The 268,265-nt window shown below is 33.2% G+C and overlaps 2 protein-coding genes across 3 annotated transcripts; one reads left to right on the top strand and one right to left on the bottom strand.

The window, feature by feature from the left end:
- Positions 1-51,392: 51,392 nt before the first annotated feature.
- LOC140446983 (serine protease gd-like) lies at positions 51,393-187,830 on the top strand. 2 transcript variants are annotated; one of them, XM_072539578.1, is made up of 8 exons: positions 51,393-51,573; positions 98,287-98,509; positions 113,508-113,664; positions 128,599-128,848; positions 149,019-149,212; positions 155,802-155,996; positions 173,819-174,070; positions 187,006-187,829. In XM_072539578.1, exons 2-8 carry the CDS (start codon positions 98,297-98,299, stop codon positions 187,221-187,223), a joined length of 1,479 nt encoding a protein of 492 aa, XP_072395679.1. In that variant the 5' UTR covers positions 51,393-51,573; positions 98,287-98,296; the 3' UTR covers positions 187,224-187,829. The 2 variants fall into 2 exon arrangements, with proteins under 2 accessions (XP_072395679.1, XP_072395678.1); XM_072539577.1 differs by lacking the exon at positions 51,393-51,573 and adding an exon at positions 60,335-60,369 and having other exon boundaries at positions 187,006-187,830.
- Positions 187,831-218,483: 30,653 nt separating this feature from the next.
- Positions 218,484-221,947, bottom strand: LOC140445868 (uncharacterized). The gene is made up of 2 exons (XM_072538268.1): positions 221,760-221,947; positions 218,484-220,142 (listed from the first exon to the last, which is right to left on the bottom strand). The coding sequence occupies exons 1-2, from the start codon at positions 221,905-221,907 to the stop codon at positions 218,932-218,934; spliced, it is 1,359 nt and encodes a 452-aa protein (XP_072394369.1). The 5' UTR covers positions 221,908-221,947; the 3' UTR covers positions 218,484-218,931.
- Between the last annotated feature and the right edge of the window lie 46,318 nt (positions 221,948-268,265).

The following is a 268,265-nucleotide window of genomic DNA, read 5'->3' as shown; positions in this document are numbered from 1 at the left end:
GACGCCATAGGCCGAAATAGAATTAGAGTCAAATGCAAAGATTATAAAACTGCTAATAAACTCATTAAAAACAAAACTCTAGAAATATTTCGTTTAAATAATTTAGGTCTGTATATTCCAAAATTTATTTTACACAGACAAGGAGTTATTAGGGATATAGACACAGATTTATCGGAAGAGTATATTAAAAATAGAATTAAACAGTATGAAAGTCATTGCATATTTGAAATTGCAAACGTTAAAAGAATTACGCGTAAAGTAGAAAAAATTGTTAATGAGGAAAAAATTGTCGAATATGTCCCTACTAAGTCTTGTATTGTGACTTTTAAATCGCAAACTTTACCTAAATATATAGTCACCAATAAGGTTATTAAAGAAGTTGAAATATATAAACAAAAAGTTTTGTTATATTTTAATTGTCTTAGATACGGCCACTTAGGAAATCAATGTAGGAGTCAGCCAAGATGTAACAGATGTCAAGAAACTCATAATTCCAAGAATTGTACAAAAGTTGAGTTCACATAAGTATGTTTTAGTTGTAAGAGGAATCATTTGACCACAAATTTAAGCGCATGCCCAGAATTTACACGACAAAAGTTAATAAAAGAGACGATGGGTTTAAAAAACATAAATTTTTTCGATTAAAATAAACAAGTGCCTAAGAATTCATATGCTAGTATTCTCAGGACCAATACAGCCATCAATGATACAAATTTTCCACAAAATTCACGACCTACTTCCTCCCAAGGAAATAATTTTGCTAAATTAATATTTAATTCTCACACAAACACCAGGAGGCCGAATAAAACGCAGAAACCAAATAATTCAGACCCATCTGATAGAGCTAGAAAAGAAATAGTGTCTACAGTTTCCATTCCAAAACATCCTAGGGAATAGTTAAAAGTCAAATTTACCAAAAAAACTTAAACATTGCAGATTCACGGTCAGAAGAGTTAAATTCTTCTGTAATAAATGTCATTTTAGATTCGGTTCTTACAATTGTTAATTTAATTAAACAAAATAATAATTTTAATATTTCAAAAGCTGATGTAATTCAGATAATTAATAACCATTTTAACCAAAATCTAGCATCAAATTCGCAGACTTAAATAAAATAAACATATTACAGTAGAACTGTCGTTCAGCAGTTGCTAATAAAGAGAATTTAGAATATTTACTTTATCAGAACGGCATCACTATAGCTCTATCTGAAACCTGGTTCAAACCGGGGAAATATTGTAATTTTAAAGAATTTAATTGTGTTCGAGCTGACCGCCCTGATGGATATGGCGGTTGTGCAATCCTTTTGAAATCCAACATAATATATGAAGAAATAAATTTTCAAAATACGTATTCGTTTACACATAAGTGTATTTCAATAAAAATTTCACATTTCAAGAAACCTTTACATATAGTTTTTCTATATAATGAATCCAGGAACAAAGTTTTAATTCAACAATGGATCAATTTTTTAGAAAATATACCAAAACCATTTTTAATTGGAGGCGATTTTAACGCATACAATTTGGCATGGGGCTGCAAAGTTGATGATAGATTAGGTAAAGATCTTCTCGATGCTATAGAATACTGTAATTTAGAATATTTAAACGACGGTCCCCCACTCTTGCTATTTCCAATAAACCTTCTGCTGTAGACTTAACCATTTGTTCCCGAGATAATGCCTCTCATTTTCGTTGGAATACTCTACAAGAACCTTATGGATCTAATTATGTGCCAATTATTTTTTCATTACAAAGTTTCTCCGCAGCAGAAGCCGCATCCGGTAGAAAACATAGAATATGGAACCTTAGCAGAGCCAATGTATACCAGTACTTTGGAAACAATGAAAATACCATTATTCTATGAAGAATTGTTGACAAATATAAACCAGGCAGCGAACCAAAACATTCTTCCATTAAAGAAAAAAACAAAGGTCATATTCCGAAACCACGGTGGAATAATCATTGTCAGTTAGCAGCTGAAAATAGAAAACATGCGTTTATAAATTATAAACCGAATCCAACGCTTCAAAACCTAATGAAGTATAAACGACTAAATGCTATTGTTACGAAAATCTTCAAAGAAAAAAAGAAGAATTGGATTGATTTTTGCGAAAGCCTTAACTCAAGAACACCAATAAAAGATGTCTGGCGAAAAGTTAATTGTTTTAAAAACCGCAAACAAGCCAACAAATTACCTATTGATCCAAAAGATACATGGTTGCAGGAATTCCATAGAAAAATTTCCCTGGAATGGGTTCCAAATGACGACACTGTACAAGAACATATCCAAACAGTACCCCGACAAAACCACAATTTTGACGAAAATTTTCATTTATGGGAATTTCATCGAGCCCCTGAACAAAGAAATAATACTTCTCCAGGTATTGACAATGTGTCATATTCGCTGTTATACATCTTACCTATAGAATATAAAATTTCACTAGTAAACATTTTCAACAATATTTGAAAAAATAAGACACCAGTACCAAATAGTTGGAAAGAGTACCTGGTAATTCCGATTAAAAAACCTAGCAGACCAGAACGTGATCCAAGTTCTTACCGACCTATCTCCTTATCTTCATGTCTTTTAAAAACATTTGAAAGAATAATTAAAAATAGATTTGAACATTAGCTAGAACACGATGGTATACTTTCAAGTTCCCAATATGGTTTTCGCAAGTCTAGGTCCACTCAAGATGCAACTACATCTCTAGTTACTTCAATTCAGCTTAATTTTACATCAAATAAGTCTACAGCAGCTGTGATCCTTGACATTTTTGCTGCTTTTGATGATGTCAGTTTAGACATTCTTTACCAAAAAATGTTGTATATTGGAATCCCTAGATCATTTGCTCTCTTTTAAAAATCTTTATATTCTAACAGACTAACTTTTTTAAAAATTAATAATGAGGAATTTTCATACCCCCGACTAACTAATATTGGATTGCCACAGGGGAGTATTTAAGGCCGATTTTATACATCCTGTACAACATAGATCTTAAAGTTAGTATTGTTACGATAAATATACTGGCCTAACTTTTATGACTAATTATTCTGTTTTATTGTAGAAATTTCGGTGGAAGTCTAGAACCAAAATTATGGTGAATGAGCCGGCTAAGCTTCTCGATCTTTCGATGCTGTTCTAGTATATCAGGATTTCGTATATAAATACAACATTTTTATATGGAGGGCAGTTAATACTCAAGACCCGCGCTCGCGAATTTGTACGTACGGATATAATAAATTATTGTCAGATAAGTTAATATAAATAAAGAAATAAATTAAATCCGTAAGTGTTATAAATATTGAACCTTTTAATAAATTCACAACAAATGGTGTCAGAGTGAGATCGAACATAAATTAGACTTATAATAATAATACAAGTGAATATAAAATAAATTGTGAAAATGGCTACGATTTATGAGCTGACAGTGACTAATTTAAGAAGACATCTTGAAGACAGAGAATTAGCTTCTACCGGAAAAAAGGCTGAGTTAGTCCAACGACTAAAGAACGCTTTGCTAGAAGAAGGACTAGATCCAGAGACTTATATATTTAAAGATGCTGTCCTCTCGTCGATTTCGAAAGTTTCCTCTGATGTAGCCAAAGTTTCCGGCGACATCGCATCATTGGAGAACAAAGTTTCTGGCGATATTTCGAAAGTTTCTGGTGACATCGCATCATTAGAAAACAAAGTTTCTAACGAGATTTCGTCTCTGGAAAGTAAAGTTTCTGCTAACATCTCTAAAATAACTTCTGAGATGTCTGCCCTCGACGATAGAATGTCTTCGCTAAAAAACCAAGTTGCTGCCGATATGTCGGCCTTCGAAGAAAAGATTAAAGAGATGGAAAGGAAGATGGAGGAAACAGGGACAGCAGAGAGAGGAAACAATCCAATTACAGTGGAGATAAAAGAAGACGAGACGAAATGTAAGTTGGAGACACGGCCGAAATTTGAAGGAAGTGGAGGTTCTATTCATGTTAAAGTCCCAACTTTCGACGGAAAATCATCATGGAACAACTACATGAAACAGTTCGAATCAGCCGCAAGAGCGAATGGATGGTCTGAAAAAGAAAAGGCTGTAAACCTGACTATCGCTCTTCGAGGAGATGCCTTAGATGTGCTTCAGACCATAGCCGTAGAGGAGACCGATGATTTCGAACAACTGAAGAAGAGGCTAAATATGCGATATGGCCACGAACATTTGGAGCATGTATATCAGTCGCAGCTTAAAAATCGTAGACAGAAGAAAGATGAGGCTCTTCAAGAATATGAGGTAGATATTGCCAGATTGGTACGATATGCTTATCCAACAGCTCCCGAAGACATGATGGAAAAATTGGCCGTTCAAACGTTTATTGATGGTCTTCGTGATCATGAAATGCAGAGAACACTACGATTAGCTCGTCACAAGACGCTGGTTGATGTCTTATCCGCCGCCCTCGAATACGAGTCAGCTACGCAGGCCTCTGGCGGTTACAGTAAAGTTAGGACTGTAAAAGAGGAAGGAGATGAAGATAAACTTGACCAGCTCTTTAATTTGATGAAAAGCATGACATGCAAGAAAAAGAAGACCATAAAATCAAGAAACTCACCATCAGGAAAACCAGAACGAGTCAACCTTAGGGGGGCAGCTTCGACCCGGAACTCTTCCAAAGACCCTCTTATACTAATAGCTTCTTTGAAATGTCGTGAAGATAGTGTATATGTAGATGGAGACATAAATGGTAAAAAGCATACGTTGTTGGTGGATACCGGAGCGACCAGAACCATTATACGCCCGACAGTTATAAACAGCCGAAAGAAACTGTTACCAACGAGGTTGCGACTTCGGACCGCTACAGGTGAAAATGCCAACATTCATGGAGAAATCCAGGTACAATTGGGGATTGGAGCAGAAAAGTTTGTCCATACTGTTATAGTTGCTGACATCGAAGAGGATGTTATATTAGGAATGGACGTAATGAATATGCATGGATTCCAATTGGATTTTAAGAATAAGGTAATCAAAGTTGGCAACGAGGAAGTATTTCTCCATCCACATAATGACAACACTGTGCAAGCAGCCATTACAGAAGATACAGTCGTGCCTGCGAGAAGCGAAACGATCATAGTAGCGCGACTACAGGGAATTGTAGACGAAGGGAGACCTGTTATGATGGAGCCTTGGAACCACGACGATGAGGTTGGCCGTGGAATCATAATTGGAAAGGAATTGGTGACTTCGGCTAAAGAAATTCCTGTGAGACTTATCAATGTCAACGACTACCCAGTGACCATAAAGAAAGAGACAAAAGTAGGAACTTGTGTACCTGTGACATCCATAATTCGTCAGGCGACAACATCTGATAATTCCAACGACAAATTCGACCAAATGGTTGCAGTTGCAGGACAGTCTCTAAACCAGATGGAGAAAAGGAAATTAAGGGAATTTCTTCGGCAGTATCGTGATATTTTCGTACCGAAAGGAGGAAAGACGGGAAGAACTACCGTTGTTAAGCATAAAATTGATACTGGTAATGCTAAGCCAATTCGTCAAACAGCTCGACGATTACCACAGGCGAAAAGAGAGGAAGCTGAAACGATTGTTCAGGAAATGAAGAAAGACGGGGTGATAGAACCTTCTACGAGCCCATGGGTCTCTCCGGTGGTCCTGGTTAAGAAGAAAGACGGAACGACGAGGTTCTGTGTGGATTACCGTTTGCTGAACAACGTTACCAAGAAAGATAGTTATCCTCTGCCTCGGATCGATGACACATTGGACACATTGGCTGGAAGTAAATTGTTTTCCACTTTGGATTTGAAGTCTGGATACTGGCAGGTAGAAATGGACCCAGTAGATAAAGAAAAGACAGCCTTCACCACAGGATCTGGATTGTGGCAATTCAACGTTATGCCATTTGGACTTTGTAATGCTCCTGCGACATTTGAGAGGCTTATGGAAAATGTGTTGAGAGGGTTATCTTGGAAAACATGCCTGGTTTATTTAGATGACATAATCGTCTTGGGGGAGACATTCGAAGATCATTTGAGGAATTTAGAAAACGTTTTTAATCGACTTAAAGCTGCCCAATTGATGCTAAACCCCAAGAAGTGCCAGCTATTTCAAGGTAAAGTCAATTATCTGGGTCATATAGTCAGTAAAGAAGGAGTGGCCGTGGATAAGGGAAAAATCGATTCCATTAAGGAATGGCCAAAACCAACTGACAAACATCAAGTGAGAAGTTTTCTTGGATTATGTACTTACTACCGGAGGTTTATTAAGAAGTTTGCAGATATCGCTAAGCCATTAACGCGACTTACAGAGGAAGCAAGAGAATACCGCTGGGATATAGACTGCCAAAATGCCTTTGAGACCTTGAAAAAGCATTTAATAACAGCACCAATTTTAGGGTATCCACTGCCAGAAGGAGAGTTCATCTTAGATACAGATGCAAGTAATGTGGGAATTGGAGGAGTGCTGTCTCAGATTCAAGGAGGACAGGAACGAGTCCTCGGATATTTTAGTAAAGTTCTTTCAAAACCTGAGCGGAATTATTGCGTCACGAGAAGAGAACTTCTGGCAGTAGTGAAATCAGTAGAGCACTTCTATCAATACCTCTATGGAAGAAAGTTTCTAATCCGAACCGACCATGCTGCCCTTAAGTGGTTGATGCAGTTTAAGAATCCAGAGGGTCAGATAGCCAGGTGGATCGAACGACTCCAAGAATACGATTTTAAGATTGAGCACCGGGCCGGAGTTAGCCACAGAAACGCTGATTCTCTTTCCAGAAGGCCATGCTCAGCAGAGTGTTCCCACTGCAACAAAACGGAATCCAAGGAAGCAGCAGTGCTAAGAACGACGATTGTCAACGACGACTGGACGCCTACTAAGATCAGGGAAGAACAAGAGAGAGATCCAGTTATACAGAAAATCCGAAAATGGAAAGAGGAAAACCGTCGACCACCTTGGCAGGAAATATCAAACCTATGCTCAGTAGTTAAGACGTATTGGGCCCAGTGGGACTCATTTATCATCGAAGATGGCTTGCTTAAACGAGTCCTGGAAAATGATGACGGTTCAGAGAAGAGAAGACAGTTGGTGATCCCAAAGAGCAGAATAGCCGAAGTACTTCGTCAGTTACACGACAGTCCATCGGGAGGGCATTTTGGTGTAAGGAAAACCCTTCAGCGAATTCGGGAACGGTTTTATTGGATGAACAGTTCCGACGATGTAAAAGACTGGTGTAAGAAATGTACTATTTGTGCCACGAGTAACGGGCCTTACCGAAAAAGGAGAGCTCCTATGAGACAATATAATGTTGGAAGCCCGTTTGAAAGAATAGCTTTGGACATCGCTGGGCCATTTCCAGAAAGTGAAAATGGAGGCAAGTACATGCTGGTAGTAATGGATTACTTCAGTAAGTGGGTCGAGATTTACGCACTTCCAGACCAGAAGGCCGCCACCGTTGCAGATAAGTTGATCCAAGAATATATCAGCCGATTTGGAGTGCCTTTGGAGATCCATAGTGACCAAGGCAGGAACTTCGAAAGCGATCTATTCCAAGGAATATGTGATAGACTAGGCATGAAGAAAACAAGAACTACAGCATATCATCCGCAATCTGATGGTATGGTAGAACGGATGAATAGGACAGTTGGCAAATATTTGACAAAGATGGTGTCCGATCATCAGCGAGACTGGGACCAATACCTTCCGTTCTTCACAATGGCCTACAGATCTGCTGTTAACGAATCAACAGGCCAGACACCAGCGAAAGTCCTATTCGGACGCGAAATGCGACTACCTTGTGATCTAGAGTTTGGGTGTCGACCTGGAGAAGATGTAGCAGGTGAAGATTATGTGATCGAATTACGAAGAAGAATGGACGATGTACATGAGTTGGTCCGTTCCCACCTTCAGATCGCTAGCGACCGAATGAAGAAACGGTACGATACACAAGCCGAAAAGGGTTGCTTTAAGAAGAACGACAAAGTATGGCTGTATAATCCCAAGAAGCGAAAAGGTTGTTCTCCCAAATTGCAGCAGTTTTGGGAAGGTCCATACCTCATCATGGAGAAGATCAACGATGTCATCTACCGAATAAGCAAGATTCCGAGGGGAAAGCCGATGATAGTACACCATAACCGGTTGGCATCTTTCGAAGGTGACCACGACGTAGATGAAGAAGTGGAAGTAAACCAAGTCCAAGATGTGTCTGACCTCACGTTTGAGGAATTCATGGGTGCCTATGGAGGTACCGGTAAAGCGAGACATGGTGTTACCACTGAAGAAAAGCAAGATCTACTCGCGCTCCCCGATGACTACTCGCTGGCCCTTACCATCCCGGCCAGTATCAAAGACGCACCAGGGTTGGCATCCGTCTTTCGAAGGAAGTTTGGTCGAGTTGCAGAACTTCAATGCCAAGTGCCAGCGTCCGGTAAAACCTTGAAACTCCAAGATGCATCACGCTACCTTTTCTACCTGGTAACAAAAGACACTGCCCGTGACCAACCTACCTACCGAGATGTATGGGAAGCCTTACTTCAATTGAGAGGGCACGTACTAGAGTCCGACGTGCAAAAGTTAGCCATGCCAAAGTTGGAGTGCCGCCAATTAGATTGGAGGGTTATCCGAAATATGGTGGAGGAGATCTTTAAAGACACCGAAGTCCAGGTGTTAGTCTGTTGCAATCCGCATAGTTACTGGTGCGGAGAGAAAACCGTCCCTTGTCATTTTTATACAACTGGAAGTTGTAAAAGAGGGTCCAGTTGCCGATACCAGCATACAGTTCCGGTTCCAGTCCCGACAAGGTTCCAGGAGGAACCATCTTTTAAGAGGGGGGCAATGTTACGATAAATATACTGGCCTAACTTTTATGACTAATTATTCTGTTTTATTGTAGAAATTTCGGTGGAAGTCTAGAACCAAAATTATGGTGAATGAGCCGGCTAAGCTTCTCGATCTTTCGATGCTGTTCTAGTATATCAGGATTTCGTATATAAATACAACATTTTTATATGGAGGGCAGTTAATACTCAAGACCCGCGCTCGCGAATTTGTACGTACGGATATAATAAATTATTGTCAGATAAGTTAATATAAATAAAGAAATAAATTAAATCCGTAAGTGTTATAAATATTGAACCTTTTAATAAATTCACAACAGTATACTGAACCATACAAAAATTCTTCAATATACTGATGATGTTGTTTTATATACAGCAGGAAAATTGTTAAGAATCATGTGAGGATAATTTGAAAGTCACATTAGAAATCGTAAATAAGTACTATGAAGAAATAGGATTATCAATTTCCGACACAAAAACTGAGGTGTGTTACTTTTCACAAAAACATAGAGTTCCACAAGGCAATCTTAATGTTAGATAGTTTAATTTCCCTATAAAAAACTGTATTAAGTAACTTGGTACCTATTTAGACAGAAAATTGTTATGGAAAGATCACATTCATCAAATTGTTAAAAAATCAGAAAACCTAATCAACATTTTAAGAGCTTTCTGTAAAACAAATTGGGGAGCAGACCCAAATATTTTGCCGTAACATGATCAGGCCGATTTTCGATTACAACTGTCATTTATTTGGATCAGCGACCAATACACATCTAAACAAACTTGAAATTCAAAAAAATAAATGTCTGAGATTATTCCTAGGTTATATAAAATCCACTCCAGTCCAAATAATGGAAAATGAAGCGGTGGAACCTCCATTGCATTTACGCCGCCAATTCCTTAGCAACAAATTCACAGTCCGAATTATGTCAAAAAATTGTAAATACCTTCAAGATCTTAATGAGCTATCAGCTTTAGACCTTACCCATAGGAACTGGAGAACTAAAAAATCTATACCTTTGGTAGAAAGCTATCTAAGTACGGTAAAATATAACGATATTCTCTATAAAAGCCAAATTCCGCCCTACTATGATGAAATGGCAAAAACACTATTTTCTAGAAAGGTTAGGACATGTTACTTAAACTCACATTTAGTCCCAAATATGTTTGATATAATTATTAAAGAAAAATGAACAAATTATCAGTACATTTTTACTGATGGGTCAAAAGATGCAAATGGAACGGGCTGTGCAATGTTCCACGAAAATAAAAATTACGATCACCAGTATAGCTTACCCAGTGAATGCTCAATATACACAGCAGAAATGATGGCAATAATGTTTGCTCTTCAGTATGTAGTACTGAATCCGACTAGCAACTATGTTATATTTACTGACAGTAAAAGCGTGGTCGACAGATTTAACAACATTCAAACAGTCAAACACATAAACCACATTAAACTGAAAATTCTTAAAATTCTTTATGAAACTATACAATTAGGATTAAATGTAATAATTACATGGATTAAGGGCCATTCGGGAATAAAATTCAAGAGATCGTTGACAATTTGGCTAAATCCGCATATATGCTTGGAGAAAAAGTAAACAGAAATTTAATTCCAGCGACAGATATTGACACCGTTAGTAGACAAAAACTTAAAAATAATTGGTACTTACATTACAGAGAATGTAAGACTTTCTTAAACTTTTATCATTGTAACACTAGGATACCCTTAATAAGATTGTTCTACATAGAATCTAATCGACATTTTATAAAGACCATTAATCGGCTTAGAGCAAATCATGCTCTTACTCCATCTTACATGCATGGAATTATCTTATCAAACACTCCCAATTGTACTTGTAGTAAAATAGGTGATCTAACATATATATTATATTAGAATGTGATTTACAAATTATTAATATAAGCGAACTTTATAAGGAATTAATAAATTCTACGTGTTGTTTTCCAACAAACCTTAATCTTTTAATATTTTCAAATAATATGGAAATTCTTCATTGCATTTACAAACATGTTAAAATGTAAATATAAGTTGTAAATAGTATATAGGTTAGTATGGTTTGAAAAAAAAAACAAAAAAGGTATAACACAAATTAAAAAAAAAACAAAAAAATTAAGAAAATAGAAATTGAACAAAAAACAAAAAAATAAATCCAAAAAAAAACAAAAAAAAAGAACAAAAACAAAAGCAAAAAACAAAAAAAAACAAAAAAGCAACAAAACAAAAAAAAAAGAAAACAAAACAAAAAAAATAAGAAAATAAAAGAATAAGAAAACAAAATAAAAATATATCAAAACAAAATTTATGTATCTATAAGAATATTAGGTAGATGTAGTACTAACATTTGACTATAAATCTGCAATCAATAATAATTAAAATTCAGTCGATTTTAACAATAAACACAAACAAGTCTGGCTAATTGGCTCTGCCAAAGCCATTTTTCAGAAAAAAAAAGAAATCTTTATGTTAAGAAAATATTAATGATGTAATGAATATTTGCTTTTAGTGAATAATATTTTAAGGAAGCACGTCATATTATACGGATGTTAAGTAATGTTATACCAAAAAGATAACAATGCTATGCAAAAACAAAACTTTTTATAATGGTGCAGATGAATCAGGTTAAAATTCATCAAAAAAGTTGATAATTAATATGCATTGCACTTATTATAACCAAACAAGTACAATTTGACTAAAAGTACTTTGAAAAGTTAATTTGACCTCGCGTCAAACTAAATTTTTTGAGATTTTAATTATACGCTTGAAAAGGGATAACTCAGAAAGTTAGATATACACCATAAGCGAAAAAGTTGTGTTCCCGGTTGGCAATCCATTTTCATCAGCATCATCAACAGCTATTCCATCCATGGTCGGATGTACTGTTCGTTGCAAGATGCATATTTCGGATTTAAACTTCTAGATATATTTGAATACAGGGTCGATATACTTATATACTGATACATTTTAACAAACTTACGGCAATCCCACAAAGTAAAAGAAAAATGCATGTAAGTAATACTTTTATATTAAAATATGTATCTAATATAGTGAAAAAATACAAAAAAAAATATTTTAAACTTAACTATCGTCTACATTTGAAAAGGTACCACTATCATCGCTATCGTTTAAATCTATAACTACTCTATTTGTAATGTTTTGGAACTGTAAGTATTTTTCTTCTAGTTTTTTTAAATGCTCTATACATTTTTTCCAATTATCTGCTGTAAAATTATTACATTAGGTCTTAATTAAATCTATAACACTCGAAAATAATTTAGGAGAATTATTATTTTTCCTCACATTAGTTTTTAATTGAGACCACAACAATTCTATTGAAACGGTTATTATACCCGTTTAGAAATGTTACAATTAATAATTGCTCAAAATTCACCTTCTATAATTTGTCTACAAGAAACTCATTTTAAAAATAACAAAATTCATAATTTGAGAAATTATACAAGCGTATCTAAAATTAGGCAAAATCAAGAACATGCCAGTGGTGGAGTTTCAATTTTTATCGAGAATTCCTATGAATATTGCAGTATTCCTCTAATAACAAATCTAGAGGCTGTAGCGGTGTGCTTAGTAGGTCCACTAAAAGTTAACATCTGCAGTCTTTACATCGCACCTAATTCTGATCCAAGTATAGCAGATATTTCTAATCTTTTATGTCAGATTCCTACACCTCGAATTATACTGGGAGATTTTAATGCACATAATTCATTATGGGGCTCAAACAAATTGACAAAAATGGGAAGAAAAATAGAAAATATCCTAAATAATCTTAATTTAAATCTACTTAATGACGGCAGGAATACTCGATATAATGCTGCAACAGGAGAGTTTTCAGCAATTGATTTGTCAATTTGTGAACCAAACTTGCAACCTAGTTTATCGTGGGACACTTTACCTGATCTATATGGAAGTGATCACTTTCCCATCTTAGTTAACAATCTGTTGTACCATAAGCACAATACACACATCACCAAATGGTCCTTAAACAAAGCCAACTGGACACTGTTCTCAACATTGATTTCTTCATCAGCTATGAATTTTAGAGAAATGTCAGACTCAGAACAAGATATTGACGAGAAAACATTATTTTTCAATAAAGTCATCATTGATGCAGCGAATAAATCCATTGGAAAAACAGCTTTTCATCCAAAACATTTACCTGTACCGTGGTGGAACGATGCGTGCAAACAGGCAATAAGGGAATCTAAATCGGCTTTTAATAGATATAAACGATATAAAACTACTGAAAATCATTTAGAATTTAAAAGAATAAGAGCTAAATGTAGATTTATTATTAAAAAAAGCAAGCAAGAGTCATGACAAAAGTTTGTTTCAGAAATCAATAGATCTACTCCAATTGGTCAAATCTGGAACATGATTAGAAGTATATCTGGAAAAAATTCACAACACTCTATAAAGTACTTAATAAAAGACAATCAGACATTTACGTCCGAATGCAATATATCTGAAATAATGGCAAATCAATATTGTACCGCTTCTAGTGATGAAAACTATTCAGTAGATTTCTTAAATAAAAAACGATTTGAAGAAAATAAAAGAATACCAATAATCAATGACACTTCACCAATAAACAATCCTATAAGCTTGACTGAACTTATTGAAACTCTTAACTCCGTTAGAAATACTAGTCCAGGACCAGATAATATACCTGTGCTTTTTCTACAGAACCTACCACTAGTAGGCCAAGAACTATTATTGCAACTATTCAATTTTATATGGATCAATAAGGTATTCCCACACATATGGCACTCATCAATCATAGTTCCAATACACAAACCAGGTAAACCTAAATTTGAAGCAGAATCCTATAGACCAATCTCTCTCACAAAGCAATGTGTAAGTTGCTAGAAAAGATTATTGCCAATCGACTCATGTGGTATATTGAACATAAACATCTTATTATACCCGAACAAAGTGGATTTAGGAAAAATAGATCAACATTAGATAACTTAATATCATTGGAATCAGAAATTCATAAAGCATTTATATGTAATCAAGAATGTTTAGCCATATTCTTTGATGTAAAAAAGGCTTTTGATACAGTATGGCGCTACGATATTTTAACCACACTCCACAATTGGAAGATTCACGGTAACATGTTTGCTTTTATTTTAAACTTTCTACGGCAACGATATTTCCAAGTTCGAATCAATAACCATTTGTCTGAATCTAAATTACAGAAAAATAGAATTCCACAGGGCTCGAATCTAAGCGTAGCACTATTTTTAATTGCTATTAACAATGTTGTGTCGGACTGCAATCGCACAATTAAAACTTTTTTGTATGCTGATGATCTGGTAATTCTAGCAAGAAATAAAAACATATTATCGGCTCATAATCGTATTTCTGCAGCTCTCAAGTCGATAGAATCGTGGTCTAACAATATTGGGCTCCAGTTTTCCAACACAAAAACAAAAGCTATACATTTTTCACGAAAATCAAATCCACAAAAGCTCCCAAATCTATTTTTAAACAATTCTCCTATAGAATATACAAAAGAAATAAAATTCCTAGGAATGCAACTGGACTCAAAATTAAGTTGGACAAGTCATATACACTCGCTAAGAGTAGCGTGCCAAGCTGGACTAAACATTATGAAATCTGTGTCACATAAAAATTGGGGAGCAGATTTTCCAACTCTGATAAATTTATATAGAGCTTTAATTAGATCAAAACTGGACTACGGATGTGTTGTGTATAACACCGCAAACCAAGCATTGCTTAAAACTTTGGATACTCTTCAGAGTTCAGCCGTTAGACTTGCTCTAGGAGCATATTGCACCAGTCCTGTGGACAGTCTACTCTGTGAAGCTGGAGAGCCACCCTTAAACCTAAGAAGAAAATACTTAACTCTATCGTATGTCTCGAGTATAAAATCTAACCCAAAAAATCCAGCTCTTCATCATGCTGTTGCTAACAGGTTCCAGGAGGTCTATCGAAAAAGAAATAGGGGTCCTGTACCTTTCTATGAACGAGCTAATGGATACTTATTCGATTTTAATATTGAACTACCTCCCATTTATCCTATCTGTGAAATAAATTTATGTTTTCCTTGGGTTGTTCCCTCTCCGCTTTGTAACCTTAAACTTACAGCATATAACAAAAATAACGTGATACCAAATTTTTTTAAAACTCACTTTATCCAGGTTCTCACACAGTACAAAAATTACAATTTTATATACAGACGCATCTAAGACCATAAATGGAGTAGGAGCATGCTTTGTGACATCCCATGAACATTCCATCTATAAATTGTCTCCTAAGACAAGTATTTTTACAGCAGAACTATTTGCCATCAATAAGGCCCTAACCTATATTCTAGAAAAAAAACTTCCCAAATCTCTTATAATATCTGATTCACTTAGTTGTCTGACATCAATTTCTCAGATTTATCCCTCTCATCCAACATTGCAGCAGATTAAGTTAATTTTATACCGTATATACCAAATCAATTTGACAGTAGAGTTCCTCTGGGTACCGTCACACGTTGGAATAGATGGTAACGAAAAGGCAGATAGTCTAGCTAGGTCCGCAGTAACCAATACAGCTGCATCAGTGGATAATCTAAAGGTGCATTTGGATTTAAAATCTTACTTAAAATCAAAATTGCACGATGTTTGGCAAAACCAATGGAATAGAAGCACCACTAAATTGATAGAAATAAAATCGTCCGTCCTTCCATGGAACTTCTGGCCTTCAAAGCGACAACATCAAGTCCTATTAACACGTCTCAGATTAGGACACACTTCTACTACACATGAATACTTGTTGAAGAAAGAAGAGGAACCAGTGTGTTTTGTTTGTGAATGTAAAGTGACAGTGAAGCACATTTTGATTGACTGTCCAATATACTCAGTGGAAAGACTATATCATCACTTTCCAAAAACATTAAAAGAACTTTTAGGAGAATCTAAATACGTAGCTGACTTGATAGAATTCTTGAAAACTATAAACCTTTTCAATAAAATTTAATACAATACATTAATAATTAAAATATATATTGTATACATTATTATGTAATTGATATTTTGTATATGCCTATGTATGTCTTTATCACTTTTGTATTTTTCTTATGCTAATAACCCTAAGTGGTTGAAGCAAAATAAATAAAAAAAAAATAAAAAAAAAAAAAAATTCTATTGGATTCAGTACACAGTAAGTGCGTAATTTTAATACTTTATGGCCACAATTCTCAGCTAGCCTGTCGATAACATAATTTTTTTCACACTAAACTAATTTTAATATTTCTACAATTTGTTTTTTGTTTAAGAATCCATAAAATATATTTCATGTTTTGATAAAAATTCTTGAATTTCAGCTTTGTTTGAATACGGAGTATTATCCAAAATAATAAAGCTATTTCTTTTTAATTTAGGTAGTAATAGCTGCTCAAACCAATTTTAAAACAAACTACTGTCCATATCTTGATGATAATTTAAGCGACAATCACTTACACTCTTAGCAGAGAGTAATGTTACGTAAAAATATGAGTCATATTTAAAAACCTGTAAACATGTTTTTTATTCACTAATATGTTGTAGATTGTACGAGATAATTCTACCAGCTGACAGAAATTTACCTGAAAGAAAAACCGGTCAGACGATGACCCAGATTTACCTTCTAGTATAAATCAGAGGGATTCTCCTGAATTCTAGGCCAGTTGTGTTTTCATATATAATAATGGATTTTTCATTGAAGGAGAGAGTTAATTCTGAAGACGCGCTCGCGAATTTAATTGTAGCGTTCGTATAAAATAAATTATGTATTATTAAGTGGTTAAATAAATTGATATAAATTATAGTGCTTTTTAATAAATTAAGATAAGAACAATATAATAAATTAATAAAGACATTATAAATTAAATAAAGACATAACAATTAATAAATTCACTACAGTAATAAAGCATCTTCTACCCATCCTGATTCTTCCCCACAATGTAAAATACAAATTCTCTTCCCTCTAGAGGGAGGAACAATGGTGACGCAATTTTTATTACCATCGGTCCAACATTTTTTAGCTATATCGTGGGTGTCGAACCAAGTTTCATCCAAATAATACAAGTTCTTCTCTTCACTCCTAAAAGACCTTAGACTCTTCAAATAATCGAACCTCCACTTTATTAAGCGGCTGGATTCCATAGTTGCCTGCCGTTTATTCACTGTTTTAAAGATAAAACCATTGGATTTTAAAAACCTCCAAAAAGTAGTTTTATGACACTCGGGGATTATTTCTTCGTTTCTTAATTTACCCAAAGTTTATTTAAAGTTAGTAAGTTATTCACTGAATACATATGATATATTGTTTCCCATAAAGCTAATTAATAAAAATTCGGTAATTTCTTAATAGGCATCAGAATTATTTCTTTTTTTTTTTCGCAGCACTGGACCTTTTATAAGTTAGTTTATAAGTTCGTACACAGTGGATCGTGGCACTTGTGTCATAAAAACCGTCTTTTTGATCGCTTCTGATTGAACCATCGTCGAAAGAAGAACTAAGAAAAAATATAAAATTTATATTTATAATTACTTTTTAAGAAATTCTGCTCGGAATTCTGTGTTTTTTATAAATTAATTAATCGGTACATATGATTAAACTTCCTAATACCGGGTGGGGCGAATTCTCGCCCCATTTCTAACGTTTTTATTAATATCAGTAATTAAGTTTAATCAATCACTTTGACGGTTTAGGACATTGGTAGTTGATGTATTAAGAGCACAAATAAGTAGTAAAACCCAAAATACCGAGAAGAGAAAATTAAATATTAGAGAGATATTGCAGAGTCAATTTTGCACTTGCTGTATTACAGCACGCGTTATTTTGACAGTAGAGCATGGGCAGATGTGATATTTGGCTTACGCTGCGTTATTGAAAATACGGCCTGTCGTTATTAGGGCAGCCGTTACGCTGTGCGGAATTCGTTGCGCTATTTTCTTTCTCAGGTTATGTATGTTATTTTTCTTTCATCTAAACCAATTTTATTGGTAATAATTTACTAAAATGAGTACATCAGACAGTAGCATAATGCAACAATATAATTAATAATTTGAGATAATGATTGAGGTGACAAATTGAATAAAAGCTGAAGACCTATAAGGCTGCTTAGATATGCGAGCCTTCTCATCACTCAAACAATGTAGAATGCAAATGTATTTACCACTAACAGAGTTTCTAGTATTGGTACGAATGAAATCTGGTAGGCGTAAAGCTCTTGCAAATATAGGAATCTCTTGTCTGCTAAACCTAAAATTTATTTTTAGATCTGCTTGCATCATGTTTTCTAAATTAAATTCTTGATTTTGTGGATGTAATACATGTTCTCCCACAATGTTATTTAAAATGATGAACTCTACATCATCATCATGAGCATTTGCTAAAATAAGTGCTTCTAAATCATGATCCATTTTCAATATTTTGCGAACAAATGAAAAGAAAACATAAACAACGTAAATAACGCAACAAAGTATGCATAAGCTCAAGCAATATCTCTATTTGTGATGTGTCAGCCGTATGTCAAAACTGTCGAAATAGCGCAGTGTAAATAGTGCAACGCAGGCACTGTTAACTTTGCAATAACTCTCTATTCTCGTCAGACTTCGCGGAAATGTATGTGGGGCGAGAATTCGCCCCTCGTGGTATTGAGTGTTTTCACGTTCTACAAATCTGATTTTATCAGTTTAGACGAAATTTTTGAAAAATGGTTACTAATGACTGTACTTATTACTTGCCATGGTGTGCAGTGGCATTCTTTACATATTAGCAGTTGATTGTAATGTGTTTCCTTTATCTTTGCAATTCCATTCTTGCTATTACATTATGGGAACTTTTATAATTCCCCTATTAGCATATTTTTATCTAAATTTTTTAAAGCATTACTTTCTAGTTGGGATTATCTCTCTAAGAATTTGTAAAGTGCAATTAGCCCTAAGTAGGTCTGATATCTGATAACTGCTAAAATTACCTGTTTATTTGGTGAGTTTCTGAATGTGACTGTCTTCTGTCTTTGATTTTTAATTTGTTGAATTGGTATTAAACAAAGTATACAGATAATAAAGAGTTAAAAAATGGTAATATTAATGATATACATAAAATCCTTGCGCTTAAAAGTGAACTAAACTACTGGGGCGAGAAGTCGCCCCACCTGGTATTGGTCGTTTTGAAAATTTACCCGGTATTGGAAATGTTAATCAAAGAGTATTTTTAACAAGTACTTACTATAGTTTATTTTTATGAACGAGAGAGTAATTAGCATAATTTTAACTGGTACCTCCGACCACTCCATGGGCGTGCTCAAGATTAATTGAAAAATTACTTTGAATAATTGTAAAAAATAAATGAATTATTTCAGTGTTATAAAGTGTTATGTGTATGTAAACAAAAGTGACCTCTTTTATCACACACTATATTAGAACTGACTGGCCTACATTAAAAAGGGTTTTAAAAAATTCACATTTTTTTTAATTTTTAAAAATTACAAAAGAGAAAAAGAGTTTTTAAAACCGTCTAAGGTATGTTAAATAGATGAAGAAGTCAAAGAAGCAATTAATAATACAAAGAGAGGTAAATCAGCTGGTCATGACAAAATCACTGCTGAAATGTTAAAGACAATGGGACCGAAAGGAGTTGAATTTTTAACCAAAATTATGAACATGGCTTGGAACCGATGTACAGTCCCCGAAGATTGGAGAATTGGCATAATACTACCAATCTTTAAGAAAGGAGACCCAAGTTCTTGTGAAAATTATAGAGGAATTAATCTACTCAGTATCGTCTCCAAAATATATGAAAGCATCCTAGAAAAGAAATTAAGACACATCGTTGAACCACATCTGGATGAAGTACAAAGTGGGTTTAGGAAGGGACACAGTACGCAAGACCATATATTTACGTTGAAACAAATAATTGAGAAAGCTAGAATAAAGAACACAGAAATATATATGGCATTTCTAGATATTGAGAAAGCATCCCAGGAAGCAGTTTGGAGAAGTCTGCAAAATAGAAATATTGACCATCAACTAATAGGTGCTATCAAAAGTCTGTATCAAAATAACAAGAGTTATGTACGTAAGGATAACTTGGAATCAGAGAAGTTTGCAATAAACGAGGGTCTAAGACAAGGAGGTGTTATGAGCCCCACACTGTTCATATTGATTATTGACGACATAATTAAGGAAACAAAAGCAAGTATACACAAAGTACATATCCATCCATCCAATGGCGCTACAGCCCAAATCGGGCCTTGGCCTCCTTCAACAGGCTTCTCCAACCATCTCTATTTACCGCTGTTCTTTTCCATGAACGCGTTCCCAGGCAGTTCCTGGCATCCTCATCGACTTCATCTTCCCATCTCTTTTTAGGTCTTCCAACAGGTCTTTTTCCCTGCATTCTTGCATTTAATAATTTTCTGGGGATTCTATTCTCATGCATGCGGACCACGTGCCCTGCCCATCGTAATCTCTGCAGTTTAGTATGTTGTGCTAGAGTTGGTTCGCTATATTGCTCGTATATTTCTCTATTGTACCTAATTCGCCAGTTGTTGTTTTCACTTATTGGGCCCAGGATCCTACGTAATATTTTTCTTTCAAACACATCTAATGCATTGGCAGATTTCTGTGTCACCACCCATGTTTCGCAACCATAACTTACTATGGGCCTGATTATTGTTTTATAGACCCGGAGTTTTGTTTTCCGGTGTACGTCTCGCGATTTGAATATGTGGCCCATCGCGAAATAGGCTTTATTTGCCAGCACAAGCCTTCTATTTATTTCCGGTTCTTCTTCATTGCTTGCGACCAGATCCATTCCTAGGTATGTGAATCTATTTACATGTTCTATATCGTCAATAAAGTGTTGTTGCACCGGTCTATTTGATCTGGTTTGTATGAGTAGTTTTGTTTTATTTGTATTTATTGCTAGCCCTACTGCTTCTGCACTCTGTTTCAACTCAACGTAGATTTCTTCCGCTGCATTCATTGTTCTGCTCATTATGTTTATGTCATCTGCGTATGCTGCTAATTGGGTAGACTTGTTTGTAAGTATGTTATTTCCGCTCACCGTCAACCGTCTAATTACATATTCCAGAACAAGATTAAAGAGCATTGGAGCTAGTCCGTCGCCTTGTTTCAGTCCTTGCGTTATCGTAAACGCATCAAAGTACATATCCGATATAGTAAACTACGACCGGTTGGTATAGCTGAGTGTGCATTTGCAGATGATCTCATGTTATGCGCTTCCAACGAGAGAGACCTACAGAAAAATATAGATAGATGGAATAATGAGCTGGCAATTAGAAACATGAAGATTAATGTTAAGAAAACCAAGGTGATGCTAATAGCGAAAACTAACCGAAATGTTAACATAGAAATTAACCAACAACTCATAGAACAAGTAGATGCATTTAATTACCTAGGGGTTACAATAGACAGAGAAGGTACCATGCAGAATGAAATAACAGAAAGAATAAGTAGTGCTTCAAAAGTGTACCATAATCTTAGTAGAGCATTCATAGGTAAACCTGAAATCAGCAGAAGAACCAAAATGACAGTTTATAAGACAGTATTCCGACCAATCTTGATATATGGAAGCGAGAGCTGGGTTTTAACAAAGCAATTAAAAAGCAAGATACAAGCCATTGATATGAAATATCTAAGACGAGTCAAAGGAATAACACGACGAGACAAAATAAGAAATGAAGATGTTAGAGAAGAACTGGGCATAGAATCAGTACTACACGCTATTGAAACACAACAAATAAAATTGTTTGGTTATCTGTGCCGAATGAGCGACAACCGACCCGTTAAGCAAGTCTGGAAGGCTAAAGTGAGAAAGTTTAAAACCAGAGGCAGACCACGGAAAACCTGGGATGACGAAGTAGGGCAGATTTTGAAAAGTAGGGGAATGGAATGGTCAGAAGCTCAAAATAAGGCAAAAAACAAAAAAGAATGGACAAAATTCGTGCACAGAATAGAATAAAAAAAAATTCTGTATTTTCATTGGATTTGAGATGTAATGTATATCTGTAAATTGTATCTGTATTTACCTCACACCTTAGGGTAGAGAGGTGTTCGATTATATATATATATATATATATATATATATATATATATATATATATATATATATATATATATATATATATATATAAAACTTACAGCTACTTGTTACAAATCCAAATCAGATTCAGAAGATGAACTTTCAGAACCAAGATTTATAATAACTGGCTCGATCATTTTATCAGTAATATTGTCCAGCTTCCACATTTTTTCATCTTCTTTAATAGTGTGATTTACTGCCTTTTCCCAGTTTTTAGGTTTTACATTATTTACGGCCTCCAAAAACAACTGTTTAACATAATGAATTTTAAAAGTGGTATTTTTTCTTGAAACTTCACTCTTTATCTGTGCCCATACCAGTTCAATCGGGTTTAATTCACAATGATATGGTGGGGATCTAAGTACTGTCATTCCACGATTTTTGGCAATTTCATCAATTTCGTATTTTTTAAATTTTTCTTTATGAAGGGCACACAACGAATAAAGTTCCTTTCTTATAGATCCGGGATGGTACTTAATATTTTTTGAACTCAGCCAATTCTGCAAGTCTTTTTTTAACCACTTGGTTGTGGGCAGTCCTTCTATAAGTCTGGAGTGATAACTTGCATTATCCATTACTATTACACAGTTCTTAGGAAGAAGATCTATCATTTGTTCGAACCATTCTTGAAAGACATCAGCGTTCATGTCTTCATGGTAGTCACCGGTACGAGTTGATTCAAAAGTTAATAAACCACCTTCAACAAAACCGTCTGAACTGCCAATGTGTACTATTATCAGCCTGCGTCCCTTTCCTAATGGTGGGTTTAAACCAGTAGATAAGTTATTTACAAAAGCGTGCCTTTGACTTGTAACAGTTTCATCCTGCCAAAATTTATTTGGTGTATGACCCTCGTTGATCCATGTTTCATCAAGATAAAATATTTTTCTTTTTTGGTTTCTCATTTTCTTTATGGTTCTTAGAAAATGTCTTCTCCATATGACAATATCGCTTCTTTCTAATAAAATAGACTTTCTGGGATTCTTTTTCCAGCGGAAGCCTATTTCTTTTAAAAGTTTCCATAACGTACTTCGACTCATTTCTGGGTAATCCTTATCATCTCGAACTGAGACAAGAACTTTATCCAATGTTGGAAATTCTTGTCTAAAGAAGAATTCATGCACTTTCCGTCGAAGTCCTTCTTTAAAATGATATTCTATTTGAAATTTTGGTTTCCCTGGAGCATTACGTGGCATTTGAAAACTACCACATTTCTCTTCTTTAATAACTCTGTAAATCGTAGATTTCCCAACACCAAGTGTACTGCTAACTAACTCAACGGTCTCATCAACACTTTCACATAAACGTTTGTCTGTAAATGATTTAAAACAATTAAATATTAATGTTTTTTCATTAACTGTTAAATGACCAATTTTTCGGCGTTTACACGGCACTTCCAAATTTTCCATAACACTAGTATACACAATAAACTGCACCTTGCAACTGAAGTACCTACTTTTAGTGAACTGTTAAGAATTTTGAATACGCCACTTGGACCTTCCTACAAAATGGAAAAACCCACTATCACATTTTCTGTGGAATAAGTTTAGAAGGTAATTATCTAGTCAACTACTGTCGTAGATTCCTGGAATTAAAGAATTAAGTGTTTGATTGTTGAAACCCTTACTTCGTGGAATGCACTCATTTCAGATAAAATAAAACGTTTTATTTTATCTAAAGAATTAAACTTATTTTGCAAATAGGTAGGTACTTATTAAACTTTTATTGGTTATATATAACCAATAAAATAAACATCTTACATTTCTTGCAAATTCATTAGTACCTGTTAACCTCCATCACTCCGACACTGGCAACCTTATTTAGGGATTAGTAACCTTCACAACTATTGTATTTTATTCTGCTCCAACCTTTATACCTGGTGGTCATAGTCAATTTAAAATTGCTTTTTTATATACTTCTGTAAACTTGTTGACAAATATCTGTTTTTCATTGAGTCACCCGTGTCAACAGTTTAGGGATTTGCATACATAATTTATTGTTTTATTACTCTCTCATACATAAAAATACACTATACTAACAAGTAAACGTTAACACGACTTGGTTTGCATCATGTGTGAGATGATTATAACCAGAACATGTTTCAGGTTCAGACTCATATTCACTTTCTGAAATAGTGGTAGGAATGTACAGGACATCATCACTTAAATCATTTCTATATCACTCATATTTATAGCTAATTTACTGACTTCTGTTCTAAATGAACGACAAAAGAAAAATGAAGTTCTTTTCGAATAAATTTTTTTCTCACAGAAGCCCATTTAGTGATAATTTGATATTGGGTAAACATTATCCTTTTACCTGAATAAAATGCCAAGAAATTTTCTAGTCTCTTTTCTGTATTGGCTTTACGTACCTAGAAATTTGTAATTCTGAATTCCAAGTACAAATACAATTAACTAATTAAATTTAAATAGGTAAACAAAATTATGCTTAAAATTTTATTTACCAATCGTTAACAACTCAAAATTGAAATACGTCAAATACGTACCTGGCTACACCTACTTTGTATAATTTAGTAATGTACCTTTAAACTTTGAATAGAATTTAAAATTGAAGCTAATGTAACGAAAGACTAAGAGTGACTATTTGTTACAGCATTAAGGGATTACAGTCACTTTGTGCTTGATATCGGCCAAGTCTCTTAATCTGGGGATTATCTTAACGGATATTAAGCCTCCCTTAGGTGTGTCCATTCATTTATGTTCTTGTTTTTTTCATCTATTCGCTTGATGTCATCAGTCCATCTGGTTTGCGGTCTACTTCTCTTGGTTTTTATTCAATAATCTACTTCGTCCAACAGTTGTCTTTCATTCTTTCTAGTGTCCTACCCAGTTCCATTTTAATATGGTAATCTTTTGGATTAAATCTGTAACTTTTGTTCGTCTTCTTATTTCTTCATAGGACTTGCGATCGCTGAGCTTAATGTTGAGCAGTCTCTGTTCCATAGCTCTATGAGTTACTTGCAGTTTGTAACCATTTTGTTGTTGAAAACCCATGTTTCAATTTCATATGTTAGTATCGGCAAAATGTACTAATCGAAAGTTTTTGCCTTTAAAGTATTTAGTAAGTCTGAGTTAAATACTGTTTCTAATCTGCCGAATGCTAAGGGAAATCTATTTAAATCAGCCTTTAAGTTGAGCTTTGTTGATTCAATTTTGTTGTCCCAAGTATGAATACGACTCAACCTTTTCTATATTATTATTGTCCAGAGTTATATCCTTAGATATATCCAGAGATTCGTGTATTAGATCTTTAGTTTTTGCTAAATTTATTTTTAGTACTATTCTTTTGATTTTATATTTAGGTCTAATAGCATTTCTTCTCTGTGTTTTGCTATTATTGCAACATCATCTCAGGTGATTTAGGTTTTCGCTGTCATTTGCTCAATCTTCTAGTTGCCCATTCAGAACATATCTTCTAGAGCTAAAGTAAATAGCTTGGGTGAAATAGAATTTCCTTGTCTAACCCCTCCCTGTAATTTTATCTTTCCTTGTTTTTACTTGCGATATTGCATTGTCATATATATATATATATATATATATATATATATATATATATATATATATATATATATATATATATTTATATATATATATATATATATAAATATATATATATATATATATATATATTATATATAATATATATATATATATAAAATATATATATATATATATATATATATATATATTATATATATATATATATATATATATATATATATATATATATATATATATATATATATATATATATATATATATATATCGAGAAAAGGAGTACGACCGTCAATCCAAAATAAACGTAGGTACACTCGTAGAGTGGTGGGTTTTTCGGTCAAAGTGGAGAAATAAAAGACAAAGAAGGTGGCTACTTCATCTATTTATTGAAGACGTTTCGCTTTCTGCTTAGAAAGCATCATCAGTTCATCTAAAAAGAACAATATGAAACCAAACATCCATAAACAAGTTAAAAAATGTGTGTTACCTTACAAAGACATGTAGCAGTCAATGATGTTATTATAAAAACTTAAGTAAATGTTTTTTACTTAAGTTTTTATAATAACTTTTTATATTTTTTTTTATATACATGTATGATTATCACATGTTCTTTTGCTATGCTAATTTTGTTAATTTGTAAACTATACCTAGTTTCAATTAATTGTTTTATACAACTTTAACTCTAAATGTCCAGTTTCGTAAGCTTTTTCTTATTTTTAACATCATTGACTGCTACATGTCTTTGTAAGGTAACACACATTTTTTAACTTCTCTATGGATGTTTGGTTTCATATTGTTCTTTTTAGATGAACTGATGATGCTTTCTGAGCAGAAAGCGAAACGTCTTCAATAAATAGATGAAGTAACCACCTTCTTTGTCTTTTATTTCTCCACTTTGACCGAAAAACCCCCACCACTCTTCGAGTGTACCTTAGTATATATATATATATATATATATATATATATATATATATATATCGCCTCTTTGCTTCAATAAGATGTTAAGTTAAAAAAGGAATGCATTTTTATAGTCAATCTAATATTAACTATAAGTGTTAACTAATTACGTCTCTGAAAATATTAGATAGGCCTGATGATGTAATAAATTTAGCTAAAAATTTGCATATTTACGAAAAAGGTGATAATATGTCACACTTTTCCTGCAAAAATGTAATAAGATGAATGTTACAAACTGACTTATCACGTTGTTGATGATATTATTTTTGTTATGTTACTGGGTTATACAATAAAGAAACGTCGAAATAAAAGATTTTAGATTTGAGAATATGTTCTTGATTGAAAAAGTGTAACTATAACAACCAATAACAGAAGTACAAGGCAAAATTAAAGTGCAATAAATCTTAAATTAAAATTATTTCTTAAAGGTACTTAATAATGTGTAAAAGCTTAAATTTTAAACGAACTAATTTTATTATATAATATAACACTAAAATTTTTTTTTTGCTATTCTTTGTCAAGACAAGCAATAACACGTGACTTTTAAAATTACAATGATTCATAAAATGGCCTATGATATCTTGGAATTAGATTTTTATTAACCAAATCCATGAGATCCGCTTTTTTCTTCTCAGGCATACCTGGTTTTGCGCTGTATGCACCTCTCAGTTCCAAATTGTTGCTCTTTTTCTTTTTATTAATAACTACAGCTTTCTGAAATTGTTTGTCAGCGTGTAAATGTTTAAAAAATATAGCATCGGGTTCGCTTCTTTAAGTTCAATCACCTTTAAACCTGCTAGTTTTACTGTCTCATTATTTTCATCTTTCAGGAAAGAAAAGTTCATTTGATTGCATAAACTCTTCAAGTCAAAAAAAATCGGCGAAACACATTTCATTAACATGAAAGGGCTCGCTTTTCTTCTTTGCAGCCTTTACGGCACCAATAAATGCGTCAGGTGTATACATAGGGCCGGATCTTAATTGACGTTTAATTTCTCTCTCAATTTGAGAATGAGCAGAATCTCCCTTGTTTTGGGTGTGCCCTTTTATCAAATATTTATGCTTTACTGAGTTAAGATTTTCAATTGTTTTTACTGCGTATAGATAGATACAGATCATAAATTTATTTTTTTTTGCTGGCCTGCACAATTATCCGAATAGAACACAACGTCCAAATTGTTGGATGTTTCTAAAACTTTCTTAAGGTACTTGTAAACACATGTACCGATTTCATTCACACCTCTATGGGCGTTTGACTCATCCCAAACATAGCTTTTAACACAGTTATTTTAAATGTTGTATATGGTTAAATTAAAAATATTCAATTTCGATTTATAGTAGAAGACCGAGATCTCCCCTTTGGGGCACTGGAATACTGCTTGCAAGTCATACACTGCGACTAGAATTTTATTGTCTTTTTATTATTTTCTTTCTCTATACGTGAGAGAACTTTTTCACTTTGATGTGTTTCGTATTTCTCTTTTATTTGTTGTTTCTCTTCCTCGGTGCTATTTATATAACCTTTACACACATCACACAGTCTTTTTTAGGAACAAAAAATGATATGTTGAAATCTTGAGTAAATATACGGTAGACCATCAAATATGTGGCAAAAGGTACATTTAGTGATTTAAACTTTGTAATATAGTCTCTGTGTAGGTCGTTAATCGCTTTGCTGACATCAATGTAATATCTTTTGAGTTAGTTCTTATGTAATGAGATTTAATTTTTGGTACTGATTCTATAAATGTTTTAACGCCATTTTTAATGCTTTCATCTACCTTGTATCTATTTTCATGACATCCTCGATTATCTTTCATTACTGAAATGTTGCTCTCTCTATTTTTCTTCTTTAAGGCCGTCTCAATAGGATGGTTATTAATTGCTAGAGTATTTTTAAAAAATAGTTTACACACCATAGTCTTTACACCAGCAACAGTTAAAAAGAAAGCGTTGTTATTGTCACGAGAAGGTGCAACGTTCCCATCGGCATCTATTTTAACTTATCGAAATTTTGGGACGACTGCTTTAACACTGTTTGCGATAAATGACCACTGTTTTTCGATGTTTCCTAAATCCCAGTATTCTTTAAATAATTGCAAACGTCATTCCTCTGTGATATTTAATCAACATTTAAAAGCACATTTTTGTCTGCAAGGTGGTTTCAATGTTCGTTCTGGAATGGTTTTCTTAGCCTTTAGTGTTTGATAAGATTTTCCACTATTTCTCAGTTTCTTTACTACATTTTTTTTGCCAATTATCTTCGTGTCTTCGTCTTTTTTTTTCCTATTTTATTTGGACTACAATTTGGATTTGTTAACTTCTGTTGAGGGGCACTTATATTTTCTTTATCAGACGGGTCACTTTGTATTGGTATAAGGTTATTAGGTATCATTTCATAGTCTTTCCTAGGTAGCAGATTCACACTTTCAATAAAATATTGCCTTGATTTACTGTGCTAACAGGTAAATTTTGTTCGTCAGAATATGAAGCATTTCTTCGATTACGATGTCTTAGTTCTACATCTTCATAGTCTGGGTCTTTTACGAAGTCGTCGGTATCTGTAAAGAAAATTATGATTAGAATATTATCGGAACTGTTAAATCAACTTTTTCTTCTGTTAACATTAAGTCCTCTATGTTTAAAGTTCCATTCTGTATGTTTAATGTTGTGCCATTATCTAAAAAACGGTACGTCAAATTTAATAATATTATATAATAGAAGATAAGAATAAAGCAGAAGATAATAGTAATAAAAGTCATATTCGCAAACCTGTTAGGCATACCCTACCTAACACAGATATTTAAATTTTACACAAGTTTTCGGTCAATCGTAGCCAGAATCGGCGATAAATGACAGCAAAACCTATCGTCTAATGGGTGCCTAAATAATTCGTAGATAACTAAAACTTACGTACCTGTACTAGTCATTAGAACGGGAATGTTCGATTTCTCGGTTGCCATTGCAAATTCAAGGATCCTCGTAGATCGCGATTCCATCTGAAAAAATAAGTACACACTTATTTATTTTAGTATGAACAACGTAATATTTAAAAATAATCCTCATAAAAATATTGTTTTTTTCTGGAAGAACGAAACATCAGTATGTAACTTGAACTTGTTTTTTGTACTGGGAAAACTTTTATCATATACAACGTGGTATCCTTAGATAACACAAAGCAAAGTTTATATATTTTCAGCAACAGTGTGACACGAAGATATATACCAATTCACACTCCAAGAACATTTTTCAACAACACTGTTTTAAAATAGACATATTACACTATAGAATAAAAAAAATATATTGAATGAATACATACCTTTGCAATCACAATGTAATATCGTCGTGATATCACGTTCTTGTCGAAAAACTAGTGCACCTTGGACAGAGACAACTGTCTTGTCTCGTTGTTGAAACAAAGCACTCTGAAGAAAGAGATAGCGTGACATCGCAAAGTAGCACCTTTCCGCTGTCTTTTTTTCTTATACATTTGCTATTACTCACTGAGTAGATACCGCGTTTTCGGAGAAAATAAAGTTTGACATGGCGGTTTTAATTATCAAATAAAAAAAAATTGAGTTTTTGTACTTGTCACGTTATTGAAGCAAAGAGGCGATATATATATATATATATATATATATATATATATATATATATATATATATATATATACATATATATATTAGGGTTTCTTGGGGTTAGGTCCAATAAGAAATATGTATTAAATTTGGAACTAGATTTTATTGTCTATTGAAATCAACGTTTAGGCAGAAAACCCTTGCCTTTATCAAGATTCTAAAATGTACAAGTTTAGGAACAAAAAGTTATTGTGAAATATATTAAAAACTTACCAAAACGTAAAACGGGACACTGACATTAATAATTTGAACAAAAATAAAAATTGATCGTTGGTGTTTTCGAAAAAGGTAAAGTGGAGATATGTTATGACTTTAAGAGTCTTTTATGGTGTTATATTTATTATTATTTAAATCAGATTGAAATATATTTTATTTAGGTTCTGTGTAACTTTTTCGTCATTGATTGCGTTGGCATTTCTTTTTATTTCTATTGATTCGTATATCTCCCTCTTCGTTTTGTTTTGCTTGGTTTTTAAAATTTTGATGATTTCGAAGTCAAATTTATGTTTCTTCCCATTCTCTTGTTTTGTGAGCTGAGTGAAATTCGTATGATTTTTAGAGATTCGGTGGTATTTTCGTCTCTAACAACTGGAGTACAAATAAATTTATTTACGTATACCGATTTTGTTATTTGAAATTCAATTTGATTTATCCTAATTTTTCAAGCGCAATACCGATAGTTTTTTAACATAAATTGATTCACAAATGTCGGTCAGCCGGTTGTATCTTAAGAACCACTGCTCGTAATTCAACTTTTTTTCTTTTATAAAAAACGTCTTGCCAAGTTTTCTTCATCACTGATTCCTAAATTTAAATTAAGTTAATAGTTACCAAGATATTCTATTTGTTTATTAGCCAAAAAATTATTTATAACTTTAAAACATTCCTGACACCGTACAAATTATCCGATTTTAATTATATAGAGTGCGTTAGATAGGATAAATCCGCCCTGGTCTACTGTACCTACTTTCATTAAGCGATGCAGGGCGTATAAACAAAGATAAATTTAACAGATGATTGTTAAAGATGTTCCAAATGAGTCTACTCGTTCCGATAAGTAACAGTATAATTATGACACTTTATTAATTTTTTTATTTTCTCAACTATTAGTGTTTATTGCATAGTATATAAATTATTTTTATCACTGAATACATAGTAAGTAAAAAAATAATCCGATTCATAAAATTAATGAATATTTTATGCATACATGCAAGTAACAGTTCTTCAAGAATATTTAAAAACTAACCAAAATGTCCATTTTTATTTCGTTACTGCCGACGTCGTCGGAACTCATACAGGTTCGGACAGGATTTAAGTAGGTATTATATTTCGGTATTGAAACTTTGTAATTTGAATCGATTTGTGAGTATATTTTTAGTTATCTTGATGGTTAAAGGACAATAAATTATATTTATGCTGTTAATGTTGAATTAGCAATAATTTTTTGTGCTATTTAAAACTATTTAAGTATATATTTTTTTCTTCAAACGTCAAATAATGATGACATTACTTATGTAACTTGATCCTGTCAAAGTTTGATGTCTCCGCCGGCAGCAGTTTTTTTTTTCCCATTTCTTTGCGGCGGAGGGAAAAATGTTGTCATGGCAACAATATGAAACATGTCACAAAGCAACAATACAAATGTCATTAACAACAATTAAACATCATTTTTATTTATAGTAATATTAAAAGTACAATTAGTTAATGAGGCATTTTCAAAATTGAAACCGTGCAAAAATGTTCCCGACTCTTGATACGCATTGGTAATTGTTGATGATACTGATGGTCAAGAACAACTTTCAGCAATCATTCCCGATGTTGGCGAATCATGAGGGTTTAAAATTTTTTGAGCATTATCGTTCTTATTTCTTATTAAATCCTCTATATATCCTTCGGCAACCATGCTTGATTTCCAGCCCCCATGTCGTTTGAGGCATTCTAGATTTCCGCATCCATCAATTAAAAGTGTTGCTGAAGTTCGTCGTAAAGAGTGACCCGTGTATGCGCTTGCATCGTTTAAATTTAAATAACTAGCTACTTTTTGGGCTACTGCGCTGATCGAATGTATTTCCATGACGCTTCGGTAATACTTTCCATTTTGGTACTTGATAAAAAATCGGTTTTCTGTGAAATTTTCAGGCCGCAGTGATGCATACTTTTTATACAGTTTAATGTAGTTTTGACCAATTATCGTAAAAGATCTAATTTGTCGTGTTTTACTGTCTGGGATTTTGATAATTATTACATTTTCTTTATCCTCAATGTCCATAGTCTTCATTTTTACCATTTCGTCGCATCGACAGGCGCCGGTAACCCCAATTAACAAAACAATCTGAAATATTTTAATAATTTAGTAGAGTGTACTACATGCTTTGCAATATAATTTTTTTTACCTTTAATCCTAAATACAACTTATCTGGCGCTTCAAACAAAAATTTATCAAACTCGTCTTTAGTGAAAACTTTAGACTTCTTTGCAGTATATCCTTCGCTTGTTTTTTTTTCAGAAAGGCACGTAACTTTAAAAATTTGCTTATATCCACATTTTTTCTAATAACTAACTCGGATTTTATCATAGAGTATCGTGACCACATTGTAGAAGATTTCCATTTATTTTCATTTTCCATTATATTAAAATATGCCAGTAAAACGTCTTCGGTAACTTGCCGTACTCCACTTGTATCGCACCACTCTTGGAAGTGCTTGTACGCTAACCGATACTTTATTCCGGACTTGGAGGGCCCCAAACGCGCTACTGCATCATTAGCCGCGGACTCAATTTCGTTTAGGTTTTCCATTTTCGCACTAAATTTGCGCTTGCAGTTGCAACAACAATAAGCTGTCTTTAATAATTGCAAACAACTGTCAAACAACTGTAACCAGGGAGACGCAAATCCCACCGACGACTTAATTATTTTAATTTCTAACATCTAGACGACTTTGATAGTTATCACAGTTAATTTCGAGTAAAAATAGCGTATGAATTGTACTATTTATGGTTGAAAATTGCTACGTTTTAAGAAAAAATAGTATACTTTATTCGGCAAAGAAGCGACTTTTCTTGACTTGCCCTCTATTACGAGCCTCACTTCGTTCGGCGCGTAATATCGGGCGCGTTAAGAAAAGTCATGCTTCTCCGCCTCATAAAGTAATATACTATTATTTGTATAACGACCCTATCTATACGTGATTGTGATTACTGTAACAATAACCACGTATTTCAATAACTGATATTGAAACCGAAAATGTCATCCACTGATTCTGCTGATGAATTGGTTGAAAATACATGGAGTCCTCCTTGAAAACGAAGTAAAAGAAGCCCTCTTAGCGTTGAAGTTAAAGAAATCATTTTAAATGTTTTTAAATGTAAAAGACAAGAAAATTCCGGATTAGTGGTTGAAGATATTGTGAAAAAAGTAGCTGATAAAGTTGGAGTTTGTGATAGAAGTGTGTTTACGGTGATAAAGGAATACAAAACAAATCATCAATTCGCTGGACCAAAAGTATGTCTGACCCGGAAAAAGAAGTTTGACAAAATTGATGATTTTGACAAAAACGCCATTATAAGACTGGTTCATAATTTTTTTATTAGCAACGAAATACCCACCGTTGATAAGGTTTTAAAGAAGGTGAACTATGACCCTGATTTGCCAAATTTTTCGAAAACCACATTTTACCGAATATTGAAAAACTTAATTTTCAATACAAACGTAGGGGAAGAAACGCTCTTTTACTAGATAGAGACGACATTGTGATGTGGCGAAGAGAATATCATCAAAAGATGAGAGCTTATAGACTTTACGTTTTGTTCTGATGACATATTTTTAGTACCTACATATGCATTCCCCAAAATTTTCAGATTTAGATAATTTAACAGTGACGAGTCACGACTTATTAATAATTATATATAATTATATATATATATATATATATATATATATATATATATATATATATATATATATATAGATATATATTGATATGATTGGTGTTTAAAGAAAATAATTTATAAGTTATATACTAGATAATTTTAGATATAACAAGTATTTGGTTATTTTAAGAAGTTATATACTAGAGAATTTAATAAAAATATATTTATGTGAGGGCATTTTTAAGAAATTAGCATATAAAAAGTATTTTTTTAGTAATTATGATGTTGTAGATATATTTAAGTGAGCCATGTGACTAGGCAACCAGATATACATACTCTGAAGTGACGTTTAAGAATAATTACGAATATAAAGTGGGGTTATAATGATAATATGTTGTTTAAAATGTGTAATTTATTAAATTAAAATGTTTAATTTATATAAGTTACTGATTTAAATGTATACTTTGATCTGAAAAGCCTAAATGCCAACAAAATTCTCGATAGATAAGTAAGGAATTCTCTAGATCACCGGAGATGGCTTTGTTTGCGAAATGGTTTGTTCCAGAAAATTCAGACATGTATTTAATAGAACAAATGGAACATGATTTCTTACCAGATGGTTCTGGAACATCCAAAAAGATATAAATACCCGGTGATTTGGATTCAGAGGGAGTCAGTCAGTCTTCAGTCAGTCAGAAAGTTTAAGTCAAGCAGTCAGAAAGTTTAGTAAGAAATATGAAAGTTAGTTGGAGTCAGTCAATCAGTTACAAATAGTCCAATTGTTTAATATAGTGAGTTAAATGAAGATTAAAAATTATGCATATATTTTAATGCATATTTATAATTATACACAAATAATTATTGAAGATTATAAAAGTATATTAGAAGAATATTGGATGGATATTGGAAGGAATTAAAATTATATTATGATTGGAGATTATTATAAATCAACTTATAATAATTGGATATTGGTATATTGAAAAGAAGAATAAATATAAATGCTGTTTGCTGGTTTGCTTGGTGGTTTATAAATGCTGGTGAAGAAAAATATATCTTAAATTGGTAGAAGCTGATAATTGGAAAAAGTAATTTCACAAAAACAAGGATAACCGAAGTACGAAGACATTCAGTGGTGATTAGAATCTACATAGTGGAAAACAGGTCATTTAGGCATTCAGTGAAAGAAAGGTACAAAATTTTGTTAATATAATTTAGTTAGTGTCATAACAATTTCAATTTTGAAGATAGTTTGTTTAAATTTTACATTGTCTATAGAATTTAATTAGTTTCATAAGAATTTCAATTTAAAGATAGTTTATTTTAAATTTACATTAGCTAGTTTAGATATATATGTGTGTTTCATAGTAGATCTAATAAAGATAATTTAAAAAAGTACTTACAAACTAATTCTTTGAGAACCGCGATAAAAACCCTATATATTATATTATTAAAAATACTCATTGCTCATCATTCAAACAAACAATACATCATAACAATATATATATATATATATATATATATATATATATATATATATATATATACATATATATATATATATATATATATATATATATATATATATATATATATACATATATATATATATATATATATATATATATATATATATATATATATATATATATATTATTTCCACATAATTGAGTAATGAGTATTTTTTTTGTTATTATTATTATGAAACTTTTTAGAATTGTACAAACAACTAAGTATAGTAAAAATTAAAAATAAAACTTATATTTTTTGCAGGCACTCTGTACATAAAATTGTTGGCAAAAAAAATAAATTCTTGGGTTTTTCGACCTGTATAAATGGTTCCTATTATCCGATATCAACTAAAACATTCAGGTTCTTTGTCGAGCACTTTTGCAAAATTAAAATATAAATTTCGTATTTTAGATAATATATATTCTGACTAAACAAAAAGATAATCCCAAATGCGGCCCTGTTGCAGGCCTACACGTGGTAATGTTTGCATCTTCCTGCACCGGTTAATGAATTTTACTATAGTTATTGCAGCGTAACGCGCTCTCACAATTCCAAGAAAGTCTTTACGAAACAGGATATTGGGCTTCTTAGCAAAGTACGATACTATGTAACTAAAAAATTTAAAAACCAGCTCCTGCAAATTGAAAAAACAAGATATCTATGGTGACATATAGCCCGGTTGTATTGGTCTAAACCTTGAAACCAAATATAAGTATTATATAATATATATTTATATTATTATAATATTGTTCTTAGAGCTAATTTAAAAAAGCAGGTATTAATTATATTCAAGTTCAATAAATTGATAAAAAAAGCATTAATTAATTCAAAAATTATTCTACTCAAATATATTGCAATAACTTTAATTATAGATGCCAAATTTTAATTTTATTGTTTAAATTTTATCTCAGGGTTTGTTTTAGGTGCTGAAATACCTTTACCTTCTAATAGTGTTAAAATATGCAACAGGAGTACAAGAAAAATAAAATAAAGATTAAATAAAAATTATTTAAGTATATTGATCAAATACCTTGCAAAAAATTCATTTCATGTACAAAAAAATACTAAATATGCATATCGATAAGCCATACAATTTCTCTGTGTGATATTATACAAAATCACGCCCTGTATGCTTGTGTAGAATTCGTTCGCTAACCACATGCCTTAGATCTGTTCCCAATACCCAACGTAGATCTCTCGTGCCAAAACAAACTCCTCTACCCTCTGGATACTGAGTTCTCCCAATGCAAGAATAAATTAATTGTACACACAGATGCTGTTACTATTAAATCTGATAGTCTCGTCTAAATAAGCAAACAAGAAATCAAAACTGCTTCCACTTTTCTTTTAAATTAAACACTTTCGATAAATAAGATTATTTTCTTTCTTAACACAAACTTAACACTTAAAAAAAATCGGTAAAACCTTTCGGTATATAAACTTTCTCGACTTTGATGTTATTCGGTTCACGGCACGGGAACAGATGATCTTTTTCCTACTCCTTGATTTCTTCTAACTGAAGAAGTCATTGAATAAATAAAATAAAATAAAAAAAAATATATATGATCTCAAAATCGCAAACATTCAATTAGATGCTTCAAAACGTAATATCAGAGAACTTGATAGAACGATAAGGAATTAGTATTCTATTATAAATTTGCTACAAAAACGAGTAAATTTAAAGGTTAAACATATGCTAAATATATAAACTTTAAAAGCAGTGTTTCCGGTCATCCTCCAAATTTCGTCACTGAAGTAGATGGAAAAAAATCAAGGTTGTGCAAGAAACACGTGAAAATATAATAATTGCAAATCAGCAACTCTCAAGCACATTAACGTAGACACAAAAAAGTTTGAAAATGAATGATATCTACAGTCTGCGTCGATATGAAAATAGAATATTTTTACATTCATTATATTTTTTTAGATTTTATAAATTAAAATTAATCTCAAAGGGGCTTCAAGTCTGAGCTCTTCCTACTGTTCTGAGCGTCTAATCCTTTAGTAGCCTTGTGGCCTCACAGAAAGCCACAAGTCTCTTTAAGGATAACTCCCTTATTTGTCTCGATTGCATAAAGATCGATCCCAGGATCTGCCACCTCAGGTAGGCTAGTGCCGGGCACTTCCAGAGGACATGTAGGGAGGTTTTTCCTCCTCATTACAAAGATGGCACCGTGGGCCATCCGTCAATCCAAGCTGATGAAGGTGCCACCTGAGTCTACAGTGGCCGGTAAGCATACTGACCACCAGAGAGCACCTTCTATGGTCTAGAAAGAGAAGTTGGGCTGTAAGACTTTTGGATGGCCCCACTATGTGGAGACTAGCTCATATCTCCACAACTGGCCTAGAAATCCCGGAACCTTCGCAGAAGAAGCTCTCTCAGACTACCCCGACCAGTACTGAGGGCACCATAATCACAGGTTCGAGTCCCACCTGCTGAGTGCATGAGCCCTTTGATGCCAGTGCGTCAGCCCGTTCGTTCCCTTCCACGTCTGTGTATTCCGGTACCCATACCAGGTTAACCATATTAGTCCAAGCAACATCAGCAAGTGCTCCCTTGCACTTAAGAACCAACTTAGAGTTGACTTCTAAGGGCGCTTCCAAAGCCCTTGAGCCCATGGTTTACGCTTTGTTCTTGATATTTTTTTTAATTTTAGTGTAATTTATAGCAGATACAAGATTGGTTATGCTAACTATAAACATCAACTCCTAGGTGAACATAATTAATCTGATTTCATACACTTTTGTCAACATTAGAAATCCACGTGTATATAGTATAGTCCGACAAACTTTAGTTTGGGAATGTGACGTAGTGTTTCGCGCAGACGGGCGGACCGTTTCTACCAGTGGCGGACGGAAACCGGTAGCAATTTTTATAAGTATATTCAATTAATGTAATAATTTTTCGACTGTTCTAACAACCATTCAAATTTCGTCATTTTGTGTCATGTGGAACAATTTCACCCAATCATGTCAACATTAGACTGATAATTGCATTTAGTGCAATTTTCAATCCCTATGACAACACGATCGAGTTTGACAACTTCATCCAAATAAATTTCAAAATGTCAAAAATCTAATGTTAACTTAAATTTTAATAATTGTACTTTCACTAACTGTACTTTTAATAAATAAATGTTTCGTTATGTTGAGTTATGATTTTTTTTTTCGAAAAATTATCCACCGAATATCCCTCGGACATTGATGAATGCCTCATAATTTCATGACAAATTTCTTAAGCTCGTTGCTTGGTAACAGCACTCAGCCTTTGGCTTCGTGCTGTTACCAAGGAACGAGCTTTCGATTGTCATGAAATTATCTCGTCTGTTATCAATGTCCTAGTGATATTACTACTGATAATTTTTCGACTGTTCTAATAACCATTCAAATTTCGTCATTTTGTGTCATGTGGAACAATTTCACCCAATCATGTCAACATTAGAGTGATAATTGCATTCAGTGCAATTTTCAATACCTATGACAACACGATCGAGTTTGACAACTTCATCCAAATAAACTTCAAAATGTCACGTTTCGGCAATGAGAATGTTCAAAGTATAAATGCGCTAATCAAAGAAAAAATTCCCAGAAATACAACCTACAGTCACAAATATATTTGGGGAATATTCATGGAATTTTTTTTTCGAAAAATTATCCGCCGAATATCCCTCGGACATTGATGAATGCCTCATAATTTCATGACAAATTTCTCAAGCTCGTTGCTTGATAAGAGCACTCAGCCTTCGGCTTCGTGCTGTTACCAAGGAACGAGCTTTCGATTGCCATGAAATTATCTCGTCTGTTATCAATGTCCTAGGGATATTACTACTGAGAATGAATTTGTCAATTTTTATTTTTATAGTTTTTAATATTTATGAAGTTTATAGTCAGGCATTCGATAAAATAATGAGTAAACTATTAGGAGTACTTTAATAACTAAAAAATTCGTCAATACTTACAATTTATTAACATTGCCAGGAAGGAAGGAAGGGTTTCAATAACATAAAAAAAAATTAATTTATTTTAAATAATTAAATAATGTATTTATTTTCTAAACAGTAAGGATTGTAAAGACTTATATGTTTTGTTATATGACAAAGGAATATCACACAAAAACATGTCTATTCCGGAATTTTAATCACTATCTTCATTATCAGAAAGGCTTTCTTCGGATGAACCAGTAATAATAAAAAATTGTAAGTGGTCCAGCGTAGAGTCTAATAAATGTTCTTTTGCGATTTGAGTGTTTTCATATTTTTGTACGTGTTTACATAAATATGTTAGCCCACTCTTCTATTAACACTTCTGAAAATTGTATTCTTGCTATATTTTCAACATCATTTATGTTAAATGTTGTATTATGAGTGGCCACTCTACATTTTACCAAAGCCCATATTTTTCGATAGGGTTTAACTCCGGATGATAGGGAGGCAAGCGAAGTACTTGATGTCCGTTTTGTCCAAGCTCATAATCTAATACATAGTTTATTGGCTTGTATAATTTTATATAATTTCGGTTTTGTTAGTTTTTCTTGAAAGGAAATATTTTTTTCTTGTAACCATTTTACCATAATATATCTACGGCTAGCAGACGCCACATTTTTTCGATTAGTACATGATGGTAGGATGCGTTATCAACTATCAGGACCGAATTTTCAGGTAAACATAATTAATCTGATTTCATAAACTTTTGCCAACATTAGAAATTCACGTGTAAATACACTTAGGTGGTAATTTAAACAGGTATTCATTATTGCAAAATCATTTTCTTGACAAAATTGTACTAGAATGTCTCTACGATCACTGGCCACATCCAAACCGTGTATACCTACTATATTCTCTCTTTTACCACATACTTCTTAAACAGCCCAAAACAGCTAAATATCACCGTTTGGAGAATTTTAAGTTGAAGTAATATTTAACAAATAATTTAATTTATCATTTAGTTCTTAGTTATCGAAAACAGGGAATCATATCAAAAGTAGATAAAATTCTTTTACTCATCTTTAAACGAACGATCAATCATGGACTCGTTTCATATGACTCAATTGTGAAACAGACTTAGCGAAGTAAAGACTCTAATTTAATCGCAACACCCGTTATAGTTATAAGATATATTTTTTATATCAGCATAATGGGTAATAATATCTATTATCATTTATGCAGCCATTCAGCCAATATTTAAAAAAATTCTTTGTGAATTACACATGTGAAATACAATCGACACAAACCCACCGAAACTAAAACATAATAATATGTTATAAGTCTTTGACAACTTTTCCTGTACTATAAGCACATATAAAATTATTTTACCAATTTAAAGTTCAGTAAGTCTGTTTTGAGAATTTCTTATTTTTATTTATATTGGCTTATCAAACTCTTGTGAAGTTAGATAGTCCGGGGCGTAGCGTCAAATTTGACGGGAGCATTTTGGCATGGCTTGTTTTTTTATATAGTCAGTTGTTTTAAAGCTTATTAACAAATATGTGTCAGCTTACCCAAAACCGGGCATAAAATGAGAAAAGATTAGGAAAACTAATAATAAAAAAATATTCTTTGACTAGTTTGCCAAAGATTAAAAAGTATAAATCATTATTTATGAATTTGCATCATGTACGTGGCAAAACATGTTACCTGCCCATGTGAACATGACAAAAAAATAAGGAAAACCCGTATCATTTTGGCAAAGCTGAAGTATCAAAGTTTACAATTTAATAATCATTTTAATTTATTCCAGCTGGTATTTTGATGTGTCAAAACATGTTAGCTGGTCTGTCGAAGAGCAGCGTAGCGCTTAGACTCGCGTAACAAACACTAGCAGTAACATTTATGATTTTTTTTTCATTTTCTCAGCAAATTTTAACACTTGTTCAATTTTGCATTTTTTTTTTCAACAAAATAATGCCAATCTACACATCAAGTAATTGAAATAATAACGTATGAGGAATAATTAATTGAAAAAAACGCACATCGGAAATAAAAAGTAGGTATATCAGAAGACTATTTTTTATTTTATAATATATTTATGACTAGATTTTAGACTTATTTAAAAAAAAATCATTCATTATTGGATTCTTCATCACAACATATTTCTTCTTCAGATCAACCATTAGAATTATCTTCAATAATTGGATTATCTTCTGGTTCTAATAATTCACCCGTAATAATTTGAATAAGCAAGGTTTGCTTTACTTCTCAGGAGGCATCTCACCTGAGCTTATAAAATACGGATCAAAAAAATTACACCGGATGATACAATGGATATTTCAGAAAGCCATAAATGGAGAACAGCTCCCAAAGGAATGGGCGGAGGCATATATGACATCTATATTTAAGAAAGGAAATAGAAAACGATGCGAAAACTACAAAGGAATAAGCGTAATATCATCAATAGGAAGATTATATGGGAAGATACTGCGAGAAAAGATAGAGCAAGCGATAAAAGGCAAAATCGGAGAGGATCAGGCAGGCTTCACGGCAGGAAGATCATGCATACACCACATATACACACCCGAACAACTGTTGGAAAAGAAAAAAGCAAATATAGAGATATACACTTGGCATTTGTGGACCTGAGAAAGGCGTATGACTCTGTACCAAGGTCAAAACTATGGGAGGCAATGTACAAATTAGAAATACAGACGGAGCTCATAGAAGCTACAAAAGCTCTGTATAAAGAAAATAAAGTGTCCATTAAAATGGGAACAAGAATCATAGGAGAGTTCACCACAACAAAACGGCTCCTGCAGGGTTGTTCCACATCTCCATCTCTATTCAAAATATACTTAGAAAAAGCCTTGACTACATGGAAAAGAAAATGCGAAGGCATGGGAGTACCGGTACGGAACGAATACCTATATACGTTAAGCTTTGCAGACGATCAGGTAGTGATTGCACAATACCAAGACGACCTCAGCTACATGATGAAGAAACTACAAGAAGAATATACCAAGGCTGGCCTAGATATTAACCTCGCGAAAACAGAGTACCTATCTAAAAGTGAAGAAGACATAGAAGATCTACAGATTGATGACAACGTAACAATCAAAGGAAAGGATAAATTCAAATACCTGGGGTTTATAATCATGAAAAAGGCAACAACAGAGGAAGAAATTACACAAAGATTAGGACAAACAAGAACAGCAATCCGACAACTTAACTCAGTATGCTGGGATAGACACCTAAATATGAAGACAAAAACGCAGATTTATAAAACATTAGTGCGAAGTATTATGATATATGGGGCTGAAAATTGGATCATAAACAAGAAAAACAGCAGTAAGATAGTGGCAACAGAGATGGAATGCCTGCGAAGATGCTGCAGAGTAACAAGAATGGATAGGAGAAGTAATGACGAAATATAGCAAAGAACATCAATAGAAACAGACATACTAACATATATAGAACAAAAAATATTAATGTGGTATGGACATGTAAGAAGAACTAGCGACAGCAGATGGATAAAGAGAATAACCGAATGGAGCCCCATAGGAAGGAGGAAAAGAGGACGACCCCGAAAATCCTGGAGGAACGAAGTAGACGACGCCATGAGTAAGAGAGGCCTAAACAATGGAGAATGGAACAACAGAGAGAGATGGAAACGGTTGAGCGAGGGAAGGCAGTGAATACTGTAGAATCCCTAAATATATATATGCTTTACTTCATAGCTGTGCAATAAGTGTAAGTCGTTCGCAATAAATGTTGTTGCAATTCTCTTTTATATAGAGGCAACATGGATCCTTTAAAATTCTGGTCTATTCCCAGCACCTCTTGTTTTGAGTGAACTTTGTTCGTTTTCAAAAAAGCTGCTACGCATACGAGATTCACATTAGAACTGTACATGTCGCAAACGAATTCTTCTAAAGCAGCGTAACAGCGTGTTCAAGTGTATTGCTTGAGATATTAATCAAAGCTTTGATGTTTAGAATTTTTACATAATAATTCAAAAGATTTCTTTTTGTCTTTTCGATAAAATGCTGGATTGAAATCACAGCCAGTTAAACCCTCAAAAAGCTGGAAGAGCAAGGCATAATTTTTCACCCAATTTTTTGTGAGTTCATTTATCTCCACGTAACGACGACTGTTCCAGTTACAGTGTTTAATTTTATTAGTAGGTACTTATTTTATTAGTATAGGTATCTGGGTCGGAACATCGTATTGTGATACTAGCTTCTACATAAATCTGACAAGCGTGGAAAACCATTTTTTATCTACTTCTTCATGCGACGGGCAAGATAATTTCTCATCTATTGTTCTGACTACCACATTATCGATCACTTTAAATTTGTAGCATAAGTCATAGTTCACGTAGACAGTTCTTCCGTTCGAAAAAAGGTGCCATATGATTTTCTGTCCAATGATCACACGAGAATTTTACCAAACTCGGGGATTATACGAGGTGATTCAATAAACTATGAGTAAAATTTCTTGAGGTATTACTTCCACTTTTTTACGTATCCGTTCTTTCAAAGTTTCGATAGTTTTTGTGTGGTTAATTTGAAACACTTTCGACTTCAGATCTTCTTCTTCAAGTGCCATCTCCGCGGCGGAGGTCGGCAATCATTATAGCTATTCGGACTTTTGAGACGGCTGCTCTGAAAAGTTCATTTGACGTACATCCGTACCACTCTCTCAGGTTGCGCTGCCATGATATTCTACGCCTCCCTATGCTTCTCTTTCCTTGGATCTTTCCCTGCGTAATCAGTTGGGCAAGGTGTATTTCTCTTCACGTATAATATGTCCAAGATATTCTAATTTTCTTGTTTTAATTATATTTAAAATTTCTATTTTTTTATTCATCCTTCTCTGAACCTCTTTGTTTGTAACGTATTCTGTCCACGATATTTTCAGAATTCTTCTATACACCCACAGCTCGAATGATTCCAGTTTTTTTTTCCAAAATTTCGTTCCATAAAATAAAGTCGAAAAAACATAGCACCTCGCCAACCTAACTCCTAGTTCCAATTTTAAATCCCTTGTACATAGCACTCTTTTCATATTGTTGAAATTTGCTCAAGCCTTTTCTATTCTGACTTTGATCTCCTGAATGTAATCATTTGTGGAGTTAATCATTGTTTCCAGATATGCATATTTGTCCACTTGTTCGACGTTGGTTCCGTTTATTAGAAGATTTTCGTTATTTCTTTGAGTTTTCGATATTCTCATAAATTTGGTCTTTTTGACATTCGTTTTTAGACCATACTCTTTTCCATACGCCTTTATTCTGGTCACCAGTCTCTAAAGATCTTCAATAGTTTCGGCTAAGATCACAGTATCGTCCGCATATCTAATGTTGTTAATGGGAACTCTATTTACCTTTATTCCATATGTTTCACCCTCAATAGCGTTTTTTAGGATGTCTTCGGAGTAGGCATTAAAAAGAATTGGCGGCAATACGCATCCCTGTCTCACTTCACATCTTATTTCAATTTCTTCTGACAGCGGTTCGTTAACACGTACTTTTGCTCGCTGTTTATAGTATAAATTTGATATGATCCTGAGGTCGTTGTAGTCAATCTTCTTTGATTTCAGGACATTCATTAATTGTTTATGTCGTACTTTATCGAATGCTTTATTATAGTCAATCAAACATACGTTTATATCTTGATTGACGTCCAGGCTTCTTTGTATCAGTATATTAAGTAAAAAAGAGCTTCACGCGTTCCTAGGCCTTTGCGAAAACCAAATTGTGTATCATTAACGTCCATGTCCAGTTTATGATATATTCGGTTATGGATGACTTTTAGTAGTAACTATAGCACATAAGACATCAAGCTAATGGTGCGGTAATCGCTGCATTCTCTTGCGTTTTTCTTTTTGGGGAGACAAATAAAAATTGACGTTATCCACTCTTTGGGTAATAAGCCTGAACTATAAATTTGGTTCAAGAGTGTCACTTTTGAGAAACCAAAAGAAATCCGAGAACTCATAGTAGAAAAAAGGAAGTTAAGAAAAAAATGGCAGCAATATAGAGCTCCACGAGACAAAACTAGTCTAAATAATGCTACACAAAAACTAAAAAGGGAGATACATAATATAAAAAATTCAACAATTAATTATTTTTTAAGTAATTTAACAGCTGACCAGAACACAGATTATTCTTTATGGAAGACAACAAAAAGAATAAAGAGACCAATTATTCATTCTCTTCCTATCAAGTTGGAAAATGGCAACTGGGCTAGAAGTAACGAACAGAAAGCAGAACGATTTGTAGATCATTTAGAAAGCACGTTCAAACCAAACCACAATGATGGTGAAGAAATGAAATGGGAAGAACCATTCCAAACTGAAGAAAGAATAACATTAACATTAACATCACTTAGAGAAGTATCAACAGAGATAAAAGAGAATATAAATCCTAAGAAAGCTCCAGGATATGATGTCATAACAGGCGAATTATTAAAAAATCTACCAAGAAAAGTCATAGTTAAGCTGACACACCTAATAAATGCTGCTTTTAGATTGAGATATGTTCCCAGACTCTGGAAAGTAGCCGAAGTAATTATGATCGCCAAACCAGGTAAATCTCCTAATGAAGTGACATCCTATCGACCAATATCGCTCCTTCCGGTGATGTCAAAACTATTTGAAAAACTTCTATTGAAAAGATTAAAACCAATAATAGAAAGAAAAAATCAATCAAATCAATCAATCAAAATCAAAATCAATCAAAACCAAATCATCAATTTGGTTTCAGAAATCAACATTCCACTATAGATCAAGTTCACAGAATAACGAATATAATAGAAAAACATTAGAAGAAAATAAAGTCTGCTCTACAATCTTCTTGGATGTAGCACAGGCGTTTGGTAAAGTCTGGCATGACGATTTAAACTATAAACTAAGAACGTTCATGCCTAAACAGTATTCAGAAATCTTGAAATCATACATTGCGAATAGATATTTCAGATTAAAACAAGAAGTTTACACCGACTTAAGGGAGATCAAAGCTGGCGTGCCACAAGGGAGTGTCTTAGGTCCGGTCCTGTACCCTGTGTCCTGTATACTATGTATACGTGTGACATTCCAGAGCTAGAACAAAATACTATTGCCACCTTCGCGGATGATACAGCCATACTGGCGATAGGAGACACTAGTGAAGAAGCGACTGATAAGCTGCAACTATCAGTAAATAAAATACGTAACTGGACCAGAAAATGGCAAATAAAATTAAATGAGACTAAATCTGCACACATTAACTTTACAAATAAAAAAATAGAAAATTTACCAGTTAGAATTAATGATACCCGAATTCCTTATGCAACATCAGCAAAATATTTGGGCATCACCCTAGACGCGAAGCTGCGCTGGAAAGTCCATGTCAAAAAGAAAAGAGGGGAGCTCGATATTAGATATAAGAAATTGTATTGGCTGATTGGAAAAAATTCAACATTATCAATTCATAATAAATTATCCATCTATAAGCAAGTACTGAGGCCAGTATGGGTATATGGGTACCAACTCTGGGGCTGTACCAAAGCTAGTAATATACATATTATCCAGAGATTTCAAAACAAAGTACTGAGAAACATTGTTGATGCTCCTTGGTATATCCGTAACAGCAACCTCCACCAGGACCTGGGTATGGAAACTGTGATCGAAATAATCAAGAGAACAGCAGCAAGTCACGAGCAGAGGCTGCATAGTCATGTGAATGTCGAGGCAATCCAGCTTCTTGACAACACTGAACTAAAGAGAAGACTCATAAGGACAAAACCATTTGAGCTAGTGTAAATGTGTAACAGTTTAGTGTAAAAATCAGAGTATAGTGCTGTGAAATTATTGCATGTTAGTTGTAGTGCATTAGTTAATAGATAAAATAAGAGGGTAAGCCTTAGATTTAAGTATTTGCTGTTATTATGTTAGGTCAGAAAATAACTGATAATTGGTCATTTGTGACCAGATAGCAGTATACAAACACCGCACAGGTGTTAATAAAAAAAAAATTGTCACTAAAACCTCAATGTGCTTCTCATCTAGAATTTTTAGGATTTCGATAGGTACTACTATATGACTTCAGATAGGTAGCCCCAAAGAAAGTTGTGGCATAAAGAGAGGTCCGGAATAGGAGGTGGCCACAGAATATCGCCGTTTTTACTCATAACGCGACAGAAGAACGATCTTCTTAGTAAACCCAATGATACTTGTAACGTGTGACATGTTGAACCATCCTATTGAAACGCTGTTCATTTCTGTAATAAATTCTTGGTTGACAAAAGAAAAAAAAATTGTGGTCCTAGCTATCAGAGTTTAATAGAGTGCCTATCCTCGTCATCAAAAAAATTGGGTCCGATGATTTCTAACGAATAAAATGCACACTACACGGTTACTTTTTTTTAATATGGAGATATTTCGTGTAATTGCCGCGGATTATTGTCGGACCAATAGCGAAAATTCTGTTTATTTAAATTACCACTTGGATGAAAGTAGGCTTTACCACTCATCCAAAGATTATACAGCAAGTTGTCGTTTTAATTAATACGCTCTATTTGTTCACAAAAAACTGGCCAAGTGGAATAATCTCAAACGTTATGAGTTTGCACAATCTGGATTTTGTATGGATGATACCGGAGTCTTTTATGCAAAATTCTTCTCGTAGTGTTTTACCTTAATTCCCGATTTAAGCTTTGTCGTCGCAGGGTTTTTCGAGGACTAGCGTGTAATAAGTTTCGCACTAATATTCTGTGATGTGCGAGCAGTTTTGACACTGCCATCTCTTTTCTGTGATTTTAAATCACTACTTTCGAAGCTCCTAATGCAGGCGCAGGTCTGAACAGCCTTGGTAGACGGAACTGAACTGGGTGGCAAATGGCAAATAGTAGTGTAAACGAAAGGTTCGTTCTACACGCACAAAACTTTTATCGTTTTTTAAATAATCTTTTAGAGCAAATGCGCATTCTTCACCAGACCACTTCTCCCTGATAACTAAACTTCCCAGTTCCCACTGTCTAGATTCACAACGTTTACGTTGCAAGTCCGCGGCTCGTCTATTTTGTCGCCAGCAGCGTTGCCAAATCACCTATTATTAGGAACTCAAAAGTGCTGACAAGGGTATACGGAGCGCGATATTGTAGCACTTTTATATTTTTTCGAATGTATTGAAATCACCCCGTATATATTAAAACACCGAAAAAGTATTTTCAATCCTTTTGCATCGTTGAAGTCGATGATAAACACATTTTAATGTTTATTTATATATCACAGATGTGTGTTTCCTTGGTATTTTCTTTGATCGTTAAGCCGCTTAATATAGCGCGTTAATAAATATTCCCGTTTATATGTTTTGTTTATACCGAGTTGGACAAATGAATTTTAAAGATAATTACATCACTCTCGCTGGAGCCACTGTCAAAGGCAGTTGGTGTATGTGTTAGTCCAAATTTTCTTCAAATTCACAAATGTTTTTTCGTTATTCGCTTTTTTTGTATCGGGAATTAGTTAGTGAGCAGTTAAAAGGAAGTTGCATATTTTTTATTGTGAAGTGAGGTTTGGGAGAAGACGTAGGCGAATGTCGGCGTTAGGAATCGGCCAACTGGTTGAAAAAATAATTTATACTCAATGTAATGTATCAGTTTTGAAAGAGTAATCACTATTTCTAAGTATCTAATAGATTTGTGGCGTTTACAACAACAATGGAGATTCGCAGTTTGGGTTTCGGAATTCTCTTGGGACAAGAGAAGCACTTTTTAGTCTACAGGTACTCATCCAGCGCTGCAGAGATATGAACAAAGACGTGTACATATGCTTTATAGACTACGCAAAAGCTTTCGATAACGTAAAGCACGAAAAGATAATTGAAGTTCTCCATAAGATCGGAGTCGACTACAGACATTCGAACAATAGCGAGTCTCTATTGGGGCCAAACAGCTAAAGTGAAAGTAGGATCTACATTGACCAATAAAATTGAGATCAAGAAAGGGGTACGACAGGGCTGTATCTTGTCTCCTATTGTCTTTAATATATACTCAGAAGAAGTATTTAAGACAGCGCTGGAGGAAAGCACAGAAGGCATAAAGATAAATGGAGAAATAATTAATAACATAAGGTATGCTGATGACACTGTGATTCTAGCAAGTAGCATGGAGGAACTGAGTTGCCTAATGAGTAAGATACAAAAAACAAGTGCACAATACGGACTCAGACTAAATATCACAAAAACCAAATGGATGTTAGTAAGCAAAACCCAACAACAATGAAAGAATTGAACACGTGGATTCGTACATCTACTTGGGAACAACAGTTAACTCAAATTGGGATCAAGCGAAGGAAATTCGTATAAGAGTAGAAAAGGCAAGAGCATCGTTCACTAGCATGAAGCAAATTTTCACCTCTAAAAGCCTCACCCTACCTCTCAAAATTCGACTTCTGAAATGTTATGTATTCCCGGTTTTGTTATATGGAATGGAGGCGTGGACAATGACCGCAACATTGATGAAAAAAGTAGAGGCCTTCGAAATGTGGGCTTACCGACGTATATTACGTATATCCTGGACTGAGCACGTGACCAACGAAGAGGTACTACGCCGGATAGGTAAAGAGAGAGAGGTAGGAATAAGTATAAAGAAAAGAAAGTTGGAATACTTGGGTCACGTTATGAGACATAATAAATATAGAGTACTACAACTGCCAACTCCAATCCGGATTCACTCCCTGCCTCTCGACGCGTTAGTGTTCTGAGCTGTTGGACGTGAATCCCTGTCCTGGCATTTGGTTTTCACCTCTGGCTGCGTTGAGTAGTTGAGTTACTGTGACCAAATGCCCATCTTGGTAGTTAGTATTCTCCTCTGGTTGCGTTGAGTAACTGAGTTACCGTTGCTAACTACCCATCTTCCTGTCTCTTGTTTTTCTTTTTCTTTTTTGTTCTCCTGAAGAAGCTACATACAATTGTAGCGAAACGTCGAGATGAACCCACTTTTGGGTCACTCACAAATGACACGGTCCAAACCCGGAAGACGAATAAACTATAGGTTAAGAAATTGTAATAATTAAAATTGTAAATGTTAGGGTGTGGCCTAGCTGTCATGTTAATTGTTCCAAAGTTTAGAATTTTATATTGAAATCTGACAGCTAGTTTTATTTTTTGACATTAGGTTGTTTTTGTTTAAAAAAAAGGTTAACCAATATGTATAGTCCCATTTAAAAAGATATTTTTCATTTGTAGTAATTTATTTCTGCTACAAAATATCGCCCATTAACAATTGTAAGTTCCTGTAGTATCTCCAACTTTTCACTTCTAGAGTTTGTAAACAGATAGTAATATAGTAACTTCGTTTTTTGTTTGTATTATTACTATTTATATTTGTGGTGAGACAACAATAAATGTGTAATTTTTTTTACTAAACCATTTTTTTTATTTCTTTTGAAAAAAGTCTTTAACCCCTTTTTGAGTTTTTAAAAAAAAAGAGCCTTTATTTCATCGAGTAGGAAGATTCTTCAAATCCAAACCTATTGATTCATTCACTTATCCACGACTCAGTTCTCCAAATTTACTCTGACTAGCCGTTCGCACCAGTTTCGTCTTATTTTGCTTTCCCTATCTCCACCCCAATAATTTCTGTCCCCAACAACCCCTTATAGTAATACCCTAGGTGGTAGACAAAATAATCGTTACAAATGCTATTCGTAATATAAAATCGTTGCTATTTTACCAAAATATTACGGGTTGTCGTTCTTTTTCTTTTATGTCCACATGGTAAACTAACATGATTTGCTACAAACATATTTTTTAAAACAACAATTCAATATCAATCTTTTATACTCTTTTGTCTTTGCCAAAATAGTCCAAAAACCGTTTTTTCCCATTTACTTTCATATTTTTCTTGTCTAAAAGTCGCACCAGCTGACAGACATTTTTGTTGTCAAACAAGTACTATAACCACCAAAATATATATATATAGAATCTACTATAGTGAAAGGAAATTTACTACCTCCCAGACTATTACTGGTATCTCGCTAGATCAAGTTTAACTAATAATAAATATTTATTCAGATAGATACAATTATTATTCTAATAAGCAGTTGTAGATAGTTTGGTGGTGATTAGTATAAAGAAACATTTTTAGGTGTGAAGTTTATAAAACTAGAATAATCTACAGAAACAGGTAAGAATATGCTTAATATTTATTTATACCTGCTTTATTTTGTTCAAAAGTTTTGAGATCTATTTAAATTCTAAAGATGTTTTAATAATCACGAGAATGCCGTATCATTCATAAATAAGGCTCTTTAGAAAAAATACCTACAAAATTAATTACGTTTTAAATGTTCCTAAAAGAATTCTTTTTCTTTAAGTGTCGTGTCTAACGGAAGTTGGCCATAACTTCTTCAAATTTATCTCTATTCTGGGCTTTTCTTATTATGGTTTGAAGTCTAGTCCTGTGCATTCCTTGATGTTACGCAGCTAAGTCATTGATCGTCTGCCAGAACCGCGTTTCACTTCCATACGTCTAAATCTTCTTTATTTCTAACATGGTCAGTCCATGAAATTTTTATGATACGGCAAAATAACCGCATCCTAAAGTTTTCGAGGTGTTGCAACGAGCTAACTTTTAAAGTCCAGACTTCCATGCCATGTAATAGGATATTGTGTACATAGCATTTTATCATGCGATATCGTAGACTTATATTAAGATCTCTATTGGTGAAAACTTGTCTTATTTTTAGAAATGCGTTTCTGGCTTCCAGTTCTGCTTTATATATTTGACTTCTGGTTCTGAGCCTAAGGTCTCATGTATCTAGAATCCTATAATCTATTTCTAATGAGTGTAGAGTAATAAAATCTCATGAAGTATTCAAAAGCGCTACAGGGTAATCCGTCAATAATCCGTCAATAAATTCCGTCCGCATTGCAAAATTCTGTCGTTTCATAAAGAGCAGGTAGGTATCACCCTGTTTTAAGGGATTAGTCCATTGTTATCGACAGATAAACACTGAGCCAGAGGCGCGCTAGTGGGTTAATTGACAAAAGAATATGCATTCTTAAAAATCATATTAAAGGAAATAAAAATGTAATACAGCAGAACAGTGTTATTAAAAAAATATAAAATGTAACAATAAAATATATACGAACCGAAATCGGGAAATACTCACAAACACACACGAATGAACTTTACATATTGAAACACTTGTGAAGAGTTTAAATCAATTTATTCACAAAAACTACAAAAACTTTACTGGATACGTTATTACAATTCTACATCACTATAGTCTTCATCCGAAGAACTGTCATCATCCCCTGGTGTTATAATTATAGGGTCAACCACCTGATCGACCAAGTTGTCCAGTTCCCACATTTTATCTTCCTCTTTTAAAACATGCTGGATTGCTTTTTGCCAGTTTTCTTATGTGATTTCCATAATGGCTTGATCAAACAATACCTTGACATCTTTCATTTTAAATGTGGTATTGTGCCTTGCAACATATCCTTTAACTTGTGCCCATATAAGTTCTATGGGATTTAATTCGCAATGATATGGCGGTAGGCGTAGCACAGTTACTTTATACTTTTCTGCTACATCTTCTACGGCATATTTTATGAAGCGAGATTTATGTTATTTTACTACGGCTAGTAGTTCCTTCTTTATTGAATTCGTCTCAAACTGAATACCTTTATTTGACAGCCAGTTAATAATTTCTTGCTTTCTCCAAGCTGAAGTTGGTACCTTCTCTATGCGCCTTGAATGGTAGCTTGCATTATCCATAACCACGACCGAATCAGCTGGAAGAAATTTTAACATTTCCCCGAAGTAGTCTTCGAAGACATCCGAATTCATGTCCTCATGATAATCTCCCGTCCGACACGACTCAAAGCTTAACAAACCTTCTTTTAAAAATCCTTCTTCGCTTCCAATGTGAGCAATTATAAGCCTCTTCCCTTTTCCCGAAGGCACTTTAATACCCGTCGAAAGGCCTTCTATGAAAGCTTGGCGAGCACTTGTTACATTTTTATCTTGCCACATTTTTTGGACTATATAACCTTCGTTTATCCACGTCTCATCAAGATAAAAAATTTTCTTGTACTCTCTGCGGTACTGTTTTATAGTTCTCAAATATTTTCGTCTCCAGCAAATGATTTCATCACTTTCCAGTAATAGTGCCTTTCGATTGTGCTTTTCCCAGAAAAAATTCATACTTTTTAAAGTTTTCCATAAAAGTTTTCTGGATATCAAAGGAATATCGTTATCTTGGCTTATCTCCATTAGTATTTTGTCAAGGGTGGGTATTTCCTTTTTAAAATAAAACGAATGAACTTTTCTTCGAATGTCACGTTTGGTGTCTTCACCTAAGATTTTTATTGGTCTTCCTGATTTTCTCTTGCATGGACTTAACTGGCCTGATATCTTTCTTTCTCGCAATAATTTAAAAATCGTGGACTGTCCAATTCCAGTCATTCGGGCACATCGCTCAACACTTTCTTGCACAGACAAACTAGGGTGATCGTGTTTTATGCAATCATATACATTTAAAATTATAACTTTTTCACTAACAGATAGCGGAGAATTTTTTACACCTCTTTTCTTTGGAGTAAATGTCGCCATTTTATAACTTTTTCACTATTTCTATATCACAATATTACTGTACGTTTAATTGGTGTAGTAACAATTACTAACTCGAATGTCGAATGTCGAATGATAATAATAAAATAAAAGAGGGATTATAATGAAAGTGTAAGTAAAACCTCATTACGCGTTATTAGTCTTCATGTTGATTTATTTTAGTTCTTAGTAATATTAGGAGGTGCGTCATACCCTTATCAGTTTCTTCTAAAGCTTTTATTCGTTCAGTAAGGAAGTGAATTTGTTTTTATAAATAAAAATGTAATTAGCTTTAATGACCATATAATGGAATACGAGTTTGAAGAATAAGTTAATCGAAAAATTAAATAAAATTGGTTATCACAAAATATCCAAAATATGATATTTTGAGGTACATCAATTTTTGACGACGAAGTTGACATCCGTCCATTTGCCTACGCCCATGACGACACCGAAATTCAGGCAAATTTTATGACACTACATGATTTATTACTCTACACTCATTTGAAACCAATTATAGATATTTAAACTTTTTAAGCTGTTTAAATTAGTTTGTTGATTACTAACTAAGATACGTACAATAAATTGTACACCATAAACACGATTTGTCTTGTACATATGTGCGAATTCTTTCTCATGCTAATAGCTTAAATATTTTCTATAAGTCTTAATTAACCATAAGGTGTACTTACGAATTGCTCGCTTTGTAATGTCTGATGATAATTTTGCGATTAAGTTTATAAATTTTATAAGATGATTGAAAATGGAATAAGATTTTCTAAGTGAATATTATATATCAATCATGTCAATATCATTTATTATAATTATCTTGGTTGCCATGTTACTGAACAACTAGATCCAGATCAAGAGATAAAACGTAGAATCGAGATAGCCCGCACGACATTTTTAAAAATTAAGTCATTCTTCTGTAATGATAACTTGCAACTTCAACTTCGAAAGCGCATGGTTAAATGCTACATTTGGTCAGTCCTCTTATACGGTGTCGAAGCATGGACATTAAAAATATCCACCATTAATCGTCTGAAGGCCTTTGAAATGTGGCTGCACAGACGTATACTAAAAATTCCATGGACGGCTATGCTGACAAATGTGGCAGTCCTTGAGAGAGCAAATGCTGCTCGCGAGCTGCTTGATAACATCAAATGTAGAAAGATGGCCTATTTTGGACACGTAGTAAGGGGAGACTGACATAATATTCTTCACCTTATTATGATGGGTAAAATCGAAGGACGCAGAGGAATTGGTAGAAAGCAGGCCTCTTGGTTGAAGAATATCAGGGAGTGGACAGGAATGAGGAAAGCTGAGCAACTCTTTAGAATAGCTCAAGGCAGAGACAGTTTTGCCATGTTAATCGCCAACGTTAAGGGACTTGATAGGGCACATTAAGAAGAAGAAGTCAATAAATTTTTTCATTTTTTCGTTCGCCTCTTCGCATATTTGACTTTGATTCTAAAGACAAAAATTAAAAAAAAGTCTCTTAATATTTTAAATTCATATCATATTATTTTTTAAAAACAATATAAAGCTTAGTTTACTAAAGTCTTAACAAAGAACACAATAAAAATTTTACCAAAGACACCTGAATCTAATACATCACGTACGAGAGGAAAACATCGTCCACTATACATACCAACCTAAGGAAGCGTAAACATACAGAGCAGTTATTCGAGACCTACATCACTCCTTTTTGATAGATGAAATAAAAGCTGAAATCCAGAAAAAGGTTCATAAGGTATGGAACATTACAAATATCAGACACAATTGAGCCGGGAACGATTACCGTTAATATTTGTAGACCTCAAGCCTCAAATGAACAAAGAAATATTTGAACTACAGTATATACAACATTGTAAAATAAGGCTAGAATTACGAAGAATTAAAAGAAAGATACCACAATATACACGATGTCAAGAATATGCTCACACTAAAACGTACTGTGCAAAACTATATAGTTGCGTAAAATGGGCTGGATCACAAAATACAAAGGACTGCAAGAAACTAAAAAACATGCCAGCAACTTACAATCACTGCAATGGAGACCATCCTACTAATAATAGTTATATAGGATGTTCTGTTTATCGTGAATTCGTATCGTCCCAATGTAAATATACCTGCCCAGCATCATGCTCATAATTTCAACAGAATCAGTCATAGAGATGCTGCCATTGGACATATAAATGCAGATAACAAAAATAATAAGTTAGCAGATAAACTACGGAATTTCCTAAACGGTTTTAAAAATATGTTCTCTCAACTCTTAAACCAAAATACTACGATTTTAAGCATGTTAACTACAGTTATTAACTAAATAACAAAATAGCTTTTAAGTCATTATAAATTGCGTCGTGGAATGGTAATGACATTTCAAACCATATACTAGAGATATCACTGTTTTTAAAAATGTATAATATAGACATTCTATTATTATCTGAAAGCCATGTCACACAAAGAACGGTTATTAAGATAACCTATAAATATGAACCTTACCATATTGTGTATTATGCAAATCCTTCAGACGGAGAAGCACATACAAGCTCTGCCGGTATTATTAAATCAGAAATTAAAAACTATGTAGTCTAACCTTATATTACGGAAAAAATCCAAGCAGCATTCATTAAAATCGAAACAAACACCTCTGACAGTGTAGCATCAGTCTAGAGCCCACCTAGACATCCCATTTCAAGCGAATAGTATCATGATTTTGTACAAACTCCAAATGCATCCAAATTCATGATAGCAGTAGACTGAAATGCTAAACACACCACATAAGGCTCCAGATTAATCGCGCCTAAAGGTCAGGAGCATTAATGAATATCATTGAACAACATAACTTAAAATACTTATGAACGGCAGAACAAACATACTGACCTACAGACCCCAACAAAATACCAGACTTGATAGATTTTGCTTTAACAAAAGGTATAGCCAACATCCATAGTGCAATAGACTCAAACTTCGATTTAACATCAGACCACAGCAAAATAATAATAACTTTGAGCACACACATAATATGAAAGACACTATCACCCAAACTCACAACTAAAGAAACAAACTGGGATGTTTTCCAAAATTCTGTACATACAAAGATTACTCTAGATATTAGTATTAAAGAAAACCAACATGTAGAGAAAGCAGTAGACTATTTAAACACAGTTTTACAAACAACAGGATGGGAAGCAGCACCACAGTGTAGTAATGGAGAAAAAAAAAGCTTGTAGGAGAAAAAAGAAGAGCTCGACGCATATGGCAACAAACGAGAAAACCACTAAATAAAACCTACCTTAACAGGATAAGTCGTAGACTAAATACAGCATTACAAAAGAAAAAACCGATTTTTTCCAGTTTTATGTTTCGAACCTGTCACATGAAGACCACTCTATATGGAAAGATACAAAAAAATTAAAACGATCGACGAACGACGACGAAAAAAGTTTGGAAATAATCTAGAATAAAGTAGAAAGTACAAACTAAAAAGAGTTAAAAATTAAATAACTTTAAATTATACACATCTTCGTTTAAACTGCAAATTCTAACACAATAAATCCAATTTGAATATTTTTGAGACATAGTAAATTATTCCGTCTCCTTTACGTAAGATAGCAAGGAATTTTATACGATTTGTTTTGACATTTATAAATAAAAAACATGTTAAAGAACAGCTCGTAGAATATTCATAATTTCTTTATGTGAAAATGACTCACATATATTTTAAATTTTGAATATCTTAACCAAAAATATTATTTTTGGCCACAAGTACAAAACGAGGTAGATGTGAATCACAACTATCATGTCAAGTTAGTAAAAAATAAGAATTTATTTGTCATAACTATCATAACGGGTTTGACAATTGAAATGTGAAGTATGAGATATTACAAAAAGACTCCTATATAGGAAATTATCAATTTTTGAATGACAATATGTTTAAATAAAAAATCTAAAGGTCAAAGCTCATTATTTTACTTATAACTAAAAAACTTGGCTATTTAGAGATTTGAAGTCAACACACAACTTTTCTAGAAAAAAAGATACACAAAATGAGATATGCTAAATTAAAATCCGTTAATAGGCAAAAAGGTATTGCAAAATGAACAATAGAATCGCTGTTTTTGAGTCTTGAGGGTCTTATCCTGTTTGAATTGTGTGCAAAAGATAGGCCAGATCGGTTGAATATTTTTTGCAAAATTTAATTTGTTTATACGATTTTTTGAAAAATGAGCTGATTTCTCAGGCCAATCCAGATAATTTGACTAAATGTTTGTCCCTAATCCGGTGCTTATTTATTATGTTAAGACGTATATGAAAAAAAAAGTTTAAACAAATTACATTTATGTACAAAAATGATTTAATAATAAATTGCACTTTTTAAGTATATAAACATTTACAATAACTTCGTAGAATTTAGTCCAAATTAAGGTCGATTCAAACACATCACTCACGTCTCGTCACAGTCCCGGCGCCGAAACGAACAATCCGTCATACAAAATATTCTTTATTAGAAATATGTCGCTGGCATTCATATTCATCAGTTGACGAAGGACGAACAGTTTTCCAGCAGTTAGGTTTCGACACGTCTATCGCCCTGTCATCAAGTGCCACCAATCACGCACTTCGATGTTCATCGCCCTTTCTTCTGGAACATATAATTAAATTTAATTGGTTGAGAAATGAAAAGGTTTCATATAAAAGTTAATTTATCTTTAAATATGGGACATTTTCGGATCTCAACTCAGTCAGTGTCAACACATGGTTTTACCCGTGTAGGGTAGCTCCCTAGAGCACTTTGCTCGAAGGGCTCTGAATCTTTCTAAGACTCTGAAGCTGAGTTTTTTTCTTCTTAGAAAGAATGTGTTTTATTTCCACCTCTAATAAAACCATAATGGCATTGTCTCTTCAAGATAATGCCACAATAAGAGCGTACCGGCCAACTACGCAATATTACACCATATTGCGCAATAGTTGGACAAATTAATTTTATACACAATAAACACTTTTTCATACGTTTATTAATTACACCGGAGACGACAGCCCGGCCGATTTTATAATCTCAGCGACGAATTTTTTGGTATTGCCGGGAACATGACGGACGGTACAAGTGAACAAAATAAAATTATTGACGAACAATTAATAGAATGTGTGAGAAAATATAATGTTTTATATGAATTGTCGCATGTAAAATACATGGACATTAATTTTAAAAATAATATTTGGCAGGAAATAATAATAATATTTGCTAATTCTTCATCCGAGAAACTTTCCATCTTTTCAACAGATTGGTCGCCGAAGACTGATGCATTGCGGGTGTGTGCGAATAGACGAACGAATAGTTCTGTGACCAGACGGGACCGGTTCGGCGCCGGGACTGATGTGTTTGAATCGACCTTTAAATGGCAAAAAATGTTCGGAAAGCTAGTTAAAAAACACAACTTGCAAAAACGAAAAAGAGGTTCTAAAATTTTAGGAGGCTAGGTAGCCCCTTTTTTAAATTACTATTACATTAATTAACAACATTAAGGGCTAAAATTAACCAATCTTTTATGAGAAAATTCAAAGTTTCTAACAAAACTTTTAGCAAACAAAATTATTGAAAATTGTTTAAACATGATTGTTGTAAACAAAGAGTACTTTTCATTCCGACTAATTTAAAACATGTGAGATCAGCTGAATGAAAGGCCAGTCGCGCTTTTTACGAAATCCAACAGTTTCAAGATGGATGTACAATTTCAATATGTACATTTTTTAAAAAATATAGAAAGCAGTGGCGGCCGGTCAGGGTGGTGTGGGTCAGTGGGGTCGGCACTGCCGACCCACACCTTTATAGATATTATAGATTTTTTTAATATTTAATTTAATCAGTATTTGAATAATTAATTGTGGCAGGTAATCAGTTGATGTCATTTGTTTTTGTGAAATAAAAAAATATCTGTGAGATAATGAGATAATAAAGACTAATGTTTTATTTATGGTTTTTAAAAGAATTCGACCAATTCGACCAGACTAAATTTTATTCATGATTTTTAAAAGAATTCGTCCAATCTGAGCATTAAGTGATCCCTGCGTAGACACTTTTCGAATTGATGATCCGATATCGGAGACATCCATCCGCCTGTGGATTCTTAAAAAGGCACGTTTAGCGTTTTCGGCGAGCCGATCCCAACCTTGACGATTAACTTGTAAAAATCAACGGAATATTAGTTGATTAGCAACCAAATATACATTTCTTTCCATATGAACTTAACTACCAAGTGCGGCAAAATTAAATTTGCCGATGCTTCATTTAGATTGGTGATTGGTCGCGAACTGTACATTGCGAGCGCGGGATGAAATGTTATTTCATATAAGAACGTAAGTAGTAAAGTGAAGTGATATTCAGTGCACGAACTAGCCTTTCTTTATGTGATTTATTTTTATTTTCTAAAGTAATACTGTGATACGTTACGTCTGCCGTAAATAGTTAAAGGTTAAAGGGTTTGACATAGAAGTTTTTTTTAAAATAAAGTGTAAACAAATTCAGGTAAATTAACCTAAAAAATGCAAGCCATGGGAGAAACTGTAAGTATTGATAAGTCTGATATTGTAAATTATATTTTGCATAATGGGTTTTCATCTATTCCATACGAAGAACAAATTGTTATTAAAAATAAGGGGCGTCCTTTGCCTAAAATGTCCCGGCTTATAAATATTAGTGCGGGTAAGGAAAGTAATAGATCCTTTTCAGATAATTGGTACAGCAAGTACTCATGGCTTATCGGGAGTGAAATAAAAAACAAACTTTTCTGTTGGCCTTGCATTTTATTTTCGACAAATAGGGGCAAACATCAAAATCCGTGGTGTGAATCTGGTTACGATAATTTAAAGGAATTATTTAGGGCTTTACATAAACATATTTCGAAAGATCATACTTACAGCCAGATTAAATTAGATTTATTTGGAAAACAAAATATCTATGTGTCATTAGATAATGCCCAACGTGAAAATGCTATCAAACATAACGAAATTGTAAAAAATAATCACGCAGTTTTACGTCGTTTAATTGATATTGTAATTTTTTTAAGTTGTCAGGAATTATCTTTTAGGGGACATGTTGAATCGGAGCATTCGTTAAATCAAGGTAATTATAGAGAACTAATAAAAATGTTTAAGAAATACAATTTGGAATTTTCTAATTTACTTGCTGATTCGAAGACATTTAGCGGTGTATCTAAAACAATTCAGAATGAATTAATAGAATCAATTAGTTACATTTTGAGTAACGTTATTGAATCTGAGATTCAGGAAACCATTTGCTTTTCACTAGAAGTAGATGAAACTACCGACATAATATCATGTCATTCACAATTATCAATTGTTGTTCGATACGCGTTACGTGGTAATATCTATGAGAGGTTTTTAGGTTTTACAGACGTGAGTAAAAGCCATAAGGCAGAATATATTTTTGGTGTTTTAAAGGACAGATTAAAATTTTTTGATATCAAAAATAAATTGGTAGGGCAAACTTTGACGGCGCTGCCGTGATGTTTGTTGAATTAAATAGTCTCCAGGCAAAAGTTAAAACTATTGCACCGCAAGCTTTATTTACTCACTGCCATGCGCATAGAATGAATTTAGTTTTGCAGGATACATGTAAAAAAATTAAAGAATGTCTTTTTTTTGTCAGTTTAAGAGGATTTGCTTCATTTTTCTTAAGCTCACCTAAACGGACTAATGTTTTAGAACGGTTTGTTTAAAAAAAAATGCCAACAGTTTGTCAGACGCGATGGAATTTTAAATCTCGGTTAGTTTTCACTGTAGCAGATTTTCGTGAACAGCTTTTGGAAGTTTTTGATTTTATTATTGAATGCGACGATTCTCAAAGTGATGATATCTCGATCCGTGAAGCAATCGGTTTGAAAACTTTATTAAATGATTATTCTTTTAACATACTTTTAAATATTTTTAAGAAAGTGTTTACCCAAACCGATTTGATATTCAATGTTGTTCAAAATCAGTTAACTGACATTATTCATTCCAAAAATAGAATAACAAGACTGGTGCAAAATATCATAGATTTTCGTAATGATAGTAATTTCCAGTATATACGCAGTGAAGTTTTGGACTCGCTTGATATTTCCGAACCCCCAAAAAAAAGACAAAGGTATGACACAGAAACAGATATCGAAAAACGAGTATATTTTAAAATTTTGGATACCATTATTATGCAAATAGATACTCGTTTTTCGAATTTTGAAGATTTGCAAATTTTTGACCTCTTTGACGATTCAAAATTTAAAAGTTACGCCAAAGAATTTCCAAGATATTTATTAGACAGGTTAATTAAAAATTATCCATCATTCTTTAATAAAATAAAATTAGAAAATGAATTAAAAGTTTTATATGCTGATCCAAATATTTTCGGAAGATGGGATAAGTTACAAGATATGTATAATTTTATATACTGCAATTCATTACAACAAACTGTTACCGAAATTAATAAATTATTGTCATTAATTCTCTCGTTACCACCAACGTCTGCCTCAAATGAACGAGATTTCTCTTGCCTCAAAAGAATCAAAACTTATTATCGAAATACCATGAAACAAGAGAGAATGTCAAGCTTGTCTCAAATGTCAATAGAAAAAAAACTTTTAAAATCTCTCCAAAACTCTAATAAATTTTACGATGACGTTATAACCCATTTTGCTACTTCCAAACAACGTAGACTTGAGTTAATTTATAAACATGTTTAGGTTCTAAATTTATAGGAAAAAACAAAAAAAAACAAAAAACAAGAAATCAAAAAATCTCCTATGATGATTTACTTAAGTCTTTATTAGACGGTATACCTATCTGAGGAGACAAAAAATACCTTGCCGACCTTGTCTCTCAAGCCACAAGCCGCCACTGATAGATAGATAGGTAGATAGATAGATAGATACATAGATAGATAGATAGATGATAGATAGATAGATAGATAGATAGATAGATAGACAGATAGATAGATAGATAGATAGATAGATAGATAGATACATAGATAGATAGATAGATAGATAGATAGATAGATAGATAGTTTATTTGACTATAAGTTACAACAAGGTTTATAGTAGGTCAAAAGTACAAAATTATAAATATTAAACATTAGAAAAAATGGAACAATAAATTAAAATATTTAAAACATTAAAATACATATAAAACGTACAATATAGACATATTATATTTAAAATAATATTAAATTTGGTTATGTTTCAGTTTGGGCATTCACAGATACACTCTCATAATATTCACCTTAATGACACTTGGTCACTAGGTACTCTTAACTTGGTTTTTAAAAGCTGTAGTTGAATTATTGTTTTTAAATTTTTGAGGAAGTTGATTATACAGTAAACCACAGACCACAGACATTAGATGACTCCCTACTTATTTCTAAATATCGATAGGGTACTACAAACTATCTCTTATTTCTTGTGTTGTGTGAGTGAATATCACTGTTACATAAACAAGTTCTTTTATTTTTATGAATTAGTATCAATAATTCCAAAATGGAAATTCTATACACAGGTAATATATTTAAATTTCAGTGGGTGATCGACGTGCGAGCCATAATACCGCGGTTTTAAGAACGACGGTTTTACTCGCGGCTCGTTGGTGCTAATCGACTAGCGAGCAAAACAGTCATTGTCAACGGTCCACAGCAAGCTAACATGTCGTGTTCAACTGAAAGTGAAGTTTTATGTTACTTCGCTATAGCATATTACGAAATTACAAAAAAAGCGGAGACGCCCTAGATGTTGGGTATTTAAAAGTTTAACATATGCAGTAAGTCGAGTTGTTTTGTTTTTGTATTCTGGCGATGTTCATTTCCATAAACAAACACAGTCTCGTAAACAATATATAAATTATAATTAAAAGTCGTGGCTGAGAGTTCGCATATCCATGATTAAAAACTGATTTTTTCACTTCAACGGTCGCTGAAAACTGAGGGTTTTGCTCGCCAGTAGTGATACACACGCGATTTTAAATGACGAGCCAAGTAAAAAATAAAACAAATTGACGAGCCACAAGTCAGGCTCGTCGGTATATAAAACCGCGGTATTGCAGTGATACACTGGCGAGCTTTACCGACGAGTCACAAAACCGCAGTTTTACTCGCCTGTCGATCAGGACCGTTCTAAATAGGTTTTTACAAGACCAACCATACAGAACACATGCAATACGCTTTTACGCCTTAAAAATGTCTCTTATACTAGGAGAGCCACCCCAGTTATACCGTAACTCATTGTCGATTGTTCTTCAGCATAATAAAAAAGACGAAGGTGTTGCAGACTAAGTATTCTACCCTAATTTCCTAATTGATAACATTTAGAATTGAGTTTTTTACATACTATCCAACAATAAGTCTTAAAAGATAAATGAGAGCCGAAAGTCACTCCTAAAATCTTCACATCACTACAATTCAAAATACCCTCACCATTGATAGAAATACTTAGATCAGGTTTAGTAGAATTTGCACGGGATGTAAATAATAAAAATTTAAAATCGTAGACTAATTTTAGAAACCAAATTTAAGAATTCCGCTTTAATCTGTGCCTTCTAAGAATTGCAAGGCAAAACAGACGTTGATAAAGATGTTAAGAGAGACAATGGGGAATCTAAAAATTGCATTCCACAACATATCTCCTCAACTAAGCAAAATTCTTAGCGAATTGGTTTCTAGTACTCGTACAAAGTATATCGAAGTAAAAAGGAAAAGACAGTTAAGATTTGATTTCACGTACACGGCGCTTGCGCATCAGCTTATACGTATTTCGGCCCAATAGGCCTCATCAGAACGGCTTTCGCAAACGCTCTGAACGTGAAATAAATCTTTTCTGTCCTAGGAAGCAACTCTAACATGGCTTCGTATAGACGCAATGTAGCGACATCTGATAATAAAATTGTAGACTAATTTTCGAAACCAAATTCAAGAATTCCGCTTTAATCTGTGCCTTCTAAGAATTGCAAGGCAAAACAGACGTTGATAAAAATGTTAAGAGAGACATGAGGAATCTAAAAATTGCATTCCACAACATATATCCTCAACTAAGCAAAATTCTTAGCGAATTGGTTTCTAGTACTCGTACTAAGTATATCAAAATAAAAAGAAAAAGACAGTTAAGATTTGATTTCACGTACAGGGCGCTTGCGCATCCGCTTATACGTATTTCGGCCCAATAGGCCTCATCAGAACGGCCTTCGCAAACGCTCTGAACGTGAAATAAATCTTTTCTGTCTTAGGAAGCAACTCTAACATGGCTTCGTATAGACGCAATGTAGCGACATCTGATAATAAAATCGTAGACTAATTTTCGAAATGTACGTGAAATCAAATCTTAACTGTCTTTTCCTTTTTAATAAAAATTTAGTTTTGTGAACATTGAACAGGAGCGACTGATCACTAGACCAATCAGAGAAGGTCTTCAGTAAGTTTGTTATTTTATCTTGTACAAAATTTATGTCTTTATTGCGATATAGCATTGGTGAGTCATCCGCATAAATTGATACAAATGCATCAGACATTCTATATGGTAGTTCATTAATATACAAATAAAATAATATCGGGCCCAATATAGGGTCCTGTATTACTTCATTCTTATTAACAATCGGACCAGACATTGAAATCTTGAAGTTATTTTTATTCTAACTATTAGGTGCCGGTCTTTCAGATAGGAACCAAACCAACTATGGGCAACTCCCCTAACACCATATAATGTACAATCTATCAAGGAGTAGATAATTTGGTTGATATCTAAAAATGATAAAAGTTGTTTTAGCATTGCATATTCAATAACCTTAGATACCACACCAATGATATAAGTTTTCAGCATACTGGGAAAAACACCAGTATTAAAAGAAGCATTTATAATGTGAGCAAGTGGTGTCAAAATCTGACACGCAATTTTCTTCATTACTATACCTGATATTTCATCAAAACCACACGATGCTTTGTTTTTAATTTTTTATTTTTTATGTCTACCTCTGATTCTACCTCTGTTACATAAGATAAGAACTAACTATTTTGAACACAATCTTTGGAATGCTGAAAATTAAAATTGGGTTTAAATATTTTACTAATTATATCTTTTGGTGCGTCTATAAAGTAATCATTAAATTTGTTTGATATTATATCTGAATCTGTAATCCTAGTATCATCTATTTTTAGACAGATATTTTTATGATTTTTTTGTAACAGCCCATGTGGTTTTGTTTTTGTTAGAGGATTCAGAGATTTTGTTAAAATAAAGCTAACCCTTTGTAGTCTCAACAAGAACTTTGTGCTAATATTTTTGTGTCTATACAGAGTTTTTACTATCTGAAGAAGATTTTATTTCTTGTGCGACCCATGTTTTTTGTGTTTTGGTGATGTTTGGTTTTTCTAATAGGACAACTAATATTGATATATAACTGTAATTTATCATAAAAGGCATTATATTTACTCTCAACATTAGTTGCATGATAAACATCTTGCCATGTTTCTTTACTCAAGAGATTGTTGAATGCATTTATAGCGCCTTCATGTGTTACTCTGAAAGTATTTCGAACTGATGTCAGAGTTAGATTAATAAATTTTAACCTCAAAAGGAGTATATCGTAATCCGATTCAGTATTTACATTTATAGTACCTATATCATCATCACAATTTGTATATACCTCTAAAATATTTCCGCATGTGGAAGTCGACCTTGTAGGTGTAAAGTTCCTAGGTGACAATCCATAAGATGCTAGAAGACCAGAAATTATGTGTGAATTATTTAGTGTCATGGAATTTACAATAAAATCGCCTGTTAAAAATATGAACTGATTTGGTTTAAAATTTGAATTTAAAATAATATTTTAGATAAAAAGTTTTTCATAAAATACATCAAATTTACCTTTAGGAGATCTGTAGAATACTAAAGTTGTGTGTTGATTAGAATTATAATGCCACTTCATTTCAAATACCTTAATGTCTTTTTCAACACATTACTGATCAAGTAAAATGAAACTAACCTTCATATCATTCCTTGTCCAAACTGCAACTCCACCACATTTATATTGGGATCTACTAAAAGAATTTACAATTTTAAAATTTGGAAAACTATAATGAATCATCTCGTCATCTGATGATCACGTCTCAGTCATACCAAGAAATTCCAAATCAGACTCCTTATAATCAGCAAAGAAACAATCCATTTTAAATTGATTTAGTCCCTGAATATTTAATAGTAAGAGATCGTACTCAACCCTTTTTTTTCCTGTTGAAGAGTCATTTCTTCGTACTTTACTTTATTTGCGTATGTCTTGGACGCTCGATAAAAGACCTACTTACATAGGAGCCTACTGGTCATAGTTTTGGGTCCATCACTATACCGAAATTTTGTTCAAAAAATGAAACTTTAAAAGATGAATATATGTTGGGATACTTAGCCGTTAACGACGTACATATTACTTCTGGTAAGTTATTTTCTAACATCTAAGAAGATCTAACATTTCTAACAAGATTTTCTGCCGTTGTATGTTGGTCTACTCTAGTAACATGGAGATGGCTAAATTTTGGGAACCACTGATTTCGGAGTTCTCATTATTACCTATAACAATACGTCCATTCCTTTTTTGTGTCTAACCATTTTCCATTCTTGCCCACTATTATTTTTGTAACCATATTTGTATTCTCAATATTTATCAAATTTTCGTCGTTTGTTAAATTAATAATATCTGAACATTTTGCTTCCGTTTGTATTCTTAAAATATAATATAAATGTAATACATGTAGACAAATATTGTTCTGAAGCTATTTTCTTGTGGCATTTTAAATTAATTTATATTTAAATGGGAACAAGCCACAATTAAAGGTTAAAATACGTTTATTGACGTTTCAATTTCCACTTCGGAAATCGTTCTCAAAATACAAACATTAGTTTGTAAAATGTTTGTATTTTGAGAACGATTTCCGAAGTGGAAATTGAAACGTCAATAAACGTATTTTAACCTTTAATTGTGGCTTATTCCCATTTAAATATAAATTCATGTAGACAAAATTGTATAGCATAAAAGAAATGTAAATATTTTATTCACTCTCATAGCATATTTAACGTATTGTATTTGTGGTGAATTATATGTTCACCACATATAGGTTTTGAACAATCTGCACACCTTGAAGTGGTTTTCTATTTTTACTTCGAGAACATTAAAAACATTTGACTCTGTTTTTAGTTTCTTGCTACTGAAGTTTCTTCATCAGAAAGACCTGCTTGGCGTCTTATTTGAAGTCGTAATAATATTGGCAACGTTGTTATTGATGTATGACTTATCAGGTGGCGTCTGATGAGATCTGTACTAATTTCTCTTAAATATTTACGGCGTTTTAATTTACTATTAATATTGCTATAGGTAATAAATTACCTGACTATTTATTCCTGCAATATTATTAAATTAAAAAAAAAGCTGTAAGTGACCATCGGCAACTTATTCGAGAAACGGAGCAATTACGTTTCATCTGGTCCACAACATCCACTCTTCCCTTTGTCGTATTGTAGAAGGTTATAACCTGCAGCTTAAAGTTTTCACCCGTTTCTTGATCAATTGTATCATTATCATGAAATGTAGATAACATCATAACATTTTTGTTTTTCTTGGAAACGTATGATAGTAAAAGACAGTCTTTATCAAAACCAAAAATACTACTGTTAAGAGGTCTTTCTTTTGTAGCTACAAAAAGAGGAGAAATTTGAGGTTTATTCTTTCTCAAGGTTCCTACTAGAGTTATTCTGTAATTATGTAGAAAGTCAGTAGCCGGTGGAATGAACGTAAATCAGTTGTCGCAATTATTGTTGCGTCCAGTATGGGCAGTTGGTTCTATCATACGTTTAACCACACTGCTAGGACTATTATCTATCTCAAAGGGGCCTTCTGGCTGCTTTCCAGCATATATTTCCAACTTTGCTGTATAAAAAGTTCGCGAATCAACAAGTGCAAACTTTTTTTCCATATTTTACCGGCTTACTGGGTGTATATTAACAAAAGCTACATTTTCCCCGAAAACTTTTACGCATCTCGTCAATGCAGCAATACATTCCAACTATAAAGCAATCCATGCACTTTTTCAAAAAGTCACAAAAACTTTTCTAATGGGTGCAAGTTTGTCATGCTTTCGTCGTTTTGCTCTGGACTGGATATCGTCAAAGCGTAGTGCGCGAAGGAGTATATAGAATCGCTTCTTTAACATAACTATTTGACATAAGCTGTTCTAATTGTATCCAAAAGATCGTCCAGATTTACACGAGAAGCTTTGAAAGTACTAGCTAAGTACAAGAGGCTAACTAGTGCTTTAATTTTATCACCACTGGTACATACTGCATTCCTTTCACAAGAAAACTTGTTGAGCATTTTTACTAAATACTTATTGGTATGTTGCACAATTTCGTTTATTATTTCCAGCATTCAATTGGTGTTAACATATTTTTCGCTATTTGTTTCACACCTGGTAGACGAGTAACTATGTTGCGTCTACGTGTGCGACTGGTTTTTCGCTGTAAATGAACAGCTCATTTTGTTATACCATGTTTTCCAAGATAAACTGGATCACCTTTACTACAAACAGAAGCCACATTATTGTCATCAGAATCTGCTGTGACGTTAAAACAGCACGACTAAAACACAACAAATTCTTTCCACGGTTGTTCGCGTACTGAGGGCGCCGCTCAGCTTATCGCCGGACAAGAAATAAATATTTAGCGGTGGGGTATTTATAACTTGTCGGCAATATTTTTACACGTACTATAGTAGAAACCCTCAATTTAGAAGAGTGATATCATAGTTTAAACGCGGAATATCCTCAAATTTAAATGTACACAGCGGCCCTCGAAAACTGCCTGTTTTCTCGATTGCAATTTGCGTTTCCTCATAAGAAATTACAGAATATATAAAGTAGTATATTTATTTGTGCTTCTCTATAGAAAAACTGACCAGGAGTTGTCGTACAGTGTAGCCAAATCTTGTTCACAAGTAGTAATTATGGTCATACAAAACCTGTATTCTTCCACGCAGCGATTATTACCGTCATAAAAATACAAAAAACATGATTTTTTCAATAGTAAAAATTAAGCACAAAATTGTAATGAAATAAATTTTATTTATATATTCCGTTTCGTTACATATTTAAATTTATAAAATAAAAATCGATATTTTAAAACATTATTTTTCAATCGTTTGGCAATGTTGGAATTAGCGAGGAAATTCCGTTTACAATTCGGACGCAGACATGCCATAAAAACTAGTTTTTATTATTTTTTCGCCGGAGGAATGGTTCTTTTACATGGGCGTTTCTATGGGTAATGTATTTTGTGAGTATATTTTATGTGATAAGTTGGTAAACTTATTGTTGTCAATACTGTTTTAACAATAATGTATTGTAGTATTGATAAAACGTGTTATTGATAATAAGAGTGTTATATTTTGTCGTTTTATAGTAAATTTTTAGTTATATTCTTATACAGAATTGTTGAAATTATTGTATACATAGTATATACACAGATTATTGAAATACAATGGACGAAAAACCGAGTTGTTCCAAGAGAAGACAGCAAAATTCTGATGTTGATTCCAAAAATAAAAAGCCGCAAAAGAGACGGAAAATGTTAACGTCCGAGGGAAGGTAATGATACGAAACGTTTATGAAGGAATTGTCGGCAGAAAAATGGAATTAAATGTTAGCCAAGCGATCGACATTTGTAGCAGTTTAACAAAAGTATCCGTTAGCTGTATTTATCGTGTACTTAAAAATACATCGGAAAATAAAAAGCAAGAAAAAGGTAAAACTAGAGGTAGGAAAAGCATTGTTTTCGATGACGAGACAAGGAATATTATACGTCGAAAAATTCATTCATTTTATTTTCGAAGTGAAATTCCAACACTGAAAAAAATTTCTCAAGAGCTCAAAAACGATGACTCTTTACCCAAGATATCTCATAGGGTCTTAATCAGAACCATGCGCGAAATGAACTTTCGATATGTAAAACGCAACAGAAAAAGTATGCTATTACAAAAAAATGAAATTATTCTGTGGAGAAGAAAATATTTAGAAGAAATACGAAAAATTCGCAGCACTGGATGCAAAATATATTATTTGGATGAAACCTGGATTAACGAAGGTCATACAGTTGGAAAAGTTTGGCAACATTTAAATGTCAAAAGTAAACGCGAAGCATTTATAGAAGGCTGGTCTACAGGATTAAAAGCTCCATCAGGAAAGGGACGGCTTTTAATTATCACCCATATAGGAAGTGATACAGGGTTCTTTGATGATGGTTTGCTTCAATTTAAGTCAAAAAAAACAGGTGATTATCATAAACAAATGACTTCCGAAGTATTTGAGCGCTGGTTTAAGAGAATCTTACCAAAATTGGAATCTGGGTCTGTGGTTGTTATGGACAATGCGCCATATCATAGCCGCAGACTAGAACAATTACCGACGACGGCATGGCGGAAAGGGAGAATTCAAGAATGGCTTACAGAAAAGGGGATTGCATACGAAGAATCAATGCTCAAAATTCAACTGCTTGACATTGTACGGTTAAGGAAAAGTGAATATCTTAAATATGTTGTGGATGAAACTGCAAAAAATTATGGTGTCAAAGTTCTACGTCTACCACCTTATCATTGCGAACTTAATCCCATTGAACTTATCTGGGCGCAAGTGAAAGGAAAAGTAGCACGCAATAACAAAACGCTCAAATTAAACGAAGTTAAGGAACTTTTGATTCAAGCAGTCCTCCATGTAACTCCAGAGAAATGGGCTAAATGTATAGGCCACATAATTAAAGAAGAATATCGTATGTGGGAACTTGACACTGATGTCAAAGTTTTACTAGAGCCAATTATAATTACACCAGGTGAAGATAATGACAGCGATAGCAGCACTGCATCTTCAGATTTAGACAGCGAATAATATTTTCTAATAGTTTAGTAAGCATCAGCATAAAAAAACCAAAAACAAAAAAAAAACGAGAAGAACATAGTAAGTGTGTATAGTGTTTGTGTTTAAATAGAATAGTACAATGTTTTGTTACATCCAAAATTATTTTTATTTTGTTTTTATGGAATTTTATTTTATTTTATAGGATTTTATTTTGTTTTGTTTTATACTGTTTAAGTGTTTTGTTTATTTTATTTAATGGGACAGTATGGCTCTTGGCGAACACCCATTTAAAAAGTGACGCGCCACAAGACATACCTCTCGGGTGGTGGGGAAACTGTCTTAAAATTTGTTTTAAAAAAAATTCATTGTGTAACTCTTTAAGGACGGGTCACGTCAAAAGATGTTTTAGCGTAACTTCCGCGACAGCCTGGTGGCATCAGTAAGCTTTCTGCAAAATTACTTGTTTTTTATAGCTTTTTGTTTGTGTCATTCTGTATTTTTAGGAGACTGTATGGAATAAGCCACATAATATTTATTTATAGGTTTAATTTACTGATTTTTCGATCTCTATATAAAGAGATCGTTTTCAAATATACAAGTGATAGTTATATTTATTTTTCTATGGCTTTTTGCTTGCCGTTCTGTATATTTAGAAATAATGGTGGGAATAAGTATCAATATATTTAATTGAAATGTTTAATTTACTGACGTTTCGATGTCTATATAAAGAGATCGTTTTCAAATATACAAATGATAGCAATATTTATTTTTCTGTGGCTTTTTGCTTGTGGCATTCCGTATTTTTAGGGAGAATGTTGGAAATAAGCCACAATACATCTATTTACATATTTATTTTACTGACGTTTCGATCTCTAGTACAGAGACCGTTTTTAAAGTTAAGAAAAAAAAAAGAAAATAATATAAGAATATATAAATATATAATAATAAACAAATAAAATAAATATAACTATAATTTATATCTTTGAAAACGGTCTTTGGATATAGAGATGGAAACTTCAGTAAAAACCTGCAGATAAATATATTGTGGCCTATTTTGAACAATAATATTTAAACAATATAATATAATTAAGGTTGAAATAAAAGCGAGTGTACGCCACTGGATTTTCATACGTCTTTCCCCACTTCTACGCATTCAAACGATGACTCACTCTCCCAAATAGTGAAATTAGAGTTTAGTAAGTACGTACGTACTATTACTATTATAGTAAGTGCCTCCTACATACCACAATTAGAGATTACACTAAATCTGAATGCCGGTTGTTTTCTGAATACTTTTGTAGCCTTAAAAATACTTGCACCTCACCACGCGAGCAATGAAGGGTTAATACTAACGAACTCGTTCAAATTTAATAAGAGTGTTGGGAATTTTTTTTTATAAATAACAATTTAATACTATAAATAATATTTATTTAATATAATTATATTTTAAATTATTAAATAAAAAATCACAATAAAAATCGATTTAAGAAAAGGTCTGGACATCCCTTTTTTTGAATAATTTTACAATTAAAATACGATAAATGTTATTTTAACGTAGCCAGTTAAAGAAAGAGCAAATTTAGTCCAGTAGATTTCGAGATAAGTCAGTTTTCCGAGCGCTCTATCTTGAAGCTGTATTAGATTTATTGAAGAGCGCAGCTGGCCCTTCATTCTGCTAGCCTCACACCTTTTAATTTAGTCGAAACGAAAAGTACCTACTCTTTGTTTACAACAATCATGTTTAAACAATTTTTAATAATTTTGTTTGCTAAAAATTTTGTAAAAAACTTCATTTTTCTCATAAAAGATTGAATAGTTTTAGGCCTCAAATGGTGTTAACTAACGTAAGAGTGATTTAAAAAAAGGGGTATCTCCTAAAGGTCCTAAACCGCTTTTTACTGAAAGTTTTTTGTAACCAGCTTTTCGAATTTTTTTTTTTTTTTTTTTTTCATTTAATTTGAATTAAATCCTACGAAGTTATTGTAAATGTTTATAAGCCCAAAAAGGGATATTTATTATTAAATCATTTTGTATAAAGACACTAAATTTGTGTAATGTTTTTCAAATTTTTTCCATAGACTATTAATTTACGACTTAACAAAGAAAATAAGCCCCGAATTATTGAAATAATTTAAGTATAATTATCTGGACCGGCCTTAAAAATTAGCTCATTTTTCAAAAAATATTATAAACAAATTGAATTTCGCAAAAACTATTCAACCGATCTGAGACATCTTTTGTTCAGGTACACATTTTAATAAACAATAAAATAGTTATTAACAATATTCAAAATCAGAAATTTTGTTGTTCATTTTGCAACACCGTTTTTTATTATAGTCCTTTTCCATCATATTGATAGCACATTATGTATGCAAATCCTCAACAGGTCAAAAAACCATAGGCGTCACCCTATACTTGTTTTGAAATAAATAAAAAAAATTAATATTTTAAGATGCCTTCAATAATTCATTATCTTTTAAAAAATCTTCTGTAAAATAAGTGTCTACTAATCTCACTATACCTTTTTTGTGCGTAAAAAACGTCGGTATATATGCCACACGATTATTGTTAATTATACACGGGTGATTAACGAGAGAATTCAATGTTTCACGAAATAAATTAATGTAAACAGTAATTTAAAGGTGATTATTTAGCACATTACAGCTTATGCCAATAATATAAATTAGAAATTGTTTGCATCTTCCATTTAGTTTGTAGATGTACATTGTTCATGTCTTACCTACATACGTTTTTGGTGCCGATATTTTGTTATTTGCATTTAAAAATGATGTCGACAACAGGTTTTATCCCGGTTAAGTGTTTTTTTAAAGGTACCTTCAGTCTAAGAGAGAAAAATATAATATTAAATGTACACGATGCACTTGTACATCAACGCCCTTTAAGTAATGTTCGTGAAATCGTTAACATGTGTTCAAATATGACAGGGGTTGGAGAAGCAACAATTTATAGATTCCTAAAAGAAAGAAAAGGAGGAACTGTTTCATCTTCCAAGAAGAGTGGAGGGAGTAAACCCTTGGAAATTGAAGAAATACATAAAAACATGATAAGACGCAGCGTCCACTCATTTTTTTTTAACAAAGAATTTCCAACATTGGACAAAATTCAAACATTAATTAGAGAAAACGAAGAGTTACCAATCATAAGCAACAAGAAATTATGGGGACTATTTAGAGAGATGGGATTTCGTTGGCAAAAGAATAGAAGAAAATCCGTTTTAATTGAAAAAGATTACATTGTATGTTGGAGACGAGATTATCTAAGAACTATTAAAAAGTACCGAGAAGAAGGGAAAACAATTTTTTATTTGGACGAGACTTGGCTAAATGAAGGTCATACTGTACCATATCTATGGGTTGATACAAATGTGAAAAGTTCCCATCAGGTATTCATCGAAGGTGTATCTACTGGAATAAACAATATTCCCATTGGAAGAGGACGCAGACTCATAATAACCCATATTGGAAACGAATACGGTCTTGTCAATAGTGGATTATTAAGTTTTGCCTCAAAATCAACCAAAGATTACAACGAGGAAATGACTGCTGACGTTTTTGAAGATTATTTTGAGCAAATGTTGGATTTAATTCCAAAAAATTCTGTCATAGTCATGGATAATGCTAGTTACCATTCAAGACTAGCAGAAAATTGCCAACAACGGCATGGAAAAAAGGAGAGATAATCAAATGGTTGGATAAACACGCAATTGAGTACAAGGAGAATTCGACAAAAAAGGAATTATTATCTATTGTAAGGCAACATAAAGCAGCTTATAAAAAATATATAATCGATGAAATGGCATTAAACCGTGATGTAATTATTTTACGTTTACCCCCATACCACTGTGATCTGAATCCGATAGAAAATATATGGTCTCAAGTAAAGGGTGAAGTCAGACGCAACAACAAAACTTTTAAATTAGAAGACTTACAACAATTATTAGAACATTCCTTATCAAAAGTAACTCCAGAAAATTGGAAAAATGTTGTTAGTCATGCTCACAAGGAAGAAAATAAAATGTGGAATTTGGATAATATGACTGATGCAATGCTGGAACCGGTAATAATTAACATTGGAGTTGAAGATTCCTTAGATTCTGAAGAAAGCAGTGAATCTGAAATGGAATTTGATTCAAATAATATTCATTTTTTTACAAATCGGCCCCTGTTACGGCCACAAATTAATTTATATATAACCAATAAAATAAACATCTTACATTTCTTGCAAAATCATTAGTACCTGTTAATCTCCATCACTCCGACACTGGCAACTTTATTTAGGGATTAGTAACCCTCAAAACTATTGTATTCTATTCTGCTTCAACCTTTATACCTGGTGATCATACTCAATTTAAAATTGTTTTCCTATATACTTCTGTAAACTTGTTGACAAATATCTATTTTTCATTGAGTCACCCGTATCAACAGTTTAGGGATTTGCATACATAATGTGCTATCAATATGATGGAAATGGACTTTAACCGATTACAATTTAGCATATCTCATTTTGTGTATTTTCTTTCTAAGTTGTTTGTTGCCGTGAAATCTCTAAATACTTACGTTATAAAGTTTTTACGTTATATACAAAATAATGAGTTTGGCGTTTTAATTGTTTATTTAAACATATTTCGATTAAGAAATTGATGAATCCTTTTGTAATATCTGATACAACACATTTCAACTGTAACTGTCAAACCCGTACATACACATGTGTCGAGCAAAACTCTAATTTAATTGGCCCAAACAGATTTTTATTGGTATTTAAATAAAAAAAAAATAGCGTGGCACTTAGGGAGTGCCGACAGAAGTTACTCAGAATTAGTTAGAATACTTCTTATAGCCTGTTATTATAATATTCAGGTTAATGAAATTGTATGTCCGCTTATTACTGAATTGTTAATATTTTTTATAATAACACTACACATTTATATTCTTAATAATTTTAAAAATCCTTATTTTATTTTATTTTATTTCATCTAATTTTATTTAATTTTATTTAAGTTTATTTAATTTTATTTAATTCTGTTTAGTTTTATTTAATTTTATTTACTATATTTATTTTTTTTTTCATTTTTATAATTTTTTTTTAATTTTTATTTAGTTTTATGAAATTTTATATAATTTAATTTTATTTAACTCAATTATAAATAATTTAATTTTATTGTATTTAACTTTACTTAATTTGATATAATTTTATTTTTATTTATTCTTATTTAATTTTATTTAATTTTATTTATTTTATTTAATTTTATTTAACTTTATTTAATTTTATTTATTTTTATTTAATTTATTTTATTTTACTTCATTCTCGAGTTGTTATTACGTCGTTCTCGAGTGTACATTGATGTATAATATGTATAATCACGGTATACCGCAAGGTTACTACACCAGTCTCGATTTTTCAAATCAGGCTAAATATGATTTTATGCATGTCAAAACATCATACCGAGCGATAAGAAGTATTCACTTAAAAAACATTAAAAAGCACGTGGTGTTCGTGTGTATTAAGGTATAAAAAAAAAGTGCTTATTACAAGCTTAAATTTTTATTTTAAGAAGATCTTTTCGGAATTAAATCATTCCATCATCAGTTAAATAAAAAGTTGTTAAAAAACATTGTATGGCCACTTAAAAAACTTTCGAAGGACATCCGTATTAAAATATAATCCTCATGTTATTTATCAAGGTAAATGCAATAGACTTAACTTATTGATTATTAAAAACTGAAAATGGGGGCATCTTAAATGACCCCCTGTAGCTGGTGAGGTTTTTTCGACTTACATTACCTCTGATCTGTTCTTATTGATTATTAAAAACTGAAAATGGGGGCATCTTAATTGACCCCCTGTAGCTGGTGAGGTTTTTTCGACTTACATTACCTCTGATCTGTTCTGGAGTCTTGGGCTAACAGTTAGCTAACAGTTAGCCCAAGACTCCAGAACAGATCAGAGGTAATGTAAGTCGAAAAAACCTCACCAGCTACAGGGGGTCATTTAAGATGCCCCCATTTTCAGTTTTTAATAATCAATAAGTTAAGTCTATTGCATTTACCTTGATGGGTAAATAATAAATATCATGATAATCCTCATGATAAATAACATGAGGATTATATTTTAATACGGATGTCCTTCGAAAGTTTTTTAAGTGGCCATACAATGTTTTTTTAACAACTTCTTATTTAACTGATGATGGAATGATTTAATTCCGAAAAGATCTTCTTAAAATAAAAATTTAAGCTTGTAATAAGCACTTTTTTATACCTTAATACACACGAACACCACGTGCTTTGTATTTAACAGGTATACTAGCCACTCCTGGATATCTCCACTTCATGGTTTGTTCCAGTTTCACTTTTAATATTAAAAAAACATTATTGTGATATATTATGAATTTGGCAGAATATTCTGCCTAGCATTCAAACTAATTTTACTAAGATAATCACTGTTTATTACATAAAGAGATTAAAGATAGGACCCTCGCGCCTAGTTAACAGTTAACAGTCAGTTAGCTAACATTTTACTTTCAAACTAAATTTTACTTTGTAAGTAAAATGTTTTATAATACCGGGCATAATGTCCGGTATTATAAACGACAAATAAATCGTCAAATAAGTATCTGTGGGTTAAATTTACTCTGCTACTAAATCGGGAAGTTAATTCAATTCCGTATTATAAAATAAAACTACCAAGTAAATAACTAACTGATGAATAAAATATTTAATGGATCCATTAGAAAACTGTTTGTAGTTTCTTAGTATAATTACAGATGGCGCTGTACAGAATATACATAAAAAATAAGAAAAAGACTACATAAATTAGGTTAATTTTATTTCTGTGACTTTCTGAAGTGTCAATACCTGTTTTTTAAAATTTTAAATTATTATTAAAAAATGAATAAGGCTGATAAGAAACGAGAGCGAGGAAAAAACTACACAGAGCAGGAGAAAGAAAACCTTTTGGAAATAGTAAAGCAATACTTCAATGTAATCGAAAACAAACAAACCGATGGCACAAGTGTAAAATTGAAGAACGAAGCATGGGAGGTTATCACCGAGGAGTTTAATGCAACGGCACAAAGTGGAGTAAGAAATGCAGGTCAGTTAAGACTGCTTTACGAGAGCATTAAAAAGAAAGCAAAAAAAGATAAGGCCAACGAAAAAGTGGAAATTTACAAAACCGGTGGTGGTTCAAATAAATTTCAAGAGACAGATTCCGTTGGAGAGAAATACTTATCTATGGCAAGTACTAGTGGAACGCAGCCAATAGTAAATATTTATGATAGTACCGCTCCATTTGATGAACTTCTTCGGAATGAAAGTGAGGTTGCAGAAGTTGATGAAGAAGTACAGGATAAAGGTGGTCTTGAACAATGCATTGAACTTGATCCTGTTAAACTACCGGAAAAGCGCAAAAGACTTCATTATGTATCAGGAGTCCCACATCACAAAAAGAAAAATACGTGTGAAGAAGATTCAGAGAAGGAAAAAATAAAATTAAATATTCTTAAAATTAGAAAAGAAAAGGAAGAGTTAAGTAGAGACATTTTAAAATTAGAAAAACAGAAACTAGAATTGGCAGTTAAAGAAAAGATTCTACAACTGAAACATCAATATGGGGATGAGTTCGAGAATTTAGAAATTTAATACCGTTTGTTTAATTTTATATTATTGTAAATTAGTTATTAAAATAAAAAACTTTTAGTTGTTATCTTATTATTGAAGAAGTATCATATAAATGACATCATATACTGGTACCCAAGCAATATTTAAGAGGAAAAATTAATTTACAAACCTTGTTGTGTCCTCTGAACAACGGTGAAATAGTTAAGGAATGCTTATTTCATCTAATATTTCCACAACTTGAATAAGCACACAAATTCCGTTTTGCCATCTTAAAATCAAACACTTGACTCACGAATAATAATAAACACAAAAACTGAACAATGAAACTGAAATATATGTACATACTTCGTTTTTCAAATACTGTAAAATGAAAGGATTATGTATCTACTTGCTAATATGGTCTTATTTTTATGACTTCCTTGAAATGACATCTATATCGCTTGAGAATATTATAAACAAAGATCCCGTGACATTTTTGCCTATTTTTCACAAAGTTATCTGTTAAAAGTGGATATAAACACTTTCTTAGGTATTTATTTGTTTTAGAAAAATTCTGTAATAAAAATATTCATTATCGTATCATAAATATCATATTCATTTAGTTATTAGTGTCGTATTTAGTTTATTTCATAGATTTATTACCAGAGTTTAATAAGAAAAAGTCGACATAATTAAGTTAATTTTATTTCTGTGACTATTTGAATTGTCAACATATTTTTTGTTAAATTAAAAATACATGTACAATAAATAAAACACTCATAATTTTTATATTACTTTTATTGTACCATAAATAATTTTAAAATAAACAGTTTATTTAATTATTAAATGCAGTACGAATGACAGCATTTCTTACAGCAAAATTATCTTGATTTCTAGTGACATTGTTTAAATTTTGATCTTCTGGCTCGGCGTGATAACTGCTATCTTCACTATCAGTCACCACATCATTCCTTCTTCTACATATATTATGCAATACACAAATTGCCACTATAATTGGAATAGCTCTATTTACATTGACTCTTAGTCCCATAGACAAACAAGGAAACCTCCTCTTTAAGACCCCAAACAATCTTTCAATTGTATTCCGTGTACGGATATGTGCAGAATTGTATTTCCTTTCAGCTGGCGTTTGTGGATCATGTAAGGGAGTTAAAATATATTTTCGGCATGGATAACCACTATCACCCAGTAAATATGTTTCACCAAACTCATTGTTTTCAAACTGAGCTCTTATCAGCGAATTATCAAATACATGACTATCATGGGAGGAACCAGGCCATCTAGCAACTACATCCATTACATTTAAATTTGCATCACAAACCATCTGTACATTTATTGAAAAATACCCCTTTCTATTACGAAAAGTTTCAGCTGCATTCCCACCAGGTGACTGTATTCGAATGTGAGTGCCATCAATTGCACCAATAACATTTGGAAATCTGGCAATGTTGTAAAATTGTGCACAAATTTCACGTCGTTTGTGTAAAAGTCTAGGCATTTCAATAAATCTGGGTCGCAATCTTGCAATGGTGTGGCTAACTTTATGTACAATTCTAGAAACTGTAGCCTTTGTAACATTGAAATGGTCACCAATATTAATTTGAAAAGACCCACAAGCAAAGAACCGAAGTGTAATTAGTAATTGATTTACAGCAGAAATAGATTTATTTCTAGCAGTCAGAGGTTTGATGTCGTCTTCAATCAAAGTTAGAATGTAGCGCACGGAATTCTTCGTTAATCTAAATCTACTCTTAAACTCTTCTTCAGTGTACATGTTGATCGGATTTTGTCTGATTTTAAAAACACGAGCCCTACGCCGCCGCCGTCTTATTAATTGTTCTGGTTCGGACCGGTCACTATCAACACTAGATACAGTTGGAGAATTAACGTCTGACACTGATGATACTGAGGACATTTCTAAATATTATTAAATCTAAATATTTATGTATTTGCAAAAACAAAATGTTTATAATCTAAAACATAACCTTATTACTATATTTTCACACCAGCCGAAAACACATTGAAACTGTCATTAGTGTCATATTTACTTGTTAAATAAAATTTACTTGGTAGAAAATTAACGAATAGTTTAGTTCGTAGATTTACTTCCAGAGTTAATTTACTTCGCGTTTATAATACGGAAATCTGTAGAGTAAATTATTTTACTTTCAAACTAAATTTTACTTTGTAAGTAAAATGTTTTATAATACCGGGCATAAGTAAATTTAGACGCGTCGGAGACTGATAATAAACTTCCTTGTAACGTCTTACTTTAGAACGGTGTCTATTAAATAAACAACTTTTTTCGTAAAAGAGTTATAGGTGATTGTCATGTCATGGAACAGCTTGGATTGCAGAACATAAAATTAAATTATATATTTATACATACATGAAAACGTTTAAATCTTCTAGCAAAAGCTTGCATTCGCTTTGTAGCGAGATTAAATAAAACGAGCGGTTCGAATTTATATAAATATATTTATTTATAAGTTTACAGCACGAAAATATCTTATGAACTAACCTTTACTCATAGAAGGTATGTTTATATATAAAAGTTATTATGTACTAGAATATTCTGGCATAGTCCACCTCTAATTCGTTTGCCTGACGGGTTGATCTCTCCCGCGATCGATTCATCTGGAAGCTTCTCGAAACAACACATTATATCTTTGAAAAAATAAGAGGATAAAGATCTGTGATCGACTATATTCTTTCAAATAGAGAGCTACTTCCTTCCCAAATTTTGCATGTAAGGGCACCAACAGCAGAGATTAGAAAGTGATTATTCAAAGGCTGTTATTGTACAAAATCCGAATGGAAACATATACACGTGTATATGTTTCCTAGCTGACCCGGCCACGCTTTGCTGTAGCTTGGTTATTATACGCCTAATATTGTTCAATATGTTCAATTATTATCATAACAAAAACATATGCACCGACGTGACAGTACTAAACAAATTTTATACGGGAAGTGACCATAGATTGGTTAGAGCGAATATTAAAATACAGACGAGAGTAGAACGAAACAAACTTATTTAACGAGAATTTAACGGAATACCAAAAAGAGCTAAGCACAAGACTAAAATCAGTAGAGACACTGAGACAAATGGCTATAAACGGACTAGCCAATAAACTAAAAGTAACTGTAACAACATCGGTTAAGAAAATATGCTCAAACACGAAAACAGCCAAAACATCTAAACTTCAACCTAATACAATAAAACTACTAAAATAAAGACGAAACAGACCAGATCGAACTTCGGACAGCTTCAAAAGTTTAAACAAAAACGTAAAGAAAGAAATTAGGAACGATCATAGAAACTATACTAACAATCAAATAAAAAATATAATACAAGCTAACTGCAGTATGAAAGTATTCAGAAAGCAAAAAACTCAAACGTCACAAGAAAAATCATAGAAATAAAAAATGAGAAAAACGTCACCGTCCGAGACAGAAAGGAAATAAGCGAGGCCATTGAAAAATTCTACACTAAAATATACTCGGCAAATACACAACCACAACAACGACGTACTGAACGAACAATAATTAACACCGACTCAGAAGAAATACCGGACATAACCGACTATGAAATAATAAGAATGGCCCCAAATCAACTAAAAACGAATAAATGTCCGGGAGAGGATAAAATTACAGTCGAAATGTTGAAAATTGGTGGAAGAAAATAGAACAGGTATTAAATATTTTATTTAATAAAGTAATTGATAAAGGAAATATTCCTCAAGAATGGTACAACTCCGAAGTCATTTTAATATTCAAGAAAGGAGACAAAGCAAACATCGAGAATTACCGACCAATATCCTTGCTCTCACATCTGTATAAATTACTAATTAAAATCATAACCAACCTTCTAACACATAAGCTCGATTTCTATCAACCTATCGAGCAGGCTGGATTCAGAAAATATTTTAGTACCATAGACCACTTGCACACCGTAAAAACACTGATAGAAAAATGCACCGAGTATAATGTTCCAATTCATATGGCGTTCATCGATTTCCATAAAGCACTTGATTCCATCGAATTATGGGCAGTGCTTGAATCTCTAGAAAATGCACGTATAGATTCAAGATACACTAACATAATTAAAAACATATATGAAAATGCCACCATGCAGATAAAGCTGGACGAAAGCACAAAAACTAATCCCATAAGACTACAACGGGGAGTAAGACAAGGAGACACCATCTCTTCCAAACTATTTACCTTTGCTCTAGAAGACATTTTTAAGAAACTAGAATGGAACAATAAGGGTATCAACGTCGACGGATCATACCTAAACCCCTTGCGATTCGCAGATGACATAGTTTTAATAGCCGATAATATCCAAGAACTAAATGATATGTTACAACAATTAAATGCAGTTTCAGGAGCGGTAGGCTTAAAAATGAACTACAGCAAAACAAAAATACTAAGCCGAGACCAGACAAATATAACAATACAAAATCATACCATAAAAAATGTTGAACATTATGTATATCTAGGTCATGTTATCTAACTAGGAAAATCAAATCAAGATGCTGAAATTAAAAGAAGAACACAACTGGCATGGGGCGCTTTCGGCAAAGTAGCATATATCTTGAAAAACACCTCCATTCCTGTAAACTTAAAGAAAAAGGTGTATAACACATGCATACTACCAGTTTTTACTTACGGCTTGGAGACAGTAGCCCTTACCAAAAAATCTGCTAAAAAATTAGAAACAACGCAAAGTGCAATGGAACGAATCATGCTTGGAATATCACTAAGAGACAAGATTAGAAACACCGAGATAAGACGTAGAACGAAGATTAGGGATATTATGGAAGAAATTACAAAAATGAAATGGCGCTGGGCAGGTCACGTAGCCCGATATAATGACAACAGGTGGACACGGAGAATTCTAGAATGGAGACCAAGGACGACAACAAAAAGCATGGGAAGACCTCAAAAAAGATGGGTAGATGATATAAGAATAGTGGCAGGCAAACAGTGGATTAGATTGGAGCAAGATAGAGAAACATGGAAGCAATTGGGAGAGACCTACATTTAGGAGTGGATGGAAAATGGTTGACAAAGAAAGAAGAAAATTATCATAATTCAATATCAATAAGAGAGTTAAGTAAATATCATAAAATCCGTGATAACTCCCCTAGACTATCCAGACAATTTAAAAATTCTCTTAGATAATTTACTGCTTCGTCTTCCTTAACAACACTGTCGATTAATTCACAAGATGTCAGATCGCCTGGTATCAACTGTTAAATATGGAAGTTAATGAAAATGCTCAATAATAAGCTTTTCGAGCAAAATAAAGTGTTTCATCTTCATTTAATCACATTTAAACTTCTTAGAACTGTTTCTCACAGAATTCATTCACTCACTGGGTACACAAATATAAGGTACTTGCTTTTTGTACTTTTCAATGAGTCCGAAATTTTTATCGTATTTCATGAAGGTAGGAATTTGTGGTCTACTATTTCTAGCTGAGTTTCTTTAATCACGTACATAAAAAGTTTTTTGTATTATTTTGTCCCGAACAAGAATCACTAAATGCAATGCAAGAGCAGCAATAAATTTCCAAAGACATGAAGAAACTTCCATAAAGCCTCTGGATGCAACTGATTCATCCCACATATACTTCGAAGCACATTTCTTGCCCAAATTATGGATCCCAAAATTATACGTCCATAATACTCACATATAAAACACTTTGTTGGTTGTAAGTGCCAGTGTATGTAAAGTTTTTTGCAGATTAAAAAAACGGATACCACTTCTTCATTCCTTGAAGTTTCCGCCACTATTTTTGCGTCCATTTTGGCTTGTAATTCCGATTCGGCTTCTCTCTCTTGCACATTATTTTCTTTTTATCTGACTTACTTGTGCACGATTTTATTAATGTTTTGAACTTATCGCACTTATTACAAATATCGGACAAGGCATGATGAAATTAGATTAAATTCGGTACCTATTAAACACTCTCCTGTAGCACCATTCCTTGACAGGAGCTTCGTTATTTTCGTGACAGTGCACTAGGTAACACATATATTTTTTTATGGTCAAAAATGAAGGAAGGTACGGTCTACGGGAATTGTCATGTCTGGTGTAATGGGTGATATATTTTGAAAACATATCAATATGTCGTTTTACCTCATCAATTACATCCTGTGATAGTTTATTAGAACATAAAGCTCTTCCTCTTTTATCGACAGCGATGATTCCAACGTCAGATATCCCATTTAAAATATCTATTAACATTCATTGCTAATTGATATCCAAGGTTTTTCAGAAAAACATTTTGCAAACGCTCATATTTTTCTATTTGATAGTAACTCTCTTTGCTTTATTAGTAACAGCTTCTGTACGTCGTCGTTTGGGCAAAGCAATCTCTGTACAAGACATAATGAATGCATTCTGCAGATTCCAATTTCCTAGACACTAGAACTGGTTAAATATTTCCTTGCAAACTTCTTGCTTTTACTAACTTGTTTTTATAGCCTACGTATTCTTCACCTGCATTCCTTTTTCGTTTTCTTACTTGCCTCTTATCTAAATTGCTATATCTCAAACGTTTTTGGCCTTTTTTCTTTAATGACATGTTTAAATTGTAGAAAGGATGTCTTCAATTTCTTAAGAAATAAAAATAAAACACCAACATGGTTCACACAACTTTATTCCAATTTCATGTCTTACAGTCTGCTTGTCGTCTGTCATCTGTCATTACACATTGACAACCTTGACAGAACATCAAATTTAAATTAAAAAAGGCGGTAACAATAAGAAGCCTACAACTCGGCCAACCGACAACAAGAGCGCCCTCGCTCTTTCATATACAAAAATACAACTATTTGGAAGTACATAAACATGAAAAATCTTAACATAAATATTTGTCGACATCTCATCTGTCATAAACAAAAATATAACTACACTGAAAGTACATAAACATGACAAAAATCATAACATTCATAAATATTTGTCAAACATTATTTCTAATAAACATAAGTTATCATAAAAACCTTTCAGGAATTATTCCTCATAAACGTAATTCATCATAAGTATAAGTTCTTAATTGTAGACATAATGGGTAATAATAGACACTAATTGTTTTGCGTAAATTTAAATTGTAGTTGTTAAACATAAAGTAAGTAACAATCCTTTCTCTAAAAGTTGTATCTCGCTATTACTAAATTTGGTATCTGTTAAATTTATAAATCTATTAAAAAAATTATGGTTTGAAAAACTTATATACAAATAACAGTGCAGGACTTATAATGGGCAATCCTCTAAGCCCATTGCTATCAGATATTTTTATGGATCATCTAGAGACAAAGATTTCAAAACATCCCATATTCAAACAGTTTTTATATTGGTGGAGATACGTAGACGACGTACTGGTATGTTTCACAGGAACTAACAGGCAACTCGACCAATTTTTATCGTATATTAATTCTCTTCATAGTGATATTGAATTTACAATAGAAACAGAAAAAAATCAATCCATAAATTTTTTAGATTTAAAAATTACCAGACTTAAAAACAAACATGACTTCTCCATATTTCATAAACCTACCCATACTGACACGACTATTCACAATTCATCATCCCATCCCACACAACATAAACTGGCAGCCTATCATAGTATGTTACATAGATTAACAGCAATTCCTATGTCAAAATACAATTTTGAGACAGAATTAAATATCATTAAGAAAATAGCAGTAAACAATGGATACAACGAACAAACAATTAATAAAATGTTAAATCAAAAACTACACAAGAAAGCCCTGAATTTAGTATTTCCACCACCAGAGAAAAAACCCAGTACCTTCTGCTCGATTACATATACAGGCAAAATATCAACAAAAATAGCCAAACACATAAAAAAGAAAGGAATAACACCAGCTTTCAGAACAAATAACAACCTAGGCAAATATATTAAAAACAATAAGAGCCAACATAAAAAACACTTACACAGTGGTGTGTACAAACTTAAATGTGGCGACTGCCCAAAAACTTACATTGGTCAAACAGGTAGAAATTTTAATAAACGAATAGCAGAACATAAAAGGGCTTTCAATAATAGAAAAACAGATTCTACATACGCACTTCACCTTCTAGATCATAATCATTCTTTTAATGACGAATTTAAAATTCTACACATTCAAAATAAAGGCCTTAAGCTATCTTTGTTAGAATCTATGGAAATCAACAAGTTAAAAAACACAGATATAATTCTGAATGACCAGCTTGAGACAAACAGTTCTCCCCTCACCAACCTATTTCATTAGAGACTATAAAGTGTAAACCCATGCCAAAAACAGATCACTTGAGAAAGGCAATCAGGCGAAACAGCTGTAGTGATAAGAATTTAAAATAAATTTTGTGGAAGTTTTGAAAACAAAGTTTTCAGTGTTTTATTGTTACATAAAATGAATTTCCATCAAGTAACGGTCGAATCCATCAATTATAAAGTAAGTAATTTAGTGTGAACAAAAATGTGAATAAAATAAGAACCATAATACTTAAGTTCTGTATGGATAAAACCCATATAGAACTAATAATTCGTAGAAGAAGACTTAGTTTAGTGTGATGATTTCATCCATAATCTGAGATGATCAGCATCAAATACACCTTCGAATGGTTTCTGAGTCACCTAAAACCCCTCAACATCAGAAATTAGATATCTGTCATTAGGTAATATTTTCTTAATAATATAAGGTCCCTTAAATTTAGGTAATAGTTTCTTATTTACACCAGGTGTAACATCAATATTAGGTGTCATGACATAATCACCAATATTATAAATTGAAGCTTGTTTATGTCTTGAATTGTAATACAGCTTATTGACTTCTTGGGATTTCTCTATCTTGTCACATGCATTATGTCGTAGTTCGTTAATATCAGATTTGTCTTTGTTAATGGATGACAGAAAATACTTTAAATGATCTTTGACATTACCTACTTGGTTCATTTCAAACAATAGTTTAGAAGGTGTCTGACCTGTAGTTCGATTAACAGTGTTGTTGACAGCAAATTCAACTTCATTAATTACTTGATCCCAACATTCTGGGCCCTTGGTTAGTTTCGCTATCATTGGTATAATGAACCGGTTGAACCTTTCAATTTGTCCATTGGCTCTTGGTACGCCAGTAGCTACAAGAACATGCTGTATTCCATTATCTGTTAAAAATTCAGTGAATTGTTTGGATGTAAATGCTGAGCCTCGATCAGTGACTATTTTTAAAGGTTTACTGTAAGTAAAGAAGTATTAGTTTAAATATTTAATAACCTCATTACAATTAGTTGACTTGCAAGCATACAATTTCAAGAATTTGGTAAAGCCATCTACAATTGCAAAAATATGTCTATAACCAGTTCCTTTAGATTTTTCAAGTGGTCCACAATGATCCAAATGTAAAATATTAAATGGTTTGTGTCCAATATCAAATCTTCATAATTCATATCCGAAATTGGACAGTATAATTTTATCACCCAGTAGACCGAATGAATCTATTTGTTATTAAATACACACACGTAGTTAATTAGGTTACATACACATTTGGTCAATTATAAATAATAATTTGGACATCAGTCAAAAGTACTGACAAAGTTAAACAATTTACATAAATTAAATACACATATCACGCTAGGTACGCGAAAAATATTGACCCAAATAGAATTTATATAAAACTAATACCTCTTGACTAGAGAAGCATTCAATCAATATTCACTCAACGAACATATAGTCTTCAACGATCAACTTCATCAGTCTCTACTCAAAGTAATCCCGGGTCTACACCCATAGTGTACGTCTCAACAATAAACTCTGCTACTATTATTTGGTGTTTCCATTACAACAGAACGAACATCTTCACTGAGCCAACGAAGGGAATTTGTTCATGGTCCTTCGAGCCGGAAGATTTGATATTGGACATACTGCGGAATCGGGCAATCTGGCCCAAGTGTTAATACTTATATGTAAACTTTGAGTATTGACACTTGGGCCAGATTGCCCGATTCCGCAGTATGTCCAATATCAAATCTTCATAATTCATATCCGAAATTGGACAGTATAATTTTATCACCCAGTAGACCGAATGAATCTATTTGTTATTAAATACACACACGTAGTTAATTAGGTTACATACACATTTGGTCAATTATAAATAATAATTTGGACATCAGTCAAAAGTACTGACAAAGTTAAACAATTTACATAAATTAAATACACATATCACGCTAGGTACGCGAAAAATATTGACCCAAATAGAATTTATATAAAACTAATACCTCTTGACTAGAGAAGCATTCAATCAATATTCACTCAACGAACATATAGTCTTCAACGATCAACTTCATCAGTCCCTACTCAAAGTAATCCCGGGTCTACACCCATAGTGTACGTCTCAACAATAAACTCTGCTACTATTATTTGGTGTTTCCATTACAACAGAACGAACATCTTCACTGAGCCAACGAAGGGAATTTGTTCAGTTTGTCTCCCTTTGGTATGCTGTGTAAAAATCCTTCCTTTTTACCACTGTTAGGAACAAATACAATGCACTTCAAACAATTTGTAATATAAGTTCTTACCTTTTGTCTCATATTAGGAAACCAGTAAGATTCTTTTATGGCTTCACAACATTTATCTAAGCCCACATGTCCTAATTCATCATGGCAACTCAGAATCACATTGTTTTCCATTGATTCAGGTACATAAAATAGTAGTAAATTATTACTTTTTCTATAAAGTATGTCATTGTTCATTTCAAACAACTTATGCTCACTAGATTGTAATGTCTCCTTTAATATACATATAATATCATCTTGCCCTTATTTAATAGCTAAATTATGTTCAAAAGTGTTTTTCTCAATTATTAAAATACTTCCAAAGCACCTACTTAAAGCATCAACATGCTTCATGCTTGTTCCACTTCTGTATTCTATGGTATAATCAAAATTATCAAGAATGAGACTCCATCTCATAATTTTAGGGTTAACATCCTTCTTCTGTAAAGCTGTTGTTACACTATTACAATCTGTCAGTATCTTAAATTTAATTCCATATAAGTATCCTCTAAATCGGTTAAGTGTGTTGATAACGGCTTTTAGTTCCAAAATAAAACTATGCTGTTAAAATTCTGCTTGAGTATTTCTCTGACTGTAAAAGAACACTGGATGAAATTTTTGGTCTGCTTGTTTTTGGAGTAATATCCCACCATAACCACTAGAGCTTGCATCACAATGGATTTGAGTTTCAGCTGTAGGAGAATAGAGAGCTAAAACAGGTTTGGACACTAAAATTTGTTTTAAACTATGAAAACTTTTCATTTGTTCTCTTCCAAATTCAAATGAAACATTCTTTTTTAATAGATCATAAAGTGGTCCAGCAATTATTGAAAAATTGGAAACAAATTTTCTAAAATATGAAGTAAGGCCTATGAAATTGTGTAACTGTTTAACATTTCGTGGTACTGGGTACTCTTTAATTGCATTAATATGTCTATCACTTGGTCTTATCCCATCACCATTAATTATGTAGCCTAAATGATTTATTTCAGTCATTAAAAAGGAGCATTTATCAAGACGGAGATTCAATTTGTTTTGAACCAATAAGCAAAATATCTCTTTTAGAATAGATAAGTTCTCTTTAACAGTTTTTGTTGCTATTAATAAATCATCAATATAAATTAGTAATTTGTTATGTTCCATTAAGTCCTTGAATATAGTATGAATGTATCGCATAAAAACAGATGGTGAATTGCGCAAACCAAATGGCATTTTCAAAAATTCATATTGAGCACTGGGAGTTACAAATGATGTGTATTCAATTGAAGATTCCTCTACATTAACATGATAAAAAGCACTTTTGAGATCCAAAGTTGAAAAATAATGTTTATCTTTAAGTTGACAAAGTTGATCTTCAATTAGTGGGATTGGAAAATTATCCCGTAAAGTGATTTTGTTTAATGAACGATAGTCTAAACATAGTCTGAAGTCATTAGTTTTCTTTTTAATTAAAACTATTGGTGAACTATACTCTGAATTACTCTTACGAATAATATCCTTATCTAACAAGTCGGTAATTATTTCTTGTACAGCATTTTTTTCAGCATATGATAACCTACGTGGTTTATAATAAAAAGGAACATGATTTGGATCTACAACAATTTTCATTTCACATTTAGTCATAGGTTCATTAGGTCTTTCTGGATTTACATAATCAGTCATAAAAATATCAACTAACTTATGTCGATCTAAATTATTTAAATTAAGATTGATATCAATATTAATTTCATTTTTATCTACATAGTCAATATGTAAAATATCATTGTAAATATTTGTATTTTCAATATCTTTAGAAGAAATCTCTACTTGATTCCCTAAAAAAGATACAGTAAGGTTGTTGTTCTGCATAAAATCTCTACCTAACAGACATTTATATGGTATGGTTTCGTTTGGTACAACATAAATAAGTAAATCAATAAGTATGTCATTAACTTTCATTTTAAACAACACAGAACCCAAAATTTCTAATTTCCTTTGGTTAATACCCTGGAAAGTTTTCTCAGGAATATCAGGAAATTCAAAATTGAATCCCAATCCCAGAAGATTTTACAGTATCTAAAGTTATTAAGGATATAGCACTACCTGAATCTACAATAGAATCAATATAAATAGAAATGTTGTCCTTCAAAAGACAAATTGGCAACATATACCCACTTGCATTATGCTGTTCCACAAAAAGTGCAGTGTTGCTTTCTATCTTGACCTTGGGTGGATTCATCCTGGACTCATTCTTGGGGCAATTATTTCTTTGGTGATCTATTGCTCCACACATATAACATGAACCCTTCTGTCTAGCTGGTTTAGTACATTGAACTGCAGAATGTCTCATCTCATTACAGTTGTAACATCTAATAGCTTTGCTTCGTGTAGCTAGATTATTTTTAAAAGTAGTTGGTCTTTGCCAGTCATATTTTGAATGTTCACGTTTTGTATTATAGTTTTTCTTTGCATTAGGTTTCTCTCTTCTGTCGCTTATTCTATCTTTTCGAGCACTAACAATTCTTTCATAACTCACGATGTCTTGATACAGGGTGTCTTCATCACGATGCTCTTTTGACATAATAAAATTACTCAATTCCTTACTCCACAAACCAATGGCAATTTGTTCTTTTGTTTCTTCAAATGTCAGTTCAAGTGATTTGCATGAAGAAACTTTCATATGGAAATAAATGGAAACATTCTCATTTGGATTTTGAGTACACTCTTGCATCTTTCTCCATAAATCTGTTTTATTTTGTGAAAACAGAAACGTTTTCCGGAAAGCCGTTTTGTATTTGGACCAATCTGTGATTTCTTCATTTCTGAATATAAACCAGAACTTTGCAGCACCTTTGAGATTGCTTTTGGCTGTTTGGTATATAAATGCATCTGGCCAATTGTATAGTACCGCTGTAGACTCAATTTGCTTTAACCATACTGCTGCTTGGCTGGAATCACCTTCACCACTAAATTTTTCAATATTGAAATATTAAAATTTGGTACAGGATTACTTATTGTTGACATGCTGTTTTGTAGTTGTAACATCTGAAGCATCTGTGCATTCTGTTGAAGCAATGAATTAACAAGATTTACCATATCATCATTCGGATTCACATTATTATTTGTGCCGGGGCTATTCACTTGGGGTGTTAACACAGGTGGTGGTGTACCCGGTAGGTTATTTTCGAGGTTATCAAGGTTATAAATAAAAATAAAACACCAACATGGTTCAAACAACTTTATTCCAATTTCATGTCTTACAGTCTTCTTGTCGTCTGTCATCTGTCATTACACATTGACAACCTTGACAGAACATCAAATTTAAATTAAAAAGGGCGGTAACAATAAGAAGCCTACAAAATAAACATCTGTAAAGTTTTCTAGATTATGATTAGTATCGCCACTACTATCTTCTATTGGACTATAGTTTTTGTCCCCTTCTGGATCGTCATATTCCGAATAACTGTCAGATTCTGAAAAAAAAAAGGTTAGATTTTTAAGTTATGCTATCAGATTCTGCAACTACTACTTTTTGAAGATATAAATAAATAAAATAGTAGTATAGGATTGTAGACATACCAAACGCATTGAAGATTTACCTGCATTATTTTAAGGTTATTTTACAAATTGTTTTAATATCGCTGCACACTTTTAAAACGTGGCTGTCATAAACAACTGCATAAGGTTTAGAACAAAAGTGGGATATGTACACTTGAACCACTTATACAGAAAACTATTACCAGAAATTGGTGAGAGCTTTTACTTCTTACAGACAGATGTCCGTACTGGATTGTGTTTTGTACTCGTACCAGTAATAAATATCAACATCTAGCCACTCATGCACATATCTGACTTTTCTATAAAATGTCACTCGTACCACTTTTCCTTTCAACCCCTCCATTAATATTCTGTCACAAATTGAATTAGTATTACAATAAATAATTTTTCTTGTGATATGTAGTTCTGTGTTTGATTTATTGAGCTCTATTATCTCCTTTTCTATATATCTTCATAACGCTGAAGATTAATGTCGTCTACCTACTTGAAAATCATCGTCAATGCGAACCACTGCTTCATCTTCCTGATCAGACTAAATGATTTTCGATCGGCCTAAGTTTAGGACTAAATGAACTACTTTCGCCTAAATTCCGAAAGAGATGTTTAAAGGTTTGGTGATTAGGTTGTAGCCTGTTTGGGTACCTTTTTGAATATTCCTTTTCATATCCATATTAGAAAAATCATTATGCCTCGACATTTTCTGCTTTTCTTAATTAACTAAAGTAAACTAGATATTACAAAAATCACTGATTAGTCGAAACAAGACATATTTTTAGTTATCAAAAGATTTCGTGATATTAGCTTATTATGTTAAAATTTCCTCTAACGCCTTGGGGTTGCCTAGTCACACCAAAACTGCTTTTAAGAAAAAGCTGGAAGTAGCTGGAACTGTAGACTAGCGCGAAGCTTCTTACTATGTTTTCTGTATTTTTTAAATAATATTTTTACATTTAATAAAGTAATTTTAATATTTATTTATTATTTCTATTTTAAACAAATTATATTTTATTAAAATAATTCAATAAATTAGGTTTGCTAGTAGCGCCACCTGCTAATGTATCAACAAAATACAGACCCGTCAAAGTGAGACTAAATATTAAGTTATTAACCCAGATATTACTGAAACTTTTATTGTTAACGTTTTGAATTAATTTCGAATTTTCATGGAAATTATAGCATATGGAACCAAAAAACACAATCATATATTTTTTTATGACGATACCTGTCAAGTTTTGACATGTTCTTTTAAAAGGACGGTAGTAATATACGGTACCAGATATCATATATCTTTTATTAGTATCAATTTACAAAGAATGAAAGGATTTAAAACAAAATTTTGGATGTAAAGGTATTTTGCACTTTTCACACAAAAACTGGACTTTTTTGTGGCAATATCCACATCGCGATTGCTTTTCTTGATAAAGAACCAAGTGGTTAATATCGTCATATCTTGAATTGGCTACCGAATTCGAATTCCGCTTAGAAGGTCCGCGTTTTGTTTCTTTTTTAAAAGTTTCCAAAATATTAGTTGCAATAGATCTTCTAAATTCAAGTTGATCCAGTTTACCGTCTTGAGTTTTGTGAATCTGCCACGCATTTTGAATAGCCATATCAACGCAATGAGCAAAAAGGGGAAAATACCATTTCTTTCCTCTTATAGACACTCGGTATAAACTGATGTTCTGGTCACTGCGATCAACGCCACCCATGAAGTTATTGTATATTCTAACAATATTTGGTTGAGGAACTTGAATATGTTTTTTCTCTGCTTGTGAAAATCTCTTTACAGAGAAGCAAGGCATTACTGGTACAAAATTGGAAGCAATAGAAACGATATTATTATCATGCCAGCGGCAAACCACTATTCCTGTATTTTTATCAAGACGATACTCGTATTTACCACGTTCAGTTTTTTTCATAATAGATGAACAGGGTAAAGGGCATTTCATGGTGCGATTTTCCCTTACAGTGCCTGTACCAAATATGCCTCTTTGTTTTAGCTCATGCAGTAAATGAATAGAAGTAAAATAATTATCAAAAATAAGATGGAATCGCCTTTGAGGCCATACTTCATTCAATCTGTCTGCATAGGATAGAACTACTGATGCACCCAATCCAAGGACTTTATATTGTTCAGGTATTGTAGTGGAATTACCTTGGTAAGGAGAAAACCAAACTATGTATCCCAGACGAAGGGCTCCTACCCACATTTTGTACCCCCAACGGATTGGTTTTCCCCTGATGAACTGTTTTGTGGGATGGCGACCAAAATACGGAACCATTGCCTCATCTATGCTGTGATGTTGTTCTAAAGGGGAAAATTGTATAAATTTTTTGTTTATTACGTCGAACAGGGGTCGCATCTTGGCAAATCTATCAAATTTATCTAATGACAAGTTATTGCAAACATGCAAAACTTTCATTATGTGGGAAAATCTATCCCTTGATTTTCTTTGTCCTGCGTAGATGTTAGTGTATTCGGTAACCAAATTGATGACTTCATCATCAAAAAACAAATTGAAAATTTCCATCGGCGACTGAGTCATTTTCGGTCCAAATTGAGTTTTCCAGTAAGTACAATCAGGGTGTTGATACAAGTCTCCTTGAATCCAGTGTGCAGATATTCTCTTCTCTAATTGATGGGGCAGCTTTTCCTTGGAAAGAAACAAAGCCAATGGTATATTGTCATCATCCGAATTTTCTTCTGGTAGGCTGGAATTCACAGAATCTTGTGGTAATTCAGTCGCGTTGTCAAAAACAAGTTCTACATCGTTTCTCAACTGACTACCCGGTAAATTATTTATTGTAGTTAGTTCTTCATCGCCGGAGTCGCAATCGGTGACATCATCATTGGCATTTTCTGGGGGAAATATGATCAAACCATCTGGAGGGACTGGGATTTCATCAGAATCAAGCTCTTCTAATAGTTCATGCAATTTGAGAGGTCTCCTGAAACAATACGCACGTTGGTAGTACTAATTACTACCGTCCTTTTAAAAGAACAAAATGAAATCCCAAGCGGCGAGCCTTTGAAACAACGTGACAACTATTCGACCCAAGAATATACGTACATAAGTCCCTATTATACAATAATCCACATGCCAATGCCGTGAAATAACAGTTTTTTAATTCTACACTTACCTCCAATTATAAGTATCCATTTTGTAGTCCAAAACCTGGCAATTTACACAGATAACCTCAAAATTACAGCATGTGCGCGCACTAAAATCGTTAAAACTTGTCGAATGCTGGCTCTTGAAAACACTCCATCTAGAGCCATCTATCAGTTGGTAGCTGTACTAACCTAAATTACGCATAATTTACACTGCCTTTTAAAAGGACGGTAGTAATATCTGGGTTAATAAAATATAAATTTTATATTCGATCATTTCCTTGATAGTAAATGTAATCATTATATAAAGTTTGATTATAGTTTAAAAGGAATTAATTAACAACTATCGTTAAAAAATATATGATGACAAGAAACGAATTAATAAAGAGTAGTAAATCGATGTAAAGACCGTTAGTTCGTGAAGCTACTCGTGACGCCGTCTCGTAGCGCTTTTTCCGTGACGCTCGCCTCGGTATTTTACAATAGAGAACAAGTGATACAACGCCTTTATAGAAACTTATAAAAGCGATGGAGAAAGGAAATTGTACACGTGATGACGGCCAACTTCTGAATACGGACACGACACCTAAAGAAGAAGATAGAAGCTTCTCTACAATAAGACATTTAGCAGCAATAACAAAGCATTTTGAGATATTACACTATTATCTTTAAGTTGATTTAATAACAACAAACTAATAATTATGCTTATTCACAGGTACTCATTGCTTTACCGCACAAATATCACAACTAAGAATTATTATGCAGCTAACACATAAAACGCGATTATCTCTAAAACGGTTAAATTTTGAAGTTATTAACAAGTATACCTTTTGTTTGTAAAAATAATGTGTCTTTAATATTTTTTAACACAAATAGAGCTAATCTAAAGAGCAAATTAATGTCACATATGTGGCGTCTCTATCAGTTTCATTAAAGTATGTATAAAATTATAATTTCTCCTACTCAAAAGCATCCAATTGTAAATTGTTATCCATAAATATTTACAAACATGAAAGTTATAGCGAAAAATAAAATTTTAAATTTCCATTTTAACACCCTGTATCTTTTTTAATATCAACATTTTATTAAAGCAAGTTGACTTAAATCGTAATATTTTAAAGTGCAGAATCTATGGTTTCTTTTTGTGCAATTACTTAAGGACCACCCTTTATATGGAATTAATCATGCTAGAATTTATAAAGTGATCATAATGTCAAAGACTAGGTAAGCAACATGAGTAACAAAAAACATGAAAATTTTATTATATGGAGGCTTTTTTCTGCACTTGAGAATGCTATATAATGATAAATCAATGTTAACTGAAATCCAAAATACATTAAATCTGGCAAACTACACAAGTTATATAATTGTTTCAAAAAGACAATCGTAACAATGGCTAAAACTATAGAGGTATCAGTCTGTGGTGGACTCTTGTATTTTATCCTGTTTATTTCAATAACTAGACATATTTTTTTATATAATAATTATTTCACTTTCAGATCATTAAAGATGAAGCACAAATATGGACTTGCTTTTCTACTAATTTGGATGCCAATGATGCTGAGCCAAAGGATACCTCCAAATCCCTGCAAGAAATACTTTTCCTATTATAAAGATTTACAAGGAAGAATATACGGAGAAGCAAATCTGCCATACGATAATTCCACGTCGTTAGTATTTAGTGTAAACTCATCTTTTTCGAAATTTTATACGAACAGGCCGGTAAGTATTTTTGAATTTTTTCTTGTTCGTTTATTGAAGCATATTTTAATTGTTTAACGTTGTTTATTATTCTGCTCATCTTTGTTTTTGGCGCCGATTTTTATTCTTTAAGTCTTTTTTATTTAAATTTATAAAACCGGTATTACGCAAAGTCTGGCAAAAACTGCAGATAAAAACATAAAGGAAAATTTAGCGAAGGACCAACACAATGTAAAGTGAAAAAACAGGGAGCAATAAACAAAAGAAAAACTTAACAAACAACTACTTTGACAATTCGATAATCTGTCAGCGAAAAGGAACATGATTACAAAATAAAAAGAAGAAGCTGAAAAACAGAAAAGAATAAAAACGGAGCGTGGCACTTGGGAAGTGCCGACAAAACCGAATACTTTTAATAGCGCATTATCACTAGACTTCGGCAAATATGCATATTGCATATTTTGCATATTGTGCATATTTTATGCAAATATTTCATATTTTGGCATATTTGTATAAAAGTTTGCATAAAGTGCATAAAAGTTCAGATTTTTATACTGTATTTGAAAATTTTTAAACATACCAATTTATTTCAATTCTTGTATAAAATTTTGTAGTCATTTTAATCAAGAAATGATCTAAGTACGTAATCTCTACAGGTACAAAACATTTACAATTTCAAAGAAGATCAATTTAAGTAGCCCTCAACATTCTTAGAAAGTCTCGGTCACTGAGGCATTCAGTTATTGGATAATCGCTAAGGGTTCGCTCATTTGCATTTTATGATCTAATCCCCAAATCTATCTACAATTTATTGTATCTTAACAGCAAGTAAACGGCTAATAGTTTTGTTCCTAATTTAGGGATTTTCCAAAATCTCCCAGTTTATTTAATTAGGTACCTAAACATTTCTAATTTGATGCTCAGATTTGTAAATCATTTTTGTTTTGATATTCAAAGCGTAAACACTCGTTGTGCGTAACAAAAAGGAAGATTGTGATTTTATAATGCCTAAAACAACCAGTGCTTCAACTTGGATTAAACCTTATAAAGTCTGTGTCCCCAGTCTGTGGCAAAATTGTAAGTATCTAATATTTTCTATTAAATATCTAATATTTCATACATACAGGGTGTTTCCAAATGACACTTACAACGTTTGACTGTAGATACTTCTCGAAAAATTGAACAAAACGATATAGTTAATGAGGGGTCAAACTTATTTACTTTTCGAGATACAGGGTGTTAAAATTTAAAAAAATTAAATTCTTTTAGTTAATAACAACAATAACTTTAAAACCAATAAACGTATTTCCTTGAAATTTAGTACTCGTAGGTTGTTTTTAAATGAAAAATAGCTTCCTTTAGTGAGAAAAAATTGTCCATGGTACAATACAATGGTGTGTATTTAGAAAAATTTTTCACCTTTACTTTTTTTTATGAAGTCAGCTATTTTAAAACACAATTATTTTTATTGTAATTGAATTAACAAAAAAAAAACTTTTGTTGAATTTTAAAATAAGTTATATGATGTACTAATGGTTAGTAACAAAAACAAACTAATTTGTGGATTAATACTGTATTTAAAACACTTAGCGAGTGTTTTTTTTCCAAACCAGTTATTTGATTAACCAAAAACACCTTGTATTTTTTATATTTTAAAGGTTGGGTTAAAATAAAGGTTTTTATTTTTATTTATAGATAGAATGTGAGAAGAAATTTCAGATAGACCAACATGTGAGAACTGCTTCACACATTGCAAAAAAAGGAAAAATAGGAGGAAAACATCAAACTTCAATGGCTAAATGTTTCCAATCTACTTCAAAAAAATTAGATGAGCAAGAAACTTTTAATGAAGACTTGTGTCGCGCATTAGTGTCTGCAAACATACCGCTTTCAAAATTAGCAAATGTAAATTTTAGTTCGTTTCTAAAAAAATATTGCAAACTTAATGTTCCAAGTGATCGGTCTCTAAGAAGAAATAATGTGAACGGGCTATACTCGTCGGTGTTAATTAATATTAAGGAAGAAATTGCAGATAATTATTTTTACATATCTGTAGACGAAACCACTGATTCCTCAGGAAAGTATATTGCTCATTTATTGATTGGTGTTCTTAAAGAAGATACCTTACCAAAATCTCATCTTATTTCATGCCAGCAACTTGAGAAAACAAATGCTTTAACAATTTCGCGTTTTATACAAGAAACATTAGCAACTTTTTTTCTTCCGACAACTATTCCTTCTAATAAATTACTGCTTATTTTATCGGATGCTGCTCCTTATATGGTGAAAGCAGGACAAAATTTAAAAATATTTTTCCCAGATTTAATACATGTTACTTGTGTAGCGCATGGATTAAACAGACTTGCAGAGGAAATACGAAAAAAGTTTCCTCTTGTAAATACCATGATATCCAGTGTCAAAAAAGTATTTCTTAAATCTCCTATAAGAATTCAACTTTATAAAGAAATGCTACCTAACATTCCTCTTCCACCACAACCTATTTTAACGCGATGGGGAACATGGTTAGAAGCAGCTAATTTTTATGCAGATCATTTTGTTAAAATAAAGAACATAATTGATACGTTAACAGATGAAAGTTCCCAATCTCTTTTGGATTCTAAACAAACTTTTCAGAGTAACTTGCTTCAACAAGAACTTTCATTTATAAAATCAAATTTTAGTTTTGTTCAAAAAACAATTACTCAGTTAGAATCACCAAAACTGTCATTGTTCGAAAGTACAGCATTAATAAAAGAATTTGCGTCATGTTGTCGGAACGTTAGAGGTAATATTGGAAAAGATATTTTAAAAAAATTTGAAGCTACTATGGAAAAAAATAAAGGTTACCATATTCTTTCTGAAGCAGTCAGTGTTCTAGCTGGAAATATTTCGGAAACAATTAATTTAGAACCAAATGTTTTGGTTAATTTGAAAAATGCTCCCGTTACATCAGTTGATGTTGAACGAAGTTTTTCCATATATAAATATATGTACTCAGACAGAAGCCACAAGTTTTTGTTAGAAAATTTTGAACACCACTTGGTCATTTATTGTTACTATAATTCTAAATAAGTTTATTCATACTTAAAAATGATGTAGTTACTTAAAATAAATGTAAATCTTAATGAATAGTAGGAAATATTTAGTTATGTACACTTTTTTTTTAATAAAATTGTTACTATTTTACGATTTTTTTATTTATTTGTATGCATATTTTGTAAAATATTTGCATATTTTCGGGTAAACACGTGCATATTTATGCGCATATTTTCTACATTTTTATTTGCATATTTGCCGAAGTCTAATTATCACTATATATGGATTTATAAACTTCTGTCTGCTTATTACTGAATTTTTAATATTCTTTTTATAACAACACCGCACATTTCAGTACATTACAATTTAAAAAATCTGAATTTTTTTTATTTTGTTTAATAATTTTCAAAATTTATTAAGTATAATATAAAATTTATTCATCATTTACATTTTTACTATTATCTTGTATTTATGTTTAATTACTTCTTTTTGATTTTCATTATATTTCATTATATTGGATTTAAAAAAACAAAAAAAAAGTTATCGTTTACGCACAAAGCGCTGGTTTTTTAATCAATTCCGATTTGATTCGAATGTTTTTAATTGCATTGAATTTAATTGAGTTTTATTGAATTTTATTGAATTTTATTAAATTTGATTAAATTTTATTGAATTTGATTATATTTGATTGAATTTTATTTAATTTTGTTTAATTTTAGTTATCTAATTAAATTTTATTTAATTATATTTAATTCTATTTAGTTTTATTTAATTTTATTTAATTATATTTACTTTTATTTTACTTCATTAACTTTTATTTAATTTTATTTAATTTTTTTTTAATTTTGCTTATTTTGCCTAATTGTATTTATTTTTGTGTAATTTTATTTAATTTTACTTATTTTTGCTTAATTTTATAATTTTGTTTTAAAGTTAATAAGTATAATTTTATTTAATAATAATCAACTTAATTTAATGTTATTTGATTTAGTTTAATTTTACTTATTTTTTATATTTTTTAACATTTTTTATAATTTTTTTATAGTTTTTTATAATTTTAATAAATTTTATTTACTTATATTTTATTTTATTTATTTTATTTTATTTTATTTTATTTTATTTTATTTTATTTTATTTTATTTTATTTTATTTTATTTTATTTTATTTTATTTTATTTTATTTTATTTTATTTTATTTTATTTTATTTTATTTTATTTTATTTTATTTTATTTTATTTTATTTTATTTTATTTTATTTTATTTTATTTAATTCTTTTTATTTAATTTTATATAATTTTTATAATTTTATTTATAAAGAAAAGTAGTCAAAAAATCTTCGGAGAAGTAAAGACTGTAGAGAATATTACGAGAAGACGAACAAATAAAGAAATAGTGAGGATGTATGGAAAACTAATAATTACGACAAAAATAAGAGCCCAAAGAGCTAGATGGCCTGGTCACATTAGACGAATTCTAGAGAATCAAAATGTTAACATAAGTACATCCATACCGCAAAGATTTTAAATTATAACTGAGTAACTCACTGGATCGATATCGATCTCTGTTATGGTTCAGAATCCAGCAGTACGAGTACATTCGAATATTTGATATTTATTTGAAAACCTGCCTGGAGCGGAGTCGACAACGAATACATGTAATTTATATGCTCTGTTTTATTTTGACTTCTCTGTAGATAGATATATATATATATATATATATATATATATATATATATATATATATATATATATATATATATATATATATATATATATATATATATATATATATATATATATATATATAGAGTGATGAGTGCCTTCAGAACCGGCAAAATAACACAAAAGATAGAAAATATAATACGTTGTGAAATAAAAAGAGATGAAAGTAGTAGAGGTGGGAAATAATCGGTAGAAACCTATAATTAGCATTATAAATCGATAGTCTCACACCTTTAGACGTTAGCTTCGAGCTAAATCACCTCGGTCATAATTATTATGTGTAACGTATTTCCAGTTTTTAATTTCACATAAAGTAAAAACTGATTGACCACAATAAAGCAAAAATGTGAATAAAATAATTTAATTAATAGTAATTATTTAATCTAAAGTTTTAAATTATTAATCAAGAATAATTTCTACTATGATGTGAGGATTTCATACACTCTTGTCACGAAATAATCACTATCCTTCGTGGATTAGTGGTCAGAACTCGACACAGACGTCGCAGACGATTAGAGTTCAAAACCCACAAGTGGTTTTCTCTTTTTTTTTTTTTAATAATTTGAAATTATGCAGAGATCGTTTTGCTTAAGTAAAAATTCTACAAAATTAAAAAAAAATATTGTAAATAAACGTATTTACAATATGTTCAAATAAGCCTTCATTAGCAGCAGAACAATAACCCAAACTGTCACTAAAGAAATATAAAAGTTTGATGGATCAGAGTTCAAGTCACGATGTTCTCATGCAGACGTTCAGGGTTCAAATCCCACATGAAGGTTTTATTTTTTTAAAAATTTGAAATTATGCAGATATTATATCGTTTTGCTTTAAATCACTAGACATTTATTTCAGTTTTTATTAGAAGTGTTTATAGTAAAACATGAAAATCTTATTAAAAAAACAATGTCGTACTTTCGAAAATAAAGTAATAATTCTTCAAACATAAAAGAACGTTCTAAATAAATGTACTTCCAAAAATATTTAAATAGGTAGAAATTGTATAAAAATAAAAAAAAATTATTCTAATGAAATGTATTTACAATAAATGTTCGAATAAGCCTCCATTAGCAGCAGAACAATAACCCAATCTATTTTAAAAGTTTCGTCTAACATTAGTTAATGTTTCTGGACTAATACCTCTCATTGAATCAGAGATCTTTTCTCTTAATTCTTGGAGAGAATTAGGCCTATCGTCTTCAATTCCATATAGCTTGGACTTGATATATCCCCACATAAAAAATCACAAGGTGTAAGATCAGGTGATCTTGCAGGCCAAAAAAATATCTCCGTGGCCACTAATCAATCGATTAGGAAAAGTCGCACTGAGATATTCACTGACGATGCGAGAATTATGTGCGGGACAACCATCGTGTTGAAACCATATGGAATCGAAAGGTATTGGTAAATTACGAAGGGCTGGGACAATTTTATTTTGCAGAAGTTCCAAGTATTTCCGCGCAGTCAACATACCGTCTATAAAAAATGGACCAATGACATGATTCCCTATTATGCCTCCCCAAACATTTACTTTTCGAGGACGCTGGGTACGAGCGACATAAATCTGACGAGGATTTCCTCGAGACCAATACCGAGCATTCATTGAATTGTGACGGCCCTGCAATGAAAACGTACATTCATCGGTGAACAAAACGTTCTCTAGAAAATGTTCATCTTGATGTGACATTTCCATTGCAGTTTGACAAAATTCTAAACGTCTATATTGATCCCCAGGGAATTGTTCGTTGGATTTATGAACTTTATAGGGACGGTATCCATGTCCTTTCAAAATTTTTACCTACTCTAAATCTTGAAATTCCATATTATTCTCCGAGACGAGATGTTGATTGGGTAAGATTTTGCTCAATACTTGCACAAATTAAAGTGTCCCTTAGTTCCAAATCTGGATTTACCTCCCTTCGTCTACCAACTCCTCTTGGAGTGAACACGGATCCATAAGTAAAAAAATTACGTATAATAGACTGAATTGTTGATCGTGCTGGAGCCGGCCTATTTGGAAACATATTTACAAATTGTTGTCTAATCATGTTGTCTGACAATCCATTCACATGCCAGACAACAATTTGCACTTTTTCCTCGACCATTAAAACCATTTTCACGAATTGTTTTTTCAATAAAAAAATTCTGTTTACCGTGCAAAAACACTTCTCGGTATGATATTATTTTTGATGGCTTGATGATATGGTTAGCTGTAAAGCAGGCAGCTGTTCGCGCGCATCCATTACAATGTTGTTAGTTGTTTTAAAAATCATTACCTGTACAGAGGAATTTATATTAACACTGAGAATTTAGTGATGGATTTGGCATTAAACAGTCTTAACCGGATTATTTTGCAATCACAACTGAAGACTGTAAAACTGAAATTGAATTTGAATTATTTTGTATTTCTATTTTTTAACATTGAAATAAGAATAAACTGTAAATAATGAGTTTTTCGAAAACTTTTTACCCAATATGTATCATATTTTCTATTATTTTTTGATTAAATAAAACAAAAATTTTATCCTTGGTATGAATTGAACCTCCAATCTTCTTGTCAGTAGACCACGTCTCCAACTATTACGCCAATTCTACACACAATAATTGTTTTGGATTGAACATACCTAGCTTCAGTTTCATCAAATATTTCAGATAAAATATTTTTATTATTAAATAAACTTAAAGATTTATAATTTAAAATCGCTAATAATTAATGTTTTTTACTATAATATATCTTAATTTATTCAATCATTTATTCTAACATCAGAAATTATTAAAATAAAATATTTTCGAGGTCATCCGTATAATTATGACTGAAGTGAAATAGCCACGCCAAGAACTAGCCTTATCTCGTACTATCTCACAACTTAATCTGTCTTCTATCCTTTTCGCTATTTTGCCGGGTGGTAAGGCACTCATCACTATATATATATATATATATATATATATATATATATATATATATATATATATATATATATATATATATATATATATATATATATATATATATATATATAGATATATATTGTAATATAATATATATATAGATATATATTGTAATATAATATATATATACATATATATATATATATATATGTATATATATATATATATATATATATATATATATATATATATATATATATATATTTATATTCCCAGCCTCATCAGACACTTGGACTGATACAAATTCAAACTCGGAAAGTCTAACGAATGTCTCCCAAAACTTCACTACAACAGTAGTTAGCTTACATAGGCGCCACCTGCTTTGGCGGCCGTGAACGAAAACGATATGATAATATCGTTTTCTGTATCCTTTGCGCTATGCGAATTGTGTAAAAGATAAAATCTTTTAGCGAAAGCCGCTATCGCTAAGTGTCTGATGAGGCTGGGATAGGCCGAAATGATCATAACTTTTTATTGATACCGATTCGAGCACGGGAAGTTAAACGAATTTGTCCTCCTAGGCCATATATTTGGCCATTTAATTTAATAAAGCGATAGCGGCTTTCGCTAAAAGATTTTATCTTTTACACATTTCGCATAGCACAAAGGATACAGAAAACGATATTATCATATTATTTTCGTTCACGGCCGCCAAAGCAGGTGGCGCCTTTGTAAGCTAACTACTGTTGTAGTGAAGTTTTGGGAGACATTCGTTGGACTTTCCAAGTTTGAATTTGTATCAGCCCATGTGTCAGATGAGGCTGGGATAGGCCGAAATGATCATAACACTTTATTGATACCGATTCGAGCACGGGAAGTTTAACGAATTTGTCCTCCTAGGCCATATATTTGGCCATTTAATTTAATAAAGCGATAGCGGCTTTCGCTAAAAGACTTTATCTTTTACATATATATATATATATATATATATATATATATATATATATATATATATATATATATATATATATATATATATATATATATATATATATATATATTAATAAGATCCCCAAATTTTAGATAAAATTAAAATTAGAAAGACCATTAAAAAAATCGAGAACACCCTGTATAGAAATAGTTTAGTTGTACATGAGTGGTTTCCGAATACGTGAATAAGTGATTTGGACAGTTTTCTCCGATAAAAAAGACAATACGGTTTGGACATGAGCAGTTAGATTTAGTACACAACTATTTGAAATTTGCGGTTATAATAGATTAGAAAGTAATAAGTAAGGATTATTGGTTATTGAGTTTTCTCCTTTATAAAAGTTAAGAAAAGAATTCAAGTTCGTTTGAAGGAAAGTATTTTAACGTCAGGTAATTTTTGTAAAAACAAAAAAATTTCATGGACTAAGAATCCGATGATGCGTTGGATGAGAGAGGGTGATTGTCAAAATAATTGTGAAACTAAAATGGAATTTTGAGATGCCCCCAAAAAAATATTAATTTTTGGTGGTTTTCTGAAGATATTGTAATTGAGAATTTATAAGAAGTAGTGTTTAGTGTTTTGTGTGGAAAATTAAGCAGCCATTGTGGTAAGCAGAGACGAATGCCAGTAGAAATAGAGGCATTACTGTAAGTACAAACAGATATATTTTCGTTGTGTCTGAGAGGAAGCAGTTTGTTTATCTTGGAGTTTGGAGCTTGTGGTAAAGACATCACGACATTTTCACATACTGTTTGTCTTTTTCTTTTATTATCAAAAGAAACAGTAGGCGGAATAGCGAGCAGGGAAATTGATAGGATCCGGGAAGTAAATTGCGATCTGGTCAGGGCACAATCCAAGCAAAGGAACCAATAATTCTTTCTAAAATTTTTATATTAAGAGATATTTGATTTAGAAATATGTGTAGTTAAATTTTATTGATTATTAAGGATGTGTGATTTGATGGATGATTGATTATATTTTTTTTATTTTATTTATAGAGTATGGTGTAAGATTTATCCTCAACGGAATTTTCAATTAATTGGATATATTTTAAAATAAAGGAAAATTGTTATAATATCAGAATTGATTGTCTAGTATTTCTTATTTCTTTTTGTTGATCTTTCTTAAATGGAACTAGCAGAAGATACTTTGAAGCCACGTTTTAATTAAAAAAAAATATATAAAAATTATTTTCAGCCCTGAGATGATTTTTTTTGCTTTTGATTTTTTTGATAAAGATAAATTTATTACATTTCAGACTATATAAGTAGATTTACAATTATAAGCAAATCACAACAATTGGCCCCCAGAACGTGAGGGCTGATAAAGTATTACTAGTTACATTTGGAAAGAGATACAATTTGAAAAATAAAAACAACAGGTAGTTATAGTTTTTTTTGGTCAAGTGAATAATAATTTGGTACATTTTTTTATGATATTTAAAATTTTTATCTAAATTTATATTTTCTAACAATTTATTTAATTTTTTTTGATTGACGTTTGATAACATTTGAAAATTTTTGACAAATATTTATATTTGGGTGAACGGAGGATTTGCCGTATTTGCAACAAATCGAGGAAATTTAAAGTTGGCATTTGGCGGGGATAATATTTCAAGAGATAAACAAATAAATAAATAAATAAATAAATAAATAAATAAATAATAGCTTTATTACCCAACAGTTTCCCATTTCTAGGGTAAAATTTTAAGATACATTTTTAATTAGTATAAATCATTAGTAGGTGATACAAAAATATCAAGTAAAAAAAATAAGTTCAAAAATAAGTAGGTGAAAAACAAAATAAAGAGTGAGAACAATATAATCAAACAAATCACTACGTATATAAGAAATAAAAAAAATACACAAAAAAATGAACAATCTAATGTACTCCATAAACCAGTGCGGTATCAACCAGATGATTAATTGAGCATGAGAAAATATCACAATGGTTGCATATTTTGTTATAATTATTGCACATAATATAAATTCATTCAGATCATCCGCAAAACACAATTTTCTGTTATTGATATCTAAAAATAAATCATTGATATATAATAGGAACAACAATGGACCTAAATTTGATCCCTGTGGAACACCGGATGTAGTACAGATTAATTCTGATATGAAACCATTATAGGATACAAATTGGTTCCTACCTATTAAGTAACTTTCCAGTAATTTTAAAATGTTTCCAGCAAATCCCAAATTTGATAATTTAAAAAGAAGGTATTTGTGATCAACCTTATCAAACGCTTTAGAAAAATCAGTATATATCACATCTACTTGACCTTGTACATCCAAAACATCTGAAATATATTGAGGTATTACAGCTAAGTTTGATACAGTGCACAAATGGCTGCAACGAGAAGCAAAAGTAAAGAAAACAAAAAAACAAGAACAACATTTAGAATAAGAAGAACATTTAGAACAAGAAGACATTTTAGAAACAATAATTATGGAGAGAGAGAGTCAGGAATTAACAGGATTAGAGAAAATATTACAACTGATGCAAATACAATCACAAAAAATGGATAGAAATCAACAAGAAACCTCAAAGAAAATAGAGAAATCACAACAACAAATGAAACAAACAATGGAAGAAACAAAACAAACAATAAATAAAAATCAACAGGAAACAAAACAAGCCATAGAAAAGAACAACAAAAAAATGGAGGAACGCATAGAAAAATATGAAAAGGAAATAAAACGATGTTTGACAATGATGAAGAACGAGATGGGACAGCAAGAAATTAGAATTAAAGATCAAATAAAAGAACAAGAAACAAAAATTCAAAATAAAATGAAGGAGATAAAGAACGATCATAAAAAGGAGCTAGAGAAATTGGAAATCAAATTTGAAAATGCGTTACAAGAAGACAAGCGAGAAATAGAAGAAAAAGTTAAGCAGAACGAAAGACAAATTGCGGAAATCAAGACGCAACAAAATTTTGGAGAAAGAAGGGAAATACTTATCCATAGTACAGATGATGTGAAAATAAGGTTTGGCGGGGACGTAAAAAAATTACACCCAGTAATTTTCATAAATAATTTAAAGAAGAAAGTGCGGTATATCGGTAACTTCGAAACAGCCAAAGAAACGATAAGGAACCATCTTAAAGATGAGGCGAGTTTATGGTTTGACAGTAAAGAAGAGGAATTTACCAATTGGGAAAACTTTGAGAAAAGATTTTTGAACTATTTCTGGGGCAAAATACAGCAATTGGAGATCAACAAAGAATTGCAGAACGGAAAATATAATGAAAAGTTGGGAGTATCAGAAAAAGTCTATGCTTTACAGATCTACAACAACGCCAAACATTTAGAGTACAATTATTCATCGGAACAATTGGTAGAATTGATTGCCAGACAGTTTGAGGAAACATTAGAAGACCACATTACTTTGCAAAATTACAAAGACATTGATAGTCTCTGTCAATTCTTACAAATAAGAGAATCAAGTTTCTGGAATATTTTTGCCTCTGGTGTAGTAATAACCTTTTTTTAAGGCTAACGTATTTTTTATTTGCCATCAATGTTTATTTTGAAAGAAAAAAAACGGGTTTTTATTGTTTTTATTGAAAAAGCAGAAAACAAACCAAATTGTTGATAAAACAGGCGTACGAAAAAAATGCAGAACGTGGTAATATGTCAGTGAAATTTCAATGACTAATATAGTGTATTGCCTCCACTTGCTCTGATGACCTCTTGGAGGCGACGGGCATACTCTCAATTTTTCTCTGGATTACATATTGTGGTATGTTATTCCACTCTCTCACTAACAGATCCTTAAGCTCCTGTCCGTTGTTAGGAGATGTTAGGGGTTGAATACGTTTTTCCAAATCGTCCCAGATATGTTTGAAAGGATTTAGGTCCGGAGACCTAGCTGGTCAGGGTAACTTCGTAATTTCAACCTCGTCCAAGTATTGCATACTGATCGTGGCAACGTGCGTTCGAGCGTTGTTCTGCATAAAAACCGTGTGTTTTCTCCAAGCCTTGTCATGTATGTATAACTTGTTCTTCCAGAATCTCCGTAATGTCCCTTCGTGCAGTTAAGTACCCATTTTCGATGAAGGGTAATTTTGTGAGGAAGTCGGAAGGTACACCTACCCAAGCCATGACCGAGCCTCCACCAAATGGCATTCTTGGAGTAATGCAAGCTTGTGAAAATCATTCACCGGTTCTTCTCCAAACTCTTACACGTCCATCGGATCCAGTTAAGCCGAAACGGGATTCATCTGAGAATAACTTTTTGCTCCAATCTTTAATTTCCCAATGCGAGTATTGTCGAGCAAAAGCTTATCGTGTAACTCGATGCGCCATGCGAAGTGGCGGTCCTGTAGCCGTTACTCGAGATGATAGTCCAAAAGAACGAAGTCTTCTCCTGACTGTTGCAGCGCTAACATTGCGATTTCGTACTTCCTGTATACGATTTCGATGCATAATCGCAGTTGAGGTCCGGTTTCCCAAAGCCTGAAACACAAGAAAACGGTCATCTCGTACCGTGGTCATTCTTCTTCGTCCAGAGCCAGGTCGTCTGGATAGCAAACCCTTCTCCTGAAAGCGTTGAAGCACTCGTTGAACCGAAGAAAGGCTTACGCCAACAGTTCTTGCGACTTGCCGTTGAGTGTGACCGTCTTTCACAAGCGCAACAATTTGTGTCGTTTCAACGACAGTCAAAGGTATTTTGGCAAAAAATAAACAATAATAAACACTAATAATGACACAAATAAACTCTAATGGTGGCAATAATAAACGTTTGTTCGTTGCGTTTGAACAGAAAGTCGAAGCACAAACGAGATATTTAAAACAAGCGGCAATTACAGGTACCGTTCAATTTGGGAAGTGTGCGCTTACCCGCGAAATCGGCACTATTGAAATTCGTTGTTGCAAGGAAACCGCTAAGCCGACAACAATTCCCAGAAACAGGCATTTGTTTGTATTTGTGTTATTATTATTTACGATAAAGCTCGTTAAAAATGAAATATCGGTGATTTTCAAGGGGACCCGGATTTTATGATCGCGAGTGTATATATATATATATATATATATATATATATATATATATATATATATATATATATATACATATATATATTTATATATATATATATATATATTTATATGTATATGTATATATATTATTAGGTTAGAATCGACGTGTGAGGTTGTCCGATATTGATTACTGGATTACCACAAGGTCGAGATAATCAGCAGCCAAAAAGAAAATGTATTTGGTGACTTTTCTAGTAACATTATCTGGTGTGGATATGTCTTTTTAGTTTACTCCTCCTGGTTAAAAAACAAACCGTAATAAAGGAAAACCCAAAAAGATGTATTTTTCATCACTAAGATTTGTGTCTCGCAGAAAGAATTTATGAATTTGGTATTGAACAATAATTATTTAATCATTGCGGAAAACAATTTTTCGTAGTGAAAAAAACAAGAAATAAATATTTTTCTGTAGAATTCGTAAATCTTTAACTTGTTTTCTCCGATAATAGTTTATGGATATTACTCTGATTCGAACTCATTAACATAAGGGCTGGTATGTATAACCACAAATTGGTACAACCGAAATGATATGTGTAATTTATTTTGTTACTACTGTTTGTGGTTAGATATCTCACCTACAAGTAATATGTCGCAATATTTGAGTATTTATAATGTTCTTTAAAATAACATCTTGATAAACATCATAAAATAACATCTCGATTGTGGCGAATTATAGTCCAGAGAAATAACATATTCCCGTGACTTTGACCCGGCCGGGTATCTCACTTTTTTTTTCAATTTTTTTATAGTCTAACACGCTATCTAAAAGACTTATTATTATTCAGCAGCGTGGTGCTATTTTTGAAGGTGTGAAATTACATAAACAAGGGATCATTGCATAAAACAGGTAGATCCCTTATTTATGAAATTTCATACCTCGGTAGAATAGCACCCTGCTGAGCTAAATATTCATGACTCTCTCAGATAGCTTGTCAGATTATACCTCGATAACTCAACCCTCTATCTTTCCTAGAGTGGGTCAGGTAGATTTTTTAAATTATCGACAAATCAAGGCTAAAAATGTAAAAAGTAATGAATTGTTAACGAAATGTGCTGTGGTTGTTAAAAAATATCGTATCTTGTCAACTCGAAGGTTCCCTAGTAGCTCAATGCAGCTAAATATAGAGAATCACGATTCGAGCAATCTAGATAGAATTTCTCTATACTCTTCCGAGAGTCAGCAAACAGAAGAAGAAGAATATGTATATTTGTACTTCTGAGTTTAGAATTTTGAAACTGTATTTTTATGATGTATCATGTCTTTATGCATGTATTTTTATGATATTAATAATAATTTATTCTTTTATTCAACTTAACTTTTTATTGTAGAAACTAAAACTGGAACTACTAACTAAGCTGCCTGAACTTAACGATGGTACAAAGCGCGTTATATACAACATATTTTTCCCATTTCCCGACGTTATTCCTAAAATCACTGGACTCACGTATAACGGTAATACCTACTGTGTGGGTCAAGATGAACCATGTAAGTCTTTTAAAACTACATGATATTGGGTTCAGTTGCATTCTTCTCTCATTTATTTAAATACCTTTATTTATATCTTCTCTTTACGGGATCTTAGTTGGCTCTACTTTTTAAATCGATGTTAACGCATTGACGGGCACGGTATATTAGTGAATAAGTACGTTGTGTGACAGCGACGTCTATAGACATTCGAGTTATCGTGCATAATACGACAGTCCAATTTTACAACGTGCCGAGACGTCCTAAAATAAACTCGTTTTGTGTATCCAAAATGTTTGAGATGTCGTGAAGTTTTGTGTCGTTCTGATTAGACCTAAAGAGGTTAAAATACGTATACGCGGCTTGCCGTTGCCCTACATCGAAATAAAAATCTAATACCGTCATTATGTTAACTTATGTAGTTTAAAAAAAATTTAAATTAAAAACTATAAGATAATAAAGATGTGCTTCCCTAAAAGATCACCTAAAATGTCTTAAAATAGACGATTCTCTCTTTGCGAACCGGTTAATGTGAACATAAATAGGTTTCACATAATGACGGTATTAGATTTTGTTTTAATACAGGGCAGCGACAACCGCTGATACGTATTTCAACCTCCTTAGGTCTCGTCAGAACGGTATAGCCACTGCTCTGAACCAAAACAAAAAGACAGAGACAAAGAGCTCTCCCGTCCTAGACAATAATTATTAAAATAACTATATACTGACGTAACTACTGTGTTTCCTAAAATTTGCGAAACAAACAGCTGGATAAATTTTAAACAGCGAAACAAACAGCTGGATATTTTAATAACTATTGTCTAAGACAGAAGAAATTTTTGTTTTGGTTCAGAGCAGTGGCTATACCGTTCTGACGAGACCTAAGGAGGTCGAAATACGTATCAGCGGTTGTCGCTGCCCTGTATCAAAACAAAAATCTAATACCGTCATTACGTTTTATTACTTACTTCGTTTGGAGTACCAGAAACTGAATTCACTACGAATTTTGACCAGGATGAACGGCATGTGGAATGCGATTTTATATTCCCTTGCCGAGTAATTTATCCAGCTGTTTGTTTCGCAAATTTTAGGAAACACAGTGGTAAAAATTTGAATTCGGTTTCGCTAGGTAGAAATCGTTTGATTTCTCTTTTTATAAATAGGTTTATTTTTTGTTTAAACTGGTAGATGTAAACAAAAAATCGTCTTAAATTTTCTAGTCAATCGATTATTTAGAATTGTAACGATGAGTCCAAGCCATCACCGTTAAACCAGCGTGCGCGCGAACCAACCCATGAAGTAGGAATGTATCGACAGTAGAAAGGGCAAAACTAATTACCAAGCTCCGCTATAAAAACCGCAACATTTCCTCATAGAGAGAGAATCGACAGGTGTTGACTGAAGGTTCTCTTCTTCCCTACCCCGGCTTGTGGACGTGTTGAGTTCACAAGTTGTTCCGTCCCATACCGCCGTTATCCGAAGAGCGTGTTGAGCTCTTCACTACCCGTACTCTGAATCAGTCGTGTTGAGACTGTCGAGAAGTGTCCTATTAACCCGAATCACTTAAGGGACGTGTTGAGTTCCTTTCCTTTCTTTGTACCTATCGTCCGCTGTTATTGAATCGATACAACGTTCCCATAAAATTTCAAATACGCACTCGCTTGCCGATAAGACTAATTTCATATGACAAGGTCAAACTTAATTTGAATAAATAGGCCAGGTACTGAGAAGACTAAACCAAATTGTAAATATGTACATAAGATTTTTGTCAATTTAATTTAAGGAAGACAATAAAGTTTTATTTTTATTTTGAACTCTGTCTCTGACTGTCTAAAAGCTACCCGGATAGTGACTCCCACGAGAGGACATCACAAATGGCGCCCGAGCAAAAAAATACGTTTTAAACAATAATACCGACCGAATGCCGAATTTTATTTTCATGAGACAGTACTACATTTCAAATTTTAATCAAATACAGGGTGATTCACACTTCAAAAATGACAAACGCTCCGGAAACGTCGAAGGTTAGTTGGGTGTACCTATTAAAGAAAGACGAACTTATAGCCGAATTAACAAACAGAGAACAGCCGACGGAAGGGAATTTCAGCGAGCTAAGAGCGAGATTAGTTGCGATCATCAAGGCACCAACTCAAAAAGGCCAAAACCCAGAGGAAATAGAAGAAAACCAGATGGAAGACAGACAAAGAAAGATGGAAATAGTACGCAAATGGGGGTTACACTTTGACGGTTCAAGAGACCCAATAGAATTCATAGAACGGTTGAAAGAACTCCAGACAGCTTACGGCCTACAAGACACCCACGTTTTACAAGCTCTACCAGAAACATTAAACGGGGAAGCATTACTATGGTACAGAAACAATAATAAATATTGGAACGAATTAAAAGACTTCGAACAAGATTTCCGCAATTTCTTCGTTTCCTCCGTTCTCACGCAATCTCTGGAAGCTCAAATCCGGAACCGACTCCAACGAAACAACGAAGGTGTAAAAGACTACATCATTGATATTCAAACAATGATCAGAAGACATGGTGAATTCAATCACCAAGAAGAACTAAACAGGATATACACCAATATGAACCCGAAATACAAGTTGTATATAAAGAGGCAAGACGTATCGTCAACACAGGACATCATCAGACTAGCGGAAAAATATGATATGGTCCAAAAAGAAATATATAACAGAAACAATACAAGGTGTGACTGGACACAGGCAAATAGTCGTAATAACAAAATACAGAATTTCGACAGACAGACTTGTTGTTGGAGATGCGGCCGCAGAGGCCACAATAGAAGAAACTGCAGAGCTATCGCTGTACTCTTCTGCAGCCATTGCGGAACCCGAGGAACAACTTCCAATAAATGCCAATGTAGAAGCCGACCGGAAAACTCCAACAGGACTGGACAAGAAGGAGGCAACCCAGTCAGCATTTAGAGTCCTCCCTAACAACCTCCAGCTACGCACACTATACAGATCAACGACCCCACACAACGATAACGTTCAGCAACGGTAAAAAGTTAAGAGCACTAATAGACACAGGAGCCCAAAATTCGTTTATAGGACAAAAAGGTAAAAAAATATTGGAACAATGTGGAACAAAAAGCGACAGAAAAGCTTTAAAGATCACGCTGGCAGATGGAAAAACCAGCAACATAGAAATCTGTTTTACAGCAAAATGTTCCATAGACAACGTTTGGAGAAAAGCCAAGCTACATTTTTTACCAAACCTAGCTTCAGAAGTAGTACTGGGAATGCATGAAATAACAAGATGGGGCCTTGATTTATCAAACATCTTAAATAGAAATCGCGTAAGAAGGAGAGAACAATACCCAACCAGGACAGAACACGGATCCAGATCGTACAATGCAGACAATAACCGAATACCGACCAATTCCAGGGTCAACGAAACACCAACCGCAAGATATCCGCTCCAACAGAGAAGCAAAATATATAACAAAACGACCTACCGACTACCGACCGATACCGCGGTCGAAAACCAGACCGAAAATATACCGACTACCGACCGATACCGCGGTCGACAACCAGACCGAAGATATACCGAACTACCGACCGATACCGCGGCCGACGACCAGACCGAAGATATTCCGTCATACATACCGGAATTCACGAACAGTCCGAAACGAGAGCAGCTCGACATCAGTACTACACTAAACAATACCGAAAAAAAAACAATTACAGGAATTGTTACTAACAGAATTGGAGAAATTTAAACAAATTAAAGGAACAACACATCTAACCGAACATACAATAAAACTCAAACATAATACACCGATCAAACAAAGATACAGGCCCCGAAACCCGGCAATGCAGAAGATCATAAACGATGAGATAGATAAGATGCTAGAAGAGAACGTGATAGAAAAATCTAATAGCCCGCACAGTTCCCCCATCGTCCTAGTAAAAAAGAAGGAACGGATACAGATTTTGCATCGATTTTAGGAAAATCAACGACATCTCAGAAAAAGATGCCTACCCATTACCGTACATCAATCATATCCTAGAAAAGTTAAAATCTGCAAAATATTTTACCACGTTAGATCTAAAAAATGGATATTGGCAAGTACCACTTTCCGAAGCAAGCAAACCCTTGACCGCTTTCATAGCACCAGGAAAAGGACTATTCCAGTTCAAAGTACTTCCATTCGGATTACACGCCGCCTCCGCTACTTTTCAACGATTACTAGATACAATAATCGGCCCAGAAATGGAACCACATGCATTCGCCTATTTAGACGACATAATAGTACTGGGGAAAACGTTCGAGGAACATATGGAAAACTTAAAAGAAGTACTTCACAGACTACAGCAGGCCAAACTACGAATTAATATAGACAAATGTAAATTCTGCAAAGAAGAGATAAATTATTTAGGCCATGTAGTAAACAAAACGGGAATAAAAGTGGACGACAACAAGACAAAAGCTATAGTCGAATATCCCGCGCCAAAAACCGTTAAACAACTACGCCGATTTTTGGGCATCATCTCATGGTATAGGAGATTTATAAAAGATTTTTCACGAACTACAGCCCCTTTAACAAAGCTACTAAAGAAAAAACAACATTGGACTTGGGACAGAGACCAAGAGGAAGCATTTAACAAAATAAAATTACTACTGACACAAGCTCCAATACTGATCTGCCCGGACTTCCAGAAAAGATTTTTTTTACAATCGGACGCTTCGAACCACGGTTTAGGAGTAGCTTTAGTACAAACAAACGACGAAGGACAGGAACAAGTCATCGCTTACGCAAGTCGAACCCTAACAAATGCCGAAAAAAATTACAGCGTGACAGAAAAAGAACTACTAGCGATCATCTTCGGTGTAGAAAAGATGAAACCATACATCGAAGGATACCCATTTTTAATTATCACAGATCATCAAAGTCTACGATACTTACAAACAATGGAAAACCCTACAGGTAGAATAGCTAGATGGGCAATGCTGCTGCAACAATTTGACTTCGATGTCATTTACAGAAAGGGCTCCCAGAACGTCCTGGCCGACGCGCTCTCTAGAGAACCAGTAGATCTGGTTTGCATAATAAACGTAGAAGATGTAGAACCCGACGAATGGTACAATAAAGCTTTAAATAAAATCCAGACAAATCCGCAACTATTTCCAGACTACTCTATCAAAGATGGACTTCTCTATCGACACTTCTGGGACAAATACGATTTAAAAGAGACAGAGGTATCCAACCCCTGGAAACTATGCATCCCAAACCACAAGAGACAACAACTCCTGGCAGAAAACCACGAGCAACCGACCGCAGGACATCTAGGAATAGCCAAAACAATAACAATGAGGATATCACAGAATAATTATACATTATAATATCATTTATATTATTACTTACGTTACTCCTGCTCGAGATAGGATTAATTCACTTCTTTTCTGATAACCCTTTGGATCTGATATTTTTAAAACAATAAATTTATTTCTTTTAATTAATGTGACACTCTACGATTCTCACTCATACAGTTTGAAAATATCTGAAATTGGCTGCTAGTGGCACAACTCAAAAGTGCCGGTATTGCATACAAACTTGATATCGACACAGTTCGACTTCCACTGCACAACTAAAAAGGTCAGTTCTGCAAGAAACAATTTATCTCAACCGACAACATGTCACAGCTACACTAGTGACGTCTAGAGGACATTTTCGCTATTATTATTGTGCCAGTTTTGCAGGACATAAATAAGGCTTTTTCAAGCCCTCTGGTGATGGTCGCTCAATTTTGTTAATTTTTAAATGTTAGCCACTATTGCATACAGCCGACAATATATCAATTGTTATTGGTGCGATTGGAGAGTGTGATGCGTTAAATAAAAGGGAATAGGATGAGGATTATATTAGGAGAAAAAAACAAACAAGGTGAGTACCAAAAGAGTATTACACCTAATATTCGTTATTAATGAACGTATGATGACGTACAAGATATCACATGAATGTATTAATTTATATATATATATATATATATATATATATATATATATATATATATATATTTATATATATAGAGGTAGATTTTTAATATACAGGTAGATTTTTGATATAAAATACCCATCTTGTAACGTACATGGAGTAGGGATGACGTCACCGGTGTGGGTGTAGTGACAAAACGTAGTGTAGTCAATTTTTTTAAATAGAAATTGGTATAATGCGACACCCCATTTGAAGGAGAATTTAATTCTCTATTTAACGTCATTACATTTTTAACTAAAATATGTTTAAGGGTACAAAAACAATTTTTTTTAATTTAAATTCAACTAAATTACAACTAATGATTTAATTCATAATGTACTTTAAAGTAACCAAATTATGCATAACAAATATTTTAAATTAAATGTTCGAAATGCCACCTTTCTGAAGTAAATACTTAAAAAAGCAAAAATAAGTCAACATAATAATGAACACAAAAAGTTATCTCATAAACACTGAAACTTTTTGTCAAATGTTAATTCAAGCAAGTGATAGTGGCATAGTAACTGTAATATTTATTGACGTAAATGTTTTGATTTTGTGAATTGTCATCAGTTGTCAATTTTGTAAGTTTTACTTTTGAATACTAAATTATGGCTCACCTAAATGAAACATAGAAACACAACGCATGGAAATATTAATTCTTAGCGGTTGCGGAGATAAAAAAGAACACAGAACAAACTATGCAATTTATTCAACGCAAAATATCCAGACAGACCCATCAGCCAATCAACAGTAAGTAAAATAGTCTGAAAATTTGGAGAAACTGGGCACGTTAAACATATTCCAAACACTGGGCATCCTAAAATTGAAGACAATATAAAACTTGATATTTTATTAAATGTACATGACAATACTCACAGTAGTTCAACACAAATGGGTAAATATGCTGGAGTTTCCCAACGATCGGTATTACGTATTTTAAAAAAAGAAAAATACCATCCCTACAAAATTCAACTACATCAGGAATTAAACGACGACGATCCCGATCGCCGGCTTCAATTTTCTGAAATTATGCAGGATTTATGTATCCGCAATCTACATTTCATCAATCAAGTTTTTCTTTCTGATGAATCCACATTTTTTATACATGGTACCGTGAATCGTCAAAATTGCAGATATTGGAGTCAAGAAGACCCACATTGGATGACTGAGTCACGCGACGCAATATCCTCAGAAAGTAAATGTCTGGACAGGAATCATTAATGACAGAATCATTGGCCCTTTTTCATTGAAGAAAATCTAACAGGAGAACGTTATTTAACTTTTTTGAGAAATCAACTTATACCTGTCCTTGCTAACATGTATCCAAATGCCAATAATCCAAATTTTCCTAGTGAAAATATCTGGTTTCAACAAGATGGAGTCTCTTCGCATTACGCACGTCAAGTACGTCAATATTTAAATCATTGCTTTCCCAGGAGGTGGATCGGAAGACGAGGTTTTATAGAGTGGCCAGCAAGGTCGCCAGATCTAACACCTCTAGACTTTTTCCTGTCGGGTGACATAAAATTAAAAGTTTATGTCAATAGACCCCAAAACTTACTGGACTTGAAAGATAGAATTAAGCATGAAATGAGTCTAATTACTCCAGAAGTCATCCGCAATGTACTTGATGAATGTGTCGGTAGATTCGCATATTGTCAAGAAACCGATGAATGGCATTTTCAACATTTAATTTAGTTAGTTTAAAGTATATTAATAATTAAATCATTAGTTGTAATTCAGTGGAATTTAAATTAAAAAAAAAATTGTTTTTGTACCCTTAAAAAAATATTTTAGTTAAAAATGTAATGTCATTAAATAGAGAATTAAATTCTCGTTTAAATGACGTGTCGCATTATACCGATTTCTATTTAAAAAAAAAAATACGATTACGTCACTACACCAACACCGGTGACATCACAAAAATCGACCTGTTTCAGGATTTCTCTCAAACCTCGACAGTTCTCGAAATAATGATAATATTCCATAATTTAGCCGTTCACTGTATGTTATAGCTTTATGTTTCTTGAACCGTACTATATTTAATATAAAATTAGTATTTCTTGGGTTTAGGTTTAATAAGTAATATTTTTGGAACTAAATTGTATTTCGGCAGGAAACCCTTGCCTTTGTCAATATTCTAAAATGTACAAGATTAGAAACAAAAAGATATTGTAACATATAAAACTTACCAAAACGTAAAACGGGACACTGGCATTAATGAATTGACTAGCAAAAATTTATATATATATATATATATATATATATATATATATATATATATATATATATATATATATATATATATTGTTGTGATCTGCTTTATGATGTTTTATTATTAATTAACACTAATTTAATTAATCCAATTATTTAATTAATTAATTCACTAATTTATGCAGAGTCATACAAATCAATTACTATTAAAAATTCTCAGGGTGTCTTTTTAATTTTACTTTAATCAATTTACTTTATATATCTCTTCTAGTGGGTTCAGTATCTCCTAGTTGCTCATAATCGGGATAGAACAGGAAACGGAACTAACATTAAAACAACATAAATATGCACACAAATTATTATTTATTTTCATTAAGCAATACGATGAATATTAATAAATAACTTTTGTGGGCAATTATCTTTCCCAACAAACTCCTATACTCTAAATTTAAATTTTAATTACAAACTATCTATTGATCTGTTTTATAATAATATCTACTAAAAAAAAATGACCATATAAAAATATAATTTATTCACAAAAAAAAATAACTCTTTGAAACTTGGAATGTTAGTTCGTATGCTTATATTTGATTTTATCTTTAGAATATCTTAAAATTTTCTTTTATTCAAACTATTTGACTGACCTTTATTTTTTTTACACCAATGATGTCTCCCCTCGATCAAACCACAGTTCCTTCCTTGATTGATTATGTCCGGCTACCATCAAATCTTTCCCGTTCTCAGCATCTATCCAAACCGCATACCAGCAAACTACTCCTCCGAAAACACAAGCCCAAGCCTCTTTTGACCGGTACTCTTTATTCACAAATTCTCCTTTCTTTCTCAATTATATCTCGTGGACTATGCAGACTCAAAAGAGGTATTAATCTTCTCGATTTTGATCTGCTCTCAGCTTCCACCTTTTTCACTAACAAACGAAAACACTGGTACTCAGATTGACTACACGAAAACACGTCTTCTCTTCTGGTCTGCCGGTCACATAATCATTCTTTCAATCTCTCCCAGACAACCTTCTCAACTCTCTCATTCCCACCATTCCTTTTTAACCAATCATAAGCATTTATCTTTCCCACTTATTTTCGATTTAGAAAATTTCCAACATGATATTTAAAACAAATAAACTACTTTCACTCAAATTACTTGTCAGAAACCATTAACAATTTTGCCTTTTTCAACAGAAATAAGTTTCCAAATTCTTGTTATCTCATATCTAAATCTAATTCTTATTTACTTTCGAAAAATGCTTACCGCAAAATACAATTACGAGTTTATTCCTAAATCTATAATTATACGGGTTCCATTGTCCTTTCACTATTCACTCAGTCTTTCACGGAAAAACTCGTTAGGGTCCCGTCACGGAACAATGTTTTCTCTTATTCTAACTATTACAAATAAGTACAGGGTTGTATTTTAACTTATATGCCCGCGGTATATTAAAATACTAAAAAAACTCTTTATTCTATTTCGGATCGATAAACTGATCCATAACAATATATATATATATATATATATATATATATATATATATATATATATATATATATATATATATTGTACCTCATGATTTACTGTCATTATTATATATTTATTTTTATATGGACGTATCGTTGGTGTTTTCGAAAAAGGTAAAGTGGAGATATGTTATGACTATGACTTTAAGAGTTTTTTATGGTGTTATATTTATTATTATTTAAATCAGATTCAAATATATTTTATTTAGGTTCTGTGTATCTTTTTTTGTCATTGATTGCGTTGGTATTTCTTTTTATTTCCATTGATTCGTATATCTCCCTCTTCTTTTTGTTTTGTTCGATTTTTAACATTTTAATGTTTTCGAAGTCAAACTGGTGCTTCTTTTCATTTTCATGTTTTGTGAGCGTAGTTATGTTGTTCTTGTAATATTTGTAGCGAATTCTGGATTAAAGCAGTTGAGTAGATTGATTCTGTAGAGTTAACATTAAACTCAACATACTTTTTATATAAGGACGAAATTTATCAACAAATGGATGGATGTGCAATGGGTGCAAGTATTTATAGTGTCATTGCTCAACTGGTTCATTGTCATTGCTCTACCGCTATATCGATGACTGTATTAGTGCTATCCCAACAAATAAAATGAACGAAATTTTAGATAATTCTAACAGTTAGCATCCAAAACCAATTAAGTTTGCTATAGAAATTGAACAAAATAATAAAATAAATTTTCTGGTTATCACCTTACATCGCATTATTAACACAGTTAAAACCATGTGGTTGACAAAAGAAACATGGTCTTCGCAGTATCTCAACTATAATCGCATCATCTATTCTCCCATAAGAAGTCTGTAATTATAAGTCTTGCTGATAAATCTAGAAAACTAACAGATCCAGAATACAGACCAACTGCAATAAAAAAAAGCAAAAAATGCCCTTCTAAATAATGCATATCCCGAACATCTAATCAAAGCTATTTTCAAATCAAGACTTAATAAATTTCACAATGTAAATAACAAAAAACCCAACAGTATCAAAACTACGTATACAACTCTTCCATATATAAAAGGTTTATCCGAAAAACTAACAAATCTTTTAGCCAAACATAACAGTGGATCACAAAGGCTACAACCTTTTAAATAAATATTTCACTAAACTAAAAACACAAACTCAAAAAATCAGGAGTCCTCCTTTCATAATACAGGAGTCATCGAACATTGTTTATTCTATACCGTGTAATAATTGTAACAAAATATATATAGGAGAATCATCTCGTAATTTTCACAGTAGGGTGATCTCACATCGTAGCGATATAAAAACCAAAAAAATAAATGCATGTGCAAAAAAATATCAGACATAGATAAACTGAGCAACATTTATTGTTACTTACTGGAAAAACATCCAAAATAAAATTAATATCTACCTGCACCCCTACCCACACAAATTACAGTTATATGGATAACATGTTGCATACCATTAAGACAGGTTTAAAAATTAAAATCACATAAGATGGGCCTCTAGTATTTCTTAAAAAGAAATATGATATTAAGTACACCTAATTACTTTTTAATCATAGGATTTTTTCTTTTTGTTCTCTATGTGCCAGAGTTAAAACACACCAGTAAAAGATGACAACAAAATTTTTACTACTTGTACCTAAATTTTAAAGAATTTTAAATGTATTTTGTCCACTATTTTATATTTTATGTGTGTGTTATTAATGTTGAGTGTCTATGCTTTTGTAAATAATCTCAACAACTAGTAAGTTGCACTGAAGATTTGTGATATTTTATAAATATTTACACTTTTTTTCTTATTACAGTGTCTTGAAAAAGGAATAAAACCATTCCGAAAACTAGACAAAAAGTCATAAGAGTGTTTCAATAACATCCCGGCTAATTTTCTGACTGCAACCCTAATAAACTGTGTTGTTTGCTTATATTGACAGTCACTAATATCCAGTAATTCTTATATATATATATATATATATATATATATATATATATATATATATATATATATATATATATATATATATATATATATATATATATATATATATATATATATATATATATATATATCGCACCCTCAGTGCAAGACTGCAGTAAGTCAGAATAAGTAAATTTCGAGATAAAGACGGTTTTGTTTATTTTCGTGCTAATATCGGTGAAATACGACACAAGTTTTAAGAAAAATTAACATTTAATTATGATTTTGCATGCTTTTCATACTATATTATATTAACCAAAAATAGAAATTTAAATAAAATAGTACTAATGCTAAAAAAATTAGGAATTTCAAAGTTACAACACTTTTGCACGGAGAAAATTGTTAATCACTATACATTTAGTATTAGAATTTTAAAGTTACAACACTTTTGCACAGAGAAAATTCTAAAAAGTGTAGACACATTTTCTGTTAGTTGTTGTCCTCTTCTCGTATATCATCTTGGGCCAAAATATTTTCATAAAAACTATGGTGGGCTTCTGGAATCATACCCGAATGGCATAAGTATACCAAATCTTTCTTTTTGGCAATTTAGTAATTCCCGGGGTTTGGTATGTACGTTTAATAAATTCAAATAAATCATCGAGTTAGTAAAGAAAAAATAATCCCCATAAACAACAATCGGGGTTTAGCATGGTATTAAACTTTACATTTAATAGATTCCAAGAAATCACATAGCTACCTAGAATAAATAGGTACCTAATAAAACGGCTTATCGCTAGCGGCAATTTAATCTTTCCATCTCTGCACATGTTTCTGATAGCCACAATTCCTTCGCTTTGTAATGACAATGTCATAACAAGCTAGAAAAATTATCTGTAAAACTTTCGATATTTTTATTTAAATTCACAACAAAAGGACTATAATAAAAATATGCAAATTAGGCTACTTTGATTACAGTGATTAACAAAAGGATTGAAATTTACTACCTCAGTAAGAGTTGGAATTACGGGGGGGCAATATGATAAGACAATCGCCCCTGAAGGTTACATGAAGATTTAATACAATTTAGGATTTAGTTTTTATAAAACAAGTTTTCTGAAACTAGATATTTTTAACCTGTCAGTATTGTTAATACACAAGTTTTAAGAGAACTGTTTTTTCTTTCATAAGAAAAAATACTTTTTGGCTGTAAATAATTACTCTTAATTTATGTGTTTTTTATCCAATCTAATAAATAGATGGTCAAACGACATCGCACACATTTTATGAAAAATATAATGTCACACAAAGAACATAAAACTTGCATGAATAGATTGGTCTCGTAAATCTTTATTTATTGTCTCGGCCGTTAATGGATTACGTAGACACGCTGTATATTAAAATTAAACACCACAGATATAGATATTAAAATAACAAATATCTTACTTTTTTCGTGCCTTTTATTGCTTGTTATCGAAACCATTGCAATGTTCCGTGCAAAACTGTTGTAATTCTGTTACATTAGAATTACAACAGTTTTGCACGGAACTTATATACAAAAACGTAAAATAGTTAAACTGTTGTTGTAATATTTAGCCGGTTAAACATTTGAAAGTTACTAAAGTTTTACAGGGGATAGATATGCATGTTTACAATCGAATTCCATGATTACTTTATTTTCATAAAATTTTGAGTTACTGCAGTCTTGCACTGAGGGTGCGATATATATATATATATATATATATATATATATATATATATATATATATATATATATATATATATATATATATTTATATATATATATATTGATCTGTTATGTCGGTCTGTCTGTCCGCAACGAAAACCCCAGCGCCGGCATTACAATATATATCTGTTATTATTGTTCGGATTGAAGCGCGGAATACGTTAAATAAAAAAGGAAAGGATAAAAAAAAACACTAAGAAAAAACCAAGGCGACCACCAAAAGGGCACTACGTCTTATCTTCTATTATTGAACGTATAGTAACACGAGATATCACATGCCCGTATGGATGGTAATATACACAATATAAGATAAATTTGCTTTATTAACCTGAAGAAGACCTCTGATCAAACTCTAACATGCGATAGAGCAAATAAAAGAAGGGGATATAACGAATATATTGAGATATAAAAAACAAACAAGGCGACTACCAAAACGGCACTACACAGTATCTTTATTATTAATGAACGTATAGCGACGCAACATACAAAGAAGACCTCTGGCTTAGTTCAAAATAAACAACAATAGAATCATAACAAGCGACATAGCAAATGAAAGAGGTGGATATAACTAATATATGAAAAATCATTCAGTTTTTATAACTTATAACGTTTTATTTTGCATTTTTCGTATTTATTCATATCAAAATAAATGTGCATAGAATATTTTTGGTGTGACACAACAAATGCATTTTAGTAGAATATCATACGTTTTAGAATCCAGATGCGTTAGAATCGGCCTACATTCTAGTTTATACATGAAAATAATATATTTTCAAAACGTATCGGATATTACATGTATTATGTTAAAGTAATCAATGTTTTTTTTTTATTAATTTTAAAAGTCAATTGAATAAACTACGAAAATTTACTATAATAATATTTACAAGGAAATGTTGATTTCCTGTAGTCAGCTGTATACCATTATATCACAAAAAATGTATATCAAAGATTCTGTATAAACAGTATATTTATTTAAAAGAACTCTTTCGGGCTAAATCACAGAACGTTTTCGGAAGAAATATTCCATGTTCAATGCTACTACCTAAAATAAGTATAGCCGCTTACACTCCTGAAGTAGATCTAGCTTTTACCGGGAACGGTAGAAGGTACGATAATTATTCAGGGAAAAAAGAAAAGAAACATATTACTGGACGACGAAGAGCTTTCTGTCTCAAAAAACATCCGCCAGTGGTATGGAATCAGCATAACAACACTATTTAGGTCCGCTGCAAACAAAGTATATATCATCCGACTGGTTGCCAATGTTTTTGAAGGACAAGGCACTTTAGGAAGAAGAAGAAGTTCCTATGTACTCCCACTAGGTACTAAAACTCCTCGAATCTATATACAGCCTGTAAACTTGGAGCCTGTGCTCCAATATTAAAAACTTATTAATGAAAACTTATTAAATATTAACTTTACATTTGATGATAAAATAATAATCTTTTCATATATCAGTACTTTAATCATAGTATATGTTCATTCTCTTTGGGAACTTAATATCTTGGAATTTAATAATCTATTGAAATAATAATATATTCTTTATTTTTGCTCTTAGTAGCCGAAAGTTCCGGAGGAATAACTAATGTTTGGGCCCAAATGAAATTCGGGTTTACACGACAAAAACCTGGATACTATGAACCAGAAACTCTACCAGAGACTTCATATAACGATATTCCTCTTAAAAGCCCAGATGAAAAACCAACGGACCTTCAACAATACCCAGCAAATACACCGGATAAAGTCAAGCCAACGTCTAATATTCCACAAAGACTGCCTGAATCATCTACTCAGGAGATTAATACGGGGTGAGTCATGAGGAACTTTACATACTTCTACCATATGTAGAGTCCCTCAGGGAGCATATCATGTGGCCACTAAAAAATGTCAACTCCTCTTCTTTATTAATTAACAGGGTGATTTGTGTAATTGACCATTTATTTCATTTTACTGTAGTGTTTATACGGCTCATTTGATTTTTTTAATTTTTGCATGATACAGTACACTACTATCAAGCATTCGACTGGTATTAGCTAAACTAAAAAATTCCAGGACTGGCTTTGGAAAAATTAATTTAGGGATTCGTATTAAATATTACACCCTGTATAAATTTTTTTTAAAATGCAATAAGTGATTTTTAAACTACATAAATAGCCAATGAAAACGGCATATGCGACAATGTTGTCGCACTTTTATTAAATTTTTAGTGAACGATCAAATCTTACCAAAAATAGAACAACCATAATGAAGTATCAAATTATAAGGTAATTAATTTAAACAAATGTTATAAATTTCAAACATTTTAATTGAAATGATAAACTGAGTCACTGCACAACAAAAAACAGTAACTACTAACAATAACGAAGAACAATTAAAAAAAAACTAAAAGTATGTACGTAGTTATGATAAACCCATAAATTAGAACTGGAAAAGATACAATAATGGTTACAAAATAAAAATAATTCAAAATAGATTTTCGAAATGGAAATCTGCAGCCTGTACACATTTTTGTTGCGCCGAATTATTAATTGACGTATTGAATTACGGATACTCTGGGGATCGTTTCAAATAGTATTACAACAATGTATAATTCTATCAATTAATTGTTGTCGGTTATTAATATTCACTGCGTAAACTAGTTGCTTCAATCGTCCCAAAATATGGTAATCAACGGGATTGAAATCAGGGGATCTTGAAGGCCACGAAATAGGACCTGCACGTCCTATCCACCTGTTGTCATAAACAATATTGAGATGTTGTCTCACTGCCAGTAAAAAGTGTGGGGATGCCCCATCATGCTAAAAATACATCGCTCGGATAGCAACGTTCGCGTTGGCAAGCAAATTCGGCAAAATATTTTGTAGAAAGTTCAAATAGACCTGCCCTGTTAAAGGACCATCAAAAAAGTGAGGACCTACTAATTGGTTATTTATGACACCAATCCACACGTTGACCGAAAACCTTAACTTGAGAACGACGTTCTCGAATAGCATGGGGATTTTCTTCTGCCCACACATGTGAATTTCGTGAATTATTTATCCCGTCTCTGGTAAATTGGGCTTCATCTGTAAATAGTGTCCTGTATAGCGTTGGTCGATTATTGTTAATCCATCTACAAAATTACAACCTATCGATCTCATCTCCAGCATGTAGTCGCTGAACCATTTGAATGTGATATGGGTATAGATTATTTTTTTGTAAGACTCTACTTACTTTTGATTGAGTAACATTGAGTTCTCGACTTACTTGTCTAGTGCTTATTGTAGGGTTCATAGTAACGGCGTCCATAATGTCATCTTCCTGCGCTTCATCTACATGTCGCTCTGTTGTTCCATTAGGAAAAGTGCCATTTTCTCGCAAATAATTAAAAACTGACCCAAATGTTGGATGACTGGGAGTTCGACGATTAGGAAATCTCCTGCGATATTCTCTACTAGCAGCCCTACCATTCCCATTAGAATCCATAAACAAATATTATGTCTGCATATTCTGTGGTCGAAAACTGATGTGGCATTTTGAACGAAAGTAACAAAAGCTCTACCAAAACTAACACAATGTACTTAACGTAGATATGACAGAAGAAATATGTATTCTTGTACACATAAATAACAATTGATAATGACAATAATGACAATGGGTATAAAATTTCAAGAAACGTCAAACGGTCAACGCCAACCTTCATTTTAAACTTTTTTAGATTTATTTTTATTTAGTACAGTTGATGCAATGTATTATTATTTGACATAAAATTTTAATCATTTACAATCAACAAAAACTAACACATACAAGAAGTTTGACTTTTTAATCAATTTAATTTATTATTTATCGAAAATAATGCCCCAATACGATCTATGAGTAAAAATTTTAAATTGAAAAACAATTGATTCTATCGTAGAGATAATACAAAGTGACAGTAAAGATGTTAATTTTCTACGTATTAGATTATGTTGTAGGAACTCATTTTAATTAAAATGTTTGAAATTTATAACATTTGTTTAAATTAATTACCTTATAATTTAATACTTCATTATGGTTGTTCTATTTTTGGTAAGATTTGATCGTTCACTAAAAATTTAATAAAAGTGCGACAACATTGTCGCATATGTCGTTTTCATTGGCTATTTATGTAGTTCGAAAATCACTTATTGCATTTTAAAAAAATATATACAGGGTGTAATATTTAATACGAATCCCTAAATTAATTTTTCCAAAGCCAGTCCTGGAATTTTTTAGTTTAGCTAATACCAGTCGAATGCTTGATAGTAGTGTACTGTATCATGCAAAAATTAAAAAGATCAAATGAGCCGTATAAACACTACAGTAAAATGAAATAAATGGTCAATTACACAAATCACCCTGTTAATTAATAAAGAAGAGGAGTTGACATTTTTTAGTGGCCACATGATATGCTCCCTGAAGGACTCTACTCTACATATGGTAGAAGTATGTAAAGTTCCTCATGACTCACCCTGTATACCAGACAAGCAAGTATATCCAAATATTTTACTATAAAACTGTAAAACTTTCTTTTTAAATGCATATTATGCTTAACAAACTACTGAGGTATGTATATTAAAATTATGTGAGATACAAAGTAGAAGTTGGGTGTATACGTTATGTGGGTGTTTTAAAAAAGTAGAAATTCATTCAACTAAGGTTGTATAAATGCTTAGTAAATTTGATAAATGTTTTAAATGAAACGGAAATGAGCAATAGAATAGAAATAACGTCAGTCAATTAGCAAGTCTAGCAAGCGTGTTAAAGAAGACTATTAGATTTATTATAATTGCTCATTTTTCTTATATAAAAAGTTAAACAATTTTAAAACCTCTCATCTTTAAATGAAAATACAGTAAACACCAAATAGGCTTACTCTATGATAACTCTTTTGTCTTTTATCTTAATCAATTACTATATTTTATGTATGTGAATGTATTAAACATTTTAGTGCGCTTTGAGAAAGGTTTTGTATTTTCTGGTAACACCCCGTTTAGTAAGCCCTCTTTTTTAAGATTAATGTTAAACCGAATCGAAATATGTATGCCCTTTTTGAACTTTTTTGTCCTCTGCAGGTAGCGGGTAGTAACTCATTTAGAGTCCCTTGGATTCTATTGGATAGTCCTATCAGGAAAAGTGAATCAATCCCTGCCCTCCGCATATTCCAGTAGCTTCTTGATCCGGGAAGCTATGACCTGCTAAGGGTAGTTTGTCCAGGATCACGGATGAAGTCCAGAATGGCATCCAAGGCGACGAAGAAATACTTTTGGTACGGCGAAGATGGCTCGAAGATGACAACCTGCGGCGTCTAATCCAGAGTGGCCGGCCGCAAACAGCGTCGGACCCAGAATGGGCAGCTGAAACAAACATTCAGCAACACATCTAGCCAGCATGGTGTTTAACGGCTAAATACACCTCACAAAAATGTCAGTTGAAAACACGCAAATACCCCAGGCAAATAGGAAATTACTTCCAGAATCTTGCACTGATAAATTATCAGTCTGTCCCATGGATTCTTGGTGGGACAAAAAATTGAAAAACACAGGAAAAAGTTACCCGAATAAGACGACACTTTATATAGGAACATAATGCACGTTTTCTACTATCCGATGAAAGACTTAGTGAACTTGAAAGCGAACTAGAATGCATTGAGTGGGACATAGTCGGTCTCAGCGAAGCCAGAAGACGTGGTGAACACTTAATTAAACTAAAATCAGGACATAGTTTTTACCACGTAGGTGACGACGTAAATAATTCCTTGGGAGGAACCGGCTTCATTACATATACCGGGTGGTCCAATAAGCCGATCTCTCCGCTATATATCAGAAACTATTAATGTTTAACTTTGGGAGAAAAAATTCCTCAGTAAAAGTGGCCAAGAGTAGGGATGGCGGTTTTTGACAAAACACCGGTTTTCGGTTATACCGTTTTTTTTTGCTTACGGTTTAACCTAGCGGTTATAACCGGACAAAAAAACCGGTTTTTCCAAAAACCGATTTTCGGTTTTTTTAATCCAATAGTTTACAAAGTTACATTTATTGCACTTTAGTTTGCGATACTTCATTCGACTCGATAATGATTGGGATCCAAAATAATACCTAACCTAATTCTAATCACCGTAAAAACCTAATAATAAGTTTTTACTTTAAAAATAAAAAACCGGTTATAACCGGGACAAAAACAAAACAACCGGTAAAACCGGTTATTGCAAAGTGAAAAAACCGGTTTTCGATTAAAACCGGCAGGTTTTTCCCATCCCTAGCCAAGAGAAATCGCTAGAAATATCTTTTAAGTCTCTGGGTTAACCGCTAGATGGCATAACCTGTGAAGAAAAATTTGAGAACCAGTTTTTTGTGAAATATGCCCAATTATACCAAGTGTAAAATAAGTAAACTAGAAAGAAGCCTAAATTCCGCACAAAGTTGTTTAAGTGCTTTTTTTTTATTTTTTCAAGTAAAGGGTGGGGAGAGTGGGAAAGTATTTGTGGATAAATAACTTTGGTTTAGATCAACCGATTTTAACAAAATTAGTGACACTAAAAAAAGTGTGGATGATTTAATTTACATCTACTACAAAACAATTGCATTTAGTTTTAGTTGTCATTGGTAGAGGGTACCTTCGAATAGAAAAAATTAAAATTTGTTTTTCTTTAAAATGTTTAACAGAAACACCTATTTATTGTAAGTTATAATAAAATAGGATTAAATTCTTAACAAAATGGCGCAAACCGCATGTTAATAGCTTTTTTCGAACTCAAGACATGAATAAAAACGCATAAACATAAGCAAGTATAATATTGACTATTGTAACTTAAAATTAAATATGTGAAAGATCATACAAATATCTTGATCATTAAAACTCCAGTCCAACTAAATGTTCAAATTGTTTTCCATCGTTGTTTACACAAAGATGTAATCTTTCGCGCGTGGACATAACAACTGCTTCAATCTCAGCTGTTGATATACAATTTACTGCGTTTATAATGCGCTGTTTAATGTCATCTCGCGTGGTTGGTCGAGTTTGGTACACTAAGTCCTTTAATCTTCCCCACAGATAAAAGTCCAGACAAGTCTGGAGATCTAGCTGGCCATGAAAATATACTATCCCTTCCAATCCATTTATTTGGATAACTTGCATATAAATATTCTTGAACTCATCTGGAAAAGTGCGCAGGACACCCGTCATGTTGTAATATCATATCTCTTCTTGTTTGTAAGGAAATATCTTCCAATAAAATAGGCGACTGATTTTTTAGAAAATCCAAATATGTTTTGCCATTTAAAGTTCTATTAAAGAAATATGGACCTACAATCATCTTTCCATCAACTATACCACACCAAACATTAAGACTCCATCTACCTTGAACCTGCACCTCATGTATCCAGTGCGGATTTTTTTTAGCCCAATAATGCATATTATGCCGATTAACACCAACCGCACTATTAAACGTAGCCTCGTCTGTCTACAAAATCTTTGACATAATATGCGGTTGTTCTTCTAGCAGATCTAACATCCAATTGCAGTAATCTAGCCTCGTATCAAAATCTCTCTCATGTAAAGTTTGGTGGAGAACTACATGATAAGGATGTAGTCTAAAAAACAGCACAACAAATATTGGTGAAACAGAAACCACTATGTTTACTAAAACTCAAAAATCCACAACTGTTTCACAAGATAAATCGTGCATAAATATTTTTAAGAAACGGATAAAAGGATAAAAGCGCCGTGTTGCCGTTTTTATTGGACTATTAAAATAACAATTGAATCTACAGTTTAAAGAGAATTCCAAGTTTCTGACCTAAACGTTAACTTTACAATATGAAAAACCAACTTGTGATGTTTTAAAATCCTTAGAACAGTAGTTTTGGGTATGTTTAATTCTATAGAGATTTACTGACTACTTATATGTGAATTATGTTAAATTAAAGCAAAAACAAAAATTGAATTATATTCAGTCATACCTCTACTACGTCGATTAAAACAAGGACGATGAAAACTACCAGTTTCTCTTAATATTCTTGCCTTTCTTTCAAATACTTCTTTCCCATAATGTCTCCTGTCAGGATATTTTACAGAATATATACGTGAGACAATAGCGGCATTTTGGTGACATTCTAAATAAACTCCAATCATATCATACAATTCTGCATTTGATATGCTAATCACGAATTAATAGTACTGATAATTAATTACTAATATTACCAATATTAATATATATTAAAAAAAGTGCAATCTTCAATTCGAATTAAGTATAATATAACACTTTTTAACAATGTTTTGACTGCTGTCAATAAATAAACAATATGAACTTCCCGTGAAATTCATTGTCGTTGCCTACTTAGTTTCGAAAAAACTATTTTTAATAATATGAAATAACAATGGTCAAAATAGGTATCAAGATTAAGATTCTTCTGCTAAAAAAAAATTGAAAGTACCTACCTGACTTATTTTTAAATTTATTTTATAATACAGTTTTTATTCATATCTCGAATTCGACAAAACCTATTAACAAGTTGTTTTGTGGTGCCATTTTGTTACGAATTTAATCCAGTTCTACTATAATTTACAATAAATAAGTAATTTCATTAAACATTTTAAAGAAAAACAAATTTTAATTTTTTCTATTCGAGAGTACCCTCTACCTATGACAATTAAAACTAAATGCCATTATTTTATAATAGATGTAAATTAATTCATCCACACTCTTTCTAATGACAGTAATTTCGTTAAAATCGGTTAATCCAAACCAAAGTTATAGGTATTTATCCACAAATACTTTCCCACTCTCCCCCACCCTTTATTTAAAAAAATAAAAAAAAGTACTTAAACAACTTTGTGCAGAATTTAGGCTTCATTCTAGTTTACTTATTTAACACTTGGTATAATTGGGCATATTTCCCAAAAAACTGGTTTTCAAAGTTTTCTTAAATATATATAAATATATTCTCTATAAATATAAGTATCACTAAAGAAATTTTTCACAAGAGTGATATGTCTTATTTTCAAATTAAATACAAGGTATAATATGAAAATAATACAGGTTTATGCACCAACAACAGACCATGGTGAAGAAGAAGTAGATCTATTCTATGGTCATGTCGAAGCTGCTCTTAAAGGCCATCAAGTAGATTTTACTTTTATATGCGGTGATTTTGACGCCAAAACAGAAATGAAATCCAACCCTACAGAAACAACACTGGGTTGGATGGTAGAAATGAACGTGGCAAAATACTGTTAAGGTTAATGCTGCAACATGAACTATTCTAAATGAACAGTTTTTTTAGAAAGAAAGCACAGATAAGATGAACATGGCAAAGTCCTAATAGAAAAACTCAAAACGAAATAAATTTTATTATCACGGACAAAAAACATACCGTTAAGTAAGACCTCACGGTTTTAATCAGATTTGTTACCAGTAGCGATTATAGAATGGTACAAGGTAAAATAGAAATAAGCTTAAAGAAGGAGAGGTATAAGATGACTAAAAAGAAGAACAAATCAAAACCATGGATGAAACCATCAGATGTAGATAGTTTTTAGCAATGTATTTCCGACATACTTAATAGTCCTGAAACAGAAAATAATATAAACGACTTAAATAATAAATTAACAAATGCCTTACTGAAAAGTCAAAACAAATTTTGTCCTAGAACTCAAAAAGAAATGAAGATTAGCCAAAATACCTGGCAACTAATGCAGAAAAGAAGAGAAATGAAAAGCGAGATGGAAACTAAAGCCGACGAACTATAAAAATTAAATAAAGAAATAGCCAAAGTTGGTAGACAAGACACTCGAAAATACTACCAAGAACAAATCGAACATACCATTGAGAATAATAGAAGTATGAAAGTATTGAGAAACAAGGTATTGAGGTACAAGGCAAATAATAAAGATTAAAGATATAAATGGTCATCTTACAACCAACAGAGAGGAAAGTCTTAAAATAGTTGAAGACTTCTACAAATTGCTGTACGCAATCCAACAGTAAACAAATAGCAGAAATGATCAAGTACCACAAATATTAACAAGGAAAAATAGCATTGTCAATCAAGAATCAGAACTACTACCGGAAATCACAATGGACGAAATAAAACTAGCCCTAAGAAAAGCTAAGAATAACAAATCTCCAGGCGAAGATTGTGTAGTTACTGATGCAATCAAAATCGAAGGCACTTGCCTACTGAAGTGTTAATATAAAAATGGTTGAGTGCTTAATGGTTAACTGAGTTGATCCTATTGTGTATACAAGAGTCTCTCAATAAACTACCGAAGTACACAGGGTCGCACTTCAGAAAGTTTGTTATTTAATATATTTCATTGGTAGCTGTGTAATACACGGTTATAAAAATTTAATAAATTATTTCATATGGTATTTTTAGGTTATTCAAGTGAATATACTTGATAATTGAACAATTTTTAACATGAAGAAAGTAGTTTTTTTGTTCTACGTGAATAATTGTAGTATATGGATCTAAATTCAGAAAGGTACTTTCCTTCACACTTTTTACAGGCTTAGGACTGTCAGAAAAAAACTGGCGTGTTTAAAAGTTTCGGATATCGTTAAAAATGTACAGTAATAATAGTTCCATTTACAGTATATACATACAAGCGAATACATAATATACAAAAAATAGATGAATTGAAAAAAAATATAGAAAAATATATACAAGATAATATTTACAAAACAAAACCCAAAATAACCAAAATATATTTATGAATTCCTAAATATCTAATTCTGTTTCGCTGTCGCTATCCTCTTTAAGATTAATAACAATTGGTTTAATTATGTGATTCAAAGTAACACATGAATTTTCTACGTTCATTACATGGCGTACTGAATTTTTCCAACTTTCTGGGGAGATATCATCAACACATTTCCTTATTAATTCGACTACACTACCACTTAAAGTCGGAGAAACATTTTGTGACCTAACATTTGACTTTAGTTGGTGCCACATCATATGCTCTATGGGATTAAATAAGGCGGAGGCCGTAACACTGTATCTCCCATGACCTCGGCCAATGCGTCACAAACATATACTTTTTTAATAGAAAATGATTTTAACACTTCTAACAGTTCATTTTTTAAATAACTTTCTTTTTCGTATTCTCTAATTTTCGTGTTATTTGCACTTGGAGACTTATGTAATTGACGACTGTGGTAACTTGCATTATCCATTACTATCACACTATTTTGAGGAAGGTTAGGTACAAGAAAATTTTTAAACCATTGCTCAAAAAGCTCTGCTGTTGTATCCTTATGGTAGTCCACTTAGTAGTCTTTATTGTTCTTGGCAGAAAGCCATAAGGCATTTGGGACCCAACCATTTTCTGATCCTGCATGTAAAATTGTTATTCTTTTCCCTTTGTTTGATGGAGCTTTTGTTTGACACCTGTTGGAAGAATCGGACCATCCTTTGGATGATGTTTCATGAGTGTCAAACCATGTCTCGTCCAGATAAATTATTGTTCGATCTTCTGTACGGTACTTTCTTATGGAAGTTATATATTCAGTACGCCGCTTTTGTTAACGATGAGACTTGCCTTTTGTCAATTGTACGATATCTGAAGCCCATTTTAGACAAATATCTCCAAAGACTAATGCGGCTATAGTTTATTTGTGTATCATTATTAGTAAGCCGTTGTTTTAAAGCATCTAATGTAGGTATCCGTTGCTCTTCATACATTGTGTAAATTTTTAGTCTTATTAAGTCCTTATCACTTTCGTCAATACATTTGGTAGAACCGGCATCCTTACGCTTCCTTCTTGACTTAATGGGATTTGATGTAATTCTTTTCACTGTGGTTAGAGGTATTTTCGTTAAATCAGATATTTCACTGGCAGCAGTATTAGCAGTAAGTCCTCTTGTAAGTAAAGAACTATATATTGTTTTTACGATTTCTCTAGCGTCAGCAGATAATTGCTTTTTCTTTGCTGGAACACTGGAAGAAGCACCATCAATGATTTTCCACAGACGCCACATAATGCTGTTTTATAGGTATACACTGGTAACACTTGTAACACTTTCAACTAAATGAAACAAAATGTATATTTAAAAATTTCTCATCGGTTTTATATACTTTTACAAATTATACAGAATAGAGGGAACCTGTATAATTATTCCAGGAAATACTTAACGATCAACAAATTTATTGTGGTCATTAAAAGAACAACCATTGATAGTGAAACTCACTGTTAAAATGTTTACAACTTTATGAAATAAAATGTATTCTAATCGTTTTTATAATTTTATACGATTTTTTAATCGTTTTTATATTACCAGGAATTTATTATACAAACAAGATAACGACACTCCACAGTAGCTTGAATTTTACCTGAATACTTACCTGCTCAACTAATGTTGACTAAGCTGGGGTACTTGCGGTCGGGTTTTATTGCAATCATTAAGCACTTAACCATTTTTCGTGAGATAAACTATACAAGTTGATCAATTTATACTCCAGAGTTCGATATTTCAGATCTTTAAAAAGATACAAAAAAGTGGTATCTACATAAAATTGGGTCGAGTACAGCTAAAAATTTTTAAATATATTTAAATATACAAGGTGTTCCCACTTCTTAATTTTGTTAATGATCGCTTTGTAATGTAGGTACACAAAATTTGTACGTATATACTGAACTAAACACAAAATCAAAATAAATAGTGATAAATTCAACTTTATTTATATCGCATGAGCTAGCTGGCCATCGAATTGAGTTTAGTGAGGTCACACAATATTTCACAATATTTTAAATGATATCTTTTGTAATTTTCACACCATCTTGGTATTGTTTAATAATGATAATAATATGTAGGCACTACCAGCCTAGTAGGCCCATGGCTTGATATACTATTATTTGTCACTTCCTTTTCTTTCTCAGTTCGTTACGTTAAGTCAAGTCTTCCCATATCTTCTTTAACTTCGTTGCTCTATCTTGACCTCGGTCTTCCTCTTCGCCTTTTGCCTGCCAATGCACTAGGTAGTACCATTCTTGTAATTCTAGATAGAATAATTCTCTGTACATGGCCCAACCATCTACGTCTTTGAACCTTAATTACTGCTAATATGTTGCCACCAGATTTTGCGCTCCCAAACTAATAAAAACTCCTGTTGTTTTTCTGTTGTAACCCATTTTTCATAAGCATACACCACTATTGCCCTTATGACGGTCTTGTATGTCGTCAGTTTTGCTATTCGAGATATATTTTTGCTTCTTATTAACTCACTGAGAGCATATACAGCGCGGTTGCCAGATATATTTTTTCTGGATTTCTTCCTCAAAGTTAGGTTCTCTTGTAAAGATATTTTCTAAGTACTCAAAATCTTTTATTTTTTCCGAATTTATATTATGCTACTTTTGCTGTTATGTACTGCTCTCGAACGAATTTCTTATTTGTGCATTCCATATACTTCGTTTTTGCTTGATTTATATACATTCCTTTGGTTGCTACCCTCTCTTTCAGTTTCATGACTGTTTCCATCCATTACCATTTCTGTTATACTATTGTTTATCTTGACTTTATTCGGTGTCCTTTAAAGAGTTAATGATGTTGTTGTAATATGTTAATAGGAAACAAGTGGGAAATTTAAAAAGTAGATAGATAGATAGATTTATTCATGTAAATTTCTACATTATTTCATTCGTCAAACATAAAAAATACAATACAATACATGAGACAGATACTCATCAATAGTAGAGAAACTGTGGTAACACTATGTTGAAAAGACTTAAAAAGATAACTGTTTATATCGTATGGGTATAGAATAGAATAAATAGAAATATGCTTTTTTGTTACAGCAAATTGTACAATTTTATTGACAAAGCTTACAAAAAGTCAGAAAATAACAACAAATAAAACTTACTGAAATTACAAAAATCGCCAATATCACCAAATTAAAGGTAATAAAATAAATAATTAATTGCAAAATTTAAATAAATTGCAAATTACATAATAAAACATTACGAACTAATAAGTTGAAGCTGCTACATTATGGTACCAAAATATAGATAAAAATACTTAAACCCAAAGATTTTATCTTGCACAGTGTATTTTGAAAAAGGTACAAAACCAGAAATAAAATGGCAAATAAAAACTTTTAGTTTTACAAGAAAAAAACTGCTATACAGTATAATAAATTAAACAGTAACTAAACACCACAGGTACTTTTTAAGACACTATAATGCTATAACTGAAGAAAAAACGACGTAAATTGATACAATGTCAAAAAAACTCGTTAACTATCATCATCATCATCATCATCATCATCATCATCATCATGAGGCAACCTCTTCTGTTCACTGCTGGACATAGGTCTCTTCCATTTTTCGCCACTCTTCACGGTTCTGTGCTTCTTGTTGCCATTTCTTGGATATTCGTCTAATGTCGCCCATCCAGCGTGTTGGTGGTCGTCCTCTACTGCGTTTATCTTCTCGTCGGTGCCAGTCAATTAGTTTTCCGGTCCATCTTGTGTCTTTCAGTCTCGTCTATCATTATAAATAAAATGAGTTCGAGCGTTCTTGCCTGGGTCAGCTGTCAAATGTCATGCGCAATATCATTCCTTGTGTTCATTGTAGCATGATCTCAATTCCTACAGAGATAATACGAGGATATCTTGCAAAGCTTCGTTACGTTTCGTAACATCATCGCAGAACAACATCATCGTGCCAATATACCAAAAAGTAGAATATGTAAATTGCGACAACGACATCTATAGAGCAATATGTCTGTAATCAGTATGCTTTAAAATATATACGAAAATAATAGAGAAGACTAAGATAAGAAGTAGAAATGGAACTGGGAAAAGAACAAGCGGCATTTAGACTAGGAAGACAGACAAATGACAACATATATATCATTAGGAACCTAATAGAAAGAAGCTTAGATACGGAGGGAAAACTAGTATTAACATTCATAGACCTAAGGGCAATCCTTGAGAAAAATAAATGTACTAAATACATTGATAAAAATTATAAAAAGTACTTACAAAGAGATAAAAGAAAGAGTACAAATTAATAACACGGAACAGATAGGAAAAATTTAATTGGAAGAGAAATATTAAACAAAGAGATAGTCTCAGCCCTTTGCTATTCATAATAGTAATGAACGAATTGATAATAAATACTAGTAGAAATTAACGAGGAGAATAATGATAATCAGCGGCAAAGAAAATAAGAAAGATAATAAAATAAAGATTAAATGTAAAAACTCAGAATTGGAGATAGTTACAACTTACGAATACCTGGAAAGTATAATTGTTAACGATGGAAAAAAATGACTGGAAAATAACAAATAGAGCAAAGAAATCAAACAATTATAACGCTATACTATGCGTTAGCCCCAATACTGGACAAAAGAAAACTTACACGAAAGACAAGGATAAAAATATATAACACAATAGTGATACCAACTGTGCTTTATGCAAATGAAAACTGGATAATTCTGGAAAAACACAAGAGCAGGAAAAATGCAATGGAGATGAGACATCTAAGAAGAATAGTTGTAAAGAAGAAATGTGATAGATTAAGCAACGAGACTATTAGGAAAATAGCCAACCAAGAACCAATAATAAATAAAATAGCAAAGAAACAAATAAACTGGTATGGGCATCTGATGAGGATGCAGCACAACAGAATTACAAGAAATGTCCAAGAAGCAAAGAACATCCTAAAATCAAAAAAAGGCAGTGCAAGAAAAAAATTAAGTAGCCGGAAAAGTTAAACAAAATCACTCGAGGAATTGAAAATCTTCTTCTTCTTCTTCTTCCTCTTTATAAGCAATTCTGCTTGTTCATTGGCGGTTCATTAATACCTCTTTTTAGGGATCGCTATTGCTTACTATTCTTCGCCTCTCATTTTTGTGTATCTTGTCTTCTTTATTTAAACCTCTCTCTCTACTAAGTCCTCTGTCACATAGTCCATCCATCTCCTCGATTTTCTTCTACCTCTCTTTCCTTTAACTTCTAATAGCTCTATCCTTCATTCCACATAGTTCTTATTTCTAGGTCTGACTTGACCAAACCATTGCCGTCTATGTTCTTGAACCTTTTTTGAGACTGTTTTCTTAATGGCTTCTTAATCTGCACCTATAAAGTCTGGATCTATTCTTTTTATTAAAAGTTTTTCTAGTAATTTGGAGATTGTTGATAACAGACTGAGATGAGACTTCACTTGGATCCTTTCCTGGTTTTGGGAATAAAAGTATTTCTGCAATTTTTAGATTGTTAGCCCAATAATTACATCTTAATATTGCGTTAAATATTCATGTAAGGATTACTATACCCTTTTTTGGTAATTCTTTTAGCATTTTTGGTGTTATTAGGTCAATTCCTACTGACTTTTTGATATTTAGTCTTAAGATTTCTTGTTTAAGTTCTTGTTGTTAATTTTATTGGGTTTACTCATGGTTGTTCTGAGTTTAAATAATTAATAATTTCTTGATCTTCTTCAGTTTTGTGTGGTTAGAATACTGTTGCTAAATGTTCAGCAAATAATTCTGATTTTTCTTTATCGCTTCTTGCCCATTGGTTCTGTGTGTCTGTGGTTTTTCTTACTGGTGACGATATTGCTTGAGGTTTTAAGGATGATTTGATTGGTTTCCATATTGAATGGTCGTATCTATTAAGCTGTGTTACATATTTTTTGACCGACTCTTTCCTTACAATTTTTAGTTGTGTTTTTAATTTATTATTTAAGCGATTATAAAACGTTTTATCCGCTGGGTTCCGAGTTTGTTGCCATTTGGCTCTTGCTCTTCTTTTTTCAGCAATGAGCTTTTTAATTTCTCGTGTAATATTTATTCTATTCTCGATTTTATTTTTAGCTGCATCGTTCGGTGTCGCTGCTGTTGCAGCGTTTTGCAATAATGTCATAAGGTTGTTTGTAGCTGCTTCTATTTCTGAAGGGCTGAATTGCAATATTTCTGAATTGCAATAATTAGTGAATGATCTGAACATAGATCATATCTTGGAACTATGTCCATAAAGGTGTTAGATATTTCTTTTATAATGCAAAAATCTAAGAGGTCTGGTCTTTTTTTGGGGTCCGTTGGCCAGTACATTGGTGTTCCTGTTGATAAATATGAGTATTTATTTTCTTGCATTAATCTATAAAGCTCTCTCTCCTTTGTTGTTATTAATCTTGATCCCCAGTAAGTGTGTTTACTATTAGTCACCAGCTGCGATTAAATTTTGGACCTAGAGTATTGAAGAAGGATCCAAAATCGGTTTTTTTAATATTGTGCTTTGGAGGGCAATATACTGCTGCTATTGTTATTTCGTAAAGGTAATGAGCACACCTTAATTACTGTAGCTTGAATACAGTCTGTTATATAACTTTCCATCATGAAATGTTTAATTCATTGTTTAATCAATATTGCTGTACCCCCTTGGCTGTCTTGTCTGGGTGGTTAATATGGTACGTTATGGTACGTAATATTCGCATCCTTTATAGTCAGCTGGGTGATCTCCTCCACATAAAGCACATGCAGCTGGTGTGTTCTTGTTCTTTTTACAGCTGTATATACTGTGCTGCCCTCCATATTTCACACAGACATATGGTCTATTGCAATATGTTTTTGAATGGCCATATAATTGACATCTCATACATTGGATGATATTTTTGTTTTTTATCGGTGGTTCAATTTGTATATTGCAGTGTTGTAATTTCTGAATTTTATAAATATCTTAGTTATTGTCTGATGGTTCAAGGTCAACAAAGAACGTAGTTACCGGCTCTTTTGTAATCCTACGTTTAGCATTAATGATGTTTCTTACTTGTGACTTGTGACCCAGTTTTGTCAGTTCTTCTTTGATATCTTCTGTTGCATGTGAATAGTGAAGGTATTTAATTACAACTCTATAGGCCCTTTCTTCCTTTGGTTGATATGTGTGATGAATAATGTTTTTCTCTCTCATATATCTTGATAATTTTCTGTATATTTCTGGATCGCTAGAAAATATTTTGACTTTATTATTTGCCATAGTCCTGGTTTTGTATTGTTCAGCTTCAGCTATTTCTGTAAATTTTTTCCTCATTTCTGGGAAGTCGCTTACACCGTAAACAAATATTGGTGATAGTTTAGGTTTTCTTGGCGCTGTTTCATTTGGATTGGTTTCATTTTCTTGGGTATCCGTTAGGGATATTTGTTCGATAGTGTAATGGTATCATCTTCTTTGTCTGTTTCTACATTTAATCTGATTTTTCTGCGTTTTGTAGTTTTAACTACTTGCCATGAGTTTTTTATTGACACATTTGCACTTTCTGGTTCGTCAACGCTTGTTGATGACATTCTGTAGTATTGCTGGCTATTTCGATTATTTATATTGCTGTTGTGTGGCGCGTTTTGTTGATTTATATATTTTTCTTGATTGGGCGGAAATATCATATTCGTCGAGTTAATTTATTTGCATATTGTACATACCTGGTGTTTGTGATGAGATTTGTGGATAACCCTGTATATTGTTGATTTGTGATTGACCCTGTATGTTGTTTGGAATCTGCATTTGTGGGTAACAATTTATTTGGTTTGATAGATACTGGATTGGTAATGGCTGCCTGTTTACATTTTGCATTTGTTGGCTAACTATGTAGTTGTCGAATCCTGGTCCATTCCCCGTTGGAAATATTATAAATAAATTACTGAATTGTTTTTAAATTTAATTTGATGAATTTATTGTTTTTAAGTCTCTTAATAATTAATTGCTTTTTAATCACTTAACATTTATGTCTTCAATTCGAGAAAAACGGTCGCATGTTGATAACGGAGAACTATTTAACGTCCGCTCTGTTTGGAGTATCGATGTGAATTATTTGGAAAATGTGATAATGATTTTTTCAATAGATAAGATTTTAACAACACTAACTTGCATTTGAATGCATTTGCTACACTAATCATATCAGCAGTATGCTGATTTTTCCCTTGTATTTTTAAATTTAATTCATTCAACTTTACCGTTATATCTAGAAATTCGAGGTCGATTAGCCAATCCTTATTTTCTAATTGCTAGTTAAGTTCGCCTCCCGATGCAATAAATTCCTTTATTTGTGACAAAAGCATGATAAACCGCTTAAGTATTTTACCTCTGCTCAGCCACCTCACTTCAGTATGTAAATGAAGATCTGTAAACTGAACATCCTCATCTTCTAAAAGTAATTTAAACAATGTGTGTTGCATAGCTCCCGATCTTAATTAATTTATATCAATAAATAATAATTTTTGTTACTATCGTAAATACGTGTTAAAAACCGATTGTTTTTGCTCATAACATTTGCTGATGTATGAGACAATGATAAGAAATAAATTTCGGGAATAAGGAATCCTTTCTACATAAGGCAATAAATTCTTCTTTATTCTTACCAGTCATCGCTGTTGCTCCGTCTGTTGTAATTGACGATAACTTTTGTACAGGAAATTTTACATCTTTTATATATTTTTTTAAAGTAGAAAAGATATCTTCTCCTCTGGTGCTTCCCTTTAATGGCAGAACTTTAAGGAATTCTTCTTTTGTTGTAAAATCAGAAAATACCATCTCAACGCAAATTGATAATTGTGATATATTTGTCACGTTTGTCGATTCATCCATCTGTAGCGAAAAGAAAATACAATTTTCCATATCATTTGCTAATTCTGCCTCCAAATTTTCCGAAATTACTTCAATTCTTCTAGTAATAGTTCGTGCTGAAAATTGCAACGTGTTTATAGCTGAAACTATTTCCCTTTTATTCTTAAATTCTTCAAAAAGTGAATCAGCAGCTTCTAATATGGCTTCTTTTGCTAAATCTCCATCTGTAAATAGTTTTTGATACTTAGCTACTAGCAAATGCGATATTTTATATGACGCGATCGTTGCTGCTTTATGTTGTTACAGTGGTTTAGTAAAAAAACTTTGCTGGTTAGTTATTGAAGATTTTAAAGAAATAATTTTTTTTCTTCTAATTTCAAAGATCATTGGATAGTCACTATTAAAATTGGTATGAACGGTCTTGAAATGTTGTTCAATATTACTTTTCTTAGGAATCACAACAGTATTATTACACAACAAACAAATATACTTCCCATTGTAATCAACGAAACAATATAGATGTTCCCATTCATTGGTAAAATAATATGTTTTTTTTCTTTTACATTTATCCATGAAGGGTTTTGAAAGAAAAGAATTATTTCGGATTACTGGGTAGTTTTAAATGCACGTTCTACGCGTGGACTATTCGAAATACGATCACACACTAACAAAAAAACCTGCGTGTTATTAGATACGCTTAAGGGTAGCAAACTGCTTATCTATGCATAATCCTAAACTTAACTGACTACTTGCTGTATATCGCCGTTTGACAAGAGTTAGTAAAGCGCTCTGACTATCATACATTTATTAATTAGTCCAGCGAGGTCGCAATAAAAATCGATCGGGAGCGCGATGGCGACCGCGGGCGCCGTGTTGCCTACCCTCGAGCCAAGGTATTTAAAATTTCCTACTCGTCCTAGTTTTACCCCAAGCAATTTGATGTCTTCTACCATTCCTATTTCTCTCAACCACATATACTGCGTTTTCGATCTGCTAATTTTAATCTCTATAGCGCTTCTCTAACATTGACCAAGAAGCGCCTCCCTTACGCTGCCTAATTTCTCTGTCAGTACATACATAACAATATTAAACAGGTAGAGACTCCGTGACGAGCCTTGATGCAAAACAAACGGCACTAGAAAACTTTTGGTCAATCCGTTAAAGTCCTTATTTTGGTGTACGCTAACTCATACATATCCTTCACGAGCCTTACCTGCTTCTCAGAAATTCATTTTTCTTCTCTCTTTCCTTCTCGCTATATTTGTCTATTAACTATTTTAAGGAAAACAAGTAATCCTTTGTGCTCTTTCCTGGGATAAACCCAAACTATGCTTCTCCTATTGATGTCTTTCTCCTTAACCTGCGCCTTAAAGTTCTATCCCAAATTTTTATTGTGTGCGACATTAACTTTATCCCTTATAGTTTTACAGTCCTGAATATCACCTTTATCTGTATACAGTGGTATTATCGTGCTCTCTTTCCATGTATTGGGCATCTTTTCCTCCTCATATATCCTACTCATTATTTGCAACAACACATCAACCTATTTCTCTCATGTCTCGTTTTCATTTGGGGTCCTGCATTCTCTGTCTCTCCTTTGGTGTTCTTCATTTAGTATTTTTACCAAGTACTCATTCATACCACCTTGGCTCTATTTCAACATCGAATCTTAACATTTTTCAATTTGTACCATTAATCTGCCGCACGTGAGTTCTGTCCTTTAATGGCTGTTTCTTACTTTACCAATACTGTATATCATTTTTATTTCCTCGAGTGTTTGCAACTCTCCATACAGCTTCGACTAAAAAAATAGACAAAAAAATTGACACTAAAGATAGAAACTTAAAAAAAAAATAAATAAATAAACAAAATTTTAAACATCTTACACTAGCACAATACGTCATTGTTGATTTGTAAACAAAAATAGTCCGGACACTTGGTTTTGCCATGGCCAAAAACTTTTTTTTTATAAAAAAAAATTATAATTAAAAAAAAATGAAAAAAAAGGTAACTAAGCAAAAAATAAAAGAAAAACAAACAAAAGGGAATAAGTAAATTAAATACAACTAAAAATAAGACTGAAAAAATATACAAAAAAAACAGACACCAAAGATAAAAAACTTCAATTAAAAGAAATAAAGAAAAACATCGATTTTAAACATCATACACTTACATAAACCCTAAGAGTAGTCTGGTCATTTGCCTTTACCAAGGACAAAAACTAAAAAAAAATTGGTTTTTATTAGTTATAGAAAATTAATCCAATTAGGCCAATGGGAAATTAAGTCCAGGCTGTTCTTTGATATTTAATTTATAATTATAAAATATCTTTAACTGAACAAACTAAACAAGCAATTATTTATCTAAAAAAAGAGCAAAAAATCCAACAGCAAGTTAACCAATTCTGTTCGTTTTCAGAGAAATCAACGACTTATTTTTCAACCCTGCCACATGCGGAGTTCAGGATAAAGGAATACAAAACCGTATACTTGGTGCTACTGACACTAAGCTTGGACAATACCCTTGGCTGGTTGCTTTCTTCTGGCAGAGGGGATTCGAGTACAAATACAAATGCTCCGCAACATTAATTTCAAATAAACATGTCCTGACCGGTAATATATTTTACACTTTAATTGCATGAAGTTTTAAACTAATTTTTTTTTTACTAAAGACACAGAAGTGTACTTACATTAAAATCTGGTCAGTAAGACCAATTATCAATTTGTTTCTAACTTAAATTACTAATGAAATCTTAAAATTAGGTGTCTACTCACTAAAATCTTTCCTATTATTTCTAATAACGAGCATTAAATTTAGCATGCATACTCACACAACACTTTACTCTGCTTTTCACTCACTCATTATACCAGTTCAAAAGGCTTTGTTCTTTTGAGAATTTTTAAACTAATGAAAAATATATAAATTGCATCTGTATTAACTGTATGGCTAAGACATAGCAGAAAAAAACTGTTTTATTTAGGTAAGTCAACGATATAAAATACAATTCCAGCCCATCTTCAGGTTCCCGAGTAAATGTTATTTAACTACTAAAAAAGAAGAAATATTACAGTTTTTATATATTTCTACGTATATATTATGGCAATACCAAACCTAGTTTATAAGATATAAGTGTGCTACAAGTATACTCACATAACGAAAAAATAAGAAAGGTTAAAGTAAGAACTCTATTTGCACGATTCTAAAAGGACAGTATTGATGGAAGAACCAGATTATTGCAAATAGAATGACAATATCTTAATGAAATACATAATATAGAGTGCCTGAAAGTCTGGAAACGACCAATTATCTCGTAAATTGCTAGTCATAATTTTACAAACTTTGAGGTACACCTATTTTGAGATACGGAGATTCCATATTTGATAATTGCAATGTTGCCAGATTTGCCGTTTCTCTTATATTATTAGTAACTTTGGTTTTTCAAATTCATCACCCTGTATATTTAGTCATTATTGGAATCTCCTATTCAATACGAGTTCATAATATCTAGATTTTAATAAATTTAAATATTTGAATGTAGAACGTCGTAATGGAGTTCGGCCCCGATAGCGATCAAATCTGCCACGTTATCAGCTGTCCCGAAATATAGTCATTTTAAATGGTAAAAACAAATCATGATTTAATATTTTATACCTCTACTACAAAAGTGCATTAGTTAGTGCTGACAATATTATCTCAACTGAGTAGCACTTCTTTTCGTTTTATATTTGTAACAACAACAAAATAACCTTTAAATAATACCTACGTAAAGAGATAACAAAAATTCCAGTTGGGTCTTGACCAGTTTTTTGGACCGGCCATAGGACCGGCTCAACTTCTGATCACGAAAATTAATAAAATGACTTCATACAACAATAATACTACACACAACTCCGCTAAACACAGTTACTCATATGTCGTAAATTATTTTAAACATCCAACAAAACAACCAGCAATAATCGTTTCCAGCATTGAAGGTACAAAAATCCATGATTACGTCATAGCTGTTGGATCACTAGTGGGTCCAATCATTGTACTTTTTGCCTCCAGAATTGCTAACAATAGGATATGCATATACCTCTTTTCAAAAAACACTGTTGATGCTCTTTTTCATTCTTATAAATATATCGAAATAAATGGATGTCATGTCGAAGTAAGAAGATTAATTTCTCCAGCCCACAGACTTCTAATATCTAATGCATGTCCTACAATCCCGAACGATTGAACAAGAATTACAAAAACTTGGTATTCACACTGTATCCAAAATGACTTTTCTTCGAGTAGGTATGTCGGGTGCCTTCAGAACTAGTCCTATTAGTAGCTTACAAGTTTTAGCGAGAGAACCAGCTCTGTATATTAGACGCCAACAACTATCTCTAAAATATATAGGGAAAATATCAGCACAGAAACAACATCCAATATTCTCCCAAATTTGCCATCCCAGTATTGGTTCTACAAAACCAACTAAAAATCGTATTTCCTCATAAAAAGAATAAAATCTTCTAACTTTGATATGGATAAGCTAAATCGATCTCTACAAGTCAGTGTAAATTTTCCTCCATGAACAATCCAACCACTTACCATTGACTTAACCCTCACAAAATACCCCAAATCAAATACAAATCCGATTTTCATTAAACACTTGTACTCCGAAGTGATATCTCATTATCCTAATCATCTCCAAATTTTCAGTGATACCTCTAAAGCTCATGACGGACACCCTGCTGCATACTACTGTTAATACACTACTCACACTATATCCATACCTAGAAGCTGCTGCATCCTCGCAGGCGAGACCACAGCCATTTGGAAGCCTTAATTTCCTTCAAAACTCGTAGTGAGAATAAATGTGTCATTATCACTGACTCATTAAATGCTCTATTAGGTGTAAAACAAATATACCCTACAAATCCAATATTTCGGGCTACAAAAAATGAGATAAATATAATTCAATCAACTCGAAAAGAAGTAGCATGTAGGAATAGCTGGAAATAAGAAAGTGGACAACCTAGCAAACACAAGTCAAATAAACTCCCAATACACGACCAAATACATACTCCGATCTCAAAAACCTAATTAAAGACCACTGCATGAACATATGGCAAGACTACTGGAAAGATTCAGGAACCAAACTATATGAGATTTATCCCCTTGTGAAGACCATCTTGAATAACCCATCCAATAGAAGGGACTAAGATATAACTAACCGACTAAGAATTGGACACACTGCACTGACCCATAAATTCTTAATCAACAAAGAATCTTCTCCAACCTGCAGAAACTGTTCTCTCCCATTGACAGTGAAGCATATTCTGATTGACTGCCAGTACCATGAAGAAACAAGAAGAAAATATGGAATCTCAAATGACATCAAAACCACTTTAACCATAAACACTGAGCATGTAATAAATTGTTTAAAATATTTATGTTTATATACATCTATTTAATATAAATGAAATGAACTCTTGTGTACGTTACTCCACTAATAACCCTGCGTGGTTGATGTGGATTATATGTTTTTTCTAAATAAAAAAAACGCTGTGATTTTGACATTTGTTCACCACTTACGTTATTAACTAAAACTAACAGTAGTTGTGTTTCGAAAAGTTCTGCAAGATAGTGTTACGATAAATTAGTAATGACGTGTCATATGACTCAAAACTGTAAACATATTTATTGCTAATATCTTTTCTGTTCTCGTTATTTCGGCGCTCAGTTGAAAGACCTGTTTATCTGAATTGTGATGAGTCACCCAAGATTCGAAATTTCCAGAGGCAGGCCGAATAAAACCAGCATGGGGATCGATGGAGGATCCGAATAAAACCAGCTCTTCGATGGGGATCGCCGCGACTCTCGAATAACTGCATTTTATATTTAAAGAGGAATTTTGTTTTAAACATGACAGTTAGTTTTTGAACATCGCGTCGAGTTTTAAAAATGTAACTCACGTAGATAAATTATATAATTATTAAGTGTAAGATAAATTATTTATGTTGTCCAAATAAAGACTTTAAATAAACTTATAAGTGTTATAAGTGTAGAACCTTTAATATTAAATAAAAACAATAAATTAGATTAATAATAATACTACAATACATTGCTTCTCTAAAATGGTTCTTAACGAAAAAGAACGAACTACTATTCTAGTGATGAGAGGGTAGAAAAAGAAAACAGAATATATTTTTCCCATGAAGCAACCTTTACACTATGTGGAAGTGTAAATCGACACAAAAAGGTACTGGAGTGACGTAAATCCACACTGGAAGCGTGAAAACCATACTCAAAGACCAAAAAAATTAAATGTATGGTCAGGTATAGTAGGTACTCAGTTAATTGGGCAATTTTTTATCGAAGGAAATTTAACGTTAGATAGTTACGAAATGTTACTTAGAAATGAAATTGTACCTACACTGAGAAACTTGAGAAACTTGTTTGTGCCCAATTTTAATCAGATATGATTTCAGCAACATCGAGCTGCAGCTCATTTTGGTGTAAATGTTCAGCGTTGTTTAGATGAGATATTTCCCGGACGATGGATTGGTAGAGGAGGTAGAATTGAATGGCCTACACGTTCACCTGATTTCAATTCTAAAGATTATTTTTATTAGGGATACTTGAAAAATTCAGTTTACAAAACTAAACCACTAAATCTTGCAGAGCAAAGGTAAGGAAATATCGATAAATCTCGAATAATTACTAGAAAATCATGAAGAAATATGGCAGACGCATTCTACCATCGATTAGAGTACTGTCAACTCACAAATGAAGCACATTTTGAACACTTGATAAAGTAACCGCCGTTATGGTATAAAATGTTGAATTCTATCAATTGTTACGTTTTGATGTAGTTGAAAATAGTTAGTATTAAAAAAATTATTGAGATTATTAGGCGTTGCCTAATAATCTTAATGTATTATGTATTTAAGACCTTCCAGACTACATAAAATCATAAGTGTTACATAAGGTTGAACTCGTATTGAATAGGAGATTCTAATAATGGCTAAATATACAGACTGATGGATTTGAAAAACCAAAGTTACTAATAATATAAGAGAAACAGCAAATCTGGCAACATTACAAATATCAAATATGGAATCTCCGCATCCCAAAATATGTGTACCTTAGATTTTTTACAATTATGAGTAGCAATTTACGAGATAATGGCCCTTTCCAGACTTTTAGATCACCCTGTATAAAGGGTAAACAGTATGTAAAAGTGTAGACATTATATTCTTCATTATATTCTTCTATTTTTTTCCTTTTCTGGAGAAATTTTACATTCTTTACTTTGTCAGTCCATGAAATTTTTAACATGCGGCGGTAACACCATTTTTTAAAGGTCGCAAGTTTATCCACTACAGTTTATCCCTGACTGAGTTTTTCTAAGAATGTGGAAGATAGAAAAAGAAGTATTGTGCTTAAATTTTAGCAATTTGAAAATAACTTTATAGTCATTTATTGATTTATATACACAAAAAAGACGATTCTTATGTAGCATTAGATTGCTATATGATTTAATAAGCTGGTAAAATTCCTCCCCGTAGAGACGAATAAAATGTTAAGGAAGATTTTCTCGGTTAATAAATTAAACCTTAATCTAAGACTAATACTACTACAAGAACTAATGTTAAACTCAACAGACCTCCTTGTTGAACCGCGTCGATTACCATTGCGCCAAGTTTTCGACATCCTTTACGATGTCTTCTTCAGGGCTTCTGAGATCTCAGAGACTGGAGACTTTCACATCCATAGACTACGTTTTGGTATATTAAAAAACGTTTTTGAGACAATAAGTTGTTTGCTCTGACAAAATTCTACCTTATCAACGTTCGTTTCATAATCCCAAACCGAATTTTCCAGTACATCCCGCTTCTTCACGTTCACCAACTTTATATTGAAATCGCCCGGCATGAGGTTAATATCCTGGTATTTCGTAGTTATTATTGCGGTATTTAGCTATCTATAATATTAAGTCCGTATTTTTGTCTGCTTTTTCAGCTTAAACTTAAATATTTTTGAACAGGCGTACTTTGCTCCGTGTTTCAGGACCGTTACTTGATCTGACAGGAGCCGAAAGGTTGACCACAGATTTGTATGCGATAACACCTACACCATAACGATTAGACTGGTTGTTGTCAAAAAAGTAACCGACATATCGTTACATTGGCCATTACTGGGATAATAAATTTGAATTTTATCAGTTCAGCTACCATATCCTCTAGTTTTCCTTGAGCGTGTACTTTTAATACTCCAAATAGCAACTTTCATTATTACCGCGGAGATTCTTAGCACACTCTGACCATCTAATGCCGAGGACTGAAGGCCTGTGTTAAAGTTTGCTAAGCCATGATTTATTTTACGAAGACAAAAAATGTGTAGTATTTTTTCGTTGCTTTCTTCATCAAATTAGATTAACTGCTTAGACTGCTATAGTCGTACTTATGGTTCTTCGATAATTAACCGGTCCAGAAATAAGTTCTTTACGCTTTACATTGGCAATGAGAATAGCTGCTGACCTATTCCATTTTCTTCTACTCCAAAAAAATATTTACAACTGGTTTGTTTACTTTTTATATATTTCCTTAAGAATTTGCCCTTGCATCTATTTCCAGTAATTGGTTCCTCCGCCAATACTAACCTGACATAATTTAGCAAATAGGGCATTTACTTTTAAACCTTTCTCCTTATACCGTTTTGTAAGTATATATGTAAGACTTCTTTATTTGCTGTTTACTATCCAAGATTGGCGACCATAAAACAAAAGGTTTCTCTGTTTTACGCCGCATGTATTATGTTTGCAGCTTCTGGTATTTGGAACCATTGTCTTAAGTTTCTCAGCCAAGATCTTTTCTTTCTATCAAAACCTCTTCTACCTTCAATCTTGCTTTACACTATTATCTGTAGTAAACTATACTTACCATTATATATATTATTACAGATATGTAAGACACTTACATCATCATCATAAAATTTATATTTAGAAACATATAACACCTGTAACATTTCTTTTGTGTTATAATCAAAAGCTTCCTTTCAATACTGGTAATGCTTTTCTTTATATAAATTTGCTTCTGTCGTGATCTCTATTAATTCCTGTGAGCTTTATCGAGCTAATTTTGGTCATACTAGTTTTATTGTCTTTTTCTAGACATAATGACTTGCACAATCTTTATTACAACATAAAAACAACTTTTTTGATTTTAGCTGCACGTTGCTTTGAGTACAATAATGGCCAAGTAGTAAATATCGAAGAAATATTCCTAGTAATGGGAACCAATAACTTAGCCAAGTGGAACACGAATGGAGCTGTAACCAGCAGAGCTAAGCGAGTGGATGTACATCCCAAGTATAAAACAAATAGTGAATCTGCTGATGGGGATATTGCTATTATTTTATTGGGTAAGAAATAATCAACTTTAATTAGTCATATTGTTTGGTAAAATTTATTTTATCTCTCGAACGCGCAAACTAAGAGTAAGACCGCATTAATAGCAACAGAGATGGTGAGTAAGTAAGGACAAAATGAAATGTGCTAAAGAATAAACATATCTAGTTATAATTCACCAAAATCAACAACAGCAAATCCTAGCATAATAAGAAATGTTTCACGCAAATTACATTTATTATATTTAACCTATTTGATAGTAATTCTCTAATTGAAGACCCCGGTGCAAAAACCGGCTACGTGCAGTAGGAAGCAAGCAAGCAATTTAATTAAACCCAGCCTGTGAGACATGTACACCCCTAAGAATTACGTTCGGGTGTAACAATTCATTGGAACGAGGTGTATTAACTCGAGTAAAAACAGGACTCACTCCACTGCGCTCCAATGCTCCAGACCATCCCTTTCCCCCCTATAGCACTCTAATGCGCGATAGGGGCACAACCATCAGCCAAATGCTCTTAATGTGGGAGTCTTGGGTAATAGAACTTCAACATGGTTTCCTTCTTCTTGTTAAAGTTCCATCTCCTATCGGAGGTTGGATGGTTTCCTAACCAAATTCAAAACTTAGGATAGCGCATTGTCGCTATAATCCTGTTATCTTACTGTGGCTTACCCGCGAACTAAAATTGCTTACTTGGGCCTCAAGTCTTCGCTCTGAGCTAGGCCCAGTTCGGCGACTTGGTGCTCAAGGGGTTGGACCCTACGTACCCGGATTTTTAATGGTTTTTGTTATTATTTTTTTGTGGCTTGCGCCGGTTTTTGTTAGTAGTTTTTTTATTTTTTTGATGGCCAAAGCCGTTTTTTGTGTGTTTTTTGGACTTTTTTTTGTACGATGCCTAAAACATAAAATCAGAATTAGTGCATATTAGTATAATAATTATCTACTTAAAATTAACTGGGTCCACGCTGTACGTTGCGATTGTTCACGAGTTTTTTGAGCTACGAACTATCTTCTTGGTGCGTTGTTGTTGTTGTTTTTTTGTAGTGTTTTCTCTCTGGTGTGTTTACTGATTTTCTCTCTAGAACGTTTGGTTTTATTCTACTATGTGTTGTTTGGGTCTCTTGTGCTTCCATCTGTGGAAAGCGTCGTACCTCATGATCTCTCGCAATATGTGACTAGGATGGTTCTCTATCTGCACGAACTTTGTCCTTGCTTTTTCCATCATTATATCAGTCACTCTAATTTGTTGTAATTCTCTGAAGAGGAATCTTTCTGCAACGTATCTCGGTACGTTGACTGCTTCTCTTAGGCTGCTGTTATGTGCCGCTTGTATTTTCTTGTTTGTTGTGTTACATATGTGTCCCCATGCGAGAGATGCATATGTTAGTATAGGAAGAATTATACTATTTATTAATCTTATTTTGGTTTTTATTCTGAGTTTGCTTTTTCTTCCTGCTATGCCTCTTATTGATGCTCTTACCATGTTGGTTTTTTGTATTGTAGCGTCTACGTGTTTACTAAACGTTAAACCTTTGTCCATGATTACTCCGCGGTATTTTGCTTCGCTTTTCCACTCGATGGGATTGTTTTGCACAGTCACCTGTTCTTCTGGTTGTTGGTGCCTCATTTTGAAAATTACAGCCTGTGTTTTTGGAGTTTATAGCGATTTTTCATTTTAAACTCCATTCTTCTATGTCATCTAGCGCTGTTTGTAAGTTGTTTACCGCTATGTCTACATTTCTGTGTTTGGCCGCTATCGCTGTGTCGTCGGCATAGAGGCTTAGTAATGTACCTGATGTTCTAGGTATATCTGCTGTGTATATCGTGTACAGTAGAGGTGACAATACCGCTCCCTGTGGCACTCCAGCCTCCGGGTTCCCGAGTTCAGATAGGACTTGTTCTATTCGAACTCTGAAACTACGATTGCTCAAGTACGAAGAAAATAGTCTTGTCATTGCTCCGCTGTAGCCGTATCTTCTCATTTTGTAGATTAAGCCTTTATGCCAGACTCTGTCGAAAGCTTTTCTTACATCTAGGAAGGCAGCTTCTGTGTATTGTTTATCATTAAATCCAGCTGCTATGTACTCTGTTAATCTGAGTACTTGTAGCTCACTGGAGTGTTCTGATCTAAAACCGAATTGGACTTTGGGTATTATATCTAGTCTGTCTGTTTCAGCTTGGAGTCTGCTGAGTATAACTCTCTCTACAATCTCGCTGATTGCAGGTAGCAAGCTTATTGGCTTGTAGTTTTGCAGGAATGTGCTGTTTTTTCCGGGCTTTGGTAACATTATAGCATGGGCCTCTTTCCATCTGTTTGGGAATTTCTTAAATCTTAGCATGGCATTGATTATATTTGTTAAATATACTATGGCTCTCGCTGGTAAGTATTTTAGAGCTCTGTTCGTTATTTGATCTGGCCAGGTGCCTTTTTCGGCGAGCTGTTTTTAATTAGCTCGTTTAACTCTTCCGGTGATGTAGGAGGGATGATTTCGTTTGGATTTTCGGATCTTTCTCTTTGTGTTTCGACTTCTATGAAGTCGATGTCTTCGTCTGGGTGGTAATTTAATGTACACTCTCTCTCGAGAGAGAGAGTACTCCTTATTACCTCTGTTTTTTCCACTGTAGTGTAGACTATTCCGTTTTCTCCATATAATGGAGGGATTGACTTTCTGTCATTTCTCAGTATTCTCTGAAGCCTCCAAATATTTTGAATATTTGGTCCTTGTTCCTTCATATATCTTATGTGGCTACGTGCAGTTCTTATAGTTTTGCGAAAAATGAAAAAAAACGTTTAAGTCACGTAGTTTTATAAAATTAATAATTTTGTATTATCTGTGAAAAACAGAAATCAAAGGCTTTTATATATAATACTTTTTAAATTTAAATTTTTTAAAATAGTTAAAAAAATTTTTTTTAATTTCCACGTGGACGGTTTTTGCTCCTAAAATCTAGAAAAACTGAGAATTTAAGGAAATACATAAGGAAAAAACTAAAATATCAAGTATATACAAAAAATATTTTTTAAAGTAAAACATTACATGTATGTAATTTTAAATAAAATACAAAATGGTGGGTAAATATAGTGTATTTTAGTCATAATCACTATCTGCATTATTTTGTTCTCGTGTAATAGCGTCGAAAAGAGGAAGATAAGCAGGAGGTACATATTTTTTTACTATTGGTATAATACTGTTATATTTCTTGTATTTAACTGGGTGTTTTTCTTTATATGCTAATGGTATCGTATTTAGGTCTATGAATGTACCTGGGTTTTTAAATAAAGGGTAACAGGTTACACAAGTAGGAGAGAGATTCTGTAGCGAACACATTTTCTAATCATAAATAAATATTCGGTACTTGGAAATGTAAATGGTTTTGTCTTTTTAACTGAAGTCTTTTTAAAGTGTGCCTCCAAAAATGAGTTAACATCAAAAATTATTCCTTGTGTAACAGGCTCAACAACAAACTTTTTACCATAGAGTACCACTTTTCAGGTAAATATTTCTTTTTTGCGCTTTTTTTGTTCTATAGTACCAAAGTCACGATCACATGGTAGAAAGCTATGACCTGCCTCTGGAAAATGATGTACTATTTTTGGTACCAGAGGTTTTACCTCGTATAGGCTTTTTTAGGAGTAGTGGGGGCGTGAAAAAACGTGATGTTTGATGCTGGTTTGTGGAGATATTATGGATTGCTAAAAAGCTGGGGTTCAAAAGGTGGCTTATGTGTGTGAACAATATGTTATAATGAAACGCACCAGAAGAATTATTGGTGAGGGTAGCCAAACAAGTCAAAAGAGGTACTTCAGGGGTTACCAGCCATACTAAGAACGGCTCTTAATCAGCATTTTTGGCATGCAGTTGTTAGCTGCGATATTTATTGGGAAATGATTCTAGAATATCAAAATAGTCATCAGAAAGTTCATGTCCAGTGTAGAAGTTTAGCTAGGGGGAACGGAACTTTTCTTTGAGGAAACCTGGTGAGTAACTATTTGCCCTCGGCGATTGCATTATATTTCGTCTTTACTGTTTGTATTGTTCGAGCCTGTGATGGTTCGAAGGACATGCCTGCTGCTGCTCCATATAATGGAGGGATTGACTTTCTGTCATTTCTCAGTATTCTCTGAAGCCTCCAAATATTTTGAATATTTGGTCCTTGTTCCTTCATATATCTTATGTGGCTACGTGCAGTTCTTATAGTTTTGCGAAAAATGAAAAAAAACGTTTAAGTCACGTAGTTTTATAAAATTAATAATTTTGTATTATCTGTGAAAAACAGAAATCAAAGGCTTTTATATATAATACTTTTTAAATTTAAATTTTTTAAAATAGTTAAAAAAATTTTTTTTAATTTCCACGTGGACGGTTTTTGCTCCTAAAATCTAGAAAAACTGAGAATTTAAGGAAATACATAAGGAAAAAACTAAAATATCAAGTATATACAAAAAATATTTTTTAAAGTAAAACATTACATGTATGTAATTTTAAATAAAATACAAAATGGTGGGTAAATATAGTGTATTTTAGTCATAATCACTATCTGCATTATTTTGTTCTCGTGTAATAGCGTCGAAAAGAGGAAGATAAGCAGGAGGTACATATTTTTTTACTATTGGTATAATACTGTTATATTTCTTGTATTTAACTGGGTGTTTTTCTTTATATGCTAATGGTATCGTATTTAGGTCTATGAATGTACCTGGGTTTTTAAATAAAGGGTAACAGGTTACACAAGTAGGAGAGAGATTCTGTAGCGAACACATTTTCTAATCATAAATAAATATTCGGTACTTGGAAATGTAAATGGTTTTGTCTTTTTAACTGAAGTCTTTTTAAAGTGTGCCTCCAAAAATGAGTTAACATCAAAAATTATTCCTTGTGTAACAGGCTCAACAACAAACTTTTTACCATAGAGTACCACTTTTCAGGTAAATATTTCTTTTTTGCGCTTTTTTTGTTCTATAGTACCAAAGTCACGATCACATGGTAGAAAGCTATGACCTGCCTCTGGAAAATGATGTACTATTTTTGGTACCAGAGGTTTTACCTCGTATAGGCTTTTTTAGGAGTAGTGGGGGCGTGAAAAAACGTGATGTTTGATGCTGGTTTGTGGAGATATTATGGATTGCTAAAAAGCTGGGGTTCAAAAGGTGGCTTATGTGTGTGAACAATATGTTATAATGAAACGCACCAGAAGAATTATTGGTGAGGGTAGCCAAACAAGTCAAAAGAGGTACTTCAGGGGTTACCAGCCATACTAAGAACGGCTCTTAATCAGCATTTTTGGCATGCAGTTGTTAGCTGCGATATTTATTGGGAAATGATTCTAGAATATCAAAATAGTCATCAGAAAGTTCATGTCCAGTGTAGAAGTTTAGCTAGGGGGAACGGAACTTTTCTTTGAGGAAACCTGGTGAGTAACTATTTGCCCTCGGCGATTGCATTATATTTCGTCTTTACTGTTTGTATTGTTCGAGCCTGTGATGGTTCGAAGGACATGCCTGCTGCTGAGGGATAGTATTCTGTACTTAATAGGTGTCATATTAGCTAATATATATATATATATATATATATATATATATATATATATATATATATATATATATATATATAAATATATATTTATTTATATATATATATATATATATATATATATGTATATATATATATATATATATATATATATATATTTATATATATATACTGTTTCCGTAAAGTATTGAACAAATTCTTTTTTAGCTAAACAGAGCAGTAAATTACTTTCGAGTAATGACGGCACCGTCATTTTTTTTTTAATGGAACACCCCCATTTTGTCTCAATTTTCGGATTACTCTAGCTGAGCTGATTCCAAAAATGTATCACATGTTAATTTAAATTGGTACAGGGTGGACAAAAATATAATAGTTTTGTGTGTGTTCATAAAGTAACGCGTTAATATTATCAAAAATACTTACTGTCTAGCGGACAGAATATGATGAAATACATGACTTTATAAATGTTCGAACTGCAGCCCTTGCTGTGTTTGACAGTTATCCAAATGTTGTACAAATTCTTGTTGAACCTTGTTTATTGTGTCTTGAGAAATATTGTTTATTGCTGTCCGAATTATCTGTTATAATTCTTGAATATTTGCTGGTTTCGTTTGATACACCACATTCTTTAGATGGCCCCACGTAAAATAAGCCAACGGATTGAAATCTGGTGACCTCGCTGGCCATTCAATAGGCCCACGTCTACCAATCCACATGTTCGGAAAAATTTCATCTAGGTACCTTCTAACATCTACAGAAACTTTCATCAAAACCTCCAGGATTACGTCTGCTGGGAAACAAATTACGTAAAGTAGGTACGAGATACCCCCTTAAAAACTCAAGGTACGTTGCCCCGTATAAATTATCTTCGAAAAAGTAGGGCCCGATGATTCGATTTCTTACAATTGCAGCCCATACATTTACCTTTTGCGAATATTATGTATGGTGCTCGCGCATCCAGTGTGGGTTTTCTTTTGCCCAGTATCTACAATTCTGACAATTAACCTCGCCATTTAACGTGAAAGTGGCCTTATCGGAAAAAATAATGTTTTGTACCAAGAGAGGGTCTCGGTGGCAGTTATCTATCATTGCTTCGCAAAATTTCATTCTTTTATCGGGAACATTTTCTTTTAATTCCTGCACAATTGATTTATATAAGGATGCCATTTTTCAAGTTTTAATAGTTTGTGTACCGTTGTTTTGCTAACACCCATATCGCGACTAACTATACGCACAGAAATGTGCGCATCTTCTTCAAAACTAAGTAAAACATCTAATGCTGTATCAGCATTTGCAGAGGGACGACCTGATTTACGTGCATTTTCAACCGTACCAGTTTTTTGAAATTCCTTTTTAATCTTACTGACTGTTGAACGCGTTTTAGTTTTTTCTGGATATTTTTCATTAAACAAATTGCACACTTCCATCTGAGTTCGCGATCTGTCCCCATACCCAATCATCATAAGTATTTCAATTATTTGCTTTACACTTAACTCCATTTCTACTTTAAATTAAATCTAAGCAATAATTAAAACATTCACAAATACCAAAAATATTGTAGTACTAAACTGTCACTGAACATCAATAAATTACTAAACAAATAATGACACTTTTAACAAAAACATAGCCTACTATCTTTCTTTTAAATTGATAAGAAATAATTTCTTTCATATTCTGTCCGCTAGATAATAAGTATTTTTGATAATATAGTTAATTTAACTAACGCGTTACTTTATGAACACACACAAAACTATTATATTTTTGTCCACCCTGTACCAATTTGAATCAACATGTGATACATTTTTGGAATCAGCTCAGCTAGAGTAATCCGAAAATTGAGACAAAATGGGGATGTTCCATTTAAAAAAAATGACGGTGAAGTCATTACTCGAAAGTAATTCACCCTGTATATTAGAATATTATTTTAAAATACGGTAAATTAAATTCAAAAATCGACGTGTTTCAGAATTATTTCTTAAAATGCTCTGTTTAACTAAAAAAGAATTTGTTATACACTTTATGGACACAGTATATATATTGTTGTACTTTTGAATGTCCATAAGCAATAAAAAACCGATATACAAATTTTATTACTTAAATAAAAATTAAAATTATTGATATTTCATAAAGACACGGGCATATAAATTTTCAAACATCCTGTATAAGACAAAATATGTATTTTAAGTTGTTCGAAGAATTGTTCATTAGGCCTCAGAGACAAGACTTTCAAATATTATCGATAAGAAATTTAAATAAGTCGGTTATTGTGGAATGGATTTACCCGGAATAAAAGTGTATATAGAAAGTGTTTAAACAATAGACCGGGATTTGCGGTGGTTTTTCTCCCCGAAAGATTATATCGGTAAAAGTTTATTAACAAAAGACATTGAATTGAGAAACAGGTATCGTTTGTAGCTATTAGTAAGAAATATTTGTAAAGCAGATAGATTTAGTTAGAATAATTAAAGAATGTTGTTTTCTGGAATTACCCGAATGACGTTTTATAGAGAGAGTTGGTTGGTAACGATATACGTCACAGAGGTGGATGATTTTTATTGGTCAATTTTTGAATGCAAGGAGGTGGTGGTTTTGGCTATGAGATAGGAGAGAGGAAAAAAGTTGGTTAGTCAGTTTTCGTCGTCCAAGAAGAAAGGAGCTTTGTGATTTGTGTTTGTTTGAAGTCCCGAAGACGTAATTTACCGGGTGTGTTTATTTGCTGTGTAAAAGCTGACCAGTGTGAGGAACGGGGTACAGAGAGATAGAAAAACCAAAGGGTATAAGAATATTAATATCAGACGAAGCCGGAAACATTTGGAGTTATAAACAGGCGCGGAGATTGGCTCAAAAGGAGGCTGCATAGACTAACACGAGTTGTTGGGTTGCAGATACAAGAACAGATAGGAGAAAGGTGTACGTCATCTGGACCACAATAGGAGCAGAAGCAGAGAAAGGATTTTTTTTGTGGCGTGGCCATAGAATTGCAACGGCAGAGAAAGAAAGGTCAGTCAATTTTCATTAGAGCAGGAGTGTGGTTTTCATTTATTAATTAAATAAATTGAATAAATAATAGAGACAGTTAATTTTGCGATCATTTAAAAAAAAGAATTATAAAAAGAGCTTAGTTATAACACATATTAAAAATCAATGTAAAATAACATTTGGGTCCATGATAGAAAACAACTTCTCATATATTTAAAGTTAGTATATTGCAAATATTACAGGATTGATTGTTATATAAAATTTCATTAAAATAAAGGACATCTCACATATAGTTCAGTTGAAATTCTATGTATTTTATTCAGGTCATATTACCTATCCTAATTAGGAAGCCAATTGGAAAATATTTTGAATCCACGATCAAAGGGAAATAGTACAAGTTAAATAGCCTGAGATTGTAATTAATTAATGCTGATTTATTGTGATTAATTGGAGATTAGATCATTTAATAAATATAGACAGGATTTTTTCTAAATAAGCAATATAATACAATTTAAATAGTATAACAATATATATATATATATATATATATATATATATATATATATATATATATATATATATATATATATATATATATATATTTATATATATATATATATATATATATATGTGTGTGTGTGTGTGTTTTTGTGTGTGTATGTGTGTGTGTGTGTGTGTGTGTGTGTGTGTGTGTGTGTGTGTGTGTGTGTGTGTGTGCTGCTGGATAGTGATTGCACCGCCTTATGTAGAATCTTAGGATTTTTCTTTCGGTGGCCATGATGGCGTTAATTTGGTAGGTGTTAAGGGATGCGTAGACACATGCCTTGTATTCGATAATCGGTCTAATAAAGGTTTTGTGGGTGTGTAATAATGTTTTAGAAGACGTCCTACCCATTTTGCCGGCTAACACTGCCAGGAGTTTAAACCTCTTTCTCACTCTATGTAGGGTATCTTGAATGTCGGTTTTCCCGTTGAAAGTCCTGCTAAAATGAACTTCCAAGTAGGAAACTGAGTTTATGATAATAAGGTCCTCTTCTAACAGAGTTATTCTGCCATGAACATCGCGACAATTCAAGGATTTACATAAAAATAATTGTATTTTGGAGGGGTCTATGGTCATTCTCCATTTATTGCATCACCTAATAACTCGGACTAATCTAAGTAATTTTGCGCTCTTAGGGCACAGTGGGTGTGGATAGGGTGTCGCCAACTTTGATACTGATCGTCCGATTGGAAAGATAGGAATTTATCAGTTTAACGAAAGGTGTGGGCAATCCAACAAGGTGGAGTTTTTCGATCAACTAGGTCGATCATAACTAGGTCTGTCCACTCTCGTTACCCTTTTCAACCTAAAACTTGAATTCTCCCCACTCTCGATGTTATACAGGCTTACCGGCTTTATCTTCAATACATTAAAGAAATTGGGGATTTGAAATAGTAAATAGTTTTATATACCTGGGGTCCCTAATAACAAATGACGGAGGGTGTGACAGAGAGATACTTAGAAGTTTGACTATCGCTAGAACAGCTATGATGAAACTGGTAACAATTTGGAAAAATTCTAGCATAACCAGACACACAAAACTAACGCTGGTAAGAGCACTCATTTTTCCCATAGCCACATATGCATCCGAAACGTGGACCTTAAAGAAAGCGGATAAAAATAAACTAGACGCTTTTGAAATGTGGGTATACCGCCGCATGTTAAGAATATCCTGGATTGATTACCGCACTAACGTATCGATATTAAAACAACTTAAAGTAAAGGATAGATTGCTTAAACAAATACAACAGAGATATTTGCAGTATTTTGGACACATTGCTAGAAGAACAGGTACGATGTGGAAAAACTAATAGTGGAGGGTAGAGTTGCAGGAAAGAGACCTAGGGGAAAATCTCCAAGCCGTTGGATAGATCAAACAAAAATATTAATTAACCAAGGGTTACATGAAGCCGAACAACTAGCCCAGGATAGGGAAGGATGGAAGGAAATCGTGAAAAAACTGTAAAGGCTTGATGGTGTCACCACATCCCAAAAGGGATTAGGACTGAGGAGGAGGAGGACCAGAGAGGATTTTGCAAGGGAAGATCGACAACGGATCCAATTTTTGTGCTAAAATAAATCCTGATTAAATGCTATGAATACAACATTTTATCACAAGTACTTTTCATTGATTACAAAGCCGCCTACGATATAATAGCCAGAAAAAATTAATAGGAACGCTAAAAGAATTCCTCATCATCATCATTGGTGCTACAGCCCTATAAAAGAGCCTCGACCTTTCCAAGTCTATTACGCCAGTCAGTTCTATCCATTGCCAACTGTTGCCAGTTTGCTGCGCCTATTTGTCCACCATCCTCATCTACACCATCCCTCCATCTGAGTTTTGGCCTACTCCTACTTCTACTTCCCACAGGTTGTGGCATAAGGACTCTTCTATGAGGGTTGTTCTGCTGTGATCTTGCCAGATGTCCTGCCCATCTTAGTCTTCCTATTTTTATAAAGGATACTACGTCTTTACCACCAAATATATGTTTATATCTGTGATATATCTCTTAGTTGTACCTCCTTCTCCAAACACCATTTTCACAAATGCCACCGAATATTCTTCTCAGGATCCTTCGTTCAAATATAAGCAGGAGATTTTCATTTGCCTTGGAAATGGTTCATGTTTCAGACTAGTATGTCAACACTGGTTGTATAAGGGTTTTGTATATGGTTATTTTTGTTTTTTGGCTTAAGTTTCTGCTTCTCATATGTCTACTCAGTCCAAAATAGCATTTGCTAGAGTTATTCTTCGCTTGATTTCTTCCGTCATGACGTTCTCCTTGGTGATTAGGGAGCCTAAGTATGTGAATTTGTCCACCACTTCAAAGGTAGAATTATCAACCGTAAATTGGTGGCCGATGTTTCTGGCTCTATTGTTTTTGAGGCGAAAAAGAATTCCTAGTGCCAGAAAAAATAGTAAGATTGGTAAAAATGGCAATTAGACAAACCATTTGTGCTCTGAAATGCAACGGAAGAGTCTCAGAAAAATTCGAAGTGAAAAAAGGTGTTCGCCAAAGAAACCCGTTGTCTACCTTGCTATTCAATATAGTTCTAGAAAAAAAATGTAAGGGTCAGTGTGATAAATAGGTCTAGCACTATATTATACGGGGGCTCCTATAAATTAAAGGTGGAGGATGGATCAATTATTGTATAATTCGAAAAGGTGGTTAAATATATGTACATAGGTACTCTTATAGATATGACAAGTACAGAAGAAACTGAAATCAACCTGAGACAGACCAAGAGCAACAGGTGTGGTGGAGCCCTAAGCAAAATAGTTAAGGCCAAAGATATATCCCGTAATACAAAAATAAGATATAAGTATACAAAACACCCACAATGCTATACGCTGCCCAGACATGGACTATAAACAAAACTATACAGAACAGATTGGAAGCATGAGAAAAAAGATACTGCGCAGAATGTTTGGCGGAAAAGTAATAGAGGAAGAACGGAGAAGACGAACTAATGCAGAAGTGTACCAATTTTATGCTAACTCTACAATAACAAAAATGGTGAAAAAGCGTAGACTAGAATGGCTCGGGCATCTAGAAAAAATGCAAGGTAATAGACTAGTCAAGAATATTGTTTGGGGAGTACCTCAAAGTAAAAGAGATTGGAAACTTATAGCTAAGAACAGAAAACGATCGAAATTATTTATCTAGCAATAGGCCTTTAACGCTATACATACATACATACAATATTAGGTTCATGATAAGAGTAGACAAAACGAGTCTGTTGGAATAGCCTGCGCCTACAGGACTGTATCTGCGGCGGCCTTGAGGATTATCACGGGTTGTGTTCCTCAGCAAGTGCTAGCAGTAGAAAGGAGACATCTCTATGAGAAAAGGAAGCATTTGACAATGGCCATAAAAAAGGAAAGGGAAAGATCAATGGAAAGATGGCAAGAAGAGTGGAACAACACAGAAGATGTTGTCCAGTGGACCAATATGCTGATCCCGAGACTAAGATCTGATCTGGGTAGATTGTCACACAATGCTGGAGTGTAATAGATGTACAGTGGAGAATAACAGAATTTATAAAGAAATAAGTATGAACCCTGTGACTGTGAGAGAGATTATCGTCACAGTCACAGGGTTCATACCTATGAACAAGCAAAGAAAAAAGAAGAATCAAACACCAACTGGACCAATAAAAGAGATAAGATCTAGATAAGAGAAAGGAGTGCTTCAAAAATGTCGTCAGCCTTACAGCGGCCATCCCACTTTCGGAATACGGTACGTGTGACAGTCAACTGCGCACAAGTACAAGAGGGTTGTTTTAGTTGTTAGGCAGGATAACAGATACCTGAATCTTTGCCACTGCTATCTTTAGTAATTTAAATTAAACTAAAACCCAAAGTTTAAGGACTTAAAATGAAGGTAGCATAAAAAAATGCCGCTGCCCAACTAACCCTCCACTAGGAAAATTCTAGGTGCGCCACTGTTTTCAACGTGTCCATGTCGTTTAATTTCTGAAAAGAACACTTAGGGAAATAACACAAAATTTAATATTAGTGTTAAACATTATAAACATAGTGGTTTCCAGATTTGTTGTTTTTTTCCTGCGTATCTCCTTTGGATAATTTTGATCATATTAGTGTAAATCATTTATCAACCACTTTATTATATAGTTCGGCAGATGACGTTCATTGTCGTCATTGATCTGCACTGTTTTGTAAACTTTTTTGATTATTGATTTCAAATTTTTTGTTCCTTGGATTCACATGAATTTAACGTTATTCTTGTGCTGATAGTATCCATTCATTATTATCTTTAAATTTATGTGATCACAGAAACATATTAACCTTTCACAGTTCTTCTTTATCGGGGGACAGAGTTGCTCGCGTCCGTGGTCTATCGCAAGGTACGATCACACGTGTCCCCTGGGTAACGCTAAATGAGCAGCAGCGATTCGTCGTTACGCGCTCTGATCCATGAGTGTACGAATCCCTACTCGAAACGGCCCTTCTCAGGGCAGCGACGCAGACCTCAAAGTCATCTTCTGCAACGCTGGAGGTCTAAGCAACAGCAAGTTTTTAGAACTCAAACGAAGCGTGCTCCAAAAGAACGTTGATATATATGTCATTGTAGAGGCAGGAGCCGCTACAGACACACCTTATCTCTACTCTACAGTTGGCTATTCAACCCATGTGCTGAAGAGGAGTCGACAAGTAGCGTCAGGAATTATCATCGGAATCAAAACCCCTCTAGTATGCAAGGCTAACATAATCCACGAAATGCAGGATAGAGACAAACTGGAAATGTTCAAGGTCGAAGTCTGGAAAAACTCGAAACATGTCACCCTTTTCCTACTATACAATCCGCCAGATAATATACCTGCATTGGAATTGGTAGAGCAACAAATCCAGCCAAGTACCATCATAATTGGAGATTTTAATAGTCCATCCACGAGATGGGGCTACTCTAGAACCACCAACATTGGGAAACACCTCGAGGACTTCCTGGATACCAACTATCTCGATGTAGTGAACACCCCACCTACGTTCTTATCGTTTACAGTAAGTCAAACAAGGCCCGACCTTGTCGTAACGCACCCACACATTACAGGGAAGATCAGTGTAACCCTCCTGGAGGACGCAGCAGGCTGTGGTCACCGCGCTCTGCTAGTGACATGCAAACTGACAAAGGACAAAAAAGCCCAAAATCGCGCCCCGCGCTGGAATTTTCAAAAGAAGGATTAAAAAAAGTACAGGGAATGCACATATGAAGTCCTAACTCAACTAACACTACAAGAACCAGAAGAAGCAACAAAGAAAGTAAGTGAGGCCATACTTAAATGTGCAAAAGAGTGCATACCGCGAGGTCAAATTAAAGGGTATAAGACTTTCTGGTCGCCAACGCTATCCAAATTGAAAGCTGCCAGAAATAAAGCCAGAGGAAAAGCTGAAAAATCCAGGCAAATGAACGATTGTATAGAGCTTCGAAAGAGGCAAGCGGTCCTAACTCAAGCCATTAAGTCAGGTAAAAGAGAAGCTTTCAAATCCTTTCTTGCTAAGCTCGATTTCCGAAAAGACGGCGTCAAAGCGCATAGGTTCGTTACTACGCTAAACAATGATGGAAACAAGCAACAGCAAAGGCCAATGAGAGGCATGGCTAGAGAACTCACTACACATGCCGATATAGCAAACGAACTCTGTAAGCACTACACTAAAGTGAGTAATATTAAAATAAATAAGAGGGAGAGAGCAAGACTATTGCGTTATCTCCCTTCTCGGCGGATGAGCAAAAGTATAAACGACATCTGTTCAGAAGATTTCTCGATGTTGGAGCTGGAAGCGGCTCTCTCTGACACAAAAACGAAAAAGGCAGCAGGGATTGACGAGTTGTACCCGGAAATGCTTAAATATCTGGGAGCCGCAGCCAAAGGCACCATTTTGAATTTGATTAACCTAACATGGAATTCAAGAGTCCCAAGTCAGTGGAGGAAGAGCGAGGTCATACCCACCTTAAAGAAAGGAAAAGACCCGAGCCTGACTGATAGCTACCGGCCAATATCCCTCACAAGCTCCTTATGCAATGTAGCCGAAAAATGGTTCTGAGCAGACTAAACCGAGCCTTAACCCATCTTGAACTGATTGACGACGATCAAGCTGGCTTCAGGAAACACAGGAACACCATGGGCCATGTAGTCGATTTTGCCCAAAAAGTCAAGGATGCTTTCCACCATAAGATGTCAACAGTAGTAGTGCTAGTATACCTCAAAGCTGCATACGACACAGTATGGAGAGGTTTGCTGTTACACAAGATAGCGAAGTCCGGAGTTGACGGCAAAATATTCAATTGGATAAAATCCTTTCTCGGGGAAAGGTATCAGAGAGTCAAATTTCACAACCACTGTTCCAAGTTCAGACTGCAAAGACAAGGGCTGCCACAAGAAGCTGTCATCAGCTGTCAATTGTTCAACTTAATGATAAACGATGTGCTCGAAATGATTAGAAAGACACCTGGTGTGGAAGCCCTCCTGTATGCTGATGACCTCCTAATATGGGCATCAAGTAGCAGTCTGAGAGCGCTCGAGGGAGTAATGAACCAGGCCCTGAAAAATCTAGAAAAATGGGCGGATAAAAACTACCTAACAGTCAGTACAACCAAAACCGTATATCAAGTACTTAGCCTTTCAACAAAACAGACCGCTGTCAAGCTGACGTATAAAGGAGTTGATCTGGAAAGACAGGACGTAACAAAATACTTGGGGGTGTACATAGATAAGAAAATGACGTGGAAACCTCAAATCGACGACATTGCAGAGAAAGCCACAAAGAGATGTCGACTGCTCAAACGTCTCACAGCAACAAAGTGGGGCGCCACGCAAGATGTCCTGGTAGCGACATACAAAACCTATGTCCGGCCGATATTAGAATATGGGAGTGAAGCTACAATAACTGCGAGTACAAACACCACCTCCAAGCTTGAAGTCGCCCAGAACAGTGCCCTTCGCGTCATCACCGGTGCTCCAAAATCTCCACCGATTACATCAATGGAAGCCCAGACCGGTATGGAACCAATACAATGCCGCAGAGAGCAACACGCGTTAACCTTCTGGAAAGGCAAAGACGAATACTTCCACAAAAATGGGACGAATATAGACAAGCAGCCTCACGTCTTAAAACACAAACCACTCCGCTTACAGTAGCAAACCAAATTATGGAAAAATACCACATTGTCCTGTCGAAAGCCGCCCCCTTCCCAGCGCAAACCACACTGGCCCGATGTCTATCAAACACAGAATTACTGCTTGAAAACCATAACGACCCGAAGCACTTATCGTCAGACATTGCCCTAAGGAAAGCCGCCCTTGAGACGATACACACCAAGTACCCAGCACATGAGTGGCTCCACATCTACTGCGATGGATCCTCGATGCCGGACTCGGGAAGAACAAGAGCAGGATATGTCTCAACGTTCTTCAAAGGCTCTATAGCTGTTGGTGTACCTCTCACCAACTACGACGGCGAAATTGCTGCTATACACGAAGCTGAAAAAAATCTTGAGAATTTCCAACACCCCCAAAAAGTTGCCTTCTTCATCGACTGCCAAGCCGCAATCCTCGCCCTGTCGACAAATCGATACACGGACTGTGCCAAAACAATATCTATCGAACTTGATGGAAAAAGGGTGGCTGATTACTCTACAATGGATCCCTAGTCATGTCGGTGTTGAAGGAAATGAAGCGGCGGATGAACTTGCAAAAGAAGGCACTACTCTTCCACAGCCCCCTAGCTTCCAATCGTACACATCAGCAAAGTACACCATTAGAAGAGAAATCAAAGCGAAGATAAAAGAGCAGCAAATACAAGCCGGTGCTGGAAAATCTTGGGCCTATCTAATAGAGTCACCAATTCCTCGCAACTTGCCGAGACCCATTAGTGTAGCCGTGTTCATAACAACTACGGGGCATGACTACCTGGCCTCCCAACTACATCGCATCGGCGTCCGCGAAAATGACAACTGTCCACTATGTGATCAGCCCCAGATGGATGCTGCTCACCTACCAGAGTGCCCAGCCCTGAAAACAGACCCACCCGAGAAGGATAAAGATCGCCTACGAGAAACGGCTCGTCTATACTGGTCAGCGCGCCACCAAATGGCTAACATGCCAAGGGTGGGCGTTGGCTAGTAAGTAAGTAAGTAAGTTCTTCTTTATCTTTTCTTCTTTAAATTTTGTCACTTTGCTATTAAATTTTATTTCGGTTCTAACAATTAAGACACCTAGTTGAATTACTTCCTTCCTAGCTCCAACATTTTTTACTAAGTCTGTGAATTTGTCGTAAAATTTATCCTTTACCTCTTCAGAAGATGTGTAGGCACCCTCTACTACTAACTTATGTCCTTTTATTTTCATTATCTCATCTGCATTTATCTGTGTTGTGTGTCATTAAGTGGTTACAGATATACGGGACTTTCAAAGTAGTACTCTAATCCAAGGGCCTTACTTTAAAGAATCTGTACTATACAGGTTATGAGTTAATGGTTTTTCAAAGCTTTTTCCTGACTGGATCCTAATAGGATAGAATAATTAATACCGGATTTCTATATATAAACTTGGGATCTGAATTCGTTATACATATGAATAACAGTGGAAAAGTAGTGTTATGTATTACATAATTCCATATGTCTATAGAAAGGAAAAGTGTTGTGAAAACTCCCAAAAATTGCTACTAGCCGAAGTGTAGATATAATTTTTTTTAATCATCAATTAATCAACATTTTTTAAATCTACGGAATTGTTTTCATGTTTGAATTTATATTTTAGATCGCCCAGTTCAATTTACCGATGTTCTCAGCCCAGTATGTCTATGGAATGGTGACATCAATCTCCAACCGCTGACCGAAAAAAAAATGGGAGTAATAGTAGGTTTCGGTCAAGACGAGAACTCTTCCCAAAAAGGTTTGACGCATGTTTTAAGAGCAAAACGAGCGGACATGCCTATTGTCACTCAAAACGAATGCTTTAACAGTCCACTTGGATTTAAGTCCTCTCCTTCTGATAACACTTTTTGCACAAGTAAGTAACTTAGACAATAAATAATTACTTTTGTTGACCTGTATGTCAAAAACTTTCGAAAATTAAAATTAAACTCAACAGTTTTCCAGGTTTAACCGCGTAGATTATTATTACGCCGAGCTTTTAACATCCTCTTTTGTGTTATGCCGATACTTTCTACCTTTATTTTACTATTAACTCGTAATAACCTTTTTTTGTATTTTTGTTTGAAACGTTCTAAAAGTTTGGGATTCCTTTACTCAGGTAGTTTAGCTTCCTCCGTGGATGTGTTAGTTGTTGCTCTGGAAACCTCAGAGTCTTTTAACATTATTGGCACACACATATATATATATATATATATATATATACACCAGACGAGAAATCGATCAGATAAACTCGAGATTATTAAAACTTCACCTGATTCTTGGCAACACATTACATCCGGTACTATGGAACATATTAGATACGCTCAGCAACTTTCGAGCAGAGACAAACGCCGACTTAACAAAAACAAAACAAATTAAGAAGTTCGAGAGACTATCATTAGAACAACAACCGAGAGAAACGCCACAACAAGATACCTGTAAACTGGTTTATAATTTTTCGAACTTCACACTAGATGAAGCCACAAAGAGTGTTCTTTCGAAAGGTTTTAATTTCGCAGTAGCTCCTGCACGCATACCGATTGAAAATATTATATGCGAAGTAGAAAGTTCAATAACCAATATACCATCCGACACGGCCGAGACTATACGCCAAGACGTGTCACGCATATTACGAACAGCTAAACCGCCAAAACGAAACTTAACACACGAGGAAAAAGAGGCATTAAATTCATTGCGCAAAAATAAAGAAATCATTGTACTTCCAGCTGATAAAGGCAATGCTACGGTGGTTATGAATGTCACAGACTACGATCAAAAGATGAAAGATATTCTAGACGATCCATCATACGAGAAGATATCGACTGACCCGACAACATATCTAGAAAAAACAACAAAAGCAAAAATACAAACATCCAATATTAATAAAGAACATCATTTTCAACTTATTCCGCGGGAAAAATCATCGAGATGTCCAAAACTGTACGGGCTACCAAAAGTTCACAAGGATGGATTACCACTACGACCAATAGTGAGCTCCATCGGATCACCGTTACAACCACTGGCAAGGTTCCTGGCTGAAAAGCTACAGCCTTACGCAGAAGAAGCTGATTCCTACGTTAAGAACGCAGGCCACTTCATCGAGCGTATAAAAGATGTTACTCTTGGGCCGGGACACTTGTTAGTAAGTTTCGATGTTGTTTCACTTTTCACCAACGTTCCCATCAATGAATCCTTGGAAATTATAAGCAGAAAATACCCAGTACCGCAAGATACCCTAAATTTGACGAAACACTGCTTAAACAACACATATTTTATATATGGTGATCAACGGTACAAACAAGTTGAAGGGGCACCGATGGGTTCACCGCTATCTCCCGTGATAGCAAATCTTTTTATGCAAGACATAGAGGAACGGGCAATAAGAACAGCAGAATATAAACCCAAACTATGGCTTAGATATGTGGACGACACTTTCATCATATGGACACATGGAGTAGAAAAACTTACTGCATTTCTAGAATACATTAACAGTATCCATCCCAAGATCAAGTTTACGATGGAATTAGAAAGTAATCAACAACTACCTTTCCTAGACGTCTTAATAATAAAGAAAGAAAACGGCAACATTGGATATACAGTGTATCGAAAACCAACTCACACTGACAGATACCTACATGCAGATTCACACCACCATCCTGCACAATTGAATTCAGTCATAAAAACTCTGACTATAAGATCTGAACGACTAACAGACGAAGAACACAAGAAAGAAGAAATGCAGAAAGTTACAAAAGCGTTAAAAAACAACGGCTTTTCCACACACAGAATCGAAAAGGCACGAAGACCACAAAAAACAACAAAAGAAATAAAAGAAGACGAAAAACCGATTGCCAAAACCACTCTACCGTATATTAAAGGCACAACAGAGAAGATAAGCAGGGTCCTGAGAAAACACAAAATAGAGACTGTCTTCAACACCGACAGAAAAATCGCAAACATATTACCATCTGCCAAGACAAAGATTCCCCTAGAAAACCAAGGAGTATACAAAATTCCCTGTGGAGAATGCGATAGAGCCTATATTGGACAGACAAATAGAAGGATCCAAGTAAGACAAGAAGAACATCGCAATGCCATCGAACGAAAAGAAACGACGTCATCCCTAGCCCAGCATTCTTTAGCTACAGGACACAAAATTGACCTCAAACATACGGTAATGTTAGCGAATGTCGAAAACAAGAGAAAACGAATTATCAGAGAAGCAATAGAAATAGAAAAACAAGAAAATAATTTAAATTCTCGAGACGATGCCCAAAGATTGCCAAAAACATGGAAAACAATTATCCCAAAGAATAACGCAAGAACGGAATCGACCAAGACCCCGCCCACTGACCTGCGCACCGGACCAATTACAAGAGCGCGCGCAACACGCAGTAACTACAAAAGCCAGCTGCCTAACACCCGTAGCGTCACTTCCACTCGAACATCGACAAGAAGCAGACCATCCAGAGAGACTTGAAAATGGCAAGTGAGATCTTGCCGAAACGTCGTCAAAATGGTTTTTATCAAAACCAACAACATTTAACGCGGAGTCAAACCCGGAATACCATTGATATAACATACAGCTCCCGCGGAAATATCAAAACTAACATACAGCTCCCGCGGAAATATCAAAACTAACATACAGCTCCCGCGGAAATATCAAAACTAACATACAGCTCCCGCGGAAATATCAAAACTAACATACAGCTCCCGCGGAAATATCAAAACTAACATATATATATATATATATATATATATATATATATATATATATATATATATATATATATATATATATATATATATATATATATATATATATATATATATATATATATATATATATATATATATATATATATATATATATATATATATATATATATATATATATACCGATTCGGCAAATTTTCAACTACCGTATACGTTATTCAGTATGTGGAACAAAGATAACACTTAATTGTTTGAATACGAGTGAGACACAATCCACGCACTTGGAGTAGCGAGTCTAATTTTTAAACAGTGTTGCGAAATTTCTGTAACATAACTCCTTCTAAAACATTAGTCGGATACATGAGTGTAACATAATGTTTAAATCCACTACAGTTCATTGTAGAATGAAAATTAATATTGCCCCAACAAACCTTACATGAAGTAATCATGTAAGTATTATTTTTTAAACGATTATATCATTACTTCATTAATTAACAAAGAATACTGAATTGAGAAATTGAGATGCGACAACAGCGTGAGCTAAATAAATATCGCACTTCAGTAGACAGACAATAGTATAAACCATTTGCCCCCTCTACGACTTCCCCTCAAAAGAATAGGCGGTCCTTATCTGTACAACAGGTTTAAGGTCAATAAGGTAAGGTCTATTTCTTTGATTTTTAGCTGTCGTGGTAAAAGGTTGAAAACAAATAATTAACATGCCAAGCGTATACAGTAGAACCTCGATAAGTTAAATTCCAAGGGAAAAACCAAATATTTTAAGTTATACAGGTTTTAAGTTATCAAGGGTCTATGTTGTGATGGATTAATATAGGTCAGAAGTTCATTAAAATATAGGCATTTATTATACACTACATACACTACATTCATTTATTATATTCGTTACAAAAAGTTAAAGCAATAATTAAAGGTATAGTCTACTAAAAAAAGTCTGATTTTCTTTTGATTTAAACAATTCATAGATTCTAAATCGATTTGATTTTACATAACATAGAGAAGAAAATACGTTATCTTTTATGTTTCTACACTGCTCTATAAATGATCGTACAGTCGTTATAGCACTCTTGCTTCGTTGATTGATATGCTCTTAGATGAAGTTTGTGGGTCGTCATTAAATTCATCGTCTTTATAACTTTAAATACAGTACATGTTGTTATTCCATTATTCAGGATCATTATTATCTTCCTCTTAAAAATGATTTCTTGAGGTTCTGAAGAAAAACCACAGGTTCTAAAGCAGTTTTTCACTGTGAGGAGTGTTACGTTTTGCCATGTTTTGTTCATTATCCTCATTACTTGAAGAACATTGATAGAAGAAATCGTATTTTGCTCCATATCAGCTATCATTCTTCTAACAACTTCTTTTCTGTATAATGTTTTAAAATTTTTAATGATACTCTGATCCAAAGGTTGAAGTTGTGATGTTGTGTTTGGTGGAAGAAATTGTACTTTGATTGCCTTTAATGGTGGTATGTCTCCGTGTGCTGTTCAGTTGTCGATGAACAGAACAATTTTTCTATTTCAAGTTGCCCTTTGCTAATCTATATTATTCAGCCATTTTTTAAAAAGTTCTGCTGTCATCCATGCTTTTTTATTGGCTTCATAATCCATGGGTAGTGATTTTAAACCTGCAAAACACCGAGGTTTTTTTGACTTACCTATATAATTAAAGGTTTGAGTTTTTCTGTGCCCGTAGAATTTGCACAAAGCAGAATCGTAAGTCGTTCCTTGCTGTGTTTTTCTCCATGACATTTTTTATTTTTGAATGTTAATGTTTTTTCGGGAAGACATTTAAAAAACAGACCAGTTTCATCAGCATTAAAAACATCATTGGGATCATAATTATTCACTAAATTATGCAAGTCAGATTTCCATTCTTGGCAGACTGATTTGCTTACGCTCGTACTTTCGCCGCACATTTTTTTAAGGCTAAATCATTCGTTTATTGAAATTCTCTAACCAGCCATTGCTGGCTTTAAAATTATCGATTTTTAGTGAATTAGCGAACTCTATAGCCTTTTCTTTCAGTATGGGTCCACTGATACTGATGTTTTTGTTTCGATATTGTTTTAACCACGTAAACAAACACTGTTCCAAATTAGGGAATTCGGCAATTTTTGTCTCCTGATTCTTGTTTTTTCAATAGTTCGGTTTCTTTTTTTATGATGATTGATAATGTACTCTCGTGTATTCCAGAGCCGCAACTTCTTTTCTTTTGAATCCATTTTTCACTGCTTCTATAGCTTTTAATTTATCAGCATATGTTAGCGTTGTTAATTTTCTTTTTGAACTCATTTTAAGCAAGGTATCACACAGTACCTAAATCGATGTTTCTAGAACAGTGATCAAAACTTATGATACAGTAAGCTGTTCAGCTGTCATTGGTAAACAATTTTATTTTATAGGGATTGTGGAAACATTTCTTTAAGTTACTGAGGGCCAATATTGATATTATTTATTTAAGTTATCGAGATTGTGTATTTTAAGTTGTAGAGGTTTTGGGCTCCGATGGGAAGGGAACATATAATTTTTTGAAGTTATAGAGGTTTTTAATTTATTGAGGTTTGACCTATCGAGGTTCTACTGGATTTTCAAAAAGAAAAGATTCAAATGGTGAAATGGTATTATGGGAACCATTCTATTGTAGAAATAATACAGTTATTTATTGCTGCTTTTTAAAAACAATAACTTTTTAAAAAATGTTTTCCGATGAATCTTCATTCACAATCCATAAACGTCATAATCCATCTGTCGTCCGCTATTGGTCTATGGAAAAGAAACATTTGAGTATTGCTGTGAAAACACAATTCCCAAAGAAATTAAATGTGTGGACTGGCATTTATAACGATAATATAATTGGTCCATTTTTTATTACGGGAAATCTGAATGGGCGAAAGTATCTAGATTTATTAAAATGGCCCCCTAGATCACCAGATTTAGCACCTTTGGTATTTTATTTCTTAGGAATGCTAAAATCAAAATTATATCGGCATGATTTCGAACGAGCCACCAATTTAGCAGAATTGTAAGAAAAAATTGTTCAACTTTGTAGTCGAGTACAACCAAATCAGCTAAATCCAATGAGACTTGCTTTAATTGATAGATTCGGATTTTGTTTAGCTTAAAATGGTGGTTTGTTTGAACATTTAATTGGTTAGAGATTTTTTAAAAATGCCTTTAATTTTAATTATTTAGAATAATTTTTTTGATTGGTTTTTTTCTTATAAAAATAATATTTATATTTAGTTAATGTTTGTTAAGTTAATTATTGTTTTATTTTCTAGCTACCAGAGCTAAAAATCTACAAAAATTACATTTAAAACTCGAATTCCTATAAGTGTTTCAGTTTTTCTTAAAGATTTACTGACGGAAAGTTGGCGACGAAATAATTTTATGCAAAGAACTACACCCCATCAACGTCCGATAATTACTGTCGGTCATCGGTGTATTTTTATGCCGCTTCGCACTGTAAAAGAAGGCGTTGCTTAAAATTTCAAACTCTTCAGGGGAATAATGCTTTGTTGCCACACATAAATTACTTAAATCACTGTTCTTTGTTAACTAATAAAGTAATTGATAAAATCGATTAGAAAATATCAATTACGTGGCTACTTTATTTGAATTTTTTTGGGACAATATTAATTTTTATTTTACAATGAACTGTAGTGGATTTAAATATTATTTTAGACTCATGCATCGGACTAAAATTTAGAAGGAAAGATGTAACAGAAATAATAGCAACACTGTTTAAAAGTCATACCTACTCCGTCGAGATGATGACTGCCTCTCACTTCTATTCAAACAATTAAGTGTTATCTTCGTTCCACATACTGAATAACGTATACGGTAGTTGAAAATTTGCCGAATCTGTATATATATATATATATATATATATATGTTTTGGATGGGTTGGAGTCAATAATATATATACATATATATATATATATATATATATATATATATATATATATATATATATATATATATACATATATATATATATAATATATATATATATATATATATATATATATATATATATATATATATATTATATATAGTCCGTCTAGAAAGTATCCGGAATTTTATATTTTTCCTAATTTTAATAGATTTCCTTTTTGTAACATTCTAAGACAAAAGTAATGCATCAAGTAGGTTGTGCCGATAGTAGATTATGGACAAAATCGCATGACAAAAGTAATGCATCAAGTAGGTTGTGCCGATAGTAGATTATGGACAAAATCGCATGACAACACCATCTGTCAAATATTGTTGTTTGTAAACAGTCTTAAGATTTGTGAAATAATGTCTCAAGTAGAAAAAAAACGGTGGAATATTTGTATAGAAAGGGTGTCCGAAACGATAAAACGTTAGTGCAATTCACTGGACTCGGAAAAAGTGCAGTGTATGAGACAATAAAAAGAATAAAAAATGGCATAGATATGAGACATAGACCAGTTTTCGGGTAGACCGCGTAAGATTCGCGGAAACAATTTAAATGCTTTAGTGGCTTTAGGACGACAAAATCCGCGCGTAGGATTTCGAAAATTAGCGAACAGACTTGGACATCAACTAAGAATAAAAGTGTACCCAGAGACTATCCGCATGTCACTGAAAAAGCAAGGCTACATATCAAGGAATCCAAAAAAAATCCCTACAATGACACCTCTGCAAAGCCAACGAAGAATAGGTTTTTGTTAACGTTTTCGAGAAGTTAATTTTAATAATGTCTTTATATCTGATGAAAGTTGTTTCCAGATGCAAATCATCTAAAAGTCCTATTAAGAGAAAATGTTACCGTTCAAATTTCCACATTTCCCACTAAAATAATGATATGGGGAGCAATATCTCAGCGTGGTGCTACACCTCTCTGTATAGTTATTGGTACTGTTGATGGTGCGAAATATTGTGACATCCTAAATGGTTTTCTTCTTGGAACGGCTTATGTTTTATATTCAGAGGGGAGGCGTTTTCAGCAAGATAATGCAAGATGCCATACTTCTGCTTATACTCAAGCTTGGATGCAAGAACACGAATTGGCAACAGTTCCGTGGCCAGTAGCATCTCCAGATCTCAGCCCGATTGAAAACATAAGGGGACTGATAAAAATTAAAGTGGAACGAGCAGCGCCACGAGATAAAGAAGGTTTGATTCGGTCAGTTTTACAGGCCTGGAACACCGTTATCGAAAATTATGGCCTTGACCCAGTTTCGGGTGTACCTGGACGTTTAGTTAAGTGTTTAGATGTAAATGGAGGTTGTATAAGTAAATGAGATGAATTATTTGTTGAAATTTTATATTTCAAGTGATAAAAATAAGTACCGTAAAATTATAACTCTGCTTTCTTTTTTCCGGATACTTTCTAGACATATATATATATATATATATATATATATATATATATATATATATATATATATATATATATATATATATACAGATTGAACGAATTTAAAACGGAACATACAATTTAATACATGTCTGTTTGAACTGCATTTGAAATAGTGGACCAATATAAAACTTGGACAAAAATAAATCCATACCCGGTGATAGACATTGTATAAAATATCGTTCAACTATCTGTCTCCTTTTAGGACGCACCATAGTCTTTAGCACCGCCCAAAGTCAATGTTGCCAAATCGCCGTGTAATAATCCGATTTGCGGTTCTTTTTGAGAGTTATATCTTCTTCGTATCTTTAAATAAATATTTGCCTATATTTTTCATTGTATTTACCGATCTACTACAACAGACTAATAACAAAAATAAACTTAATGGTTTGTAGTTATTTCCTTTCTTTTCTGTAAATATTTGGTTATTATGGTTAACACCTTATTTGAAAAACATCAAGAGGAATGAGATTGGCAACACCGCTCAAAATATTCATGGAAGCGGTATGTGGTTTGACAGCATAATAACTGCTTGTTTAGTCTAGTTTTCACAGTGATTCTAGGCTGTAAGTCCGTAGCGTGAAAATAAAATATTTTCGTAAAATTAAAACGTATAACATTAAAGAAAAACTACAAATTTTAACTTGGTATTTTGGAGGTCACTCGATTCGAGATATAGTTAATTTATTCGTTGTTTCTTTTGCGAATAGCCCGGTTCCTTCGATTTCCACAGTTGAGAGAATAATTCAAAAATTTCGCAAATGTGGATGTATTTAAAACTGCCACAAGTGTAACAATCTTGGTGAACCACCTGTTCGTCAAAAGAGTGAACAACGTATAAATAATGAAGTTGATGTTTGTTTTGTTGTTGAGGCCAGCCAGTCGTGTTCAAGCAGGGAAATTGGTGAACAAGTAAACTTAAGTAAAAACACTGTTCGAGGTATTTTAAAAAGAAATGGATATCGTTGCTATAAAGTTCAAACAACTCAAGAACTTTTTCCCGAGGACAATACTAGACGAATGGTATTCTGTGAAGAGATGATGGAAAAGCAAAATGCTGACGAAAATTGTTTAAAGAACATTTTATTTACTGACGAATCGACATTTTCTCTTCACAGGAAACACAATCCATCCATTGTTCGATATTGGTCTCGGGAAAATAAACATCTAAGTATTCCTGTGCGCACACAATACCCACAAAAACTTAATGTTTGGACGGGTATTTTGGGCGATTATGTAATAGGTCCTTTTTTTATTGAGGGCAACCTGAACGGCACAAAATACCTCGAACTGCTACAAAATCAAATCGTTCCGGCTATTCAGCAACTTCCTGATATGAATTTTGGAGATATTTGGTACCAGCATGACGGATGTCCCAGTCATAATACAAGGGCAGTTGCCGAATATCTCCAAAGGACATTTCCAAACCGGTTAATTGCGACAAACGGTACAATCAAGTGGCCTCCAAGATCAGCAGATTTCTCCCCAAATGATTTCTTTTTTTGGGGGTTTCTTAAATCAAAGATTTATCGGCACAATTTTGAACGTGCCGAAAATTTAATGGAGTTAAGGGCGAAAATTATCCAACATTGTGCCGACGTTACGCCTGATCAACTCAGAAATACAAGAGCTTCTTTGTATGATAGGTTCACCTATTGTTCGGATGTTCAAGGTGGATTATTTGAACCTTTACTCCATTAAATTATGTGCCTAAATAGGTTTTTTTAGTTGTTTTTAGAATTTTATCTTTTAAGTTTCTTTTAGAAATTAAGTTTTGTTTCTTTTAAGATTTACTTAAGTAAGTTTTAAGATTCTTTTAGAGTTTATATTTTGTTTTTTTACGAATTTATTTTTTATTTTCCAAACCGTTACGGCAAAAAGCAATTACAAACCTATTTTATTAAGAAGAATTATTTGTAAATCGATTTTACAAATAATTTTTCGAGCATAAAACGTGATAGGTGCGTAAAAATATGCGTTTCATTTAAATTGTTCGACATACTCCTTCCGTGGATCATTGATTACTGGCTGAGCTCACTGAGCTGAGAGCCGAGTGTGACACAGAGCCAGTGTTGCCGATGTCACGATATGAAATTATGTTAACAGCTGCTAAAATTATCAGATTTTGCCAAAAATTATGTTAAAATTTTTGCAAAATTATGTTAAAATTTCTAAGGTAGTTTCTAAAGGTAATAAAAATACATTAAAAAAATTATTTTCTTCAACTTAACTTGTTAATTAAAAAAAAACATGAACAAAATATATTTAATATCAAATAGGTACTATAATAAAACTAATTTACATAATTATTATACAAATTTATATAATTTAGGATTCTTGTATAATAAAAACAACAGCTAACTTAACTAGAAATTAATATAATATGAATATTTGTAAAAAAAAAACAAACTTTTTTATATTTCAACAGGCCATTTTGTGCCTTCTTATACAGTTGAGTCCACGGATCTTTACCTGTGCGTCATTAATACCTGGCGAGATAAAACACATACTTTTTATCTAGCATCATTATCTTCCACGCATGAAACTAAGGATAAACCAGCTACCGCCTGTTATTAAGTAAAGACACATGTTATTTTTACGAACGCTCTACAGTCAGTACATCGAAAAGAAATAGGTACAAAAAAGACGCTTGGACGTTTTCAGATTGTAAGTACAATTTTTGACGTTTCTGGTTTGTTTACTTTTGTGGCTGTCAGTTTGTTGACTATTTTGCTATTTTTTGTCCTGTTTTTACATTTTGGAATTATTTATATTACACAAACAGTTATTTTCACAAGTAACTTTATATTGCAGTTGAAAATTTTATGGTAAGTGTATTTTATTTTGCCCTTAATTTTCCTTAAAGTTAACCTTATTTACACAGATTGTCATAACCACTTTCTGTCACTTGCTGTTGCGTTGAGTAAATTTCCGACTGATTTCGTATGCTTTAAATCATGACACACGGGTAAAGATAAATTGACTCAATTGAAATATGTCGTTATTGAATTCGTTATTGATCGAATTTCATGGCATGTGATTTCTCTCATCAAACGTGACAAAAATAAATAAATAACGGACAATTTCCTCCGGTTGGCAACACTGCTGAAATAAAGACAATAGTAGCTTTCAATTTTTATACGTGATGGGCGGGGCAACCTATTTGGGTGGAGTTTTGACTTGTTCTTGAATGAGTTCAGAATCCAGCAGCCCGCTGAAGTATTGTATTTTTATAATATAATTATTTGACAACCTCTTGTTGGCCAACCACCTAGAACGGAGTTGAGCCCAAAATACATTGATTTCCTATGTTCCGTTTTAAATTCGTTCAATCTGTATATGAATGGGTGATTGAAAAAAGGATATCATTCCAAAAATATGAAGAATTAAAGTGAGATAGCCATTTTATGAATATTGGTGTCTTTTATCGACTGAGCGCAAAAACGATCAAATCGCCGCTCGCCTTTATATAAAAACATTGTTGTTGAGGGGAAAAAGGATCATATTACTGATACACGTAAAAAACGTGACAAGAAATGTTTTATTTACGCAAACTTTGATATTATGTTTTTAATGCCCATAGCATTGGCAATGATATATCGATGTTCTACACATACACAGAGCGAGATGCTCAGCGAGGCTCCAATGAAGTCAGTACGTCGGTTGTGGACTTCATTACCCAACATATCCCAAAGAAGTAAAAATCTTGCATGTCTTTAGTAGTGATGCATCCGCAGGACAAAACCGTAATCACACTTTAACCAGGTTGTTTACTGCACTGACCGTGAATGGTAGGTTTCAAGAAATCCATCAATATTTTCCAATCCGAGGCCATAGTTTTTTGCATTGTGACAGAAACTTCCCAGTTATTAAGCGCTCTTAAAAAAAAATTAAAAGGATTTATTCTCCTGATCAATACAACGAAATCGAATTCGTTCGTTCGAAAACGCATTCCAAGAAAAGGAGCAATAAGTTCCAAGTAAAACGGCTAACAAATACCGAGATACTGGATATCAAAGGCTGGTGGCCACAATATTTTAAAAAGACTGACAAAGATATTGAAAAGAAATAGTCATTTGTTCACTGAATTCATTGATGGTTTAACCTATGGTCTTTTTAATATAAAGAAACAAGATAATGTAAACTTTTCCATCTCGAAAGCATACAACGAAGATATTTCTAAAAAAATACAGTATATGCTAGAAGACTACAGGGCCTTCTAAAATAGAGGGGCCAAATAGAGAGAACAGTGACCCAGAAGACTAAAAATAATATAAATGCCATGTTTTATTTTGTCTTACTTACGTTTTCGATTTTGAGTGGAAAAAGGATAAAATTTTTATACTTTCAAATATCAATAAGTACTTACCTAATAGGCATGAACTATTAGTACTTTGGCCTTAAATGTACTTTGTCCAGGTATACAAATGTTCAATAGAAATGTTTTTAGTTAAACTAGCGGCTTGGGCGCAAAACAGTTTTTTTATATCTTCTAAAAACATGGTTCACAGGAATGTTATCCTTTTTCCAATCACCCATTCATATATATATATATATATATATATATATATATATATATATATATATATATATATATATATATATATATATATATATATATATATATATATATCTTATTTATCGTACCGATATCGATATATTATAATATCGTATTTTTTTATTCAGGAAGTGGTGATACAAATAAACCGACAGGTCCCTGCAAAGGAGACACTGGTGCTGGATTCTTCGTAGCCATAAACGACATACACTATTTAAGAGGTATAGCATCGGCTATTCCCTTAAAAAACGACAAATGTGATTTTTCAACCGGATACGTAGCGTTTTGTGACGCTTTCAAGTTCAAAGGTTGGATAGACTGTAAAATGAATGATAACTGCTATTAATAGAATACTTTGAAAATTTATTATTTACGTGCTGTTTGTTGAGTTTTTGCAAGTAAGAGATGGGATAATAAAACATGTCATTTATTTAGGAGTTCTTATGGAATCCTATGTAAATAATGAATTATATTGTATCGTATGTGAGAAAATGTAATTTTTGATATTATGTTAGTAAATATTATTCTGCTTAAATGCAACTAGGACTTTCACTAACATACCTATAGAATTCATGAATGTTAGTAAAATAAGTCTTTTAAAAGTACTTACAATCCGTTATAGGTTTTATTAAAGTTGAAAAAAGAGAATGGGCTACCGGTTTCGCTGTTTAAAAACTTGTACAGCATCTTAGGGCCCTCAAGAAACTAAGGCTAAATTATTAGTGTATATAAACAAATACATTCAATACAATACAAATACACATAACTTTAATCAAACCTATAACGGATTGTGAGTGGAAGACTTATTTCCCTAACATTTTTATAAATATATACTCACACCAGCAACCTTTTCATCACACCAATAAAATTATTTTAAAAAGAGATTTAATTATGCCTGTGGAACATAAGTAATGGCAAATAATATAGAAGCCTTAGTCGACATTAAATATGCAGTTGTAACTATATATATATATATATATATATATATATATATATATATATATATATATATATATATATGTAAATACTTTTTTCTTTTTGGGTGTGGTATTCAATAAAAAATAGAGCTTTGCTAAGGCGTACTATTTATTCTGAATCCAAGCTTTCGGTGGTTTTTTGCCACCTTTATCAAGGTCTACAAAGAAAATTACTATGTTGTAACAATTTGAATGGTGCAAAAAAAGCTATAAAAAACTTACCCGAATGTAAGATTCGTGGCATAAACAACAACGTTAAATAACATGATAATACTGAAATTGCAACTAAACTTAGAGCTGTTACTGTTAAAAAGACACTTTAAATATTAATAAATACGTTAAAAGTTAAAAACTAAATGAAGGACGACATGTTGAACCAGTCGTCGTTGCAAGCTTGATTTCAGTCACATTTCACGAGCAGAAAGAGAAAGTGGGTGGACAATTATTTTTTAAATAGTTTGAAGAAAATACAAAAAACAACTTTGAAAACTAACGTCTCACTAAATACTGTTTATGAATTTTGAGTACTACCAACTGTATTACCAACTTGAAATTAAGCGGGAATTTAAAAATGTTATTTATAACATAAGCAATCGAAAGAAAATAGTATTTAGTAAATAGGTTTAGAAAAAATAATACCTTAAACAAAACAAAACTGAATTAGTAACTGAAGTTTGATCAAAAATATTCAATTAATAATGAGATTTTAAAAAAAGAAAAAAGAGAAAAAGAAAACTCTGAGAAGCAAAATAGCTCAGTCAAAAGTCAATATAAAATTGTAAATTTTGCTAAGATTATGGATCTCAGATCTTTTATTCAGATTGTTATTATCACTCTTGCTGATATGTACCATGTCTAAGAAAGTTCTCTTAAATTTATTTTTCTCTCTGGCTAATATTTTTACATTGTTGAAATCTATCTTATGGTCTAGATCGATAGTTAGCCCAGTCTGGTTAAAAAAAAAAGGTGGAAAAATGTTTCGCAGATATCTGAAGCTTTTAAGACATAGGTGGGGGATACTAGATGATGAATAGATGAAAAGATACTCCTAGTTTTACCTTGCGTTTTTTTTAAGCAATAATTTATGGTCACAAATTGATTTTTTGTCTATAAATTTTTTCCCTTATATTTTAAATAAACAATATTTATGTCATTTTTTTATGTCAAGAATATCTTTATTCTCCCGTTTTTTTAATTAAAATTGATAAATAATTTACAGAGATATTTGCAAAAAGCAGTTTTTGCACTAATTTATCAATTTTATTAATTTATTTATTAACAAAATAAAATGGTATTAATACATTAATTACCATCTTTTAGATTTATGTGAAATTTCCCCCCGATCAGTCAAATATTTTATAAATTATTTAATTTGTTTATCCCTGAGGCTAATTATTTAAACTATTGAGCTTGCCCTATGCATGATGCTAGACACATTCAGCAAATTTCATAGGATTCTTTAAGACTTAGACTATCTCAGAAGTTAAATGCATATTGAGTTTTTATCGAAATTATTTACAAAATAAACAAAATAAAAATACAAAAAACTTGCTATGGGGCCATTAGGTGTACCTATTGAGGACACTATTGGTCTCATAGACAAAGTAGGTTTATAAACAAAAATGAAGATATTCTTGATATAAAAAAATTGTATAAATATTGTTTATTTAAATTATAAGGGAAAAAACTTATAGATAAAAAACCAAATTCTGACCATAAATTATTGTTTAAAAAAAAAACGCATGGTAAAAATAGGAGTATCTTTTTATCTATTCGTTATCTAGTAACCCCCACCTATGTTTTAAAAGCTTCAGATATCTGCGAAACATTTTGCCGTGAAATCGATGATTTTTGTATAACCAGACTGGTCTAAGTATGCTCTGCCAAAGCACAAGTAGGTTTGTTTAATCTACAATCACTCTTATGAGAAATGATACGGCTACGGAAACAACATCTGTAGTCTCTAGAGTGGTTAGGGGTTGTTTTATTTTGCTATACAGCTGACGTATGGTTTTGATGTCCTTGTTAGCTATTTTGATATTCTTAAAATCTTTAAAAATCTTAGTGAGTTCAACGGTTAGAAATTATTTACAAAATAAACGTTTGAAAAAGGGGTATGTTTTTCACTTATAAACAATTGTAATAACTTCTATATTTTTCAAGCTACAGACTTGTACGTACAGCCATTGGATAGCTGGTAAAAAAGCTCACATTAAAAAATAAAAAACCTTCTATGACCAATAGGAACGAAGTTAGTGACTATTTTTAAAAAAATCATATCTCTATAAAATTGTTTATAAACATTAAGAAGTAAAATTTGCACAAATTTTGAATGCTAATCTAAACTTTATATTGAAACTTATAGCTATAAAATTTATCTAATTTTTCGAAACGACGCCGACGGTACTTTCGAAAGATCGACATAGGAAATTGGAGAGGATATCTGTTTCAGCTCCGTTTTTTTTTCGGCATCGGAACTTCAAATTGCAACACGTAGGAAAAATTTACATTATCTTGGCTTCCTTTGCAGCTGCAAGCGTTTTTTTTTTATTCTGGGGTAGCTCGTCGAAATATGAATAACTACATAGTTGTCACTGGCCGGAAAATATGGGAAAACTCGGAAAAATTGAGTCCATTTGAAATTCACCCTAAATACTTACTTTTTTTTTAATTTGCTCGAATAGTCTGTCGCAGTATTAATAATGATGACATAATTTTCACTCCTCATAAATCTCGGAAAATCCCGGAAAATCAACATATGGTTTTTCATTTTATATAAATGATGTAATAATACTTATATATTTTATAAATTAAATTTCAGGTAATTTTTTACACATTATATTATTATATTCCTTATATTAATTATAATTGTTTGTATTTTTATAATTAACAATATTGATTTTTATTCTATTTTTCTTACAAATATGATATACAATATTAATCTAATCTGCCTTACTGCTTTGATAAAATAAGTCGATTTTTTCATCACTTGCCTTATTAAATTTTGCAATGTTTATTGAACTTTATTTTTTTTTATTTTCTTTACATACATTGGTTTAAAAGTTAAAATTAGGTTCATTTATTCGACTTCACTGTCAGGTCTGAACCTTTTTGTTGCAGGTTGTTTGTCTTCACTTATTAAGTCGGTCTTTCCATATATTAACATATTAATGGGCGATCTTAATGCCAAGGTGGGTCAAGGTAAGATAGGAGAACAAGTAGGAAAATATGGGCTTGGAAACAGAAATAACAGAGGAGATCGATTGATTCAATTTTCAAATTACCTCCTCGACTCTTATATACATGGACATCTCCACAACATACCAAAGAAAAATAGTGAGAAATCAAATAGACTACATTATGATAGCAAGGAGGTATCATAATGCTGTTAAATGTACTAAGACGTACCCAGGAGCTGATATAGGCTCAGATCATAACCCGGTAGTTACTGTGATAGAGGCGAGACCAAAAAAGATTAGAAGACCACACAGAAAGGCACTAGATTTAAATAAACTTAGAAACAAAAATATACAAGAAACAGGAGAAGAAATAACTGAAAACCTCCGTTCAGTGCAGCAACAAATTAACGATACAAACAACGTTAACCAAAAATTAAGGTACATAAATACAGCTATACAAACAGCAGGAAAAAACATCTTACAAAAACAACAACAAATAATAAGGAGTGGATGACACAAGATATACTAGACTTGATGGAACAAAGAAGAAAGATGAAGAATTACCTAGACAAATACAAAGAAATAAATAAACACATAAAAAAGAGAAAAATAGAAGAAGCCAAAGAGGAGTGGATTAAAGAACAATGTAAGGAAATGGAAACCTATGAGAAAAAGTACGATGCGTTCAATATGCACTAAAAAGTAAAAGAGATAACAGGAAGCATAAAGAAATGCCAAATAGGTAAACTTAAAAACAAAGATAGAAATCTTATTGTAGATCTAGAGAAAATAATAAAAAGATGGACAGAACAGCTAAATGAATTATTTGAAGACGATAGAAACAACTTAACTCAGATAATCAATGCAACTGGGCCAGACATATTGAAAGAAGAAGTAGAATACGCAATAAAAGACGCTAAAAATGGAAAAGCAAATGGATGAAATTGATGAAATTCCTACAGAACTGTTGAAGCTTTTGAATGATAAATCCGTAACCATAATATTAAATTTTGCATCGAGGAGCTAAAACAGTTTCCCCTCCACTTTCCTATGTCGATCTTTCGAAAGTAACTTCGTTTCGGAAGGTTTTAAGATTCGAAAAATTGGATGAATTTTATAGCTATAAAATTCAATATAAAGTTTAGATTTTTATTCAAAATTTGTGCAAATTTTACTTTTTAATGTTTATAAACAATGGAGATATAATTAACAAAAAAATTGTCGCTAACTTCGTTCCTATTGTTCATAGAAGGTTTTTTTGTTTGTTAAATGTGAGTTTTTTTACCAGCTATCTAATGGTTGTGCGTACAAGTCTGTAGCTTAAAAAATATAGAAGTTATTACAATTGTTTATAAGTAAAAAACATACCCCTTTTTCAAACGTTTATTTTGTAAATAATTTCGATGAAAACTCAATATTCATTTAACTTCTGAGATAGTATAAGTCTTAAAGAATCCTATGAAATTTGTTAAATGTGTCTAGCGTCATTCATAGGGCAAGTTCAATGGTTTAAATAATTAGTCCCAGGGATAAACAAATTGAATAACTTTTAAACTATTTGACCGATCGGGGGGAAATTTCGCACAAATTTAAAGGACGGTAATTCCTCAATGTTGAAATTTATTAATAACATTTTGTTTTGATAATAAAAAAATTAATTAAATTTATAAATTAGTGCAAAAAAATTACTTTTTTTTGCAAATATCTCCGTAAATTATTTATCAATTTTAATTGAAAAAAACGGGAAAATGAAGATATTCTTGATATAAAAAAATTGTATAAATATTGTTTATTTAAATTATAAGGGAAAAAACTTATAGATAAAAAACCAAATTCTGACCATAAATTATTGTTTAAAAAAAAAACGCAAGGTAAAAATAGGAGTATCTTTTTATCTATTCGTTATCTAGTAACCCCCACCTATGTTTTAAAAGCTTCAGATATCTGCGAAACATTTTGCCGTGAAATCGATGATTTTTGTATAACCAGACTGGTCTAAGTATGCTCTGCCAAAGCACAAGTAGGTTTGTTTAATCTACAATCACTCTTATGAGAAATGATACGGCTACGGAAACAACATCTGTAGTCTCTAGAGTGGTTAGGGGTTGTTTTATTTTGCTATACAGCTGACGTATGGTTTTGATGTCCTTGTTAGCTATTTTGATATTCTTAAAATCTTTAAAAATCTTAGTGAGTTCAACGGTTAGTTTCGGAATATATGGAGGGGCATAAAAATACACACTTGTTGGATCAGAATTATTTTGTGCTGAAGGCACTGATTGTGACATAGTGAGTATATTATTTCTATTAACAAAAGGAACATTAAAAATTAATTTATTAATCAGTCTTAGAGGATATGAATTTTCAACAAAAATATTACGTAAGAGGTTGAGATCATGTTGGAGATAATCCGGATGAGATAACCTTTTGACACGTTCTTTCATCGCTAGGACTAAATTAGTTTTCATCCTAGGAGGATGGTAAGAATGGTAGCTTATGAATCTATTGCTACATATGGGTTTTCTATACCATTGTGTTTTCACAACATTATCCTCACATCTATGCAATCTCATGTCAAGGAAAGGCAAAGATCTTTCCCGCTCCTCCTCGCACGTGAATTGCAAGTGTGGGTTTCGTTGGTTGAACACATTTAACGTAGAATGTATAGAGTCAGCAGGTAGTGCCAAGATTAAGTCATCCACGTATCTCTTTATGAACGGTATTTCAAAATTGATTTGTTGCAAACAGTCTTCAATCAAGTCGTCTAAGACATAATTGCACAGTATGTTATTATTGATTATGTTATGATATTAGCTAAGTTAAGGGTTGTGTGCATTGATATGTCATCCCAGTGTTTCTCAACGCTAACCAATATTGTGTGTAATGGTAAATTAGTGCACAAAGACACTACATCAAAACTAACGAGCTTATAGTCGGTAGGTAATTTTAAGTTATTAATAAAAGAACTGAAACTGAAAGAATCCTGAATGTAAAACTCATTGTTATTACTGTAAATTTCTGTGAGAATATTGGTTAAAAAACTTGCTATGGGGCCATTAGGTGTACCTATTGAGGACACTATTGGTCTCATAGACAAAGTAGGTTTATAAACAAAAGTTCGACTCGAGCAGCCAAACAGTACGGACGTGCTCAAGAGAGAAGCGTGCTTAGGTGGGGGCGACTGACCTATTGTCAACGGAGCTTTTCAGCTCCCTGTGGGTAAGACACCGAGTGTGGCATAGGCACTTGTCCTACATATTAGCGAAAAGCGGATGCGAGGTTGTTACTAGTTAAACCGTCGAGGAGCTGTTTTTATAGGCTCCTCGCGGAGGCTATAATAGCTTCGCGTTTGCGAAGAATTCGAGATCACCTCAGTGTGTCGTCAGGGATGACACTGTAAGGCCTTGACATTTGACAAGGTCGGACAGAAACGGCCCCTGCTCCTGAGGTGTGAGAAACAGGAAGAGGATCCCTACAGGGAGTGAACTACCGCGAGGTAACTGGGACGGCACCCAGTAAGCCGTACTGACAGCGGTCAGTCGGTGGAAAAAAAACAGAGTCGTCTAAGTAGAATTTTCTTATATTTTGTTCACTGCCTTACGGCAATATGAGTGATATTCCCCCCCCCCAGAAAGTGTTGTCACGCAGGTGACAACAGAAGAAGAAGAAGAGGATGATTTTGCCAAATCATCAAACCCCTCTGTTGCCAGCTCTATCGAGCTATATAATAAATTTATTAAATCGACTAATCTCGCGATCGATGACATAGAAATCGTGATATCTTCTGACGATGACTCCTATCTGCCCGAGTCGGAGGAAGAAAAAAGTGAAATCGACACCGATGACGATGTTAATACAATGGACGCCATCGACGAAGAGCCGAGCCCAGCCGCAGAATCACGCGAAGCCCCGCCCCCAACTGTAGTAGAGACACCACCCGTCGTGGACAACGTCTCCAAAAATGAAGCCGAGCCCGAAATCGGCAAGAAAATGAAAAGGTTAAGGCCCAAAGAAGACTCTCCGGAAGACGAAGAAATCAAGAAAAAGGCCAGAGAAATGGCGGAAAGGGAAAAGGCCAATGAGCTTTTAAGGTCGGTCAATGTACTGACGGAACAGATCAAATCTCTGAAAGAAGAAAGCCGTATCCGCGAGGAAAAGGCGAATAAACAAATCCAAGACCTTCTCGCTCAGATGACTGAGCTGAGAAACGAAAATAAGGAAAAGGACAAGGAGATACAAAAACTTGTACAACATATAATGGCATTAACAGCAGCCAAGGAGAAAGAAGAGTCAATAATGGAGATTGACCCGTGGAAAGCCTCCCTCGATAACGACGTTGTAAAGCTAGTTGAACTAGGAATCGGTTCACCTCCCCCCACAAATCCATCCGGTAGCAAAGGCAAGCCTAAAGAGCCGGAAAGAATCATAACAATCAAAGAACCTGCAGGTTGGACACAAGTCCAAAACAAAAAAGGAAAAAAGACAGGCACCACTACTGAGAAATCAGACAGTAGTGTGAAAACAAAAATAAGCGTCGCCGAAAAGCAAACGCAGATAATAAAGCAGCGGAAAGAAAACGAATTTAACAAGGCTGCGAAAGAGGCTCATGAAAGAAGCCAGAAAAAGAAAACTGCCCAAAATAACTTGAGCAAAAATAGCCAAGTTGAAAAAGAAAACGACGTACCAAAAGACTCACCGCAAACAAGCGAGGAGCCTACAGTAAAAGAGCCGAAACCACCGGCGATAATCCTAAAAACTGTAGGAGAACACCAAAAAATCCTGCAGAGAGCAGCCAACCAAGGCATAATATCAGTCAATAAGTTTGCACGATCAGGCAAATCGATTGTTATTAACACAAAAACTAGAAAAGATTACCTAGAAATGGTACACATTCTAGAAGAACACACTCCAAAAGTAGAATTCATCGCATATCCCATAGATAGCGATAAACTAAAAAGAGTCATTATAAAAGGGCTATCTGCTACTACTAGCACAGTAGCAATTAAAGACGAACTATACAATAAAGGAATAGAAGCAACAAGGGTGATCAATATGATCTCCAAAAAAGCTGATAAAAAAGTACTGCCACATTTCATCGTCACTCTCAAAGAGGAAGACGTTGCAAAAATTAAAAAAATATCTGATATATGCTACATGCGCATCTATGTGGAGGATGAATTCAAAATCACAAAAGACACCCTACAGTGTTATAACTGTCAAGGGTTCTATCACAGCTCAAAGGCTTGCCATTGCGGATCCAGATGTGTAAAATGCGGAGAAAACCACATCAGTAACGACTGTGAGAAAAGCCGGGAAACCGACCCCAAATGTGCAAACTGTGGTGAAGCGCACACAGCAAATTATAGAGGATGCTCTAAGGCCCCCAAAAAGAAAACACCTGCCCCAACAAGACCGGTAGGAAGACCCATAAACAGCGCTCCAATCAACAAAGGAGTCAGCTACGCACAGGCAGCGAAAAAATCCGCTGAAACCACCACAGAAGCTCCAGCACAACCACAAGAAGTGTCCGTACAGGACGCAGCTACCCTCATCGCAAACTTTCATACAGAGTATAATAACAAAATGATGGAAATGATGTCCATGATGGACAAAGCAACAAAAATGATGACTGCATTTGGAGAAGCCGTCCGAAAATGTTAGCAAACCAAAACAAAGATCTACGCATTGGGTCATGGAATTCCGGCGAAATATACAAAAAGATCAACCTTCTGGATGAAATAATAAACAGATTAGAGCTCGATATCGTAGCCCTTCAAGAAACCAAACTAGTGGAAAGGAAAAAAACAAAATTTCCAGGTTACGATATCTATAGAATGGATCATAGAGCATTATCAGGAGGAACAGCTATATTAGTCAAAAAGGGACTCGAACACGAGCACATCCCAACACCAGATGGACTGGTGACAATGGAAGCCACAATTATTCGACTTAAGGCCAACAACGAAACACTAAAAATAGTGTCAGCTTACGTCAGACCACATGATCCGATTTTCAATGAAGATTTGAGCCTAATACTGAACTCAGAAGAGCCAACTATAATTATTAGAGACCTAAATGCTAGATGTCCCAATTGGTTTGACAGGACGACCAACCGAAACGGAAGATATCTCTGCAACCATCTCGAGAACAGACCGAACACACATGTCATCGGACCAACAGAACCGACATGTTTCCACGGAGAACTCCCTACGTATCTTGACATTGCAATCCTACACAACGTGGGTCAACAATACGAGGTACACTCTCTAAATGAAGGCGATTTGACACATAACCTAATCGTCCTGACCCTGGGGGCATTAGAATTGAACTATTTGCAGCCCCACAACAGAAAGAAGACAAGTTGGCCAAACTTCAGAAGAATTGTGAGCGAGAACATCGGTAACATCCCAACAATTAATAATATTACAGAACTAGAAGATAGTGTAATAAAACTAGAACCAGCAATAAACAATGCTATCGATGCCAGCTCCAAAACCGAAACAGTCACAAGACAAAAAGGAAGATTCAGGGATATAAGTATAGAACTTCAAAACCTAATTAAAGAGAAAACCCGGAAAAGAAGAAGAGCCTACCGCACAAGAACGGTAGAAGACAAAAGGATTGCAAATGAGCTAGACAGGAAAGTGAAAAAACAACTTCAAAATCATAGAAATGAAAGCTGGGACTCCTATATCGATGAGCTAAATCCTAACAAATCCGCCTTCTGGAAGTTATCTAAAATCCTCCGAAAGGACAAGAAACCCATACCTCCCCTACACGGAGTAAACGGGATTGTCCATACGGAAATCGACAAAGTCGAAGTCATGAAGGACGAACTAGAAAGGGCGTGTAGAAACAACGAACACCCCGACGATGACATAGACTTTGAAGAAGAGGTAGAAAGAACAGCGAGAAGACCTAGAAGGAAAAAGGGCAGAATAGGTATTACACATACATCTCCTGAAGAAATAAAGGAACTTATAAAAATGACAAATGCCAAAAAAGCTCCAGGACCCGACAACATCATAAATAGGGCGCTGAAAAATCTACCAACAAAAGCTATTGTTTATATCACTAACATAATAAACAACATGCTAAAACTACGATATTTCCCAGATAGGTGGAAAGAGGCACACGTAATAATGATTGCAAAACCTGATAAAAACGGCACATTTCCGCAAAATTACAGACCTATCAGCTTATTATCATCTATAAGCAAGATAGCGGAAAGAGTCATACTAAAAAGACTCAATGAAGAATCACAAATGCTAGGAACCATACCAGAGGCTCAATTCGGGTTCAGAAGCGAACACTCCTGTGAATTACAGGTACTACGACTTACAGAATTCATCACCAAAGGATTTAATGAAAAAATGTACACACCTACAGCTTTTCTGGACGTCAGCAAAACCTTTGACAGAGTCTGGCACCATGGACTCATCTATAAAATGAATGAATTTGGTTACAGTGAGGCGATGACATGCCTCCTTGCATCATATCTTGCCAACAGAAGGTTCAGAGTTCGAATAGGGGCAACCCTATCCGAGGTCGGGACCCTGGAGGCGGGTGTGCCTCAGGGAGCGGTGCTGTCGCCGTACCTGTACACCATCTATACGGCCGACACGCCAAAAGAGCCAGGCTCTCTGTTGAGTCTTTACGCTGACGACACAGCAATAGCTGTTAGCTGGAGAAACCCGGATCATGCAGCTAATCATCTGCAAAGAGCACTAAACAGATTCCAAAGATGGTGCATAAAATGGAAAATAGCCCTAAATCCAGACAAAACACAGGCTGTAATGTTTAGTCACAGAAGAAGTGTACCAAATCGCGAAATTACAATCGAAAACACCCCAGTAGACTGGACCAACCAGGCTAAATACCTATTGGTACATCTAGATAAGAAGCTAACGTTCACTGAGCACATAAATCAGCAAATACGCAAAGCCAAATCGTTGAAAAGTCAGCTCTCAACACTTATTGGAAGGAAAAGTAAACTACGATTTAAAACCAAAATCAGGGTTGCGAATAGTATTATCCTGCCAGTCCTAATATATGCATCCGCTGCGTGGCGACACACCTGTAAAACAAACAGGAAAAAGATACAGATCACTCAAAATCAAATAGTCAGAGATGCCCTTAAGATACCAAGGTACGTACCCTTGAGATATGTATATAGAGACTCAGGACAAACAAGAATCCTACGCACGTTAGACGAGAGAGCATATGAAATTTTCAACGGACTAAGAAACCACCCAAGCAGAATGTTAAGAGAGCTGACTAACTACAATGAAAACACAAGGACGGTACACAGACGACCAAAACAACAGATAGCTCGATATAGGGAGAACCCGAACGAATAAATAAAGAATGAGATGGTTGCAAGAAGAACAAACAAAGAAATGCAGTCAATCAGAAAACACACCAAAAAAACTCTGGCGAGAGGGTACGCTTTTCTTTTTTAGGTTTTTAGGTTTTTAGGTAATTATAAGTCCAATATACACCGGGGTGTGTGAGAGCATTATACACTTGGGAATGCACACCCCAATACAGGCACACAAATAGGATTAAGAAAAAAAGGAAAGAATTGTTGCCCAGGCATTTTATAGTCCCGAAGCCACAAGGAAGTCCAAAAAAAAAAATGTGTTTTCTGATTAAATAACGTACATTCATATTGATATATTCATACTTTTCATTAAACCGTTTAACGTAAATTTACCTTATATAGCAAATATAGAAGGGGCCCGTCAGGCCTTCTATACACCGCTCCGTGGACTAGGCCTTTAAGGCAGATCGAATGAAAGATCTACTCGCGAAATCCGAGCACTGAGGTCATGTGCGGCATACATGGGCTTGGTGTCCGGACCCCTCTCGGGTGCTCAGCCGGCGAGGAGAACAAAATTTATTTTGCCAAATCGGCGGCTGAGTGACCGAGCACACACTCTTTTCCGGACATAGAGTCATCAGCTCAGGCTGATGGCTCTATGGTCGGAACACACGCTCTTTTTTCTTTTTTTTTAGGGACTCAAGTCCCGATGTAAAGCTAGAGTAAAATCAATAGAGTCAGTAAAGTAAATAGGGAGAAAAGCCTAAATGTGGCTACCCCTACAGTTAGGTGCCATAACCACATTCACTAAAAACCGAGGATGTCCTATTACCCAGGGCATCTTAAGTAAATTTCAGATCATAAGCCTCCTCACGTAAGTCACACGATGAGGAGGGGTGGTGGAAAAACCTGGGGGTCAGATAGGTACCACTCCGACTAGCGAGGTGTGACCGGTTTGATCTTCGGACATGTGGATCCCATTCTTACATTGGTATACACATGTTCCTAGGGGCAGGGTTGATCACTGCGTGTGTGTGTGTGAGTAGGTTTATAAATTTTTGGGAGAGCATAAAATCTAGGAGCAATTGCATTGTAAATTTTCAAAGTTTTACCAACTGATTGATCTATTTGATTCTCCTTTACCAAATCAGAAACTAGTTTATTAGCCTTTTGTTGCAAAGTACACACGGGACTATTGTTCAACTTTTTATAATATTTAGTGTCAGTGAGTAAGTCTTCACATTTTTGTATATAGTCCCTAGTGTACATTGCTACAGTGACATTGCCTTTGTCGCTCTGGACAATCTTGATCTCAGGGTTTCAAAGAAGTTTTGCATTTGATATAATATTTATTTATGAAATGGTCTTTTTGATCTTTGTTGAGAAAGTTAGTAATTATATTAGTGCATTTGGACCTTAGAATGTCCTTATCGACATTCTCAATTGGTCTTAAAATGTTTGAGACATATATTTTTTCCAAACTAGTCAAAAAAAATTTTGGACTACTTTTTCTATATATATATATATATATATATATATATATATATATATATATATATATATATATGTATATATATATATATACAATGCAAGTGGGATACAATTCTCAATGTAAATGAGGATATCGCTCAAGAAGAAATAAAAAATGAAAGAAATCATTTTCTTGCAGATTTCCCCAATATTTAAGAGTTTACTATTTAACTTATCTGCAAAGATTAAATTTCTTATATATATATATATATATATATATATATATATATATATATATATATATATATATATATATATATATATATATATATATATATATACAATGCAAGTGGGATACAAATCACAATGTAAATGAGGAGATCGCTCAAGAAGAAATAAAAAATGAAAAAACTATTTCAATCTTTTATTAGAAAACGTTTCGTGCAGTATTTCTACACTTCTTCAGTTCTAATAATTGTAAAGTCATATAAAGATGTCAAACAATGTCAAATGCATAAGCTTAGGTGTTAGAACATACGTTAAAACATATGTTAAACCTATGCATTTGACATTGTTTGACATCTTTATATGACTTTACAATCATTAGAACTAGAGAAGTGCAGAAATACTGCGCGAAACGTTTTCTATTAAAAGATTGAAATGGTTTTTTCATTTATTTCTCCTTGACCGATATCCACATTTACAGTGAGATTTGTATCCCACTTGCATTGTGTATTTAAATTTAGACGGTCGTACTCCTTTCAATATATATATATATATATATATATATATATATATATATATATATATATATATATATATATATATATATATATATATATATATATATATATTATTTATTAAAGATAATTTACGATTTATTTATCTGGGTCATGGTAACTAGATCAGAGACAACAAAATGGGTAAGAAATTTTTCTCAAAGCTTATGTTCCACATATCCGCTACTTCAATACAAAAGAGCCACAAACTAAAATCATAGATTCTACAGAGGAGCTACGCAAAGTTTTGAACTTTATTTTACGTTCCTTTTTCTTATATCAGTTATACGCAAGTTAAATATTGTTAGAAAGGTACGAGGGCGGTCCGATAAGTACTTAGCCTACAAAAGAAAAACGAAAATTTTAAAAAAGTGGCGATTTATTTTTTAATATAGTCTACTTGTAGTTCGATACTCTTGACCAGCGATGGTCCAACTTTTTTAACACGTCTGAAAAATATGTTTTCTATAGGTGTGCAAAGTAGGCTCCTGTGGCAGCGATGACCTTCTGTTTTGACTTGAACGTCTGTCCGGCGAGTGTCCTTTTCAAGTTTAAAAACAATAAAAAGTCACACATGGCCAAATCTAGAGAATATGGTGGATAAGGTAACAGTGCGGATAATGCCAAAATAGGTGATTCTAAAGATCGTATGTACAAAATTAGACCCTTAGCAGATAAAATTATAGAAAAATTCTGCCAGTGGGGATGTTTCCATAAAGAAAAATCCATAGACGAATCCATGGTAAAATATTTTGGCCATAACCCAGCAAAACAATTTATTAGAGGGAAGCTAGTCAGATTTGGGTATAAGAATTGGATGATAACTGGTTCCACTGGATATTGTTATGGTTTTGGCGTTTATGGTGGAAAAAAAACCAAATGATATTGAAGATACCAAAGGAATACCACTTGGAGCTAAAGTAGTAATTAATCTTTTAAAATACCTACCCGAACCATCTAGAAATGAAATTTTGTTCGATAATTATTTCACGACATATCAACTAATGACATACCTGAAACAAAAAAAAATAAAGGCCACAGGAACTGTAAGGGAAAATCGTGTGCAAAAATGTCCAGTAATGGAGTCTAAGCTAATGAAGAAAATGGCAAGAGGTACATATGATTATAGATTCGACAAAGCTAATGAAATTTTATGTGTGAAATGGTATGACAATAGTGTTTGTTCTATGTTATCCAACTATGATACCATTAAACCATTAGGTCAGGTAAAACGGTGGTCCAGAGCATCAAAATCAAAAGAAAATGTAGTACAGCCAAAATTTTTTGCTTCCTACAATTCTGGAATGGGTGGAGTAGATGCGCATGACCAGTGCATATTATTATATCGAATAAGCATAAAAGCTAAAAAGTGGTGGTGGGTTTTATTTACGTACTTTCTTGACATGATTATGACTATTGCCTGGAAACTTCATCAAATTTCTGCTGATAATGTGATGGATCAGTTAGAATTCCGTCGTCATATAGTACATAGTTATTTGAGAGATGTTGTCACCTCAAGGACACAAAGAAAAAGAAAAGCTGGTTCCAGCATTGAAGTCACTGAAGGCTTTCATTTTCCGGGAAAACTGGAAAAACAGTGTTGTGTGTGCCATATGAAGGCAAGGTGGACATGCAAAAAGTGTGAAAAAACAATGTGTATTGAAAAAGGATGTTTTGAAAAATATCATACAAATACCAAACGTCCCCATTTGAGGACGCCCAAAAAAAAAATATTTTTTTGAATACATGTAATAAATATAACCCAAATATCACAATTTTGTACCGCTTATCATTTTTTCCACGCTAGTTTGTTTTTAGGCGTTAATGGATTAACGGCGGAGTTATGAACCAGTCCTTTATCATGGTGGAAGAGCACGTTTTCCTTCGCAAAATGGGGTTGTTTTTTCTGCAATTTGGAGTCGAATCGGCCCAATAATGCGGCGTAGTACAGCTCGGTGACCGTTTTGCCCTTTTCTAGGTAGTCGACATAGGTGAACCCCAAAAAATGGTGGACATTACTTTTCCGGCCGATAGGACAGTCTTCGCCCCCTTCGGTGCACGTTTGCCGGGTGCTGCCACTGTTTCGACTGTTTCTTGGTCCCTGGTGTGTATCAACGGATTCATGTTTCGGCAATGGTTATAAAACGGCGTGGAAACTCCTTCGGATTACGCTTAAATAGCATCAAACACTGCTCTGAAATGGTTTCACGGTTAAGCTTGTTGTCCGGAGTTAACAAACGCGGTAATCATCACGCCGACAGCTTTCTTATACCCAAAATTTCACGCAGGATATGACATACTTGGTTTTTTGAGCTGCCTACTATCTCAGCTATATCGTATACCTTTAGTCAGCGGTCTGCCAATACCACAGATTGTGGATTTTTGTCACGTTATCCTCCGTGGTAGCCGATTTCGGGGCACCTGGACGTGGCTCATCAAAAACCGCGACCACGTTGAAACTCGTTAAACCAATTTTTGAGCATTGCCATCGAAGAAGAATAGTCACTATACACCAATACAAAAATACAATCACCGACCGATATTGCTCTTTTTCTATTTTTCTAAAATCCTTGGACACGCCCGCTTTCAGACGCGGTCGGAACAAAACTAGAGTCCGATTCGGCTGAAATTTAGACTACATTATAACGCACAGCCTAGGTTTGGGGTGATTGGTTGGTGGGTGGGTCCCAATTTAAAAATTGGCGGGTTTCATGTTTATTAAAATGACAATTGAGGTATTGTGACACAGTATATCGCTAAAGAATTTAGTAGAAATATACAGAGTAGCAATATACTGTGGTATTGGTACAAAGCGGATGATATTCACATTTTAGGATTAAGCTGGCTATTCAGTTTTATTAGAAATGTAATTATTTTTTCTTTTGAGATTATGTAGGTAAAATTAAATTCTGACTTGTGTTTTGTTTTATTTTGATATGCTAGTGATGCTTTTTTTTATTAGATATATAGATATTGTTTTAATTTTTTTATTAGGTAATTTTTTTTTATTAAGATTAAGAGGTTCTTCTTATTATTTTTATTTCTAGAACATTTATTAACATTATTATTCTCGTTAGCTTTCTCTATGTGGAATCGGCTTTTCTAATTATTTTTCTGTAAACTTTTCTGTTCCCTTCCAGGGACTAAATACCTCTCCGCTTTTTCTCTGAGATTATGGTTTTTCAGAAACATGCAGTTTCTGTTCATCCCCCTTTTTACTGCCCTACATTCAGTACCATACATCATAGCTGGTCTAAAAGCAGTCCTATACAATTACCTTTTAGTTTTCTTGGTACCTTTTTTATCGCACATCATTCAATTTGCCTCTTTCCTTTACCTTTAATTGAAGTATGATAAATAAAACGGAATACCGATCCTAAAAACCGAAAATTATCATCTTTTGTGAGTTCTTGTCTATTCAAGCCAACTACTCTATCTGGACTTGAAATATCATCTTTAAAAGAATATTCTAAATATTTTGTTTGTATTCAACTTAATTTTAATCATTTTTCATTAAGGACCTGTCTCCGCTAATCTATACCAAGGAGGTTCAGTTGTTATCTAATCCAGCACAAATGAGAATAAATATGGGCGAAACCCGGATGACGCCCTATTTTCACACAAAATTGGCCAGTTTCACCTACAATTGTATCGTTCTAACACTATCATAGTTATTCTAACTATATATAGTAGTTCTAACACTATTATAGTTGTTACTTGCTCATACTCCACTCACATATTCAGCCGGTACTCCTTTTCCACTAAATCTCTGCCACAGTAGGTTTCTGATAACTTCATCATGTGCTTTGTCAAGATTAATAATACTATGTGCAAATCTATCTCTTTCACTCTAAATTGTTAAATTAGCTGTTTTATAATAAAAATTGCTGATGTAGACCTGCCTCCTTGCATAAATCCAAATTGGCATTTATCCATTTTCATTTTTTAGAACACTGAATTATCTTAGATTTCACCACAAATGTAGGATAATAAAAAGATATATTGTGAATCGAGTACTATGAAAAATTGTCATTGTCAACAAAATGAAGCAGAGGTTTACTGGAAATAACTATTGCAAACCAAATAAAACACTAAACAGCTATGTTTAAAATGTCTTTATTCTTTATTAAAAATCTGGGAAATCAAAGGGGAGGGGGCCGTTATTGGTACAATGGCGAAGGAAAACCCCTCTAAACCTCGCCTAGGGCCCAGTACATCCCGATTTAAAAATACAACTCTAATATAAAAACCTACAAATATAACGACATTATTATAACATCATTACTTAACACAGCTTTAAAATTCAGGCCTAAACTAAGCATTTATACATATATTTTATGAAATTTTACTACATATATTACTAATTGTCGCTGGATTTGACCCTCGGGAATGAGGAAAGGTGGTCCAGTCGCACTATTCATAGCTATGTTTGACCGGAGCATATAGGGATCACGGTCCGTGGACATATAGGTTATATATGAACCCTAGCTAGCGGGACAAATACCTTTATTAAAATACAATTAAATGTTTATTACAAGTAAGAATCTGCAATAAAAGTTGATTAGTATTACAACTAAGAATCTGCAAAGAAAGGGGTTAGATATCTTAATACTAAGAATCTGAAAATAAAGTGTTAATTAGTCTTAAAACTAAGAATCTGTAAAAGAAGGTCGTTAGTTATGACACCTAAGACTAATTAATGCAAAAAGCAAAAAAAAGTAAAATTTGAAAAAAGTGAAAATTTCCCAAAAGTCCCAATAATTTCGGGAAACAAAAGTTATTTAAAATTATCAGATTTTCCTGAAAATGCGAAATTTGTGTCTGTCGTAGTGCCTCCGGGACTAATCAACAAAGACATGCAACAAAATATAAACAAATAAAAAGTTATTCACAAATTTCGTATTAAAAATTTCCTAAGTAGAAAAAGACCTGAAAAGTAAAAATAATCCTAAGTTATTTTTGTAGTAAAAATGTTTCAAAGTCCCAAAACAGTATATAAATATCAGAAAAATAATCTAAGTTATTTTTAACCTGAAAAAGAAATACAATTTCGAAATATTTTCGAAGTTCCTAAAAGAGAAAATAATGTTAGCAAAATACGTCTAAGTTATTTTCGGGCTGAAAATATTTCAGAGTCCCAAAAGATAAAATAAATATAAAATTATTATAATTTTTCTAAGTTAAATTAATAACCTAAGAGAGATATTTCAATTGTCATTTTACTAAACATGAAACCCGCCAATTTTTAAATTGGGACCCACCCACCAACCAATCACGCCAAACCTAGGATGTGCATTATAATCATCGAGTTAGATTCTAACTCGATGATTATAATGTAGTATCTGAAATTTTGACATTAGTCGTCTGCGAGAATGTATTACACGATAGTAGATTTCTCTTGAGATAGTGGCGCCACCAGGCGGTGACGCTAAGTACTTATCGGACCACCTACGAGTTTAAACTGTATTTGATATTGTATTGAAATCAAGCGTAAGTATTTTCCTGAAAGGGATATTAGCAGATATGTCTCTTTTGTATAAAAAATATTTGTTATGTCATAAGAAGTATTTAAAATAAGAGGACACATACCAAAGAAACAAACATTTTAATTAATGTTTTTTTCATGAATGTATGTAGATTTTAGTGAAATTCTTACAAAAAAAAAATAAAAGATGACAATGTCAGTATATAAAAATAACAAAAGTTAATTCTAAAACTAAATAAAAGTTTTGGTTTCTGAAACGTAATAAAAGTCTGTATCTTAAATTACAACTAGTTATTCAAAGTTAGACATAAGTAGGTACTGATAGCTTATTAAAGGCACTTCCAAAATAACCATTATTTTTACTACTACACCACACAATAATTTATAACTAGCTTATAACAACACTTACAGTTTGTTCATAATTAGTACTTATTAATCATTATTAGTTAAATAAACACCAAGAAACGATAAGAAATCACGATAAAAATGAATCAACCGTATATAAAAATCTGTGTAACTCTATACTTAAACCTTAGTTTTAAATATTGGAAAAGAATCTTTCATAATAATTCGGTTTGATATTTTTATTTGTCAGGATACCATGATTTTTGGTTGTACAATTTTCAGCTTGAGTTCGGCCCTGATAGCGATCAAATCTAACACGTTATCAGCTGTCCCGAAATATAGTCATTTTAAATGGTAAAAACAAACCATAATTTAATATTTTATACCTCTACTACAAATTTAAGTGCATTAGTTAGTGTTGACAATATTTTCTCAAGTGAGTAGCACTTCTTTTCGTATTATTTTTGTAACAACAATAAAACAACCTTCAAATAATACCTACGTAAAGAGATAACAAGAATTCCAGTTGGGTGTTGACCAGTTTTTTGGACCGGCCATAGGATCGGCTCAACTTCTGACCAAGAAAATTAATAAAATGACTTCATACAACAATAATACTACTCACAACTCCACTAAACACAGTTACTCAGATGTCGTAAATTATCTTAAACATCCAACAAAACAACAAGCAATAGTCATTTCCAGCATTCAAGGTACAAAAATCCATGATAACGTCGTAGCTGTTGGATCACTAGTGGGTCCAATTAATGTACTTTTTGCCTCTAGAACTGCTAACAATAGGATATGCATATACCGCTCATCAAAAAACACTGTTGATGCTCTTCTTCATTCTTATAAATATATCAAAATAAATGGATGTCAAGTCGAAGTAAGAAGATTAATTTTTTCAGCCAAGAGACTTCTAATATCTAATGACTGTCCTACAATCCCGAACGAAATATTTGAACAAAAATTACAAAAACTTGGTATTCACACTGTATCCAAAATGACTTTTCTTCGAGTAGGTATGTCTGAAAGTGAGTACAGTCATGTTCTGAGCTTTAGAAGGCAATCATTCATTACACCCCTGGAAAATATGTCTATTCCTGACTCTTTTACCATAACTCATGATAATACTTCCTACCGGGTATTTCTCTTCATAGACGAATTCAGTTGCTCCAAATGTAAAACCATTAGTCATCAAGAATCAGAATGCGGTCGCATTTCAAACCAAACTAATTTAACTACCCTCTTAGATTCAACCCAAACCACATCATCATTATCTAAACCTAATGAACCTAATGATAAAATATATCAATCTACGGAAACCGACCTCATCCAAAACATATCTAAAGATAATCCAAACACTTCGTCTTCTTCTTCCAAAACAACATCACCAGCTGTAAATAACACTGAAAATACTACGATACCAGAAACACCAATAACCTTAAATAATACAGTCAATTCTAAACAGATAAAAATACATAACAAATCTCCTGAAATTAACGAAGACAACCCAAAAACCGACTCATCCGTTTTTTACTTACTTTACTTTACTTAATCAGTAGACCCATTTTTACCTTTCGGTGTTGGGCCGTTTAAAATACAATTCATTACATTACAATATTTGACAGTCTTCTGAGGTGTCCTAGCTCTTAACGAACTTTCTCCATTCCTTCCTATTGGATGCCATCTGTGTTGCTTCCTGCCAAGTCTTACCCTTACTCTGCAGTATCTGCGAGATGTCACTGTTCCATTCTTTAATGGGTCTTCCTCTTCTGTTCTTCCCTATTGGTTTGGCGTCCCACACTCTTTTAACTTGTCTATTATTGTCCATCCGGGTTAGATGTCCGAACCATGCCAATTTTTTCTCTTTGATTGACTCGAGTATCGGTTTGATTTTGAGTCTCTCTTATTTCTTCATTTCTTCATTTCTGATTCTATCAGTTCTTTTTACTCCTATCGTTCTTCTGAGGTATTTCATCTCTGCTGCCTGAATTCCTCATCCGTTTTTAATACCCCTAAACAATATAAACCAAAAAAGAAACCCAAAACCTCTTCCAAAACCCCCCTGAATCCATCAAAGACAAAATCTAAAATTGATCACCTCCATTTATACTAAACTTCAATGAAATATGTGATTTTATGGAAAATGTTTTAAACTCTCGTAACCCTGAATTAACTTCTAAAGATTACTCCAATGAACCAGGGGAACTAATTCAGATCCTTAATTTTATTTATTGTTACACACAAAATTCTAGGTTAAGAAATAATATCACCCGACTAGAGAAAAAAATAAACCCTAACCCTTCTTCAGCTGACGAAACTGACGAATCATCACTAGTTGAGGGATAATCAAGGGATGATTTCCATTAAACACTTGTACTCCGAAGTGATATCTCATTATCCTAATTATCTCCAAATTTTCAGTGATACCTCTAAAGCTCATGATGGACACGCTGCTGCATACTACTGTAAATACACTACTCACACTATATTCATACCTACAAAAAGGTGCATCCTCACAGGCGAGACCACAGCCATTTTGGAAGCCTTAATTTTCTTCAAAACGCGTAGTGAGAATAAATGTATAAAAACAAATATACCCTACAAATCCAATATTTCAGGCTATAAAAAATGAGATAAATATAATTCAATTAACTCGAAAAGAAATAGCATTTATCTGGGTACCGTTGCATGTAGGAATAGCTGGAAAGGGACAACCTAGCAAACACAAGTCGAATAAACTCACTCACAATACACAACCAAATCAAGAAATTACCCATACTTCGATCTCAAAAATCTAATTAAAGACCACTGTATAAACATATGGCAAGACTACTGGAAAGATTCAGGAACTGAACTATATGAGATTTATCCCCTTGTGAAGACCATCTCGAATAATTCATCCAATAGAAGGAACCAAGTAATAACTAACCGACTAAGAATTGGACACACTGCACTGACCCATAAATTTTTAACCAACAAAGAATCTTCTCCAACCTGCAGAAACTGTTCTCTCCCATTGACGGGAAGCATATTCTGATTAACTGCCAGTACCACGAAGAAACAAGAAGAAAATATGGAATCTCAGATGACATCAAAACCACTTTAACCATAAACACTGACCATGTAATAAATTAATTAAAAGATTTACGTTTATATACATCTATTTAATGTAAATAAAATGAACTCTTGCGTACGTTACTCCACTTATAACCCTGCGTGGTTGATGTGGATTATATGTTTTTTCTAAAAAAAAAATTCATCTTTTTAGAATAAATATCTTTGGTGTACTATCAGAATTAGTAAAATTTTGTTGCCTTTTTTGTAATGTCATCACAGATTTGAACACTTCATCTTGATAAGAAGTCTTACAAAAAACTCGTTAATTTTTGTTTTTCAATGTGAACCATTTTTATTTCACATCATTTCAACTTATCTCCATCTTCATTAGTTGTGTAGTTTTCAAAAGTAAGTTGTTTGAGATCAAAGAAACTTTCATGGGACAGTTTCTTCACTGAATAAGGTGACCCTTTTTTCTTTACAGTTTTTATTAACGTTATATATTGGTCATGTACATAAATTGGAGAAGATTTTAAAACTCTGGACACATTTCATAGATTGTTTTGAAAACGAAAATGACAAAGAAACAAGAAGACGACATCGGGTTCAACAACAAACAGAAAACAAAAATGGATAATGCAAGAGGTCATGGACCTCATGGACGTAAGACGAAAACATAAAACAAACCCGATAGAATACAAACGAGTCAATATAATCATTAGAAAAAAGTGCAGAGAAACTAAAGAAAACTGGATGTCAACCAAATGTTTAGAAATTGAACAATTTCAGGAAAGATGCGACACCTTTAATGTCCATAAAAAAGTGAAAGAAATGACAGGTAGACACAGAAATAGATAAGAAACAATATTAAGAAATAATAATAACGAGAAAATTATAGGTACAGAAGACAAACTGAAGAGATGAAAAAAATACATTCAGATACTTTTTGACGATGATAGATCTTGTTCTCCACCATCCACGGAGGATCGAATAAATAAAAAAAGGTCAAAAAATAACAAAAAAGGAAGTTATTTATGCAGTTAAAGCTCATAGGAACTAAAAAGCCAGCGGTCCAGACAATATCAATGTCGAAATACTTAGTAAAAGCCTCGACTTAATAACAGCAATATTCAATAAGATATATGACACAGATAAAACACCATCAGACTGGCTAAAATCAACATTTGTAACATTACCAAAAAACTCCAATGCCTCACATTGCCATGATTAACGAATATTAAGCATGATGTCTCATGTCCTTAAAACTTTTTTCAAAATCATTCATACACGAATTTACAAAAAGTGTGAGTTTCAGATGAGTGACATTCAATTCAGATTTCGAAATTAATTGGGAACACAAGAAGCTCTTTTTGCCTTAAATGTGTTAAAACAACAATGCAGAGACGTGAATGTAGATGTATATGCATGTTTGATTGATTATCGAGAAGCATTTGACTGCGTTTACCGTCAAAAGATGATTGAAATTCTGAGAACAACCGGAATTGACGAACAAGTCTTGCGAATTATCTCAGAACTATATTGGCAAAAAACGGCAATAATTGAAATAGAGCACACAACATCCGAAGATATACGAATCCGACGACGAGTACGACAAGGTTGCGTCTTATCACCACTTTTATTTAATCTGTATTCGGATTCTATGTTCAGAAAAGCGTTAGACGAAGCTTAAGGTGGAATCAAGATTAACGGAACAACATAGACAACATCAGGTACGCTGATGATACCGTCCTAATACCAAGCAACGCATAAGAACTACAAAATATAATAAATGCGGTAGTTCATCATAGTGAAATGTTTGGTTTACATCTAAATGTGTCCAAAACTAAAATTCCAGTATTTTCAGATATACCAACAAACATATATTTGTACGCCAAGGGATAAAAATAATAGAACAGGTAACTTCCATAAAATATTTGAGGGCAAATATCAATAGCCAGTGTAACTCAAAAAAATAAATCCTGTCAAAAATTGAACAAGGGAAGAAAACACTCATAAATATGAAAACATTTTTTACAAGATCAGACCTTAGTCTGGAGCTCAAAATTCGAATGATCAGATGTTACGTTTTCTCTCTTTTGCTGTATGGCTATGAGAGTTGGACAATGGACTCTGAAACAGAAAAAAGCATAGATGCCTTTGAAATGTATATTTACAGAGGGATGATAAGAATTCCATGGATACAAAAAGTTACCAATGGTGATATACTTCAGCGCATGAGTAAACAAAAAGAATTACTCAGCATAATTAAAGAGAGAAAAATACAATACTTGGGTCATATGTTGAGAGGTGAAAGATATAAATTACTTCCAATTATATTGGAAGGTAAAGTGCAAGGCAAAAGATTAGTTGAAAGACACCAAAATTCATGGCTGAAAGACCTGAGGAGATGGTTTGACCGCTCATCCACAGAAATCTTTCATGCAGCAGTTTCCAAAGCTACAATTGCCATTTGGATCGCCAACCTTTAAAAGGAGACAGCGCAATAAGAAGAAGAAGGACACTTTTTCTTTAGTTCTGGAATTAACCGCATGAACCGTCATTTTGAGTGTGTCCTTAATTAGAAATTTGTGGGTAATGCACATACACATTATAAAGGTGGTTTTCATGTTTCACTTGGAAACTTATTATCGTCAGCATTATTAAATTACAACGAAATTCAATGAACTTGAAATTAGATTATCATCTACTGACCAACATTCGTCACCACAATTTGCTGAAAATATTGCCAATGAAGCCACCAATCGTATCAATCGTGCCAAAAATGTTATTGTCAGAGGCGTACCAAAATCTACAGGTGATATTCAAACTAAAAAAGATCAAGACAAACAATTTTTCAAAGAAATTTTACAGACTGTAGAATGTGACGCAATCACGGTTACTTTCTTTAGAGTAGGCAAAGTCGGTAATAAATATCTTAGAATAATCAAAATGGTCGTGAATGAGTATGAAGCTAAACAAATTCTGCAAAATAAAACGAAACTATTAGAAAAGGCAAAAACAAAAAATTTATACATTGTTGATGATAAGACACCAATGCTAGTTAACTTCTTAAAAAATTTGCGATCTGAGTTAGAGATTAGAAAAGAAAACGGCGAACAATATTTAATAATAAAATACATACGTGGTATACCAAAAATTACTAATTTTCGACAGTAATATTAAAAGAACTGGCTTTGGCGACTGGCTCTGATTTTATACCAATTTGGCTACACTATTTTATTACATTCTAAATTTAATGAACTTTTATGTTACATTCAGGATTTAAAATCTAAAATAATACTAATAACCGAGACTTGGCTAACACAAAATGATTCTGATAATTTATATACTATAGATAGATACTCTACAGATTTGATCGCAGCAGTCGAAGAAGGGGAAAAGTGTGCATATAACTGTCTTTAGAAATATCTGAAACTTTTTCTTTTGCTCATCTGGATATTGTTGTTCCTAACATTAAATTTTTATGTGTAAAAATTTCTCCTAATTCATTTGTTGTTCATTTGGCGTGCCTATATCGTCCAGGTAGTACTGTCCTAGAAGATGACCAAATCTTGATCGAAAAAATAGAACTCCTTTCAAACCTTGAAAACCTTGTCTTATTTGGTGACTTCAATTTTCCTGATATCTCTTGGTCTTTACCAGTTGTAAGCAATGACCTAACAAATGCGAGAAACATTTGTTCAAAGTTCAAAGTTCAAATCTACACCAATTGATTATTATGAATCCAACTCGTTTCAGAATAAACAATTTGCCATCAACGTTAGATTTGGTTTTTACAAATGATGACCAATTGCTTACAGAACCGGTGATATGCACTCCTGTGGACAATTCTGATCATGTAGTTATCACAAAAAACATACAGTTTATTACTGAATATAATCATCTTGGTGAAAATACATGAAATTAAGTTATACATGAAATAACAAATTTTGAAAACCTCTCTCTCCAATTGCGTGATGATAATTGGCCGTTACTATTGGGAAGTCTAGAACATCCGGAAGAAGTTTGGAATAATTTCATAAGCATCATTGACAATTACAAAAGACGCAATACCACAAGAAAACCTTACTATAGGAACAAACTTAAGCCGTGGATTAACGGTGAATTGATATCACTTATATAAGACACAAAAGAAAATTATGGCGAAAATATAAACGTATAGGTGATACACGTGATTTGCAAACTCACAAAAACTACACAGTAATAATAACAAAGTATATCAATAAAGCCAGAATGGCATATAAAAAATCTATTGTAAGTTGCAAAGACTATAAAAAACTGTATAAGTATGTTAGGTCTGCTATGTCTTCTAAAGTTCGTTCCATTCCATTGCTAACAAATAACGATGAAACGATTTGTTAGAATACGTACGAGGTCGCTAATATTCTTGCAGATACATTTTATAAAGTTTTTGCTATTGAACCGTCTCAAAATCAGTTTCCTTTAATCAGTCACTCAAGTGTTATTCCCAAAATGATTACATCGATTTTTCACCTGAAACCATTAAGCGCTATATTGACAAATTAAAAAACAACTCATTTCCAGGGCCCGATAAAATGTCTACATTATTTTTGTAAAAATGTTCGGATGTCCTCTCTATTCCACTATCACTAATAATGCGTTCATCTTTTAATGCACACTCTTTGCCTCGAATTTGGAAGAGTGCTTCGGTATCACCTATAATTAAAAAAGGAAATAAGTTAGATTCCAATAATTATAGACCAATAAGCCTTACACCTGTTATTTGTAAAGTTATGGAATCAATTTTCACAGAGTCTCTTTCACAATTTTTGCTTCGAGAAAAAATTATTCCTTTCCAACAACATGGATTTGTCAAAAGTCAATCAATCATGACTAATTTACTGTGGTGTGTTAATGAATGGACAGCAGCATTGGATAAAAAACGACCTATAGATGTTATATATTTAGACTTTGCAAAAGCATTTGATCGGGTACCAAGAAGAAAATTGATGTATAAACTATAACACTTTGGCATTCGCGGACAACTTCTTAAGTGGATTAATGATTTTTTAACAAATCGGGAGTTTTGGCAAATCGCTGTCATATAAAAAACCAGTTTTAAGTGGTGTGCCACAAGGATCTGTTTTGGGTCCACTACTATTTGTGTTGTATGCTAGTGATCTTGATTCTCATATCATATCTAGGAAAGCTTTCTACGCAGACGATACAAAAATATTTACCGATCCACTATTTAATGGACAAGACTTACACAGTGACTTAGATTCGATCTTCAAGTGGTGTTCGGATTGGATGTTAAATCTAAATAGAGATAAGTGTGTAGTTTTACATTTGGGAAAAAATAACCCGGGTTTGTCTTATTCGATAGACGGGCATTTACTGGATACTGTGGGATCATATTGTGACCTTGGTGTTACAATTACTGAAAATTTGAGTTGGTCCGAGCATATTTCAAACATCACTAAAAAAACGAACAAAGAAGGCCAGATTACCCACAAAGACTTTCTTTAGCAGGGTTACCAACTTTTGAAGCTCGTCGACTCCGTGGTGACTTAATTATCACTTTCCGAATTTTAAAGTTTGGATATGGAAAGCTGCATCATTTGTTTATTTTAGATTATCACAGTAGACTACGAGGACACAGTTTTAAACTGAAGAAGAAATCCTTTTCATGGACAAGGCGTCAACATTTTCTGTGTAATCGTATTTTTAGTATATGGAACAGTCTCCCAACGGAAATTATAAATTTCCCATCTATAAATTCTTTTAAAAACCAACTAGACTGTTACATGTTTGTAAACTGAACAATACCGTATATAATTTACTAGTTCATAATTTATTTGCGTAACTAATTCTTTTGTAATGTACTATTTTATTTTTCTTCTTCACACTGGTCTTTCTTGGGCTGCCAGAAGATATTAAAATCTGTCATAAAATTGTGATAATACATTTGGTATGGAAGATATTGTTTATCCTCAGAAACACATTTATTGACATAATTTTGGGTAAATTAGCAATGGTAAAACCGCATTCTATATATTTGCGTTTAGTACGAGATCTACAATAATAGTTCACGATTCTATGAATTGAGAAAGCCGTTCTGAAGAGGCCTATAATTTTCTATAATTTTTTATAATTTTTTTTATAGATTTTTATTAATTTTTTATAATTTTGCTGTTTAAATTTTTTTTTTATACTATTTTATAATTTTATTTATTTATAGGATTTTATGTATATTTATAGAATTCTATTGAATTTTATAGAATTTAATTTGATTTAATTTTATTTAATTTTATTTAATTTTATTTAATTTTATTTAATTTCATTTAATTTTATTTAATTTTGTTTAATTTTATTTAATTTTATTTAATTTTATTTAATTTTATTTAATTTTATTTAATTTTATTTAATTTCATTTAATTTTATTTAATTTTATTTAATTTTGTTTAATTTTATTTAATTTTATTTAATTTTATTTAATTTTATTTAATTTTATTTAATTTTATTTAATTTTATTTAATTTTATTTAATTTTATTTAATTTTATTTAATTTTATTTAATTTTATTTAATTTTATTTAATTTTATTTAATTTTATTTAATTTTATTTAATTTTATGTAATTTTATTTAATTTTTTTTAATTTTATTTAATTTTATTTAATTTTATTTAATTTTATTTAATTTTATTTAATTTTATTTAATTTTATTTAATTTCATTTAATTTTATATAATTTTATTTAATTTTATTTAATTTTATTTAATTTCATTTAATTTTATTTAATTTTATTTAATTTTATTTAATTTTATTTAATTTGATTTAATTTTATTTAATTTTATTTAATTTTATTTAATTCTATTTAATTTTATACAATTTTATTTAATTCCATTTAATTTTATTTAATTTTATTTATTTTTAAACGGAGATACGTTTCAATCAAAACAAATAAAAAATTTTTCATTAGGTACGGTTTTTTAACAAACACTAGTAACGGAGAAAAGTTATGAAAAATCTGGAGCTACAATTATTGCCATTGTCAATAATTTGCAAAAGTAATAAAGTTAAAAATTTTTTTAACTATCTAGAAATTGATAAAGCCCTGTTAACGGAAAATCCTGAAGTAAACTTAGCTAGTTCTGTTAATGATTTTAAAGAAAACGAACATGTGTCCAATGTTTACCACAATGAGAGTGACGATGAACTAGAACTTACTACAACTGTAAGTAATTTAAATGATGCTTACCTAAAATTAACAGAATATTCACCGATCGACGATTGTTTCATTTCTGGTACCGATGGCTCTTCTGCTTTGTCTGCGATTGTGATATCGGCGTATACCCGAAACTATTCTTGTGGTTTCCATCCTACAGCGTCTGTACAGTTGGTGCACACTCACCAAAGAGACATTTGAAAGGCGGCTTTGTCATCAGCGTATGCTAAGGATGTTAAGGGAGGTTTGCTTGCCTTTTTTATTTGTTAACTGGCTCGAAAACACAGAAAACGCTACAAAATATTAAATGTCTGTAAACCATTTATTTAGATTATCGCCATTCAAAAGCTTAATACAACACCGTTGATTTACGGGGATGCAGTTGCCTCACTAACCTGACCACCTTAGAAGAGTGGTAAGAGGGTTTGTGCCTTTCCATACCAAGGGAACAGGAAGATTTAAATCGAGACATCGTACTGTAAACATCTCTAGTTTATGGGAGACGCGAACGTCCTTTCGTGCCTCGGCGGCGGCGGCGGACCACACCAAGGAGCTTAGCTACTCTTTTACTACTTGCTACAATTAATACACCATATTTAAAAGGTAAGTGTTTTTTCTTTGTACAGATAACATTAATGAGTTACGCCAGGTATTTTCGTGGTATTTAAATTAATTGCTAATCTATTCACAATCAAAATATTGCATTTTTTTTGTTATTATTCTAATCATTTAACCAGCGACCTCGATACGTACAATCATCGCCAGCTAACTTGGCGAGAGAGTACGCACAACGTCACAGAGAAATAAATTATGTTTACGCCCTATGATTCATCCTATTGGTTTACTATTTCTGATAAGTATATTCAGTAGCGTAGCGGTATAGGTCAAATAATTATTACACAATTAAAAAAGTAATATTTTTCGCAAGCTTTAATATATTATTAGAAAGATGAAATTGTAATTTTGTTTTATTCAATTTAAATAGTAAGCCATTGTTTATACAACAGTTTATAATATTTATTTAACTTAGTAAACAAATTATAAAATATTGACTGAATTTAATTCACAAATCTACTTTGATATTGGGTTTCAAATTAAATGGAGGATATTGTATAAATAAATGCAACACAGTAATTATTTAATTTTAATATTTTGGTTTTATTATAACACTAAAACAAGTACCCGTGTTGAAAAGTGGTATCTATTTGAAAATTAATTGATTGTTAATAATTTTCTTCATCTTCATCTTCGGAAGAAGAAAACTCTGTACTGGAAGAGTCACTGTCAAGATTTATAATAATTGGAGCTATTTGCGTGGCGTTATCAGCAACTATCTCGCTGTCCATATACTCATCTTCCTTCTTAATGACATGGTAACATCGTTTTCTCCACTCATTTGCATCAATATTAGTGAATTCTTCCTCGGCGAGTTTTTGTACGTCAGTTAGCTTAAATGTAACGTTTTTCTGCCTTATATTATTTTTGACTGTCGCCCATATTAGTTCGATAGGGTTTAGGTCAGGATGGTAAGGAGGTAAACGTAAAGGAATATGGCCATGCGCACGTAGAATTTCGTCGAATTTGTATTTTACATGATGAGGTTTATGATATTTAATTATTTCATACAGTTCAGGTTTTAAAGCACTAGGTGTAAATGAAATATTTTTCTGCATTAACCATTCTATCATTTGATTTTTGTTTGAGTTTGATGTAGGCGCCCGCTCCAACTGAATGCTGTGATAAGGTGCGTTATCAAAAACTAATACCGAGTTAGCAGGTAAATTAGGTAATAAATGTTCTTGTAACCACTTTCCATAGTTGTCTGAATTCATTTCAGAGTGGTAATCCCCTGATTTTGAACCTGATTTAAAGATTAATAACCCATTTTTTATGAATCCCATATCCCCACCGGCATGCACTATTATTAGTCGTTGACCTTTGGAAATATTTGAAAATAACCCCTTGGTTGATTCGTCAGTCCAGTTCTTTGAAGAAGTATGACCGCTGTGTAAGTAGGTCTCGTCAACATACACGATTGGCCTATTTTGACTCCGAAAATATTTGATTTGCCTCAGATATTTTATTCTCAAAGCTCTTATTGCACTTTTTTCTACAAGCACGTTTCGGTTGTTTTCGGTTTTCCTCCAACGAAATTGCATTTTGCGTAGAAGTCGCCTTAAAGATGTTTGTGAAATTGTGATATCCAAATCGTTGTGAATTTTTTGTTTTAATTTTTTTACCGTAACCCGACATTTTTCTGTTTTATAAAAATCGTAAATTATTCTGCGAATGTCGCTTATTTGGTATTCCGGCAAATCTATGATTGATCTACTGACTCGTTTTTTGCCTGGACTGGAAAAATGGACTCTGCCGGTATTTTTCAAAGAACATTTTGCCTCGCTTGTTATTCTTTCGATTGTTCTGATGGAAATGCCTGTAAAAGAATTAGTAACTATAGTGATTTATTTTATCTAGGATGTAGGTGTATAAAAATGTCTATATTTAGTGCCATATCGAAAGACAGTACACAATATATTACACTAGTCCTAACTAATTTAACGCCCGCTTTCATAATCAGTCATTAGGAGAAAGTCATGAATTTAATGGGTTTTAAATACCAAATTTTAAATACTGAGAAATATTTGACCTGTTTTGCTATTTAACTGTATTATACAAATACTTATGTCATTAGCAAGTAATATTTTTTTGAATTTGACGTAATCTATTAATGTCTTTTTAATCGTAAACAAATTATACAGGTCGAGGTAATGGATTTCGGGAACAGCTATGACCTTGAACATTTCACATAAACTTGTGTACTAAATAGGCGTAATGCATAGCTCTTGTCAAAATCCAATACATTAATAATATAATTACATATCTTCGATTCTAAAATATTGTAAAAGACTTTAAAGAGTCTGAGTAAGAAAAGAGATATTTAGTTATATTCTTTGTGGCATTTTCAAGGTCATAGCTGTTCCCAAAATCCATTAACTCTAGGTATTATTTCAAAATTATTATTTACATTTTACATGTTTTTACACTAAATAAGTAAATATTATAATGTCTCGAATGTCTTTTAGTAAAATCTACGTGAAATAACAACTTCGACTATAGTGAGGGAAATACCTGTGGGATTATGACATACTCTTCCAAACGTAGGCAAACAATTATTTTGTTGAGGAAATTACACCCGTGGAGGATAATATTTGCTCTCGTATATTCGACAAACTGTTATGCAATAATCTGGAATGCCGACACAAAATCAACCAAATCCTCCACTATGTTTTGTTTTTAAACCAGGAGGAGTAAACTAAAAAGTTTCACAGCCAAGAAAGTCGCTAGAAAATTCTGCAAATATATTATATCTTCTTTTTGGGTTGATCATGACGGCCTTCGACGGTAATCCATAAATATTATAGCATTATAAAATTATTAAAGGTAAAAAAAAATTAAAGGTAAATTTGAATTACTCCTCCTGGTTTAAAAACAAGCCATAGGTTTGTCAACAAATCATAGGTTTGTTTGTTTGTCATAGGTTTTTTTTCATAGGTAAAAGAGGGCATTGAAAATACTGTACGAAAAGGGAAACCCGAAATTTTGCAAATATACATGTATCATATTGTAGCTTGCTGTGAGGTGTGTAATCAGCAAAAAACCTAAGAAACTATCCACGTGATTAATTTTTCTGTATTTTATGTGTAATAGAATTGTGCTGAACTCTGGATCATTTTTTGTAAAATAACGAATAATTTAAATTTTTTGTAAGTGTGGTAAGCTGTCAACATTATTATGTATGTCAAATATTCACCTATTTTTGATCTATTTTAATTTAATACAAGGTAGACATAAACAAACAAAATATTTCCACCAGTGGGAAGAAAATGCCTTATAAATAGAAATAGAACTATTGTGTTTTAAAAATAATATATAATTAAAATGAAATAAAAATATAGAGTTATTTTTGGTCCAAATAGACCACCGTAGTGCGGTTTTTTTATTATTTAGAAGTTGTCTAATTAAAATGAATTTATTGTAAGTACAAACTTACCTGTTGCTTTAGCTGTATTTTCTTTCACAGTTTTTAGGGTCTCTGCTTCGAGTTTAATATTTTTGAAATAATTAAACACATTAAATATAATCTCCCGAGATTGTCCACTGATAACAGAATTATTCTTTCTACTATTTTTCAACGCCATCGTTAGAAATTGTCACAAATACACTTAACTATCCGAAATAATAAGAAGTCTGAAAAATAATTGCTGCAAATCACTTAAGTGTTACGCACCTGATAACTGGGAGGATACTAAAGACCACCACCTAAGCCACTAAGCAATTTTGGGTTTGTGCGCACCGCCAAGTTAACTGGCGATGACAGTATTACACAAAACACTTGATCCTTCGAGCTGAATAATAAATAAATATAACTTTTGTTTGATTTAATTTTATTTTGTTTCATTTCAATTTAATATTTAAACGGTTTTTTGAGTTTTTGTATTATTTTAACCAAATTTACATAATTGAATTTGATCATATTACATAACAATTTTTACTTTGATAATTTATAATATAAATAGGTACTTTTATGTTACATATTAATATCATATATTGATTATACATAAAATAGATCACCTTTATCATTTATTAACATTGTGTTGCATTTTTGTGTTAACTTATTTTGGTGAATTGTTTTATTCAACTTTAATCATACTTTCCAACTCACTCTGTACCTTGTGCGTATTTTGTTACAGCCTTTATATAAATTAATGTTCGTATTTTTTATGACTAAACGGCCTCAGAAACTTTATCGTTGTTTAAACAACATAATAATTCTTGTGTACACTGCTTGACTTCACTTCATTTAGTTGCTCCATTTCTTCGCTCAAATGTAGGGTTCGCAAATCACAGCATCACATTTATTCTTCGTTTTTTAACCACCTGTTAAATTGATTTTGTTCCTTTATTCAACCACTTCTTTAAATACCAACATTTCTAATTTTTCTACACAACCACGTTTAATGTCCTCGTCTATTTCTTTCCACATGGTTAATACATATTAAATCTATTTTCGGCAACTTTCATCGAGTTCGTATTATGCTAGATACAAGCTCCACAGCCAATTTTATTTTAGTTCTGTTCGGCATTTAGGGCTTACCTCGTAATAAGCTATAAATCCCTATTGAAGTTCTGAACAGAATGTCGACATGTACCAGTCAGGGTTCTACTTTCTGTCTCATTAAACCGAGTGATCGGGACGGTCCAATTTTCTCGTTGGACTCAATTATTGTAAGCGATCTCACTCATATTTACTATCTAAAACTGCCAGATCACACATTTTAGCAATCAGGTCCTATACACATGCTCATAGGTGTTAAATTGGTTCTTCGTTTCTTAAATTCTGGTCAAATTCCTGGCGAACCAAATTACGTGTGGCCCTAGAAACCATTTTCAATTATGGTGTATAAGGGCGAGTCTTTCATTCCAAATTTTATTTCATATCTTTCGTTACTTCTATGGATACAAACATGTATCTTTTCTACAAAAGTTTTGGAAAATCAAAAACAGTAGGTTTCTGTTAGTTTTGTCCCGCCACGACATAACTTGTGAAGGATATTTCAAATGCGGTAATTTTCAACAAAATGGACAAAACTAACATGTCTAAACATGTTACTTTTGTCCCGCCACGACCAAGCTCATGATGAGTGTTTCTAATGCGGTAATTTTCAATATGTCTAAACATATTTGTTTTGTCCCAACACGACCAAGCACGTGAAGGATATTTCTTAGTTGTTAATTTTCCTAAATTCAACAGACAAATTTTCTGTTATTCCACTGTTTCTACAACCCAATCCTCTTTATTTATTTATTTTTCTGTTTTCTTTTCGATACAGTCTGTCCTAAACCCTTCTTTCAGTGCGTCCCGAATTTTGACGTCATATAGGATTTTAAGAATGTCAAGAATTATTGCATGACATTTTAGTTAAATTTGACAGTTGTAGAATCGTAACCTCTCTTTTTCTAATTGAAAATAATTTAATAATTTTAATATTAGTCTTTGTTCTTTCTCGATATATTTCGGTATATTTAAAATATTTTTATGACAATAAATACAAAATTTTCACTGTAAAATCTCTGATAATACTAACCTGGAATGACAATTATCATTTTATCAGTTGACATTGTGAAAGTACTATCACGATCGAGAAAATCTGCGTCAAATTATATTTATGCACATCGTTGATTGGATATCTATTTAGCGTATTCTAAACTCCAACCAATTATACATCCGTAAGTAGAATTAGCTTTACGATAAATCATTTTCTAAGTTCTATGTATAATAATCACAGACTCACGTTTTTTTCTGTCACTTCTAGCTTAATGTGTTAGAGAGAATTCGATTAACTATGACGCACTGAAAGAAGGGTTTGGGATGAACTATACTTATTCATTATTCATATGCATATTGTTACGATAAATATACTGGCCTAACTTTTATGACTAATTATTCTGTTTTATTGTAGAAATTTCGGTGGAAGTCTAGATTCAAATTATGGTGAATTCTCCAACTTGATGTTCTCGACTATTCCAGTATATCAGGATTTCGTATATAAATACAACATTTTTATATGGAGAGACAGTTAATACTCAAGACCCGCGCTCGCGAATTTGTACGTACGGATATAATAAATTATTGTCAGATAAGTTAATATAAATAAAGAAATAAATTAAATCCGTAAGTGTTATAAATATTGAACCTTTTAATAAATTCACAACAAATGGTGTCAGAGTGAGATCGAACATAAATTAGACTTATAATAATAATACAAGTGAATATAAAATAAATTGTGAAAATGACGACGATTTATGAGCTGACAGTGACTACTTTAAGAAGACATCTAGAAGACAGAGAATTAGCTTCTACCGGAAAAAAGGCTGAGTTAGTCCAACGACTAAAGAACGCTTTGCTAGAAGAAGGACTAGATCCAGAGACTTATATATTTGAAGACAAACATGATGCTGTCATCTCGTCGATTTCGAAATTAGAGAACAAAGTCTCTGGCGATATTTCGAAAGTTTCCGGCGACATCGCTTCTTTAGAAAGCAAAGTCACTTCTGAGATGTCTGCCCTGGACGATAGAATATCTTCGTTAAAAAACCAAGTTGCTGCCGATATGTTAGCCTTCGAAGAAAAGATTAAAGAGATGGAAAGGAAGATGGAAGAAACAGGGACAGCAGAGAGAGGTAACAATCCGATTACAGTGGAGATAAAAGAAGACGAGACGAAATTTAAGTTGGAGACACGGCCGAAATTTGAAGGAAGTGGAGGTTCTATTCATGTTAAAGTCCCAACTTTCGACGGAAAATCATCATGGAACAACTACATGAAACAGTTCGAATCAGCCGCAAGAGCAAATGGATGGTCTGAAAAAGAAAAGGCTGTAAACCTGACTATCGCTCTTCGAGGAGATGCCTTAGATGTGCTTCAGACCATAGCCGTAGAGGAGACCGATGATTTCGAACAACTGAAGAAGAGGTTAAATATGCGATATGGCCACGAACATTTGGAGCATGTATATCAGTCACAGCTTAAAAATCGTAGACAGAAGAAAGATGAGGCTCTTCAAGAATATGAGGTAGATATTGCCAGATTAGTACGATATGCTTATCCAACAGCTCCCGAAGACATGATGGAAAAATTGGCCGTTCAAACGTTTATTGATGGTCTTCGTGATCATGAAATGCAGAGAACACTGCGATTAGCTCGTCACAAGACGCTGGTTGATGTCCTATCCGCCGCCCTCGAATACGAGTCAGCTACGCAGGCCTCTGGCGGTTACAATAAAGTTAGGACTGTAAAAGAGGAAGGAGATGAAGATAAACTTGACCAGCTCTTTAATTTGATGAAAAGCATGACATGCAAGAAAAAGAAGACCATAAAATTAAGAAACTCACCATCAGGAAAACCAGAACGAGTCAACCTTAGGGGGGCAGCTTCGACCCGGAACTCTTCCAAAGACCCTCTTATACTAATAGCTTCTTTGAAATGTCGTGAAGATAGTGTATATGTAGATGGAGACATAAATGGTAAAAAGCATACGTTGTTGGTGGATACCGGAGCGACCAGAACCATTATACGCCCGACAGTTATAAACAGCCGAAAGAAACTGTTACCAACGAGGTTACGACTTCGGACCGCTACAGGTGAAAATGCCAACATTCATGGAGAAATCCAGGTACAATTGGGAATTGGGGCAGAAAAGTTTGTCCATACTGTTATAGTTGCTGACATCGAAGAGGATGTTATATTAGGAATGGACGTAATGAATATGCATGGATTCCAATTGGATTTTAAGAATAAGGTAATCAAAGTTGGCAACGAGGAGGTATTTCTCCATCCACATAATGACAACACTGTGCAAGCAGCCATTACAGAAGATACAGTCGTGCCTGCGAGAAGCGAAACGATCATAGTAGCGCGACTACAGGGAATTGTAGACGAAGGGAGACCTGTTATGATGGAGCCTTGGAACCACGACGATGAGGTTGGCCGTGGAATCATAATTGGAAAGGAATTGGTGACTTCGGCTAAAGAAATTCCTGTGAGACTTATCAATGTCAACGACTACCCAGTGACCATAAAGAAAGAGACAAAAGTAGGAACTTGTGTACCTGTGACATCCATAATTCGTCAGGCGACAACATCTGATAATTCCAACGACAAATTCGACCAAATGGTAGCAGTTGCAGGACAGTCTCTAAATCAGATGGAGAAAAGGAAATTAAGGGAATTTCTTCGGCAGTATCGTGATATTTTCGTACCGAAAGGAGGAAAGACGGGAAGAACTACCGTTGTTAAGCATAAAATTGATACTGGTAATGCTAAGCCAATTCGTCAAACAGCTCGACGATTACCACAGGCGAAGAGAGAGGAAGCTGAAACGATTGTTCAGGAAATGAAGAAAGACGGGGTGATAGAACCTTCTACGAGTCCATGGGTCTCTCCGGTGGTCCTGGTTAAGAAGAAAGACGGAACGACGAGGTTCTGTGTGGATTACCGTTTGCTGAACAACGTTACCAAGAAAGATAGTTATCCTCTGCCTCGGATCGATGACACATTGGACACATTGGCTGGAAGTAAATTGTTTTCTACTTTAGATTTGAAGTCTGGATACTGGCAGGTAGAAATGGACCCAGTCGATAAAGAAAAGACAGCCTTCACCACAGGATCTGGATTGTGGCAATTCAACGTTATGCCATTTGGACTTTGTAATGCTCCTGCGACATTTGAGAGGCTTATGGAAAATGTGTTGAGAGGGTTATCTTGGAAAACATGCCTGGTTTATTTAGATGACATAATCGTCTTGGGGGAGACATTCGAAGATCATTTGAGGAATTTAGAAAACGTTTTTAATCGACTTAAAGCTGCCCAATTGATGCTAAACCCCAAGAAGTGCCAGCTATTTCAAGGTAAAGTCAATTATCTGGGTCATATAGTCAGTAAAGAAGGAGTGGCCGTGGATAAAGGAAAAATCGATTCCATTAAGGAATGGCCAAAACCAACTGACAAACATCAAGTGAGAAGTTTTCTTGGACTATGTACTTACTACCGGAGGTTTATTAAGAAGTTTGCAGATATCGCTAAGCCATTAACGCGACTTACGGAGGAAGCAAGAGATTACCGCTGGGATACAGACTGCCAAAATGCCTTTGAGACCTTGAAAAAGCATTTAATAACAGCACCAATTTTAGGGTATCCACTGCCAGAAGGAGAGTTCATCTTAGATACAGATGCAAGTAATGTGGGAATTGGAGGAGTGCTGTCTCAGATTCAAGGAGGACAGGAACGAGTCCTCGGATATTTTAGTAAAGTTCTTTCAAAACCTGAGCGGAATTATTGCGTCACGAGAAGAGAACTTCTGGCAGTAGTGAAATCAGTAGAGCACTTCTATCAATACCTCTATGGCAGAAAGTTTCTAATCCGAACCGACCATGCCGCCCTTAAGTGGTTGATGCAGTTTAAGAATCCAGAGGGTCAGATAGCCAGGTGGATCGAACGACTCCAAGAATACGATTTTAAGATTGAGCACCGAGCCGGAGTTAGCCACAGAAACGCTGATTCTCTTTCCAGAAGGCCATGCCCAGCAGAGTGTCCCCACTGCAACAAAACGGAATCCAAGGAAGCAGCAGTGCTAAGAACGACGATTGTCAACGACGACTGGACGCCTACTAAGATAAGGGAAGAACAAGAGAGAGATCCAGTTATACAGAAAATCCGAAAATGGAAAGAGGAAAACCGTCGACCACCTTGGCAGGAAATATCAAACCTATGCTCAGTAGTTAAGACGTATTGGGCCCAGTGGGACTCATTTATCATCGAAGATGGCTTGCTTAAACGAGTCCTGGAAAATGATGACGGTTCAGAGAAGAGAAGACAGTTGGTGATCCCAAAGAGCAGAATAGCCGAAGTACTTCGTCAGTTACACGACAGTCCATCGGGAGGGCATTTTGGTGTAAGGAAAACCCTTCAGCGAATTCGGGAACGGTTTTATTGGATGAACAGTTCCGACGACGTAAAAGACTGGTGTAAGAAATGTACTATTTGTGCTACGAGTAACGGGCCTCACCGGAAAAGGAGAGCTCCTATGAGACAATATAATGTTGGAAGCCCGTTTGAAAGAATAGCTTTGGACATTGCAGGGCCATTTCCAGAAAGTGAAAATGGGGGCAAGTACATGTTGGTAGTAATGGATTACTTCACTAAGTGGGTCGAGATTTACGCACTTCCAGACCAGAAGGCCGCCACCGTTGCAGATAAGTTGATCCAAGAATATATCAGCCGATTTGGAGTGCCTTTGGAGATCCATAGTGATCAAGGCAGGAACTTCGAAAGTGATCTATTCCAAGGAATATGTGATAGACTAGGCATGAAGAAAACAAGAACTACCGCGTATCATCCGCAATCGGATGGTATGGTAGAACGAATGAATAGGACAGTTGGCAAGTATTTGACAAAGATGGTGTCCGATCATCAGCGAGACTGGGACCAATACCTTCCGTTCTTCACAATGGCCTACAGATCTGCTGTTAACGAATCAACAGGCCAGACACCAGCCAAAGTCCTATTCGGACGCGAAATGCGACTACCTTGTGATCTAGAATTTGGGTGTCGACCTGGAGAAGATGTAGCAGGTGAAGATTATGTGATCGAATTACGAAGAAGAATGGACGATGTACATGAGTTGGTCCGTTCCCACCTTCAGATCGCTAGCGACCGAATGAAGAAACGGTACGATACACAAGCCGAAAAGGGTTGCTTTAAGAAGAACGACAAAGTATGGCTGTATAATCCCAAGAAGCGAATAGGTTGTTCTCCCAAACTGCAGCAGTTTTGGGAAGGTCCATACCTCATCATGGAGAAGATCAACGATGTCATCTACCGAATAAGCAAGATTCCGAGGGGAAAGCCGATGATAGTACACCATAACCGGTTGGCATCTTTCGAAGGTGACCACGACGTAGATGAAGAAGTGGAAGTAAACCAAGTCCAAGATGTGTTTGACCTCACGTTTGAGGAATTCATGGGTGCCTATGGAGGTACCGGTAAAGCAAGACATGGTGTTACCACTGAAGAAAAGCAAGATCTACTCGCGCTCCCCGATGACTACTCGCTGGCCCTTACCATCCCGGCCAGTATCAAAGACGCACCAGGGTTGGCATCCGTCTTTCGAAGGAAGTTTGGTCGAGTTGCAGAACTTCAATGCCAGGTGCCAGCTCCCGGTAAAACCTTGAAACTCCAAGATGCATCACGTTACCTTTTCTACCTGGTAACAAAAGACACTGCCCGTGACCAACCTACCTACCGAGATGTATGGGAAGCCTTACTTCAATTGAGAGAGCACGTACTAGAGTCCGACGTGCAAAAGTTAGCCATGCCAAAGTTGGAGTGTCGCCAATTAGATTGGAGGATTATCCGAAATATGGTGGAGGAGATCTTTAAAGACACCGAAGTCCAGGTGTTAGTCTGTTGCAATCCGCATAGTTACTGGTGCGGAGAGAAAACCGTCCCTTGTCATTTTTATACAACTGGAAGTTGTAAAAGAGGGTCCAGTTGCCGATACCAGCATACAGTTCCGGTTCCAGTCCCGACAAGGTTCCAGGAGGAACCATCTTTTAAGAGGGGGGCAATGTTACGATAAATATACTGGCCTAACTTTTATGACTAATTATTCTGTTTTATTGTAGAAATTTCGGTGGAAGTCTAGATTCAAATTATGGTGAATTCTCCAACTTGATGTTCTCGACTATTCCAGTATATCAGGATTTCGTATATAAATACAACATTTTTATATGGAGAGACAGTTAATACTCAAGACCCGCGCTCGCGAATTTGTACGTACGGATATAATAAATTATTGTCAGATAAGTTAATATAAATAAAGAAATAAATTAAATCCGTAAGTGTTATAAATATTGAACCTTTTAATAAATTCACAACAATATCTTCGTTTTGTATGGTAGAGAATCGCTTTAGGAAAATCCCGATTCTTAAAGAGACATATGTTGAATTCATAATGGATTTTATTATTTCCCAACCTATGATGACGGTTCCTGAATCCTATTTTTAAATCGACTATTTCTTATTACTCTAACGCAATTAAAATAAAAAAAAAGTTTTATTTTACTTCTTTTCTCCAAAATTCATATTAGCTTCGACGCTAGTCTATATAACGTTCGAGGCTAATCGACACTTCTTATACTGGTCCTAAAAGGTCCTCTCGTTTTTTACTTAGTTTTTGATATTTTCTTTGTTATTTCATTTGTGATATAAAGCAAACGTGTCGACAAATTAATATAAATAAGGAATTTTGGAACTATATAGGGATTCTCTGGAGATCGGATGTTTCTAAATCTCTCCAAGAATTTTTTCTGCGTACCGTTACTTACGGCACTCTGTCTTCGTTTTATTTCGCTTTAAAAAAAAGAGTAAGTCAATTCGACAAAATCACGCTTGAAGTGATTCTCTTTTATCTACTAGCTCTCTGCAGTAAGTACTTATTTAACTTTTAAAGCTCGATGGTTTTTCGCTAGTGCAATCTGCCAGCAACCATCCTGACGGTGTTCCGTCAGAATCACGCTTTCATACTGCCTTACAAGCTCCAATGCGATATTTTATTAGGAAAGGTTCTGACGACGGTTGATACGAAGATATTCTCTTTTATCTACTCGCTCTTTGCAGTGAGCACTTATTTCACCTGTATAGCTCGATAGTTTTTCGCTAGGCAAATGCGTCAGCAACCATCCTTGTTTATTTCAAGGCTTTAGCTTAGACGTTTTGACATGGTATTCGTTTAACAAAGGAGAGTTTTATTGTTACGGTGCTATGCACAAAATGGGATTCTACGACTGATTCTTTTCTTATTCTTCTTGTCCTTTTGACAAACCTTGTACAAAGCAGGCTATTCGTTAGGAAATTAGTCGTATTTTTTTCTGTACTCTTGGTTTTATTTTTGCATGTCTTTTTGCTAGCCAAACGTCTTCTACAAGCGTTGTGGTACTTCAGTGTATCTTGGGATGATGAAACATCTGAACAGATACAACAGACCTCTGTACTTGTATGTGTTACATTTCTAGTGTCATTTCTACACAAGACCATCTATCGCAAGATCGGAGCTCTTGGCAGCCATACTGCTGACTGATCTAGTCACTTTTATCAATAAGCCTCGTCTCATTTCCATGCGTGCTCTGATTCGACAAGATTAGGGCTCTTGACGGCCGTATTGCTGGCTGATCCAGTCACATCTGTCAAAGAGTTTTTCGTCCGATCTTCATGTTTGGTCTGATTTGGTGATTGCGCTCACTTAAGCTAATTTTTCTACCCATAAATTGCAAATCGTATTAAAAACATGCAAGAACTAATACCACGCTCTACTCAGCATTAAATGCCTTTGAATCTAAACCCCTCTGATTATTCTAGTCGTGTTTTATCACCGGCACAATTGTTACAATTTTCAACAAACTGGCATTTTCCTACCATGGAGCTCGTCGGAATATCATTACTTCCCGGCTGTCATTAAAAACTTTCTTCTATAATGCGACACCACGCCGAGATTTCAACACTGTTCTTCTTCTTGTTTTTTCGCATCCCACGGAATTCTTATAGGAAAAGAGGCCAACGGTATTCTATTTGACACAGTCTTCCTGGTTGAGAAGGTCAAAAAATTCTACTGATTCGACGCTATTCTTTTTAATTGACGACATTGTATGCGTTCTTAATTTGAGCACAGTTTCAGAGGGCATCCAACAATCTCGTGTGGTCCAAATATGCTCGCGGCTTATTTGTCAATCCATATTTTAGTCTTACTTACTTCTTTATGACTATATCGATCTTTTTACGTCGATTCTTTACACTTATACTTTCAGCTATTCTTAAAAACATTCGTTCTTGGAGAGGGAGAATGTTTGGAAAGGTATTTAGTATTTATTTATATATTTTACATTTATTATTTTTTTACTATATTTTAATATGATCTTGTTTAATGATATATTCTAACTACTTACTTACTTTAAAAGATTACAGTATATTATTTTTCTTCTATTCAGTAAATTCTCATTGCTAAATTGGCTATATGTTTTTAAGTTCAAAGGAATTCACTTGTGTTTGTTATTTGTTAACTGCCTCGAAAACACAGAAAACGCTACAAAATATCAAATTTCTATGAACCATTCATTTAAAGCATCGCCATTTAAAAGCGCAATACAAAAGCGTTGATTTATAAAGATGCAGTTCCCCCACTAACCTACGGACCACCTTAGAAGAGTGGTAAGAGGGTTTGTGCCTTTTCCATACCAAGGGAACAGAGAGATTTAAATCGAGGACATCGTACTGTAAACATCTCCAGTTTATCGGAGACGCGAACGTTCTTTCGTGCCTCGGCGCCAGCGTCGGACAACTCCAAGTGATTCAGCTACTCTTCTACTACTTGCTACAATTAATACACCATATTTAAAAGGTAAGCGTTTTTTATTTGTACAGATAACATTAATGAGTTACGCCAGGTATTTTCGTGATACTTAAGTTAATTGCTAATTTATTCACAATTAAAATAATGCATTTTTTTGTTATTATTCTAATCATTTAACCAGCAACTCAATAAGTTTTACCCAAAATAAATAGGTTTCTTAATATTGTTCTGAAGCTATTTTCTTATGACATCTTAAAGCAATTACTATTTTAATGGGAATAAGCCACAATTGAAGTTTAAAATAAGTTTGACGTTTTAATTTCCATTTCGGAAATCGTTGTCAAAATACAAACATTAATATATTGAAAAATTTAGTTTTTTTGTTACTTGGTAAAAAATTCTTCTAATAATTTAATTTTATCTGACTTATTTATTTTAACAATTAAGACATATATTATACACATTAAGTAGACGACTTTAAAATGATATTGCCAATATTGCTGAGTTGCAATAAAAAGAGCTGAAAAAACCTCATATCATCCCGACATGGTAAGTATTAATTGGTCTTACATTTAGTTTACTCTCAATAAACACAAAAGTCTGATTTTATGTCCTGGCATTATGTCGAAATGTGTTTACACAACAAAATAAAGACATAATACAATAATCAACAGCTGAATCTACGCAACGAAGCAAATACTTTCATTTTAGAAGCGTCAATAAAAAACTGAAAATACCGCCAATCTGGAATACAAAGTAAACGCTTAACTTATCAATGGTAAGGAACAGAAATGATAACAGAGCACAACAAAAAGGGAAAAAAATCGGTTGCCTGTAAAGTCGGTTTTACGGGCGAAGATTTTACGTGACAACGTCTTTTTCTCGGTAGAATATTTATTGATATGAATATTATTAAATTGCACAATAGGAACAAGGAATTGCCGCTATAAACTCAGTTTCTCAACTTTTGTGTCAATCTAATAATTAATCAATCAATCATAGTTTACGATAATGAAATATTAGTGTACAATTATTTACCTTTATTGTTGTAGTTGTTGTAAATGACGAATCTACTTACGAATTGAAGACAAATCTCACGATCTCACGATTAAGGTCTTACATCTTACGATTTTTAAATTTTTTTTAAATTTCAAGTGTTTCTAATAAAATGCATGGGAGGAAATCAGCTTTTTTTAGATTGTCATCTTGAAATATCCATAAATTGACTGTATTTTTGTATCAAAGTGGGCTACCCCAATTAACTCAATTAATATACACAAAATAATATAAACAAAGCTTAAAAGGTTCTTTATGCTTTGAAAGTGGTTTATAAACAACTGAATTGTAATGTATATTTTACCGCCTTTAATAAATATGAAGTATAGACTAAATTTTGTGTAAAGAACAAACATTTAACAGACCTAATAGTAAAGACATATTGATTTAAGTGTGAATTTGAGATAATGTGCTGACAAAATGTTAAATCCTAAGAAAACAAAATTATGTTTTTATGTATATTCATTATACTTAATACTCTTGGGTAAAATACCTCATATCATATATGTCTTTAGACACAGTTAATAATTTTCATTGAAGTTTAAACTATTAAGAATGTTTACAATCATTGCTCAATATTAAATGGATAAATCCATAGCAACATTATAAAAGAATATAGGTCCCTAGGTAATTTCCTAAAATTATATCTGATACGGGTGGTTCCCCCTAAAATAGGACACTGTAAGCACTCCACATTTTCACTACAGACACAGCTGACGATACTTTCAACGATTTTCAACTTTAGCGATTCAACGCGCCTAATTCTCTAGTGCCGCGCGCAGCGGACCGATCATGTTTGAGTGGGAGAGAGACGCAAGGCATTCGCCGGTCCGGCGGGCCTCTCTCTCGTTCGGTGACTCACTGTAACAGACGTGAGCGGGCGTTACACTTTTTCTTAAATGACTCCGAGCCACAACCTAATTTAAGACGTTGTCACGTCAAAATGGTGCTTGAGAAATAACGAATTTTAAATATTTTTGGTACTCTGCTTTCAAAAATATATTCTTTTTTTCATAGTAGTTGTTTTTAATCGATTGTATAATTTTAACTTCGCTCTTAAAGATATACACAAAGGTATCTGAAAATCACCAGACGGATTTACAGGAAATATGATAGATCGTGTTATTGTAGACTCAAGACACCAATCGAAAATAATAAACGTTTGAACCAGGAGAGGAATAAATGCGGATTCCGATCACTACCGGCAAGAAAGTAGGGTAAGGACCAAAATTTTTAACATAACAACAGGAAATAGTTTTAAACATGAACGATACTATGTAGAAGGATTCAAACATACGAACAAAAATAGATAATATAAACGAAAGTTAAATATCAAATAGAAAACAGATTAAACATAAAATCATAAATGAAGAGTGGGAAGAGTGCTAAAAACATCAAACAAAGAACAATTAAACAACAAAAAACAAGAGCGACAGGCTTGACGAAGAATGTCAGATTATAACAGAAAGAAAGAACAAGGCGTATTGACTAATGCTACAGGGGCACAGATAAGCAGAGGATGAGTATAAATAACTGAGTAAATAAGAGAAGAAAATCCGTCGCAGGAGAAGACAGAAAATATAAACACATTCAAGATTTACAAGAATTAATTAAACCAACAGAGACAAGATAATTTTACTAGAAACTGAACAAGAGCAGAAAATAATTCAAACAAAATATGAAGAGATAGAGAGGGTAATATATCAAAATGACAGCAAGAAAAATTGGATGTAATTATGCGTAGAAGAATCAACCCAAAATATATGAAAATGAGCTGACAGGTTTTATGTATTTCAATTGCAAAAAATGTAGTAGGGTAGTTTGAATTATGTAAGCGTTCATTTATGGATAATACTAATTTATTGGTGTAAATCTAAGATAATTTATTGACCATATCATAAAAAATGATTTTGTTTGTTTTAGTTATGTCGCTTGGTTCTTTTTTGTATAATGTAAATACCTGGATGTTTAGTCAATATGGATAATAAATAACACCTTGAAAGGCAAAACATTTTATTTATCAAATAAACTACATGTAGGTATTATCCGTCAAATTCAAAATCTAAATTAGCGTAATAACCATCAAGATAATCTTCAACATTATTATCACTTGTCAGAGTAGTATAGTGGTGCTTAACGTCTTCAGGAATAAGATGTAGTAAAGAAGAAGTATATTCAAGCTTTTTGGGAGATATTGGTTTGCCCGTAGGCCACAGTTGAGTTAGAAATGGCGGAAAGATATTCCTTGTATTATCTAAACAAGGTCTTCCTTTTGATTTCTTTGAAATGTCTACTTGAACATAGTCTTTTCTGTGGGTTTTTGACATAAATAATTGAAATGGTTTGTCTTTATAAATTTTTATTACTCTTAAATGAAGCCAATTAATTTTTTCTCCAGACGTATCTACTTTGCGGTTGGTGATAAGCTTTTCTGTATCTTTGGTTCGAAAAAAAATTTCCTTTTGCATTTTCGTAATCTGTAAGGGATTTTTTTAGTTTTTTATGATATTTATGTAATCGACTTCACTGTAGATTCTTTGCTGTAACTTTATTGCCTTTTTTATATCTGAAAAATCGCTGTCGTTTTTTAAAAAACTATCCGGAAACCAGAAACCTTAAAGAAATATCTTCTAATGTCAAATGATTTTCCAATGCAGCCTTTTACATTAGTATAATTTTTATATTTCGGTTTTGGCCACCACAAGAACCTCACCAAAATATGATGTTTCGTGAATTCAGGAACATGTAGTGCAATATGCTCGAGCAAACAAGAACCTACCTCCTAAGCTCCTCTACCAGCAACAAAATCTTTTATTGAATTTGCATGAATGGATACCAGTATTATAAAACCATATCTGTCTTTTATAGAAGACTATATTTGTGGGAATTTTTGGCAAGGGTAATGTTTTTTCCATGTCAAACGTAAAGACTTTTAAAATTGTCATCTATTGTTGCCTGTTGAATGTTTTTGTTCATTCTGTTTCTTGCTTCTACCTGATTATTTAAATGTATTTGATGCTCCTGCAAAAACTTTCTTTATCATGGTTACTCTTAGTAGATTTTACAGAAGCATTTAGTTTGCCACATAGATTACAGATGTCCTTTTTTAACTGCTTACGTCGTAGATTAAAATTTGAATAAATTTTTTTATACTTTTGATAGCTGACTGTATTTTCCACTTTTTCTTAATACAAAGAATGCATTTTAATAATAGTTATGTATCTTTCTAAATACTCAGCATCACGCATTTTTTCCCGTCTGTAATGGGACTTATATTTTTGAATTTTATGTGGTCAATAACTTCGTTAAGACGTGTACTACTCTAAGTTTATTGTAACCACCATACGCTTTCCTCTTATCAATTACACTAGCCGACTTAATCTTCACGAGAGCGGTATTAATACGTTTTCTTGATATTTGGAGCGTTTTAACAAACATATCCCGGCAAACCTTAATACTACTTATTTTATATACTCAAGTAAATTGTTTCGTTCGATCACCAGAACTAACTCCATAATGACGCTTGACTGATTCATCGCTGATTAGTGTACCTAAATAAGCTGTTTGAGAATCATATGATCCTAATTCCTAGTATTTCTTAAACAGCTTTTCTCGTTCTTCCACGGAAAATATCTCACTGTACCTATTTTTACACTTTTACACATAGTTTTCAAATTCTTTGGAATTAACACTGATTCCTATATAATTTACGTAAGGTTTGTTGCTGTTCTTGAACTTTTTTCTGCTATCACGTGTTTGATTGTTATATTTACGTTTTCAACCCTTTGGTAGTCTGCCTGTAGAAGTACTTTGATTGTTAACTACATCTCCCAACTGAGCATTTTCATGTTCTGCATCTGGCGAGGAGGGTACATAATTCGCATCAGCAATGCTATCATCGGTGTCTTCTGAAAAATCACCCAAATCTTGTAACAGATTATCACTGTCAGTAGCAGGTGTCTAAAAAGTATTAAGGTTAGGTTCCAAATATTTTTACTAAATCTAAACAAATTAATTTTTGCATGCATTTGATACTTATTACATACCTCATCTTTGTTTACTTTTTGTGCTAGCTGCATCATATATCGTCCTTTACACACAGACATAATTATATTACTTAGTCACAAAAATTTTATAATTCGCGAACTCCAAGAAAAAATTAAATTAATCAAAAATAATGGAGTAAAAAACGTAAACAACTAGTTTCCTCTATACCATTTGCCGAGCGAAACCTCTGATGGTAATTTAAGTGACCTCGAACCAAGCTTAAGCTTAAGGTCAATGAATGTTAAAGTAGCTGAAAATAATACGAATGTGTCAGAGGTGGATGAAAAACCCAGTCATTCGAAGTCCCCTTCACCTGGCCTGACTGTCATTAGTGATAATACTGGTGAGGTTAAAAGTCAATTTAAAACAGCTGATAACAACCAAATTGTAAACAATAATAAAAATCATATATTTAACAAGAAAGATGTTAGCCGCGCTATTCACGATGCCGTTAATCAACAAAAAAATTTAGATATACAAAATTTAAAAGAAACTGATGGTGAAATTAAGAGAGATGAGTAGTTGACTCAGAATCGTCGTAAACGTAGACGTCAATATTTAATTGGTGGAAATGAGATGGAAAAGTCGGTGGAGTCCGTTCCAAAATTTGTGTCGCTGCATGCCACATGTCTTAAACCGCAAACTACCCCTGATGATTTACATAAAATGTTAGCTGTATCATTTCCTGAAGTCCAATGTATGGTACACAAATAAAAAATGCCTGAAGCATATAGTTCCATGAAGGTCACCATTAATCAAGAAAACCTAAAGAGAGCTTGGAACAAAGATGTTTGGCCAAAGGGTGCAGTGGTATCTAAGTTTTTTGTGAAGAGGAGGATGCCAATGTAACTGGATCCTCTTCAAAAAGTATTATTAAATTTAAAAATTGTTTAAATGTCATTCACTATAATGCTCAATCGTTACGTAACTCTTTTCTAGATTTTGAAGTTCTGCTTAATGATATTTCAGCTGATTGTTTGTGTCTTAATGAGCACTGGCTTTTACCTGATGAGCTACATACTGTCAATATTAAAGGCTATCGTATGGTTTCTGGATTTTGCAGGACGGTCAAGTCTCATGGAGGTGTAGGTATATATACTAGGAATAACGTAAGTTTTAATCATTTGAATCTTGAAAATCTCTCTTCTGAACAGCATTGTGAGATTACGGGTATTTTATTGAATAAATCTAATGTGCAGCTTATCACTGTCTATCGTACTCCAGATGGTGATTTAGACAAATTCTTTACCATTATGGCTAAAGCTCTTAAAAAAATTAATGTCCATAAACCTGTTATAATTACGGGTGACTTTAATGTCCATTTTAATGAAACAGATATCAGAGCTTTAAAACTCTATAATTTTTTAGATCTTACAATATTACAAAAAAAGTTAAATTTAATACTCGAGGTAATAGATGTCTTGATAATGTTTTCACAAATATTAATGGTACCACAAAACCTGTGGATCTCACTCACACATCTTACCACAGAGGTATTTCCTTTCAGATAGCTTACTCATCCACAAATTGTGCAACCAGAGTTTGTTATAGACCTATCACAGATGAAGGACTCTTCAATCTGAACCAGATTCTGCTAAATTGCAACTTTAATTTTGTATACAATGATAATTTGGATATTAATTTAAAATTTAAAATGCTAATTGATGTGTTATTAAATTCCATAAATATCTCTTTTCCAGAAAATCGAAATTGCTGAATAAAAACAATCCAGGTAAAAAAGTAAACTGGTTCAATGATACTTTGAGAAAAATTCGTGAGAGACTTCAATTTATTATAGCAATAAATAGAAACGATCCCATTGCTGCACCTAGAAGTACCATTATCAAACTTAGAAAAGAGTACAGGGAAGCCATCAAACTTGCAAAAATTAATGCAAATGATAGGTTTATAAAAAATTCTGGCAACTCTCAACAAGCTATGTGGAAACTAATTAATGGTAACAAACATAAAAATGTTTTCTTCACTGATAATTCTAAACTCAATGTAGATAGTTTTAATAGCCACTTTTGTTCAACTGCTGAGAGAGTAATAAATGAACTTGAGGTTCCTCAGCTAACTCTTGATGACTATTTAAAGTGTATACCACAGAAAAATATCCCGTGTTTTAGCTTTCAGCCAGTGAACTTTAGTGAAGTTGACTTAGCTATTACAGAAATAAAAAATAGTAACAGCAAAGATCCTGATGGGTTTAACACAAAAATTATTAAAACAATAAAAGATATAATTGTTCAACAATTGATACAATTGTAACAACTTTAATAAATCAATCAATATCTTGTAATACTTATCCTCATGTTTTCAAAACTGCAAAGGTAGTACCTCTGTTTAAGAATAAAGGCTCTATTGATGATTATAACAACTATCGACCCATTTCTTTGTTGCCCATTTTATCAAAAGTTTATGAACGAATTTTAAAAAATCAAATTATTCTACATTTTGAATCTAATAAACTGTTTGCCATAAACCAGTACGGATTCCGAAAAAATAAAAAAACAACTTTAGCTATTGATCATTTCACTAGTAATGTTTTGGAAGGGTTTGAAAAATATCTTGATACTCTTGCATCGTTTTTAGATTTTACTAAGGCTTTCGATTGTGTCACACATAGTATTTTGCTTAGAAAACTTCCTTATTATAATTTTCATAGTGATGCTATTCAACTAATTGATTCATATCTATCAAATCGTGATCAATATGTTCACTTCAACCAGTGTGATTCTCAAAAACAATCTTTGTTGTTTGGTGTCCCTCAAGGCTCGGTTTTGGGTCCAGTATTATTTCTTATCTATATTAATGATCTAGTGTACTCTCAAAATGAAACAGTTAACACCGTTTTGTTTGCTGATGACACTACTTTCTATACAAGCTATCACCCTTCTGAATTCGACATCCTTGATTACCAAACATCTGAAAAAAACTTATTCAATTGGTTTTTAACTAACCGCCTTTCTTTGAACAACTCTAAATCACAAAGTGTTAATTTTACTCTAAGAAATAACACTTGCGTTGAAAACGCTGCTCTACCACAATGTGTAACCGGAGCGAAGTTTCTGGGGATATATTTGGATTAACCTGGGAACAACATATAGTTATTCTATCGAAAAAGCTTTCCCGACAACTTTTCCTCTTTAGGAACCTTGTACAGGTGACTTCCAGGGAAACTATTTTAACAGCCTATCATAGTAATTTTCATTCTCATCTGACATATGCTATTCTCTCCTGGGGTCACTCTGGTTATATTGATAAAGTGTTTGTACAACAAAGAAAGTGTGTTCGTATTATTTCTGGGCTCTGTTATAGAGCAGATTGTAGAAACTCCATTAGAGCTTTACAAATTTTGACTTTACCTTGTGTATATATTATGCAGTGTCTGTTGCACATTAAACAAAATACTTTTGTATTGATGTATTACCAATAAACCATCTATCTATCTATCTATCTATCTATCTATCTATCTATCTATCTATCTATCTATCTATCTATCTATCTATCTATCTATCTATCTATATTACTCGTTGACACTTAAAATGTAACTGAAAGATAACAGTTTATGCAGACACAACCGGAACCAACAATAGAATAACTATGTATGAAATTTGCATAAAGGAACCACCCCGTTTGGTTTCTTTATGCAGAATTATGTACCCGAGTTTTAGGGTATACGTAAGCGTACTGTTCCACAGATGGCATGACTACGCACATAAATAGGTTGAATCTGTTTTGCAGTTTATAGAATACTAATTTTTATAATCGAAAGCTTCATTATCTCAAAACCGTCAAAATGTGGGTTGGTTCCTTTATGCAGAACTACATCCAATTATGAAGATGTAATTCAATTATATATTCTTATCGTATGCCATATGCTAAATAAAAAATAAATTCTCCCCTACTGACAAGCTTTCGGGTAAAAGTAATAACGGCAGTTAGAAATAATTTAAATGGTAGGATAAACTCACTGATTACGCGTATGACATATCGAGGGCTGAAAACCATAGGGTTCCAAGCGACATTTACAAAAAATTTCAGGAGACGAATTTTAAAGTTTGCTGTCAAATAAAACGGTTTCGACAATATTGTACTTTGTCAGGTATGTTAGATTGAACGAATTTAAAACGGAACATACGAAATCAATGTATTTCGGCTCAACTCCGCTCTAGGTGGTTGGCCAACAAAAGGTTGTCAATTAATTATATTATAAAAATCCAATACTTCAGCGAGCTGCTGGATTCTGAATTCATTCAAGAACAAGTCAAAACTCCACCCAAATAGGTTGCCTAGAATCACTGAAAAAATTAGACTACACAAGCAGTTATTATGCTGTCAAACCACTTATCTTCCTTATAGTCCAAGAGATAGAGCCGAAATTTTGAACTGATCAGTAATATGACATTTCTCTATTGGAATATATTCATTGTAACTGGGTTAAGACTTTGCCTTACAGGCGGACGCCCCTCGTGGTACAGGGGGTGGCTATACAGGGATGAAGTTGTAATTTTTTTCAGAAAAATTAACAATCGATAATATGGCTGAAAATTTGCCCAGAGTAAGATCTTGGTATAACTAGACAAAATCCCAAAGGGCGGACGCGAGAGTGGATACATAAGGGGTGGCGGACAGGGGTGAAGTTGCGATTTTTTGGGGAAAAATTAACGATAAGTAATATGTCCGCCATTTTCATGGCTCATTATTTAGCCCCTAAAAACTCTAAATCCAAAAGGGCGGACAGCTGGGTTGGTACATGGAACCATAAAACGGGGTCAAATGTATCACTTGCCTGCGCATTTTAGGTCTCGGTAACAATTTTCAAACTGATTTTATTATGATATTTTTATACCGATTGATTTGAAAATTTGTATGCTCACTTATGTTACTATTCTGAGAAGCGTCAAGTAGAGTTTTCCTCAAAATTTTCCAAAAAAATTTCCGTAAATGAAAATTTTCGTAATTTTTAAAGGTAAAATCTAATTTGTAGAATCCTTTTGATTTTCTGTATGTTTTTTTTTTCAAACTAAAGTCATATTTACTTTACAAATCACATTTTTTTCTTTAAATATAAATATTTTACGAATTAATTTTTAATTGAATAAATGTTTGATATTTGATATTTTATTAAATTAAAGTAATTTTATAATGTTAACTATTAAATATTTTTAGTATAACAAATAGTAATTTTACTTATTTTTTATTACAATAAAAAGGTTTTTAAATTTATATTGCATAAATAATGGTTGTTCAGATATAAGAAAAATTTTATTTATTATTACATTAATAATCAAATACAAAATATATTATTTCTATTTATCAATAGGTAAAATTCAATTTGTAGAATTCCTTTAACATTTTACAAATAGTTATTAATAAAATCAATTTAATAGTGGAATTATCAATTTTTTAAGTTTTGAAATTTACTTTGTAGATATTTTCAATATTTTTTTTAACTTTTAAATTGATTGAATTTTTTTTTCATTAGTTAATTATAATTTTTCAAACTCTGTTTGGACATTAATTTTGCATCATTATTATTTTAAAATATTAAAACAATAATGATTATTACATAATTATATAATTAAAATAATAATGATGCGCGTTCCATTTAGATCAGTAATTCTAGACGCATGCGCTATATGTAATAAGTATCAAGATGCTTTTATCCAACTTGGTGAAACTGACTTCGATTGTAATGAAGTTTTTGAAACCTTAGAAACTTTCATATGTCACTTATATGGACCAGGACTGACGAGAAAAATTCCAAAAAGAAAAGTAAACGATGTCAGATTTTCACTATTTAACCGGCAGTATAAGTTGCATGATGTAAACGAGCCTTTAAAAAAAAACTAAAAAATTTCGATGCTTCAAGCTTACCACCATGTCAAGATGAATTACACCAACATCTACTGCGAGCCCATTATATTTCAAATATTTGGACAAATGCTCATAAAAAAGTACCAACAGAATTGATTGTGGAAGAACATGGTTGGGATTTTGAAGATGAAACATATAAATTCAAATGGTTTAGTGGACCTCAGATGCCAGAATCAGTTCGAGAAGTAGTGATTGAAAATAAAGAAGGTAATGAATGTGATATTATTGAAAGTGAAAGTGACGAAGATGATGAATGTGATGACATCAATGAGAGTGAGAAAAATGACGAAATTTTTAAAGTTTTTCTAAATTTTTTTTTCTTATCGGAAAAATCGTTTGAAAATTTTTGGAAAAAAATCATGGTATAACTGACAGAAAATCGAAAGGATTCTACAAATTAAATTTTACCTCAAAAAATTACGAAAATTTTCATTTACGGAAATTTTTTTGGAAAATTTTGAGGAAAACTCTACTTGACGCTTTTCAGAATAGTAACAGAAGTGAGCATACAAATTTTCAAATCAATCGGTATAAAAATATCATAATAAAATCAGTTTGAAAATTGTTACCGAGACCTAAAATGCGCAGGCAAGTGGTACATTTGACCCCGTTTTATGGCTCTCTGTACCAACCCAGCTGTCCGCTCTTTTGGATTTAGAGTTTTTAGGGGCTAAATAATGAGCCATGAAAATGGCGGACATATTACTTATCGTTAATTTTTCCCCAAAAAATTGCAATTTTACCCCTGTCCGCCACCCCTTATGTATCCACTCTCGCGTCAGCCCTTTGGGATTTCGTCTAGTTATACCAAGATCTTACTCTGGGCAAGTTTTCAGCCATATTATCGATCGTAAATTTTTCCGAAAAAAATTACAACTTCATCCCTGTATAGCCACCCCCTGTACCACGAGGGGCGTCCGCCTGTAAGGCAAAGTCTTAACCCAGTTACAATGAATATATTCCAATAGAGAAATGTCATATTACTGATCATTCCAAAATTTCAGCTCTATCTCTCCGACTATTAGGCAAGCTCCTCTTTCCTTTAAAGGAGACAGATAGTTGAACGATATTTTATACAATGTCTATCACTGGGTATGGATTTATTTTTGTCCAAGTTTTATATTGGTCCACTATTTCAAATGCAGTTCAAACAGACATATATTAAATTGTATGTTCCGTTTTAAATTCGTTCAATCTGTATATTATTGTTTAAGGATTTGGTAATACAGTGATTCTTAAAACAATGCTGTCGTTGTGGTATAAAATGCAAATTTCATGGTTTTTTCAAAATGTTACACTTGTACTTGGAACCTTAGGGCACTGTAACAGCTGTACTTGGAACTTTGTGTCCCTAAATAAATTTGAAGTTTAAAAAATGTCATATTATTGCATATTATGTCATCATTGTAGACTTTATTGCCTTTAACAATAATAGCCTATACCATGACGTTGGAAGGATCAAAGGAAGAAGAAAATTAACGAAGAGTAGAAAATTAACTTTTATTTTTATAAACTGTTTCGTTTCAGAAATCAAACATTTCATGTAATTCTGATCTTCCAGTGACATCCATTTATACGTAAACTCAATATGCTCAAGCTTTTTCGCAGTCAGAGATTTGGGTTTTGTGTTATCGGCTGAAGCTACTATAAAGTTAGCAGTGGAATTATTTATGGGAACCACTCTCTGTTTCTTCCTAATACTGCTGGTAACTTTACTAACATTGACTGTAGAAAATTCGGCGCTGTGATCATTCAGCTTATACTGAAAAGTAAACATGTCTCCTTGCACAAAACGTAGTTGACATACTTTAGTGTAATTATTATACTTTATTATATTGGTATAATGATGCTGTTTTTTTGAAGTTTTTAAAGTGTATTGGTTTCATATTAATCACACAGAATGGCTTTCGTTTGTTGACTTTTAACAATAGTCTAATAAACGCTAGGGGAGACCAAATATTCGTAACCTTCATAGCTTTTTCTATGCGAGAGTGGATATTATCGACAACCTGTATGCACGAATGACCAGGTATGGAGTATTTCATAGTTGCCATTTGGATATTAGGATGTCTGTTCAGGAAGTCAGTGATTGCTACTAAAATCAGGGAGTTCCTGTTCTAAGGACCACAACTATTTGTTGTTTATTTCTGGATGTTTAAAACTACTTTCTCTAAAATTTGTATTAGGGCACTAGACAAATCATTGCCTGATCTCCCACATAATGTTTCTGGACATACTGCACAGTAAACTTCTGAATTAACAGAACTGAGCTGTCAGATTGTATACGTTTAATTTCTGTTTGTAAAACAGCACATAGACTTCAGATTTAGGTAGATTTATGACATTTTCCAGATCAAAACATATAATGGCACAGTTTGAATTCTCTGTTTTTTTGTTATTTTCACGTTCTTGGCGCATTATTAATTTCTTTCTAATATGGGAATTATATGCCTGTTGCTCTTCTGCCTGCACCCTGTTCTCTTTTTTGGCCAATCTATAGTCTTCGCAGACGTCACACCTATCCGTTTTCGGTTGCAAGAACTCTAGATTATACTCAAAATTAAAAATGTGTCTATACAACGACAGCTTTTGTTGAGGTATATTGTTTGCATTGCACATTTCAATGTACAATTCATACTTTTTTTGTGCGTTAAGTGTTGGGTCTAGATATCTTTTTTTGAATCTTTCTTGAAATAATGCGCTTCTACATATGGAAAATTGAAAATTATTTTCTTTGCTTGAAATGCGATCTTTGGTCCCTTTCCCTCTTTTATCAGAGTGTGGTGTGCCCGAATCACTCTTCTGTAAATGCACAGTATATATGGGCTTTTTCTGAAAGATATTCAGAACCGGAGCTACAATAATCCTCCCAAGATTCATTTTCGGACACAGAGGACATTGTAAACAAGAAAATGATAATTTTAACTGATAAAACTCACATGTAACTTTCACCAATACTCTCACTATAGTACATGGAACCATATGTTTCTAACTTTAAGCCATTTCGTGCGCTTGGAACTAGATTTCACTGTTGATTGTGGCGCTATCTGTCAACGAATCGCAGAACTTTCAATACCATTCTATGCAGAATTTAAAAAACAATAGATTTCTGTTAAAAAACGAGTTTTGTACAAACTGTCGCTTGGAACCCTATGGTTCTCAGCCCTCGATATTTCATTTTTTATTTGTTAAAGTGTAGTGAAACATCTATATGCGTATAGAATTCTCCTATTTATTACCTCCCCCCCCCCCTCTCTCTCTCTCTCTCTCTCTCTCTCTCTCCTCAATAGCGATAGAGCCCAAATCGAACCTTGACCTCCTCCAAACTATGCCCCCAACCTTGCTGGTCCTGCGCCGATCTTCTCCAGGACATCCTCCTTTTTGTCACTATTTGTCATCCTATGTGGTATTTATTAACCATTACTTGGTATTATAGTCGCCACGGCAGCGCCAAATAAAAAATATTAATCAATATGATTTATTTTACAATTTAATATTCTGCCATTTGTATTTTACTACTAAACAACTAATATAATAACGATTCATCAATATGACATAATTAATTTATAAGAAAGGTTTTTTTGTTTCTAAAGTCAAGGATACGATTTTCCATAGAATTACAGAAAGGAATTTCCGCTGAGATTACTGACAATGATAATAATTTAAAAAAAAAACTTGATTGTTCACGAATGATTAATATTTTATCGACTATTATATAAAATAGGATATATATTACCAAAAAAATAACACGCTACAAATATACTATTCTTAATAAATAGAAAAAAACCTTTATTCCATTTATTTTATCGAGGGCGACGCTTCCAACGAGTTGTTTAAAATAAGTAGAGCAGGAACAATACTTAGTATGTTTTAACTTAAGTTTAAGGAAATTAAAGTCATTTTACGGCAACGCTGCGGTCAAGCGTATGAAGCGCAATTTTCTTGCTCCTGCATTAAACCCGAAAATCAAGAGGACAGAATTCAAAGACTTGAGAACGAGAAAACAAGAAATAATGTAGTAATTCAGGGACTACCAATAGAAACAAATAACGTAGAAACAGTGAAGAACAATATGCAAAGATTTATAAGTAGGTACACACCTGAATATTGAGATTTAAATAGAAAGAGCAATTAAAATAGGAGAACAATAAAGCCAAACTAAGAAATATTAGAGAACACAAAATATATATAAATGGTGATATGAGCGAGCAGCAGAGAATTATTCAAAAAGAAATTAGAGCTAAAGCTAAGGAAGAAAAGAGTAAAGAGAGTACAGTCCAAATGGGGCTTCAAAAACTTATTATAAATGGAGAAGTATGGACGTGGAACAGGGAGATGAAGGCTCTCAACAAATCCAGGAAGAAATAGCAGACCATCAGCAAAATAGAACTGATCAACCTGGAATAACAAACCATGCGAGAGTAAGGTTTAACGATATAAATGAATTGGACAAAAAATAAAACTGTAACAAAGAACATTTAATACAAGATCAAGGTGCAAATAGACTACAAACGTACATAAAAATGGCTACGTGGAATATCAGAAGCCTTAATGGAAAAGAGAAAGAATTAATAGATGAATTTGATAAAGCACAATAAGATTTTTTGGCGATCACGGAAACTAAAAAGAAAGGTCAAGGAATGGATGAATTGGATAAAGAACATGTATTTTTGTACAGCGGAGTCAGTACCGATAGTAGAGCGGCAGAAGGTGTAGGATGCGTAATGAGAGCAAGCTATATGTCATATGTTAAAAATTGGAAATTCATATTACAAAGAAATTTAAAGATAGAGATAACACTAGATAATTCAGAAATAACAACTATATTAGTCACATATGGCCTTAATGATGACGAACAATACGTTTTTTGAACACAAGGATATACACAAGTTCAAAAGCACAACGCCTCCTTTTATTTTGCAATTCCGCAGGTGCTTGTACTGATCCAACACCACTGAGTTTAGCCGCAAACTCTCTTATATCTCGTGCCAAATGTGGAGATTGAGTTTTTTCTTTTATATTGTCCATTACTAACTGAAGACCTAGTTCTTTTAAAAAAAATTTTCTTCTTTTGCTTGTTTTTAGATCCAGTTTGTTAGTTCTCTGTATCACAAATGCATTTATTGCAGCAACATCAAGCAATCCATAAAAGATGACCATGGGCCAACATTTTGTATTTCTTGCGACAGTATAGGAACCTCGAAGTTGATCAACCGTGTCCACACCACCTTTCGTAGAGTTATAGAATGTTATTACTTCAGGTTTACTTTCGTCACCCGTTGTCGGATCGACTTGGTCATCATGGTATATGGTTGACAAAATAACAACATGTTTTTTTGGTTTTGGTATATAGGACAATATCGTCATATCTTTGGTAAATCCAAACATACTTGATTTTGGCGGTCTATTGTTCAATAAAAATTCGGTTGGGATATGCCTTTTGTTTTTCCGTAGGGTGTCTACAATTGTTAGACTATGATTTGTCAGTAAGTTTTGTGCGACTTCAATTGATGTAAACCAATTGTCCATTGTGACATTCCCGTTGGAATTGGAGATTAGTTTGCAAAGCCGCTCAATCACATCGTAGGCTGCAGAACATAGAATATGGACCTAGTGGTTGTGTACCGGCATAGATTTCTAATTGATAAGTATAGAAAGTGCGAGAATCGACCAAAGAATATACCTTCAGACCGTATCGGTCCGGTTTGTTTGGAAGGTATATTCTAAAACTACAGCGACCTCTAAAGCCTAAAAGCATCTCATCGATAGTGACATATTGGCCAATGGTATAATATTTTTGAAAATTTTCAACTACATCCTCGAATACGACTCTAACTGCTGCAAGTTGGTCTACTTGTTTCCGTTTGTCCCTTGTACGAATATCATCTAGGCGTAAGCACTTCATAAGAAGTCTAAATCTGCGGAGAGTCATCGTTGCCAGAAATATGTCAATGCCTGTACCATTTTTTCCCACAAAACTCAAAAATTGAAGTTCTACCTCCACGGTAAACTCCAGCTAAGTAAAGCAGACCAATCAGAGCTTTTAGTTCACATATATTTGTTAGCCTCGCATCGGAACTGTCTTTATATCTCACCGACACACGCTTGATATATACATTAGTACATGCAACAATATGTTTTATAATTTTGTTATTAAAAAAGAGTTTCCAGCATTCCTTTTCAGTTGTACAACTTTTCGCTTCACGAATAACTCAAGGAAGTTTTGTGATGATATTTTCTCGTCTAGTTCTAACATTTCGTGATCCGCGTGTCTTATTCCATTTCATTCCATCTTTGGTATTGTAATAAAAGTGTTGGTTTGACCCACCTTGTGGAATACATTCTTGTAAGTTTAGTTCGGTGTCTGATAAATCGAATTCAGACTCTGAGTTATGATTACCATCTTCATTTTCTAATTTTCCAACAATAGACTCATGGGAATCCGAATCTTCATAATTTTTTTCCTCGTCGGTTGCAACTTCCTCGTAGAGACATTGCAAACGTTTTACCTCTCCCTCGTAAGAAAACATTGTTTTGTTAAGCTCTAAAAACAATGCACTGCAAATTTTGTTTTGTACTTTCATAAAAAAATACTTACATTAAGGAACGGGTTGGGTCTGAGAGAACGAAAACAGATATACCATCGACAATATCGCTTCAATACGCATTGGTAACTGAGAGATTATAGCTGGCCATGCTGTCGAAAGGTACCTGGACCGCCAGGACCGTACTTAGACTCGCTGACCGAATAGAGATATTCGAAAAACTGAATAATAGGAGTATATGCTCCTAGTGACGATTCTGATACAAAAGTTAAGGATGAATTCTATGACAAATTGCTTGACGTGTTGACCCATGTAAACCGATCCAAAGAAATATGCCTATTAGGAGATTTCAATGCTCGGGTAGGCAAAAAATTACAAGACAATGTGGTAGGAAGATATGGTGAAGACAAAATAAACAACAACGGAGAGCGACTCATTGATCTTTGTGAAACATTACAGCTTAAAATAATGAATGGATTTTATCAGCACAAAGATATACATAAATTTACCAGGGAACAACCAAAGAAAAAGATAAAATCTATAATCGACTATATCATCCAACCAGAAAACAAAAGGCTCCAAACAAATGACGTAAGGGTGTATCGTGGTGCCGAATGCGGATCTGACCACTATATGGTGGTCGCAAAAATAACCATACACTACAGGAAAGTAAACAAGAACAAAATTGAACAGAAGAAGGTAGCAGCTTCCACAAAGATAAGATATAATATTGATAGCCTCAAACAAGAATCAGTACAATTCCTCTACAAACTTAGACTAGACTCAAAACTAACTCACTTAACTCGAAGAGAAACAGCCGAAAAAGAATATCATGATATAAAAAATTGCATTCATCAGGCGGCCAAAGAGGCATTCGGGTACGAAGAAGCTGACAAAAGAAAAAATCCTGAGTGGTGGAACGAAGAAGTAGGAAAATTAATTAAAGACAAAAAAAAAGCAAAAGCAAAAAAAGCAAACATGGCTATCCACGAAAGACTCAGAAGACCGCAGAATTTACAGCAGACTCGACAGGGAAGCAAAGAAGGAAGTCACTAAAAGAAAAAACGAAATGTGGGAAGAGAAATGCGAAGAGATGGACCGATGCTTAGGAGGAACCAAAGTGACACAAGCTTGGAAATTCATAAAAAGTATTAGAAAAGAAAGAAAAGATGAGGGAAATATAAACCTGATTCAAAATAAAAAGTGGGAAAAATATTACGAAACGCTATTAACAGAAAGTAGGCACGAATTTATGGAAAGACCTGACCATATCTCAATGACAGAAAACTCAGAGGTGCATAAGATAAACAAAGAAGAACTGAAAAAAGAATTGAAACAAATGGAAAATGGAAAAGCACCCGGGCCTGGAGACATTCCCATCGAGTTGGTGAAACATGGACCGGATGCTCTTTTGGAAAGCATAGTGAATATTTTTAATAAATGCTTAATTGAAGGCCAAACGATTCCAGACGATTGGAATTTGGCCCACATTAGCCCCATTTATAAAAAGGGAGACAGAAAAGAATGCGGAAATTATAGAGGCATTAGCGTAACTAGCTCTCTGGGAAGGTTATATGGTCGTATATTGAAAAGAAGAATAGAAGAGGAGTATAAAGAAATTGAAGAACAAAGCGGCTTCAGAGCAGGAAGATCGTGCGTGGACAACACATTTACCCTTCAACAAGTAATTGAAAAACGAACAGCTCGAAACCTCCCTACGCATCTGGTATTTATAGATCTGGAGAAGGCTTATGATACAGTTCCTTTAAAACTCTTATTTAGTGTCTTGATGAAAACGGACCTTAGTAAAACATATCTAAAAGCAATACTGAACATCTATAAATGTCCTCAAAGCACTGTAAAAACAGGAAATACTTTCTCAAGGGTATTTACAGTAACGAAAGGCTTGAGACAAGGATGTTGTCTTTCCCCCACCCTATTCAAAATATATATCCAAGAAGCACTGCACCAGTGGAGACAAAAATGTGCGGGAATGGATTTTGAAGCTTAACAACCATTATCTGACAACGCTGTTCTTTGCAGATGATCAAGTACTAGATGCAAGCTGTGAAGAAGATGCAGATTATATGCTTAGAAAGCTCAAAGATGAATACGAAAAATGGGGGATGAGTATGAATATGTCTAAAACAGAATATATGCGAATATGCAATGAAGACGAAGACCCGGATTTGGAAATTAGACAAATGAAAAGGTGCTACGAATACAAATATTTGGGAAGTATTATCTGCAGTAAAGGAATAACGGAACCAGATATAGACTATAGAGTGCAACAAGGCAGGAAGAGTGTTCAAATTCTGAATTCGATACTTTGGTCTAACAAAGCTACTATGGAACTAAAATGACTATCTACAAAGTAATTGTAGAGCCCATTCTTACATATGGAGCAGAATGTTGGCAAATGACAGTAAAAGGAAAGAAAAAAGTTGACACGATTGAAATGGACTACCTAAGATGAGCTTGCCGTATATCAAGAGTAGAACGTAGACCTAATTCTGAAATTAGAAGAAAAACAGATAGAGTACATACAACTTCTGAAAGAATAGAAACTAGACAGTTAATATGGTATGGACACGTACAGAGGATGGACGACAACAGATGGCCAAAAAGAGCTATGGAATACAATCCAAGTAATAGAAGGAAACGAGGAAGACCAGCCAAGTTTTGGATACAAGGTGTTATGGAAACCATGAAAGATAGAGCCATTGATGAAGACACCTGGAGAGATAGAAAAAGATGGCGATCGAAATGCGGGAAGCGGCAGAAGCTGTAGGAGCCTCGCTTATATATATATATATATATATATATATATATATATATATATATATATATATATATATATATATATATATATATATATATATATATATATATATATAGAAAAACTGAATGGGCCCGGCAGACCCAACCCGTGCACCGCAGGGTTAATGCCCATGGGGTCCATATGGATACGGGTAAATTCAATATTTAGCACTGCCAAAAATTTTTTTTTAATATTTGTCTAGTGTTTTCTAAACCATTTTTAGTGGTTTTTGAGGGTGTTGCCAGGTTAATTAAAAAAGAGTATCAAGCTCACACATATCAAGAGATATTAAAATAAGTTATTAGTAGAAATATATAGTCAAGCTATACAAAAATAATTAAGATTTTTTATTTTCGTCTTTTTCATTTATCTTTTATGTCAAAGACAGAATATATTTAAATTTGAGTTTATATTAAAATTCACTACCTTAACCACAAAATACATATTATAATTTCCCGTAAAATTTTGATGATCGAATAGTTTCCAAAAGAAAATTCTACAAATTATCAAAAAATTATACTCTGCCATGCAATAACGTCATGCAAAGTTGAGATACTCGTATCTTATGTTGATCAACACCAGAAGTTGAATGCCACAAAGAACGTGATAGGTAATTCGACTGTCGTCAACAAGGTATTTCTTTAGTTAATGCAGCGTAACGCGCTCTCATAATTCCAAGAAAGTCTTCACGAAATACTGTTTTGGGTTTCTTAGCAAAGTACGAAACTGTGTAACTAAAAAATTTACAAACCAGCTCCTGCAAATTGGAAAAACCTGATCGCTATGATAACATATAGCGCGGTTATATTGGTATGGACCTTGAAATCAAATGTACGTATATAATATATATATATATATATATATATATATATCTACGGCATAAAGTAAACTCCGCCCATGTTAAAATTAAGGTTCAAGTGAGCTCCGCGGTGAAGTGGACACCGATATACGGAGCTCACTTGACCATTCCATAATATTGGCTGTGTCGATTCGTCAACATGTATAGTTTCATAATTTTTAAAAATTTTGTAGAGTCCATAAGTACCCCTGTATCATAAATGTATATCGCTTAGTTCACTTGTATATATTATAGGGGTCGTTCAGGTCTTTTTCACTGTATATTGGAACAATAAGTATATCGGTTTAAGTAAGCTCTGATAGTTTGGCAACTATGCGATTAAGCCGTATATTTTCAGCGTATATTCTAAACGGTTCATACGGACTCCTTAGTCTTTATTTTTGTTATCGTTCATACGCATTACAGTATGTAATAGATATGTCTACTACCAAATACCTGTTTTTGGTAGGTATGTGCTTTTCTAAAAATAGCTTTATAGATACAAAAGGATTTCGTTACCAAGTTGGATGTTTTTTTCATATGCGGAAATTTCCTAATGCATTTTGTGAACGTCAGTATGTCTTTATACGTATTATTTAAGAATCCGATTAATATGAACTTGATTTATTCCATCCATCTATTGTTTTACGATATCTTGTAGCTTCTTTATTATTTTATTTCTGGTTTTGTTTGTATACTATTGTATACTTTTTATTATTATGTATTATTTGTATATTTTTTGTGTAAAAATGGACAGTAGTCCGCAAAAAATGAAAGAATGCTTAATTTATCTAGCCAGAATATATCACTTTACCAATATTACATACTTCTGAATGGTAAGGTAATTTAGGGGTAATATCTAATCAATATAAGTGGAGTTAGTGTCCAATTTGCAATGATTTTTATAAGCAATAGCTTACTGACTGTACTCTACATGTTCAGTTTAAATAATTAAACCTTGTCCCTTCAGAAAAGAGCAATTTAAATGTCAAAGTCAACTAAGAAGGTGTGAAGAATCTTTTACCACCCCATATTCACACAAGTTAACCGGTGTTTGCAGGCAAGAGTCCTCCCGAGGGTTCAGATGGCGAGGATTAGCTTTTTTTTGGTATATCTTACACACGTGTTGATCTGGCCAGTTTTTTCTCGATTTTAGTCATAAAATGGGCTTGTATTCGTGGAGTACATGTTGCGAATCTAGATTTTGTTTCTTTCGTTCCTTAGCTACTTATCTTCGAATATTAGGTGTCTTGGTAGCTACGATTTTGTAGAGCTTATGTATGGATGTGAGTCTTAATATCCGCTGAATTAGGATGACTAATTTATAGCTAAATCTACGAGTTAAGTGTGTGTTGGTGTCATTCATACTGGCAAGGTATATTCGGCAGCAGAAGCATGGAATGCAAGCGTTTACGTTTTAAGGATGGAAGGATGTGCTGATGTGCATTTTTAGCTGACAAGTTTGCGGAGAATAATACTTCTGGTCCTCAGTGTGCCTTTTAGTTTTAAACAAAGTTCTGTGAATGACTAAGTGTAATACAAACTATCTTCAAGATATTTATAGCAAGTCCAGAGTATAAGGATTTCATGACACTATTGGATGTTCAGATTTGTGAAAACGTCTGTGTTGGGGACATTAAAGTAGCACACCTGAGTTTTTTCGGGGTTTGGCTTAAAAACGATTTATAGTCTATTTTTATTGTGTTTAAAGCATGATTTAGATTTTTCTCCACTTCAGCAACAAAAGTTTTTGGTTGTGCAATAATAGATGTATCATATACATAATAAAAGTCCTGGTATTTACTGGTATGGGTTGATGGTTTGTGTACATTTTATACAGTATAGGTGCCATTACGCTACCAAAAGGAGACCGTTCTTCTGCGTTCTCCATCTGCTATACTTACCATTGAGAAATACCAAAAATCTTCTGTTGTGTAGGCATACGCTAGCAAAACAAGTAAGTTTATTACCTAAGGAAATATCATATAGATTTTGAAAAAATGCCCTCTTATTTAAGGTGTCGTCAGCTGCAAATTGCTGCTTAGATTGACAAATACCACTCCTCATAACTGATATCTTTCGTACCCATCTTTGCTGTGTTGGACAAGATTTAGTATTTGTGACGTACATGATCTTCCCTGTCTGTAGCAACTTTTGTCTTTTAATTTGAGTTTTTCTTCTGTTTTACCTCTTGAGGAGTATTTTGTAAAGCAAAATAAATATATTGACCAATAGCTTTTGTGGTCGTTGGAGTTTTTGCCAGGTTTAAGCAAGGCAACAACTTTGTCTTTGCTTTGTTTGTCTGCAGACTTTGGATACCAGTAACTGTTGTATTTTTGGTCAAAATTTTATAATAAGCTTTGTGCTCAGATCTTCAGTCAGTGCCGTACTATTCTTTATTATATACGTAGATAGTGGATCCAAGCTCAACATCGTTAAAAGGTTCCTTCAGCTGACTGGTTTTGTCCTCTCTCTTTTTTTTTTTTTTTTCAAAAAAGTTTTTCTTTGCTTCTTGGCCGGCAGAGATAGCACTTTCACATTTATTATGTGATTTTCAGCGATCAGCTTAATACCAAATACACTATTTTTTGCCCTCTATGTATTTTCTGCACAAGAAATAAGTCACATTTGTGCTAAGCGCATATGTCTGATAAGGTTAAGTAAAGTAAAGTGTCTTTATCTCTAGATATGCCCTTAATATTTATAGACATAATTAGAATAATTGATCCTAAAAAGGACCGATTTGACAAAAATCATATTGAACGGGTGATTCTGATTAGCTGATTAATTAATTATTTATTACCCAGGGTACAACTGATTACGGTGGTCTTATTTGTACTCAAATTTTCGTAAAGTCTTCTCTTTTGAACCCCATAAGAAATGGCTAATTAACTTTTCATTAAAAATAATTTTACATACTCGACGATATTTCGAATCAGATTTGTATAGTAATAACTATAGTTAATATGGAGTCTCTTTGTGAAAAGTAAATGAGTTTGTAATATCGGTTACAACTTATATATGAATGATAAGGACATAAACGGTTAAAATAAGTGCACAGAATTTTAACTAAATATATCGGTGCCATTATTCAGGAGATCGATTTATCCCAGAGATTAAAGGTTACATGTATATTCCAGGTTCTATTTACGTATTTGCATTACTAAAAAAGTATATTTAAAATAAAGGCCTTAAGAAAGCCTTGTTGCTATCTTTATATATCTGTTAGACCTTGGCATTAGTTCCGGTTCGGTATTGGTTAGTATTCGGACCTTTGTAAGTTGGAAAATAATTCTGATAACTTTTCTAGTAATCCTGATCTAATTAATACCTAAGTTTTACTTATATTGTTTTGTCAGCGTTCTCGTCACATTTTCAATCAATAGCACTTCGAAAGCAACTTACAAATGTTCTAATACTAACCAATACCGAACCGGAACTAATGCCAAGGTCTAACAGATATATAAAGATAGCAACGTCATACAAGAGACTAAATCTCAACGCCAAAGTTACGCTGGCTATATCCAAAGGCTTTCTAATAACTGCATTGCCAAGTTAAACTGGGAGAATTCCCCGAGAGAAAAAATGCCCTTAGGACGTCCACGAATCAACAGGGGAGGTAACATATGGTCAGATTTAGGAATAATGGGACTACCTACCGACCCATCATATTTATCAACACATGCCTGTACAACCAACTGCTATCCAACCTACAATCAATCAATCAATACTTATCTGTTGGGAACTATCAAATCCATTACATGTAGTCAAACGAACTAGGCTTAATAAAAGTTATCTTAGGAAAGGCACTTCAGAAATATTGACATATATTTTTAAAACGTTATTTACGTGGCTAAGTTTTCAATAGGAATGAGAAGACAAAAAGCAGAAAAGCCAATAGAACCTTGTTGCGGTCTGACTATACTATGACGATGACCTTTACAATAGCACTGGTTTAATCACTTTTTTATATATCCTGATGTTAGGGATTTGTATTAGACTTCTGGATTTAAAAGTGTTATGTGGGTTATATTTACATTAGTTAGCTACCTGAATATTCCATTTTATTTCTTATGTGACAGCGTTATCTACGATACCTAAAACGCTGCAATCTTTCAAAATTATATGGGTTTATTGTTACGTTATGCCCTACTCTACGTAACATACTCTTGTATGTTAAAGAAAATTGATTTAGTTTTCTCATTACTTACTATCAGACCGTTTTTTACTGCTAATAGCATTATTTTATAGCATTCTAATATTTAATCTATGGATTAAATCCGGATAGTAAATAGATATTTTTCACTTTCTCGGAGAAATAATATTCTAACATACAAAATGCTATTAAATTGCTAAAACCTTTCTTGCATATTATATTTACTTATGAGGGACAGCAGCAATATCAGTACCATAATAAGGCGTATAGTCCTGGACTGACTAATCGTTGGATAATTAGAAGCATCAGTGTAGCAGTTTTAATGTTTTCGGGACTGCTACCTGGTATCGGAGAGCAGAGATATCAGTAGCAAGTTAGTGCATATAGGAATTAGTTGCTTGAACTTTATTATTATTAAACAGTACTACATTTCCTAGTAAAATCGTCATGACTTTACAGTAAGAAAAATTTTCGAACGTTGGTTATGGAAACATCATGTACATATCACCGGATTCCCTAGATCGACATTCAGCAAAATCCTTTTAATAATGATACGGGAGTAAAAATATAAATATCTGGGAGCTTACATCAACAAAGAATTAGATTAGGAAATCAGGGTACGAATAGAAATGGCAAGAGCAGCGTTCTTAAAATTCAAGCAATTGTTCTGTGACAAACATCTGAATACTGCGCTGAGACTGAGGTTTGTTGAATGTTACGTCTGGTCTCAACTATTGTACAGAGTAGAAATATGGACGGTAAAAGCGCAAATAGTTAGGAAGCTTCAAGCCTTGGAATTTTGGATATACCGGAGAATGTTGAGAATTCCATGGACTGCCAGGGTCACCAATGAGGAAGTGCTGAGAAGGATGGGTCGAGACAAAAAATTGTTGAGAATAATAAAAGTACCCAGGACTGCATACCTGGGACACATACTAAGGAATATAAAGTCTTCTGCAGGCTATCATGCAGGGTAGAGTCGATGGCAAAAAGGGAATAGGTAGAAAGAGGAAGTCATGGCCGCGAAATATTCGTGACTGGACAAACATGACTGTAGACGAATTATTTCACGTTGCAAAAGACAGAGATATTTTTAGAAATGTGGTCGCCAACCTCCGTTAATGGGGACGGCATAGGAAGAAGAAGAATGAAAGAACGCTAAACAAAAAAAAAAAGAGATGAAGATAGGCGCCAAGAAGCTCTGTGTTATAAAACAGTTGAATAAAATACAGATTCTCGATTCAAATATTCAAAAATTTAGTGAACAGCATACTAAAATAGAAATAACGTCTATTTAAAATGCAATTCATTAATGGCTTAAGGTACAAAGTAGTCCTAGCATCTGCTAATGATATTGAGCTTATAAGAAAATCTCTCCCGTCCGCAAACGACATCTTCAACAAAGTGAAGAGAACACGAAAAATGTTTCACTTAAAATCAACAAAATAAAAACCAAATACAAGCGAATCAACAGAAGAAAGCAATTTAATACATCTAGATAAAATATTAAAGTCAACAACTATAATTTCGAAAGTATGGAACACTTTAAATATCTTAGATTAATAATCACGGTTAATAATAATGTCACTAAAGAAATACAAAACATAATTCACTTCAGACCTATTTTAAAACATGAATGTTTTTTAAAACAATAAGACCGAACATATTATATTATGTAATAATTGTAATAGATATGTTGGCTAGAATCAAATTACCATAAAGTCACCGAAATATTTTATCTGAGTAATGACTCACTACTGCTTGCTACGTTACGTTATACGATACATTTATAGTTAAAAGCGAAATTATTAGGTGTTATGCCATGTATAATATATGTGTACCTATAAAGTATTATAGTAAGATATTGAATTTCCTACATTTAAAAATCGAAATATTGAAATTAGACAGTAAAAAATTATAATTTTAAGATTGATTTATAAATTATTATAATTTAAATTGTACTACTTTGTGAAACAAATATTGTACATCAAAAACGTAGCAATCGAAACATCGGAACGTACATTTATATATTAAATTTTTCAGTGTCAATGCATTAAAAAAATACTAATAAATAAAAATGGACACTTGCATTTTCCAAGCTTATAACAGACACTAACTTAAGTTTAAAAATAATTAAAGCAAGTAATATAAATTACCAACATAAAATATTTAACTACATTAACCAAGTATTTGTGAAATTTCGGGATGACTAAATTGATTGATATTTAAATAAATTTCAAGTTCCAAAACGTACCTGCTGTAAAATTTAAAAATCTACGACTAATCAAATTATTGGCAACATCGGAGGAGTTTAGTTGTGTACGCAAAGAAATGTATACGGATCCCAAAAGTGTTTCAACCTATTACGGAGTCCACTTAATCCGACGTGTTGGTCGGAGTCCACATACAGCGCTACCCAGATAATAATATACACGGTGTATATTCGCCTGGAGTTAGTATAATACCGTTTTAGTACGGGGCCCACATTAACCGCTAGATCTATATATATATATATATATATATATATATATATATATATATATATATATATATATATATATATATATATATATATATATATACATATAAGAAATACTGGATATTATTGACTGTCGATTTAAACAAAAAACGCAGTTTATTGGGGCTGCAGTCAGGGGCTACAGTGTCTTGAAGAAGGAATAAAGGAATTCCGAAAGCTCGACCAAAAGTCAAAAGAGTGTTTCTATAACATCCCGGCCAAACCTACTGACTGCAGCCCCAATAAACTGCGTTTTTTGTATATATATATATATATATATATATATATATATATATATATATATATATATATATATATATATATATATATTTTAATGTTCAAATTGTTTTACAGTGTACCTACTCCTGATGAAACTATCAAATAAATAGCGAAATATTGAGTTTCTTAGAAAAGATTTTTATTAGAGACCACTTTACCTGATAATTCCTACGTAGTTATAAATTTTTTGGTCGAAATAATCACTTTTAATATATCGTCGGCTTACAAGCAAAACATAGTTTTAAAGGCGCGTACAGACTAGCACACGCATGCGGTGAGAAGCCACGCATATACGTGCGTACTCAAACCATTCGCGCTCAGAGCATTCGTTGAAATTAGAAATCACCGCATATGTATGCGTGCTCAAGGCGCTCCATCCATTCGTGAATAAATGTCTCAGGAGTCTAAAATCCCATAATATAGGGTTTTCTTCATACAAATCTATTAATTGCAAACATTGTTCATTTGACCACTCCATTTTACACATAAATCAATATAATGAATAACACTCAATAAATCCGAACTTGTCTTGCAAATGCAACAAATCCCCACGCTATCCGTCTAAACTGAGCGCGAACGCACACGTATATTTCTTTGATGTGTGCGAAAAAACCGACACCACTCTGGCTCGCAGCATGTGTGCTTAAGTCATTCGCGAGAAGCAACGCATGCGGCGAGGGGTTACGAAAGCGCCGTCCACATTTGCACACGTATGTGTATTCGTGGCTGCTCATCGCATGCGTGTGTAGGTCTGTACGCGCCTTTAGATGTTTACATAGTGTTTTAAATTTTTTTAAAAGCAGTTTGATCAATTCTCACATTTAAAACCTTTATTCATTGTTTTGTAATTATACGAAAGTTTTCATAAAGTATTAATAATGATTACTGGTGAGGAGAAGTAAATTATATATTAGCAAATTAATAATTTTTGTTTAATTTTCGATTTGAATACGTTGACTGTTTTTTACATGTAGCATTTAAGTAAGTGTGTTTTATGAAAGTATGACGTACGTATATTTTTTATGAACTTACTGTCATACGCTTATTGAAGGCTTCGTTCATATTGTAAATAATACAGAAATTTTTGCTTATATAAGTCTTTACTTTTTTCATGTAAATTTTCGCAAAACAAGACCATTAATACAAAAAACAGGCATAACAAAACAAAACGTGTATAACAGAAAAATGTATGCTTTCAATTTTCAATGTCTTTTTGAGTCCTTCTCAGCTGGCTCCGCTGTTTTGTCTCGAACAGAAGAAGAACTTGGCAGATTTTTGAACCAGGTATGGAGCGGTTGCGGAACTATATTTTTTTCACAGAGCTTTTTCAAACCTTTTTTCTTTGCATCCGAAATTAAAAGCTGTTTAGAATATAATTGAGGAATAACCAAGTTTTCATTATTATCCTCTTTGACTTTTCTGTTGAGAAGCTCTGAGAAGTTCTGAGAAGGGCGATGTACAACACTAACGTTAATATTTTTATATTCGTCGTGAAAATTAGACTTGTACTGTAGAATGTAAGAAAACTGTTTCTCATACTTAAAACACTTTACCTTTAACCAGTTGACCGTTTGCCCTTTTTGATCCTCTTTCTTATTAACAATAGTAAATTGTGCAAGCTTTTTTAGATCTAAGAATTCGTTATAACTAACTTCACGAGTATTATAGGAAGATTTATTCCCATTGTTGCCCATTCTGGCCATTTTAAAGACATTTTTATATTCGTGAACACTAAAAATCTCCAGATTTGTTTTGGCACTTTCAATAACGGTATGCATGGAATCTACTTCCATATAGGAGTGTTCACTTTCCATGAACTTTTGCTCAATTATTCAAAGACTCGGATGATTTTTAACAGTACATAAAAGCAGAGCAAATACTTGAATATTTCTTTTCTGTCCTCCACACGTATCTGAAAAAATCATTAGATGTTTTTTACCAGATAATGAATTAATGTATATTCCCAGACAAGTACCAATTTTACGCTTACCATTGACTTCGGTCCAAAAATACCAGAATGCCTCATTTAGTGAAGCAGTGTCATAAATTGTAAAATTAAAGAGGTCCAGCTTTCTAAGATAATACAAGAGACTTACTTGCGATAATGGAATTTGTAAAACGCTTTGCACATCATAGGTAATTGATTTAAATTTTTAATTATTATTCGCTATTTCTTTATCTGAATTTTTTTCTTTTAATCCAGACTCTTTTCTGTTTAAATGACACCTATAATTAAGCTCCATCGGTTCTTTTTCTTGTTGGGATGCTCTGCGTAAGTCAGTCGGTAGATTCATTTGCACTCAAGTGGAAATACATTAAGTCACTTAGTGTGTTTTGCCTAAATCATATATAGTTCTTGAGACTTGGTGAGAAAAATAATAATAATGAAAATAACCGTTTTTGTTCTTGTATGACTTAGTGACTTTAACCAGTCTAAAGATTAAGAAAAATACAATAAAATGCTGCAACTAACTCAAAAGTGATCTAGTGTGTTTCGCTCGTAAGCCGTATTATATATATATATATATATATATATATATATATATATATATATATATATATATATATATATATATATATTTATATATATATATATATTAATTAATTATACCAACGCCAACAATTTTTTCATCACATTTGTAGCTCCCTGATGGACATAAACAATGTCCGAAAGCTTAGAATAAAAATTTAAAAGAGTACACATTTCATTTTTTATTGCTGCAAACCCAATATTTAACGTTTACTTATATATATATATATATATATATATATATATATATATATATATATATATATATATATATATATATATATATATATATTTATATATATATATATATATATATATATATATATATATATATATTTTCATTGATTGCGTTGGTATTTCTTTTTATTTCTATTGATTCGTATATCTCCCTCTTCTTTTTGTTTTACTCGGTTTTTAAAATTTGGATGCTTTCGAAGTGAAATTTATGCTTATTCTCATTTTCATGTTTTGTGTGCGTGGTGATGTTGTTCTTGTCAAATTTATGAGAACGAATTCTGGATTGAAGCAGTTGACTGGTTTGCCCAAGATAGACAACTTCACAGTTAATACATGGTATTTTGTAAACAACATGTGATTTTTAGAATTTAGAGTTTGTATTTTTAATTTGGTGATATATTTATTTAAAAGATTGTTGCCTTTGTGAGCCACTGTTATGTTATGTTTAGCTCAAAGATTAGTTAATTGTTCGGATGAATCTTTTATATATGGAAGAGTTATATATGTAGTCTTGATACTGTTGGATTTATTGTTTCGTATTGTTGTAAAATTTATTTGGTCTTGATTTGAAATTAGTTTCGATTAGATGTCCATCATATGCATTATTTAGGAGGGCATTTTTTGCTTTTTTTATTGCAGTTGGTCTGTATTCTGGATCTGTTAGTTTGATAGATAGATAGACCTATCAACAAGACTTATAATTACAGACTTCTTATAGGAGAATGGATGATGAGATTTATAGTTGAGATATCGTGAAGACCATGTTTCTTTTGTAAATCACATAGTTTTAACTGTGTTATTAATGCGATGTAAGGTGATATCCAGAAAATATATGTATATATTACAGGATCCAACTTGTAAATATAATACATTTTGGAGGCCGGCTATCGCCGTATTCCCGTTCTCCTCAGCCAATCCTCCTCGTCCAAGACATGCTCCTCCTCCAAATCTCTCGATTTCATAGCTCTTCTAATTTCTTCATTCCATGAGCGTCGAGGTCTACCTCTTTTTTTCGTTTTTTCGTCGTTTTTGGAGCCAACGTTCGTCAGGCATTCTCAATAGGTGGCCAAACCATTTTAAACCTCTTCTTTCTATTCTGTCAATGACCGTTTCTGTAGCATTCATGTTATTTCTTATAGATTCGTTCCTTTTCAGCCTTGACAATTCTTCTCAAGTAATACATTTCAGTTGCCAACAATCTTCTGTTCAGGTCTGCATTAATTGTTCATACTTTAGAGCCATAACAAAGAACTGATTCAACCATGGTTTGCTCTATTCTTTTTTTGTTCCTTTTGGAAATGTTGCGATCCCACCATAAGGTGTTCAGACATCCTACAATTTCCGTCCCTGATTGATTCGGTGTTTAATTTCGGTTTCTCCCAAGCCGTTCTTATCAATAAGCGCACCTAAATTTTTCCACTTAGTATACACAAGTTATCAGTGCAAGATCTACCAGGCGTAAATCCACTTTGGTCTTCGCTAATAAGATTTCCTACATTATCTTTTCTTTTTCCATTTAATATCCTTCCAAACAATCTCCCGACAGTAGGTAGGACACTTAATCCTCTGTAGCAGTTAGGATCTTTTCGATAACCTTTTTTAAAGATGGACACTTGGTGAGCGGTTTTTCATTCAGATGGTACTTTAATTTTTTGGCAGCATTGATTCATTAGAAAAGTTATTCGTTCTATTAGAATTGGACCTCCTGTTTTAAGTAACTCTACAGCTTTATTGCCAGGTCCTGGAGATCGCACGTTTTTCATTTTAATTAACGCAGTACAGACCTCGTTGTTAGTAGTATTAATGTTACTATTTGTTTGTCTCTCCATACTGTATTTCTCTCCCACCACTCTCCTAACCACCAATTAAATTTTCAATATCCAACAAATATATGTTATTATTTTGTTCAATTTCCATAGTAAACTTTAGTTTTGAATGTTAACTGTTAAAATTATCTAAAATTTCGTTCATTTTATTAATCGTGATAGCACAAATACAGTCATCGATAACACGGTAGAAGAATGGTAGAAAAATCTAATTGACCCATGACAGATTCTTCCATATCTTCCAGAACGAGTTGAACAATGACATTAGAAATACTTACACCCATTGCACATTCATCCATTGGTATGTTTTGTCCTTTTATAAAAAATATGTTGAGTTTAATGGAAACTCTACAGATAACTGAAATTCTGGCAATGGAATGTTTGTATAATCTTTTATATCATTTATGTCACTTCTCTTTAATGATGTCAGTGGCAAGTTTTATTGTGATGTTAGTGTATAATATAGTGAAATAACATCTAAAGATATTAATTTATAGTTATTTGGTACGTAAATTAGGAAGCTTCCAAATAGAGAAATCACAGCAGTCGTAGGCGATTTCAACGCTAAAATTGGTGTAACTACAGAAGACCATTACTTGCGAGAGACCGTCGGATTATATGGACTTGGCCAAAGAAATGACAGAGGAGAACGCTTGCTACACTTTTGTATAGACAACAACCTGTTTGTTACTAATACAGGCTTTCAACATCACCCAAGACGACTATACACTTGGATATCACCAGGAAATAGATACAGAAATCAGATAGATTTTATACTGGTAAAAACCCGTTGGAGGAGCGCTGTTAAGGATGTTAAGACCTATCCAGGAAAAGATTGTAATAGCGACCATCAATTTTTATCAGCTGAATTCCGCATGCAGTTAAGAAACAGTCCAAAAACAGGAAATACAACAACTAAATGGCATCTAAGATATAACGATCCGTACAAAAAAGCCGCAACGCAAAAGCTATGTGACCTCAAACAATTATTAAATCCAGAAGAGTCCTCAAATAGCATATGGACAAAAACAAAATCCATATTGCATAATGCTGCGAAAAACATTAAGAGTGATAGAGAAGAAAGAAGGAAACAATGGATAACAGACTCCACGTGGACTAAAATACAGGAGAGGAAGTGCTTAAAAGCCACAGGACTGAACAGTGAAAGTGATAAAGAGGCCTATAAAGCACTGAACGGTCAAATAAAACGACTCTGCAAAAAGGACAAGAACACACACTTGAACAAAATCTGCATGGAAATAGAAGGGCATAAAACCAAAACTGAGACCAGAGACATGTTTAAAAAAATAAAGCAGATAACGCGTTCCTTTACACCAAACTACCTTGCTATCAAAGATGATAACGGAACTCTACTCACTTCTAAAAAAGATATTTTACACAGATGGAAAGAATACTGTGGACGACTGATGATGGAGGAAAGCACAGACGCCCCATCACAACAAGAAGATGCCAGTTTGGTGACGGAACCTGAAGTACTCAAAAGTGAAGTTGAAGCAGCAATTATGAGGCAAAAAAGTCAGAAAGCTGCCGGTCCAGATAACATACCTATTGAAATGATTTGGGCCCTAGATGACGTTGGAGTGGATATAATACATCAAATTTGTCAAAGAGTGTGGGAGACAGGTAAATGGCCTGAGGACTGGACACAATCACTATATATTCCCATACATAAAAAGGGAGCGAAAGATTTATGTAGTAACTATCGAACAATTGCTCTAATTGCGCATTGCAGTAAGATACTCTTACACATAATTCTCGAGAGGATAAAGCCCTTTTTACTACCTAACATTGCGGAGGAACAAGCAGGTTTCGTTCCCGGACGTGGTACTAGAGAACAAATTTTAAACGTACGGCAGATTGTAGAAAAATCCAGAGAATTTAACATCACAACATATTTGTGCTTCATAGATTATAGTAAAGCTTTCGATTTGGTCAACTGGAGTAAAATGTGGCAGGTTTTGTCTGAAATGGGAGTCCCCAATCATCTGATACTGCTAATTAAAAGCGTGTACAATAACAGTTATGCCAGAGTTAGAATAAATGGGGAACTAACCGATAGTTTCAGGGTCACAAAGGGCGTGAGACAAGGCTGCATACTAAGCCCAATTCTATTTAACATCTATGGTGAATGGATAATGCGGAAAGCTACTGAGGGCTGGAACGGTGGCATCACCATTGGCGGGAAGAAGATTTGCAACTTGAGATATGCAGATGATACTACTATCCTCGCTAGTTCTGAAGCTGAATTGATTCACCTGCTACAACGGATAGAAGATGTAAGCTTAACGATGGGTCTTAAAATAAACAGAGATAAAACGAGAATCATGATAATTGACAGAGCTAACAACAATCAAAATCATCTGGTCATGATAAACAATATCGCTGTTGTAGATAAATTTGTGTACCTGGGCTCATTAATAACCAACAAAGGAGGCTGTACTGAAGAAATAAAGCGGCGGTCAGCAATCGCAAAAAGCGCTATGGCAAAATTAACAAAAATTTGGAAAAGCCATGAAATAACTACCGATACAAAAATGAGACTAGTAAGAAGTCTAGTTTTTCCAGTTTTTACTTATGCATCGGAATGCTGGACCCTTACTGAGAAAGACAAAAAGAACATAGATGTATTTGAGATGTACTGCTGGAGACGAATGCTGAGAATACCATGGGTGACCCGAAGAACAAATGAATCCAGACTGGACCAGCTAAACATAAAGAAAAGACTAAGAACACAAATATCAGAACAAATAATAAGCTATTTTGGACATGTCCTTCGAAGAAATGGTCTTGAAAAACTTACCATCCAGGGAAAAGTAGAAGGCAAAAGAAATAGAGGT

The sequence above is a fragment of the Diabrotica undecimpunctata genome, chromosome 7 (assembly GCF_040954645.1).
Source record: "Diabrotica undecimpunctata isolate CICGRU chromosome 7, icDiaUnde3, whole genome shotgun sequence".
NCBI lineage: Eukaryota > Metazoa > Arthropoda > Insecta > Coleoptera > Chrysomelidae > Diabrotica > Diabrotica undecimpunctata.
The sequence above is the reverse complement of the archived record's forward strand: the minus strand, read 5'-3'. Positions and strand labels throughout refer to the sequence as shown.

Bases quoted from the DNA above. Each gene is read 5' to 3' on its own strand.
- LOC140446983 (XM_072539577.1), top strand. From the start codon at position 60,350: ATGTTATTTCATATAAGAAC. The intron at 60,370-98,286 runs GTAAGTAGTAAA...TTTCACTTTCAG, and splicing joins ATGTTATTTCATATAAGAAC to ATCATTAAAGATGAAGCACA. The intron at 174,071-187,005 runs GTAAGTAACTTA...TTTTTTATTCAG, and splicing joins TGATAACACTTTTTGCACAA to GAAGTGGTGATACAAATAAA.
- LOC140445868 (XM_072538268.1), bottom strand. From the start codon at position 221,907: ATGGCGTTGAAAAATAGTAGAAAGAATAATTCTGTTATCAGTGGACAA. The intron at 220,143-221,759 runs GTAAGTTTGTAC...ATTCTTTTACAG, and splicing joins AAATACAGCTAAAGCAACAG to GCATTTCCATCAGAACAATC.